Source organism: Protopterus annectens, chromosome 16.part0, assembly GCF_019279795.1.
Source record: "Protopterus annectens isolate FY-2018-M chromosome 16.part0, PAN1.0, whole genome shotgun sequence".
Taxonomy (NCBI): Eukaryota; Metazoa; Chordata; order Ceratodontiformes; family Protopteridae; genus Protopterus; species Protopterus annectens.
The window spans coordinates 171642996-171931353 of NC_056750.1; the positions used below are offsets into that span (position 1 = coordinate 171642996).

General features: G+C 41.2%; 1 protein-coding gene and 1 non-coding gene across 5 annotated transcripts; one reads left to right on the forward strand and one right to left on the reverse strand.

Moving 5' to 3' along the window:
- Positions 1-37155: 37155 nt before the first annotated feature.
- Positions 37156-224411, reverse strand: ABHD4 (abhydrolase domain containing 4, N-acyl phospholipase B). 4 transcript variants are annotated; one of them, XM_044058325.1, is made up of 7 exons: positions 224077-224410; positions 209874-209962; positions 196593-196965; positions 191397-191551; positions 162903-163014; positions 123564-123750; positions 37156-37569 (listed from the first exon to the last, which is right to left on the reverse strand). In XM_044058325.1, the coding sequence occupies exons 1-7, from the start codon at positions 224097-224099 to the stop codon at positions 37480-37482; spliced, it is 1029 nt and encodes a 342-aa protein (XP_043914260.1). In that variant the 5' UTR covers positions 224100-224410; the 3' UTR covers positions 37156-37479. The 4 variants fall into 4 exon arrangements, with proteins under 4 accessions (XP_043914260.1, XP_043914262.1, XP_043914261.1 ...); XM_044058327.1 differs by lacking the exon at positions 224077-224410 and adding an exon at positions 216567-216654; XM_044058326.1 differs by lacking the exon at positions 224077-224410 and adding an exon at positions 216554-216653.
- Positions 194865-194937, forward strand: TRNAK-CUU. The gene has a single exon. It is a non-coding gene; the product is annotated as a tRNA-Lys (tRNA).
- Positions 224412-288358: the final 63947 nt, after the last annotated feature.

Genomic DNA, 288358 nt, shown 5'->3' on the forward strand with positions numbered 1-288358 from the left:
TGTACAGTAAAGCTAGAACTCCTTAGTATGAGAATATTACAAAAATGTCCCCCAAGAAATTGAAAAGCAGCATAAAGACCAGCAAAGCAACCCATGAAAAGAGATTAAATTCTGAAGTGTAGGATGACTATAAGTCCTTCTTTAGCTATGTTAAAAAGCTAAGAAATAATACTCAACAGTACTCTGAACCTTTCCTTCCTGGGGTCATTCATTATGACACTAATGAAATTGCACATAAGGTCACCACAATCTTCACCCCCCAGAAATCCCTATCCAAATACCCATCACAGAATCCCTTACATGCCATATCATCACTAAAGAAAATGTTAAGGTGTTATCAAAGACCAAAAAAAAAAAAACTTCCTGTATGGGTCTTAATAACACAGCTAGATGCTTAATAATCAGCTTAGCTACAAGCTATGCTCTTGATTCCTGGTGAACTACTGTGGTGATGCCGTTCCATGAGAGTGGCACTACTATGGACCATGGAAATTATCCACTAACCAAATTTGAGTCTGATCTCTAAAACTTATACATTGTGTAAGGTCTCAAGAAACTCATAAGGCTTAACCCACAATTTGAGTTCCTCAAGGGGAGATACCTGTTAATCTTGTTAACTTCTTCAAGTATGTCATGTAAGCTGTGGTCACAATGTTCAGACATCCTATTTCAATCTGGCCAAAGCATTCAATACCATAACTCATGTCACAATTGTAAGGAAACTATCTGACTTAAACAGAGATCTCGGTGTGTTAAGATGAATGTCAAATTGAAAGACAACCTATATAGTTTGTATGGCAGGTACCACTTTAAATAATGCCAAATTAGCCAGTGGAGTCACCCATACATCTGTATTGGATTCTCTAGTCTTAGTCATCTACACCACTCATCTCAAAACTGAACTAGGATCTTTGGTTAACCAGACTTGCAAAGTACTGCAAACTGGATGTAAGTGACAAACTCTGCTCAAATATTTGCACCCTTCAGAAAGTACAGTTATGTAACTTGCACTTTCATAACAGGAGATGTTTGAATTCCTCACTTCTACAATAGCCTTCTGACAATATGGGTACTTGCCAGCTTTACGAAGCTCCGGCTCCACCCACACCTTCACTCTGCCTGGACATGTTGGAGGAGGGAAATCAGCAGTGAGTGAAGAATTTACAGGACTTTCTTGCCGATACAGAAGGAGCTTACTCATCCTGAACATCTAAAAGATATAAACAGTAATGAATAACTTTATATTCCAACAAATGTATACAGAAAAAGGGGTGTGTGGTTGGGTGCAGCTACTGTAACAGTGAAGAAATCTAACATATACTGTTTTATTAAGTGCAACTTACACAGCTGGACTATGTTCATCATTCTCACCACTGAGGTAAGCCTTTTGGCTATATGGGTTGATTGATAAAGCTTTCCAGGTTGGGATTAGGATCCAGGAGCCCCTGGAGAATGCAAAACCAGCCCTGGACCTGGAAAAGGAATTCAATTTATAATGCTTTGTAAAAATATGCACAGAGAACTAAGTTGCTGCATGTAGAATGCTTCTAGAATCTACTCATTTCCAATATGCCAAGGCAGTAGAAGAATGTGGCTTTATACTGCCTAGAACTGATTTACCATGGTGGGCATAACAAAAGACCACAGTGGAAGACAACTGCCTCAAAATAGTCTGTCTTGACACAGATTATTCTTTCTTAGTCCCGTCATGAGAAATAGATTATCTGCTTTTTTTTAAAAGGACTGCTGTCAAGGTAGTACCTGAGCTGCCTATGCATGTCCAGAGTATATAGAATCACTTCTCCATGATTCTGAGGATCCTATTAAGAACAAATCCCTCATTTATGCCCAGTCTCTATGGAAAACCGGACATGTTCACACACTATGCAAGCTTACAAATCAGATACTGTTTTTGCAAATATCACATCAATAAAAACGATATTCAATGTATTGAATTTTAAATAAGCCTGATGAGCTAGTTCAAAGAGAGACTTAATTAACTTTTCCAGCACAAAGCTAAGATCCTATGAAGGGCCATCCATTTTCTAGGTGGCCCAATATGTAAAACCCCTTAAGGAACTTTTTTAGCCAGAACAGAGGAAAAGTGGAAGATCCATGTGCAGATCTGCTGAAATGACTGTCAAGATGTATCTTGATAGAGGAGTAAGACAGGCCAGAGGAAAGTAACTCTCACAAATATTTCAGAACAGGAGGTACATGATCCTTTACAGAGCCCTGGTTATGGGCTAGTCACCAACTAGAAAAACCTTTCCACCTGTAAATCAATGTGTGTGCATATATCTTTAAAACACTGTCCAAGGGCTTGCACAAATGTATAAATACTGTGCATGTGCAAGTCTGACTGCCATTTTGTAGTAAGCTGTTGAGATGTAAATGTGTATGTATGTAAGGTCTGTCTGTTAACCAGTTCATTTATATTTTATGATACTGCTATCCATCCTGATGTGCTTCTATGTACTGAAGCATCTAAACAAAATACCCTACCTGCTTGTAATCTATGTTAGAGAGGGATGAGTGACATGGTGTCTAAAGTGACATGTCTAAAGAGACATGAGGTTAGTAGAAGAATGACCAAAATGATTTGTTACCAGAAAGAGCTCCAGTTTCTTCCACTTAAGTCCGACAGGCACCCGGTTGGCACTAGAGAAATATCAAGGAATGAATCATCCCTACTGCACACACAATTTACAAAACAGGTCAGAAATGAATTTCATATATTAAAACTTGCTCAGAACTATTTCTTAGCTGCAAAATATGAAACAAGGCATACAGAATGCTCTAAATGATATTTGCATAAACATATATGTTTGATATTGATACAGATATTCAAATTACTATGGAAAATGTTTGAAATAAAGTTTGAATTGCATAAAACAAAGAGGAAAAGGCTGCATTTTCACTAAGCATGTATTTTTTGTATTAATTAAAGATATCCAAGTTATCAGGGGTGTATAAATTGTTTGCATGTTTGTGCAGTATTACCGTAAAGTTATTTTGCAAGATACAGTCATTACAGAGTACATTTCACAAAGTACAGTATTTTGAAGAGTTTATTGTGCATTTGAATGTTGTTACAAGCTCACAGAACAGTTTGTTCGTACATAATTACAATAGTCATATTTTCAGTGTGCTTATGCATACTTTGTGGGCATGGCAGATGGATTTTGAAAACCCAGAGCATTTGTGTTTGACAATAATATTGCAGACAACTGGAGAGTGTTTGAGTAAGAGTATGACATTTTCATACAGGCTGCATTTTTTTCTGATAAAGATGACCATACAAAGGCATTTATACTACTTAATTTAGCTGGGTCAGAAGCTGCTGAAAGGGAGTGTTCATTTGTGTATGCAACTGCTGTCTATGCAGGAGTGGGGGGAAAACCATCATATTGTTGTACAGGCTGAGTCAAGGGAGGACCCTGAGTGCTTAAAATGTAAATTTACAGAAATATGTAACCCCCAGACAAATGTAACAATGGAAAGTCACTTATTTTACACAAAGGATCAAAAGCCCGGTGAAACGTTTGCAGCATATGTAACTGACTTGAGAAACAAAGCTAAAACATGCAGATTTGGTGACTTAATGGATGAGTTTGATAAAAGACAGATATGTGTAGTATTAAAGATGATGTTGTTAGAAAGATTTTATTTCATGACAATGATTTAACTTTGAATAAGGCCACTGAGATTTCTCAGATATGAGCTCAGAGAGAGGCACACAAATATGCTTACAAATGAGAGCTGCATGTTTCCAGTAACTTCCAAAGCTTATGTTGACAGTATGCAGCATGTGGTGAAAAGAAACAGGCCCAAGTACATGGCAGCACCCACTGGTAAACCCAGAGCTTTCCAGCAAATTCTAGAGTTCATACAATCTCAGTGAAGCTTAACAGTGAGTTAGTAAACTCAAAACATGGACCCCAACCCAGATTCATTGCCAAGTGTCAGAATTGTGGTGGAAATTATGAATCTAAAATGGAAAAATGTTTTTAGTTAACAATGCCACAAATGCAATAAGTGGAATAATTTCACAAGGTTTTGTAAATCAAAAGGCTCAGATTCTTTTAATAAAAGGGAACATTCTAAGAAATGAGTTGATCAATTAGAAAGCTGCAACCCTACCTCTTTATGTTGATGGTATCTCAGTTCTTATTGAAACAGTCAATGCAGATCTAGGGGCAAAGAACAAAGTATTTTGTACTGTTCAGATAAATGGCAAAGCCATATAGCTAAAAGTTGACACAGGTTCCAAGTGCAATGTTATGTCAGCACGAACATTTGCTAGAGTGTGTCATGGTGAGAGGCTTGATTTGGGAAGGTGTGCAAAGCTCATTGCTTATGGAGGTGAAGAAATTCTGACTGAAGGCTCAGTAGTGCTTTCACATTACTCTGCTGGGAGATGTTATGACTTGTTATTTTATGTGGTCAAGAGGCACTTCCAGTCATTATTAGGGCTCAGAGAGTGTTTGAAAATGGGATTGCTTTCATTTAACAAGGAAGTTCATCATGTTAACTTGAAAGACCACTACTCTAATTTTATCCAGTACATTTTGTCTATTTATACTGACCTTGTTGAAGACAAACTAGGGAATCTTCCAGTTGTGTGCTCCATGAAGTTAGATCCAAATGTCATGCCAGCTCATAATGTTCCAACAGCCGTGCAAGACAGAGTCAAAGCCAAGCTAGATAAAATGGTGCAACAAGGTGTGATTTGTCCAGATGGTTCTGCTACTCCAACTGAATGGGTATCTTCCATGATGGTAGGTAATAAGAAAAGCTCAGATGACATCAGAATATTTATTGATCCACAATATTTCAACAAAGTGCTAGAAAGACCTCAACATCCAATGTGCACAGTCGAAGAAGTTGCAGCACTTGTGCTTAATGCCACTGTTTTCTCTGTCTTAGATGCAGAGTTCATTTTGGCAAATTCAGGTTGACACAAAATAATCACTGCTCACTATGTTCAGTACTCCGTTTGGCAGGTACAGATTTTTGAGAATGCCCTTTGGGATAAATTCTGCAAGTGAAGTCTTTCAGCATGCAATGGAGCAACTTTTTTCTGGGTATTCTTGAGCTATTATAGTAGACAACATACTAATAGGAGATAATGGTGATGCTGGAAAGGGCACAGCAAGTGAATCTTAAGCTCAATCCACAGAAATGCAAATTCAGGCTACAAGAGGTTACTTACATTGGTCATTGATTTACTAGTTCAGGCCTACGACCAGACCCTTCAAAGCAAAGAGCTATTCTTAAGATGCCAGCTCCAGACAATGTGCAAGCCCTGTAATGTTTTCTTGGCATGATTAACTACCTAGGCAAGTTCATTCTACACTTGGTTCAAGAGAGCTGACATGCAAAGATGTATCCTGGTCTTGGTTAGAGCTACACCAAAGAGCATTTGATATCCTGAAAAAGAAAATTGCTAATATACCAACTTTCAGATACTATGATGTTCACAAAACAGTTGCTCTTTCATGTGATGCTTCAAAATTTGGTCTTGGTGCAGTCATTCTACAACAGGGTCAACCTGTTGCCTATGCATCGAGAACTCTCACCCAAACTGAAATGCAGTATGCTCAAATTGAGAAGGAGCTTTTGGAAATTGTGTTTACATGTTCGAAGTTCCACGATTATGTTTATGGTAGACCTAAATAACCAAATAAGTGCGGAAAAAGTGCCAAAAGCAGGACAAGTAAAGTGTAAAAGGAGGCACTGGAAAACAATATAATCTTAAATAAAGTAACTGACAAAAATGCTGTGATTCAGTTAAAGCATTCTTATGTTTGTGTCCTACTGTGTACTTCATTAAAAAGTGGATTCTACTCTGGTTGTCTTCCAGTGCCTCCTTTTACAGTTTATGGTAGATATATCCAGATTGAAACAGACCACCAACCTTTAGTCACTCTCTTGAGAAAGCCTATGCATTAAGCTCCAGCCATATTGCAATGTAGAATGCTGAGATTGCAAAAGTAAAATTTCACTTGCCTACAAGAAAGGCAAACTTCTTTATTTTGCTGATACACTGTCCAGATCGCCCAGAAACAACACAGAACAGTATGAGAATGAGAACCTTGATTTTGAAGTTATGGAAGTGAGAAATTTTTCTTCCACACATCTTGATGAACTGAGAGATCATACAGCCACAGATCCAGTTTTACAAATGTTCAACCACTTTATCAAACAAGGATGGCTGTCAGAGCAATCTAGTTTACCTCAAGAACTGCAACCTTATTTTCCATACAGAGATGAGATTTTCTCTGACAAAGATATCACTATGAAAGGTCTGAAAGTAATTGTTCCAAAGTCCTTGCAACAAGAGTACATTACTATCTTGCATCATGGTCACCCAAGAACTGACTCTACCAAAAGAAGGGTGAGAGGTCTAGTATTTTGTCCTTTTATGTCTCAAAATAGAGACAGCACTATTATCTTGTTCTGTGTGTAACAGTACAAAGCCACATCAACAGAAAGAACCACTTCAGCTGCACCAAATTCCTGAGCTACTTTGGTTGACAGTAGCCAGTGCCTTTTTCGAGTGGAATGGTCAACATTATTTCGTGTCAGTAGACTCTTACTCCAATTTGTTTCAGATTGCCCTACTTCCTAATCTAGCATCCAGTACTGCCATTACTAAGATGAAGTGCCATTTTGCAGTCTATGGTAGTCTGCACAAATTTATTTCTGACAATGGCATGCAGTTTACAAGCCAACAGTTCAAATTATTTGCCGAAGAATAGGGCTTTACTCATGTCACAAGTAGTCCTGAGTATCCGCAGTCAAATGGTTTGGAAGAACGTGCAGTTCAAAGTGCAAAACAGTTACTAGAGAAGTCAAAATACAACAACAGTGATGTTTTCTTGAATCTCAGAAATGTTCCTTGTGATAAACATCTTGGTTCACCTGCTCAAAGACTTCTTTTGAGACAAACCAGAACCACATTACCAATCAGTAGTCAATTGTTGGTTACATGTATCAAGAACAGCAGGTCAGTGAAAATCAATCTGTTGAAGAAGTGTTTAACCCAGAAGTCCTACTATGATAAGACTAGCAAACCACTCAATCCATTACAAGAAGAAGTGGTAAGGATGCAAATGTCCAAAGGTTATGATCAGATTGGTGCCGTGAAGAGTATTTACCCAGAGCCGAGATCATACATTGTGGAATCACAAAAAGCAGAGTTTAGGCGGAATCAGAAACATTTGAGACTGGTGTCTGAGCCTACACCACAGCACACAGCCTGTGAGAAAGACTATCTCAGAGTGAGCTGTCTGGTGTTCCAATTCCAGTGGAAGTTCCAGAGAATACTCCCATTCCTGTGATGAATAAAGAAGTTCCTGATATGAGTTATTCACCAAAGTCTGTTCCTGTTGCTAAATTCAGTACAGATTATGTGATGAAATCCGGTCGTATCTCCAGACCATGTAACAGATACATGGCAACTTGGACATGAACATTGTGTTTGTTTCTAATGTCTATAATAATGTGTGTCTAACTCTAATGTTTTTACCAAGGGAAATCTTTTTAAGAGGGAGGATATATATCAATGTGTACGTATGTATCTTTAAGAAGCTATCCAAGGGCTTGCACAAGTGTATAAATACTGAGCATGTGCAAGTCTGTCATTTTGTAGCAAGCTGTTGAGATCCAGGTATGTAAGGTCTGTCTGTAAACCAGTTTGCTTATATTTTATGATGCTGCATCCTGATGTGTTTCTATGTATTAAAGCATCTAAATAAAATACCCTGCCTACTTATCATCCATGTTAGAGAGGGATGAGCAAAACCACCGATCAATATAAGACTTCCTAGTAGTAGTTTTTTTTAGTCTCCTTTAGTACCTGCTGCACATCCTCATGAAAGAGGTACTTAAGTGGAATCAAAATTCAATCCTCCAGGTAGAAAAGTTAAAGTTGTTTGAAATTGTGTATGTCCAGTCCATGAGGAAACGTGTTGCAATTGCCTTTGGCCAGTTCCATAAGAAGGGAGAAGCAATGTTGCCCAAGCCAGTGAGTCACCACAATGAATTTTAGAGAGTCTCTCAGAATCTTCAGAATTACCCTGATCATCAGTGAAAAAGGTGGAAATGCATAAATAAACACTTCTAATAAAGGGAAAGAAAATGGATGTTTGCTAGGCTTGCCTACAAGGAGCCTTGGAAAATAACTTGTTGAGTTGTCTGTTCTAAAGCAGGAAAACAGATTTGAGGTATTCCCCACAACTGGATGAACTGCTGGAAGACCCCTTTGTTCAATATCCATTTACAGGGGTCTTTTCTTGTTCTGCTTAGCTTATCTGCCACTGTATTTTGTTCTAACAGAATGTATGTTTATGGGGTTATACAATGCTGTAAAGAGCTAACTCTCAGACCATTACAACCAGCCTGCAGAGAGGACATGACTTTGTACCCCCTTCTTATTTATGTACCACATAACTTTGGTGCTGTCAGTAATCACCTGAACAGGTCCAGGTGACCATAGATGATGATACTTTATGGCATGTATTGCATTCGACATCTCTGACACTGATGTGCTTTGGTCTTGCACTTTTACCTACATAGAAACTGCTCCCCAAGCAAAATCTGAGGTGTTTGTAGTTACAGACTGACTGGGGATCTGATGAGAAAAGAGAAGACCTAGATTTAGATTCATCTGTTTTCTTCACCATTGCAGTTAATTTTTTACAAAGGCCAAAATTGGAAGCTGAAATTACAGGGGATGAAGCTTTTGGGTCCATGTATTTTTTAAACAAACAATTGAATTTTCTCATATATAAGATGGTGAGTTGAATCAGTAGAATCACAGAGGCCAAGAACTCCAGAATCCTGAAATGTTCTCTTGCAGAACACGGAGACTGATTGGATAAGCTCAGGAAAGTTCCAGATACAAATACATCTTCTCTGGTGTAAGAAAAGCCTATTGCTGAGAAGTGTCTACAAGGCAGCCCAGAAACACAGTCATGTGCGAGAGTCACAGAGGATTTTTTTACATTTATCTAGAATCCCAGATTGGTAAAAAGAGATGAAGCTCATATTAAGAACTCTTTACATACATCTGGGAAGAGTCTCTACAAAGATAATCAAGTCATCTAAATATGGAAATATGTGGATGTCATTCAGTCTGCAATGAGCTATGACTGGAGCTAGACACTTTGTAAACACCCTTGGAGCTACAGATAACTGACAATGTAATCCAGCCAAAAATGAATCTGTGAAATTTCTTGATAAATATATTTTAGATCTAATGTCACCATGACACTCAAATGAGGTAATGTTAACAGTGTTTGAATGGTCAGCATTTTGAAATGTGGTACTTTCACACACACAGACTGAGAAAGGAAAGATCCAGAACTGGTTACTAAAAAAGTTCTTTCTTTGGTACAAGAAACATTGTGGAGTAGAAACCTTTGCCCATTTCATCTAAAGGCACTGGTTCTATGATTCCTAGGGTGAGTATGTGATGAAGAAATGAGTTGTTTTCTTCCTTCTTTCTCAACAACTGGGTATAGCAGATCAATACAAATATGAATTTGGCACTTTAGATAAGACTCTCAGCTCCAAGACACAGGTTATTCCCTTTCCCATAATGTATTGCCACCATACCAGTCTTTCAGATGGAGTTTGCCCTGCATAGAAAAATATCAAACCTCCAAGTGACATCCCTTTATTATCAGACAGACATCAAAGTAATGCTGAAAACCAAGGCCCAGTTAAGGTCATTGTGGTCCAAGTGAAGCCATGGAGAAATGACAATTTGGTAGGGGGAATGTAGAGAAGGGTGAAGAAGACAAGGATCTGGCATTATAGCAAGTACATAAATTTTGTATCCAGTGTTGTCTTTTCTGTTCACCTTAACAAGGTCCACAGCTAGATGAACACTTTGAGGTACTATGGAAGGATCTTCTGGAGAATGGTGGAACCAAGGTAGGCCCTTGATCTAAACTTCAAAGATCATGTAGCACCTGCACAAATATCAATAAGTACACTGCTGAAGAGAGTTGCAGTTGCAGCAACTCGTCCACAAGAGTGCACTTTTGGTCTGGAGTGCAAGGACAGCCTTATACAATTACAAACAAAGGCTACACATTCAGAAAGCCACATGGACAAAGTATCCTTAGAAATCCTGGAACACAACTTAGACTTAGAGAGGGAAACAGAGTTTGCCACACTTTTGAAAAGTCCTTCATACAATGTAAGTAAAAGCGCAACTGGCAATGAGCATCCACAGAATTCAATTGATATTCACCTTTGTTCTAAAACTTGTGAAATCAGACCACTAAATGAATAGTCTGGTTCAAGGAAGTTGTTAAAAACACCTTGGGCAGAAAATTGGGATTAGTCCCAACCGTCACTCTGTCCTTAAAAAAAAAAAAAAAAAAAGCTACATATGGAGACTTGCATGACAATGTTTGCATTTCTAACAGCTACTAGAAAAAGCATTTTGCAGGACAGAAACTTAAAGTCAGCACTACTTACAGATTCAAAAGGGGTTATAGTAAGGCCCTATAGTAAAACAGTAATAGTACATGGGTTGCTGGACATCTCATTGCTGAATGTAACAAATATATATAGTGTATGTCTATATATGTATGTGTATATACACACACACATATATATATAGTGTTTTCATAATATATATATATATATATATATATATAGTGTTTTCATAAAATTAATAGTCTGTTCCATCCATTTTATCTGGTACAACAGAAAATATCAGGTTCTGAATGTGTGTTCTGTCTTCTAACTAGCATTTTTTGAAACAGCTCTTCTTTAGAAAACTCATATTCAGCCAACCTTTTCTTCATTTCAGTATCTAATTTTTTTGCACTTCTCTCAATTCATCTGAATAGCTAATGATTCTGTTTTTCCAACCTTTTATTTGAGTTGATATACTCCTTCAATGTTTCATTTATTTTAATCACCTCTGAGTAAATCTGATTTATTTTTTCCTGTAAATTACTGAAATGAAAACCACCTATTGTTCAAAAGCTGAAGCTTGAACAACTTTTTGCTGAACAACTGCAGGATTCTTCCCAGTCAGTGTTTTCTATTCGCATTTTCTGGTTGATTTTCTTTCAGGTTCTCTAAATTTCTTCTTTACTGGCATCCAGGCACTGTACTTATTAGCCAGTAACTGCATTTTACACAAACTGACAATTTCATTGGCTCTTATGTCTCAGTTTCTTTTTCACACTGGGAGATCTGAAATTAAGCTGATGATCAGTGTGAAGCCATCTTGGACATCCATTTACTTCAAAACTGTTCCATACAGCACTAAATATCAACATAATAAAAGACAAGAAAACAGGTGGCATTGCTCAATGAACAGATACTGTAACAAGAAAAAATGCTACAAAATCTGGAAGAAAGTTTCAATGATCTATAATCAAAGTTAAATATCAAATATGTATTAATGAATAAGCTAACAAATATCAAACACCACCACCAAGCATTTTTTTCAATTATTTAACTTTATTAAAAGGTAATATTAAACAAACATCGGCAAACACCAATGATGGGAACAGCACATAAACTTTGACATTTTTGCACAGCTTCATTTTTTGAGTATCTTATTGTTGCTTACAGATTTCTGGGGTAACCTGCAGTGTTGAAACATTAACCAAGTAGATGCACTTAATTTGTTATGGAGTTAAAATCTATATGTTCAGTGGAATCACAGAATATTTTGCTGCAGTTGTTTAACAGACAATAGGTACAGTCTTAGTACACTTCTACATTTTACAACAATTGAGATACAGCTTCACATGGGAATTAACACAAAAGTAGGAAAGTGTTGCTATTTATAAAGGGACAAGCCCTCCAATTATCTTAGTCTATTAGTTTCCCATCAGAAGCCAATTACTGTGCCCAAAATGTTTTGCCTGATTTATAATGACATGCTCTCTATAACGGTAAACTGTAAATCTTAGCTCATGCACCTTTTTGAAATTATTAGTTTTGCTATGGGCACTGAATTAAATGTAAAAACATATCTTTAATTTGGCTAATGCTTGAAACAGTACAACTTATGAAGATGCACTGAAAACTGTTAAGCTAGAAAATAAATTATGTACTTTTTATAAAAGATCACATCCTGGCTACCCCTACCCTATATACTGTCACAATGCCACCTAACACACAAGGGCTTCAATTGTGGCACGGAAGGGGTTAGCCTGAAACCGCATATTACCATACTTTATTAAAGTAGTTAGACCAATTAATCCATCCATCCACAAAGTACAGTTGGGTACACTTACCATAAATGTATATGTTTGAGTATATTCACTGTTGCAGTCATCACACTTGGGTTATCCTGCCAGGGGTAGCCCTCAGTCGGCCCGAACACCAGAGGCTTATAATTTCTGCTTCAGGTCATCAGTGGTATAAAAACAGGCAGCCAGTGCTATTACATCAGTTTTTTTTTTACCCAAATGTCAGGAGCCTCCAATAGGGAGCTAAGTTATGGTGGAGTAACACCACCAGTAGAAAGTAAATACCAATAGCCCTGTAAGAATGAGGAAGAGACAAGGGGTCTGGAGCATGGGAAACCAGGACTGCAACAGTGAATACACTCAAACATCTACATTTATGGTAAGTGTACACAACTGTACTATATTCTTCATGCTTCACTGTTGCAGTCATCACATGTAGGTTGATTCCCAAAGCTGAGGAATGGGTGGAGGCAGTCAAGAAGAGTTGGGGCTAGCTAGTATGCCCTGCAGGACTGCGGTTACAAAACCTGTCCAGGATTTTGAAAAGATAGGCAGGTGGTAATGCTTGGTGAAGGTATGAACAGAACTCCATGTTGCAGCTTCCAGGATGTCCCTGGTAAGGACCCCTCTAAGAAAGGCTGTAGGGGTTGAAGTTGCCCTAGTAGAATGTGTTCTGACCCCCTGTGGGGGTGATTTCCCATGGTGTTTGTAACAGAAATGGGTGCAGTGTGCTATCCATTTAGAAATGGTTAGTTTTGACATGGCTTTGCCCTCTGCCCCTGGTGCAAAGCTGACTAGTAACTGGTCAGATTTCCTAAAGGGCTTCCTCCTATCCAGGTAGAATCTGAGCTGTCTTTGCATATCTAAAGTGTGCAAGATCCTTCCCCCCTTATTTTGAGGTTTAGGGGGAAAAAGGTGGGCAAATGAACATATTGGTTGATTGCCACACTGGACACCACCTTAGGCATGAAGGTTGTGTTAGTCCTGAGGGAGACACTGTCAGCATGAAAAATGATGAAGGGTTCCACAGCCACAAGTGCTTGTAGCTCACTCTTCCAGCTGAAGTGATGGCCAGAAGCAAATCTGTTTTCCACGAGTCTCAAGGTCCCAAGCAGGGGTAGGGGCTGTTCTTGGTGGCCTTAAGTTGTTAGCCCCTCTCAGGAACTGTTTGATGAGAGGGTGTGAGAAGAGAGGTGGCTCAGTGCTGTAATGTGCAGAGATGGCAGAGGCATGAATTTTAATGGAAGAGAATGATACGCCCCTGTGGAGTAGTTCTTCTAGGTAATCCAGGATGAGAGGTAAGGAGGGCTGTGCTGGGTCAGCTCCCTTACTCTGGATCCAGGAACTATACCTTTTTCACTTGTCAGCACAGGATTCTCTATTACTGGGTCATCTGGCTTCATGTATGACATCCAGGACTTGTTTGTTTAGGCTGGCGACTAGAGGAGAAGTCAAGGAATAAGCCAGGCTGCTATGTTCAGGGTTTGCAACTGTGGATGCAAAAAATCTCCATCCTGCTGAGGCAGGAGTTGGAATCTGGGGGAGGTGCCATGGAGGCAACGGGGACAGACTGTGCAGTAGTGAGTAGCAGTGTTGGCGTGGCCAGTCTGGGGCAATCAGGATTGCCCTTGGTCTCTCCTCCCTTATTTTGAGTAATACTCTGATAAGAAGGGGTAGAGAGGGAAATGCATAGATTGAAAGGTTTGCCCACTGGAAGGAAAGGGCATCCACTTTCCAGGCCTTGCTGTGAGGTTCCCTGGTGCAGAAATTGCTGAGCTGGTGGTTGTAGGGGGAGGCAAATAGATCCGCCTTCGGGGTACCCCATTTTTGGGTCACAAGGTTGAAGGTGTTGTGGTTTAATTGCCACTCATGTGGGTCCAGGAGATTTCTGCCTAAGTTGTCTGCCAGAGAGTTTTGGTTGCCTGGCAGGAATTGAGCTTGCAGATGAATATGCATGGCTGAGGCTGTGTTCCAAAAGTTCATGGCTAGCCTGCAGAGTGGGTAAGAGTGGGTTCCCCCTGCTTGTTGATGTACCATATTACTGTGGTGTTGTCAGTTTTTATTAGTAGAGACCCTGCAGGCAGCAGGGATCAGAAAGCTGTCAGAGCGTGCTGAACAGCTAGCATCTCTTTTTGGTTGGTGTGCAGATGAATTTGGTTTGTGCTCCAGTGGCCCTGAATGGACCGGACGTCCAGGTGAGCACCCCAGACATAGTCTGATGCATCTGTGATTAGGGTCTGGGTGGCATGGGGTTGTGAAAAGGGGTGTCTCTTGTGGTTGCATGCTGCTGTCCACCAAAGAAAGTCTTTCCTTCAACAGGGTATGACAGGTATAATAGTTTCCAGGTCCTGATAATGCTGACACTAAAGGCTTTTTAAGTACCACTGAAGTTTCCTTATATGCAGTCTGGCATATGAAATTAGTAGAATGCAGGAGGCCATGAACCCTAGAGCTTGCAGGATTTTCCTTGCGGATAACTGGGTTCTAGTGGCCAGTTGAGAGAAGTAGCCTGTCAGATAGGCTTGTTTTTCTGGAGTTAGAAATGCCATCTGGGGATACTGTGTCTAGGCTTGCTCCCAGGAATACATTTCTTTGACTGGGGATTAGTTTGGATTTCTTCTCATTGACAGTGTACCCCAGTGAGGTTAGTAGGTCCTTCATAAATGTCAGGTGCTGTAACAGCTTGTCCTGTCTGCCTGAATCAGGCAGTCACCCAAGTAAGGGTAAATCTGAATATTTATTTGTCTTCAAAAGGCAATGGCTGGAGCCAGGCATTTTGTGAAAACTCTGGAAGCAGTGGATAAGGCAAAGGGAAGTGCGGAGAACTGATAATGCATAGATCCTGCCCTGAAATGTAGATATTTTCTGCAAAACTTTCTGATTAGGATATGCAGATACGCCTCTTTGAGGTCCAGAGTGGTTAACCAGGCATCTTTGGACAGCATAGGGAGAAGCTGCTGCAGTGTGAGCATTTTTGAATTTTGGTACCACCAGGAAGGTATTTAGAATAGATAGATCTAAGATTGGGTGCCAGGTGCCCTCTTTTTTGGGTACCAGAAAAAGTCTGGAATAGAACCCTTGGCCTATCTGATCTGTAGGAACAGGCTGAATTGCCCTCATGGAGAGCAGGGAATGAACTTGGTTTTATGCCTCTGCCCACTGGTTTGAAGGAAGATCTGGGTATCCCTTTGGGGTTGGCAATGTGTAGAAATAAAATTTGTACCCCTGGGACACTATGTTGAGGACCCATCGATCGTTGGTGATGGAAGCCCTGTTTTCTGCATGGGAGGCAAGTTTTCCTCCTAGGGGCACAAGCAGATATGCAGAGGTGAAAGGAGGAGTTGCGGAGTCATTGAGAATTATTTCCATAAGGGGGTGTCTTAGCATTCCCTGGTTTAGAAGTGGAGGTACTCCATTGCTTAGATCTCTGCATACCCTGAGACTGCTGTATGGGGGGGTCTGTTACCCCTAGGTCTGGTCTGAGGTGGCCTTGAGGGGGCTGGAAAGAACCAATGTTTTGAGGGGCAATGCCTACTGAATCTTGGAGGCTGAACTTGCAAAAAGTCTTTAACTGTCTACATAGAGTTAGCTTTTTATTCCATCTTTTTTAAAACCTCTTCTGCTTTGGTGCCAGATTGTCTTTGTTCAGTGGTGCATCCAGTAAGTTTGATTTGACATGATCTGGTAAGGATTGTTCCTTAAGTCAAGCATGCCTTCTAAGTACAGAACCTGTGACTGCTGCATTGCAAGATGCTTCTAGGGCATCAAACCCACATTGCAGGATATTCTTACTGATTTGGCTTGCAGAATGCATAAGTTCCTGTAAATCTTTATTTTCTGCACAGTCAGGGATGGTAGATAATTTTTGTTTAATGACTTCCATGTATGTTGCTGGTATTTCAGCATGTGGAACTGACTATTTAGTGCTCTAATGGCAAGAGTTGCAGAGGTATATACTTTTTTTACCCCATCTAAGGCTCTAGAATCCCTGTCTGAGGGGGTGGGATTCTTAGCTGTAGTTGCTTTTATTCTTTTAAGCCCTTGGGAGATGACCTCTGGGTCAGCAGTAGGATTCTTGAAAATACATTTGTGTGAGTCAGGGACTCTGTAATATCGGTCAGGTTTCCTGGGAGCAGGAGGTAAATTATCAGGAGTTAGACTGGATTCCACAAAGACATCATCCACAGCATCCAAAACAGGGGGTATAGCTAAAGGTCTGTGCTGTGGTAAGTCTAAAAATTCCGAGTCTCCTTTTGGACAGGGGATAATCCTGGCATTCCCAATGGAAGTGCTCTCTCAAAGTATGTAGGGTTTCACCAAAAGAAAAATCCTATGGAGGAGAGGCAGAAGGAATGGATTCCTCTGCATCTGAATCCTCATAAGCAGATAAAGGCATGTCTTCATAATCAGAAAACTCAGAATCATCGGACTCTTGGTCAGATAAATGTGCTGGGGGCAAGTCCTTTTTCTTTTAGCAGGGGATGGTTGGCTTCCCCTAATCAGCACCACCATCTTCCACCAGTTTAAGCATACTTGATTGTGGCAAGGAAGCAGGCGAGCGAGTTTGGGTCATCGGTCTTTTAGGCGTAACTCATACTTTTGGCTTTAGAAACTTGGTAGTTTTAGAAAGAACTGAAGACGTGAAAGTAGTAGTTGGTTTGTGTCAAATATCGGTAGTCTGAAGAACTTCCTCAGAAGTCGGTTCCTGCACACCAGCTCTGGACCCATCGAAGGTAGAGACATCCGCAGGGTCCATAATCAAAAGAGTCTCGCAGCATACCCAGACTCCGAATGGGTCTCGGTAGTAGCCTGCGAATCCATTGATGCGGGCATTAGGGGCTGCAAAAGCGCCTCACTGAGTACCAGCGAACTGGTGACTAGCTTAATGGAAGCATCGACGGCAGTTTTGGGCCTGTGCTGGTCTGTCTCTGTCTTTATCCTTACGTTTTTTTCAAGAAGATCGGTAGTCGGATGGCTTACCAAAGCCATTTTGGAATACAGAGATCGAGAGCGAAAGTATTTAGTAACAATAAGGACCTGACTACGAATAGTTCAGACATTGAACAAAGCACAAAACTGGCAGCAAGGGACATCATGGTCTGAGCCTAAACAGGTGACGCAGTAAGAATGGAAATCTCAGTGTGGTATTTGCTTTCCACAGGCAAGACAATTAACTTTTTCTGACATCGGTTAGAGCAAGAAAAAAAGATCCTCAACAGGGTACTTAGCTTTAGAAGTCTTCAACTTCAATTTCGGAAATAAAACTCAGGTAGCGGCCAACCGGCACTCGTGCGAACTGCTTCTGGCTCAGGCTCCTCAGCAAGAAAGACTGGTGTAATGGCGTCGGCTACCTGTTTTTATACCACTGAAGACCTGATGTCAGTCCTGGAGCGACAGCAACCGTTGCAGAAATACTAAGCCTCTGGTATTCGGTCCGACTTTGGGCTACCCCTGGCAGGATAACCGAAGTGTGATGACTGCAACAGTGAAACACGAAGAACATCCCTTTTTCCTATTTTCACTTGTCAGCACAGGATTTTCTATTACTGGGTCATCTGGCTTCATGTATGACATCCAGGACTTGTTTGTTTAGGCTGGCCACTAGAGGAGAAGTCAAGGAATAAGCCAGGCTGCTAAGTTCAGAGTCTGCAACTGTGGATGCAAAAAATCTCCATCCTGCTGAGGCAGGAGTTGGAATCTGGGGGAGGTGCCATGGAGGCAACAGGGACAGACTGTGCAGTAGTGGGTAGCAGTGTTGGCGTGGCCAGTCTGGGGCAATCAGGATTGCCCTTGGTCTCTCCTCCCTTATTTTGAGTAATACTCTGGTAAGAAGGGGTAGAGAGGGAAATGCATAGATTGAAAGGTTTGCCCACTGGAAGGATAGGGCATCCACTTTCCAGGCCTTGCTGTGAGGTTCCCTGGTGCAGAAATTGCTGAGCTGGTGGTTGTAGGGGGAGGCAAATAGATCCGCCTTCGGGGTACCCCATTTTTGGGTCACAAGGTTGAAGGTGTTGTGGTTTAATTGCCACTCATGTGGGTCCAGGAGATTTCTGCCTAAGTTGTCTGCCAGAGAGTTTTGGTTGCCTGGCAGGAATTGAGCTTGCAGATGAATATGCATGGCTGAGGCTGTGTTCCAAAGGTTCATGGCTAGCCTGCAGAGTGGGTAAGAGTGGGTTCCCCCTGCTTGTTGATGTACCATATTACTGTGGTGTTGTCAGTTTTTATTAGCAGAGACCCTGCAGGCAGCAGGGATCAGAAAGCTGTCAGAGCGTGCTGAACAGCTAGCATCTCTTTTTGGTTGGTGTGCAGATAAATTTGGTTTGTGCTCCAGTGGCCCTGAATGGACCTGCCGTCCAGGTGAGCACCCCAGACATAGTCTGATGCATCTGTGATTAGGGTCTGGGTGGCATGGGGTTGTGAAAAGGGGTGTCTCTTGTGGTTGCATGCTGCTGTCCACCAAAGAAAGTCTTTCCTTCAACGGGGTATGATAGGTATAATAGTTTCCAGGTCCTGATAATGCTGACACCAAAGGCTTTTTAAGTACCACTGAAGTTTCCTCATTTGCAGTCTGGCATATGAAATTAGTAGAATGCAGGAGGCCATGAACCCTGGAGCTTGCAGGATTTTCCTTGCGGATAACTGGGTTCTAGTGGCCAGTTGAGAGAAGTAGCCTGTCATATAGGCTTGTTTTTCTGGAGTTAGAAATGCCATCTGGGGATGCTGTGTCTAGGCTTGCTCCCAGGAATACATTTCTTTGACTGGGGATTAGTTTGGATTTCTTCTCGTTGACAGTGTACCCCAGTGAGGTTAGTAGGTCCTTCATAAATGTCAGGTGCTGTAACAGCTTGTCCTGTCTGCCTGAATCAGGCAGTCACCCAAGTAAGGGTAAATTTGAATATTTCTTTGTCTTCAAAAGGCAATGGCTGGAGCCAGGCATTTTGTGAAAACTCTGGAAGCAGTGGATAAGCCAAAGGGAAGTACAGAGAACTGATAATGCATAGATCCTGCCCTGAAATGTAGATATTTTCTGCAAGACTTTCTGATTAGGATATGCAGATACATCTCTTTGAGGTCCAGAGTGGTTAACCAGGCATCTTTGGACAGCATAGGGAGAAGCTGCTGCAGTGTGAGCATTTTTGAATTTTGGTACCACCAGGAAGGTATTTAGAATAGATAGATCTAAGATTGGGTGCCAGGTGCCCTCTTTTCTGGGTACCAGAAAAAGTCCGGAATAGAACCCTTGGCCTATCTGATCTGTAGGAACAGGCTGAATTGCCCTCATGGAGAGCAGGGAATGAACTTGGTTTTATGCCTCTGCCCACTGGTTTGAAGGAAGATCTGGGTATCCCTTTGGGGTTGGCAATGTGTAGAAATAAAATTTGTACCCCTGGGACACTATGTTGAGGACCCATCGATCGTTGGTGATGGAAGCCCTGTTTTCTGCATGGGAGGCAAGTTTTCCTCCTAGGGGCACAAGCAGATATGCAGAGGTGAAAGGAGGAGTTGTAGAGTCATTGAGAATTCTTTGGTTTGTGTCAAATATCAGTAGTCTGAAGAACTTCCTCAGAAGTCGGTTCCTGCACACCAGCTCTGGACCCATCGAAGGTAGAGACATCCGCAGGGTCCGTAATCAAAAGAGTCTCGCAGCATACCCAGACTCCGAATGGGTCTCGATAGTAGCCTGCGAATCCATTGATGTGGGCATTAGGGACTGCAAAAGCGCCTCACTGAGTACCAGTGAACTGGTGACTAGCTTAATGGAAGCATCGACGGCAGTTTTGGACCTGTGGTGGTCTGTCTCTGTCTTTATCCTTACGTTTCTTTCAAGAAGATCAGTAGTCGGATGGCTTACCAAAGCCATTTCGGAATACAGAGATCGAGAGCGATTAGTAACAATAAGGACCTGACGACGAATAGTTCAGGCATTGAACAAAGCACAAAACTGGCAGCAAGGGACGTCATGGTCTGAGCCTAAACAGGTGACGCAGTAAGAATGGAAATCTCAGTGTGGTATTTGCTTTCCACAGGCAAGACAATTAACTTTTTCTGACATCGGTTAAAGCAAGAAAAAAGGATCCTCAACAGGGTACTTAGCTTTAGAAGTCTTCAACTTCAATTTCGGAAATAAAACTCAGGTAGCGGCCAACCGGCACTCGTGCGAACTGCTTCTGGCTCAGGCTCCTCAGCAAGAAAGACTGGTGTAATGGCATCGGCTGCCTGTTTTTATACCACTGAAGACCTGATGTCAGTCCTGGAGCGACAGCAACCGATGCAAAAATACTAAGCCTCTGGTATTTGGTCTGACTTTGGGCTACCCCTGGCAGGATAACCGAAGTGTGATGACTTCAACAGTGAAACACGAAGAACATCCCTTTTTCCTATTTTCATGTACCTATAGTACCAACTGTTCTTTAATTATCAATCCAATTTGTGGAAATAACTTCCTCTGTGGTAGTGTTCCATTATTTGCTCTGATCTTAGCAGTGGTAATGTTCCATTATTTGCTCTGATCTCAGCAGTAAGATGAAAAAATCCAAGATAGCAAAGGATGATCTCCTTTTAGTTTTAGCCCTGGTTAACTTTTACCCCTAGTAACAGAGATTTTAACATCAGGTTAGTAAAATCTTCAGCAGATTGTAAAACCTAAATGGAAAACAGTAAGTAACAAGTTGGCCGAAGAATTTCAAAAATTATATCCATATACTTTTTTTATTTCAGATTTTTTTTTTATATTTCAGATTTATGAACCTGTCCTTGGACCTTTTTCATCAGCTGTAACTTGGGCCACAGTTGTTATAGGCAAGTGGCTCACGGAATTTAACATACGCTTATTACACCATAGTTTATTTCTATTTGTTGTGTTTTTTGTGTCTGTGCTTGCCAACCATCAACCTTCCTAAACAAACTCATGCTCAGTTTTCAGAGCTATTAGGGGTCAACATTTAGACAATCAACAGGGTTGCTTATTTGTTTGCAAGCATCATGGCGATGAGGACATTTTGTTAATTTGGACTCTTCCCCTGTGTGGGGAGACTTCCAGTCTGCATCACTGCAAGAGACACAATGTCTTCTACCATGGTTTTGGTTGATGAAGGTTACTACTGATCAGTGGCTTGGTGTGCCACACCTCCCCCCAGGTTGCATGATCACCTCCTTCCACTGAAGGACTGCTACCACCTGCCTCCTGCTCCCTATAATGGGCATGCCCATCTGCCCTGCCAGCACTGCCAAGCACCAGAGCCGCTAATCAAACTCATGTCACATGGGCCATAGTCAGGGTTTTATCTCACTATGCCACCAGAGCATTCATTATTACATTATAATTTTTACAGCACATGTTATGGTGTTATATAATGTAACTGGCAGAACGCTCAGATCTAGAAATAAAGAAGATAAAGAGAGTCATACCAATCTTGACCATACAAAGTAAAACAATAACCATCTTTATTACAGATCTGAGAATTACAAATAATAAACTTGAACAGACTTCACACATTAATACAACAGTAAACGAACTTGACTGCCAAATTGCTTTGCTAACCACTAAACCAGAGTTTAAATGCCCACTATTTGTTACATCCACTGAGTGTACAAACAGTAAGTAGGTACAGAAAGTATAAAAAAAATGCTTTTTTTATAAACATACAGAAGTTCTTCACTAAGAAAGTCAAATGGCTGATTAGTAATTCAGAAGGAAGACTACAAAAACTGTCATTGCGTAGCTGCACAGTACAGTCTTCTCTTTACTATTACATATAAATTAGTACAAAATCCAGTCATTAAAATATTGCTACAAAGACAAGCCAAGATGAATTAGGGACAAATCTCAGAATGAGTACATTATTATTTATAAATAAATCAATATTTCACTAACAGGAGGTTTGTAATTTTGGCACAAAGTCTGTTGCACCACTAATGTCCTATCAGTCAAAAATGAATGGCAAGTAGTACAGCTACAAGTACAGACTACTTTGTTTAGAAAATTCATTGGCAACTTAGCACCAGTGTCCTCAGGCGCACTATAACTATGTGATCCACAGGTAACCAGCAACTATCTTGTATACAAAGCCAAAGGAGAACTATTTTCCAGCAGCTCACTCCAGTATTAGCTGGTGGTCTAAAACTATCATTTTGTGAAGGCAGTTAGCAACCACCCTAAAACTGTGATGCCTGTAAAATACAAATCACTAACATTAAATTTGCCAAGACCTAACCAACGATCTGCAATGGTGTCCAACGTAAACACAAGTATTTTGTAATGAAAGCCTTACATACACATTGAAACAAATAATATATAAATATTATTAATTCACTCTTACAAACTTGGCCCATACCATTGCTTGAAAGATTGACATATATATATTTTCTACATAAGGGACTGGCTGTATAATCAAATTATTTTTAACAAACCAGTCTTTGTAAAGTGCCACAGAAGAAAAGAACACTTAGCAAATTTGCCTATTATTAGTCAAGAAATGCACAGAATTACAGCAGTGCTGTATATGCCTTAAACATTGCTTTTGATAGGGATCTCAGGTTCTTTTCTAAATTAAAAAAAAAAAAAAAATTGCTGTCAGATGGATTGCCAATGCAAAATTGGCTCAAAATGTGTACGAGCCCTGCAATGGACTGGCCTACTATTCTAGTAACATGCACTGCTACCCTTCATGCTAAACTCAACAAAATGGTACAGAAAACGCATATCTGGAAATACGGGACATGAATAGTAGACCACTGTTCAATTCTGAAAAGAAATGCTCACAATAAGCAAAACTATTCTGCAGGTTAGACTAACTACTGTCCAGTGTCAAACGTGACTAAACTCAGGGAAAAATAAAAACAAGACCTGTATTTAAGCGCCCCCAGTGATTTTCTTACTGATTACTCACTTACTGCAATACATGGCAGTAGAAACATTTGTCACCAACCAAACAAGCCTATTAACACAGAATTAAAATTGCTCACATCTATGAGCCAGGGCTGATGCAGGTAATTCAAGAATAGCCTTTCTCTTCAAATGTATTATGTATATGTCTATATGCTAATGACAGGATACACCATGAGATACTATTTAAATGCTTGCATGAAGTGTTAGCCACATCTCTTGCAAGAAAATAATAGACTAAAAACATTATACTGTGCAGAAATATAAACAAGACAGTGCTGCTAAATTTTCATTAGAGAGACCAGAGTGCACATGTATACCTTTACTCCACATTAAACAAGTGCAAATGAAACAAATGGCAGAATGCCACCAAATACAACCACTGATAAGTACCCATTCAGTTAACATTAACATGCTAGATGAGTAAAACAAAACATTTTGCAACACACAGCTACTGTTCTCAAATATCATTCAATGTCATAGAACAAGCCCTTGGGAAATGCATTGATATAATAAGATATAACAAATATTGACATTACCTGCTACATGTAACACCTGTAAGTAGAGTTTTGTTACTTAATTTAGCTGAAGAGCTGAAGGATGACAGAAAAATACTTAATGTTATTAATGCTATAACAAGGGTGATAAACTATAGAGTTTTGGACTGTGATAAGGAGCTGGATGGCAACAATAAGGTCAAACTAAATATGTGGATATGTAAAACACAGCTTGGAAAAATCTTCAGTTTTAATAAATGATTATCTTACTGAAGCTATGCTGGGTGATACACCAACAAACACATGATGAACTCTCAAATTTGTAATACTGAACAGGTAGAAATAAGACTTTAATGACTGTCAGGTCACCAAAAGTGACAGATCACAAATGGTGGTATGGCAGCAACAGTGACATGGGTGAAAGAAACAGCTGAGGATATCCCAGGACTGGCCATCACATGCCAGACAGATACATAAGTGTAGTGGAAGGTTGGGAACCAGCAAAGAAGGACACACAAAAAAGACTGCAAAGTGCTGATAGGGCATGATGCAATATTGAGCAGGGTGAATATTAGCAGGGAGTGCACAGAAAACGTGGTAAGCATTGCAGGTAATGTCCACATGGAAAGCATGGGCCGAACCCAGAAGTATATGCAACACACAAGGATACAGAGATGCACAGTAGACAAAATTATGCAAAAGGGAAAAAAAACATGGCCTGGGCAATGCAACAGTTATGTGAATTACACTACAATGATGCATATGTGGCAGTAAATGCCTGAGAAAACAGTGGAATACACAAATGGCCCACAATGGGAAGAAGGACTATACTGCAGACATGTTGCACATACTGCGCAGTAACACAATACAGCACAGCCTCAGTGCCAGTGAAGCTGTATTTGGATTGTTGCAGGTAGTGAGCTTGTACAGGGGCAAAATACAGATTACAGATTCAAGACATGGGCTACAACACAGTAAAGTGTATTGATGTTGTAACTTGAATGCTACCAAAGGTAGGAAAGTGCTGCTATTTATAAAGGAGACAGATGGGACAAGCACACCAGTTATCTTAGTCAATAGTTTCTGAATATACTCTGTCAGTGTACTTGGCCAAGTTAGCAATGGCAATTAGTGGTTTATTTCCTGGTACAGTAGACATATCACTGCTCCAGTTATATGAAATGTAGCATTAGAGTGCGAGGAGACAGCAACTGTTTCAGAACAGTCTTGATTTTGCTGTGTGGGCAGTCAGCCTGGTTCTGAATCTGTGAAAGATTAGAATATACTTTATTACAGATGTTCTTGACAGACAGTATAATAGGCTATACCACTGTAAGACATTACCATGGTGCATGTCCACACATACTTACCACATACATACTGATCACAGAAGCAGGACCACACTGCTTTGCATATGTCAAGTTTGCTGATCAGCAGTTGCACAATGCGAGGTAGCTTGTCAACATATAGGAATAAAAGGACTGACAGCTGTTTTGAGGTGTTAAACAGTGGTACTACAGGTGTCATAAACCTTTGCAAGACTTCTGTACTGTATAAAATACTGGATGATTTTTTTGAGCTGAAAAAAGAACCTTTAGCCAAGATTGTGGGGTCTATCAGAAGCAGAGAACAGCCCTTACGAGATCCATATCCAGGACGATGTTACATGTTTTGAAATACAGAGCCAAATACCTACAGGTCACTACTGCATAAATCAGTGGACTGGTCAGCCTACAGATGGTTGAACTCATTTGCTGCAACTAGACATAAATGCAGACATGCTTCTGGTGCAGTTTTTAAAGATGATGATACAAGGCTCTGGTGTAAGCAGATTATTTTACAGTTCTATTTGAAATGTGCCAAATCTCCCTTCCTGAGGTTAGGGGGTTGGCATAATGGTTAAGGTATTCACTTTACAGACACAAGGTGTAAGGTTTGATTCTCACACGTGGTAATTGGTTAGGTTTAAAATGACCTACAAGGTAGTTAGCCTAGTACTAATCTATGAACCTATTACAGGCAATATCATCTGCTGCTAGACTTGGTAATATGATATTCTGCCACAATATCTTCCATTTGTATTCAATATGGTGCAACAACTGCTTCATGGGCAGTTATATTACCATTTCAGGTAGAAGGCCCAGTGCACTAATTATTCGGGTGTGTGTTCGTGTTCCAGACTTGGCCTGCTCTTTTACCTTCTAAAGGACAGACAGCCTCTCAGCTGCCCCAGCTTGCGATCATTATGTGCTATGCTCAGACGCTTGCCACTACTGGTCCCCTTCATAATGTTACAAATCCCTATCTCGTACCAGCTAACTACAGTGACATTCGGATGAGACAGCATCATGTATCTGACCAGGTGAAGAAATGGCAAAAATTAGGAGGTGCAACACCCAGCATGATAAAAGCAGTTTCGTCAAACTAAACAACTCAGAGGACAAAGAAAGTCTACCAAAGTCAAATATGAGATAAATTTGGCCTCCCAGGCCAAGGACAACCACAAGACATTCTTTAGCTAGGTCTACCTCAAAGGCAATACACAATTGTGTGCAAACCTAGTTGTAAATGGAGCCATCTACACTGAGCCAGAAGATATAGCAAACCTACTAGCAGTCAAATTCAGCTCCAACTTTACCCCTCTCTCCCCTTCAACCTTCCCTCAGGAAATACCATCAAATATAACTCTCTCTGCTATTACTAGGGAACAAGCCCTTAATACTGTCTCTGACCAAGAACACTGCATTAATGGGCCCAAAAAATATCCCAGGATGCCTTCTAAACTGCATGAAACATGACCTATCAGGTCCTCTGGAATTGCTGCTTAACTGTAGCCTCCCTAACAGGCTTCATGGTGCATGAATGGAGAACAGCAACAGTTATCCCTCTGCACAAAGGTAAAACTATTCTGCAGGTTAGACTAACCTTCTTACACAGATGTTTGTGAGCTGTGAACCCTGTAAAAGCTGTCTGCTTTCTTCACAGGAGAATGTTGGGAGTTGGCCTGAAAACAGGCACTATAAAATTCATCAACAGAACCTGGAAACTACAGATCCACAAGTCTCACTAGTTTCATATGCAAAGCCAGGGAAAGAATTATCATGGAAATGATCAATAATGACATAGGAAACCTCCACATACTGGACCCAACCCAATTTGGTTTCATCAAGGGAAGGTCATGCCTACTCAACCTGGTGTACTTCTTTGAGAAGATCACCAAAACAATGGATGAGGAAAAATGGTTCAAACTGCCTACCTTGATCTGGCCAAGGCATTTGATACAATACCCCACTCGGACACTGTTGACAAATTTAAGAGGTTAGGTGCAAACCCTTATGTTACCCAATGGATAGCCAGCAGACTCCCACACAGGACCCAGGAGATTAGAATTAGGGAGTCCACCTCTACAAAGAGGTCAGTCACAAGTGGAGCCCCTCAGGGACCAGTCCAGGGATAGCTCCTTTTTTTGGCATTTTCTTCTCTGAAGTCAAGATCAATGTAAATGGCCTCTGGATGACTAAATCTACATTGCAATTTAGGAGCTGTCATTGAATTGTCCACAGACACAAATATTCTCCAGGAAGGGTGGACACACAAAACTGGTATCAGGGCCATGGGCTAAAACTAAATGCCAAGAAATGCACAATAGTATCCTTTGGGAAGTCATCCACCCCTGGAAACTATCATTATTGACAACCCCTAAGAGTTGACCCAGTTGTTAGGGATGTGGGGACACAGACCGTAATCTAGCCTTTGACCATCACATGTCTACAGCAGTGAAGAAATCATTCTGTATTGTGCAACATATAAAGAAGGGTATGGCATCTTGGTCCAAGGAAGTCATTGTTTCCACTGTATTGGCATGTATCAGACCTATCATTGAGTACAATGCCCCCTTTGGGATGTACCTAACCATCCAACAATTAGAACATCCATAGAGGTTCTTCACTAAAAGAATACAGGGTATAAGTAACACGTCCTATGCTGACTGCCTCAAGGCCCTAACCCTGTATTCTGTCTCCTACAGGATGTTGAGAAGAGATCTATGCCTGCCATACACGGCACTGTCAGACCACACTCTGATGTACCTCCTGCATATCCACACACACGCACAAAAAAAAAAAAAAAACGCACCAGAATTACCCATTGTAGAGACTTAAACCTTCCTTTGATACAAATAGGACCTACTAGAGAGACAGGTATGTATCCCAGAGATTACCTCTTCTCTGGAACAGGCTTCCCATCCATGAAAAGCAAAGGTCCTCCACAACCCAATTCAAGTGAAACATGGATAATTGCATGTGGCACATGGAACTCATCCCTGGTTTACCACCTACATCTCTAATGGACACAGATAGCCTGCAAGTGGTTCATCTCACCGGCCCCTACTTGTAAATGTTTCACTTCCCAAGCCCCTGCTTATAATGATCAATGGTACTAGAACTTGTCAGAGATTTGGGATACATGGCTAGACTTAAAAAAGTTCTTGTGGTCGTTAGCCTTTTAAACACCTAAGAACCTAGTTGTTCTTCATTTTCTATCACCTGGCCGGGGGGATCTGCATGTTGTTATACTCATGGTTAAAACTGCTAATGAACTTGCAATTATAACTTTCAAACTCTTACATTAACAATCAGGAGGAACAGGCGCGGACAATCTCTACATATTCTTTTTCCTAATGTAAATGTGCTGAATCAGAGTACTTGCACATTATGAGTTTTTTTTTCTTTGGGGGGACATGCTTGTAATTACAGTGTCTGGCTTAAAATAGTTCTTGTGGTCGTTAGCCTTTTAAACACCTAAGAACCTAGTTGTTCTTCATTTTCTATCACCTGGCAGGGGGAGGGGGATCTGCATGTTATACTCATGGTTAAAACTGCTACCTTTCAGTCTCTGATTAGACTGTTAATGAACTTGCAATTATAACTTTCAAACTCTTACATTAACAATCAGGAGGAACAGGTGTGGACAATCTGTACATATTCTTTTTTACTAATGTAAATATGTGCTGAATCAGAGTACTTGTACATTATGAGTTTTTTTTCTTGGGGGGGTATGCTTGTAATTACGTCTGGCATCAATCAGGTATTCAGTACTAAAGATCAACAGAATTTGACATGCTCCGAGGTACAGACACCACAGAGTTGGTCCATTTTATTGGGGCTGTTAATACCTTTTTTCTGATTCTGCATTTTGTAGTTTAGTGCTCACCACTTGTTGACAAACCTGCACCATTTGTGATTATGGCATGCCAACTAATATTATGTAATTGCTTGGCACTACACCCCTGTTCAGCATTCATTCATTGGGATCTGCTTGTGGTCTGCTCAGCTGATCTGTCAATCTATGTCATGACTGAAAAAAGTAAACCGTCTGCCTTGTCACAAAATTACATACCACAAGACAAACTACACAGAACTCCGAGACAGAAAATTTTCCCTGAACATCAGCAACAGCTGAAATCTGCACATAAATCCTCCACTGATATGCCCATGTGCGGTTTCACAAATACTGTTATGTGTAACTGTCTTTTCTATGCTAATAGTACTGAGTGCTACATATTATGCAGACCCCACAGCCTTGACTGGGCACTGCTATACTGTGCTTCACTGGTGCTGCAGTATTTGACTGTATTAACATTTCAGTATGCAGTAGTTAATGTTTGCGGCATACCTAGTGTGTGTGATCTTACTTTGGTATGCTTCTGTTGATAGATACTTTGGGAACACGCAGTGATACCTGTTTTCTGGGTGGCTGTGTGCATCTGAAAATGCAGCCACATCACATGCCATTTTAATGTGTGTGTTTGTGTGTGTGTGTGTGTGTATGATATCCAAATCTGCTGTTAACAATTCTGTAACTTCCATGTGCATTTTTGCTACAGAAAGTTTAGTTGCATTAGGAACTTACTCTAATGTTAGATGTTCAAATATATTCACCTTTACAGTACTGACTCTTGGGATTCCAGGATACCAAAACCTGATAACCCATCAGACTGCCAGAGCTCTTTGCCCTTCACCCTCCAGACCTGGGAGGTTCCCTCCCATATGGGCATCAGAATGTCACTGTTTAAAGAGGCATCATTTGGAACCAAGTTTGCATCTTTCTTGCCTTAGCAGGTGCAGATTTGCACCCTGTTGCCAAAGCATGACCCACCCAGCAGTGGTCCATCCCAAGGTGGGAGAACTACAACCAAATGAAACCTAAACAGCCTCTCCAGGCTGCTGGTGAACCATGGGAAAAAGGGTATCTGGTCAGGGGATAGACACAGAAGGTGAAAAATGACTAGTCTAGGTACTCATACCTAACATATATGTATCCCAGAGAGAGATGGGAAGGAGATAGAGTACTGGTACTGAAACAGTGACTATACCCAAGCATATATAGTTATGCCAGGTGCTAAAATAACTGTACTTTGTTCTTTATAATTCTCTGCTTACACTACTTACTCTTGGACTGACGGAGTTTTCAGACCAGACAGTTGCCGGCATGTTGAAGATGTAGGGGTCAAAAACCCTGTAAAATGGGTGAGGCAAAAACACTAGCTGGGTTGTAGCTGTTGGCAAAGATATGCACTACAGACCATATGGCTGCTTCCTTGATCTATTTAGTAACCCTTCTTAGAAAAGCTGTGGCCCTATTACAATGGGCTCTTATTTGCCCTGAGATTTACTATGATGAATACAGAAGAAACTAAAAAAATGGATTATACATTTGGAAATAGTTTGCTCACTGACAGGCTTTCCATTTCTGTCTTTGTCAAAGGGAATAAAATGATCAGATTCCTACAGTGCTTTGTTCTATCATGGTGGTCTGTGCACATCTAGGAAATGCAACATGCATTTCATTTTATTTCTTGGAAATGGAAAGAATACAGAGGTGAATAGTTTGGTTTAAGGATAGCTCTGTAACCGCCTTAGGCATGAAAGGTAGTTTAGTTTGGAGTGTCATTCTATCCTTATGGAATGTCAATAAGAGCTCACTGTAAATAAGGACCTGCATTTCTGAAATATACCTATCCCCATGACAATTATTTATGGAGGTGGAAGCAGCTGATTCAAATGGAGGGAGTATGAGCTTTTCCAGTACAAAATTTGGATCCCATTGTGGACAAACTTCCCTTTTGGGTTGTCTCAGATGCAGGACCACCTTAAGGAAGTACTGATAAAAGAGGTTGGTCCACAGGCAGACACGCATAAACAGCTGAGGAATATTCCTTTAGAGAGAAACAGGAAATGCCCAGTTTTGTACAAGTCCAACAGGTTGGTGAGTGCTGCACAACCACTGTGCTGAATCTGGGTCATGTTCTCTACTTCAGCATTAAAAGGAAAATGTTTTTTGCTTTGCTAAATAGGATTTCCTTGTGTTGGGTGTCCTGGCCTTTTTCAAAATCTGTAGCACATACTCCAAATGCATGTGCCTAGAAAGGCTGAGTGTTAGATCATCCACATTGTTATCCATACTATCTGTAATTTAGGGTGAATCTCAAGCCCCCTACTTCGAGTCAAGAGGTCCACATGTTGATGCAAAAGAACTGGTTCTTCCCTTACACAACTCAACAGGAGAGAATCCATGATGCCCGGAATGAATTGATGCCATTAGTGTCGCACTTTTAGCCAGTTCTCGCTTACCTTCTGCACTACCTTTGGGATCAAGGATACTGCAGTGAAACTATATGGAAATAGACCTGACCAGACTAAGCAGAAGGTATCTGTTGTCCAGGCTCATTCTGTCAGTATCCCAGTGCAATACTTGCTTAATTGTTTGTATTCCTGGAGAAGCAAAAAGGACTACGACTGGCACATCCCATTTGTGGACTATGTCCAAGAACACATCCCTGTTCAGCAAGCATTGGGATCTGAATGTGTTCTGCTTAACTGGCCTGCCAATGTACTCTCCTAGAATGGGATGTAGAGTGTACTCTAGGGGTCAAACCAGACTCATGGGCTACCTCCCATCCCTGCACATTAGGTACACAGGTGTCCGATCCTCCGTACTTGCCTGCTAATATACCATATCATCATGGTACTGTGTGTTGGATTGGCTATATTCCCTGTTATCACTTCTTTTATGTTGATATGTTTTGTTCTTAAATATCTTGCTCCAGGTCCCCTGACGTCTTGAGTCCCAAACAGGAACCTTCCCCACCAAGCTAGTTCTATGTACTGAAGTTCAGCTTGAAGGGTACCTAAGGGTACCTCCATGTTTAGGAAGTCTTCTTCTATGCGCCATCAGAGTACTTTCATGATGCAGGGTTGTAGCAGGATATGCAAAGAATGGACTTGCTGGCATCATCTGCTATTCAGATACCACTACAATTTGCTCATAAGCCATGTATCCCAGAACTCTGACATTTCAAAAAGATATACAACCACACACATTCCTGGTAAAGAGTGTCTCAAAGGAAAAGGATTTTGTCCACTGGGAAGAATGTGGTTTGTTTCCATGTATGTAGCAGAACCTATAGAAACAGAACTCATTTTGCAGGTGAGAGGTGGGATTTTGAAAAATAGCTGACTGTGGTTGTACAGTCATCTAAATCTCCTACGAAGTAGTAGACTGGATGAGGAAGTTACCCAGGCATGGATAATTGTGATTTCCCTTTGTTCTTCAAAAAGCAATTATTGGAGCCAGACACTTGAACAACCCAGCTTCAGCAATCGCAGACCAGCCAAAGGACAAGAAGGTAACGTGGTAATGTGAACCCCCTACTTTAATTCTGAGGAACTACTCATCCATCATGGCCAAAGGACTTTCTAGATCGACATCCTTCAGATCCTAGGCCATCACACAGACCTGTGAAGGAGCAATTATAGGAGGCTCTGCAAGAGCAGCATTTTGAGACACTATGAAATTGCTCCATATACAAGGGTCCAAAATGGACTTCCAAGGTTTTCTTGGGACTAGAAAGAGTCTGGAATAGAACCCAGTCCTTTTTTTTTTTGTTTTTATGGAACTTTCTGTCTGACACCTTTGAGTAGTATATCTTATATCCATGGAGGCGCTAAATGTGTTGGCCTTTGTGAGAAGGTAGAATGTCTAAGATCACCTCTTTCTTTCTATGAATATATAACCTGCAACCATCCTTTACAATCTGCATGACCCAAATGTCCCATGCCATGAACTTCCATTGCTTCTCAAAGAAGGCCAGCCTGCCTTCTGTACTTGAAGGAGGATGGAGTTCGAGGAAGGCAAGGACAGGAGTGGGTTGGGTGGGGTGGGTAGATGGATGAATCACAACACCTCCCTCTGAAAGTCAAGACCCTCAGGTCCTCCATGTCTTGAAGGTGGGGAATGAAAAAGATCCTTAACTGATTGCACAGTCTTCCTTTTTCCTCTAGTCTGATGGGGTCTCAAACAGAAACTCCTTACCTAAAGGGGCATCAGGCAGCTCCACTTTGGTATGTTTTGCCAGGACCAGAGTCCTTGGACAAGCACTCCTCCTAATAGCTTTGTAGTAAGCAACCACAACAAACTAGAGTCCAATAGCAGGAACCACAAAAAAGATGGACCAGTTTCCTCAAAATACTGAATTAAAAAAAATAAACAATAATGTAAAATTCCTCTAGTGCCTCGTCCTTTCGGCCTTTATAGAGTATGACTTCTCCATCCCACAAGTGCTTTATATATAGAAACATACCCACCAATTATTCACTCAAACAATAAAACAATTACAAAATAAAATAGAATTATATTACAAATCAAATAAGATATCTCCAGTTGCATTTCATGTTTAGTGCCCTAGGGGACAAAGTATTAAATTTTAAAATAAAAACTGACTCTTTCTTCAAAGTTTCCTTTTTATATCACATATATTAAAAGGCTTGTAACATATCTACTCTAAAACTGTAGCCTGCAATCCTGTTGAAAATGCATAACTATGGGACTTTCCAATGTCCCTAATAAGTTCCTTTACCCTTGCAGTAAAACAACTTTTGCTTTTGCCAATGTAAAACCTATTGCATGGACATTTTGAAGCATTCCTCCTAACTAATAACACTGTAGTAGTTGCCCTGCAAAATGTATCTGCTGCAGCAAACCTGCATTTATGAAATGCTTGGTAACTTGGGTACTAAGTTTGCATAGTTCAAACATCTCTCTTTTCAGCTACTTATCTTTTAGTTCCTTTGCAATTTGTCTCAGCTGGTCATGCAGAGATTCCTGTAATTTTAACTTGTGAGATTAGCAGTTGAGGGCCCTAAAAACCAAGGCAGCTTAGGGGTAGGTCTTCTTTCCTCATAATGGTCACATATTTGGCTTTCCCTGTCATTAAGAATGGGATTCCTAGATCCAGCCACATTAGATCCCTTGCTTGAATCCATTGGCACCACTGCTGGATCATTAATTGTTTTCTTGTATAGATGCTTGTGAGCTGTGGACCCTGCAAAAGCAGTCTGCTTTCTCAAAGGAGGAGCGCTGGGAGTTGGCTTGAAAACAGGCACTATAAAATTCATTACTCGGGATTTCTAAAACTGGAAGGTTAGCCAGATGTTTTGGTTCTGGCAGACCCAGAAAATTCAAGACTCAGACCTGTAACATAGATTGAGAACTCTTTTGCTTCCCACTTGAAGATCGCCTTCATACTAAGAAGGGTATTTCCAAATGAGATATTCTCAGGTAATGAAGCTAAGTTGTCTTTAGTGTCAGATTGAAGGCATATGACTAACCTACCTTAGAGTTTGAAACAGAATTGTCGTATGTAAATCTCTCTGGAAAGAAAGGTCCCCCTTTTTTGCATTGGGTACCCCTGGCATTGTGTGTTCTTTAGAAGTTGTTTTTCTGGATTGAGGAAATCAGTGAAATCCTAGGACAACTTAAAGAGATCTGGTGAGGGAAGCCTATATAAAAACGCCCAATCAGCTCAGGCAGAGGCAAAAAGACCTATGGCCTTTTATACTTTAGGTGCCTTGGGCATATATGGGGCAGTATGGTCTGAGTTGGGTGCCTTGGTATGCAGGTGGATGCCAAAAACCTTGATCCAGTTTCTTTCAACTTCTTCCTGTAGAAACACTAAGAGGATGTCAGCTTCCTCTGTGCTGTCAATAATGCAGGCATCAGATCCTGAAGCCTGTGGGAAGGCTCCAAGACTGGTTTAAGGCACTTAAGCTGTTCAAGGAAATACTACTGTTTGATGACAAAGAGGTCTTTTGAGAGGCTATACCAGAGGCATCAGCAGAATCAGATGTCAGAAATGGGGGCTGTGGAGGAACCTCATCAATACCAGTGTCTTCGAGCCAAGGGAGCCATCAGATTTGTGCAGTTTTGTCAGTCTCCCAGAGTCTATTTTCTTTTGGGAACTTTTTTCTTAAGGAAGTTGAATGATGGCATGGCAGGCAGAAAATAGATATGCACCCTCTTCAGTTGTAAGTATTCCTGGAAATATTTCACCTTGCACTTTATGGCCCTTTGGTTAAACAAAGCATACTGGAGATAATTAGGTACACTGTGCTTCAGACAGAAGCAAAAAAAAGACAAATTACAAAAATGTGCATGGTATCTGCTTCCTGCACCTAAGACAATTGGTAACCTTAACATCAGTTATTTACCAACATCATTACTCAAAGCTACAGCAGTAACAATAATAATAAACAAAAAACAAGGCTAAGGATTTTTTCCCCTAATGGGGCATTACAAGGAAATTCTGGAAGAAGAATGAACTGATGGACTAGAAATGCAACAGGAGACTAAAGCTCAGTATGCAAACTGCAGCACGAAAGATCTGAAGATAGTACTGGATGTTGTCCCATTATACCACTAATGCCCTGATGTCCATGTTGGAGTTTGCTGGGGCTAGAGGGACAAGAGTGAACCCGTTTGGAAGTGACATTAGATGTTAGTGTTCTGCAAGAGTGAATTACAAAAAAAATCTGTGCCTGTTCCTTTGTGGCAGCATGTATTTCAGTGCTATCTGCTGAGGAACTGTTGACATTCGTATACTGCATCAACATAAAGCACAATGATAACTTACTCTTACTTAATGCAACAGAGAATTTGTGAAAGAGCAGTATCAGCCTACAGTATAAATGTACATGTGCATCATGAGGTTGACGTATACTGCAGAAACTGACAAACTGTTACATCACCCGTAAATTTACTATGATAAGAGGAAGGTTTGTTTTTCCCCTTCATAGAGCATACAACATGCAGATCCTGGTTATATATTTGCAGGCATGCTGTACTACAGTTAATGTGCTATTAGTGCACGTGGGATATATTTTACATTTGCATTCTGTTGAACAGATGGCACAATAAAGATGATCAGCATCAGATCCTTATAAGCACCCCCTTCTAATAAATTATTATTACTATTATTATTGTTAAATATTACATGCCTGATTGGCAGAAAAATATGAAAAGAGGCAGATACTTGGTCACTTCAAAATGAATACTCAGCTGTTCGTATAAAAGAAAGCAATGCACTCATATAGTGCACCTCCACTGACATACTACACCATTTACAAATTCAGTCAGTTTTGGAATGAATGGGACAACAGTTTGCCCACATTACATGTAGCAAAACAAAAACGTTATTTACTAAATGCATCAGAAAAAGAATGTTAGAACAGATTGCTTAGCTTTTTTGCCATTTTGGGAAAGAATGGGTAATGATTTTCAATAAAGTGCAATCTTTGCATAACAAAGAACAAACTGGAATGTACAACATACACAAATTAAGATACTTTATAATTCTGAACTATATAGAATGCAGCACTCCTCTTTCTCCTTTCCTATTACCTTGTATAACATATGTACTGATATGCTTCTCTCATATATTGAGATGCACTCCACATATAAAATACTGCACTGCTTGCATACTGAGGTGTACCTCAAGTGAAAGGAGATGCATCAAATGTACACTGTATACTACAAGGTGTGGCACGTGCTGTGAGATATACTGTGCATACAGGGAGCTCTACCACATGCATACAGAAAATACATCTCATGCATACTGCAATGTCACATGTAGAGCAAGTTACATCACATGTATGCACAGATACATTACAAATATAATAATGTGTACCTTGTGTATACTTACAATCTTTGGCATGAATACTGAGCTATGTTGTATGTAAACGGATATATGTATGAGAACCACTGAATCCACAGTGAGCCATGCCATGTCTATACTGCCCTGCAGTGCATGTACACTCAGCTGTATCATGCCTCTACTGATAAGCACTGAATGAACACTGAGTTGTGTTGTAATATGTCTATAACGACCTGCACTGAATCCATACGGAGCAATAGTATGTCTGTACTTAGTCAAGCATATACAATGAGTTATATCACATCTATGCACCTATGTTGAAATGCCTGGTGTTTTGTGACAAGCATGCAGAAAACAATTTTAAATAATTCAATCAGGAAAACAGAAGAGTTCTAAGAATACAGTGAAGTTATAGACTTCAATATCAGTCAGTACAGCTACAGACACTGTGTGCGACTTCATCTCCACCTCAATCTTTTCAGGAAGGATTAAAATACTAATGGCAATCTCTACCTGATAAAAGAAAGGAACAAATTACTTTCTGACAAATGCAAAGATATTCTGTATTTTATATGGTTCTCTTGGCACTTGACAAAAAATATGACTTGTATACAACAAAACAGAAACATCAGACTTTCCTTTGTTTTGTTTTTTTTTTTTTTCTTTTAACCTACGTCATCTCAATAAACAAATACAGTGTGGGATATGGAGGGATTTCTCAATTCTGCAAAAGAAAATGGGGTAATTACTTGTGGTTAGGCCAACTTTTTAGAGATATGTGCCACAAGTAGCCACTGCCCTGAATACATCAAATCATCCACAAATGTCAAATATGGATGCTTCATTAACATTAAGGCAATATCTGCAAGTAACTTAGTCCAAAGAGCTACACACTTCTTCCACTACGGCATTGAACTCTTGTGGCTGATCAGCATATACATGGTGAGAAGCATCATCGATGGCCTAAAGATGGAAACAAATACAGTTAAAGCAATCTGCATGAACAAATACAGCATAATCATGAGAAATACAAGGACATAATATATAACAATAACAGAAAGCACATCAGAAATGTAAAGTTTCTATATACCTTTTGGTTATTCTTCAGCTAACAATGCTGCAGTCTTCTCTTCAAATGTACAAAATGGGCAAAAGATATCAGAACTGGAGTTGAGCATTAAAGTAAGAGATATTCAGAAGACTTGAAAGCAGCTGATGATCAGCTGTGGATATACAGGAAAAAATGCAAAAAGTAAGGCATATCCAAATACGGTGACAATTCCCAGTCTTAAAGGGACTGCATAATCCAAGAGCTGCTGATGTGAAGAGGGTGCATCCCAGCAGAAGAGCAGAATGTACGTTTTAAATAATTTTTACTGTGACAACAATAAGCTCTTACTCTTACTATGGTGGTTGTCCAAATGGACAAAGTACAGACTAACAGGAAAATGAAATTAGAAAGTGCATCATATTTGACCATGAAAAATGTGTACTAATTTCTGATCTTTCTGGTTGAGCATAAACATTCAGTGCAGTAGTTGGCACTAGTGGCAGAGAGACCATAACATGCATTTTTTTAATCAAACTGCCGCCAATATACTGTCTACTCACATGAAGACATGCAAGACAGTACTTTTTAGCATATCTTGATGCTTAACTCAATCACCTCATTTCTCTTTCCTGGTGAAGCCGCAAAAATGTATTTCAGTAATCATCAAGGGCAAAAAAAGTCTTTGTTATTCATCACTGCAAGATAAATGCAGAATGGCTTCATCTGTGGAACAGAAAGACATCCTGTTTATTTGTGATTATAGGTAAGCATGGGGAAGAGAATATTTAGTAAGACTCAGAAGTTTATGCATTTGGCAAAACTGCTGTCGCGCAAACACACATCTGCATATCTGTATTTGTTAGAAACACCATAGTCTCAAGTCAAATTGCCAAAAGCCCTAACGTGGAGCTCCTGGGACCAAAATCACTCCTAGCAAATCCAACTATTACTTCATTGGCAGCTAGAGATTCCCATCAATACCCAAGACCAAGCTCACTTAGTTGCAAGTTCTTAGGTTAGTACTTGGCTAACTGCCCTTGTAGGTCATTTTAAGTGCAGCTAATAATCCCATTTAGTGCTTAAAATTAACCTATCCCATTGGAGTTTATATTCAACTAACCCTTTCTAAGATCTATATTTATGCATTACTCTAGTGATAATTACTAGAGCAAAACAAAGATATGTGGAGGGGACCCATGCATTGGGATAAAGCATTTAGGAGCTGCTTCTGTCCATTAGTAAGTACTACAGAGAGGAGTCCTGAGGTGGGGTACATTCACTGATCCAACTTAGACTTCCATGCTGTCAGCGATGAGCTTTGTTTTACATGGATGGGGAATGTGTTACAGAGCAGTGGTATCCTCTATGAGATATACCTGTCCCTCCAAACCATTATGTTTGATGTTGCAAGAGAGATTTAGGTCCCTGGATCGAGTATCTCTAATGCCATGTGACTTGCAGATGTGAAAAAGTCCATCAGTAATACATTGGAAGATGCCTTAAATGTAGACGCAAGTCACCTCTTAGCAGTCTGTAACAGAAAGGAATAGGACTTTGAGGCAGTCCATGTAGAACATACTGTTTAGGTCTTGCATCCATTCTGTAAGTTATCTCTGCAGCTGTTGCATGTGCCTAGACAGGTGCATGGCAAAAGGGCATTACACTCAATGACTGGCCTGATGAATGCTGAGTAAAGGGGGACAATAACACCCCTGGATCTAGAAACAATCCTGCTGTTTATGAGCTGTGTAACATAGAAGGACTTCCTTACCACAGTGGACACAAGCTGGTCAAAAGTAAGTTCACTGTCAAGTCCCAAAATCCCAAACTACTGGGTCAACTCTTAGGGGTGTGCTGTCATTGTGGTAGTTGCCTGGGGAGGCAACTTTCCAAAGGAGACAATAATGCATTTTTTTTGGCATTTAGCTTTATTCCACGAGTCTGGTGCCAGTTATTTGTTTGAGAGAAGTCTTCTTGTAGGATGTCTGAGTCTTTGGAGATTTGATCACTGCTCTTTGCTTGCAGTAATATGCAAACTTAGCCAGAGCCCTCTGGTACTGGCTTTTACTTTTGAGAAGTAGATGCCAAACAAAGAGATCCCAGCACTAAACCCACTGGTGACGGGTCTTTTTCTGGTGGTATCTTCCCCTTTTTAGATCTCATGCATCCTATCTGTGAGTCAGTTGACAATCCATCAAGTAACATAAGGGGCTTATTCCTAGCTAATTAAGCTTTTCTACTATGCCTGAGTGGGGGACTGTGTCAAGTCTTTGCCAGGTTGAGGAAGATACTGTGTACCTTTTTATCTTTGCCCATTGTTTTGGTAACCTTTTTCAAAAACGTCCACTGTGCTAAGTAAGCATGACCCGACTTTGATGAATCCAAACTGAGATGGGCCCAGTGTTTGGAGGTTCCCTATGTCCTTATTGATTAATTCCATGACATTTCTTTCCTTGGCTTTAAACAAGAGGCTGGTCAAACTTATCGGTCAGTAATTGCTTGGGTCCTTGAAAGGTTCTCCCTTACCTAGGGGAGTAACTGCTGCTGTTCTCCATTCACTTGTTACAAAACCTGTATAAAGGCCAAGGTTGAAAAGTGTTTTTAGGGCTGTGGTTAAATGTGATTTATGCTGTTCAAGATGCATCCTGGAATATTCTCAGGATCCAACAATGCAGTACTTTTTTCCTTTTGACAGCTCTTTTAGTACTTGGTCTTCTGTGACTGCTGGTAGTGAGTCAATTTCAGTCATTTCATCCGAGATAAAATGGAGGAGAGAGGGGCACAGTTTCAGGTGAATTTATCAGCCAGTAAAGTAGCTATATCTTCAGTTTCAGCGTAGGTAACATCATTTACAATCAACTCAGCACATTTTGTGTTGTTTTCCTGAGATTACAAAGATTACTAAAAAGGCTTTGTGATTGTCCTTTGCTTGGGTGGCTATTTTCACCTCAAACTTAGCTTTGGTAGATTTAATCAATCAGCGAGTTGCTTGTTTAATTTAATGGTGGGTGTTCTATCACTCTGTGTACTGCTTTTCTTACTTACTCTTCCTTTTACTGTAATGCTTGTCAATATTAAAGTTCCACCAGCGAGTCCTGTTTTTGTGGTATGTCCTTTGCTTGTTTCTACCATTTACAGATCTATACAGCTTTTAAAAAAAATTCCCTAAATCATGTAAGAACCTGGGACCTTGCCCTCTAACAGACACTAACATAGTCACTGAGCTAGCACAGGTGCTGTGAGAGTATTGCTTGTGTGTGACTGCAATGGATTTTAGCTTCAATGTCTCCATTTAAGGTTTAGACATTTTCATTACTTCTTTTCCTTCTTATTACATTACAGTTTGTGCTTTCATGACAATGGCAAGTTCTGTAGCTTATAATGGCAGGTAGCAAACATGTAGTAACATTTACTTTTGTACATATGTAGATAATTCTATTCTCCAATCTTGATAGTTGTAGCTGCATGGGGAATATTATTCTTCCTTAAGATTTTACTGTAAGTTTTATTTTGTATTAACACTGTAAAGTAATAATAATAATCATTTCCATAATTCAGTCTATGGCTTTGCAATTAGATTTGTCAGAGTAATGGGTCTGTAGTTTCTTGGGTTAGTTGATTGTCAACACTTGTGAAGAGGGATAACCATTGCATTCCTCCATTCATGTGGTATGTAGCCTGTTTTGAGGCTGTAGTTGAAAAGTGACTCAACTGGTCCTGATAGGTCAAGTTTCAAGCTATTTAGGAGGTAACCCTGGATATTGTCTAGGTCCACTGAGTCTGTGTCTTTGGCCTTAGTGAGTTATGCCAAACCTACTTGGGATGTTATGCTGGTACGGATTTCAAGGGGGCAGGCAGGAGGAGAGTGGGGGATGAAGTTAGAGGTGAATTTGTCAGCCAGCAGATTCACTATGTCATTCTGCTCAGTGAAAGTGGTACCATTTACCTACCAATTCAGCACTCTGCCCTGTATTGCCTTTAGGGTTTTGGACACAGCTGTAGAAGGCTTTGTGGTTGTCTTTAGCCTGATAGGCTATCTTGACCTCATAACTGGCCTTGTTGCATTTAATTAGTCCTCTAAGTTTCATGTTTAGTTTAATTAATGAACTCTTGCCAATATGAGAGTTGTTCTTTCTGAGTTTGCCCATGACGTTTTTCCTTAGTCCAGCACTAAATCTACACAACTGTGATCCTACTCCGTCATTATGATCCAGTGACCAAAAACTCCTTTCTGTCCATAAGCCTTTCAAGTCTGCTGGACATTGTTTGTACTCGTACCATGTTGCTAAGGCCTGGAAATCCTTACATCTATCCATCAGGTCAATACCTTTCCTCCCACCCTTCAAACCCATTCTGAAAGACTTCTTAGCCAAAAACTGGCTTTCTTCTTGCTCAACACCAGGATAAACTATATGCCTAGAGTGGACAAATACCTAGTCATACCAACATCTCCTTACTCTCCCTTCTTCACTCACTTCCTTACTACTAGCAATCTCTCTCCCCAGCTTTCTCTTTAAATATTACCATATGCCTGTTTTTTTCTCACTTCATATTACAGTTCCTGTTGGTATTATACTAACTTATCTTCAACTTCTCTATAAACTGACAAAAATTTCTCTTCACTATTAAATCATTGTCTTGTAACTTGTATCTATTCTTAATCAATGTTTTCATATTATATCTAATACTTTTCTTAAATGTTTTGTAATACTTTGAAGCTTTTCTCCCCAGGCTTCTCCTGAAAATGGGCTTCTACCAGTCGGACTTTCCCAGTAATCAAATATTAAAATAATAAATGCATAACATTTTGCTATATACTCTATTAAGGTTTGTATTCCTCAACTGTGGTTTGTTTTGCGCTTACTTGTACTAGGTACAGCAGACTCTATGCAGCTAATTACATGGTTTTAGAGGGTTTATATGAAGAATTTCACATATGCTGCTGTGAACGTGGGGTTCAGATTGAATTTTGCAAGCTTAGTAGGATGTAATTTGCTTTAGAATAATTCCTACCTGTTACAGGTTTTGCTGTTTTTTCCATGTTAATTTTTATTTCGAAGGACACAGCTTTGTGATCAAACTTCACCACTGAGGACATGACAAGGGAAAGTGCAGCACTCTCCCATACTGGTGAGTACTAAGTCTGGTTTGGTTTGTTTAAACCTCTGGATGGAGTATGCACTCACTATCTAGTCAAGGGTATTTGTGTTAATAAAGTCTGGGAAATGTTGTGGCTTCTAGTTGGAGGTAGTGTACATTTCCCAGACTGTAGAGAGGTTGTTGAAGTCTCCCATGAACAGGGTATTTGGCCAGAAGGTGAGTGCCTCTAGAAAGTCTAGGTATGAGTTATGGCATTCTTAGGATATAGATGGTGACCTATAGCTTGATAGGATATGGTAAAGGACTTTATCTATGGTGATATGCACATACATGAACTCCAGGGCATCATCCTGTTTAGCCAACCTAGAAGTAAATTTGTTGCTATTTGTAGAGCAAGACACTTTCACCTTTAATCCCTGTCCGTGCAGCTGATGGTCTTATGTGTGGAAGGCACTGAAGTCTTGTACTGCCGGAGTACTTTCTGTGACTTTAAATCACGTCTCAGTAACATGGCGCATAGGTCTATATTTCTTCAGACTGAGGAGAGTTTACAGGGTGTGGAGTTTCTTGTTAAGGCTCCTAGCATTAAGCAGCAACACCTTTAGGTTCCTTTTGGTTTCATTTGCTAAGCTGGTAGTGTAGCCAACTTGGCAATGCCTAAAAAGGCTCTAAGGGGGTGGATAAAATTTTATCCAATATCCGGAAGCCCATGGGGACAGGTGCAGAGCATCCTTGGCAAAGCAATGTGGTCTATTAACCATGTCATCCTTCTTTTTCTTTCGGCTTTTCCCGGTAGGGGTCGCCACAGCGGATCACTTGTCCGCTCATGATTGGCAGTGGAGTTTTTTCCAGTGTCGAGTTGCCAGCCCAGCGCCCAACCTTCCACAGAAAGCACACACACACTCACACCTAGGGCCAATGTAGAGTGTTCAATCCACCTACAGCATGTCTTTGGGATGTGGGAGGAAACCGGAGTACCTGGAGGAAACCCAAGTGACCACAGGGAGGACGTGCAGACTCCACACAGAAGGCACCCCAGCCGAGGATCGAACCGGAGAACCTCTTGCTGTGAGGCGACAATGCTAACCGCTGCACCACCGTGGCCAACCTCACTATTAACCATGTCATCCAATGCTGACAAATACTGAATCCCCCTGGAATGACACCAGAAACTAAACCTATTGTCAAAGTCAATAATGTGACATTATCCTTGGTGAAGGGTAGAATGCTGCTCAGTTCAAGGAATATACTTGTCTTAAACATACAGTGGATATAAAAAGTTTACACACCCCTGTTAAAATGCCAGGTTTTTGTGATATAAAAAAATGTGACCACAATAAATCATTTCAAAACTTTTACCACCTTTAATGTGATCTATAACCTGTACAATTCAATTGAAAAACAAACAAATCTGTTAGTAAAAAATATAAAAAATAAAAAAAGTACAATAAGCTGGTTACATAAGTGTGCACACCCTTACACTAATACTTTGTTGAAACACATTTTGATTTAATTACAACATTCCACAGCCACAGCAGATGTAACAAATTCAAATGGGTCCCTGCAAAAATTAAAAGACTTTGGGGGATCTGTAGTACCATTAAAGGACCACAAACTTCTATGTTCTTTTTCTCCCTACTTATAGTCCCTGCTATGAATAAACAACAATACAGCATTTAAAATATATTAAATTGACTGTTTCTCTCCACTAGAACAGTATCTTACTGTACTGTGGTGGTTTCACTTTCAAAAAACTTTTATCCCTCCCTGCAGTCTCCAGTTCACTGATGTCATCAAGGCCAATGAATACAGGCAGTTTTCTGATTGATTCTGTCCCCAAAATGACATCACCAAGACAGTCCAAAAAACCCATCCATGCTGTGATGTCACAGCTCCCCGGTCCTTCCCCTACCCATATAGCAAGTAAATGCTAGAACAAGGACACAGTACATGAGTCAAGTCTCCTGGTGTGAGCTGTTAATCATAGAAGATAACAGCTCAAATTATCCTTAGCACTTTGGCAGCAAGGGAAGGTAGGTGTGAAGGGGTGGGGAGATGAGTCAAAGTAGTATAATTCAGGCTTCACAAAAGACTACAATTTAGCCATTCAAAAATGAAGCAGTGGCAAAAGCACTTTGAAAGTCTGTTCTGCGGCATTTGCACTGTTTGTGTTTTAAGTAGTCAATGAACAACATGAAATGTTACTTAAAACTAACTGACTGAAAGAAAGCAGTGTATGCATGTAAAATTAATGCAGTGACAGGAGCTTTTGGAAGAAACAGGCCTGCGTAATGCATTTTTTTTTTACGGACAAACTGCATTGTGGGATACCTAGAGGCAGACGAAACAAACAGGATCTACTTAAACAACAAATTCAAACAACAAAATAATAAAAAACACTTTGGTCATGGACAATCGAACAAATGTTTAATTCAGGACTTAGCACTTCGGCTGCAAAGCCTTCAAAAGAGTAACACATCTTCCATCAACACAACCTCAAATAATGCATTCAATAAATCAATTAACCAACAATTATCTAATAATTAACCTCCAATTACACTCTTTGTTCAACCCATTAGGTTCCAGAGTATTATACTTCAAAATAAAACGTGTTTCCTTATACAATAATTTATGCTTAACATCACAACATTCTCCAAAACTAAATTCACTTGTTCTAAAATAGTGGCTTTCAAACCATTTGTATTGGATGCATGAAAACATTTAAAATGTGCCCCCAAGGGGCTATCTATTCTTACATTAATTATGTCTCTTACATGCTCTTGAATCCGTTTTTTAAAAGATCGTGCAGTTTCTCCCACATAATGTAACTCACAATCACATTTTAATAAATATACATTTTTTGTATTATAGTTACATATTCCATTAGGTGAAAAATAAAATCCATTTACGACATTAAACTTATTGACCACATATTTACAAATGCAGCATTTCTTACAAGCATATGTACCAGCTTTGCTGACCAGCTCATCATATATTACTTTTATAAAACAAAAAGAAAAAGATGGCATTAATGCCATTAATGAACTTGTATTTAATATTTCTGCTTTACAGGTTACTGAAAACATCTATTCTGTGCTCAATTTGGGTTTGAAATTTATACCTACATGTTTTCCATGGTTACATGTATTAAAAAGTGAGCCGTTTAGATTAGGCCGGAAGTTGCATTTAATTGACTTTTTTAAAACTAGTAATAATGAATCTGCTAACAGTTCGGATGATTCTTTTTATTTAGTTTTAGGAGAATGTTGTGATGCTAAGCATAAATTATTGAATTAAAAAACACTTTATTTTGAAGTATAATACTCAAACCTAATGGGGTGAACAAAGAGTGTAACTGGAGGCTAATTATTAGATAACTGTTGGTTAACTGATTTACTGAATGCATTATTTGAGGTTGTGTTGATGGAAGAGGTTACTCTTTGAAGGCTTTGCAGCCGAAGCGCTAAGTCCTGAATTAAACATTTGTTCGATTGTTTAATAAAAAACACTTTGGTCACGGACAATCAGGATCACAATCAGGTCAAGATGCTAGACCCCATGTGGTCAGACTCAGAAATTATGTATAAAAATATTTAAACAACTGTAAATAGTCCCAAAGTGGTGTTAACATGTAGGAAACACCAAATCATGACGAAATAAACATGTTTTTTGAGTCTGTGTGTGTTGTTCTCCTTTAAAGGAATCAGAAACACCTTCAATAAAATTAAGATAGTTTCAGACATAGGCATACATACATTATTAGAAAAGAAAACAATCCATATGAACATTTTTCAATTTATATGCATTACACATTACATACATGTTTTCTTTCTTTCTAACAACCGTTATTCAAGCCAACATTATGTAAATTAAAATGACTAAATCCAGACTTTCCCTTAAACCTCACTCGTCCTCCTGAACATTATTCTGCATGTATTGTTGACCACAAATTCCATTTACTTCTACGTAGTTTGCTTCTTTCTTTTCTAAATATCCTACTTCCATTTTATTATCTCTTTTACAATATTCAGGACTTAAAAACAGAGTTGGTTTAAATTTTGATTTCCATTTCTAGTATTTTTTTTTTTTTTTTGGTAGGCAATAAAATTAAACTTAAGGCAATTTAGATCCTGTGTCCCAGCTGAAAAGAATCACTTTAGTTACAGCCATTGTTCCCTCAATATTTCCTGACAGAGTGCTTTGTTGAGAAAAGCTCACTATACTCCCAAAAATCATGTTCCTAGTTAACTCTGTTCTCCATCACACCTTCAACTTTCACTATCTATAGGTTGCCACCAGTCACATTGTCAGCAGGGCACTCACAGGTTGAGCTGCCTCATCCCATTGCCTGCTGTGCAAAGTAGTCCCTTGCCCCACTTTTCAATCACACTGAATTGCCATGGAAAAGCCGCAATTACTTCTGGCTTTTCCATGGCAATTCAGTGACGTCACTAACCCAAACCTGCAAATCTGCTGCCTGTTAGGTCCGGGTGCTTTAATTCGTGCAGCAATTGGCTGCAATTTATGAAAGGGGTGGGGATTGGGGCAAGAAGAGCCCTGCAAAGATCGCGGCTGTAGGAGCGCTTTGTTTTAAGCGCTTCTACAACTGCTAAAACAATGACCGAGATTTTTTTTTCTAATGAGCCAGCAATCCATCCATTCATCCAGCCAGACAGCCATCCATCCAGCCAGCCATCCATTCATCCAGCTAGCAAGCCATCCATCCATTCATCCAGTCAGTCAGTCAGTCAGCCAGCCATTCATCCAGCCGGCCATCCATCCATTCATCCAACCAGCCATCCATTCATCCAGCTAGCAAGCCATCCATCCATTCATCCAGTCAGTCAGTCAGTCAGCCAGCCATTCATCCAGCCGGCCATCCATCCATTCATCCAACCAGCCAGCCATCCATTCATCCAGCCAGCCAGCCAGCCAGCCATCCATTCATCCATCATGACAGCATTGATAATATGAATTACTGTTCTAGTACAACTAACCAAGAACAAGTGCGCTGGAGGTGACCACAAAAAATGGAGGCCAAAAGGGAGCCTATAAAATAAAAGTTTTAATAATGAATTGTTTTTGTGGTCATCTCCAGCAAGCTTGTCCTTTTTTTTTTTTTTTTTTTTTTTTTTGGTTTGGTGGACTGCAGTGCTACCTTTTTCTTGGATTTTCCAGTTCAACTAATTAAAATCTAAAGGGACAGATATAATTCTGGTCCTTGGGATTCCTTATTCTACTGAAGTGACTGTATCCATCTGATTTACTAGACACACAGAAGTGCTGCACAAGCTTTTTGTTGCTTCAATAAACTTTTCACAAAAATATCAGAATAACGTAACTTGTTCTGGTTACTCTTCATTCCTGAACAGAGACCTCCAGGGACAGGATATGTTGCTGCCTAAAAAGAAGTTGTGGTACTTACCATAACATTCCGTCTGTGTTATTCATTTTCATTCTTCCTCAACTGATGGTTTCGGATCCGATCCTCAGATCCAACTCGGCTGTTACTAAAGCTTGTGGTAGCCAAAAGCCTCTTGAGCTTCTCCCTTACCCATAATGCACCAGTCCTAAGCTACCTCAGATCTTGTTTGCCGAATTTTACCAGAAAAGAATGTTTAACATGCATATAGGAGACATAAAATTGCATGTGTTCATTAAAGGAAAGAACTATATCTAGAACTCAATATAAAGGACAATGATGACTCTAACAGCTCATTCATCCAGACGTTTGTGAACAGAAAGGATGGGGGGGGGGTGCTGATGGTTGGGAAGTTGAGGAAGAATGAAAATGGACAACACAGATGGAACGTTATGGTAAGCACATAACTTCTTTATCTGATGTTGTCAATTTTCATTCTATCTTCAACTGATGGGACAGAGTCCCCAGCTACCTATAATACCAGGTGGACTCTAAGGAAGGCTATTCCTGAGCACAGTTGAACCAAATGATGTTTTTCTAACCCTGGAGACCACATTTAATTTGGAACGAGTAATAAAAGTATGGGGAGTAGCCCAAGTTGCTCCTGCATATATGTTGTCCATGTATGCTCTTGAAAGAAAAAAATGAAGAAGTTGCTATAGACCTAAATGAATGAGCTTGTATCGGTTTTGGTAAGGTAATACCCAATTTACTATAGACAAATGAAATACAATCAGTTAGCCAGTTTTTCTCATGTCTTTAGTCCAATGCAGATAAAAACATAACTGTCTGTGAACATCCAATAAATGTAACATGTATTTGCCCTTGTTTGCAAAATTAAGGAAGAATACTGGCAAATTAATGGATTGACTGATATTAGATTCTGACACCACCTTGGGAAGGAAGGAGGCATTTATTTGTAGCACTACTCTGTCCTTGTGAAAGATCAAGTATGGAGGTATTGAAGACAAGGCTTGAATCTCTGAAATTCCTCTAGCAGAGATAATGGCTACCAGAAAAACAGTTTTCCAAGTAAGATACTTAAAGTCACATTTAGCTGCTGGTTCAAAGGGAGACTGTATTAGTGCCTGCAGTACCAGACTGAGAGCCTATGGGGAAGCAGGATCCTTTAAAAGAGGTCTCAAAGGGGGACTGCCTCGCAAGAAAGCTCTACACAACTTATCAGAGGCTACTGAAACACCTTCAAATCCAACATGAAAGTTTGATATCGCCGCTAACTTAAATGGTTGAAGAACTAGCCCCTTCTTTAAAACGTAAGGCTAAAAACTCAAGTATGTTATGCATCGGAGCTGAAAAGGGTTCAACATGATTTTGTTGTGCACAGTAAGCAAATATCTTCCATTTACTTGAATAGAGTTTTCATTCTGAAAGTTTATGGGAAGATAAAAGTATATGTTGGACAGGGAAAGACAGCATCAGGTGTCAGGCAATTAACGGACTTGGAGAAACCAGGCCATCAGCATGAGGGTTGAAATATTGAGATGGATCATGTCTGTCAGGTGAGACAGGAGGTATGGAGTTGGATCCAGAATCCAAGGTTGGTGAAGTAAGTAAGGCCAAAAGAAGGGGAAACCAGATCTGTCAAGGCCAGTAAGGTGCAATGAGGATGACTTTGCTCTTTAACCTGACAGCTTTCTGCAGAAATTTTAGAATTAGTGGCATTGATGGGTAGGCATAAAGTAAACTGGGGGGACAATTGTGAAGTACCTCATCCCTCGGTGATTTCCCCCTGTGGAGGGATTATGGCAAAGTAGCTGCTGCATTTGTTGTTTAGGGGAGAAGCAAAAAGAGTACAGCATGGCTGGCTCCAGCGATGAAAATCATTTCCATCACATTCTTGTTGAAGAAATCACTCGTCAGGAAGAAGAATGCACCTGCTCAGTCTGTCTATCACATTGGACTTTCCCTTAATGTGCATTGCAATGAGAAAGCGGTTGAATGAGACTGTCCATTGCCTCACTCTGAGCGCTTCTCGACACAAAGGGTATGATCTGGTCCCTCCTTGTTTGCTGATGTACCAAACTAATGACATATTGTCCATTTGAACTGCAACTGTCCTCAAAGGGAGAGCATCTTCGAAGGACTGCACTGCTAAAAGCACTGCTCTCATCTCTGGGACATTGATATGCAAGTTGGCCTCTTCGGGGGACCAAGTGCCTTTGATTGTTTTCCCCAGAAAATACCCCCACCCCAAATGGAAAGTGTCCGTGGTCACTATAGACTTGGGCTGATGGGGAATGAATGGATGGCCTTGTATAACCTGATCTAATTGAATCCATCAACTAAGATCTCTCTTGCATGTCAGAGTGATTCATATCAGAGTTGACACGGCTTGGTAAAGTACTGACCACTGTGTTGCTAGCATCCAATGGAGAATCCTCATATAAAATCTGGATAAAGGTGCTAAGGTTATTGTTGCTGACATTGATCCTAGAGCATGAAGGACCAAGCGGGGTAAAATCTTGGTACTGCAGATTATTTTTCTGACCTGTTATCTGATAGTTTGCACTCCTGGGAGGCAGTGAAGCTATCACTGACTTTGTGTTGGAACTGCTCCTATGAATTCTAAAATTTGAGTTGGTTCTAATTGTAACTTGTCATAGTTTATGGTTATTTCCAGACGAGAACAAGTCTGGAGAACCTGACTTCTTGCCCTTATCAATTGATGCCTGGTCGGGGAGGTTATGAGCCAGTTATCTAGCTATGGAAACACTCAAAATGTCTGCAGTCTCAAGTAAGCTGCTACTATTGCCATGCATTTGGTGAACACCCTGGGGGTTGTGGTGAGACCAAAGGGCAGAACACTTAACTGGTAGAGTCCGACTCCCAGCCAGAATCACAAGCACCTTCTGGATCATCTGTCCATTTTTACATGATAGTACTCATCCTGAAGATCTATACAGCATATCCAGTCATCCTTGCCCAGAAAACAGAACAGACTGAACCCTAACCATCCAAAATGTGGTATGTCAAACTGATTTGTTCACGTTGCTAAGATCTAAAACTGGTCCCCCGGTCCCCTATTTTCTTTGGAACTAAAAAGAACCATCAGTAAGTTCTGGCTTCTATCTGGTCTTGTGGGACCTCCTGGATGACTTTTCTAGCAGCTTTTGCATTTGAATTGCTGCATCTTCCCTCTGACTGGGTGGAACATCAGGGATTTTTCTTGAGATTGGAGGCAGAAAAGAAAAGGGTATTATAGATTCTCTAGATATAATCCTTTGCACCAAGTATCTCTTGTTATGTCTAGCCAGGCTCTCTGGAGGCAATATGGGGTTGATTATCCCTGCATCAGAGGTGGGCAATTGGGTCTCCTTTCAGAAGTGCTGGTAGGGTCTTGTCCAAGAAAGAATCTCTAGACTCTTGGTTTTGCGGGCTTCCTCTGCTGTGGGGGCATCATTGACCATTAGAGGTCCCTCCTTCTGCCCCTGAGGGAACTTCCTCCACATGTGACCTGGGAAAGGACCCTGGGATTTTCTGAACCACATCTTTCGACCACCTTGTTGATTTCTTGAAAATGATTTCAGAGGCTGTGAAAAATATACACCCACTTCAGACAGGGTGTTTCCATCCTTCTCGCACCTGGATAAAGTTTCTTTTACTGTGGGGCTGAAGAAGGAATTGCCATCAAAGGGAGTACAGCAAAATCACACAAGTGCATCCAGGCATGTCTCCTGATGTAAATGCCTGAACCCACTGCCCTTGAGGTTTGTTTTGCTACATGCAAAATAAGCCTCATAAATGAAGTTGAAACAGATTGCAAGGTAGCCAGCTGAGAAGTCACGGATGCTTGGAACTCTGCAGAAACAGAGCCTGAGAGTACTTGAAAGTTATTTGATCAAATCCCTCTGTAACCTAGTAAAATGTGCCAAATAATAGAATGACCTTAGGGCAAAGGTGGATGAAGCATAGACATGCTTCCCAAACCTGTCCACCGCCCTAGACTCCCTGTTAGGGGGATGAATAGTGGAACTCTGTTTGGCAAGTTCCTTTTTGTGGCTATTGCCATGACCATAGCTTCAGCAGTCACCCCATTAGCCCAAAACTGTTTCTCCGAAGGTGGTACCAGAATCTTTTATGGTCTTCTGGGTATGGGTTCAGCTGTGTTAGCTTCCTTCCATGCCCACTGACAGACCAAATCAATGAGCTCATCGGCAAGAAGAGTAACCCAGGAGGTATACAGGCCAGTACAGAAAGCCTTTAGGAATAACAACTCCTCAGCTGAAGGGTTGCTGGGGGAAACAACAATATCTCTGTTTTAGGATCACAAGGATGTCTCCAAATCAGACGTCTTCAGGAGGTGATCGTGGGGACCCCTCACCTTCATCAAAGTCCGCATCCTCCGTGACCGACTTTTGTGGAGAGTCCATGTGCTTCCTCTTGCACTTCTGGCTACGGACCTCCTTCGTCAGGTGTTCCGGGGAAGTATCAGAAGATATTGTTATACCCACTAGGAAACCTGGAAATCTAAGACTGGCTGTCCCTGTGGTAAAGAACAATGAGGATCTAAGTGTACAGCCTTCAGGGTAGAAGATTGAGGATCCAAGGGGGTTAGATCAGTGCATCCTCTCAGGGCAGAGAATACCCTCTTCACTATCTCGAAGACCAATTGCTCCAGAGAAAGAATATACCCAAACACTGAGAAGTCAAGCTTCTGGACTGCTGTCCTCCCCCACTCCGAAGGCAATCTCCCTGAGGAGGAAGCAGAAGCCAGGCTATCCAATGCCCAGGCTCCAAGGGTCAGAGATGGCTCTGACAACTTCAGAGTTGACTCCAACACCTCAGATCCGACATGGAAGCTTCGGCTCTGAGAGTCATCCAGATCTGAAGAAATCTGAACTGGAGTACTCAGAGTAGGCTTCGGATCTGATGATAATGTTATCTTCAGCTCTGAGCCAGAAGGACCCAGGAGGCTCATATCCAAGGACTCTGAAATGACTTGAGGGATCAGAGGAAGAGGTTGAAGTGGGGGTGTAGTTGATGGATGCGCCTCCTGATTCAAGGGGGTAGAGGCTGGCAAGACAACCATCTGCATCATTCTTTCCATATCTTCTTCCATCAGACTTCTGGACGAACAAGTCTAGGCAAAAAAGGAGTCTTAGATTGGTGCCGTTCCAAAAAGGTTGAAGGCGGCCTAGAAAGTACAGTGTTAATGGAAGATAAGTATTTGGTCCGAGGGAGAAATACAGGGCTCAAGGTAGTGAGATCCGAGACAGCTGGATCCATCTTTTTTTTTCTTCCTTAGATCCAAGGATGAAGAGTTTTGGGACCTTTTCAGATCCAATTTAGGTCTTTTTCTAGTCAGCTCTGAAACCAAGGTGGATGAGTAGAAGGCCAAGGAGATGAAGGCTTAGATTCTTTTCTTTTTTGTTTGGAGATTGAGCCCTACATATTGCTTATTAAGATAATAATCCTTGTAATATGACTTTACTCTTCCTCTCTACAAACACCCTAGGATTAAAGTTATGGCAAATGGAACAATCCTCTTGTAAATGTTGCGGTCCCAGGCGATAAACACAAAAAGGTGTGTGGACATCTGACAGCAGTAGTTTGTGCCCACACTAGACACACTTCTTAAATCCAGATGGGCCTTTTTCCGCCATTATACTAACAACAACATGGTAAGATAAAGTGAGAGTAAGTAAAACAGTCTTTATATATATATATATATATATATATATATAAAAAGAGAGAAAGCCAAAACTATAATTTTTTTTTACCAGCAATGGTAAAAAGAACTACTCGAAAGTGTAGAAAGAAAAGATAAAGTTATAATTACTGCAGGCAAGAAGACGGAAAAAAGGAAAGAGAAAAAAGGGGAGATTATCAACAATGGTAATTCAAGCACTACATAATCGTACCAGGGAAAGGGTTAAGAAAAATAAGAAGGAAAACTAAACTATAGGAAAATATCAGATTTTAAGAGGTTTTTAAATGGAAAAAACTGTCACTTATCTGTGAAAGATCAAGAGCTAGGCTGACGATGTCTTTTCGCAAAAAGTTGCAAATGAGATTTGAGGTAGCTTGGGTTGGTGCATTACGGGTAAGGGAGAAGCTCAAAAGCATTTAGTTACCATGAGCTTTAGTAATTGCCAAGTTGGATTCAAGAATCAGATCCAAACCTATCAGTTGAGGATATAATAAAAATTGCCATCAGATAACTTGCTATGCATTTTAAATAACCCGGCCTCAAAGAGATTCCAGTGAAAACACCTTCAAAAATTTAGGAGACTATTCAAAAGATGACCACTTTTGTACTGAATTACGAAAAAGAGAATATTAACACCCTTACGGTCAAGTATGCCCCTCCACAAAAAATGGCTAATGACTTTTGCAAACAGAAAGGCTTGAATTTCATAGACAAATTTTATAGTATGCAAGGGATACTTGCATGATTTTTGGCAACATACACAGTGTTTCCAATTCACAGACTTTAGCTGTGCAGGTGCATAAACACCTGCACTACCACAACATACACTGCATATAAGTGAGTGTGCAAACAGATGTAAATGATAATGTGCAGGGAACTGAGAGCATAACAACATGTAAATTAATTAGATAAAAATACTGTGATTAACGGTTCTCAGCATAGCCATTGTGCTATACTGTGTGGCATTATATAAGGAAAAAGCAGTGGAAAATATCAGCTCTATAGCTAGCAGACATGTTCTCAGCTGCAGCAATTTGTGTTGAGCAGCACTACATTACTCTAGCCACCAGCTGTGATGAACATGTTGTGGGTCCTTGTACAACAAGGTCTGGTGTTACTGGCAGTGGCTGCCTATCACTCCTTCATGGATGCAAAGATAGTAAATCACTAGACTGGATGTTCAATGTGTTTTGGCCACATGCTGAATAAGAAAGAATGTGTGAGCTTCCTATACTTGTGGATACTATGGTATGTGTAACTCATACTGGCCTAGCTACAGCAACTTTTCAGCAACCAACTGGGTGAGCAATGGATATTTCCCAGGCTTCTACCTCATGGATACACATCAAGTTACTCTTTTATTCTGCTACATATTAATGAGCACAAACAGTTTCCCATGACTGAAGAAGAGAGTGCCAGCACTATGAGTGACTGCCACAGTATTGTCAATTTCCCCAACGTAATATGGACTGCACTCATGTGGCTATAAAGGCTCCCCATAACCCACAGACCAAGGAATACAGCAATAGGAAGCACTACCATTCTCTCAACTGCCATCTAACTGTGACACACTGGGGATTATTACCTGTGTGTGTGTGTGTGTGTGTGTGTGTGTGTGTGTGTGTGTGTGTGTGTGTGTATACAGCATCCTAGTAGTTCTCATGATTCTCTTATTCATGGTATATTGAACATGTGATTCTTTAAGTTTATACAACTTTCTCTTTTAATTAATCTGTTTTGCACCTGATGAAGCTTTGAGTGAAAGCATTCTAGCTTATGTGATATATTAAACTTGTTTTTCTTATTTAGTGACTTCAGTGTTCTGACTACATGGATTTTACTTTCTTTTTGGATACATCTGTCTTTATCTACTTAGCAGTCATGTTTGTGTTTGCATATATTGTGGAATACAAGCTGAAACATGCACTCACTATGCATATAGTCAATCTCTTCCAATCCCCTAAAACTTGCTTTGTTTTTGTTTTGTAGGGGATGCTGGATACCCCCTTTAAATCTCGCTCACGACCCCTGTGTAAACTCTTGAAACCATTGCTGAGATAAATTTCAATACTGCTCATGCCCAGATATGGAATATTGGAGAACATGCGTTTGAGCTACTGAAGATATTTTTTTTTGCCTGGATTCATTTGGAGGTTACTACAATGCTCTCATGACAAAGCCAGCAAGATGATTCCAGACACTTTGTAATTCCACAAAATGATATGAACGTAGAATTGACATTTCAACTATGCGACTTAAGTTACACCACACAGCAGCAGCAGCTGGTAAGGAATTGAATGGTTAGCAGTAAGACAGAGTCCCTTGGTAGTGAGTACAACACATGGTAGTGTCAGAAATGCTGAGAAGGCTACAATGCCTGGTCAACAAACTTAAGCCATAATGTGTAAGAAGCAAAACAGTAAACAAGATGAATGAAGCATTCCTGTCAGGTTTTGTTGGTTAGTGCATGTTCTGGTTTCACTCTGCATCAGAAATTAACTCACAACCACATGGAATGGAGAGTGGTGTGGAGAGAATGACAGAGACATTGAGACCAGTCTACATAGGAACAGAAGATTAGCAACAGGATATAGCAGCAGAAGACATTAATGGACAAGATGTTGGGGGTGGGACTGCTGGGAGGATAGATGGAATCGAGACTTATCTGAGGTACCACTTAAGTCTTACAAAGCCTTTCACTCTTGATCTTAAACGGTGAACAGATTTCCACGTGTAGTCGGTGGTGGAGCTAGCTCTAAAAAGAGCTGTTTTAGCCCTGTGGGCAGCTGGAGCTCTATATAGAGCTGTTACAGATCTCTATGAGCTCTGAGAAGAGCTGTTTTGTGTTTAGAATGCCCTTTCGGGCAGATGCGGTAGTTCTAAAAAGAACTGTTTTGTTTGGTTCACCAAAGCTGTGTCTGTGCCTCCGGCTGGTCTTACCGAAGCTGATACAGACTTCTGTGAGCTCTGAGAAGGGCCGATTTGTGTTCTGAATGCCCGTTCGGGTGTTGGTGGTAGCTCTAATAAGAACTTTTTTGTTTTATTCTTCAATGCGCCTCCGGATGCTCTTACCAGAGCTTTTACAGATCTCTGTGAGCTCTGAGAAGAGCTGTTTGGTGTACTGTGAGCTCTGAGAAGAGCTGTTTGGTGTAAGGTGCAGATCCACGTGAGCTCTGGAAAGAGCTGTTTTGTCTATGGACACAATGGGCTCTGGGAAGAGCTGTTGTTGTGTCCTTCGGTGTTCCGCAGTGGTGTCGATCTCCGTTGTCCTTCTTGAACAGATCTTCAGTTCTTTTGCTATGTGTGAGTCCTAAAAAGGACTATTTGTGCGCTCCCCAAGCGCTGGTGAGAATGACCTGAGAGCTGTTGCTGTGCTGCTTTTATGCTACTGTGGAGGGGGTGTGGTTGAGAGATGTCCAATGAGAAGTGACTAGTTGGGGGTGTGGCCCTAGTAGGCCTACAAGGTGAAGACGGACCTGGTTGGAAGCATCTCATTCCTCTTATTAAGTTCCTTTTTATTATCCAGCTACTTGTTCATATGTGCCATTCCTAACCTCTAGCAATGCGTTGGAGCCTTTTGCTTTGTCACGATTATACCTATGTTTGAAAAAACTGTACTAAAACTTAAATTTAAATGTAACCAAAAAATAAAAAATAATAAAAATTAAAATTAAATTTAAAATTAAATTTTAAATTAAAATTGAACTGTAAAACTCTGGGGTTACTGACTATAGTTCTACATTTAGACTTGCCATAACCATCTGTAAAACACTGGAAGCAAGCTTGGTTCTGAGAATGATTCTTTGATGTCTGGCGCTTTCGGGGCAGATAGGAAGGTAGCCTGTCTGCCGCTCCTTCATCAGGGAGAGCGTACATTAGGTAGTAAAAAGTTAACTGTAGTTTGACATTGAAACTTTACCTTTTAAATTAAAAATAATTAAAAGTTGAGCTAACAATTGTAACTTTTGTGAGGGCTGATACATTAACTTACTGCAATTTTAGTTCTGCTTATAAACAATTAATGTTTAAAAAATAAATACATTATGCCTTATACCAATGAGAAAACAGTGAGAGAAATAGATAGCATATCTTACTAGGAGCCGATTAGTTGTAGTTAGCATGGTTAAGTGCCCTGAGGTTCAGGACTGGGGTGATGGTCTCCATGTAGTTGAGACCCGGAGGGTGCCTTGCTTCAAGTTGTATCTGCCAGATAAGTTCTTTTTTCTCTAATCTTGAATTGAAGTCCCCATTGAAAGGGATCTTCTCCAGTTGTTCGAGTATCAGGAACTTAAATCTTTCGTGTCCTGGTTTTTTAGTTGCGTGTGTTGCTCGTTTATTTGTCGGTATCTTGTGCCTGATGTCGTATAGGTGTTTGGCAATCCTGGTTTTGAGGGCATTGATGGTCTTGCCCATGTAGAAGGCTTGACATTTGCAGCAGTTTGCTCTGTAGACAACACCTTCTGTGTTGCAGCCTCCAAATGCTCTTGTGGTTATTGTTCTTTTGTTGTTGGGGCAGTAGAAGTGGTTCATGCCTGCCATGTATTTACAGTAGAAGCAGGGGGATAAGTCGCTACACGGATAGGTGCTGTATCTGTCGAGTTGTCTTGGTGGGGGTCTCTCGAGGTGGTCTTTTAGGTTGGGTCCTCTTTTCATCGTGAACCCTGGTGCTTCAGGGAAGATGTGCCCAAAAGATCTGTTTGAAGTGATGATGGTCCAGTTTTCACAGATGATCTTTTGTATGTCCTTATAGTCCATGGAGAAATGTAAAATAAAGTTGAGCCTATATTTGTTTTCATACCTGTTTTTAGTCCATAGGCTCTGTTGAAGTATGAATGGTTTTTCCTTTCTGTTGTTCGTGATGGGGTCCAGAATCTGGTGCAGAGTCCTGTCCGTGTAGCCTCTGGCGAGGAAATCATTTTCCAGGTATTTAATGCTGTGGAGAAAGTCGTTAAGGTCTTTGGTGATTCTGGAGATTCTGAGTCCCTGTGGTTTTATCACATTTCTTTTGAGCTTGTACGGGTGCATGCTGCTGCTGTGGAGTAAAAAGTTTACTCTTGTAGGTTTCCTGTACAAGTTGTGGTTGAAGTCATTGCTGCTGGTGTTCTTGGAAAGGAGCAGGTCCAGGAATTCGACTTGTATTGGGCTGGTTTTGGTGGTGAAACTGAGGAAGCTGGTGCTGCTGCTGATGTGGTCTAGGAAGTCCTGTAGTTTCTGGGGGGTCCAATTCCAAACTAAAAAGATGTCGTCAATGAAACGGAAGTAGCACCCCATGTCCTTGTACAACGTATACGTGGTCTTCTTCCCATTTTCTTAAAGCCGTGTTAGCTAGGCTTGGGCCATGGCTGCTCCCATTGCAATTCCTGTGGTTTGTTGGTAGGTTTGACCAATGAAGCGGAAGTAGTTGTTGAGAATAAGTGAGAGGATTTTTTCCAAATTTGTCTGTTTCTCCAATAACTGTTGCATTGTCTTTGTTGTAGGCCTCTACCATCGCCCTGATGCAGTAATCATGTGGAAGCACTGTGTAAAGGGCCTCCACATCAATGGTGACTAAAATGGCTTCTTCTGTGAGGCGAATGTCCTTGATTCTTTTGAGAAGGTCCACAGAGTCCTGAATATATGAGGGATTCTTTTCTGCCAGTGGTTTGAGTGCGAAATCCATGTATATTGCTAGAAGTTCTGTAATTGCTCCTCCACTGGCAATCACTGGTCTGTATGGCGGGTCGTCGAGGTTTTTGTGGGGTTTCGGTATCCCGAGGAACTGAGGTAATTTTAGGGGTGTGATGGTTAGGAAATCAAGTAGTTCGTCGCTGAGAAGCCTCTCTGCCCAAAGTTCCTTCAGTGTGTTCTTGACCTCGAGGTAGGCTGTTGTGATGTGGTCGGTGTCTCTCTCTTCATAAAATGTGGGGCTGTTCAGCATTGTCGTGATCTTATGGTTGTAGGTACAGATGTCCATGACTAGGATGCCTCCTCCCTTGTCAGTTTTCATTACTCTCCTTCTACTGTCCTGGCTTAGTTGATTTAGTGCTTCCATTTCCTCTTTGGAGACATTATAGATCCGCTTTTTGGAGGGTTTTTTTAGGAATTTCTTTAGGTCCTTTTCGCATTTGTTCTGGAAAGCGCTGATAACTTGGTTCTGTGGTGGGCAAAAGTTGCTTGGTCTTTTCCAGTTGACCTCCCTTAGGGCATGGGTATCTAGTCTGTTGTCATTTTTTCCTTTCTGAAAAAAGAAAAGTTTGAGTTGCAGTTTCCTTGTCCATAGCCTAAAGTCTATGATGGTCTGGGCAAAGTTGGCCCGCTTGGTGGGGATGAAGGTGAGACCTTTCTGTAGTACCATCAGTTCGTTGTCGGTAAGTGGTTTTGGCAGTGGTTCCAGACCACTGGTGGTTCGATTTTACCAGTCTCTTTTGTGGAAGGTTGTCTGGAGGTTGCCAGAGGTTGGATAGGTCCCTGATCCCTCTCCATGATCTGTCCCTCTTCTCTTGGAAGGGGGTTGGGGAGGTTAACTGGGTGGTTGGTAATGGTCCTTGCTGTGCGAACCCTGTGGGATGGTACAGGGGTTCATTGGTGTTGCTGCTGTGTTGATGGGTGATGTCGTCTGAGGGTTCTGTTTTCCCTCTGCTTGTGCCCTCATCATTTGTGTTCCCTTGTTCGGGGATGGCTCTGTGTGTGGTTTGGTCATTTTCCATTCTTTTTTGTCTTTCTTCTCCTGTGGGTGTTTGTCACTGCTATGGTCCACTTTGTTGTTGGTATTGGGGGTGGGTCTTGCTTTGTTTGATCCTGTTGCTTTGATGGTCTCCGTTGTGATTCTGTGGTCATTGTTTAGAGGGTATCTTGTTGTTAGTACCTTGTCTGTGTCCCTGGGTGTTCTGTCCTCTGGAAAATCCTGGTGTTGTTTGTAGTCTGTGTCCCTGGGTGCCCTGCCCTCTGGAAAATCCTGGTGTTGTCTGTTGTTGTGGTTCCTGTGCGGTTCCTCTTGCAGGTCGTTCATGTCCCTGGCCAGTTTTTTCAATTTTCTGCTTTTGATTTTGGTTACAAAGTTGGCAAGTTTTTCTTTAATGGTGTTGAATGTCCTGTCAGTGTCCGCATTTGTTGGACAATTCTCTTCACACTCTGTTATTGCTCGGATGTTTTTTGTTTGCTGGGTGTGGTTGTGCTCTAGGAGGGCATCAATTAGTTGGAAGCTGGCGTTTGTCAATATGGATTGCCACAGGTCTTGTAGTCTTTTGTTTTTGCTTCTTATCAGTGGTTTCTTATATATTTTTTTAGACCTTTGGGGATTACATTTTTGGTTTTGCATTGACTCAGATAGAAAACGTCCCATTTAGTGCAAATATAGTTCTTAAGGTGCTCCTCTAGATTTGCATAGGAGCCACCGTTCGGATTGCGTCTGAATGAGGGAAGGTTGGAATCTTGAGTCCATTCTGGTGTTGCTGAGAAATCCTTAAACTTGGAGTTGTTCATCGTCTCTTTTTGAGGAATCACCTATTTAAACCCTGGGCCTCTGTGAGATCCAGAAAAAGTGTAAAAAAAAACAGAAAAATAGGTGTGGACCTCTTGGGTTTTCGATCCTGAGTGATGCCTGCCCGGAGGGAAGGAATAACCAATTTTACAAAGCCTTTCACTCTTGATCTTAAACGGTGAACAGATTTCCACGTGTAGTCGGTGGTGGAGCTAGCTCTAAAAAGAGCTGTTTTAGCCCTGTGGGCAGCTGGAGCTCTATATAGAGCTGTTACAGATCTCTATGAACTCTGAGAAGAGCTGTTTTGTATTTAGAATGCCCTTTCCGGCAGATGCAGTAATTCTAAAAAGAACTGTTTTGTTTGGTTCACCGAAGCTGTGTCTGTGCCTCCGGCACTTAATTCTTTTCATGTGAATCTGGCTAAGCACTTGTACATAAATGTCTTGTCAATTTGTGGAGCTCCTTGTCTCTGCTGAAAAGGGGTCTTTTTTGGCCCAGTCAGACTTTCCTGGTAAACAAATGTAAATAAAATAAAAGTAAATAAGAGAAGCAAGAGAATTACAGCAGCCATTTAACCCAGAAACCTGAGAAACTCCATGGCAGAAGCATGAGTTTGCAAGGAGAAGTTCAGGAAGGTTTCTTTGCACTGTTCTGCTTTGTCCAGTGAAATACATGCCAGAAATAAACTACAGACTGGGAAGGTATTAGAGATAACTTCTGCAAATTGAGTTGAAATCCCAGACAGAGTGCATGCAAAATTAATGAAGCCAAAACAAAGGCAATAGCTGTAAATTATCTACCCATACATAAATTGGTTCAGCAATATCCATATTTCTGGGGACATGATAAAATTAAGTACTTAGGAGTATGGATTAAAAAGAATTCTGCTGTGGCAGCTAACGATATGTGTGAAGAGACTAAAAAGACAATACAAAAACTGAGAAATTGGAAGCTCTCTTATATGGATATGGACAGCAAGACACAAGCAGTTAAAATGTTTTTAGTCCCCTTAGTTTTATACACAGGTCAGGCATATTTTTATCAGTCAGAGAAACTGTGGACAGCAATTAATAAAGAACTGAAGGATTTTGTCTATGAGGGGAAGACAGCAACAGTCAAGTGGGATAAACTTGATTCTTCCAATTGAACAAGGTGGTTTTGGATTACACAATTTGAAGGGATATTTCAGAGCTACATAGTTAAGGGCCCCTATACATAGCACAAGCAGAAAGCTATAATTCAAAGGGGAAAGTGATGATGAAACAGAAGGGAAGATCAATAAATAAGGAGACTGGGATTTTGGATGCAGATCCTTAAGGAGAATAACAGCAGCCATACAGAATGTTACACTCAAAGCAGCAGAATGTATTTTAAGAGCTAAGCCAACACGTCAATGGAGAAAGGAGATTCTGTTGAAAGGGATGACTACAATTAGGGATATAGACAACAGGCAAAAGACGGCTGGAATTTATTGGAGAAAATGGCAAAAGAACCAAGGTATTTGGAGAAAATAATTAGGGAGGGAAAGGTAATAGAATAAGAAGAGTTCAAGAATGTATTGAGACTTCAGGCTAGAAATTGCCTTCCCTATCAAGGATTGATATCAGAGTATAGTTAAATAGAAAGAAATAGGGGAATCTTAAGTGAAAGACCAGCACTGGTAGAGTTTTTAGTAGAATCTAGAATAGAAGCTGTTGTTACAAAGGAATAATTAGTACAGCATACAAAATAATGCATAAGTATAAGAATCAATCAGAGGAGGTTAGAAGGGATTGGGATGAGAGACTGGATAAGCAATTCAAAGATCCAATGGGAGGATATAGGTTATGTCTCCCAAATATGCAACAAAGTATAGAAGATTTAGGATCTTTGCTTGGAAATGTTTACATAGACATTTTTATACCCCAAGTACACTAAAAAGTAGATAATAAATGTTGGAGGTGTGATGGGGAAGAAAGACGTAACTGGGAACATATTTTCTGGGAGTATATAATGACTAGGCAGACTTTAAAGTTTCTCTGCAGACTGCTCTGTCAGCGATAGTGGATGAGCAAATTGGTGTAACTAAGAAAATTATTTTTTGTGCTATGATACAGAATTGGAATTGTCTAGACATAAGGCCTTGTTGAGTCTAATTATGGTGGCTGCCAAAAAAGCAATTACTAGAAAATGGAATCATCTGTATATTGTACTAAGGTAGCATTTTTTACTAGCCAGATCATGGTCATTAAAGGTGATGAACAGGATAGGTTCTAGTATGGATCGCTGTGGGACCCCAATCACAACAGGGAGAAAGGATGGGTTGTCAATGAGCCATTTTACTGCATGGTGTTTGTTACAGAGGTAACCAGGAAAACAGGAGAGAGAGGAATTGTCAAGGTCTACATTGGAAAGAATTTGTAAATGCATAAGGTGGGAGACTGTTAAAAGCTTTGGATAGATCAAGGAAGACAGCAGATACAAGTTTACAATTATTTATTTTTCTGCTAACAGTATTAGTGAAGTTAAGGAGGGTGGTAGAGGTACTGTGATTGGCAGAAAACCATACTGTGAAGGGCAGAGTGCATTTTGTGTGATCTAGTACAGCAATTGGGCTTCAGTGTACTTTTCAAGTATTTTGATGGGGGGGGGGGAGAGGATGGCAGTGTGTCTATAGTTGGTAAGTTCGGCAGAACGTTGTGGATGGAGAAGTAGTAACATTTTTCCACAGTAAAGGTATAAAAGATTCATCGATAGGGTAAGCTATGGCCTCTGCTGGCAGTTGTAGATATTCACCAGGCATATTTCCTGGTGCCAGGAAGGTTGGTTTTAGTTTTAGTAGTAGTTTTTTTTTATTACAGCAGTAGGAACTAGCTGCAGAGACAGAGTACAGGGAGTATTAGAGTCTGCAATGTGTTCATGGCACTATTTTGTGTAGAGCTGTTGAATAAGGAAGTGATATGTTATTAATAAAATTAGAGTTAAATTCATTAGCAATATCAATGGAGTAAAAAGATTTGAGTGTAGGTTAAGGCTGTGTTGAATGGCCAGGACTTAGAAGCTGATTTAATGAAAAACAGAATAATTTGGGGCTCTGATAATTTTTATTTTGGAGATTAGTGTAATATTTTTTCTCTAGTTTACTACGTTATTTGGCTTTGTTTCTAGTTCTCTGAACTTCTGATAGTTTGGTTGTGTTTTGTTTGTAGTCCAAGTTTGCCAGGCAGTATCTCCAAGTTTCACGACCTGTTCTGTGCTTCTAGATAGTTAGGGGGCAGGATATGACTTAACCCATTTTCTTCATTTAGGATTTTCAGGAATATATTACTAAAGTGAGATACACAGTCAGAGTGGTAGGTGCTTTAGTCCAGTTATACTGTTTTAGGCATGACAGCAATCTGTTTTTGCTTCATTTGAGAGGTTACAAGTCATACTAAAGTGGTGCTGTTTCTGGATTTTTGCTTGCTTTCTTATGGCAAATATAGGCAGATGGACACTTAAAGAGTCTGCGAGGTTCACAGAGTTAAGCAATTTGACCTATCATAGAAGTGAGCATTCAATCTAGTGGTACCACTATTATTTTAATTGGTGATCTGAGTGTAAATGGCGATGAGTTGTGTTAGTCCATACATATTTATGATATGGATGTGGTTGTTAGTAGAGAGAAAGAGGCAGTCAGTACTGAAGTCACCTAATAACAGGTTTTTGTGGGGTGGTGTTGGATGCTACCTAGTCTGCTGTTCATTCTTCCATGTGATTCTTCCATGTGATTGCTTCCATGTGGGATATAAGCACCTATTAAGTACAAGGATTTATGCTGATGTAGTCTGAGAGTAGGTATGCGGATTTTGGTTTTGTCAAATTGGGGGTGGTGGTGGTGTTAGAGGTAATAGGGTGAGCTGTAGAGGGTTTTACAGAGTGCTGCAATTCTACCAACTCTCTTAGGTTTTCTGTCTGCTTTGAGTACGTTATAATCTGGTAGGAGTATCTCATTATTTTTTATTGCATTTTTAGCCATGTCTCTGTTATTACTGCAATGTCAGGTGAATGCAGAGCAAGTCATGCATGGAATTCTGGTATATTGTTATAGATGTTTCTAATGTTATTACGGATGAAAAGTAGAGAAGAAGAGTTTTGTACCTCACTGTACAAACATAACTAGTAAAATATTTCCGCTATGTAACTATTGCACTATTATGTATATAATATGTAATTATGAACATATCCCTCTGATGAATGTATTTCTATGTATTTCACTTGCCAACGTTTAATGTATGACACTGTAATGCAATAAATGTGTGGTACTGATGAATGTAATGTGTGGCACTGTAATGCAGTAATCTGTGGTACTGATGAATGCATTTCTGTATGTATTCAATATGTACAATTTCTATTTTCTGTTGGAACTTTTCTCCTCGGGCCTCCACTGAAAATGGGCATTTGTAGCCCAGTCGGACAAACACGGTCAACAAATATAAAATAAATAAATAAATTGTGTGGAAGAGATAGGATTGATAGAGGTAGTAGGGTGGGATGAATGAAAGGTAGAGATTGGGCCAAGGTTAGGGTGTATGTCACCATCACCTTTTAAGTTTTGGGAGATGTAGTAATAGAATGTTTGCTATTTTAATTTGTTTTTTAGTTTCAGGCTGAGTTTGTTGATTGTAGGATTGTGAAGGTTTATTTAGAAAATGTATTCCTAGCTGAAGACACATCATTTGAGTTATCAAAATAGGATCAAATATGGAGCAGGACAGATTATGTTTTTGAAGATGTTGATAGTGTTGCCTAAAAATGCACCTTCACTAGGTGAGTGTGGACCCCCAAAGAAACTACAAAATGAATAGCACCCAAAGCACATCTTTTGGCTAAGGGATTTGAATAATGTTGCAAAAAAAAAAAAGATTCACCAACATATGCATCCAAATCTTTTCATCTCCTTTTCATCATAAACTGTTGAAAGCAGTGGAAAGTTCATTCAATGGACACTAAGTCTGCATTTTACAAATTATGGACCTCTCCTGAGACATTTATGCTAGTCTCCTTTATGAGACAAGATGTATGGGGCTGAGGCAATTCAAGTGTGTTTATGTTGGGGAGATCGTATTGCTCTACTGGTATAACACAAGACAAGACATCAATGTTTAATCAAGAGAGACTTATAGATTGACCCTGTTGAGTTCTACTGGAAAGAGGAGAACATTTAAGTCATTGCAATGCTTACTTGTCATGGGAATGGCTTTTATGAACACCTCACAAAGCTTTGTCATTCATTTCTTCCCCACCTAAAAGCACAACCTTCCAGGTTGTCCAGGAAGTGTATGGCCACTGTTTGTTATGCGGGACTGCACTTTGCTACTACTGATGGAAAAAATGTTGGTACACCAAGGGAATTACAAAAAATAAAAAAAATAAATAAATAAAAATAAAAAACCTTCTGTCACAGAATCACCAAGGATAGTGTAGCAGGATGCTCCCCTTTTCTAAAATGGGGGGAGGGTGGATTATTTAGGTCAAAAATTAATTTTAATTATCTGGGTTGTCATGCAAAGTACACCAGATATAATCTTGGATGCTTCCTATTTGGCATCCAGAACAGAATTTGCCACTATACAGACTACTCATGAAGCAAACAAACAGTTTTCAGAAATCCATTCCATAAAATCATCTCTATAATTCCACCTTTCAAGGAATGAACCCCTAAAACTATCCATCCTCAGGGATGCTTCACATGGGAACCTACCTGATGGTGGCACTCGGTAACATTTTATTGTTTTGTTGGGAAAAAGCACAGCTGTGTAAGAACTTATAACAATAGATGTCCTACTGATCACTGTTGTATTCCATACAAATGGATTATCACCTCTGACGTCTGGCCAATATATAGGCAGATGTACGAGTGTGGATCCTCAGACTTTTTACAAGTCAGTGGCCTGAACAGCCCTAAGACAGTGACTGGTCAACTAAAAGGGACCAAGCAAGGAGTGTTAAAAAGCCCCCTTGGTCCTAGGGTCTTACCAACAGGGTAGAAAAGGAGAGAAAGAGTGTCAAAGAAGAAAGGCGGCAGGTGAAGGGAGGAAGAGAGATGTTAATCAAAATCAGAGGGGAGGGGGGGGCTGGAAGGAATACATCAAAAATGATCAGTAGGACAGCTACTGTTATGGTAAGTACATACATGACTGTACTGTGTCCTGACTAAGATCACTGCTGCAATATTCCAAATAAATGGGCAATTTCCAGAGCTGAAGTGAATGTAAGGGGGACTAACTAATTGATAGAGGAATTGTCCAAGAAGTCAGAGAGGACTGACCTAGTGAAAGCAGTCTTGGAGCTTGAAAAATGCATCACTCATGTAGTGTTTAATGAAGGCATGTACAGATATAATCAGATGGCAGTTTCCAGTACACCTCTGGCATCAACCCCTTTATAGAAAGCCCCTGAGGATGCCGCTGCCCTGGTAGAGTGAACTCGGGGACATGAGGGCAAGGGTTTTCCATGTGGAGAATAACAAAAAGGAGATGGACTTAGAGGTCCAACTTACAGTGGTTTGTTTTGACACTAGCTGGCCCAGTTTTGGGTCCTTGAATGAAAGTCAGTTGATATGACTTACAAATAGATTTTGTCTTGACCAAGTAGAACCTTATCTGTCTGTGAACATCTAAAGTGTAGGAGTTTTTCTCCCATGCTCTGTGGGTTGCGAAAGAAAGTAGGTGGATTGATGGCCTGGTTGAGAGACAGCTTATTCACTACTTTAGGCATGAGGGAAGTGTTAGCCTTCAGGATCACCCTGTACTTGTTAAAAGTATGGAAAGGAGGAATTGCCGTGAGTGCCTTTAGCTTTCAGACAGTCCTACCAGAAATGATAGCCAGAAGCAGAATAGTCTTCTGGGTGCAGAACTGGAGATTTTCTGAGGCTGCTGGTTCAAAAGGAGGTAAAGTGAGCTAAGGTCCGATTAATGGCTTCATTGGTGGTCTAAGATGCAGAACTTTAAAGGAACTGTTTAACTTCATGTCTGGATATAACAGGTGGAACAAAGGGTAGACTGGCAGAGATGGCCAACATGGTGTGCTTATATGGAGGATTAAGACAGACCTGCATCCATGAGCTCACTCAAATACACTGGCAACCGACAGGCACTGGACATATGCCATTTTGGCTTTGTTAAGGAAAGGTCTTGCTTACTCAACACAGTAGACTTCTTTGAGAGGGTCACCAAGGCTATGGATGAGATAAAAGAGTGTATATCACCCACTCTGGCCTGGCCAGGCATTCGATACAAGACACCATATGGGTATTGTTAAACTCTCAGAACTAGGCATAAATCCCTACATAACTCGCTGGATTGCTGGCTCCTCCTAGATAGGACCCAAGAAGTCAGGATGAGTGAGACCACCTCCTCCAGGAGACTGGTCACCAACAAAGTACCCCTAGGACTCCGTGTTGGACTTGCTCCTATTTGCCACCTACTTCTCAGAGGTCAAAGTTAATGTCAGAGGCCTCTGGCTCACCAAGTTTGCAGCTAACTGTAAATTTGGAGCCACCATAGATTCCTCTATGACAGCAACATTCTATAAGAAGGTTTAATACAAACACATGATTGGTGCCAAAGCCATGGATTAAAACTTAGTGTGAAGAAATGCACTATAGTTCCCACTGGGAAATCATCCACCCAAGATAATTACTCCATCGATAAAGCACCCCTAAGAGCTGATCAAATAGTTAGGGATCTGGGAACATTTGTAGACAGTAATCTGGCCTTTGACCACCACGTAGCCAAGATAATAAGAAAATCATTCTATGTCGCCCAACTCATGAGTAATGTTATGGCATCCAGGTCCTTGGAAGTTATAGTACAACTCTACTCAGCCCTTATCTGAGAACAAAGACCTCTATTGCATATACCTAACCAGTCACTTGCAACAGCTGGAATGCTCTCAAAGGCTCCTCACTAAGATAATCCAGGGTATTAACACCCTGTCCTACACAGATTGTCTTAAGGCCATATCTCTGTACTCAGTCTCTTACAGGTTATTGAGAGCCAGTCTATACTTGGTATATGAGGAATCCTCAGATCCAGCTCTGATGGAACTTTTGCACATCCACAAGACAAACAGCACCAGAAACATTAGATCTAAAGACCTGAACTTTGCATGCAACATAAACAGAACATGTTGGAGAGACAGATGTGCATCTCAAAGGATCCCACTTCTGTAGAATAAGCTCCACATCTAAGTGAAACAGAGTTCATCCCTAGCCCTATTCAAACAAAACCATGACCATTGGATGGGGAATTGCAAATTCACTCCAGTCTGGCACCCATGTCACTGATGGGCAGAGGTTGACAGTAAGTAAATTAATCCCCAACTAACATACGCCCCCCACATAACACATAGCTACCTCTTTACTAACACACTCCACCATATAGGCCTCCATGGATCTTTAATAGAACCCTTGGTAAAAGAGGCAGTGGGGGGAAGGCATAAAGAAACTTCCCTGTTCACTGAAAAAAATAAGGCATCTGTCCTCAAGGCTAACGAGCAAGGGTTCTTGGTGCAAAAGAGGGGGAGTTGTTTGTTGCTCTCTGAGGAAAACAAATCTATCTGGGGTGTCCCCTACTGGTGAAGGATGTCCAGGAAGACCTGTTTGTTCAGGGTCCTCCAAGGCCCTGATAAATGAGTCAGGCAGCACACTGTCCTGGGATGGGACATATATGGTAAGTATGGACATGCTGTTCTGTGTGGCAAGGTTCCAAGTCCTCTGTGCTAACAGGCAATATTGGTATGATCTTCTTGCTTATTTATGTACCACAAGACTGTCATGTGGTTTGTGAATACTTGAAGAGGGACTGGTTTCCAGACATGTGAGAAAACATGAAGAGACTGGATGAGGGCCCTCATCTACTTCAAGTTGATGTGTTCCTTTTTGAGTTTGGTCCACCAACTATTCTGGACTCTGACTGCCTGTCCAGGCCCCCCAGGCCTCATCCAAGGCATCTATGTACATCTCCTGAACAGGGGCTGGTGGAATGAAGGGGAGCCCTGGGTTGAGATTCACCTGGTCTACCCACCAGGAGAGCAACTTTTTGAGACAAGATACGAGAGGAATCACTGTGTCTAGAGGGTGTGTGTGTTGGGATCATACTGAATTCAGGTAACACAATGGTCCTTATTTGTACCCTGGCTAGAGGAAGAATTGGGACAGTTGCTGCCATGAATCCTAGAGTTCTTAGGATTTCCCTAGTTGGGCATCTGTCGAGGAAGGAAAGGCTATGAAAGTAAGTTGTAAGGTTCTGCGCTTTTTTCCTGATGTAAGAAGGCCTGTATTTTTCTGGTACCCAATCTACAGCCAAAAAAACAGTAGGTCCTGAGTAGGCTGGGGGGGACTTTTTGCAGTTGACAGTGAACCCCAACTGCACTGCAGGAGGAGATTGAGGGGGGACTGGAGATGTTGCAAGGTAGGCTGGATTACCAGATCATCTAAGGAGGAGAAAATCTGAATTCCCTTTGTTCAGCAGAAGGCTATGAATGGTGATAGACACTTCATGAAAACTCTTGGGAACTGTGAAAAGCCAAAAAGGCAAAGCAGTAAACTGAAAGTGAAATGAGACATTAAAGAACCTGAGGCAGCTCCTGCAGGAGAGGCAAATTAGTATATGAACAGAAGCATCCTTCAGATCCAAAGAGACTAGGTATGCCTGTGGAAGTATGAAAGGTGGCAGTGTGTGCAGGGCGGGCATTTTGGAGGTTGGCACTTTTAAGAAGGTGTTTGGTAAAGAAAGAGTCAGTGTGGTTTTCCACTGTCACTCTTATTTCGGCAGTAAAACCCCCTTCCTACAAATTCTTTGAGCACTGGTTCTATACTGCCTTGTGCCTGTAATTCGTGAAGTACGGACAGTAGAAGAGCATAGAATCATAGATTGCTAGGTTAATGGCTCTATGGCCCTTACAAGCCTGGCCAAGAGTTTATCCCCAAAAAAGAAACCCCAATCAGCACCTGTCACCCCTGTCAATAAGGGACACAGGTGAAACCCCTGGGACAAATTTGTGGCTACCCATCACTCATCAAGTTTGTGCTTGAAGAGGGTCAAAGACGTACTTTGTTTGACGTGTATGGGAAGTCTATTCCAGAGACGGGGCAGCCTCTGGAAGACTAACCTGTCTCTCCAGCAGGTTTTGTTAATGTCACATATTAGATTGAAGCCTTTTGATCAGATACTACATAAGGAATTAGACTTACGGATATGGAGCATCTCTAGTAGAGCTGGGTCTGAGATTGCCTGTAGGCAAGACACAAATCACCTCTGAGCAACCTGTACGATACACAGTAGAGTGATACTGACTTCAGCCTGTCCACAGAGGGCAGGTGTTGAAGGCCATGGATTCTCTTTGCGAGGTATTTCTGTATCCTTTCCAGTTGGTGCAGGTGTTTGGAGAGGTACATACCAAATGGGGCGTTGTACTAAATTATTGGCCTAATGAAGGAGGGGTACAGAGAGGAAATAACCTTTTTTCTGGATGCAATCCCTTTACTTATGAAATGAAGCAAGTAAAAGGCTTTTCTGATCAATGTCGCTACATAATGGTCAAATGTGAGATTGTTGTCAACTTATGTACCCAGATCTCTCACCACAGGTTGTGTGCTTAGGGGGTTGTTGTTAATGTGGTAATCAGTATGGGTCGTGTTTTTGCCGAATGGTAAGATAATACCTTTTTTGCATTTAATTTAGGGCCATGACTTTGGCACCAGTCATTTGTTGCTGTGAGACCCTCTTGAAGTATGTTAACATCATTTGGGGAGTCAATGACAGCACCCAACTTACAGTCGTCCGCAAACATGGTCAGCCACAGGCCTTTTGTCTTTGTCTGGACCTCTGAGAAGTAGATGCTAAACAACAGGGGTCCCAGGACAGATTCCTGGGGGACACCACTAGTGACAGGTTTGCTGTCACCTATTTTGACATTGTGGGTCCTATCAGTGAGCCAGCTGGCCACCCACCTGATGAAATAGGGATTTACACCAAGTTGTGTTAGATTTCGATGATGTTCAAGTCAAGGTAAGCTGTATGTACTGATTTTCCCTCACCCACTGCCTTGGTGACAGTCTCAGAAAAGTCAACCAGGTTCAACAGTAAAGATCTGCCCTTGACAAATCCGAACTGGGTGGGGTCAAGTGATTGGAGATTGCCTATGTCCTTGTTTATGCGGTCCATAATAATATGCTCCATGGCCTTACAGATCAAACTTGTCAAGCTAATGGGGCGATAGTTTCCAGGGTCAGTAGTGGCACCACCTTTGTGCAAAGGGATGACAATGGCAGTTCTCCACTCTGCTGGAATGAAGCCTGTACTTAGGCTATGGTTGAATAGGGTGCTCAATGGCGAGGCTAGTTCTTGCTGTTGATGTTACAGAATGCAGCCTGGGACACTATGAGGTCCCATGGAAGCTGTGTTCTCTGCCTTGGATAGGGCGTTTAACACAATTTATGGAGATGTGAGGTGCGGGACAGGTATTGGGGATGCTGAATGGGCCTTTGGAGGGGACAGGGGGTGAAGTTTGCACTGAACCTATCTGCTAGCAGGCTGGCTAAGTCAACAGGATCAGTGTTAAGTGGTACCATTAAGAACTAATTCGGAACAAACCTGGGCTTTGCCATGGAGGTTTCTGATGCAACTGAAAAAGGCTTTGTGGTTAGCCTTTGTTTCGGAGGCTAGTTTTGATTCATAATTGGCTTTGGAGGTTTTCACTAGTGATCTAATTTGCTTGTTGAGGCTAAGGAGGGAGTTTTTCCAATTGGGAATTTGTGCCTTTTTGCTCTTGGACAACAGTTTATTCCTTCTGTTGTATTCAGTTGCTGTTCAGCATATTTGTCTGCATCCTCTGAGGTGGGGGCGGTGGTGTGAAGCTACTGATACCCACCCTTAGAAGGTTGTAGTAGTTTTTTTGAGAAGTTTTTTAAGCCTAGTTACGGCTGGGGGGGGGACGTGGATGGGATAGACATTTCAAATGAGACAGACTGATGGTCTGGTCTCACCAGGGAAGAACTTACTTTGGTGATGGTGCAGTGGTCACCCATGTTGGTGAGAACCAAATCTAGAATGCTATCTCCCCTTGTGGGGGATGAGACAAGCTGGTCTAGTTTATTACAACTGATGAAGTCAAGGAATTGTTGGGTGAGTGCATTAGAGCAGGAGTAGTTCACCCAGTTTATGGTGGGGTAGTTGAAGTTACCAAGGATCAGGGTGTCGGGGGGGGGGTACCTTGATGGACTCAAGTAGGTCCACATAGGAGGAGTGAGTGTCCTGAGTCATGGAGGGAGGCTCTATAGCTGCCTATAATTTGGATGGGTGTCTTACCAATTGTCAATTGCACCTGGAGAAGTTCTAGTGCATCATGCTGGCAAACCAGTCTGGAGGCGCGCTTGTCTTTAATGAAAATAGAAACTCCACCACCCTTAGTCTTCCCGACCTCATTTTGAGGTCAGAATATGTGGACTGAGGTATAGCCTGGTAAGCAGGGGTGCTCTTTGCAGCCTTGAACCAAGATTCCGTGACTGCACGGATGTCAGCATCTTTCAGTGCTAGGAGAACCTCCAGTGCATGCATTTTCAGGTTAAGGCTCCTAGCATTAAGCAGCATGACCTTCAGTTTGCTTTTTGACAGATCTTTTATGTTGGAAGATTTGTCTGTGGGACATTGCCTAAACAAGGCACAATGGGGGAAGGCAAGAGCCTTAGCCAGAATCCTGAATCCCAGGGTTGACAAGCGGAGGCCATCTCTGGCAAAGCATCGGGGCCTGTCAACCATGTCATCCCAGGCAGACAGATACTGGATCCCCTTGGAATGACACCAAAAACTAAGCCAACTGTTGAAGTCAATTATTTTTCGTTGGTATTGTGGTATCATTCTTGGTGAAGGTAGGATGCTGCTTAGGGCTAAGTTCATACCTGCCTGGGACACGCACTCTGACAGCTCAATCATGTCTCTCTTCATATAGTCCAGGGAGGTATGTCTCAAGTCATTCACACCAACATGAATAATGACAGAGTTATACTTGTACCTGTTGTGGAGAGATTTAAGTGTGTGCGTGATGTGGTGGATTCTAGCACCTGACAGACAACTGACCATGATCTTCTCCTTGTCAAGCCTAGTGAGGGGGACATCAGTGCATCTCACATTTGAGTTGCCAATGACTAGTATGTTTGGTTTAATGTTGTGCTTTATGGGCTGTATGAGTTTATTGTTATGTCTTATGGGCTGTGCTTGTGAGAGACTGGTGTGTTGTCTGCTGTCTGTGATGTGTTTGGGCTTAGTTGTGGGGAGGGGGGAATACCATTCCATGGAGTGAGTTCATAGATAGGTACTAGGCTATTGGCCCTGTGGCCTATACAAGCCCAGCCAAAAAGGTACCCTAGCTTTTGCCACCCAAGAAAATTATTTTCCTGTGCCACTGTCGAGCAGAGCCACAGAAGTGATCCCCGGGGTGAATTTCCTATTTCCCATCCAGTCATCAAGATTTTTTCTTGAAGAGTGCTAATGAGGAGCTTTGTTTGATATAGATAAGTAGTTTATTCCAGAGTATGGGAAGTCTCTGGGACAGGAATCTATCCCTCCGGCATGTTCTGTTTATTGTGGTGACACGGTTTAGGTCCCTAGAGCGTGTAGCTCGGAGGGATTGGGATTTCTTTAAGTGGAGCATGTCCAACAGCTCTGGGTTTGACATAGCTTTGTATGTTAGGCAGAGATCACCTCTGAGTAGGCGATATGTGATGGAGTAAAGCTGGAGTTTTTTGAGACAGTCTACGTAGGGCATCTGATTGAGGCCAGTAATCCTCTTTGTGAGGTATTTCTGCAGCCTTTCCAGTTGTTGTAGATGTCTTGTGAGGTACATACCAAAAGGGGCATTGTACTGTATAATGGGTCTAATGAGTGATGAGTAGATTACCTCTTCTGGATGAGAAACCTTTTGTGATGTGGTGTGTCACATAGAAGGATTTCTTGACTACTGTGGTGATGTGATTATCACAGGAGAGAATACTGTCCACCTGTTTCCCAAGGTCCTTTATCACACTTTAGGTGTTAAGTATACTACCGCCTATGTTGTAGTTCATGGGTACAGAGATTTTACCAAAGGGGATGACAATGCACTTTTTGGCATTGAGCTTGTGGCCATGGCTTTGACACCAGGCATCTGTCTCAGTGAGGCTCTTTTGTAGGATGTCCACATTGTTAGGGGTTTCGATTATGGCTCCTAGTTTGCAGTCATCTGTGAACTTCGTTAGCCAAAGACCTTCTGTGTTAGCCTGTACTTCAGAGAAGTAGATACCAAACAGGAGAGGACCCAGGACAGAACCCTGTGGTACTCCACTTGTCATTGGTCTGAAGTCGGATTTGGAGTCTGCTACTTTCACAGTGTGGGTTCTGTCAGTGAGCCAGTTGGCAACCCTTCTTGTGACATAGGGATTTATACCTAGTTTAGTGAGTTTATCTATAATTCCAGAGTGGGGGATGGTGTCAAAAGCCTTGGCAAGATCTAGATAGGCTGTGTGAACCACCTTACCCTCGTCTACGGGTTTGGTGACTGCTTCAAAGAAGTCTATCAGGTTTAGGAGACATGATCTGCCTTTTACAAACCCGAACTGGGTGGGGTCCAGAGTTTGGAGATTACCGATGTCTTTGTTTATAAGTTCCATTATGATACGTTCCATGGCTTTGCAGACCAGGCTCATCAGGCTAATGGGGCGGTAGTTACCGGGGTCCGTGGTGGCTCCCCCCTTGTGGAGTGGGATAACCGTCACTGTGCACCATTCAGCAGGCAGAAAGCCTGAGGTGAGGCTATGATTGAACATGGTACTTAGGTGGGGTGCCAGTTCGTTCTGTAGTTCATGTAGAACGCAGCCTGGGATGTTGTCTGGTCCCATGGATGCTGTGTTCTTGGCTTTGGAGAGTGTGGTTTTTACCTGTGCAGCTGTGATTACAGGAAATTTGCATTCTTCCAGTATAGAGATGGGCTCTTTAGGGGGTGAGAGGGGGGTAAAGTTAGCACTGAATCTATCTGCCAGAATGTTGGCAAGATCAGTTGGGTCTGTATATTTAGTGCCATTGTGCTGCAACTCAGAGCAGATCTGAGTGTTGCCATTGAGATTCTTGACATAGCTATAGAATGCTTTGTGTTTGTCTTTAGAATCGGTGGCGATTTTGTTTTCGTAACTAGCTTTGGAGGATTTTATCAGGGATCGCAGCTTCTTACTGAGGCTGACCAGGGAGCTCCTCCACTCATGGGATTTTACTCTCTTTTGCAACAGTTTCTTCCTTCTGTTGTACAGTTTGTTTATGGCAGGGGACCACCAGATTGGCTTCCTTTTTTTGGAGGACAGAATCTTGGTTCTGTTTGGGATAGCAAGATCCATGCACTCGTGCAAGTGCAATAGTGTAGGATACAGTAGTCGTAACTGTATTGTCCATCCGCATGGGTAGTTATTTCAAAGACAAGGCATAACCGTTTTTTTATGACGGAAAGCACTCAGTGGTCTGTGGTGATCTTTTCCCAGTTTGAGACTGAGTGATACAGTCTTTTGGGGAAGGACAGGACCAAGGGGTGTGGGGATTTGTAGACAGTCACAGCGATTTTTCCCAGAAGTGGGGCCTCCTATATGTAGGATCCCTCTGTGGTTTCTTTGAAAATCTCTTTCTGGTGCCTTCTTAGGCTTTTGAATATATCTAGAGTCCCTTGTAACAAATGAAGTGGAATTGGCTGGGATATTCCTCTGGTATCTATGTACAGAGGTTAGTAGAATCTGTCTGCAGTCTTACATTGTCTTGCCTTGCTCTTGCAGAGCCTTAAATAAGTCGGCTGCTTCTAGATCAAACAAAAGGTTCTTGTCTAAAGGAGAATCAAAAAGTTTGGCCTTGAAGTGTTGCTGCATGGGTTGATTACACAACCATGGATACCTGCAAATGACAGAGCCAGTATCAGCTGCTCTGGCAAATGCCTCCACCACATCAAAACAACATTTTATACTGTGTCTGGCTATTTGTGTAACCTGACTAAACAAGGATAACATCTGTTGTTTGGAATTTGATCCCTGTGGATCCACCTCTACCTTGTTTAAGGAACTGAGTAGGGATAACAGTTACCTGGTCATCTGGGTTTTATGATCAATATCCCTGAAAGCCACAGTATAGGAGGTATAAATCTTTTTCCCCACCCATCCTTGATGCAGCTGTCTTTGTCTGAAGGGAGGACATTGGCACTGGGAAGACGTTTAAAAGGTTGATCCAAAGATAGTTAACTGCAGAAGGGTCTACAACACGATTCTTACACAAGAACACAAGTTCATCTGGAACTTTGTAAAATATGTCTGGCCTTTTGGGGGCAGGAGGCTGCAAATCAGGTTTAGCAGAAGTAGACTGGAAAGCAACCAAGGTCTCCAGAACTGGAGGGAAAGGGAAAAGGGCAGGACTGCCCTTTTCCAAGAGGTTGTAATACCTTTTCTGGACTTCTGTAATTTGTCTACAGACTCACACTCAAAATGTTTCTTATGTTTATAATAGTCTCCCCAAATGAAGCTTCTTTTGCAGCAGAGTGAGGGCAGATGGAGTCTTCATCATCAGAAGAAAGTTGGCCATGGGAGAGTATTTGAGAGAGTAGGCCAGAGAATGGACAGAATCAGAGGCCTCTTCATTTTTAGTGGAAAATGAATCCACAGATAGGGTCTGAGGTGTAGCAGGAAGAAGGTGCACAGAAAACAAAGATGGTTTCAGGGTTGTTATGGCCTTGAGAAAAGTTAATTCATTCCTTCTCCCTTGATGGGGAGGAAAAGAGATGTGCTTAGTTTTTTGTTGTTTCTACTATGGCATGACATCCACCTGAATCAACCAGGTAAGTTCAGACCCCTGACATAACATGAATAACTTACCAGGGATCTCTTCCCTGACTACAAACTGTGGGATGCCTTATGGACCCTCTGAAATGATGATCTGTGGTTCTCCCTTCTCTGTAGGATTAGTTTCCTGAGTAGTAAGTTCCTCCAACACGATACTGGCCTTCAGCAAGGTCATGGTAGATAGTACAAGAGGTGGAGTTGGATATACCGCTGGGTTCTGGAATCAGAGTGGGTAAACTGAGTAACAGGCCTAGGCCTTTTGAGTTTTTTCTTATGGTATGCAGCTATATCTGGGGGAAGTGGGACCCCCCCATCTCGGAGTGGGTCAAACACTTAAGACATTAGATATCCAAGAAAGTTTTGAGCGAAGAGAGATGGGATCGCAAAGTCTTTGGCATAAAAGATTGGCAAATGAAACAGGCCAAGTAGTTTTGTTCTGCTCCTAAGCAGTAGAGACACAGTGTATAAAGATCTTTGCACAGGATTTGCCTACTGCACTCAAGCTTACCCCTCCTAGCTGACATCTAATACAGATATAGCAAAACAGTTACGGTAAGTAAAGAAGATTCTCCAATTGGGACATTCATCTGTTTTATAAGACGTTATAGTACCAATGACCAAATGACACATCAGTCCAATGGATATATGACCTGTGTTTGGGCTGGAGGCGAGATAGTCTGAGGACCCATGCCCATACATCTGCCTATATACCACTCTTACTTAACAGCTAAGGTCACACATCAGACATATGACCCAGAGAATGGTAAGCTTTGGCACCCTGTATGGATGTCAGTGGTGACAACTCATTTGTTCGAAATATTGCAACAGTGATCTCAGTCAGGACATCAAGGAAAATTCTCACCCTTTTGCTGGCAGCCAAAATGAATCAGACAAATGGTATGCTGTACCCTTTCAATAAAAACAAATGCCTTGTTAGCTAGCTTTGACAATGCACTCTTTTATATAAGCTCTGTTCTGAAAATATAACACTCTTCAGAGAAGTTGTGTTAAACAGAATTATTCTAAGATTGAGACAATAAATTCTAAAAACACTGATGCACAAAAAAGGATTAACCTGGAAATCAGTGGAACAAAGATTCAAACCCACAGAAAACAGTTTTTGTTGTCAAGGAAAAAAAATCTGGCAGACTGACATAACTAAGGGGGGCTCTGTTCCTGGGGCTAAAGCACTTGATGAAGGAATATGACATAAGGATTCTTGAATCTCTGTGCAAAATACTGACCTACATTTTTTTTTCTTTAAAGAGAGGGGTAGAATATTAAGTCTTCGGTTACTTTTTTGTTTGGGACTTCTACTGTAGTATCTCTTTTATGGGAGAATTTTAGTGCAGCATGTTTAACACTTGCTTTTGCGACAGATCTGCAAAGATGCTTTGTCTTTCAGGCAATGGGTATGTACTTTCTGTAACCAGTATGCATGGACTGCAGTGATATTTGTACAGCTTGGATGTTCAAAAGAATCATCTCCAGATGTCTTGAAAAATTTAAGAGTTTGATAAACCTTTTCACAGCCGCTGCATAAATATTCTGGAGGTGATGGCAGCCCTTCCACCCTTCAAGCATTTCAGGACTCCCTATCCCAATGTGCAACACACATGGACAACATGGCAATGATATATCAATTAACAAACAGGACCTCACTCTTACCCCCATTGATAAGAACTGATGAGGATCTGGAAATGGGCTATGGGATCTATCCGCTGACAGCAAAATCACACTCCTAAGGAAGCTAATTTACTAGCAGAGCAAGTGGTCTCTCAGTAAAACTGCAGCATAGAAATTTATTCTGTTACTGAGGGAAGCCGTGCTACAGTCTGCTTCATTGACCAATGCCAAATGCAACAGCTTTTTTTCTCTGATCCCTCTTCTCGGAGGACGTCTTACAGATGCTCTCATCCAAAAATGCCCCACAGAACTCCTACACCTTTTCCATCCATTCTTCAGATTCCAAGATTCAGTGACAAAACTAAACATTTCAAGTCCAAACTCATTATCATAGCCCAACTTTAACCTCAATAAGTTTGGTTCCATGGCTCAGACTTCATCTACTGCAGAAGCCTATCCACCTTTGGTTCTTCAGGACCTTACTGTCCCATCTCTCCAGCAAGCCTCAGTAGATCTCTTTTCCCTCTGTCTAACCACATGGGCACTCCAGTTCTGCTAACAGCTGGAGATCAAGCTTATTCCAGGACAGTCAAAATTCTCACTTCCACACAGACACAATACTAGAAAGCCTTAGAACAGCAATTGCCAAAGTTTTCCACTTAGGCTTCCTCCAAGAGACTAGATCTCTTTACTGTCCCTGTTTGCAGTTTTGGATTTTTTTTCTCAAGGTATTTTTTCCTCCATGCCTGCCAGCCTTTAACCCCTCTCCTACTATCTGCAGCCCACATGTGCCTTGCCACTGGGGAATCCTCAACATTGGGATGACAACAAACCAGAGAGAACAATCATTCAGGCAGCAAAAAGAGGTGCTTTGTGCCCTCACTTGAATTTTCTGATGCAGGCAATAACAGCACTTTTATTAGGTTGTAATCCTTGCCTTTGATAGTCAACATGGGAACGTCTGTCACAGTGAGGTCCTACAGTGCCTTTCTCATGCATGTGCATGCTTCTAACCACATGTTGATGGATACCTTCACTGGTAATGCCAAGCCCACATTCCTGTCCTGCCTGCTTTCTGTGCCTACAAGCCACTGGCAATCTTGCTGACATTCAGCTGACCAGAGCCACCACTTCCTCCCTCACTTCAGTATATGGAAACCAAAGTTGAATGCTTACTCCCATCCTTCAAATGGCTCCTCCAGAGCACAGGCCACTACTTAAACTCAGGTTGTTATGGTTACAGTGTTTTATCCCTTTGTGCTGTAGAGCCAGATAACAGTTCTGAATTACATGTCTCAGAATTTTGATGGAGACTTCAGCTATTCATGCATCAAAGTTCATCTTATTGTGGTTTCCAAGATTCGCGAAAGACAATAGCACATCCTTAATTAGCTTCAAGTCTATGTTAAAAGAATAGCTAGAAAGCTGCAAACTTACCCTGAGCTTAGCTTAGTTATCCCATATAGGCAGAGAGAGTAAACAGCAGGTGGGACTATAGTGGCTGGGGTTCAAAAGGCTTAACTAGTTTTCTGCCTATTAACAATCCATGAACCTAACTATATATCTCTAGCATCCTTACAAGTATGCAAAACCTCTTTGATGGACACCTTCCTCATAAAACATTCCCAATTAAAGATCCTAGTCCTCTGTGGACATTTACTTCATGTTATAACCATTGACTCTGCCTTCATTTGAACCAGTTCTACAGCAGACAAAGTGCTGTTCATGGATGATTCTTCCCTGTAGAGCAGAAATAATTTAAAAATATTAATCCCTATCTGCTCAACTATTTCTCTGTTCTTACACAAGAATAGGGTTTCTTTGTTTACAGACACATCTTACATGCCCAATAAAGATTAACCAGACTACTCATTTTCCAGCATTTTTTAAAATTATTTCAGGGGTATATATTGGTTGTACTGCATGGGTGGCCACAGACAACTAACAGCATCTAGAAAGAACAAAATCCACTGGGAAAGAATCCCTCTTATTTCTTCTTCCACTAACAAAAAAAAAAAAAAAATTCTGTTCAAGTTTAATATAAAAAAAAATAGCTTCAAGATGGAACTAAATCCTGTAACAAAAATATAATAAAGCCTTGCCCTATAATCCTAGGATAGTTTACAATCAATTATACAATTACTGGCCATTAGTACTCAAACGTGAGCACACTGATTGGCCAGCCCAACTAGCATGCCCGTTGTAAATCCGAGAATATACCAACGGAAAAAAAGTCGCCAGACTTTTTCCCCTTAGTATATCTTGTAAAATGTTTACTTTTCTTTCGTTTTTTTTTTTTACCAAAAAAGAAAATGGAAGACCTCGAACAAGGGAGTTGGCACAGACAAAAATAAGAGGATAATCAGGTACGTTCTGCAAAACTAAAGAAACTTACCTGATTATCCTTTTATTTTGTCTGTCCTGTCTCTCCTGAACGTAAAAAGTCTCCTGGTTTCTTTTTTTTTTTCAATTAAAAAAAAAAACAACGGAGAGCTTCCTTTCTCCGTTCCTAAATTTTGCACAGCATTAATGTACTAAGTAACCATAGGAACACAAGTCTCATACGCATGCACAATACATCGGAAAAAGCCCCAGGACACCAGAAAAACGCGGAAGGGCACCAGAGAGGTATTATACAAAGACATTATTTAAGAAACACAAGTATTTTTTTCTTAAATAATATCATTCTATAATACCAATAACCCATGGCTGGGTGTGGACAATGCTGGATTAACCCACACCCAGCTGTGGGTTATTGCTTAAGTACTCAAAACACAGGTGGTTGAGTACTCCAATGTTTGAAGCCATTCCAAGAAAGTTGGAATGCTGAATTCTGCTGTATCCAATACTGAACCTCAAAACTCCGTACTGCTCTGCACCCAGGAACTAGTGTTATCATGGATCCAGAAGGGGGGCAAGGTTGGACAGATGGTAACACTGGTTTTTGGCATTACAACATTCACAATGCAGGAATGCAGGACTCGCTCAGGTGGACTGGAACTCCTCTGTGCCCAGTACATGATAGTAAACCTCCTAGAGCACATTCTACTATGGCAGTAGCTACTTCTCATGCTTTATTTATGTAATGCACCTTGGGGACATCTGTATAGCAGCTTTGTAGCCTACAATGAATACCTTTGAAACTCTACAAGCTGAATGTGCTCTACAGGTCAACATCTTCCACAGTGATAAAGGGTATGATCCATGAAGGAGACCAACAGAATGTAAAGCCTAGTGCACTGATTTTTAGAGGATGGACTTCCTCATACCAGACACTAAAGTTATGTACTTACCATAAAAATAGATTTGGATGAGAGGGCCATCCTTGGTAAACACTGACCATCTTCCACCTCCTCTTGCTGACTTGGGCTAAAGTTCTATTTTTATAATGTAGTCTTTACTTATGCAAGTTATTATGAGTAAAACAGAACATTTTAAATGCCAAGCTGTGTCTCACCTGCAAAATTCCTACCATTACCAGGGATGAAACTACTGTAGTACAGCAGTAGCGTTGTTGCCTCACAGCAAGAGGTTCTCCTGTTTGATTCACGGCTGGAGTGCTTTCTGTGTGGAGTCTGCATGTCCTCCCCACGGTCGAGTGGCCTCCGAAAGACATGCATGAATGAGCGTGCCTTCACTGAAGGTTGGGCGTGGGGCTGGCAACTAGGCACCATAAAAAAATCTACTGCCAATCATTAGCAGTCCGGAGTTCCGCTGTGGTGACCCCTAACCGTGAAAAGCCGAAAAGACAAACAACAACAACCAGGGATGAAACTACTCATCCAGGACTACTGTTGTGATAAATACCTATATTTCATTTTTACACCAGACATACGTTACCTGATGTGGAGAAAGCAGGAATCTTGCACAGTATGCAACTATGAAACTCTTGTCTGCAGATCACACCTTGAATACTGTGTGAATTTTTGGAGGAAAAATAAAGAAAAGGATATAAAGCAGCTGGAAGGAATTCAGCGGAAAGCTATCACCAAGATCTGAAGGTAAATTGGAATGTACAGCTAGTAAACTCACCATAACAGTATATGCTTTAATGGATCACTGTTGCAGTAGCCTAAGCTATATGGGCTTATTTCTCCTACACTGGTCAGCTTCACATAGCTTTGGGTACCTTCCAGGTCCTACCCCTGCCATGAACATATTTGGTGCTCCACATAAAAGGCAGGGGGAATGCTAAATGTTTCTGAGAATTTTTTTTTTTGCCTAGGAAGGAAGTAAGAACCCTGAAAATATGTGTTAGGAAACAAAGAGAAATTAAACTTGTGTACTTACCATAACACTAGATCCACGTTGTCTTATTTTGTCTGGTTCAACAATTGGGATATCGGATCCTACCGGATCTGACCTCGGCACTGTTCTTCAAAAACTTGGATCAGGCCCTGACTCCTGCCCTACCAATAATTCCCTCTGGTACCCTGATTAAATTGGATCAAGTTTGCCTTCTTGCAAACATAACATCACCCAAAGAACAAAAAACAATAGAGACCTAACTAACCGATCCAGCTAAATCATGGAGATGTGTAACAGTGAAAGGCTGCCCAAAGACAAAGTCCCTGGTCAGGTTCAGTTGATCAGCCCAGAGGCCAAGCATGCCAATTTAGGATGGAGGAATGGAGGGAAATATGTTGAAAGGCATTAAACAAGACAACATGGATCTAGCATTATGTTAAGTACATAACCTTCATATCTAAGGTTACATTTTTCGTCCGATTCAACAAATGGGACAGATTCACATGCTACCCAAAATCCCAGGTGGTCTCAAGGAAAGATATTCCTGAGAATGACAGAGCCAAAGGATGTACGAGACTTGGTCTGTACATCCAACCTGTAATGCAACATAAAGGTATGATTGTAGACCAAGTAGCTGTGGCATAAATTTCATCAATGGGAACTCTAGCCAGAAAAGTAGTGGAGATAGCCATCAGTTTTATTTGAGTGAGCCTTTGGTCTACCAGGTAAAGTTAGTCCCATTTTGTTATAAACAAAAGCAATGCAGTCAGAAAGCCACCTAGACAATGTTACCTTAGAGACTCTTTTCCCAATTTAGCTTTTTAGAAGGAGAAAAAAGGCTGGCCAGACTTTCTGAAATCCCTCACATGGTGTAAATAAAATCCAAGTTGGCAATAAATGTCCAGTAAATACAGTGTATATTCCCCTTTGTTTGAAAATTTTGCAAAGAGCACTGGTAAATTGACTGATTAAGCTTTGCTTCAGAGGCCACTTTTGAAAGGAAATAAGGATTAGTTCAAAAAGCTATTCTTATCTTTATGGAAAACAACGTGTGGGGGTTTACAAGGAAGTGCTTGTAATTCAGAAATCTTTCTAGCAGACAAGATTGCTACCAAAAAAATTGTTTTCCATGCTAGGAATTTTTTAAATTCCACTGAAGATGAAAGGAGTTTAGTCAGAGTCTGTAACATGAGAGTAATGTCCCTAGGGGGAAACGGATCTCTGACAGGTCATCTTAAGAGAAAGGTTCCCTTCAAAAAGGCTTTGAAAATGTTTAAACAGGCAACAGAAGTTTGATTCTGTCCCAAATGGAAATGGGTGATAATGATTGCATTCATAGGTTCATAGGTAGGTACTAGGCTATCCTGAAGGCATTTATAAGCCTAGCCAGAATGTGTTGGCTTTCGCCGCCCCCTTAGATTAGCTCCCTGTGCCTCTTGTCCAGCAGAGCCACTGAAGTGATCCCCGGGGTAAATTTTCTGTTTCCCATTCACTTGTCAAGGTTTCTCTTGAAGAGTGTCAGTGAGGAACAATGCCTAATGTAGACTGGAATCTTGTTCCAAAGCATGGGAAGTCTCTGGAACAGGAATCTATCCCTCCAGCATGTCCTACTTATTGCAGTGGTGAGGTTTAGATCCCTAGAGCATGTGGCTTGAGGGGATATGGTTTTCTTTAGGTGGAGTATGTCCATCAATTCTGGGTTGGACATGGCCTTGTATGTCAGGCAGAGATCACCTCTGAGTAGGCGGTATGCAACCGAGTACAGCTGGAGTTTCTTCCGTCAAGCTGCATAGGGCATCTGTTGAAGGCCAGTGATCCTCTTGGTGAGGTACTTCTATGGTCTTTCCAGCTGTTGCAGGTGTCTTGTAAGGTACATCCCAAATGAGGCGTTGTACTCTATGATGGGTCTGATGAGTGATGAGTAGAGGGGCACAATGACCTCTTTTGATCTGGATGCGAACCTTTTTGTGATTAGGTGGGCCACATAGAAGGATTTTCGAACCACTTTGGCAATGTGATTATCAAAGGAGATATTACTATTTACTTGGGTCCCCAGATCCCTTATTACGTCTTCTGTATTTAGGGGACTACCACCTATGTGGTGGTGTGGGTACTTTGTTTTTTTCCAAAGGGGATGACTATGCACTTTTTGGCATTTAGCTTGAGGCCATAATTTTGACATGAGGTATACGTCTCAGTGAGACCCTTTTGGAGGAGGTCTGTGTCAGCCGGAGACTCAATTATAGCCCCTAGTCTGCAGTCGCCTGCGAACTTGGTCAGCCATAGTCCTCCTGTGCTTGCCTGTACCTCTGAGAAGTATATGCCGAACAGGAGGGGTCCTAGGACTGAGCCCAGGGGAATGCCACTTGTAACAGGTTTAGAGTCGGACCTAGCTCCTGCAACTCTCACCATGTGGGTTCTGTCCATGAGCCAGTTGGTAACCCATCTTGTGACATAGGGGTTTATGTTCAGGCTGGTGAGCTTGTCTAGAACATCAGAATGGGGAATGGTGTTGAAGGCCTTTGCAAGGTCTAGGTAGGCTGTGTGTATCACCTTTCCCTCATCTATAGCCTTGGTAACTGTCTCAAAGAAGTCCACTAGGTTTAGGATGCATGATCTGCCCTTAAAGCCGAACTGGATAGGGTCCAGTGTTTGGAGATTCCCAAAGTCTCTGTTAATGAGTTCCATGATGATGCGCTCCATAGTCTTGCAGACCAAGCTAGTCAGGCTTATTGGGCGATAGTTCCCGGGGTCTGTTGTGGCTCCACCTTTGTGGAGTGGAATAACCTTTGCTGTGTGCCACTCTATGGGTATGTGGAGTTTGAACAGTGTGTTTAGGTGAGGGGTCAGTTCCTCTTTGAGCTCGTGTAGGATGCAGCCTGGGACACCGTCCAGTCCCATTGATGCTATGTTTTTGGCTTTGGAGAGGGCTGTTTTAACCTGAAAGTCTGTGATTTCAGGGGCTCTACATTTTTCTGGTATAGTTAAGGCCCTTTTGGGGGCGAGAGGGGGGGGGTGAAGTTAGCACTGAACCTGTCTGCCAGGATGTTGGCAATATCGGTCGGGTCAGTGTATTTTGTGCCATTCTGTACTAACTCCGAGCAGATCTGAGCATTGCCACTTATAATTTTAACATAGCTAAAGAATGCCTTGTGGTTATCTTTGGAGTCCTTGGCAATTTTTCTTTCGAGGCTAGCCTTGGATGATTTTATGAGAGATCGTAGTTTCTTGCTGATACTGATCAGGGATGTCTTCCCTTCTTGGGATTTTACTCTTTTCTGTACGAGTGTCCTCCTCCTATTATATAGCTTGTTTATGGTAGGGGTCCACCAGACTTCTAAAACAATTCTGCCAAGAAATCTAAAACAGAGAGAAACATTTCTGAAGAGTCCAGCCCTCTGGAACAGACACATATGGTATTTGCTAAGGTAAACATTCCTGGTATTTGATTTTTGTGAGGATGGTAAAACCTGAAAGACTGCAGCAGAAACCTGGCATCTCTGGCCACCATTAAAATCGGAGAAACCATGCTGTCAATTTCATGGTCTTTACGTCTCGGTGAGACTGGCAGGATGGGTGATACAGGAGATTTGCAGTGGGGTCCAATACCCATGAAGGATGTTTCAGATGACACCAGAGAAAGGGGAATCAAACCTACTGGGGCCAAAAGGGGACAATGAGAACTTTGGTCTTGCACCTCCTGGTTTTTCTGAAAAAAAATATTGTTATCAGGGAGAAATCCATAAAGGACACCTGGGGGCCAATTGTGGATGACAGCATCCCTTGTTGACTGTCCCTGGGGAGGAATGAGTGCAAAGTAACTGCTGCAAATTTTTTAGGTAAGAAGCAAAAAGATCGCAGCAAGGCTGGCCCCACTGACTGATAATCAACATCGCTACTAACTGATACCTGCTCAGATTGTCTGTCAGAGCAATGGAAATCCCCGGGATGGGGAAGACATTGCCTACTACCACAATCTCATGGATTCCTGGCACAATGGATAGGAGCAGGTTCTTCCCACTTCTTTGACATACCAAACTACTGCCATGTTGTCTGTCTGGATGGAAATCACACCCACGGAGAGGGAGTCCTGAAATGCCTGCAATGTCAGGAAGTCTGCTGTCATCTCCAAACAATGATGTGAAAACTGTCCTCAGTTGAACAAGAACCTTGAATCACCGTCCCTTTGAAATGCCCCCCCCCAGAAGGTTGTGGTGGCTACCAGGGTTGGAGGGGTGAATGGTCAACTCCATGACACTAAGGGTGAAGTCAACTACCAATTGACACATTTTCTGCATATTGGTGTGAGATGTACTTATGCATGAAGGGGTGAGAACTCCAAGACCACTGAACTGAAAGTATTCATTGCAGGACTGTCACGTAAAATCTTGCTTGAGGTACTAGCATGATTAAAGCAGCCACTTAGTTCAGAGGGATTAGGGTGATGACAGACCTCTAAAGTCATCTGATGTAAAGATAGGTTTCTGGATTGTAGTAGTCTGGCTATTTGAGAAGTTGAGTCCAGGTGGCATTCGATGAACTATCATCTGTGTGGGTGTCTGATCCTAAAGTTAGACCAGGACAAGACAGATCAGTGACAGTGCAGTAGGGATCATGCTTGGAACCACCAAAGAGGTAGGTGCTGGGAAGATCCCAGTTGGGTCTGTATCTAAAGAAACTTCCCTATCACCTTGTTGATGTTGGTTTCCGACAGATTCCTAAAAGATCGGAAGGACCTGAAAGACGAAGCTACCGATGCTAGTTGAGAAGACCGCTTACGTTTCTCCTGTAAAAAAGTTGAATGGAGCCTCAGGCTAGCTGGCTCTGGGAGAAATGAAGGGATGGAGATGGCAAATGAATCAGACGAGCTTCCAAAGCAGGAGATTGGTCAGGCTGGACTGGTCAGATTAGAATGGAGAACGTTTTCAACCCTCTTTTCCTGTTCTTTGTCTTTACTTTTTTTCATTCCTTTCCATCTCCTTTTCCTTGGAAATCTTTGGTTTATTAGACTTTTTTAAAGATGGGAAACATGTTTCAGAAGTTGAAGGAGCTGATTCTCCTCCTTAGGCAGCAAGAATGACCTTAAAAACTGTTTTATCAAGACAACCCTGTAAAGCCCTGGCCCAGAGAGAGGCGCAAACTTTACAATAGGCCTCTAAATGTGACATCCCCAGACAATAAACACAAAGGGAGTGGGGATCTTGTGCACACAAGCTGAGCACTTTTTAAATCTAGTGGCCTTGTCAGACATGATTTTTCCAAAGGCACAAACAACACATACCTACAACAATAACAGCAAAAACAAAAACCAGAACAACAAAACATTATTGAACCTAGGACACTGTTAGAAAACCATCAGTAGTCCTATACAATAATCTAGATATTTACTTATTTTTTGGTAGGGAAGGCTAGAAAGTAAAGAAGTTCCTTAAAAAAGGATGAGGAAGAGATTTGGAACACAGTAAAAAATGAATCCAAAGCAGGAATCAGTAGATAGAAGTGCTAAGTAAAGAAGCCTTAGAGAAATATAATAAAAATAACTTCTCTAAGCACCAGAGCAGAGCCTTCGAATCACCCATCTTGACCAATCAAGCAGCAGATGATATCTGTGGTAATAGGGGCTACCAGTGGGAATTACGGCTAGAGGAGAAGTCAGAGCCCCGGATCCAACCTTAAAAAAGCACCAAGGTTAGATCTGGTAGGATCCAATAAACCAATTGTTGAATCAGGTGAATAAGACAAATTCACATCCATAACTACATATAGAAGGTGGAAAACAACCAAACACTGGAAAAAAAAAGGAAAAACAGCAGGTGAAAGGAGACTGGAGGAGAGATGGCTACTGCAACCGTGTTCCACTTAAATATCTACTGTTATGGTAAGTTTACTTACATAACTGTATTATGTTCATACATTCATCACAATTGTAGCAGCCTAAGCAATACGGGTAGCTTAACACACTTTAAAAACAAAATGAGGGAGCAGACCAGTACCCAAGACTCCAGAAGCCCCTGGACCATGGTCCTAGCAAAGCTAGTTTGAGAACTGGAAAAAGAATCTAGTTTGTAATGCTTTTCAAAGGCATATATAGAGGATCAAGTTTCTACCTCTAGAAAATTTCCAGTGTCCACCCTTTTCCAGAAAGCCATGTTAGAAGCCAATGTTCTTGTTGAATGAATAAGATGTAACCCTTCCTTGGAAGCAGCTTATTAAGGTAAGTACAACAAAAATTAATACCATGAGACAATCATCTAGAAATAGTCAGTTTTTATACAGACTGTTCTTTCTTGTTGCTTTTATTGCATATGAGACAAACAGCTGGTCAGCTTTCCTGAAAGGTTGAGTTTAGTTTATGTAGTATCTGAGCTGCATGCATACATCTACACAGCGAAAACTTCTTTCATCCCTGTTTTTTTTTTTTTGTTTGTTTGTTTGTTTTTGAAAGAAAATGGGAGACTAATAGTCTGTCTTAAAGTAAACTCTGAGATGACTTGACAACCTCAAGTATTCCTGTAGGATTTGTTCTCAAATAAACCCTTTCTATGTGAAAAATGAAGTAGGATTGACTCACTATAAGTGTCTGTAACTCAGATACTCGCTTAGCAGATGTCAGGGCAATAAGTAATACTGTCTCCCACATTAAGAACCTCAAATCAATCTCGTGAGTTGGTTCACCTGGATATAGAGTAAGCTTCTCAAGTACCAAAGTGAGATCCTAAGAATGAGCAACAAGTTTCCTAGGTGGACAATATGTAAGACTCCTATCAAAAACTATTTTACTTGAATATTGTTAGAGAGAGGATCTAAGGGCAAACAAGCTGAAAAATCTACACTGAAGGAAGAATATGGCAAACTATTGTACAGTATTTCAGAGGTAAATGCACCTAACTAGGATTCTGGCTCAGACTGGCACAAACTAGAAATTCTTTTTCACTTACCCATCCATGATTCCCTAGTGTCAAGTTTTCTTGCCTCCTTTCGAACCTTACTGCATGTCCTCAGGAAAACAAATGGATCTAAAGGGTATCAAAATTCTACCATCCAAGCTGTTTGTGGAAGGGTTTGCAGACAAGGTTGTATCAAACTCTCCCTGTCTTGTGGGAGCAAATTCTGGTCTGTGGGAAAATTTGTGGTTACTGCCCTTGGCCAGACTGAAAAGAAGGGAGAATCACTTTGTCTTGGTCAGAAGGGAGCCACCATCAAAATTTTTGGAGTGTCCTGGATCCTTAGAATAATCCTGGAAATCAATGGAAAAGATATAAAGGCATACAAGAACATTCCCATCCATGGGAATGAAAAATCATCTGTCTTCCAGGTCTGCCATCAAGGAGTCCTGGAGCAGAATTTCTCTAGTTGTCTACTCTAAAAGAAGGCAAACAGATCTATTTGTGGTTTTCCCAGAAGCAGATCAGATCATGGAAGACTCCAGAATGAGGTTTTCAGGTGTGGGGGTCTATCCTAGTCCTGTTGAGCTTGTCTGCAATGAGGTTTTACTCTGTCTGAATGTATGAATCCTGAAGACTCAGTCTAAGTTGAAGCATCTCCCAGGCCATCACAGCCGGTCTGTAAAGAGGATGGGATCAAGTACTCTGTTTATGTACCTCATCACTGTGGTACTGTGTGCACTAGCAAATGTCCTGCTGACCAGAGATGATTCAAGGCCTTTAATAACAGCCACATTTCCCTGACATTTACGTGCTTTTATCTGTTTAGAGGATACCACTGATTTTACACTTTTATCCCTTTTGAAATTGTACTCTATTCCAGGTCTGAAGCATCTGCGATGACTGATTGGAAGGGGGCAGAAAGGAAAATGTAAGGCTTGTGTTGCCCACTATCTGGTCTACCCACCATCCCATCTTCTTCTTTACAAAACCCAGAATCTGAAGAGTAGAGTGTAAACGCTGTGTCCAAGACCGATGTCAGGTACCATGGTAATTTCTTCATGCGTAGTATGGCAAAGGGCAGCCTGATAATGATCAAAGACATAACAGAGAATCCTGAGAAACTCCTTTACAGATGTTCTGCTTAGGTTTGGAAAACTCAAGAAGAACTGCTGGAATGTTTCCACTTTGATTGGGAGGAGGAAAAGTTCGTCCCAAGATTGAGTCCAGCAAATATCCCAAGAAATCTATTCTCTGAGATGGGATGAGAGCACATTTCTGCAAATTAATTTGAAATCCCAGATTGAGCAAAAGTTCCTGGATAGTTGTTGGAGATTCTTGACAGGAGAAAAAAAGAGTCTGCAAAGACATAGAACAATGTGTATACCCTGGAGTATGCCGTAGCTAATGACTGAAGCTAGACATTTTGTGAATACTCCTGGTGTATGCCTGAAGAGTAAAACAGAACTGGTAATCTAAGTCAGACACAATAAATCCTAAGAAACTGCTGAAGTGCTTGGCAATAGTAATGTGGTAATAAGCATCCTTTACATTTAGCTTTACCATGAAACCTACACTTGGGATTAAAAGTACGAAATTTTGAAGGGACAACATCTTGAACTTGGGAATTCTCACATGGAAGTTTAGACAGGGAAGTTCCAGTACCAGCCTCCGGAATCCCTTTGGTTTAGGAACTAGAAAAATCTTTGAATAATAACCTTTGTCTTGGAGAATGACAGGTATTGGTTTGATTACTCCCCAGTACAGTACATTTTGCAGAATGGGAGGAAAGAGAACCATCTGGTTCATTGGGCAAGAAGGAATCCCCTGGAAAGGAGGGACAGATTCCCATTGCCAAGAGAATCCCCTTTGGAGTACACTTAGTACCTGAATGTCTGAGACTATCTAATGTGAAAAGGGAAGTCTGAGGGACACAGAGTGGTTGCCAGGGTGGGATGGTGAGGTGACCTGAAATGGTGAATAGTCATGCTGAGTGGGAAGACTGTCCTTGGTTTTTTGAGGCTTTTCCCTTCTTTTTAGAGCCTCTTTTCTATTGATTTTTCATCCTTGATTGCTGCTTAAAATGTGTGATGTGAAAGGGCGCTGAGTAAGATGAAGAAAGCTGTTATTTTGTTTAAAAAGTTTTATCACTCCTCGGGTCAGGTTTTTCCCTGTTATCAGACTTAAGCACCTCAACTGCAGAAGAACCAGAGAGTCTTTACCTAATGGATAATTTATGATCACTGATTTTACTTCACCAGGGAGGTTTTGAGAATGAAACCAAACTAGTTTACTCAAAAGTGATCCAGAAACAGCCTTTCTGGGAGCAGAATCAATGTTGTCACGAGCACACTTTGGAATATACTTAGTCACTAAGAAACAGAAGTCACAGAAACGTCTAATGATTTTAACCTCTGAAGATGGAAGGTTAGCCAATGACTTCTGTACATTCTCAAAGGACACAAACAAAAACTTTAACATATGGGCTTAGCTATTTAAAATCCTGAAAGTTAAAGTACTTGTAGAATACATTTTCTCCCACAACTTAACTATTGCTTTCCCCTCTTTATACTAGGGAATGGAATTAGAGGTAGAACCTTGTTTGGCAGCAGCAGATTTAGAGAAAAGTATGACTGCTGGGTCTACCTCATGATTAGAAAACAGGTACTTGTATGTCATTGATAACGTATATAACCGCACACACCTACAGGAAGCCGAAGGCTGAGCATCAAGTAACCTGGCTGCAGTATGAAAAAGATTTTCCAAGGCAGGCAAAACAGGACAACAGGTAATGTTTTAGGAATCTGTAACTGTATTAAATCATAATGCATTTTTTGTATCAAAAATCGTCAAAACATTCAGGCTAAGCAGGAGAACCTTCACTGCCCCTTCTCCCAAGATCGACAAGAGTGGCTCTACCTTACCCACTGAGGGCACCCTGGCAGCCACAGAGGATGCGGCTAACCCCTGGGCCATAGTGGCTGTATGGACAACACTACAGGCATCGAGGAAAAGATGAGTGTTCTGAAGAAACAGATATGACCACAGTAGAATCACCTATCCATGGCTGAGGCAAACTGCTAGCCTGCTGCGCTGATAAAGGCAGTCTATTGACTTTTTCTTTTTTTTTGTGGATCTGTGAGACTGGTAGTTTGTTCCATGCTCAAGTCGAAAATGGCGCTTCTTTCCTGGGAAAATTAAGCAGTACACACCATAAAAATATAAAAAATATTTAAAAATAACTTTTCCCAGTTACAATACAGTAAAAAAGCACTCATACACTTTACTAGCCCCCAAAAGTAATTTAAACAGTTTCTAAACAGAAAAAAAGCAATTTTAAATTGTTTAGAAAAGAAGTTATGTACTCACCATAACGTTCCATCTGAGTAGTTCTACTTCATTTGTCTTCAACCTGTGGGTACCGGATCCGAGCCGGCAAGTTCACTAGCATCTGCTCTAAGCTCCTCCCCTTACCCATAATACACCTCCACTACCTTCCAACCCCCAGATTGAGAGTTTGCTGCCACTTATACTGAGAACCCAATCTGTAAAAACACCTTACGCAGCTAAACCTTCAGCCAAACAGGCTGTCCATATGGTAAGGCCAGGGGGAAGGAGGGAGGGATGGTTGAAGACAAATGAAGTAGAATAAATACTCAGATGGAACGTTATGGTGAGTACATAACTTCTTTATCTGAAGTAGTTTACTTCATTTGATCTTCAACCTGTGGGACAGAGTCCTCAGCTACTAAACTCCTGGGTAGCCCTCATGGAAGGATATTCCGGAGCACCGTGGAACCAAAGGATGCTCTCCTTCTAGAAATCAAATCCAATTTGTAGTGAGAAATAAAGGTATGAGATGAGGACCAAGTAGCTACAGAACAAATATCATCCAATGAGATTCTCGACCAAAAGGCCGCAAAAGTAGCCACTGACAGAGTCGAATGAGCTTTCACCTGACCCAGAGGAGACAAACCTTTAGCCTTATAAACCTGAAGGATGCACTAGGAAATCCACCTAGCGATAGTGACCTTAGAGATAGGTTTACCCAAAAAGGGTTTGGAGAAGGACACCAACAATTGATCAAATTTACAAAAGGTTCTAGTCCTGTGTAAATACAATCGTAGCTGTTTATGAACATCCAACAAGTGGAGTCTGTATTCCATTTTGTTAGCAAAATTTGGAAAGAAAACAGGTAAATTAATAGTCTGACTGATGTTAACTTGTGATGCCACCTTGGGAAGAAAGGACGGACTAATACGAAGGGAAACCCTGTCCTTATGGAAAACCATATATGAAACTTAGACAACGCTTGCCGTTCCGAAACCCTTTTAGCAGAGGTGATAGCCACTAGAAATGCTGTTTTCCAAGACAAAAACTTAAGATCCGTGGTTGCTTCAGGTTCAAACAGTGGAGCGACCAAAGCTTGAAGTACCATAGTAAGGTCCCATGGGGAAACAGATCCTTGACCGGGGGGGGGTGGCATAATAGGAAAGGCTTTACACAGTCTGGAAGAGGCTAGAGAAGCAGAATTCTCACCCACGTGAAAATGAGAGATGTCAGCTAACTGAACTTTGATAGTAGAAGAGTTTGCTCCTTGTCGAAAAATATTTGCTAAAAAAATCGGGAATAGCAGTAACAGGAGCCGTAAAAGTGTCTAAACTCCTTTGAGAAGCCCAAAAGGAAAAACTTTTCAATTTGCTACGGTAAATCTTCCTGGTGGAAGACTTATAAGCTGCCACCAGAATAGACCTGACTGAAGAGGACAATCCAAGAGTCCTAGCAATTAGGGGAACTGGAGCAGCCAACCAGTGAGCTTCAAACTGTCCAGGCAAGGATGAGGAACCCCTGAGGGGTGTGAAATAAGATCCTGAATGGGATCCAAGGTGGAGCCAGAAGATGAGACCAAAGGAAGGGAAACCATACCTGGCAAAGCCAAAACGGGGCAATGAGGATCACTTTGCTCCCCAGTTGACAAGCATTCTGTAGGAACCTCGGAAAAAGAGGTACTGGAGGATAGGCAGACAGAAGACCGGGAGACCAAGCATGGACTAGAGCATCTCTGGGGGACTCCCCCGGCTGGGGGTTCAGAGCGAAGAACCCACTACACTTGTCGTTGGAAGGAGATGCGAAGAGATTGCAGCAAGGCTGACCCCACTCCTGAAAGATCTGCTCCGCTACTGAAGGATTCAGAGACCACTCGTAAAGCATCAGTACAGTCGGACTTAACCTGTCTGCCAGGATGTTGGACCATCCCAGAATGTGCGATGCTATCAGAAAGTGACCGGTGGAGATCGCCCCTTCCCAAACTCTCATGGCCTCACGACAAAGGGGGTAAGATCTGGTCCCTCCCTGTTTGCTGACATACCAGACCACCGACTTGTTGTCTGACTGAATTGCAATGGTTCCCAGAGGAAGAAAGACATGAAGGGCCTGTAATGCCAAACGGACCGCCCTCATCTCCAGAATGTTTATACGCAAACAGGTCTCAACAGGGGACCACAGGCCTTGGACTGTCTTGCCCAAACAATGCCCCCCCCACCCAAGTTGGGAGGCATTCGTGGTCACTGTGGCTTGGACAGGGGCTATAACAAAAGGTCGTCCCTCCAGGATTTCCAGAGAATACATCCACCAAAGAAGGGATGATCTGCAGACTCGACTGAGGTGTATTGGATACGATAATGGAAGATCCAACAGGGACCGGTGCACCACTAGAGTCCACTGTAGTGCTCGCATGTGTAACTGGGTGCACGGAAGAAGAGTTATGGTTGCTGCCATGGAACCTAGGGCCCTCAAAACAGATTCTGGCGAGGGAAGGTGAGAACGGTAGATCAGGGTAACACGCATCCTCAAGTTTCAAACTCTCTCCATGGTCAGGAAGATTTTGCATTGTAGCATGTCTATCCGTGCTCCAATGTAGTCTATCACCTGAACAGGATCCAGAAGAGATTTGGATGTGTTGATTGTAATCCGCAAGTGAAGTGCAAGTTTTAGGAAATAATCCCTGGTTTGACAAAGTAAATGCCTGGTGGGAGCAGTGAGAAGCCAGTCGTTAGGTATGGGTAGACCTGAATCCCCTGAAGCCTCAGGTGAGCCGCTACTACCACCATCACTTTGGTGAACACCCTGGGGGCTGTGGTGAGACCAAAGGTTAGGGCTCGAAATTGGCAATGATTGACTCCTAGCTGGAAGGGGAGGAACCTCCTAGAGCTTCTGTTCATCTTTATGTGATAGTAGGCATCCTGGAGATCTAACGAGCACATCCAGTCGCTCTCTTGCAGGTACGGCATGATGGACTGTAAGGTGACCATCTGGAATCTTTCTTTGGCAACGGACAGGTTCAGGGTAGAACCCTGTTTTCTTTGGCACCAAAAAGAACCTGGAGTAGATGCCTGATCCGGACTGATCTAGGGAGACGGGTTTGAATGGCTCATTTCTCTAGCAGCTTGGAAATTTCCAGTGCTGCTGCCTCCCTTTGCGTGGGTGGGACGTCCGAGAGGTGTTTAAGAGGTTTGGGAGGAACCACAAAAGGGATTGAGTATCCTCTGGATATAATCTGAAGCACCCAGCGGTTTGATGTTATTGTCTCCCATACTGCTAGGTGCAACGACACTTCCAGAGTAGAGCAGTAACCCCTCAGGGGTGCTGCCCGGGCCTGTCCGAAAATGGTTCTGGAGACCCAAAATTCCTCAGACCCCGTCTGTCTCTGGGCCGGCGTCTATCCTGTACCCCTCTGCCTCTGGGGGAAGAAGAGCCCTGAGTGTCCTGGGAATACTGAAACTTCCAGAACCACATCTTCTTTTGCCCTTGCTGATTCTGGGAAAAGGATCTTTGAGGGTTCGAGAAGCGGATCCCGATGGCAGACAGTGTGTTCCTGTCTTTCTCACTCTGGATCAAGATCTCAGACAGTCTTACCAAAAAGGGTAGAGCAGTCATAAGGGGCTTTGGCAAAAGACGCCTTGAAAGGTTCTGAGAACTGATGTAATCTGAGCCAGGCGTTGCGCCTCATGGACACGCCAGACGCAGCTGCCCTAGCTGCTCCTTCATTAGCATGTGAAAGGAGTCACATGGACATGTTGGAAACTGCTTTTATAGTGGCCATCCTCATGGAGAATGTGCGTTTGTCCTCTTGCAACATGGACTTAGGGGGAGACTCAGCCAGTTCCTTGATCAGGTTGCTCTGTAGTCTAGTAACGTGGGCCAGGTAGTTCAGCGCCCTGATGGAAAAAGTCACTGACACATAAACCCGCTTCCCTAAGCGGTCCATCATCCTAAACTCTCGGTCAGGGGGATGAACAGAGGAACTCTCCTGGCCTAGTTCCTTTTTAGTGGCTGCTACTACCACCATAGTGTCTACAGGGGAGTCTTTGTTCCACGCTGGTCTGAAGGTGGACTCGAGATTTTGTCTGGACGTTTCAGGATTGATTCCATGGTGTCCGGCTCCTTCCAGGCCCGTGAGGTGACCAGGTCCACCAGGGGATCTGCGGGAGGGGACACACAGGAAGTAGATGGGGTCCATGCTGAAAGCCTCCAGGAACACAGATTCATCAGAGGAAGGTTTGGGGGCGGACCAACCTCCCCGCTGGCGTAGGATTTCCATGATGTCTCCAAAGGAGACATCCTCGGGAGGTGATCTGGGGGAACCTTCCCCATCATCCAACTCCGTGTCCTCGGTGAGGGACTCTGTGTCCAAGTGCCTCCTCTTACATGTATGCTTGTGAGGCACATCTCCGGTGGGAATTTGCAAGCCACTTGTTCCTCAGGGGGAACTGCCTAGGGCTCCTCAAGCACGGGCTGTCCCACTGGTAAAATGATGGGATCCATAGACAAAGCAGAGGGAGTCGGGGCAGAGTCAGAGGAAATAGTTAAGGATCCCGATCCAGTGGAGAGAACCCTTTCTACCATGTCGAACGCCAAGGGAGAATGAGCCTCCTAAGCCACCACGTCGAACGCCGAGGAAGAATGAGCCTCCTAAGCCACCATTAAGGAAACCGCTCACCCCGTATCCGACAAGAGAATCGGGGCCGGTGCCGAAGTGGACGGACCTCCGAGGTGTGGAACTTGGCCCGACAACATCGGAGCTGATGGAAAAAGTTCCGCTCCCTCGGATCCAACACCCAGCCTCTGGCTCTGAGAGCCACTTGGATCCAAACTGGTCGGATCCGACACGCTCCAGGTGGCTGCCGGCATCCATGCGACAGGTACCGTCTACGCCGACCCCCTGACTAAGGCCATCCTCGGATCCAAGTACTCCGAACCCAGTGGATGGATCTGAGAAGGAGAAATTGGCGTGAAGAAAGGAAGCGAGTTCTCCCCTCCAGAGGGAGAGGGGGCTGGCAAGACTCCCATCTGGATCAGAGTACGAATGAACCTCATCATTTTATCCATGTCAACTTCAGATAAGCTTCAGGTGGATCTTGACGAGGCCATGGACTCCAACCTGGCGGGTCAAGGAACTGAGGCTCTAGATGGTGGTCGTGGCTCCTCCGGCACGGGGAAAATCTCGGAGATTGGAGCCAAGGGGAGTCACGGATCCTAGACTGACTCAGTGGGAGTAGAAGCAGAAAGGTCTGGAGACCTCTTACATTTTTCTGGCCTGTGCTCTCTCTCCTTCTCTCTGCCTCTTCTGCGCTCCACTTCCACAGGCTTAGAAATGGGAGGCTGAATCCCAGCCTGGGAGGGAGGAGAAGCAAGGACAAGAGAGGAAGGTGAGGCGGCCACAGCAGCCGCTGTAACCGAAGCAGTGGAAGAGGCAGCCGCCTCAGTAGTGGGTATAAGGCCTTTCAGGGCCAACTTAGCCCGTCTACCCTTAATAGCGTGCGGGTTAAAACCCACGCAAATGGTACAGTATGTGCTTAAATGTGCTACACCCAAGCACATAATGCAAAGCATGTGGCCATCGGCTGGTGACAATTTGTGGCCACACTCAGTGCACCTCTTGAAAACCGGAGTCAGCCATGTCTCTTCAGAAGAAAACAGCCCACACAACAAGAGAAGGAAAAAGAGAAAAAACAAACTTATTTCTTACTCAGACCCACTCACCACACACTCAAAGGCACACATAATGCTGAGGGGGGAGGGGAAGCAACACACTCTAACTAACACTGAAAAACTACAGAAAAAAACCCTAACACACAACGCACCAGCGAGGGGAGGAAGAGAGGGAACCTATACTAACAGCTGACACTCAATCAACTATGAAAAAATTGTTTACTTCTGAAATAACCCAACTCACAAACTCGGAGCTCAGGATCACGATGTTTCAGGCAAGCCACGGCAAACGAGATCTGGGGGTTGGAAGGTAGTGGAGGTGTATTATGGGTAAGGGGAGGAGCTTGGAGCTCGGAGCAGATGCTAGTGAACTTGTCGGCTCAGATCCGATACGGATCCGGTACCCACATGTTGAAGATCAAATGAAGTAAACTACTTCAGATACAATTTTAAACTGGTCAGAAACAAGTGTGCTCCCATTTAAAAGTACAGTAAAGTCATGTAACAACCAATACAAACAGACATTCTTAGCTTAAAATAAGAAGTTATGAACTCACCATAATGTTCCATCTGAGTAGGTATCTTCATTTGTCTGCAACCTTTGAGATACGGATCCGATCTCGGATCCGAGCCGGCAACTTCTACCACAGCATAGATCCGAGCTCCTAGCTCCTCCCTTTACCCATAATCCCCTGCCAACCCTGACTGACCTCAGATCAAGTTTGCCCGATATAACCATTGTTACTGTGCCCCGGAAGGGGCTCATCTAAGATAGATCCTAAACAGAATCCTATAGGTCAGGGGGAAGGAGGGGGGGGATGGTTGCAGATAAATGAAGATACCTACTCAGATGGAACGTTATGGTGAATACATAACTTCTTAATCTGAAGTAGGAACTTCATTTGTCAGCAACCTTTGGGACAGAGTCCCCAGCTACCTGAATCCTGGGTGGCCTTTATGGAAGAATATTCCGGAGCACTGCAGAGCCAAAGGACGCCCTACCTCTGGAGACAACATCCAGTTTGTAATGGCTGATAAAGGTATGAGATGAGGCCCAAGTGGCTGCAGAACAAATATCATCTAAGGGAACCCTAGATTTAAAAGCCGCCGAAGTAGCGACGGCCCTAGTAGAATGAGCTCGGACTCCCTGAGGTGCAGGCCTTCCCGAACTCTGATATGCCAAGAGGATACAACTAGCTATCCACCGTGACAGTGTAACTTTAGAAATTGTCTTGCCTAAATTTGTTTTGGCAAAGGAGACAAACAACTGGTCAGATTGCCTATGACCAGCAGTTTGATGAATATAAAAGCGTAATTGTCTGTGCACATCCAAGGAATGCAGTTTGTACTCTCCTTTGTTCTGGTAATTGGGAAAGAACACGGGAAGATTAATAGATTGATTAATATTAGCTTCCGAAGATACCTTAGGCAGAAAGGACGGATTGATCCTGAGGTAAACTCTATCCTGATGGAAGGCTAAGTACGGCAGTTTAACACATAGAGCCTGAAGCTCAGAGACCCTTTTAGCTGAAGTAATGGCCACCAAGAAGGCCGTCTTCCAAGAGAGGTATTTAAGATCAACCGTAGCCGCCGGCTTGAAAGGGGGGCTTGTCAAGGCCTGTAGAACCAAAGATAAGAGGTCTGAGAAGGAAGGTACCCTTGAGGAAAGCTTTACAAACTTGGAAGTAATTAGAGGGCCCGATTCATGCCCTACATGATAATGCAAAATCGCTGCTAGTTGTACCTTGACTGTAGAGCAGCTAGCCCCTTGATGAAAAAGGGTAGTTAGAAAATCCAAAACCGACGTAAGAGGCGCCGTGAAAGGATCTAAGTGATGGTGCTCTGCCCAAATGGAGAAACGTTTCCACTTACTTCGATAGACCCTTCTGGTGGAAGGTTTATGTGCTGCTACTAGGATGGCTTTGACTGGTGAGGAGATTCCGGGAGTCCTTATCAGGAGTGGAACTGGAGCAACCAAGCAGTCAGCTTGAGGTTGACCAGGTTGGGGGTCGGAAGACCCAGAGGGTGAGTAATGAGATCCGGGAGGGGATCCAGAATCCAGGTATTTGAAGGAGAGGCAAAAAGATCGCAACAGGGTTGCCCCCATTGGGCAAATATTTGTTTCGCTACTAGAGGATTGAGAGACCATACGTATGGGGTCAGAATTGAACGACTGAGCCTGTCTGCTAGGATGTTGGACCATCCCGGAATGTGCGTTGCAATGAGAAAGCGGTTGGTGGATATCGCCCATTCCCACACTCTCATGGCCTCGTGACAAAGAGGATAAGACCTGGTTCCCCCCTGTTTGTTGATGTACCAGACAACTGACATGTTGTCCGTTTGTACTGCAATCGTCCCAATCGGAAGAAGGCTGTGAAGTGCCTGCAACGTCAAAAGCACCACCCTCATCTCTAGGACATTGATATGCAAGGAGGTCCCTGTGTCGTTCCACGTGCCTTGGACCGTTCTGCCCATAGTGCCGCCCCCCCCAACCCCAGGTGAGTGGCGTCCGTGGTCACTGTGGCGACGGGGGAAGGCATCGAGAATGGTCGTGTGAAGACTCTGGGACTGGAGCCACCACATGAGCGACCCTCTGTAAGCCCTGCTTAGGGGAAAAGGATGGGACAGGGGGTTGCGAGACAGGGACCATTGTACCTGGAGGGTCCACTGCAGGACCCTCATATTTAGACGGGCTAGGGGCAGCAGAGGAATTGCTGCCGCCATGGACCCTAGAGCCCTCAGGATCAATTCCGCCGGTGGAGCAGGAATTTGGAGAATGGCCTGAACATGCAACCTCAGGTTCTGAAGCCGATCGGGAGTCAGGAAGGCAAGCATTAGTCTAGAATCCAATCTCGCCCCTATGAAATCTATTACCTGTGTAGGAGCCAGAGAGGATTTGGCCATGTTGACAGTCAACCCTAGGCGTGGAGCAAGATCGAGGAAATAATCCCTGCCTGAACAGAGCAGATGCCTTGTTGGGGCGATGAGGAGCCAGTCGTCCAGGTACGGAAAGACCTGAATTCCCTGAAGCCTCAGGTGGGCCGGTATAACCACCAAGACTTTGGTGAACACCCTGGGGGCTGAGGTGAGACCGAAGGGGAGGGCCCTGAACTGAAAGTGACTGGCTCCCAGCCAGAAGCGGAGGAACCTCCTGGAACGTCTGTCCACAAGAATGTGGTAGTACGCATCCTTGAGGTCTATCGAGCACATCCAGTCATTCTCCCGTAACAGGGGGAGAATAGATTGTAGCGTGACCATTTGGAACTTTTCTTTGGGTACTGCCAGGTTCAAGAGAGAGAGGTCGAGGATGGACCTCAAGTCCCCCGTCTTTTTTGGCACCAGAAAGAACCTGGAGTAAAACCCTGATCCGAACTGATCTGGGGGGACGGGTTGGATGGCTCTTTTTTGTAAAAGCTGCTGAATTTCTGTAGCAGCCGCCTCCCTCCGATTGGGTGGTATGTTGGGGAGGCTTCTGGTTTTGGGGGTTACAATAAAGGGAATTTGGTAGCCTCTGGATATGATGCGAAGCACCCAGCGATCTGTTGTTATGGACTCCCACATTGCTAGGTGCTTCGAAAGACGCCCCCAGACTGCCTCCAGAGTGGAGCAGCCGGGCAACCCCTCAGGGGTTCTGCGTGGGCCTCTCAGAGAAGGGTTCTCTGGACCCAAAATTTCTGGGACCCCCTCTGCCTCTTGGGTGGCGTCCTCCCTGTCCTCCTCTGCCACGAGAGGACTGGTTGTCCAGAGCAGACTGGGACTGATGCGATTTCCGGAACCACATCTTCTTCTGACCCTTTTGGTTCTTAGAAAAGGACCTCTGGGGAGCAGAGAAGCGGACTCTGACGGCAGACAACGTCTTCCCGTCTTTCTCGCTCTGGACTAAAGTGTCACGAACGGTTTTGCCAAACAGTGCAGAACCATCAAAGGGGGCATTCGCGAATGACGCCTTAAAGGGTTCCGAGAAGTCACAATGTTGGAGCCAGGCTTGGCGCCTCATTACCAGGCTGGCTCCGCCAGCTCTAGCAGCTCCTACCGTGGCGTGAGACAAGAGCCGCACAGAGGTGTTGGAAACTGAACATAGAGTGGACATTCAGGAGGAGTACAGCTGCTTGTCCCCTTCCGACATGGACTCTTGGGGGGAGGCAGCGTATTCTTTTATTAGATCTCGCTGCATCCGGATGACGTGTGCCATATAGTTCAACGCTCTCATGGAGAAGGTTGCTGAACTAAAGACCCGCTTCCCAAGGCGGTCCATAGCTCGAGACTCCTTGCTCGGCGGGTGGACCGCGGAGCTCTCCTGAGCCAACTCCCTCTTAGTGGCCGCCGCCACCAACATGGCATCCACGGGGGGCCTCTGCTCCAGTGGGTTCTTTCTGCAGGGGGACTCAGGATCCTATCCGGGCGCTTGGGGACTGGCTCTACAGTGTCCGGCTCCTTCCAAGCCCTGGTGGAAATAAGGTCCACCAGGGGGTCGGGGGGAGGGGACACCCAAGAGGTAGATGGCCCTGCTTCGAACGCCTCTAGGAATACGGACTCATCGGAGGAAGCCTTGGGGGCAGACCATCCCTAATCCTGAGCATTTCCATGATGTCTCCAAAGAAGACATCCTTGGGGGGTGACCTTGGGGAGCCTTCCCCTTCATCTAAGTCCGTATCTTCCGTAAGGGACTCGGGGGAGTCCACGTGTCTCCTCTTACACTTAGCTTTGTGAGGGACCTCCTCAGGGGGGCTGTCCGAGGAAGACTCACCAGCAATGTCACGTTCCAAAGGAACACCCAGAGGCGCTGAAGCAGGCTGCCCCGAAGGCCGGGTGATGGGAGCCTGAACCAGCTGAGAGGGAGTGCAGGGGGGAGCCGAAGCCAGGACCGGAGGCCTGGATGCACTCAACAGTGCCCTCTCCACCACCGCGAAAGCCGAGGGGGAGCCACTCTCGATAGGATCAGAGAGTAGACTCCCACTCGGATCCGAAGCGGGGACCGGATCCGGGGCCGAGACCCTCGGATCCAAAGGACCCATGTGCTCTGACCGTGACGGAGCCGAAGTCACACCGAATCCCTCGGATCCGAAGCTCAGCCCACGGCTCCGAGAGGTCGGATCCGACAGGCTCGAGGGACCAGTCGGAGCCGAAGTAACCAGTACTATCGGCTCCGACCCACCCCCGGATCCAACGCGGCTCGGCTCCGAATGCTCAGAACCCGGAAAGTGGGTCGGAGAAGGAGCGATTGGAGCAAAAAATGGGGTCGAGCTCCCCCCTGGAGGGGGGGGGGGAGGCAAGAGCACTCCCATCTGCAGCTGGGCCTGAATGAATCTCCTCATCATCCGGTCCATGTCTGCATCTGACATGCTAAAGGTGGACCTCGAAGAGGCCACCGAGGCAGACCTAGAGTGTCGCCTCGATGACCTCAACGGGGACTGGGTCCCCTCCTCCCCGGGTCCTGATGAGAAACAAGGGGACCGGAGCCGAGGAGGAGGCGATCCAGAAGCTCTGGACGGAGAAACCCGTTTGGTGGGCGGGGCCGAGGAGGAGTCCTCGGCCCGCCGCTTATGGTGCTTTTCCTTCCTTTTGGCTTTCCCGGCCTCCCTCTCCACCGGAGCCGAAGCGGGAGGTTGAGTCCCGACCGGAGGGAGGGAGACAGGGGTGGCTACCACCAAGGGCTGGGTAGCGGCCACAGAAGCACAGGAGGTCGGAGCCAAATCCGGGGGCAAAAGGCCTGCCAGAATCAGCTTCGACCTCCGGTCCTTAAGTGCCCTGGGGTTGAACGCTGCGCAAATCGGAGGAGAGGTGTTCAACCCCAAGGCACCTAATACACCGGGTGTGGCCATCCGCCGGTGAAAGCTTATGGCCACACTCGGTGCACTTTGAAAAGATGGCTTTAGGGGCCTCCGACATAGTAATACAGAAAACACACTCACTAGGCCCCTACACACACCACAAACACACACTACGACCAGCGAGGGCAGGGAGGAAAAATAAACACAAAATAAGTTAAATATAGGATACCTAAACACTCGTTCACACTCACACAAGAAAAGGGAAGAAAAAATATACAGTTTTTCTCACAAAACTTATCCAAATAGCAGGAGCTCGAAATCCAGCTTGTAGCTTGAAGCGCGGCAAACTAGATCTGAGGTCAGTCAGGGTTGGCAGGGGGTTATGGGTAAAGCGAGAAGCTAGGAGCTCGGATCTATGCTGTGGTAGAAGTTGCCGGCTCGGATCCGAGATCGGATCCGTATCCCAAAGGTTGCTGTCAAATGAAGTTCCTACTTCAGATCATAACTTACTAAACAGGAATTTAAGTTTAAACAATAAATATAATATGTGGAAGGTTTTTCCCCCAAAGGGAACTTATCTTCCCAGCAATGTTACAGCACAAAACAACCATAGCTTTGGAAGCTGGCCAGCTGTTATATTGGCTTTCTATTGAAATGTTAGCTCTTGAAATGCTGAGTGCTGACAAGCCAAGAAAAAGACCGATAACACAGGAGAAGAGCAAATCTCAAAAAATTGCTTCTCCTTTAAACTTCTTTTTGCAGGGGATGGGGGCAATCCCCCCATGCACCCCCCATCCTCCAAACTTGTGTATAGCAACTCCAAGAGCACCATACCTCGAAGAAAAGGGAATATTCAAGGAAATGGCATCTCAGACTTAGTATATGCAAGTCCATTCATTCAGCCATTCAGTTTCCGTACTTCAGGACTCACTCAAGCAATTCCAAACATTTCAAATAGTTACCATTGTATCCTTAGCAGGATATAACCCATATAGCTTAGGCTACTGCATCAGTTATCATTATGATGAACATCTAGTGATTTTAACTTAAGTACTGAAAGTTGCTCACAAGTACAATGCCTATTCACAAACACACTAAATAACAAGTTATGTTAGTTTTTTAGTCATATAACAAACTTTTCCCTCAAAAAATGTTCACAGAAGCATTAGCAACACATGCTCATTAAAAACAACTGACGGTTCCTTTTCTCTTTGTTTCAATAGCACAGAATACAGAATTATTTCTAAATTTTCCATATAAAATAAAATTTTAGAGAGAAGGCTTTTCCCAACAAGGACCTTTCTGTCTAGCTTTGTTATCACAGTCTTCTAACTGGATAACACAGGGACTGCCACAGAATAGCTTGCTTCAGTGGGAAGGAAGATATGTGAAGGTTTTAGCGCCATGACAGTGCATCAGTGTAATCCTGGCAGGAGGAGCACCTAGATGTTGCCTAAAGCGTTGAGAAGCTCATATAGCACAGGCTGCTAACAGTGATACATATATGAACATGGAGTACGATGACAGGCTAGAGGAGCTACTACATTAATGAGATGGGAAAAGGTCATTCTGAACAAGAAAGGCAGTGAAGAAGAAGACAGCAGATACAGCAGATTTTAGAGATTAACTACTCTGTGGATCTTTGGAAGTACTTTTTCAAAGAGGGTTGTCATCTAGTGGAATGAACTATCGGAATGGTTATGGAGAGAGGGAATGAACAGTCTCATTCAAGTGGGAATGGGAGAGATGGAGAAAAAGAAACGAGGAAGGTGGGGATGGAAGACAGAATGTTAAAGCACTTCAAAGGGCAGACTTCATGCCTCTTTCTGCCATTAAGCATATATAATGCAATGCAATCCTCTTAAAACAGATAAACATGCAGTGTCCTTTACATGAAGTATAGCAATCTTATTTTCAGACAGTGAAGAGGCAACAGCTTTAAACAAAGTTGAGACACCAACTTTCCCTGCTACACCACCATTTAAGGTTTATAAGAGCAAAGCAGCAATAAACTGGGAAAAATATGATGAAGATAGAACAGTAATACAAAGTGAGACTGACAACTACACTGCTGGACAGAAAAAATATGATGTGTAGACAGAATTAATGAAGCAAGAAAGCAGTAGAGGATCAAGGAGGTGGAGACGAGCAATGGACAGGTAGAACAGGTGCACTGCTTACATGGAAGGATCATGGTTCAGAGAAATGTGTAAAAGAAAACAGTTTGGGTTTGTAATGAGCAAAACTTCAAGAGGAATCAGGTGGCACTGAAGAAAAGCAGGCATGAAGATCGTCTTCCAGAAAAAGAGGGCGGGTGGGTCTGCTGGCAGTAACACAACATGCAAACAGTACATGAATGTGCAAGAGAGATGATCACGAGGCTGCTGGAAGCATGCACTGTAAAGGAACAGTGAAGGCAAGGTAAGGTTGATCAGAGGAGAAATCAATATAAAAAAAAAAAAAACTAAGGGTGCAGGGGGCAGACAAGCATTAAGAACTAAGAAGAGGAAATTAAATATATACTCAATGGGTGCCAAAATAAATGAAGTACTGAGAACAGCAGCAATGATGGAAGGAAGGCCATAACAGTGCTTGATAAGGACGGGTGTTTAAACTTCTGCAGTTAGCATAACTGAAAAAAAGCACACTTTGTATTCCAGCATAAATATGAGCCACTACAGTACAGAGATTCAACCACTCCATATACTTCCACTGACATGCCACACCAAAGTACACAAGCAGAAGTTGCTATACTGCCCTGGTGATTCATAGTGTGAAAAGCACTAGACAAAAATATGTGACAGTATTAACTTAGCAACAAATATATTACTTGATAAAGATGTTAAAGCTTCAGACTACATCAGTATGTTTCTTACTCCGGTCATACGGGGTACAAAAGAAAGGCTTAGTTAGTCCGAAATATCACATATAATTTTTGGATACAGTAGCCTCCAGTAACAGATATCCACAACAGTGAAGCAAGTCTTCTACTTCAGTGTGAATCCCAAAACCCAGTGCATCCCTGAGGAAACTAAGAACAGGGCATATCATGGGGGCTTATTCAGTGGCATTTGAGAGATGTGTGTCTACAGAAAACTGGCCTCAGAGTGGGACAACATTCAGTCCTCTCATCTAACAAAGGACTCACTGAAAGCTTACACAGACCTTGAAAATGCTAATGCACACAACTATGGGAAATTACACAAATAAACTGTTTAAGGTTGGAGATTCACCCAAGGCTCAGACCCTTAATTTTACAACTATACATTCAGTATGGACGTACCTGTAAGATCACAACTAGCTAACTTTTTCAGCTGTTACTAGAATCCTGTGTAAATTGCACAAGTAAAATTCTAAAAATACTTCTTAGTTGTAGAAAGTTTAAAAGAGCACTCCTTAGCAACTTAAGAAATGTACATTTGAGAGTGACCATAATTCTTCTAAACAGCTAGCTATTTCAGTAGAATGCCTGTTGTTAAATGAAACAGAAAAATCAAGTATGAATTGCATGCTCCTAGGTCTAACAAACCTTCACTCAAGTATGTTTCTTTGTCTACAAACAAGAAAATGACTGTTACCATCTGAGTTGGTTTTGTTTTAAATGCTGAATCAAAAGGCGGGTCTATACCACGTTGTTGAACTTTTAAAAGTTCGAACGTCATATGGTCGACACCATATGATCGAACTTTTAAAAGTTGGAACGTTTCAACGGAGATCTCTGTACAGTGTGGAATGGGAAGATTGCCTTTTGCACTGTAGTGCAATCTTGGAGTTGGTATATTTAAAGAGTGGGTGGTGTGGAGGGCACAGGGGAGCTTGCCCCCTGCTTAAACCGTTCAGGTAGGTTTTTTTTTTGGTTTACTTTTTTTTTACTTACATTTTCAAACTTTTAAAAGTTCCATCATATGGTGTCGACCATATGAAGTTCAAACTTTTAAAAGTTCGATTATGTAATATAGATGCATCAAAAGGTGCATAGCAAAATGCTGTGCAACGACTAAGAGCAAAACAATGCCTATATAAAGTGTTAATTTTATTTTAATGTTGTAGAAAAGGGTAACAGTTTGAAATGTCGGGACCCGCTATACTAAGTCCCAAAACAAGGAAAATGAATGACTGAAAAACAGGCTTACATATACTAAGTCCGAGATGGACACTTCATGGAATATTCCCTTTTCTTTGAGGTATGGCAATCTTGGAGTTGGCACATATAAGTTCAGGTGGTGTGGAGGGCTCGTCCCCCACATTGGGGGCTGCAGGGGGACTTGTCCTGGAAAAAAAAATTAAGTTTAAAGGACGTGATTAATTTTTGAGATCCTGGGTTTTTGTTTTTTTTTTTTGGCTTATCAGCACTTGGCATTTTGAGTGTCAACATTTCAATAAAGAGCTGCAGAAAAGAGCACATGGCAAAATACTGCACAAGTAATGACAATACTATGCCTGTTGAAATTGTTAACACTTGCGAACAAGATGTACTTGAAAGCACGCCAATGGAATGTGGTAATGCTGAACTTTAAGCTACTAAACATAAAGTCTTGTTTTTGCCATGTTGTTGTTGCTACACTTGTTAAAATTTATACTGTAGTTGAACAGAAAGAAATGAAAGGCTTGTTATACTAGGGGAGCATGTCTCATTAGCTAGAGCACAATATGTTTGTAAGCATAAAATGGGTCTATGTCAGAACAATAAAAAATCAAAATATCGAACGCTCACATGAGTGAATAATCAGGAACTCAAAATCTCTATTGTGAGGGGCTGTGCCCCCCACACCCCCCACTAAATATATATTCCTACTCCGAGATCTCACTACAGTGAGGAAAGGGCAAATATTCTGATCTTTACTGTACTGCGAGCTCAAAAAAAGAACATCGACTTCCCGATTATTCGCTCATGTGAGCGATTGACATTTTGAGTTTTCGGCGTTCTAAAGTAGACCCCATAAAACAACCAGCAAATGGAAAACAGACTTAATATGTGCACAGTGAGAAAAAATGGAGTATTCTGCAATACAAGCAACAATAAAAATTTTTGGCAAAGTGTTACATCAGGCAGCCTTAGTGCCTAACTTAACATATTATGAGATAACTAGCCAATACTTTGTCAAATGTTGCTAGTCTTGTACATCTTAATAAGACAAAGAGGCTCGGGTGTTTGTTTAAGTAGTTTACTGCATACAAAAACATCAGGATGGATGGCAGGAACATTAAACATAAACAAACTGACTGACTACTACACACACACACACACACACACACACACACACACACACACACACACACACACACATGCATGCTATCACCCTTGCTGCTCACTCAAAATGGCACTCTTGCTTGCACATGCTCAGTACTTATATGCACGTGCCCGCTAACTGGAATGCTTCTTAAAGGTACATCACACACTCTGATCTACATCCGCCCTCTTTACTGAGCTGTCTCATATAGGCAATGACATAATCAGCATGGTTATACAGAGAATAATAAACAAAACAACAGTCATGTCCAAGTTGCCGTGTATCTGGAACGACGTCTGAAAATACAACCTGATCTCATAATGTAATAGTTAGGACTGGGTTTAGCAACAGGGACAGTCACTGGGGAATGTTCTGCTTCTGGACTCTTGGGGATATCCTCTGGAACAGATTGCTGATGGAATGTCCTATGGAACAGAACACTGGACAAGTCACTGAGAATTACAGTCTATTACAGGCAAGATGCTGTAAAACTGGCTTGGACACCGGTAATAAATGTTTCCGATTCCGCCTAAATTCCATTCCTTGTGATTCCAGTGTACACGTTTCACAAATCCAATACCAACAAAACCTTTTGACGTCTGCATCCTCACTATCTCCCCTTCTTTTAATGAACTGAGATGTTTGCTGGCCTTATCATAGTAGGACTTCTGGGACAAACGCTTTTTCAACAGTTGGGATTTCACTGCTTTGATGTTTTTAGCACATGGAACCAATAAATTGCGACTGTTTGGCAATGTGGTTCTGGTTTGTCACGACATAAGTCTCTGGGCAGGTGAACCAAAATGATCATCGTGTGGAATGTTTCTGAGATTCAGCAAGTTTAGCAAAACATTGGTATTGTCACTTTTGGATTTCCTCTAACAGTTGTTTTGAGCTTTGAACTACATGTTCAGCCAAGCCGTTTGACTGCGAGTACTCAGGACTACTCGTAATATGAACAAAGTCCCACGTTTCTGTAAACAGTTTGAGCTGCTGACTTGTAAACTGTGCACCACTGTCAGAAATTACTCTGTACGGACTACCATGGACAGAAAAATGTCTCTTCAACTTAGTAATGACGAACATTATGTTAGGACGTACATGAATCTCAACCCAATCTGAACAGGAGTCTTCTAACACCAAGTAATGCTGACCATTCCACTCAGATATCTATGGCTACTGTCGACCAAGGTAATTCAGGAATCTGACTTAACTGAAGTGGCTATTTTTGTTGACACAGCTTTGTACTACTACATACAGAACAAGATGAAAATACTTTCTCAATATCTTTTGACATAGAAGGCCAAAATACTAGTCCTCTCACCTTCTTTTGGTAGAATCAGTTCCTGGGTGACCACGATGCAAGATCTTAAGGTACTCCTGTTGCAAGGTGGAACAGTCTCTTTAGGACCTTTCATGAAGATACCGTTGTCTGACAAAATCTTGTCTCTGTATGGAAAATACTCCTGCACATCTACTGGTAAACAAAATTGTTTTGAAGGCCATCATTGACTGATAAAGAGGTTTAGCTTCTGGAAAACTGGATCTGAAGCTGTGTGCATTTTTAAGCTCATCAAGACGTGTGGAAGAAAAAATTTCTCACTTACATGACTTCAAAATCAGACTGCTCATTCTCATGCTGTTCTGTGTTTTTTCTGGGTGACTGAGATAAGGTATCAGCAAGATAAAGAAGTTTGCCTTTTGTGTAAACAAGACTGAAATTGTACTTTTGAAATTTGAGCATCATAAGTTGCAATCTTGCAGGAGCTGTGTGCATTGGCTTTCTCAAAATAGTGACTGGAGGTTGGTGGTAAGTCTCAATTTGGATAGGATGGCCATAAATCTAATCATGAAACTTTGAAGATGTAAACACAATTGCCAAAAGCTCTTTCTCAATCTGGGAATACAGAATCTTGGTTTGGGTAAGAGTTCTCGATGCATAGGCTACTGGTCTACCCTCTTGAAGAATGAATGCACTTAGACCAGACTTAGAAGCATCACAGGAAAGAGTAACTGGTTTGTGAACATCATAGTAGAGTAGAGTGGGTGGACTGGTAATTTTCTGTTTCAAGGCATCAAATACTCTTTGGTGTTGATCTGATCAGAACCAGGTAACATCTTTTTGTGTCAGCTCTCTTACGGTGTTGAAAGTTGGCTTAAATCTGGAATGAACTTCCCTAAATAATTGACCATACCAACAAAACGTTGTAAGGCTTGGACATTGTGTCTGGAGCTGGCATCTCAAGAACTGCTGCTTGCTCAGAAGGATGTGGTCGTAAGCCCCAAATGGTAAACAAATGACCAACATAAGTAACTTCTCGTAGCCTGAATTTACACTTCTGAGGATTCAGCTTAAGATTCACTTCACAAGCTCTTTCCAGAACTTTCTTGAGGTTTCTATTATGTTTGACTTCACCACTGCCTCCTACTAACATATCATCTACTATAATAGTACATGGATAGCCAGAAAACCTTTGCTCCATCAAACGTTGAAAGACTTCACTGGCAGGATTTATTCCAAATGGCATTCTCAGAAATCTGTATTTTATGAATGGCGTACCGAATATGGTTACTAATGAAGATTTTTGATCAAGCAAAATTTGCCAACATGAACTCCTTGCATTTAAGACAGAAAAAAACAGTGGAATTTGGCATGAGGGCAGCAACCTCCTTGACAGGAAGCATATGATGATGAGGCCTTCTTAATGCTCTGTTCAAGTCTCTTGGATCAACACATATTCTGATATCATCTAAGCTTTTCTTATGAGCTACTAACATGGAAGATACCCATTCAGTTGGTTCTTCTACTGGACAAATTACACCTAGCTGCACCATTTTGTCTAACTCGGCTTTGCCTCTGTTCTGCATGGCTACTGGAACTTTCTTTGCTGGTCTGACAACTGGGCTAACCTCTGGGTCTAACTTCACGGAGTACACAACTGGTAGTTTGCCTAGTTTGTCTTCGAAAATATTAGCATACTCACAAAAAATTATTTGGGCAAAATTTGAGCTGTTCTCATTCAAGCTTACATGGTGGACTTGTTTGATGAATGAAAGCAGTCCCATTTTCAAACTGTCTCTAAGGCCTAATAATGACTGCACGTGTCTCTTTACTATGTAAAACTGCAAGTCATAGCTGATCCCAGCACAGTAACATGAAGGTACTACTGAGCCTTCCGTTTGAATCTCTCCACCATCATAAGCAACAAGCTTCACACACTTTGTCAAATCAAGTTGTTCTGCAGCTTTTACTCTAGCAAACGTTTCTACTGACATAACATTGCACTTTGAACCAGTATCTAATTTCCACGCAACAGGATTGCCATTAATCCGACCAGTACAAAAGATTTCATTCTTTGCCCACAAATCTACTGCATTGACTGTTTCTCCAAGTATAGACACACCATCAACATAAAAAGTAGGGTTTCAGCTTTTTTAATTGATCAACTTGCCTCTTTAAATGCTCTCTTTTAATAAAAGAATGTGCCAGGTTTGATTTACAAAACCTTTTAAAATTATTCTACTTATTGCAAGAATGGCATTGCTGACCAAAAGCCAAGCACTTTTCTCATTTTGGCTCATGGTTACCACCACAATTACTACAGCTGATTATGAGGCTTGCTACAGGTTTTGCCGAGTTGCCCATGTGCTTTGCAGCATGTACTCTAGACCTTACTGAAGTTGCTCTGGGTTTTGTTGAAGCTGCCCTGGGCATGGCTGCACCCTTAGGCCTGTATCTTTTAACTTTGTGCTGCATACTATCTACATTAGCTTTGGAAGGTACTGGAATCAAGCTTTTCTCATTTGTAAGCATACCTATGTGTGTTTCTGCAAGCTCATACAACTGACAAATCTCAATGACCTTGTTCAACATTAAATCACTGTCTTGAAGCAAAATCTTTCTCACTATTAATACCACACACAAGCCTGTCTTTTATCAACTCATCTCTTGATTCACCAAATCTGCACATTTTAGCCTTATTTCTCAAGTTGGTTATATATGCTGCAAACATTTCACCAAGCTTTTGAGCTCTAGTATAAACTAAGTGCTTGTCCATTGTAATATTCGTTTGGGGTTAGACATTTCTCTAAATTTACGTTTTAAGCACTCAGGGTCTTCCCACGTTTCAGCCTGTACTACAATATGGCGGCTCTCCCCCTCCCCAGCAAACACAGCAGGTGCATACACAAATGTACGCTCTCCTTCAACGGCTTCTGAACCAGCTAAATTAAGGAGAATAAATGCCTTTGTATGTGCATCTTTGTCAGAAAAAGCAGCCTGTATGAAAATACTGTATTCCTACTCACTCTCAAATTTTCTGCAATACTGTTTGTTATCAAACACAAGTGGTGGGGGATTTCGAAATCCTTCTGCCATGCCCACAAATTATAGTAAAACACAATGCAATCTTGGCACTTGTAATTATGTATGAACATGCACACACATCAGGTACTTGTAATAATATTCAAATGCACAATAATCTCTTCGAAAAACTGTACTTTGCACAATATTCTTTGAAATTACTGTACTTTGCGAAATAGCTGCACTGGAATACTAAATACACTTGCTAATACTTTGCCCACTTTGGATATTTCAAATAGCTTCAGTTAATGCGAAAAAGGAGTACAGACCAAAAAATACAATAATTTTCCCTTTTTTATACATTTTATGTGATTCTGATATTGTTTCAAACATTTTCATAATTATTTTGAATATTTTTATCAATATGTTGCAGTTTCACACATTTCACTTAATTAGAAATTTGTTTTGAGTGTTCTGAATGCTTCGTTTTATACTTGTAGCAAAATAAATCATTTAAGCGAGTTTTAGTACCTGGAATTCATTTCTGACCCGTTTGTGAGTCATTTGAGCACTTCTGTATATTCCTCCATTTCTAACTGGTTGAGACTCTGGATCCCATTCTGACACCATGTCACGCGTCTTGTACATCTTAATAAGACGAAGAGGCTTGAGTGTTCACTTAAGTAGTTTATTGCATATAAAAACATCAGAATGGATGGCAGGAGCATTAAACTTAAAAGAACTAACTGACCGACACCTATACAAATGCATGCTATCACTCTGGCTGCTCACTTAAAATGGCACTCTTGCTTGCATGTGCTCAGTACTTATATGCATGTGCCCACTGACTGGAATGCTTCTTAAAGGTATATCACACACTCTGATCTTCAAATATCTCACCAAGTATGTTGCCAAAAATATGTAGCCCGGTAAAGAAAAAAGGGACACTGGATGAAAGGATCAGATAAATTTGAAAACAAGTCTTACCAAAATATTCAAATGGTTGCAGTAATAAAAATAAGTCAATGTGAAGACTCAAAGGGAAAGCTCCAGTAGTTAAGTAATAAAACAGGTCACTGTGGAAACTGATGGGAAAGGACCTAGAATTAAGAGTGCACTAAGGAAGTAGGTGTAGAAACTAAAGAAGAGCTAAAAGAGAAGAAAATGGTCAACATAAAAGTCTTAGGATTCCCTCTGCTGTACCCAGGCAGACAGTCAAACAGAAACATGACTCTAAAGATAAAGTGAGACAAATATTGAAGTACAGAATGATAAAAGTACAGTTGTGTACACTTACCATAAATGTAGATGTTCAAGTGTATTCACTGTTGCAGTCATCACACTTGGGTTATCTGTCTGCAGGTTAGCCTTCAATCGGCCCAAATATCAGAGTCTTGGGATTTCTGCGTCAGATGCTGTTGCCTCTTCCATGACGTCAGGTCATCAGGGGTATAAAACATGCAGCCGACGCCATTACATCAGTTTTTCTTGCCCCACATGTCAGGAGCCCCCAAAATAAGAAGCAATTACATGGTGTGGAACACCTCCAGTAAAAAGTAAATACGATTCCCATAAGATATGGCCAAAAAAGAGGATGGGTAGAAGTATAGAAAAGTCAGGGGGCTGGAGGGAGGGTAACCAGGACTGCAACAGTGAATACACTCGAACATCTACATTTATGTTAAGTGTACACAACTTTACTATGTTCTTCGTGTTTCACTGTTGCAGTCATCACACTTGAATTGATTCCAAAAGCTGAGGAAGGGTGGAGGCAGTCAAGAAGTATTAGGGCTGGCTAGCAGGCCTTGTAAGACTGCTGTAGCAAATCCAGCTCTGGATTTAGAAAAGATAGGCAAGTGGTAATGCTTGGTGAAGGTGTGTACAGAACTCCAGGTTGCAGCTTCCAGGATGTCCCCTGGTAGGGACTCCCCTGAGAAATGCTGTAGAGGTTGAAGTAAGCCCTAGTGGAATAGGTTCTGATCCCCTCTGGGGTAGGTTTTCCAAGATGCTTATAGCAGAAATGGATGCAGTGTGCTATCCATTCGGAGATGGTTTGCTTTGAAATGGCCTTGCCCTCTGCCACTGTAGCAAAACTGACTAGCTGCTGGTCAGATTTTCTGAGCGGTTTAGTCCTGTCAAGGTAGAACCTAAGCTGTCTGTGCACGTCCAAGGAGTGCAGAATCCTTTCCCCTTTATTCTGAGGATTAGGAAAAAAGGTTGGTAAATGGATGGATTGGTTTAAGGCCACACTGGATACCAGCTTGGGCATAAATGATGGGTTAGTCCTGAGGGAAACCCCGTTTGCATGGAAGATAATGAAAGGTTCCACAGCCATAAGGGCCTGTAACTCAGACACTCTTCTTGCTGAAGTGATGGCTAGAAGTAAGGCTGTTTTCCAAGAGAGGAATTTTAACTCTGCTTTAGCAGCAGGCTCGAAAGGGGGAAGCTTGAGCTTCTCTAGTACAAAGTTAAGGTCCCCGGCAGAAGTGGGAGCTCTCCTCAGGGGTCTTAAATTGTTAGCTCCTCTCAGGAACTGTTTGACCAGAGAGTGAGAGAAGAGGGGAGGCTCAGTATGGTAATGAGCTGAGATGGCAGAGGCATGACTCTTAATGGATGAGAAGGATAGGCCTTTGAGGAGCAGTTCTGCTAGATAATCTAGGATTTGAGGTAAGGTGGGCACAGCTGTGTCCTTTCCCTGACACTGGCTCCAAGAACAGTATATTTTCCACTTTTCTGAATAGGATTTCCTAGTACTAGGCCTCCTGGCCTCCAGGATGACATCCAGCACCTATTTGCTGAGGGTTGCTGGTGATGTATTCAGGGAATAAGCCAGGCTGCTAGGTTCATGGTTTGCAGCTGAGGATGCAAAACCTGGCCCTCCTGCTGGGACAGCAGACAGGGGGTCTGATGCAGGTGCCAGGGTGGCACTGTTGTCAGACTGCGTAAAAGTGGGTACCAGTGCTGGCATGGCCAGTCTGGTGCAATAACGGATTGTCCTTGTCCTGTCCTGTTTGATCTTGAGAAGTACTTTCAAGAGGAGGGGCAGAGGGGGAAAGGCATAGATTAAGAGGTCTTCCCATGTAAAGGATAGGGCATCCACTTTCCATGCTTGGCTGTGGGGAGTTCTGGTGCACAATTTGCTCAATTGATGGTTCTGGGGGGAAGCAAAGAGGTCCACCTCTGGTGTCCCCCACCTGTGGATTAGAAGCTTGAATGAATTGGGTTCCAGTTTCCACTCGTGCAGGTCCATTAGATTTCTGCTCAAGTCGTCTGCCAGTGAATTTTGTTTGCCTGGCAGGAATTGAGCTTGTAGGTGCACTTGGTTGCTCAAGGCTGTGTTCCACAGAGCCATTGTTAACCTGCAGAGTGGGTAGGAATGAGTTCCCCCCTGTTTGTTTATGTACCACATGACTGTGGTGTTGTCTGTCTTTATCAAGAGTTGTCCTGGAAGGATAAGGCATTTGAAGGCTGTCAAGGCACTGTGTACAGCTAACATTTCTTTTTGGTTGATATGCAGGTGAATTTGTCTTTGGCTCCATTTGCCTTGAATGCATTTGCCTGCCATGTGATCCCCCCATGCATAGTCTGATGCGTCTGTTGTCAGGATTTGGGTGGTGGGGGGTTGAGTGAAAGGAAGTCCCTTGTTGTGGTTGCAGGCCTCTGCCCACCAAAGGAACACTGTCCTTAGACAAGGAATGATCGGAATCACTGTTTCCAGGTCCTGAGAATGTTGACACCAGAGACTTTTTAAGTACCATTGAAGTTTCCTCATATGCAGTCTTGCATATGGAATTAGCAGAATGCATGAGGCCATAAACCCTAGGGCTTGCAGTATTCTTCTTGCATATAGCTGGGTTTGAGTGGCCAATAGTCTGAAGTAATTTGCCAAATAAACCTGCTTTTCTGGAGTGAGGAATGTCATCTGGGAAGTTGTGTTCAAGCTTGCTGCCAGGAACACAATATCTTGGCTGGGTACCAGATGCAAATTATTTTCAATGATGGTGTACCCCAGAGAAGTTAGGAGTCTCTTTACAAATTTCAGGTGCTGAAGCAGCAATTCCTGACTGTCCGCCTGAATCAGGCAATCGTCCAAGTATGGGTAAATTTGAATGTTTCTCTGCCTGCAGTATGCAATGGCTGGAGCCAGGCACTTTGTGAATACCGTGGGCACAGTACATAAGTCAAAGGGAAGTGCAGAGAACTGATAGTGCATAGAGCCTGCCCTGAAACATAGATATTTCCTGCAAGATTCCCTTATGGGGATGTGCAGATAAGCTTCTTTTAAGTCTAGGGTGACCAGCCAGGAGTCCTTGGCTAGCATAGGCAGCAGCTGTTGGGAGTGTAAGCATTTTGAACTTTGGTACCATCAAGAAGGTGTTGAGAATTGACAGATCCAGGATAGGGCGCCAAGACTTTTCTTTTCTGGGCACCAGAAACAGTCTGGAGTAGAAACCCTGTCCCTTTGCTCTGTTGGAACAGGCTGAATAGCCCTAATACAGAGAAGAGAAAGTACTTGCTTTTGGGCCTCTGCCCACTGGTTTGGGGGAAGGTCTGGCAATCTGTCTGGGGATAGCAGTGAGTGGAAGTATAATCTGTATCCCTGGGATACAATGTTTAAGACCCAACGGTCCTGGGTAATGTATTCCCATTTTTTTGCATGCAGGGTGAGTTATCCTCCTAGGGGTGCAAGTACTTGGGCATGGCTGGGAAGGATGCAGGAGAAGTCATTGTGAACTTTTTCCATAAGAGGATGGCTTACCACTCCCTGTTTTTGAGGTGGGAGCACTCCATTGTTTAGATCTGTGCACACCTTGAAACTGAAGTCTTTGTGGTCAGTTGCCCCTGGGTTTGGGCTGAGAAGGCCTGGGAGGGACTAGAAAGGACCAGTTTTTTGAAGGCCAATGCCTACAGAATCTAGGTGGCTGTGCCTGTAAGAAATCTTTAACAGTTGACATAGATTTAGCTTTTTCCTCCATCCTTTTAAGAACTTCTTCTGCCTTAGTGTCAAACAAACAATCTTGATTTAATGGAGCATCTATTAATTTTGTTTGACATGGTCTGGCAGGATTTGTTCCTTCAGCCAAGCATGCCTCCTCAGAACAGACCGAGTGACAGCAGCCCTGCGAGATGCTTCTAAGGCATCAAAACCACACTGTAAAGTATGTTTACTACCTTGGTTTACAGAATGCATTAACTCTTGTAAATCTTTATTTTCTGCACAATCAGGGATCAACAACATTTTTTTGTTTAATTAGTTCCATAATATGCTGCTGGTACTTCAACATGTGAAACTGGAAATTTAAAGCCCTGATGGCAAGAGTTGCAGAGGTATATACCTTCTTACCCCATCGGCCTAAAGCCCTAGAATCCCTGTCCGAAGGGGTAGAGTTTTTGGCTGTAGTAGCCTTAATACCTTTAGATCCCTGGGAAATGGTCTCTGGATCTGCAGTAGGATTTTTAAAGAGAAATTTGTGTGAGTCAGGTACTCTGTAGTACCCATCAGGCTTTCTAGGAGCTGGAGGTAAAGTATCAGTGGTAAGACTTGATTCCATGAAGACATCATCTACAATATCTAGGACAGGAGGTATAGCTAGAGGCTGTGCTGAGGCAAGTCTAAAAATTCCCTGAGTCTCTTTTTTGACTTTGGGTAGTCCTGGCATTCCCAGAGGAAATGCTCTCTTAGGGTATGCAAGGTTTCACTGAAGAAAAGTCCTCAGGAGGGGAGGCAGAGAGAATGGAATCCTCTGCATCAGAATCCTCACAGGTGGATAAGGGTATGTTCTGGTAATCAGAGGGTTCAGAATCACTGGACTCATGGTACGCAGAATCAGAAGGCACATCAATTCTTTGTCTTTTAGAGGGGGAAGGCTGGCTTCCCCTAATTAAAGTAATAAGGTCTTCAGCCATTCTAAGCATTTGTTTCTGAGGCATGGGAGCTTGAGAATGCATTTTGGATGTCGGTTTCCTAGGCGTAGTGCGAGCTCTGGGCCTGAGAAAGTCGGTTGTTTTAGTAAAAAAACAAAGTAGTCGGTTTAATACAAACATCAGAAGGCCTGAATACACCCTCAGAAGCCGGTGCCTGCACAGCGGCTCTGGACCCATGCAAGGTAGAGACATCCTCAGGTTCCATAGTCGAAGAAGCATCTCGCTGCATACCGGACTCCGAATGGGTCTCAGTAGAGGCCTGTGAATCTGTAGAAGTGGGTATCGGTGCGAAAGTGCCTCACTGAGTACCGGCGGACTGGCAACTAGCTTCACAGAAGCGCTGTCGGCAGTTTTGGACCTATGCAGTCTGCCTCTGTCTTTATCCTTATGCTTTTTTGGAAGATCGTAGTCAGATGGCTTAACAAAGCCATTTTGGAATACAGAGAATGACAGCAAAAGAATTTAGCGACAAAGATAGCCCAACGATGAATAGTTTGGGCATTGAACAAGGCACAAAACCGACAGCGAGGAACGTCATGGTCTGGGCCTAAACAGGTGAAGCAGTAAGAATGAAAATCTCTGTGAGGTATTTGCTTTCCACAGGCAAGACAATTGTTAACTTTTTCTGACATCGGTTAGAGCAAGAAAAAAGGATCCCCAATGGGGTACTTAGCTTCAGAAGACTTCAGGTTTGAAACGCGAAAAACAAAAATTTCAGGTAGCGGCCGACCGGCACTTGTGAACTGCTTCTGCTTCGGCTCCCGTGTGGCAAGAAAAGCTGATGTAATGGCGTCAGCTGCATGTTTTCTACCCCCGACAACCTGACATTATGGAAGAGGTGACAGCATCCGACGCAGAAATCCCAAGACTCTGGTATTCGGGCCGACTGAGGGCTACCTGCAGGCAGATAACATCAAGTGTGATGACTGCAACAGTGAAACACAAAGAACATCTACCAGCACCCCTATTAGAAGAAAATTATTTTCATGAGTTGCCTTTTATATCTTTCCCCTTCATCTGAACCAGATGAAGGGGAAAAGCCTGTACCTGTATTTATAGGAGAAGTAGCCACAACCCCCACTTCCCATAAGGATACTGATTAAAGTAATCATGTTATGGCTAACCTCAAGATAAGCCATGTCAAGTTCAAAATATGCCAGTAGACTACAATACACTACAGAAAATAGAGCAAGAGTATGTGGAAACAAGGGAACAGAAGAGCCCCACTTTATGCCCATGCACTGAACCAAGAAATGAATAGTAATTAAACACAAAGAATTGATAGTGAGCGAATACATAAACAGACAAACACGCACTTAATTGACATTGCCATCATACATATTGGAAGCGACAACATTTCCCAAACTTCTATTGGAAAAAAGGCTGTTTTTTGGTGATTAATCATTCAAGTTCCCAGATCATAGTTTACTAAACGTCAGTTGTGCATGGCATGAGTTTAAAAGAAGTTTTAAGAAAGACCACAGTCTCTTATTTTGCTACCTATAAAAAACATAACGAAATATTAACTGCACCACAAGTCTCAAATCTCAACTACCAATTAGAAAAGGTGGTTACACGTTACTCATTTCATATTACCTTCCTCTTTCTCCCGCCATATTTTCACGCAACAGTACATAAAGCAACATTTATTTATTCAGTTCTTTTGCTAAATTTGGTACAACGAATAAAAAGTTCCAGATAAGAAAATAACTTTTTCTGAAACTGTTTTATATTTTCATGAAGTATTTATAAATTTGTCGGTAATATACTATCTATGTTTTAGTGAGGAGGCTAAATTTGACAAGGATTTGCAATTTATTTTCCCCAATAAGTATTTCTTCAAGATCTTGAAGCCCTTAAACATCTTAATTTGCTTATAATATATCATAAGGAGGTACAGCTAACCCTTCTAGTGTCCTCTCAACTTTAAGTTGAGGTCCAAAACTCCTTTCTCAAATTTAAAGTGTAGCAAACTGCTTGCTACAAAAGTCTAACAAATGGCTTGCTATGGCTAACAGGAAGCACTGAGCACTTCAGCCCTGGCCAGTAATGAAATAAACCACACATGGAGTGCTAATGTACTTCCACAACTGCATTAGAAACTGAATGCCAGTAATGACAATCGTGCCCAGTGACATCAGTAACTTTTGTAATGGTAAGTTGAGATTTGACACTTCCAGTACAGTTAATACTGCAGTATTTACAGGTACAAAATATGAGTCTGTGGTCTTTCAGCTTGCTTCAACTTTCACCTCACCCTAGCTATACCTCTGCATACAACATCTGTTTAACACAGTCAAGGGAATATACTTCTCAGGTAAATACTAAGTTACTACTGTGATAAAAATATTTAACTACATTCATACTATCTAAGAAGAAAGCACATTCATATATCATCCAGAAATAAAACTTACTATTGTTCGGACATAGGAATATGGCCTCTGTTTCTTCACCTCTTCCCCAGAGTTGGTGTCAATCCAGCTGTATGCACCATAGATCAGTGTGATTGGCAACTCTTTCCGAATTAGATGTATCCGAGACAGCATTGGCCGCTTTGCCCAACCAAAAGACTCTGTCAGTGACTTGAATGCACTTTCACCACTAGAAAAAGTAAATATCATTCTTTTATTAAATGGGCATACAAAGGCTTGTCGATTAATATACTTTTGACTAAAAACAAAGACCCTGAAATGTTTACGGACAGCATTTAGATCCTGGAAATACCACTTAAGAAAAAGTGTGTATCTTAACTAAAGAATAAGAACTGACAAGGTAGTGGCTAAGTGTAGCCATTTTTTCAAGGATATGTTAACCTCTCACTTTTCATTTACCCAGGCCAAGGATGAACTACTACTACAGAATAATGAGTAGTTTCTCATAGTACAGGTAAACTATTTACCAACAGAAAAAGTTTAAGTTTGGAGCTGCACAGAATTACACTACCTTGACCCTCCTTTACCATCTCTATGCAGCATGGTCTTTGTCTATTATAATTTCCTGTTGGTCATCATTCACTTCCACTAGCATTACCTTCTTGCCTTTGCTCTTCTGCTACCTACCCTTTCATTAAAATCTTTTTTTTAAAAATACCCTCCAATCCTTCAAGATGTTTTGTGTCTCCTTTTAAGACAAACTTCAGTTTTCCCAGCCTAATATCTGTTAAACTATCTTTCCTACACTATACCTTACTCAGCACTTCAGTGAGACAGATTTACCACACCACACTTACTTCCCCCCACAGCCTTTGGTTGCACTTCTCTCTAAAACCTCATGTTGCAAACCAGTCACTGACATTCAGATGCATGTTATAGATAAGAAATCAGGACAAAAATATTACATACCCTACTTCAGTTTATGACTTTGCTGAACAGGTATTGGGGATGTGGACACAGTAACCAGTCAATTTCCATTTGGTCAAAAGTCATTCAGTGACTTGTACTTCAGTGAATTATTTCACAACCTACCACTCAGTTTTGACCACTCCCTAAGAATTATATTACTGTTTATTATTATTACTGTTGTCACAATATAGAATGGTTATGAAAAGCAGTCAGCTGGGTGGCACAGTGGTGCAGCGGTTAGTGTTATCGCCTGACAGGAAGAGGTGCTCTGGTTTGATCTGGGGTACCTTTTGTGCGGAGTCTGTGTGTCCTCCCTGTGTTCATGTAAGTTTCCTCTGGATGCTTTGGTTTCCTTGCACATTCCCAAGACATGCTGCAGGTGGACTGGACACTCTAAATTGGCCCTAGGTGTGGCTGTGCAAGTGTGTGTGCCTTCTGAGGAAGGCTGGATACCATAAAACTCTGCTGCCCCTTGTTCTATGGACCAATGATCTCCTGTGGTGAACCCTAATGGGAGCAGCCAAAAGTTGAAGATGATGAAAAATAGTCAGTTAAGACTAGGAGTACAATTCATAAACCTTCACATCTTCATGCTAAGTGAATTTGGCCATCGAGCAGCCATGCATAAGTTGTGCAGGATTCAGAAAACACAGCCACACAAAGTAGACAGCCAAAACAGTGGATGCCCCAATTATATGCTAATGACTGTGGGTAGCTATGTTACATGCTACAGAATGTATAATGAAACAACAGGTCTGACAATGCGGCAAAAATCATAGCTAAGTGGTTTAGTAACATTTAGATTTCTACACAGCTTGATGCTCATGTTCAGGCAGTGTAACCTACTGAATACTGTTAGGGAATGCTGCAGCTACTGTAAACTTGTACCCGCAACAGGCTCTTTTAGCACACTAATATGGCTGCATTCTTCTCCAGCCAGTCCACCTGCAATGTACCCCAACAGACAGCTTTGGTCAATTCATGTAAATAAACTGAAAAAAAAAATGAGCTCAGTTCTAGGCCTTACAGTAAATAGCATACAAAAACTTACTTACACATATATACAACCATCTCTAATTGAACAGCATACCTTATTGAAGGGGACCCTGGCATTATGAAGCAATAGGTATTTGTAGTAGGATACCACTGTATTCAAACAAAAGTTTCCATCTTCAGCAGCGTGATGATAAGTTTTCACTCTAGTCACACTTTTATCATGTAGGTTACCCCCTCTGGGCAAACTGAGTACATTAATTAGGGCTCATCTAATTTTTCTTTCTGAATTGCTTAATTTGTATGAGGAGTAAATCTGATAAACATCGGGTTGAGTTCTACACAAAGCTAGTCAGCTCTGCGAGCAGGAAAGTACAGTTGTGTACACTTACCATAAATATAGATGTTCGAGTGTATTCACTGATGCAGTCATTACATTTAGGGTTATCTGCTTGCAGTAGCCCTCAGTCGGCCTGATTAACAAAGTCTTGGGTCCTGCGTCGGTAGCTGTCCCTTCTTCCATGACGTCAGGTCGTCAAGGGTATAAAAAATGCAGCCAATGCCATTACATCAGTTTTTCTTGCCCCAGATGTCAGGTGCTCCCCTAATGGGAAGCAATTAAATCTATAATACAAGGATATACCTCCAACAAAAAAAAGCAAATACACCAAAAAGCTTTTTGAGCATAGTAAGTGAGAGCAGAGGTATAGCCAAAAGAGGAAAGGGGGCTGGAGGGAGGGTAACCAGGACTGCAACAATGGATACACTCGAAAATCTACATTTATGGTAAGTGTACACAACTGTACTATGTTCTTCGTGTTTCACTGTTGCAATCATTACATTTGGGTAGATTCCCAAAGCTAAAGTTGGGAGGAGGAATTTAAATAGAATTAGGACCAGTTATAAAGGCCATGCAAGACTGCAGTGGCGAAACGAGCTCTGGATTTAGAGAAAATCGGCAAATAATAATGCTTGGTGAAAGTATGTACAGAACTCCAGGTAGCAGCTTCTAGGATGTCCCTTGTAGGGACGCCCCTGAGAAAGGCTGTAGAACTAGATGCAGCCCTGGTTGAATGGGGTCTGATGCCCTGTGGGATAGGTTTTCCATTGTGCTTATAGCAGAAATTAATGCAGTGGCCTATCCATTTTTAAATGGTTTGCTTTGAAATAGCTTTCCCCTCTGTCCGTGCAGCAAATGCCACCAGCAGTTGTTCAGATTTCCTTTGAGGTTTAGTCCTGTCCAAGTGGAATCTAAGTTGTCTGTGCACATCTAAGGAGTGCAGTATCCGTTACACTTTGTTCTGTGGGTTAGGAAAGAAGGTAGGCAAATGAATGGACTGATTAAGAGCCACACTGGATATCACCTTGGTCATGAAGGAGGGGTTGGTTCTGAGGGACACGCAGTCCGCATGACAGGTGATGAAAGGCTCCACTGCCATAAGGGCCTGTAATTCAGATACCCTTCTTGCAGAAGTGATTGCTAAAAGGAAAGTTGTTTTCCAGGAAAGGAATTTTAAATCTGCAGTAGCAGCTGGCTCAAAAGGAGGAAGAGTGAGTTTCTTCAAGACAAAGTTATTTCCCTGGCTGGAGTAGGAGCTCTCCTGGGTGGCCTTAAATTTCTGGCCCCTCTGAGGAACTGCTTGAGCAGTGGGTGAGGGAAGAGAGGAGGCTCTGTGCTATAATGGAGCTGAAATGACTGAGGCATGAATTTTTATGGAGGAAAAGGACAAGCCCTTATGAAGCATCTCAGTCAAACATTGTAGAATCTGAGGTAAACTGGGCACTGCTGCGCTCATCCCTTGAGATTGGTTCCAGACACAACATTTTTTCCATTTTGCAGCGTAAGATCTTCTAGTACTAGGCCTCCTTGCCTCTAAAATTATATCCATCACTGATTTACTGAGGGGTGGTAAAGGAGAAATTAGGTAATTAGCCAGGCTGCTATATTCAGGGTTTGCAGCTGAGGGTACAGAATCTGGTTCTCCTGCTGAGACAACAGGGAAGGAGTCTGAGGCAGGTGCCACGGGGCCAAGCATGACACACTGCACAAGAGGGGGTACCAGTGATGGCATGGCCACTCTGGTGCAATTAAAATCGTCCTTGGCTTGTCCTGTTTGATCTTTAGTAGTACCTTGGAGACAGAGGCAGAGGAGGAAAGGCATAAACTTAAAGGTTTTTCCAGATGAAGGATAGAGCATCCACTTTCCAAGCTAGCTTGTGGGGAATCCTTGTGCAAAATGTATCCAGTTGATGGTTCTGGGGGGAGGCAAACAGGTCTATATCTGGGCTCCCCCATTTGTCAACATGTTGAAAATCCTTGGTTCCAGTTTCCACTCGTGTGGGTCCATGAGGTTTCTGCTTAGTCCGTCGGCCAGTGTATTTAGTTTTCCTGACATGAATTGAGCTTGTAGATTCACTTGGTAGCTCAAGGCTGTGTTCCACAATGCCATGGCTAGTCTGCAGAGGGTGTAAGAATGTGTACCCCCCTGCTTGTTTATGTACCACATGACTGTGGTGTTGTCCATCTTTACAATTAGTTGTCCTGGAAGAATGTGGTCCTTGAAGGCCGTCAGAGCATTCTGTACAGCTAACATTTCCTTTTGATTTATGTGTAGGTCCATTTGCCCTGAATGCACTTCCCTGCCAGGTGAGCCCCCCATGCATAGTCTGATGCGTCTGTTGTTAAGGTTTGGGCGACGGGGTAGTGTGAATGGTAGTCCCTTGTTTTGGTGGCAGGCCTCTACCCACCAAAGGAACTCTAAGCATAGACAAGGTATGATAGGAATCATAGCTACTAGATCCTGTGAATGTTGACACCATAGGCTTTTGAGATACCACAGCAGTTTCCTCATATGCAGCCTTGCATATGGAATTAGAAGAATGCAGGAGGCCATGAACCCCAAGGCTTGCAGTATTTGCCTTGCAGACAACTGGGTTTTTGTGACCACTTGTTTGAAGTAGGTTGTCAAATAAGTCCATTTCCCTGGTGTGAGGAAAGCCATCTGGGAAGTTGTATTCAAGCTTGCTTCCAGGAATATAATTTGCTGACAGGGTACCAGGTGTGATTTCTTTTAATTTATGGTGTACCCCAGACAAGTCAGTATGCTTTGAACAAAGGCCAGATGATTCAAAAGTATATCTTGGCTTTCTGCCTGAATTAGACAATCATTCAGGTATGGATATACTTGAATATTTCTTTGCCTGCAGAATGCAATGACTGGAGCTAGACACTTTGTGAATACCCTGGGCGCAGTAGATAAGTCAAAGGGCAGTGCAGAGAACTGATAGTGCATGTAGCCTGTTTTGAAGTATAGGTATCTTCTGCAAGACTCCCTGATAGGGATGTGCAGGTATGCTTCTTTTAAGTCTAGTGTTGTCATCCATGCATCTTTGCCTAGCATAAGAAGCAGCTGATGAAGAGTCAGCATCTTGAATTTTGGAATCACCAGAAAGGCATTTAGAGTAGAAAGGTCCAGGGTAGGACACTATGTGTTGCCTTTTCTGGGTACCAGAAAAAGTATTGAATAGAAACCTTGTCCCTTTTCCTCTTCTGGTAGCAAATGAATAGCCCCCATGCTTAAGAGAGAGAGAGTACTTGATTTTGGGCCTCTGTCCACTGATTTGGGGGTAGATCTGGTCACCCGCTAGGTGTTGGTAAGGTGTGGAAGTGAAATCTGTATCCTTGGGACACTATATTTAAAACCCATTTGTCCTGGGTAATAAGTTCCCAGTTTTTGGCCTGCAGACCAATCTTTCCACCTAAAGGAGCATTCAGTTGGGAAGTGCTTGGAAGTTTCAAAAGCAAGTCATTGAGACAGTTTTCCATAGGGGGGAGTCTTACTACTCCCCGATTTGGGTGTGGAAACCCCCCACTGCTGAGTCTTGTGTGCCCCCTGAGACTGAAACCTGGGGTTTCTGCTGTGTCTGGGTTTGGCTTGAGAAGACCTGGAAGGGGCTAGAAAGGACCAATTCTTACAGGGTCAGTGCCTACTAAATCTAGGAGGTTGAACTTGTAAAAATCTTTTAACATTTTGCATAGATTTAGCTTTATCTTCATCTTTTTTAAGAACTTCCTCAACCTTGTTGCCAAACAGGCGGCCCTGATTTAAGGGTGCATCCAACAATTTAGCTTTAACATGATCAGGCAAAGATTGCTCCTTAAGCCAAACATGCCTTCTGAGCAGAGACCCAGTAACAGCAGCCCCGCAAGAGGCCTCTAATGAATCAAATCCACATTGCAAAGTATGTTTTCCAACCTGTTCAGCAGAAAGCATTAAATCCTGTAATTCATTATTTTCCACACAGTCAGGAATCAACATCATTTTCTGTTTAATCAATCCAATAACATGTTGCTGGTACTCTAACATATGAAACTGGCAGTTTAAAGCCCTAATAGCCAAGGTTGCTGAAGTGTAAACCTTCTTACCCCATCTATCCAGCGCCCTGGCGTCTCTATCAGAATGGGTAGGATTTTTAGCAGTAGAAGCCTTAATGCCCTTGAGTCCTTGTGAAATAGTCTCTGGATCCGCAATAGGATTTTTAAAAAGGAACGTGTGTGAATTAGGAACCCTGTAATATGTCAGGTTTTCTGGGAGCAGGAGGCAAAGAATCAGGGGCCAAACTAGATTCCGAAAAAGCATCATCATCAATGTCTAGTACAGGAGAAATAGCTAAAGGCCTGTGCTGAGGCAGGAGTAAGAAATCCCTAAGCCTCTTTTTTGAATCAGAAAAATCCTGACTTTCCCAGTGGAAATGCTCCCTTAGAGTATGTAAGGTTTCACCAAAAGAAAAATCCTCTGGAGGGGAAGCAGAGGGAATACAGTCCTCAGCATCAGAATCCTCATAAGTAGATAAGGGTAAATCCAGATCATCAGAAGAATCAGAATCCTGGTCAGAAGATTCATAAACAACTTCAGTCCTAGGTCTCTTAGAAGGGGGAGGTTGGCTTCCCCTGATTAGAGTTATAAGATCTTCAGCCATTCTTATCATTTGTTTTTTAGGCAAAGAGGCCTGAGCATATGGCCAGGGCGTCATTTTTTTATGCATGGTTCGAGATTTAGGCCTAAATGAAGAATGAGGCGTCTGTTTAATATGCAAGTTCGTAGGCATGAATCCACCCTCAGAAGCCGGTGCCTGCACAGCGGCTCCGGACCCATCCAAGGTAGAGACATCCGCAGGTTCCATAGTTGAAGCATCTCGTGGCATACTGGACTCCAAAGGGGTCTCTGTAGAGGCCTGCGAATTAGAAGTAGCAGGTATCAGGGACTGCAAAAGCGCCTCACTGAGTACCGGCGAACTGGTGACTGGCTTAGGAGAAGTGTCGTAGGCAGTTTTGGACCTCGACGGCCTGTCTCTGTCTTTATCTTTGCATTTTTTGAAATCCCGGTAGTCGGATGGCTAACAGACGACATTTCTGGATAATTAAACTGAGAACTGAAATATTTAGAGGCAAAAATATACCGACGACAAAACCGACAGCAAGGTACGTCGTGGTCAGGGCCTAGGCAAGGAATACAGTACGAATGAAAATCTTTATGAGGTGTTTGCTTTCCACAAATAATGCAATTATTAACTTTTACTGACATCGGTAAGAAGCAAGGAAAAGTTTCCCCAACAGGGTACTTAGCTTTAGTTGAAGACTTCGATTCTGAAAATCGAAAACGAAAATTTCAGGAGTCGGCCAACTGGCACTTGTGAACTGCCTCTGCTTCAGGCACCGCACGGCAAGAAAGACCAATGTAATGGCGTCGGCTGCATGTTTTATACTACTGACGACCTGACATCATGGAAGAAGGGACAGCAACCGATGCAGGACCCAAGACTTTACTAATCAGGCCGACTGAGGGCTACTGCAAGCAGATAACCCCAAATGTAATGACTGCAACAGTAAAACACGAAGAACATGGAGGCCCAGACTACAGGCACTGGGAAATTGTCATGTACAAACCTCTCAAGTACCTCATTATGAGGTATGTTCCTCAAATTAAGTTTTTAAGAGCTGGGTACTCACATTTTCACACTAAAAGGGTCTGCCACACAAATGTCCTAGCATTTTTTTTTAATTATATCCACTGTAGATTACACCGAATAAAGAACATTTTGACATATTAACTTTGCTGTCATCTTAAAAATTAAAGTTGTTGTTAAGTTGTTAGTACATGTTCCATATGCTGCACATTTATTCAAAAGTTCCACATGTTGCCCAGTCATTCAAAATTATGGGAGGGTGCTGTACCACAGTCCACAAATGGAAAGTTGGGACAGGTGGTCATGCTATTTTTCAACATTTGATGATGGAGCATTGCTGAACATTTACTCTCAGCACCAAACAAAGGGATGAAAGACAGCCATGTATCATTTCTCAGCGCACCCGTACAAATATAATACAGTCCCTACATTTTATTATTTGTCACCATTATGCAAATGAGGTGCCCATCAGTGACTAATGTCGGGTGAAGACTGAAACGCATGAAAAGTCATCTGGGTGCCAATTCCCTGCCATTCTCCTGAGAGTTTTGAGGGTAAGATAAACATGGCTGGAGAGGGTGAGAGGAGCACTCCTTTTAGAGCACAGAAGTGCTGTGAGAGTCTGTGTTTTTCTAGACATCCTCCAGAAGCAATACAAGAGGAGGTTCCTGCAAGAGGGCTATACCGGGTCACTGTAGAAGGCTGATGCCTGTAATAGTTTGGCCAAAGCCATCACTCATGCTACTGATATCCAATGCATGGGGGAAAGTATAGTTGTGTACACTTACCATAAATGTAGATCACTGTTGCAGTCATCACACTTGCATTATCTGCCTGCAGGTAGCCCTCAGTCGGCCTGAATACCGGAGTCTTGGGATTTCTGCATCGGATGCTGTCACTTCTTCCATGATTTCAGGTTGTCAGGGGTATAAAACATGCAGCCGATGCCATTATATCACCTTCTCTTACCTCAGATATCAGGAGCCCCAAAATAGGAAGCAATTACATGGTGTGGAACACCCCCAGTAAAAAGTAAATACCAATGTTATAAGATATGACCAAACAAAAATGATAGATAGGAGTACAGAGAAGACAGGGGGCTGGAGAGAGGGTAACCAGGACTGCAGCAGTCAAACTCAAACATCTGCATTTATGGTAAGTGTACACAAAGTACAGTTGTGTACACTTACCATAAATGTAGATGTTCGAGTGTATTCACTGTTGCAGTCATTACATTTGGGTTATCTGCTGGCAGGTTGCCCTCAGTCGGCCTGATTAATCAAGTCTTGGGTCCTGCGTCAGTTGCTGTCCCTTCTTCCATGACATCAGGTCGTCAGGGGGTATAAAACATGGAGCCGACACCATTACATCACTTTTTCTTGCCCCAGATGTCAGGTGCCCCCCAAATGAGAAGCAAATAAAATTAAAAACACAAAAAATATACCTACAATCCCAAAAGTAAATACACCAAAAGGGCTTTTAAGCATAGTGAAAGAAAGTAGAGGTATAGCCAGAGAAAAATAGGGGGCTGGAGGGAGGGTAACCAGGACTGCAAAAGTGAATACACTCTAACATCTACATTTATGGTAAGTGTACACAACTGTACTATGTTCTTTGTGTTTCACTGTTGCAGTCATTACATTTGGGTAGATTCCCAAAACCATGGTTGGGTGGAGGGAATTATACAGCATTAGGACAAGCTACAAGGCCCTGCAGGACAGCAGTGGCAAAGCCAGCTCTGGATTTAGAGAAAAGTGGTAAATAGCAATGTTCGAGGAACGTATGAACTGAGCTCCAGGTAGCAGCTTCTAGAATGTCCCTGCTAGGAGCACCTCTGAGAAAGGCTGTAGAAGTAGATGCAGCCCTCGTGGAATGGGATCTGATCCCCTGGGGGGATAGTTTTTCCATGGTGCATACAGCAGAAACGAATACAATGGCTTATCCATTTGGAAATGGTTTGTTTTGAAATAGCCTTTCCCCTCTGCCCCTGTAGCAAATGCCACCAGCAGTTGTTCAGATTTTCTTTGAGATTTTGTTCTGTTTAAGTAAAATCAAAGTTGCCTGTGTACATCCAATGAATACAGAATCCGCTCCCCCTTGTTCTGTGGATTGGAAACGAAAGTTGGCAAATGAATGTTCTGATTAAGAGCCACACTGGATACCACCTTAGGCATGAAGGATGGATTGGTTCTGAGAGATACCCTGTCCGCATGAAAAATGATGAAAGGCTCCACTGCCATAAGAGCCTGTAATTCGGAAATCCTTCTACCTGAAGTGACTGCTAAAAGGAAAGCCATTTTCCAGGAGAGAAATTTTAAGTCTGCAGTAGCAGCTGGCTCGAAAGGAGGGAGAGTGAGCTTTTCCAATACAAAATTGAGGTCCCAGGCAGGGGTTGGAGCTCTCCTAGGTGGCCTTAAGTTTTTGGCCCCTCTGAGATAATGCTTTAGCAGAGGATGAGAGAAGAGGGAAGGTTCTGTACTGTAATGAGCTGAAATGGCTGAGGCATGGATTTTTATGGAAGAAAAGGACAGGCCCTTGTGAAGCATCTCAGTTAAGTATTGTAAAATCTGAGGAATGGTGGGCACTGCTGTGCTTATCCCTTGAGATCGATTCCAGGCACAGAATATTTTCCAATTGTCGGCATAAGATTTTCTAGTACTAGGCCTTCTCGCCTCCAAAATGACATCCATCACAAGTTTGCGGAGGGATGCTAAGGGTGAATTTAGGTGATAAGCCACACTGCAAGATTCAAAGTTTGGAGCTGCGTGTGCAGAATTTGGTTGTTCTGCTGAGACAGTAAGTAAGGTATCTGAAGCAGGTGCCACGGTGGAAGGTGTGACATTTCGCAGGAGTGGGTACCAGTGTTGGCGAGGCCAGTCTGGAGCAATCAAAATCATGTCTGGTTTGTCCTGTTTGACTTTTAGTAGAACTTTGGAGAGCAGAGGCAGAGGGGGAAAGGCATAGACTGACAGTTTTTTTTCCAGCTGAAGGATACAGCATCCACTTTGCAGGCTTTTTTGTGATGAGTTCTTGTGCAAAATTTGTCCAACTGATAGTTGTGGGGTGAGGCAAAAAGATCTATGTCTGGGCTCCTCCATTTGCATGTCAACATGTTGAAAATCCATGGTTCCAGTTTCCATTCGTGTGGATCCATGAGATTTCTGCTTAGTTCATCTGCCAGAGTATTCAGCTTTCCTGGCAGGAATTGAGCTTGTAGTTGTACTTGATAGGCCAAGGCCATGTTCCACAATGCCATGGCTAGTCTGCAAAGGGGGTAGGAGTGTGTACCCCCCTGCTTGTTTATGTACCACACAACTGTGGTGTTGTCTGTCTTTATAATTAATTGTCTTGGATGAAGGTAGTCCTTGAAGGCCGTCAGTGCATTCTGTACAGCTAGCATTTCTTTTTGATTGATATGAAGGTGCATTTGATTTGGGCTCCATTTGCCCTGAATGGACTTCCCTGCCAGATATGCCCCCCAAGCATAGTCTGATGCATGTGTAGTTAGGGTTTGGGCGGCAGGGGGTGGTGTGAATGACAGTCCCTTGTTTTGGTGGCAGGCCTCTGCCCACCATAGGAACTCTAGTTGCAGACAAGGAATGATAGGAATCATTGTTTCCAGGCTGTGACAATGCTGACTCCATAGACTTTTTAAGTACCACTGAAGTTTCCTCATATGCAGTCTTGCATATGGAATTAGAAGAATGCAGGAGAACATGAACCCCAAGGCTTGCAGTATTTGCCTTGCAGAAAGCAGGGTTTTTTGTGGCCACCTGTTCGAAGTAAGTCACCAAATTAATTTGCTTCTCTGGCATAAGGAAAGCCATCTGGGCAGTTGTATTCAAGCTTGCACCCAGGAATGTAATTTTTTGAGAGGGTACCAGTTGTGATTTATTTTCGTTTATAGTGTACCCTAGACAAGTTAGAACCCTTTTTACAAACGCCAGATGGTTTAAAACAGTGTCCTTGTTTTCTGCCTGAATTAGACAATCATCCAGGTATGGATATATTTGAATATTTCTATGCCTGCAAAATGCAATTACTGGAGCCAGGCACTTTGTAAATACCCTAGGCGCAGTAGATAAGCCAAAGGGCAGTGCAGAGAACTGGTACTGCAAGTAGCCTGCTTTGAAGCAGAGGTATCTTCTGCAACATTCCCTGATTGAGATATGCAGGTAAGCCTCTTTTAAATCAAGAGTTGCCAACCAGGCATCTTTGCCTAGCATAGGAAGTAACTGGTGAAGAGTCAGCATTTTGAATTTTGGAATGTCCAGAAAGGTGTTTAGAGTAGATAAGTCCAGAATTGGACGCCATGATTTGTCTTTTCTGGGTACCAGCAAACATCTTGAATGGAAACCTTGTCCCTTTTCCTCTTCCGGTACTGGCTGAATAGCCCCCATGCTCATTAGGGAAAGTACTTGTTTCTGGGCCTCTACCCACTGAACTGGGGATAGGTCTGGTCATCCGTTTGGAATTGGCAATGTGTGGAAATTAAATCTGTATCCCTGGGATACTATATTTAAAACCCATTTGTCCTGGGTTATAAGTTGCCAGTTTCTTGCATGAAGAGCCAGTTTTCCCCCCAAAGGGGCGTCTAAAATGTAAGTGCTTAGGTTCATAGGTTCATAGGTTCGTACTAGGCTATCTGCCCTAGGGCATTTATAATCCTAGCCAGAGTGTGTGTGGCTTTCACCACCCCTGAGAATACTACGCCCTTTTAGGGTTTAGTTTACTGTGCCTCTGTCTAGTAGTGACACAGAGATGACCCCCGGGGTAAACCTACGATCTCCTATCCACTCGTCAAGATTTCTCTTGAATAGAGTTAGTGAGGGGCTCTGCCTAACATGGACAGGGATTCTGTTCCAGAGTGTAGGGAGCCTCTGGGTTATGAATCTGTCCCTCCAGCACATCCTATTTATTTCTGTGTTGAGGTTTAAGTCTCTTGCTCTCGTGGCTCTGATGGATTTGGATTTTCTGAGGTGGAGCATGTCCATTAATTCCGGATTGGACATGGCCTTGTACGTCAGTCACAGATCACCTCTGAGTAGGCGGTATGCGACTGAATAGAGCTGGAGTTTTTTCAGTCGGGCAGCATATGACATATGTTTAAGACCCTTTATCCTCTTGGTGAGGAACTTTTGGGGTCTTTCCAACTGCTGCAGGTGTCGGGTAAGATACATCCCAAATGGGGCATTGTACTCAATCATTGGCCTGATAAGAGAAGAGTACAGGGGCACAATGACCTCTCTTGATCTAGATGTGAAACCCTTCATGATAAGGTGGGCAATATAGAAGGTCTTCCTAACCACATTGGCAATGTGAGTGTCAAATGAGAGGTTACTGTCAACCTGGGTCCCTAGGTCCCTGATTACCTCTTCCGTACTTAATGGATTACCACCTATGTGGTAATTTGTGGGTACCTTGTTTTTCCCAAAGGGTATGACTATACATTTTTTGGCGTTCAGCTTAAGGCCATGGCTCTGGCACCAATTATCCATTTCTATGAGGCCTTTCTGAAGGATGTTTGTGTCCGCTGGAGTATCAATTATGGCGCCCAGTTTGCAGTCATCTGCGAACTTTGTCAGCCACAATCCTCCTATGTTTGTCTGTACCTCAGAAAAATAAATGCCGAACAAGAGGGGTCCCAGGACTGAGCCCTGTGGGACACCGCTTGTAACTGGCTTAGAGTCTGACATAGCTCCAGCAACTCTGACCCTGTGGGTTCTGTCCTTGAGCCAGTTTGCAACCCATCTTGTGACATATGGGTTTACATTTAAGCTGGTGAGTTTGTCTATGATGCCCGAGTGGGGTATTGTGTCAAAGGCTTTTGCAAGGTCAAGGTAGGCTGTGTGAACCGCCTTACCCTCATCAATGGCCTTAGTGACTGTTTCAAAAAAGTCGACCAAGTTCAAAAGGCAGGATCTGCCCTTGACAAAGCCAAATTGGGTAGGATCCAATGTCTGTAGGTCCCCAATGTCTTTGTTTATGAGTTCCATAATGATCCTCTCCATAGCTTTGCAGACCAGGCTCGTCAAGCTTTTGGGGTGGTAATTTCCAGGGTCCGTAGAAGAACTGCCTTTGTGAAGTGGGACCACTGTTGCCGTACGCCACTCTTTGGAGTGCGTATCCTGTAGTAAGGCTAAGATTAAACAGCAGCTTTATGTGTGGGTTTAGTTCCTCTTGGAGTTCATGTAGCACACAGCCCGGGACACCGTCCAGTCCCATTGATGCTGTGTTTTTAGCTTTAGAGAGGGCGGCTCTCACCTGGGCATCTGAGATGTTAGGGAGGCTACACTCTGCTGGGATAGTTATTTCTCCTTTTGGGGGTGAGGGGGAGGAGAAATTTGCACTGAACCTGTCTGCCATAATGTTGGCAATGTCAGTGGGTTCAGTGTATTTTGTGTCATTTTGGACTAACTCTGAGCATATCTGGGAGTTTCCACCCAGGTTTCTAACATGCTTGGTAAGTGTAAAGGGAGGTCATTGAGACTGCTTACCATAGGGAGGTGTCTTGTTGTTTCCAGATTTGGAAGAGGAGGCACCCCATTGTTTTGTTATGAAAGTCCCTTGTGACTGAAACCTGGAGCCTTTGGAATGTTTGGGTTTGACTTGAGTGGCTCTTGAAGGAACTGGAAAGGACCAGTTCTTAGTAGGCCAGTGCCTACTAAATCTTGGAGGTTGTACTTGTAAGAAATCTTTCACAGTTTGCATAGATTTAGCTTTATCTGACATATTTTTTTAAACTTCTTTAGCCTTATTACAAAAGAGATGGTTCTGTTGTAAAGGAGCATCCAACAATTTTGCTTTAACATGATCAGGCAGATTTTGCTCTTTGAGCCAAGCATGCCTTCTAAGCACAGACCCAGTTACAGCAGCCCTGCAAGAGGCCGCCAAAGAATCAAAACCACATTGCAAAGTATGTTTTCCAACTTGTTCAGCTGAATGCAATAAATCCTGTAAATCTTTGTTTTCTACACCTTCAGAAATTAATAATTTTCTGTTTAAGCAGTCCCATGATATGCTGTTAATATTTTAGCATATGAAATTGACAGTTTAAAGCCCTGATTGCCAAGGTTGCAGAAGTGTAAACCTTCTTACCCCATCTATCCAGCGCCCAGGAATCTCGATCAGAAGGGGTAGGATTTTTAGCAGTAGAAGCCTTAATGCCCTTGGGACCCTGAGTAATGGTTTCAGGATCTGCAACAGGATTTTTGAAAAGAAATTTGTGGGAGTCAGGAACCCTGTAGTATCTGTCTGGCTTACAAGAAGCCAGAGGCAGATAATCAGGAACCATCCTAGATTCTGAAAAAACATAATCAACAATGTCTAGAATAGGAGGTATTGCCAAAGGCCTATGCTGAGGAAGAAGAAGAAAATCCCTAAGTCTCTTTTTAGATTCAGAGAAATCCTGACTTTCCCAGTGGAAATGTTCCCTTAAGGTATGTAAAGTTTCCCCAAAAGAAAAATTCTCAGGGGGAGAAGCAGAAGGAATGGAATCTTCTACATCAAAGTCCTCATAAGTAGGTACAGACAATTCCTGTTCATTAGAAGAGTCAGAAGAAATAGAATCCTGTTCAGAAGATTCACAATCAATGTCTTGCCTAGGCCTCTTAGAAGGGGGGGTCGGCTACCCCTGATCAGAGTAATTAAATCGTCAGCCATTTTGATAATTTGTTTTTTAGGCATAGGGGCCTGCACAAGAGGCCCAGGCGTAATTTTTTTTAGGCATAGGTCGGGATTTTGGCCTTAATTTTGAAGATGGCATTGGTCTAATATACAAATCTGTAGGCCTGAAAACACCCTCAGAAGCCGGTGCTTGCACAGCGGCTCTGGACCCATCCAAGGCAGAGACATCCATGGGTTCCATAATTGAAGCATCTCATGGCATGCCGGACTCCGAATGGGTCTCAGTAGAGGCCTGCGAATCAGACGTAGCAGGCATCAGGAGCTGCAAAAGCACCTCACTGAGTGACTGGCTTAGGAGAAGCGTCGTCAGCAGTTTTGGACCTCAATGGCCTGTCTCTTTTTTTTTGCGTTTTTTAGGTATTCCGGTAGTTGGATTGCTAACAGATGACATTTCTGGATAATTAAAGCGTGAGACAAAATATTTAGAAGCAAAAATGTACCGATGTTAGATAGTGCGTTGATTAAATAAAGCACAAAACCGACAGCAAGGTACGTTGTGGTCAGGGCCTAGGCAAGGAATACAGTACAAATGAAAATCCTTATGAGGTATTCGCTTCCCACAAATAATGCAATTATTAACTTTTACTGACATCGGTAAGGAGCAAGAAAAAGTTTCTCCAACGGGGTACTTAGCTTTTTAGTTGAAGACTTTGGATCAGAAACTCAAAAACGAAAATTTCAGGAGTCGGCTGACTGGCACTTGCGAACTGCTTCTGCTTCGGGCACCGCACAGCAAGAAAGACTGATGTAATGGCATCGGCTGCATGTTTTATACCCCTGACGACTTGATGTCATGGAAGAAGGGACAGCAACCGACGCAGGACCTAAGACTTTGTTAATCAGGCCGACTGAGGGCAACCTGCCAGAAGATTACCCAAATGTAATGACTGCAACAGTGAAACACGAAGAACATCTGTACTATGTTCTTCGTGTTTCACTGTTGCAGTCATCACACTTGGGTTGATTCCCAAAGCTGAGGAAGGGTGGAAGCAGTCAAGAAGCATTAAGGCTTGGCAAACAGGCCCTGTAAGACTGCTGTGGCAAATCCAGCTCTGGATTTGGAAAAGATAGGTAAGTGGTAATGCTTGGTGAAGGTGTGTACAGAGCTCCAGGTTGCAGCTTCCAAGATGTCCCTGGTAGGGACTCCCCTGGGAAATGCTGTAGAGGTTGATGTAGCCCTAGTGGAATGTGTTCTGACCTCCTGTGAGGTAGGTTTCCCATGGTGTTTGCATCAGAAATGGATGCAGTGTGCTATCCATTTAGAAATGGTTTGCTTTGAAATGGCCCTGCCCTCTGCTCCTGTAGCAAAGCTCACTAGCAGCTGGTCAGATTTTCTGAAAGGGTTAGTCCTGTCCAGATAGAACCATAGCTGACAGTGCACATCCAGGGAGCATAGGATCCTTTCCCCTTTATTCTGAGGATTAGGGAAAAAGGGTGGCAAATTAATGGATTGGTTTAAAGCCACACTAGATACCACCTTGGGCATAAATGATGGGTTAGTCCCGTGGGAAACCCTGTCTGCATAGGAGATAATGAAGGGTTCCACGGCAATAACGGCCTGCAATTCAGACACTCTTCTTGCTGAAGTGATAGCTAGAAGTAAAGCTGTTTTCCATTAAAGGAATTTTAACTCTGCTGTAGCAGCAGGTTCAAAGGGTGGGAGCATGAGCTTCTCCAATACAAAGTTAAGGTCCTAGGCGAGAGTGGGAGCTCTCCTGGGGGGGGGGGTCTTAAATTTTTCGCTCCTCTCAGGAACTGTTTGACCAGAGGATGAGAGAAGAGGGGTGGCTCAGTATTACAATGAGCTAAAATGGCAGAGGCATGAATCTTAATTGAAGAGAAGGATAGGCCTTTGTGGAGCATTTCTGTTAAGTAATTTAGTATATGAGGTAAGCTGGGCACAGTTGTGTCCATTCCCTGAGACTGGCTCCAAGACCAGTATCTTTTCCACTTTTCTGAATAGGATTTTCTAGTACTAGGCCTCCTTGCCTCAAGGATGACATCCAGCACCTGTTTACCGAGGGTTGCTGGTGATGAATTCAAGGGATGAGCCAGGCTGCTAGGTTCAGGATTTGTAGCGGAGGATGCAACATCTGGCCCTCCTGCTGGGACAGCAGGGAAGGGGTCTGAGGCAGGTGCCATAGTGGCACTACTGTCAAACTGCACAAAGGTGGGTACCAGTGCTGGCATGGGCAGTCTTGTGCAATCAGGATTGTCCTTGGCTTGTCCTGTTTGATCTTTAGTAGAACCTTCGGGAGGAGGGGCAGAGGGGGGAAGGCAAAGATTGAGAGTTTTTTCCATGTAAAGGACAGGGCATCCACTTTCCATGCTTGGCTATGGGGAGTTCCGGTGCAATATTTGCTCAATTGATAGTTCTGCGGGGAAGCAAAGAGGTCCACCTCTGGTGCCCCCCATCTGTAGATCAAAAGCTTGAATGATATGGGTTCCAGTTTCCAATCGTGTGGGTCCATTAGGTTTCTGCTCAAGTCATCTGCCAGTGAATTTAGTTTGCCTGGCAGGAGTTGAGCTTGCAGGTACACTTGATTGCTCAAGGCTGTGTTTCACGGAGCCATGGCTAACCTGCAGATTGGGTAGGGTTCCCCCCTGCTTTTTTATCTACCACATAACTGTGGTGTTGTCTGTCTTTATCAATAGTTGCCCTGGAAGAATAAGGCATTGAAGGCTGTCAGAGCATTCTGTACAGCTAACATTTCTTTTTGATTGATATGCAGGTGCATTTTCTTTGGGCTCCATTTGTCCTGAATGCATTGTCCTGCCATGTGAGCCCCCCATGCATAGTCTGATGCATCTGTTGTTAGGGTTTGGGCGGCAGGAGGTTGAGTGAAAGGGAGTCCCTTATTGTAGTAGCAGACCTCTGCCCACCAAAGGAACTCTGTCCTTAGGCAAGGAATGATAGGAATCATTGTTTCCAGGTCCTGAGAATGCTGACACCAGTGACTTTTTAAGTACCATTGAAGTTTCCTCATATGCAGTCTTGCATATGGAATTAGTAGAATGCAAGAGGCCATGAACCCTAGGGCTTGCAGTATTTTTCTTGCAGATAGCTGGGTTTGGGTAGCCAGTAGATTGAAGTAGTTTGTCAAATAAATTTGTTTTTCTGGAGTGAGGAATGCCATCTGGGAAGTTGTGTTCAAGCTTGCTCCCAGGAATGCAATCTTTTGGCCGAGTACCAGATGTGATTTATTTTTGTTGATGGTGTACCCCAGTGAAATCAGAAGTCTCTTTACAAATGTCAGGTGCTGTAGTAGCGATTCCTGACGGTCTGCCTGAATCAGGCAATCATCCAGGTATGGGTAAATTTGAATTTTTCTCTGCCTGCAATATGCAATGGTTGGAGCTACGCATTTTGTGAATACCCTGGGCGCAGTAGATAAGCCAAAGGGAAGTGCAGCGAACTGATAGTGCATAGAGCCTGCTCTGAAAAATAGATATTTCCTGCAAGATTCCCTTATGGGGATGTGCAAATAATCTTCTTTTAAGTCTAGGGTGGTCACCAGGAGTCACTGGCTAGCATAGGAAGCAGCTGTTGCAGAGTAAGCATTTTGAATCTTGGAACCACCAGGAAGGTGTTGAGAATAGACCGATTCAGGACAGGGCACCAAGAGTTTTCTTTTCTGGGTACCAGAAACAGTCTGGAATAAAAACTTTGTCTCCTTTGCTCTGCTGGGACAGGCTGAATAGCCTTGATACTGAGAAGAGAAAGTACTTGCTTTTGGGCCTCTGATCACTGGTTTGGGGGGAGGTCTGGCCATCTGCTTGGGGTTGGCAGTGAGTGGAAGTAGAATCTATATCCCTGGGATACAATGTTCAAGACCCATCTGTCCTGGGTAATGTACTCCCAGCTTTTTGCATCCAGGGCAAGTTTTCCTTCTAAGGGTGCAAGTACTTGGCCAAGGCTTGGAAGAATTAAGGCCAAGTCATTGTGCAATTTTACCATAGGATGGCAGCTTACTACTCCCTGTTTTTGAGGTGGGAGCACTCCATTGTTTAGATCTGTGCATACCCTGAGACTATAGTCTTGGTGGTCTGCTGCCCCTGGGTTTGGACTGAGAACGTCTGGGAGAGACTGGAAAAGTCACTCCCACATAATAACTAGCAGGTACGGCTGATGCAAACGGCCAAACAAACTTCAAGTAATCCAAAAGAACGGCCAGCACCACAAGGACGTGAAAGAACTACAAAATTTATTATGGTATCATATTCCAGACTGGTTTCGGCCTATAGCCTTCATCAGTGATATCCATACTAGAAATCCATTGCTTTAAATACAATCAGTACCCAGTCATTTCCTGTGACATCACTTCCCCACAAAGAAGAATAAGATAGAAAGTCTATTTTATTAAAACACATTTTATCATTGAGGCCAGGTGCAACCCCCCCCCTAGCTTGACAATGCAATGATCTTGAGGTCTGCCCCACATAAAAGGCAGAGCAGGTGCAACTGGCCATATATATCACCCAATCTGACCCACAATTGGCATAAAAATGTATATCAAAGAACTGACTCATATTTCTGCCAGTAAACTGTTTTGTCTTGTGCATGTATTTACAGAAAATGCAGTGTCAACAAGGATAAGATCCAACAAGCCTGTCTCCTGTTATTTTAAGTTGATGGCCCACCTGATCACCCTTATTAATGTTTTTTATAATGAGCAAAGTAGGAGCCCAAAGTTTTCCCTTTGCAAAAGGAAAATTAGCATCTCTCAGGTAACATAGAACCCAATTCATCATTAGATGCAAGAATATTCCAGCGTTTCTGAACCACATTCCTTAATAAACTAACATTTTTGCTATATGCAGTGACCAGTCTAATAGTGTCTGACCCATCCCAATGCTGTTTGGGTTTATATTGTAATAAATCAGATTTTGCTCCAATCACATCCCTCTGTCTATATCCCCTACCCAAAACTTTGCAAGTAAGATCTTGTTTAGATATGTTAAAATCTTCATCAGTTGAACAGATTCTTCTAATTCTCAAGAATTGAGATTTTGGGAAGTTTCTGATGGTATGGCTTGGATGGAGGCTGGACGCATACAGCAAGTTACTGTATTGTGGATACTTCCTGTATACTAAAGAACATAATGTGTGATCTGGTAATCGCAAGGTCCTTACATCTAGATAATTTATTTCCTCCCTACTATATGTGACAGTAAATTCTATACCCCACTTATTCTTATTGATATATTCAATAAATTCCATAAGATAGTCAATGTCCCCTCGCCATACCAGCCAACAATTGTCTCCATATGTCGATTTCTGGCAGAAAAAGGTTATGGGAATCATTCTAAATGATTTGTTCCTCTATGAAGCCCATAAATAAATCTGCATATATGGGGGCAAAAGATGCCCCCATAGCTGTACCTTGGGGTTTGCCAATAACATTCTCCTTTGAAATAGAAGACAATTTTGGTTAGGACGTGTTCCGCCAAGCCTACAAGTAATGTGTCAAATCCCAGAGTATACAGTTCTACCCTATTCAACCAATATTCTAAGACTTACAAACCCACCCAATGGGGGTACTGGTACATAAAGGCAACATCTAGGGTACACATCAACCAAATGGGCTCCAATTGTGATTCAGACACTATCTGCAAAAATTCAGTAGTATCTTTAATTCTGGTCCTAATATATGGCAGTAAAGGTTGTAAGTATTGGGTCAGAAACCTTGAGAGAGGATCCGTAAGAGACTCAATGCCTGACACAATAGGTCTTCCAGGAGGCTGTTTCAGATCTTTATGAATTTTTGGCAACAGGTACAAATACTGCTTGCCAGGCTCTTGTACCGTAACGTGTTGTCTGACCATTTCACTAATTATACCTTCATCTACCGCTTTTTCAAAAAATAAATCAATTTCTTGTTTGAAATTAGGGGTGGGGTCATTCAGCATGTTCATATAATGCTGAGGGTTAGTGAGTTGCCTATTTCCCTCGGCCCAGTAATAACTGGAATCCATGATCACAACTGTCCCACCCTTATCTGCCAATAGGATGGTAATATTAGTGTTGTCTTGAAGCTCCTTGAGTGCTTGTTGTTCATCTTCAGAAAGATATGTCCCAACACCTGAAAAGAACATAATTTAAAATGTATATCTTTGAGAACTGCTTGCTGGAAAATGGCCACGTGTTTGCTCATAGGAGGGATAAAATTAGACTTGTGAAAACAGAATCCAGTGGATCTTTGAGAAATCTCCTGTGAACCAAAAAAATAGTTTTAAATTCAATTTTCTGCAAAATGCTATAATATCAGTAACAAAATTGTTTTCATCCACAAAGAAACTGGGTATGTAATTTAACCCTTTATTAAGTAATTGTGTCTGATCAGTAGACAAAATATACTTTGAGATGTTATGCACATTATAACATTCATTGTTTACTTCACCATTGATTGTAATATGTTTTGTATTGTGTCTACCCTTGTGCTTGTGCCCCCCCCATGTGTCCTACCCCTAAAGGGTGATCTTGAACTCGCCCCTTTTTTGATTACAGGGAGTCACTAACATATATGCTTTCCATATCAGTAGCCGAGGACTCATCTCCTGAAGTACTAAAACCCTGTCCTGATTTTTTAAGAATGGAGCAAGGCCTCTTCCTGCGAGTATTCATCCCATATTTATTACCCTCAGAAAATCTAACACTCTTCTGGGACTCAAAGGGCCTGCCCTATCATAATCTTCCACATCCTTGTTAAATTTCCGCAACTTTTTGTCTTTTATCTGGTTCTCAAAGGCTAAAAGCTCCCTGGAAAGTCTACTCAGGTTATCAGTATAGTATGACTGTCTCTCAGAATCCTTCACCTCCTCACATAGTCGTTTAACATCACTCATATTGTCTTCTATATTCCTCTCATAATAAGATGTCAATATATTAACAAAGGCCATTGATGCCTTTTGCTGTGCCATATTCCACACTCTGACAAGAATGTCATCAAGTTTACCCACCAATGGCTGGACTTAAACTCTCAGCCCCCTCGGCGTAATATTTCTGTTCTGATATGCCTTAAACAGGTTTAAGTGCCAAATATTAGTGTGCAAAATTTTCATATTTTTGCCCAATTTGCTGAATAGCAAGTTGCAGCCGTCAGCTGGATCAAAGTGGCCTTCATGAATTGTGCCATCACTTTTTGATTTCAAACCAAATACTTCAATATCATCACGATCAGCACAAAGGCCCTGCGATATGTTATTCAGATCCATGACAATAAGCTCCTAACTTGTACAGCAATATCACAAATATCTCCTCTTAACAAATGAATGTGGGAACGACACAACACAAAAAGGAAAATGAGGCACCAGCCACACACACCAACACTTCAAGTAAAACCCAGGGATTGAGATTCAAAATTATAACCAAAAAGTCACACAAAAAACAGCAGACAGTGGTCACAAAATAGATGAGGCCCAACTGGCCCCAAAAAATTACCGTATGTTAGAGCTATGGTGGAAAAAATAAAAATAAAAACGATCTATAAAGCAGACAATCTATTCACAATACCTAAAATACCATATGATGTCATGTCTAAAATGACATGGATTTAAATGTTTAGGTTCACTAGGGTGGGATATTCTAATCCCTTAATGAACTCCTCAACCTTCTTTAAATAGTACCCAAGTTTGGTAGCTGTATCTAGACTGTACTATATCCTTAATGAGGTTTACTCCCATATGGAAGTAAAATGCCCCAAACAGTATTATATATTGGAAGGAACTATTCACTCAAAGACACTTTCACTGAAATGTGCATCATCATACCCCAAACACCCCAACTTAACATTCCAAATGAGACACTAACTGAAGAGTTAATCAATTACAAAAAATTCGGTAATATTGAACAATATTACAAAAATCAACTGCAGAGTCAAGCAAAAAATTATTTATTTAAGCATTATAGGTCCCAAACTAATGCATAATCTTCGTTTCAATAATCCTCGCAATCTCACTGCTCAAATGTCTGTGAATCCCAGCCTATTTGTTCATATGCATCCACAATAACACCGGACTTTTCATCTAGCCTGAGCAATAAATAAAAACAGACAGTCCCAATACAAGTCCCAAAATGCCAAATTGCGTGCTCGGGTTGTTTGAAGTTTATATTTCACCTATTCAATTCATAAGGTGGGACCGCCGACCTAATTTCACTCAAAACTAACATTAGCTCTTTATTCCATAGTCCCCTCCCCAGTCCACTTCAGCAAGGAATGATCAAACTGGCCACAACATCTGAACAAATAAATCGTAACTAATCCAAACGAAGGTGAAGCACCACAGCCTGTCATACACACTGGGAAGAGTAAATCGTCCTCGAATCGTCCTGGAAAAGACCAGTTTTTAGAAGTTCAATGTCTACTGAATCTAGGTGGCTGTACCTGTAGGAAATCTTTAACAGTTTGCATAGATTTAGCTTTTTTTCTCCATCTTTTTGAGGACTTCTGCTTTAGTGCCAAACAGACGTTCTTAGTTTAATGGAGCATCTAGTAATTTTGCTTTGACATGGTCTGGTAAGATAAGATTTGTTCCTTAAGCCAAGCATGCCTTCTAAAAACAGACCCAGTGACAGCAGCCCTGCAAGATGCTTCTAAGGCATCAAAACCACATTGCAAAGTATGTTTTCCAACTTGGTTAGCAGAATGCATTAACTCTTGTAAATCTTTATGTTCTGCACAATCAGGAATCAACATAAGTTTCTGTTTAATTAGCTCCATAATAAGTTGCTGATACTTTAACATATGACACTGGCAATTTAAAGCCCTGATGGCAAGAGTAGCAGAGGTGTATACCTTCTTACCCCATCTATCTAAAGCCCTAGAATCCCTGTCCGAAGGGGTAGGGTTTTTGGCTGTTGTAGCCTTACTGCCTTTAGGTCCCTGGGAAATAGTCTCTGGATCCACAGCAGGATTCTTAAAGAGGAATTTGTGGGAGTAAGGGTACTCTGTAGTACCTGTCAGGTTTCCTGGAAGCTGGAGGCAAAGTATCAGGGGTAAGGCTGGATTCCATGAAGACATCAGCTACAATTTCCAGAACAGGAGGGATAGCTACAGGCCTGTGCTGAGGCAAGTTTAAAAATTCCCTCTTTTTGGACTGTGGGTAGTCCTGGCACTCCCAGCGGAAATGCTCTCTAAGGGTATGCAGGGTTTCACCACAAGAAAAATCTTCTGGTGGGGAAGCAGAGGGAATGGAGTCCTCTGCATCAGAATCCTCATAGGTACATAAAGCTAAGCCCTGGTAATCAGAAGGGTCAGAGTCATCGGACTCATGATCTGAAGAATCAGAAGGAAAATCCGTTCTTGGTCTTTTTGAGGGGGAAGGCTGGCTTCCCCTAATTAAAGTAATAAGATCGTCAGCCACTCTAAGCATTTGCTTCTGTGGCATGTGGGCCTGAGAATGCGCTTTGGTCGTCTGTTTCCTAGGTGTAGTGCAAACTCTGGGCCTGAGAAATTCAGTATTTTTGGTTTGAAACAAAGTCATTGGTTTAATAAGAATATTGGAAGACCTGAATACACCCTCAGAAGCCAGTGCACAGCGGCTCCAGACCCATCCAAGGTAGAGAGATCCACAGGTTCCATAGTCGAAGAAGCATCTCACGGCATACCGGACTCCGAATGGGTCTCAGTAGAGGCCTGCGAATCTGTAGAAGCGGGTATCAGGTGCTATAAAAGCGCCTCACTGAGTACCGGTGGACTAGCGACTAGCTTAATGGAAGCGTCATTGGCAGTTTTGGAGCTATGTGGTCTGTCTCTGTCTTTATCCTTACATTTGTTCGGAAGATCTGTAGTCGGATGGCTTATCGAAGCCATTTTGGAATATGGAGAACGACGGAGAAAGAATTTAGCGACAAAAATAGCCTGACGATGAATAGTTCGGGCATTGAACAAGGCACAAAACTGCAGCGAGTAACGTCGTGGTCTGGGCCTAAACAGGTGACTCAGTAAGAATGAAAATCTCTGTGAGGTATTTGCTTTCCACAGGCAAAACAATTATTAATTTTTTCTGACATCGGTTAGAGCAAGAAAAATGGATCCCCAACAGGGTACTTATCTTTTAGAAGACTTCATGTCTGAATCTCGAAAATTTCAGGAGGCAGCCGACCAGCACTTGCGAACTGCTTCTGCTTTGGACTCTGCTCGGCAAGAAAAGCTGATGTAATGGCGTCGGCTGCATGTTTTATACCCCTGATGACCTGAGTCATGGAAGAAGCGACAGCATCTGCTGCAGAAATCCCAAGACTTTTTTATTCAGGCCGACTGAGAGCTACCTGCAGGCAGATAACCCAAGTGTGATGACTGCAACAGTGAAAGACAAAGAACATCAACTCCATCACCATTACACTAACTTAAGTCACTGAAAGCCTGACATCCTTCACTGATGCGAGGTTGAAGTTGTATTATGAAGGTGGCTCTAAGTACAACATAATTTATTCCTCCATATACACCGTCAATGCATGGTACAATACACATTTTTATTCTGATCTCCCTTTACCTACAGCTGCTGTGGAGATAGAAAGGAACAAGGAGGTTCACAGGGACAGATAGAGAATGCCAGGGTAATTATAGCTGCTATTGTGAAAGATGGTATGTTTGTATATACGTTCATAGGAAGTTAGTAGGCTAATGGCCCTAGAGCCCTTATAAGCCTAGCCATATTTATCCCAATTTGCCCTAACTGTCGGTGGTTCAGCGAGTGAAAGGGTCTATAGTAGTTAATACCAATTTCCTCTGTCCAGTAGGGACTTGGGCACCATCCCACGAGTGAATATGCAGTCACCCATCCATTGATCTAGGCTGTGCTTGAAGAGGGTCAGGGAGGGGCTCTATTTCATGTGAATTGGAAGCGTGTGTCAGTCTGTGTGAAGATATATCTCTCTCTCCAGCATGACCTATTCATGTCAGAGGCTAGAATAACATCCCTAGAGCAAGTGAGCCTCCTGCAGTTTGATTTACGAATATGCAGCATTTCCATCAGGGTCGGGTCAGAGACTGCCCTGTAAGCAAGGCACAGGTCACCCCTTTGCAACATGTAGAAGACAGAATACAGTGACAGGGTTTTCAGTCTTTCCGCATAAGACTTGTTTTGTGTACCCCATAATTTCTTGGTGAGAAACCACTGCGGTCTCTCCAACTGTTGCAGGTGTCTAGTGAGATACATGCAAAAGGCAGCATTGTACTCAATTATTAGGCTGATGAAGGCTGAATATAATGGAATTATAACATCCTCAGGTCTAGATGTGATGCCTTTACTTAATGTGCCACATAGAAGGATTTCCTTACTACTGTGAATATGTGGTGGCCAAAGTTCAGATTGCCATCAACCTGAGTAACCAGATCACATACCAAAGGGTCTACACTTGGGGAGTGCAGTCTATAATGTAATTAGCAGGGATGTCAGCTTTCCCAAAGGGAATAATAATGCATTTTAGCTTAAATCTGTGGCTTTGGCACCAATCATTTGTCTGCCTTAACTCAGTCTGCAGTATATTAATATTGTTGGGGGACTCACGGATTGCTCCCAATTTGCAATCGTCAACAAACTTGGTCAGCAACAGGCCATCCAAGTTTGCCTGGACTTCTGAAAAATAAATTCCAAACAGTAAAGGGGCCAGAAAAAAACCCTGTGGTACGCCACTGGTGACTGGTCTTTTGCCAGAGGGGGAAGTCACCCACTTTGACAGTATGTGCCCTGTTGGTGAACCAGTTGGCTACCCATCTGGTAATGTAAAGTACAGTTGTGTACACTTACCATAAATGTAGACGTTCGAGTGTATTCACTGTTGCAGTCATTACATTTGGGAAATCTGCTGGCAGGTTGCCCCCAGTCGGCCTGAATAACAAAGTCTTGGGTCCTGCATCAGTTGCTGTCTCCTCTTCCATGACATCAGGTCATTAGGGTTATAAAACATGCAGCCGACACCATTTTAATCAGTTTTTCTTGCCCCATATGTCAGGTGCCCCCTAAATGGGGAGCAAACATATATCAATAAACTGTAAATATATAAATGCACCTTAGAAACATAAAATGTACCTTCAACTAAAAGCAAATACACCACAAAGGCTTTTGAGTACAGTGAAGGAAAGAAAAGGTATAGAATGGGGGATGGCGGGTGGGAAACCTGGACTGCAACAGTGAATACACTCTAACATCTACATTTACGGTAAGTGTACACAACTGTACTATGTTCTTCGTGTTTCACTGTTGCAGTCATTGCATTTGGGTGGAATCCCAAAGCTATGGATGTGAGGATGGAACTAAACAGCATTAGGAGCAGCTATAAGGCCCTGCAGGACTGCAGTGGCAAAGCCTGCCCTGGATTTAGAGAAGAGAGGTAAATGGTAATGCTTTGTGAACGTATGAACAGAGCTCAAAGTAGCAGCTTCTAGAATGTCTTTGGTTGGGACCCCTCTGAGAAAAGCTGCTGAAGTAGAGGCAGCCCTGGTGGAATGGGATCTGATCCCCTTGGGCACAGGTTTACCAGGGTGCAAACAGCAGAAACGAATGCATTGGCTTATCCATTTAGAAATAGTCTGCTTTGTTATAGCCTTCCCCTCTGATCCTGCAGCAAATGCTACCAGTAGTTGCTCAGAATTTCTTAGAGATTTTGTCCTGTTTAAGAAGAATCTTAGTTGTATGTGCACATCCAATGAATGCAGAATCCTCTCCCCCTTGTTCTGCGGATTTGGGAAAAAAGTTGGTAGGTGAATGGTCTGGTTCAGAGCCACACTGGATACCACCTTAGGCATAAAAGAAGGATTGGTCCTGAGAGCCACCCTGTCCGGGTAAAATATAATGAAAGGCTCCACTGTCATGAGAGCCTGTAGCTCTGAAACCCTTCTAGCTGAAGTGACAGCCAAAAGAAAAGCTGTCTTCCAAGATAGAAATTTTATATCCACAGTAGCTGCTGGTTCAAAAGGAGGCAGGGTGAGTTTTTCCAGCACAAAACTGAGATCCTATGCAGGAGTTTGTGCTCTCCTGGGAGGCCTTAAATTTTTGGCCCCTCTGAGATGCTGCTTTAGCAGTGGATGAGAAAAGAGAAGAGGCTCTGTGTTGTAATGAGCTGAGATGGCAGAGGCATGGATTTCTATTGAAGAAAAAGATAGGCCCTTGTCAAGCATCTCAGTTAAGTATTGTAAAATCTGAGGACTATTGGGCTTTGCTGTGTCTATTCCTTGTGCTTGGTTCCAAGCAGAGAATCTCTTCCATTTATCAGCATAAGATTTTCTAGTACTAGGCCTTCTGGCTTCCAAAATGACATCCATTACAGGTTTACGGAGAGATGTGGTTTGAATAATTAGTTGATTAGCCATGCTGCAAGATTCAGAGTTTGGAGTCGAGTATGCAGAATTTGATAGTTCTGCTGAGACAGTAGATGAGGTGTTTGAGGCAAGTACCATGGAGGAAGGTGTGACATATTCCTTAGAAGCGGGTACCAGTGTTGGAGAGGCCAGTCCGGAGCAATTAGAATCAGTTTTGTTTTTTCCTGTCTGACTTTTAGTAAGACCTTGGAGAGTACAGGCAGAGGGGAAAAGGCATAGACTGATAGGTTTTTCCAGCTGAAGGATAGAACATCCACTTTCCATCCTTTTTTGTGATAAGTTCTTGTGCAGAATTTGTCCAACTGATAGATCTATTTGCCTCTTCTCAAAACTATGCAGAATTTGTCCAACTGATAGATCTATTTGCCTCTTCTCAAAACTATATCTGGGCTTCCCCATTTCTGTGTTAACAAGCTGAAGATTTGTGGATCCAGTTTCCATTCGTGTGGGTCCATAAGATTTCTGCTTAGGTCGTCTGCCAGAGTATTTTGCTTTCCTGGCAAGAATTGAGCTTTAAGATGTATTTGGTAAGTCAAGGCTGTGTTCCACAAGTTCCATGGCTAGTCTGCAAAGGGGGGAGGAATGGGTACCCCCTCTGCTTGTTTATGTACCACATAACTGTGGTGTTGTCTGTCTTTATCAGTAGTTGTCCTGGATGAAGTAAGTCCTTGAAGGCTGTCGGGGTATTCTGAACAGCTAGCATTTCTTTTTGGTTGATATGCAGATGCATTTGGTTTGGGCTCCATTTGCCCTGAATGCATCTCCCTGGCAGGTGGGCCACCCAAGCATAGTCTGATGCGTCTGTAGTTAGGGTTTGGGTGGCAGGAGGTAGAGTGAATGACAAGTCCCTTGTTTTGGTGATATGCCTCTGCCCACCAAAGAAACTCCTGTTGTAGGCAGGGGATGAGAGGAATCATAGTTTCCAAGCTGTGACAATATTGACTCCATAAACTTTTTAGGTACCATTGAAGTTTCCTCATATACAGTCTCGCATAAGGAATTAGTAGAATGCAGGATGCCATGAACCCCAAAACCTGCAGAATTTGTCTTGCAGATAACTGGGTTTTTGTTGCCATTTGTTTGAAGTATACTGTCAATTGCATTTGTTTGTCTGGCGTGAGGTATGCCATCTGGGCAGTTGTATTCAAGCTTGCACACAGGAATGTAATTATTTGAGAAGGTACCAGTTGTGATTTCTTTTCATTTATGGTGTACACTAGGCATGCTAGAAGCCTTTTTACAAACGACAGATGTTGAAGAAGAGTGTCCCTGTCCTCTGCCTGAATGAGACAATCATCCAGATAAGGATAAATTTGAATATTTCTTTGTCTGCAGAATGCAATTACTGGTACCAGGCACTTTGTAAAGACCCTGGGCGCAGTAGATAAGCCAAAGGGCAGTGCAGAAAACTGGTAATGCAAAAAAGCTGCTTTGAAGCAGAGGTATCTTCTGCAATATTCCCTTATTGGGATATGTAGGTATGCCTCTTTTAAGTCTAGAGTTACTAACCAAGCATTCTTGCCTTGCATAGGCAGTAGCTGTTGTAAAGTCAGCGGTTTGAATTTTGGAATGTCCAGGAACGTGTTCAGAATCAATAAGTCCAGTATTGGATGCCATGAATTGTCTTTTCTGGGTACCAGGAAAAGTCTGGAATAAAATCCTTGTCCTTTTTCCTTTCCTGGTACCGGTTGAATAGCCCCCATATCCATGAGGGACATGATTTTCTGGGCCTCTGCCCACTGGTTTTGTGGCAGATCCGGACATCCGTTTCGAATTGGCAAAGTATGGAAATGAAATCTGTACCCCTGGGATACTATGTTTAATACCCACTTGTCCTGGGTAATTAACTGCCAATTTTGAGCATGAAGTGCTAGTTTTCCCCCCAAAGGGGCTGCCAAAAGATAAGTTCTTGGAGATGGTAGAGGGAAGTCATTGAGACTGCTTACTGTAGGGTTGTGCTTTGTTACCTCCAGATTTGGAGGTGGAGGCACCCCATTGCTTCGACCTGTAAGATCCCTGTGATTGATATCTGCAGCCTTTTGAGTGCCTGGGTTTGCCCTGAGTGATTCTGTTGGACACAGGAAAGGACCAATTTTTAGTAGGAAGGTCAATTTGCAAGTTACATTACCTTCAAGGACATCGGAGTTTGATTTTCAACATTCTGCCTTTACAAGGAGTAGTATATACAACCCCGCTTACCACCCACAGATTAAGAATCTGGACATAGTTTTAGAAAAGAAAATTAGAAAGGAATTTAAATATAATACCAAGGAATACAACCTTTCTGAGAAAGAATTTGAAACTTTGAATGACCTAAGGTATAACAACCAAATAAGAATTATGAAGCCAGATAAGGGAGGGGGGGGGTTGTTATAATGGATAATATAATTTATGAAGGCAAAATGAATAGTATACTTGGAGATGAAAGTAAATATAGAATAGTATCATCAAATGAGGTGAACCTGGCATACTATAAAATTGATTCTACACTTGACAATATGGTGATGGAGGGCACTATTGATTATAAATTACATAAATTTCTTTCTGTACCCAAACCAAAGATACCTATAATCTTTGGTATACCGAAGGTACACAAAAATGTAAGTGACCCTCCATTAAGACCAATAGTAGCAGCTGATGGTTCAAAGACACTCCCTCTGGCTAAATACGTAGATTCAATGACAAAACACATCTGTAATACAAACAAATATATATTGAAAGATTCATGGGATTTGCTGAGGAATATTACCCCTGATTTGCTGACTAAGGATCTTATGTTTGTCACAATAGATGTTATTGATCTATTTACATGTATACCCCATCAAGAGGGGATGAGATTGTTTGAAGATATGGTTTTCTTGGATAAAACACTCACACACCTAGAAAAAGTAGCAATAGTGGAATTAGTAGATATTGTTCTCAAGCACAACTATATTCTATTTAATGGAGAATATTACCAGCAAATAAGAGGCGTAGCTATGGGTGCGGCGTGCACACCCACATACGCCAATATTGTGTTAGCAGCGTGGGAATTAAACTTTGTGCTGAATTCAGTATACAAACAATACTGGTCGCTTTATAGGCGATATTTGGACGACATTGTGATTTTTTGGACAGGAGGTAGTGGGAAACTAACTGAATTTCTTAACTATATTCAACATACTACGAGCTTTTTAAAGTTCACGCACACTATTTCCACTGATAGGCTACAATATTTGGATGTTGAAGTGTACAAAAACATGGACAACACAGATCTAGAAACTAAGGTTTTCAGGAAAAACACTTTTTGCAATTCCTTTTTGCATTTCACAAGCGCACACCCCCCACATTGTAAAAAGAATATTGTCAAGGGACAATTTGTGAGGGGGTGTCGCATGACGAGTAAGAATGAAGATTATGTCAAGGAATGCAATACTTTGGAGGGGATGTTTTCTGCAAGAGGCTACCCATTAGAATTTATTACAAACATAAGAAAGGAGGTACAGCAGAATAGATCAACTAAATACAAACCAATAAAGGGTACAGTGACAAATAACATCAACCCTACTAATGAGGCTGAAATTTTGGTTGATATTAATAAAAATAACAATACAGGAGAGCTTCATTATAAATCGGCACTGGTTATTGAATTTAATTTATTTAACCTTAAAGTGAAAGAGATTTTTCGAAGGGAATGGGATAAATTTATTTCTTTTTCTGATATTTTGAATATCAAAAAAGATACTCCCAAAATAGTATACAAGAACGCTAGAAGCATCAAGAAGTTACTTGAAAACAATAAGATGAATGACAGCAACAATATCCCAAATAAGGCTGCTATATTTAATAAAATCAATGGAACTTTTCAATGTGGACACTGCAATCAGTGCCAATATGTTAGTAATAAAAGTGATATGTTATTATTAGCTAGGGATATTAATATTAATAGTACAGGACACCACAATTGTGAAGGGAGTGGTGTATATGGCAACGTGTTTACAATGTAACTCTTATTATGTCGGTAAGACAGAAAGAGTGTTGAAAAAAAGAATTTATGAGCACACTTATGAGATTCTAAAGAAAAAAGAAACAAATGCTCTATACAAGCACACAAGAATATGTGAGGACTCAAAGTTTTCTTTTTTTGTACTTGAGCAGGTTAAGAAGGAAATGAGAGGTGGTCTCTGGGAAGAATGGCTAGAATTTAAAGAGTTATGGTGGCAAATACTGTTAGATGCCACAAGTTCCCCTGGCTTAAATGAGCACATTTCACTTACCTCAGTGTTAAAACTGAGAGCAGCTAGAATATAGCTTTTATTTGGTAATGATTATTTAAGAACAGCAGATGGTGCTATTCAAACCCTAACAGATTTGGTTTTTAATGAATAACTTATTTTCTAATATATTTGGATTTTTATCTAGGATTATTTATTGAAATGTATTTATGTAACACAATATGGCTATATGCATACATAGTAGATTTTATAATGATTTTAGTAAGTATGTATGATTGGTTTTTAATGTTTTAACATGAGTCATATTTTGCATTGAATGAGCCTTTCCTTTCTGGTGTAGACAGGATGTAATGTATTTCTATTGGCTGTTTTAAACTTGATTAGGTTATTTAATGAGCAGTTTTTGATGAATTAATTGTCTGATGAAGTCTTATGTGGTGATGTGGACGAAAACGCACTGTGTTTTGTAAAGCGTTAACAATTTGTGGTCGTACTCAATAAAGCGTGCTCTTTTATCAGTTGGTGCACAGTTTCCGTGTTTCTGGACTTATTGGTTCCAAGTCTTTTACAGTTTGCATAGATTTAGCTTGGTCTTCCATTTTCTTTAAAACTTTTTCTGCCTTATTACCAAACAAAGTATCATGCTGCAAAGGGGCATCCAGCAATTTAGCTTTAACATGATCAGGCAGATTTTGCTCCTTGAGCCAGGCATTCCTTCTTATCACAGATCCAGTAACAGCGGCCCTACAAGAGGCCTCCAAAGAATCAAAACCAAATTGCAAAGTATGCTTTCCAACCTGTTCTGCTGCATGCAATAAATCCCGTAACTCTTTATTTTCCACACAATCAGAAATCAACATCATTTTCTGTTTCAGTAAGCCCATAACATGCTGTTGATATTTAAGCATATGAAACTGGCAGTTTAAAGCCCTGATTGCCAAGGCTGCAGACGTATAAACCTTCTTATCCCATCTATCCAGCGCCCTGGAATCTCTATCAGAAGGGGTAGTACTGTTGGCTGTAGAAGCCTTAACACCCCTGGGACCCTGAGAAATAGTCTCAGAATCAGCAGCAGGATTTTTGAAAAGAAATTTGTGGGAGTCATGAACCCTGTAATATCTGTCTGGCTTACTAGGAGCCAGAGACAGGGAATCAGGAGCCATGCTTGACTCCGAGAACACATCAAGAATGTCTAATACAGGAGGTATTGCCAAAGGCCTATTCTGAGGAAGAAGAAGGAGGAAATCCCTAAGCCTCTTTTTGGATTCAGAGAAGTCCTGACTCTCCCAGTGAAAATGTTCCCTTAAAGTATGCAAAGTCTCTCCAAAAGAATAATCCTCAGGAGGTGATGCAGATGGGATGGACTCCTCTGCATCAGAGTCCTCATAAGGTAGAATAGAAAATTCCTGATCAGAAGAGGAATCAGAAGAAATGGAAACCTGATCTGAAGAATCATAATCAGTGCCTTGCCTAGGCCTCTTAGTAGGGGGGGGGGTTGGGAACCCCTGATCAAAGTAATTAAATCCTCAGCCATTTTGATCATTTGTTTTTTAGGCATAGGGGACTGAGCACGTGGCTCATGCATCATTTTTTTACACATAGAAGTTGATTTTGACCTTGTTTTTGCTGATGGCGTCTGTTTAATATAAAAATGTTGAGGCCTGAAAACACCCTCAGAAGCCGGTGCTTGCTCAGCGACTCCGGACCCATCCAAGAGAGAGACATCCACGGGTTCAATACTTTGCGAATCGTGCGGCATATGAATGGGTCTTGGTAGAGGCCTATGACTCAAAAGTAGCGGGTATCAGGGGCTGCGAAAGCACCTCACTGAGTACTGGTGAACCGGCGACTGGCTTAGGAGAAGCTTCGTCGTCGGTTTTGGACCTCGACGGTCTGTCTCTGTCTTTTTCCTTGCGTTTTTTTGTGAACTCCGGTAGGCGGATTGCTAACTGACGACATTTCAGGGTAGTTAAATCTTGAACCAAAATATTTAGAAGCAAAAATATACCGACGCTTAATAGTGCGTTGGTTAAATTTAGCACAAAACCGATAGCAAGGCACGTTGTGATCAGGGCCTAGGCAAGGAATACAGTACAAATGAAAATCCTTATGAGGTATTTGCTTCCCACAAGTAACACAATTATTAACTTTTACTGACATTGGTAAGGAGCAAGAAAAAGTTTCCCCAATGGGGTACTTACTTTAGTTTCAAGACTTCGGTTCTGAAACTCGAAAACGGAAATTTCAGGAGTCAGCCGACCGGCACTTGTGAACTCCTTCTGCTTCGAGCACCGCGCGGCAAGAAAGACTGATTAAAACAGCATCGGCTGCATGTTTTATACCCCTGACGACCTGACGTCATGGAAGAGGAGACAGCAACCGACGCAGGACCCAAGACTTTGTTATTCAGACTGACTGAGGGCAACCTGCCAGCAGATTACCCAAATGTAATGACTGCAACAGTGAAACACAAAGAACATCAGCTAATTCCCAATTGGAACAGTTTCTCTATAATACCTGAGTGGGGGATTCTGTCAAATACCTTGGCTAGGTCAAGATAAGAGGTATGCACCGTCTTTCCCTCTTCCGGGGCTTTGATGACTTTCTTGAAGAAGTCAATCATGTTTAACAGGCATAATCAACCTTTAACGAATCCAAACTGGGTTGGGTCCAGAGTATGAAGATTACCTATGTCCTTGTTCATAAGGTCCATAATGATTCTTGCCATGGCCTTGCAGATGACGCTAGTCAAGCTTAGGAGCCTATAATTCCCAAGGTCGGTTGATAATCCCTCTTTGTGCAGAAAGATTAATGTTGCCGTCTTCCATTCTGCCAGAACATAGCCAGTTCACAGGTTGTGGTTAAACAGGGATCCAAGTAGGTCTACTACATCATATTTTAAGCTGTTTAAAAGGGGCAACCTGGGATATCGTCTGGTCCCACTGATGCAAAGTTGTTAGCCTTGGAGAGCACAGAGATGACCTACTCTCTTGAAATAATAGGCTGAGGAATGGTGGCAGGCATACTTTGGGGGATGACTGGAGGGGACAGGGGGTGAAGTCTGCTCAAAATCTGTCAACTGGCAGGTTGGCTATTACTTCTGTTTGAGTATGGGTGGTGCCATCCACAACACGTTCCCTTTCAGATTTTGGGTGTAGTTAAAGAATGCCCTGTGATTATCCTTAGCTAGGAAAGTTATTTTTGCTTTAGAATTAGCTTTGGAAGACTTTACAAGATCTCAAATGTGTTTGTTTATGCTAGAGAGGGATTTCTTCCTCTGCTGAGCCAGTTTCCTCATGTTGTTGGGCATTAGGTTCTTTCTCTTTTTGTATAGTCTGCTTACACTAGGGGTCCACCAGGTTGGCTTGTTTTTTCGTCAAGACCTGAATTTAATCCGTTCACTTACAGCTGTTTCTATACAACTGCTTTGGTGGTTATGCAGGGCATTGGTGTACAACTCTGCATAGGAGTCCACGTTATCTGCATTCAATGGGGCTTTGAAACTTCTTATACCATCACTTAGGAGGAGACAGTTTGTCACTGAAGAATTCTTAAGTATTTTTGAGCTTGGTAGGGCATCTGGTTTTATAATTGCACTGAATGGGACTGATTTATGGTCCAATCTTACCAGGGAGGACATCACATGGGGGGTGGGGGGGGGGCAATGTTGTTCCATGTTAGTGAGTACTAAGTCCAGGACATCTGAGCCTCTTGTGGGTGTGCTGACTAGTTGTTCCAGAGTATTTGCATTAACAAAAGTCCAAGAACCTCAGAGCCAGCTTGTTTGTGGTCATGTATGTTTCCCAGTCGATGGTAGTATACTTAAAAATCAGCCATGAGTAAGGTGTTGGGCTGTATGGCAAGTATCTCCAGTAAGTCCAAGTATGTGGTATGCTTTTCCTGTTTCATGGTGGGGGACCTAGCTAGCTATGATGTGGAAGGGGGCTTTGCCTGTAGTTAATTGGACATGAAGTACCCCAAGACAGTCATATTGTTTGACCAGTCTCAAGGTGGACTTATTCTTAATGATGACAGACACACTTCCTCCTTTGGTACTTTAATGCTCAGTTTGTTTTCTGAAGGTATGGAAGGCATGGTAACGCTGCATAGCTGAGGTACTTTCCGCACTTTTGAACCATGTTTCAGTGACTGCACAGGTGTCAGGATCTTCCAAAGTGAGGATTGCTTCTAGGAAGTGCAGTTTCTTGTTTACACTCCTAACATTTAGCAGCGGTACCTTGAGTTTATCTAGACAAGATTTTGTTGGTTACTTTGATACTGCCTCAAAAAAGGCACAATAGGGGTGGCTAATGCCTTTGCCAATACCAGAAAGCCTAGAGGAGACAGGTGCAGACTATCTCTGCCAAAGCAGCATGGCCTGCTGGCCATGTCTTCCCAGGCTAACAGATACTGGATCCACCTGGACTGACACCCATAGCTAAGCCAATTGTTAAAGTCAATCATTTTTTTGTTTGTATTGTGGCATCTTCCTTGAAGAAGGTAGAATGCTGCTTCAGGCTAGGCTTATACCTGCCTGTGACACAATCTTACAGCTCAGTCATGTCTCTCTTCATAGAAGTCATTGAGGTACGTCTCAAGTCATTCATTCCGACATGGACTATGACAGAATCATATGCGTACCTGTGGTTGAGTGTCTTAAGTACTTGAGTGACTTGACAGATCCTGGCACCTGACAGGCAACTAACTGTAACCCACTCCTTATCCATCCTGGCGAGGGGAATATCCGTGTATCTCAGAATGGAGTCACCTATGACCAATACATTAGGATGTAGGCTTATTTGTTGAGATGCTGGTGTGTGTGGTATGTGTTGTGGTTGTTTTTTATACAGCTATGTGTGTAAGTGGTTTCTGCTTCTGATCTTTTGATAGTGAGTACGTCTGCATATGTGGGTTCGTGTGTCATGTCCTTATTTAGTATTTGAAGAGAGTGTGTGTGTGCTGACAACCTGTTTTGGCATTTGATTTGTCTTTATGTAAGTCTTGCCTCCAATTGCACAGTGTAACTACATCTCTCACAAGTATTTGTTTGTTTCAGGAGTAAGTGGTTGTCGGTATACATGAGAATTGCTACATTGCCTCAGGATGCCCAGGTCTACCAGGCTGGCCAGTGAGATGATGGGAAACTGCCTGTTCATGATAGCAGGCTCTTACCGCATGTTTTATTAGGGAAGGGAATGGGTTAATTTGACAGGACACTGCTGATAGCACCGAGACTACAAGAGGGACCTATATTTTGGGTAGGCCAAGGTTGATCACTAAGGCAATGCAGCTCAGTGTGCAACTGAGTTTTTCCTAGAGCAGCTGAAACTATTGGAATGGATTCACTGACAGCTGTTTAGGGAAAAACTAAGCTTCTAGACTTATGTGTCTATGTAGGGTACTGCTACCGCTGCTGCATGAAGAGCAGCACCACGTAAACATGGCGCTTAAATACAAGCTAAGAGAAACAAGCGACAGGTACCAATTAAAAATAATGGTTAAGGATATTTATTCAGCAGGGTAATGTGTCACTGCTGGCATTCCTTACTGGAATTAGTATGACTGTGCAAAGTTAGAATGTTGATTCTACCTGCCATGTCCTGCACAGCTGGAGAACTGGCTGATCATGTTAAGTCTCTGTGCACTGAGATTGTTGGAATGGCTATGGATTCAATACCTCTACCAAAAAATGCTGCTGTCAAGGCCACTTTTACCTGTCAAATTAGTTAAATTGCAAATAAAATACTTAATGTGATGCTTATCTTGTCTTGTTAATCATGTATTCCTTTCCCCTGAAATTAAACATGCCTATCAGTGTGTATGGCACTGTCAAACTAAAGGCAAAACTCTAATTTGGGGCTCCTCGGGATCTAAATCATCCTTAAATCCAACTATAATTTCATTGCTAGCTACAGATCCCACTAAATGTCAATCCAATTTCAGCAAAATGACCTTAATACCACTGAAGGAATAAATATCAAAGCAAATACCTTCTTGGTATGGGGCTTCAGTTACCCAAGCATTAACTGACTCACTTGCAAATCTAAAAATTTTCTATCAAAAAAATCAAATACGGAAAGCAACAGTAGTTTCATTTTTAAAATTTTATGCAAATCGACGGACAACACAACCCCTATATAAATTTTACCCCCCACATGTTGGGATTTCAGTGAAACAGTACAGTACTGCTTATTATCATGAAGGATATACAAGGCTACACGTGGACGTACCTAGGTGTTTGTGCATTGCAGTGATAAATGTATTCAGCAATTGTATCATCCTCAAACAGATGAGCAAACTTCCTTTTGAAATCAGGACGAAATTTCTGCACTAACCCTGGACCTACAGGGAAAGACAAAAAAAAAAGAAAAACAGATTTTGGTAACATAGCAAGCAAAGTATTAGCTGTGGATCATAAAATAAAGTGTCAAAATTGAGTCTCAGATCAAAACCAAGTTGTTATAAGTTTGAAAAATGATGGCATTACTCAATTCTTTAAGTTTAAACAAAAAATGTTTGAATCTGATGTTGTCAATTTTCATTCCATCCTCAAATTATGAGTTCGGATTAGATCCCTCGGTTCCCACTCGGTCGTTTGCAAAAACTGATGGAAACCAGAAACTCTAGAGCCACTTCCTTACCCACAATGCACCAATCCCAATACCACAGATCTAGTTTGCTGCTTGACAGTGAAAGACATGGTTCCAGCTTATATCAAGCAGATAAGTGATTGTTTTTTTCATAAAAGTAATATTTCTCATTTATATCTGTATTCTGGAATACATACATTTCTAATTCTTCTTAAAACTTAAAACTTAATTTCTACTTTCACTAAGCTCACTTTCCTCTTTTTAGTGTGGTTGTACTCTTGTATACTACCACTAGTATACCTTTTTTTCTACAGTTTGTAGTTCCTTAATACCATTGTTGGCATTCTTTCCTCTTTCTGCTATCCAAAAAAAAAAAAATCATCTGTTATTGAATAAACAGTTTTTTCCCCCTCTCTTAAATTGACTGTTAGCTAAAACAGTTTTCTTCTTTTACCCTTTCTTCAATATGGCTGATAAAAATCTGGCTGGGTTTAAAAAATATGAGAAATGTGGGCATAAAATTCCATTCTCTGATGCCCACACACTTTTTGTATACTGTTTGGGTCCACTCCACCTTCAGGAAAACTGTGTGGATTTGCCAAGCTTTCAACCCTAGAGCACTGGTTGAACATAAAAATAAATTGATCCTTAAGGGGTTTCTTCCCTCTTCTTTTAAGGAGGCATTATCTGGAGCTTCCCTCTCTTCTAGTACATCTTCAGGAAAATCTAAGAAAAAACCTTCTTCAGATCTGTCTTCTCCCTCGGATCCTAAACAAAAGAAAATAAGTTGTTATATACTCACCATAATGTTCCATGTTCGTAGTCCATCTCACCCTTCATTTTTACATATGGGTTCGGAGCTGATCCTCTGCTCCGACTTGGCTGATTTACAAGCTGGAAGACTTCTGGCTGGCTCATGGCTAAGCAGGTATCCAATGGTGCACCAGTACAATCCCCAGATCTTGTTTGCTGCTCACTAGAATAACAACCATAAAAACAACCAATACTAAAGGGTCTCCAACCAAGGGCAACCAAATTATTACTTCCAGATCTTCCAGGATGGGGGAAGGAAGGCGGGTTGGTAAAAATAAAGGGTGAGATGGACTACCAACATGGAACGTTATGGTGAGTACATAACTTCTTAATGTTAGGTAGTCCGATCTCTCCTTCATTTTTACATATGGGACAGCATCCCTAGCGCCTTATTCTTGGGTGGCTCATTGGAAAATACTCGAGCACCATGGAGCCAAAGGATGCTCTACCCCTAGATGCCAAATCCAATTTGTAATGTGTAATAAAAGTGTGAGGGGTAGCCCACGTAGCTGCTGCACAAATATTATCAAGTGGGACCCTGGCTTGAAAGGCTGCAGAGGTAAACAGCAACCTGGTAGAATGAAGCCTTGATCCTGTAGGGTAAAGGTTTGCCCTCCGAGCTATAGATAAAGGCTATACAACTGGAAATCCAATTAGATAGTGTCACTTTAGAAACTGGTAAGCCCAATCTAGAGTCAGAAAAGGAAATGAATAATTGATCTAATTTCCTGAAAGCCTTAGTCCGCTGTAGATAAAAACGTAGTTGTCTATGAATGTCTAGCTGATGAAAACGGTGCTCAGCTGCATTACAGTGGTTAGGGAAGAAAACCGGAAGTTCTACCGATTGGTTTAAGGTAGCATTACAACAAACTTTGGGGACAAAGGAGGGATTAGTACGTAATGACACCCTGTCTTTGTGAAAAATCAAATACGATGGCTTAATAGACAAGGCCTGTAGCTCCGATACCCGTCTAGCTGATGTGATAGCTACCAAAAACAAGGTCTTCCAAGACAAAAATTTTAGAGAAGATGAGTGGAAACGTTCAAAGGGGGGGGGGGGGAGTCAATTTGGACAACACAAAATTTAAATCCCAAGAAGCCACTGGTTCTTGCAGAGGTGGTCTCAATAGAGTGGCCCCTTTCAAAAAGGTCTTGCATAGCTTATGAGACATTAAATTGGTATCTGGAAAACCTAAGTGAAAATGAGAAATTGCCATCAATTGGACTGATAGTGGCAGCGGTAGATCCTTGCTGAAAAAGCTCAGAAAGAAAATCCAGAATAACAGGGATAGAAGCAGTGTATGGATCTACATTCATTCTCTGTGCCCAAATAGAAAATATTTTCCATTTACTGCCATACAGCCTCCTAGCTGAAGGTTTATGGGAGGACATAAAAATATGTGACACTGAAGATAATGCATCATGAAGCCTGACTATGGATGGAAATGGAGCAGCCACGCTGTCAATTTGAGGTTGTGGATTGAGGGGTGTAGCAAACCAGACATGTGAGTCAATAGATCTGGAGCTGGGTCCAGAATCCAAGGATCGTCCAGGAGGAGACGCTTGAGGAAGGGAAACCAGACCTGATGAGGCCAGTAAGGAGCAATGAGGATCAACTTGCTTCCCAGCTGAATGGCTTTCTGAATCACTTTGGAAATGAGAGGGATTGGAGGAAAGGCATACAGAAGTCCCATGGGCTAAATGTGAGCCAGGGTGTCTCTGGGAGACTCTCCTGGAGGGGGAATGAGGGAAAAATAGCTGCTGTATTTGGTATTGACTGGGTTGGCAAAAAAGTCGCAGCAAGGCTGTCCCCATTTCAGGAAAATCTGATCCACTGTTTCCTGTTTCAGAGACCACTCATGAGGCATTAAGATTGCCTGGCTGAGCTTGTCGGCTATCATGCTGGTCGTCCCTGGAATGTGCGTTGCAACCAGAAAGCGCTAGGAAGAAAATAGAAGTTATGTTCTTACCATAACGTTCCATGTTAGTTGTCTTCTTCTCGCCTTCTTCTTGCTGGATGGGTTCGGAGCCGACCTCGGCTCCGACTCGGCCACTCTAAAAGCTCGAGAGTTGGTTCCACCGGCTCGAGGCTCCCCTTATATCCCACAATGCTAGGCGAGAGTTACCTCAGATCTCGTTTGTAAGCTAACCCCAGCTTATAACAGTAACAGTATAACTGTAAAACAGAATCCACCTCTAACAACAGGAAGAAAGAAGGGTGACCTACATCCTGAACCAAGAAATATGCATAATAGCATATGACTAAGAAAGAGGTGGTAGAAAGAGAGGTCACGATCACAACTCCTCTAGGTCTGTCCAGGCCAGGGGGAAGGAGGGTGGGACGAAGAAGAAGGCGAGAAGAAGACAACTAACATGGAACGTTATGGTAAGAACATAACTTCTATATGTTAAGTTGTCTATCTCGCCTTCATTCTTGCTGGATGGGACCGCGTCCCTAGCACCTTGTCCCGGTGGCCTAACGGAACAGACTCCTGAGAACAGTGGAACCAAAGTTAGCTCTATGCCTAGAAGCTAAATCCAACTTATAATGAGAAATAAAAGTGTGAGGAGTAGCCCAAGTAGCCGCTGCACAAATGGTGTCAATAGGCAGTCTGTCTTGGAAGGCTAAAGAAGTAGCCAAAGCTCTGGTGGAATGGGCTTTAGGTTTATTAGGCAATTTTGTTGTCTAATTTCATATACCAGGGAAATCAAAGATGTTAGCCATCTGGATAATGATACCTTTGAAACTGAAAGTCCCTTTCTGCTTTCCGCATAGGAGACAAACAGCTGATCAGATTTTCTGAATTGTTTTGTTCTATCCAAGTAGTACCTTAATTGACGATGAACATCCAGGCAGTGTAATTTTTGTTCAGACCTATTGGAATACTCTGGAAAAAGACAGGGAGGTCAATGCTTTGGTTTAGATTTGATGTTGAAACCACCTTAGGCAAAAAGGACGGGTTAGTTCGTAAGGATACTCTGTCCTTATGAAACAAAAGATAAGGAGGACGACAACTGAGTGCTTGAAGTTCTGAAACTCTTCTAGCTGATGTAATAGCTACCAGAAAGAGAGTTTTCCATGATAATAATTTCAAGGAACATGAAGCTGCAGGTTCGAAAGGGGAAAGAATCAAAGAAGCAAGAACTAAATTTAGGTCCCAAGGAGAAGGAGGATTTCTTATAGGAGGTCTGAGAAGAAAAACTCCTTTCAAAAAGGCTTTGCAAAGTTTGTGGGACATTAGGGCAGATTCAGAAATACCCACATGGAAGTTAGAAATAGCTGCCAATTGAACCTTAAGTGTAGATGGAGATGAACCTGCATGGAAGAGTTCAGCTAGAAAATCAAGGACTAGTTGGATGGAAGCGGTGAAAGGATCTATGTCCTTTCCTTGTGCCCAATATGAGAAGCGTTTCCACTTACTCAAATAAATCTTCGAGTGGAAGATTTATGGGAAGCTATCAATATATCTCTAACAGAGTGAGATAATTGAGGAAGCCTGGCTACGGTTGGAACTGGAGGAACCAAGCAGTGAGGTTCAGAGAGGGGAGGGAGCGATGAAACTGACCCGACTGATGGATCAAAAGATCTGGAACTAGGTCCAGATTCCACGGTCGCTCAAAAGAAATCGATGTAGAAAGGGGAACCACACTTGTCGAGGCCAGTAAGGAGCAATGAGGATCAATGAGGCCTTCTGAGCGATAGCTTTCTGTATTACTTGAGAGATCAGTGGGAAAGGAGGAAATGCATACAGAAGTCCCGGGGCCAAACTTGGACTAGAGCGTCTCTGCTGGGTTGGCCTGGTAAAGGGAATAGAGTGAAATATTCTCTGCACTTGCTGTTTTGGGGAGTAGCAAAAGATCGCAGCAAGGCTGACCCCACTTGAGAAAAATTTCTCTCACTACAGAGTCTTTCAGAGACCACTCGTGAGGCATGAGTATAGCTCTGCTCAACTTGTCCGCAATGTGATTGGACTTCCGGGATGTGCGTTGCTATCAGAAAACGCTGAGAAGAAATCGCCCATTGCCACAGTCTGAGTGCTTCTCGACACAGGGGTATGATCTGGTTCCGCCTTGTTTGTTGATGTACCACACTACAGACATATTGTCTGTCTGGATTGCAATTGTTCCCAAGGGAAGAGAGTCTTGAAGGGCTTGCAACGCTAAAAGCACTGCTCTCATCTCCAGAACATTTATGTGCAAGTGGCATTCGTTTGGTTGCCATGTGCCCTGGACTGTCCTGCCCTGATAATGCCCCCACCCGATCAGGGAGGCATCCGTTGTCAGAGTAGCAACCGGAGGAGGTGGAACAAATGGTCTTCCCGACAGGAGCTGGGGAAGACATCCACCACATGAGATGCTTTTGCACGCTTGCGTGATCATAATGGTGTGAGACATTGGAAGTTCCTGGTATGACCATTGAGTAAAAGCATCCACTGAAGGATCCGCATGTGGTATCTGGCCAATGGAAGGAGAGGTATGGCGCTGCCATGATTCCCAACACCTTTAGAACTAACCTGGCTTTGACTCTGTTGTTGTTGAGAAGAAGTGACACCAATTTGTGAATGTCTGATATCCTTTGGTGAGTTAGCCTTGGAGACATGTTTATAGTATCTAGATTTGCCTATGTAGGTAATAGTACGACAAGGCGACAAAACAGACTTTTCGCAATTTATTGAAATACCCAGTTTTGACAAACGCGAAAAGTATAATCTCTGGCCATCAGAAGGAGATGCTTGGTGGGAGCTGTGAGAAGCCAGTCGTCCAAATATGGAAACACCTGGAATCCTTGTCGTCTCAGGTGAGAAGCTACCACTGCCATGCATTTAGTAAACACCGGGGCAGTGGTGAGACCAAAGGGCAGGGCCCTGAACTGAAAATGACTGTTTCCCAGCCTGAAGCGGAGGAATCTTCTGGAGCGTCTGTTCATTTTATGTGATAGTACGCATCCCGAAGGTCTATAGAGCACATCCAGTTTCCTTTGCCCAAAAGGGGAAGAATGGATTGCAGCGTGACCATCCGAAATCTTGTTTTCTTGACTGATTTGTTCAAGACACTGAGATCCAAAATCGGTCTCCAGTCCCCTGTTTTCTTTGGAACTAAAAAGAACCTTGAGTAGATTCGGATCCTTGTTGGTCTGCTGGCACTGGCTGAATTGCTCTTTTGCAAGCAGTTTTGAAATTTCCAAAGCTGCTATATCCCTTTGAGCGGTGGAACATCTGGAAGGGATTTTTTGACTGATTTGGAAAGCGAAGAAAGGGGATAGAATAGCCTTCGAAATGATGGACTGTACCCATTTGTCTTGAGTCAGGGATAGCCAGGCTTCTGGGTACAGTGACAATCTTCCCCGACTGCCTCCGAAGATGGGCAGTCGGGCAACACCTCAGGGATGCTGAAAGGGCTTGTCAGGAAGGCTTCCGATTGCCCTGGTTCTGCGGACCCCCTGCCCCTAGGGCGCGTCTACCATTGTTATTCCCACCTCTGCCTTTGGTAGGAAACGACTCTGTGCCAGGCGAAGTCCCTTGAGATTGTTTACGGAACCACATCTTTCCACCCTTCTGGCCTTTGGGGTAAGGCCTGGAAGGAGTCGAAAACGGACTCCGGCGGCAGAAAGGGTCTTGCCATCAGTCTCGCACCTAGTCAGGGTTTCTTTCACTTGAGGACCAAAGAGAGATGATCCATCAAAGGGAGTTCGTGAAAGACGTCTTGAAAGGGTCCGCAAAATTGCATAGCCGCATCCAGGCGTGCACGTAAGGCTACACCTGTCCCTGCGGCTCTGCTCGCTCCATCGGCCGCGTAAGAGAGGAGGCGATGGAGGAGTTGGATATGGAATTAGGGTAGCCAGCTGCGTGTTCATCTTTTCTTGAAACCCGCAGCTGTAGGATCCTTAACATTTCACTCGCTTCCTTGATCAAGTCCCTTTGAAGACGAGTGAAATGGCACAGGTAGTTCAGCGAACGCATGGTAAATGTCGCTGAGGAGAACATCCGCTTCCGTACCTATCCATGGACCTAGATTCCTTGTTAGGTGGATGGACAGGTACTGAAGGATCAGCCAGTTCCTTCTTTGTGGCAGCAGCTACCACCATAGCATCCACAGAAACTCCTTTTGATAAAAATTGCTTGTCTGATGGAGCTGTGATGAACTTAGAGGGTCTCCTGGGAGTGGGGTCCACTGAATCAGGAGCCGTCCATGCCTTCTTAGCAACCACCTGCATGAGGGGGTCAAAGGGGGACACCCAGGAGGTGGAAGGACGAGAGCCAACGCCTCAAGATACACAGATTCGTCCTCCGAAGGGTTGAGGCCTGGCCAGTTTCGGTCCTGTTTCAGGATCTCCAGAATGTCTGCAAATGAGACATCTTCAGAAGGGGAACGGGGAACCCTCAGAATCATCCAAATCTGTGTCTGACGTGATAGACTCAGGTGAGTCAATGTGTTTCCTCTTGCACTTCCTCTTCCGAGGGGCTCTTCTGCCAAATCAGGAGAGGCCTCGGAAGAGGATGAAATCCCACAGGGGCTCCTGAGGAGCTGGCTCTCTGCGGTCCGGGATGAGGGAGTGAGTCGACTTACCCTGAGGCAGCATAGAGGGAGGGGCGGACGGAGCCGACTGTGGAGTAGAGCCAGGCTCTAACACACTCCGCATGACCTCGAATGCACCCCTGTCAGGCAGAGCCAGAGGTCCCCACTCCGAGGAGCTAAGAACCCCCCTCGGCACCGACAGTGATGGCTCCGAGGCCGATGTCGGAGCCGAACTCACCAGCCGAAGCCCGAGAGGAGAGGGGGTCGGACAAGGGTCCGATGCCACTCACCCCTCGAGCCGACGAGGGAAGTCCGCCGAGATTCTTCCAAAGAAGAAAACGGAGCCGACGACGGAGCCGAAAACAATTGTCTCGGCTCCGAAGTAATCACAGTCTCGGTTCTGACGCGACCCGGCTCCGAACTCAAGAGAGTCGAAGGAGGAAAATGTTGATGGACCGGGGCAGGCATCGACTGATGAGTCGGGCTCTGAAGCATCTGGGCTAGTGCCTCGGACTTAAGTAGTCGACTCACTACCCTCTGAAGGTCATGATCGGACAGCCTCGATGACCTAGAGGAATGAGACCTTTGGCTCCGTTCAGACAGCAGGGGAGATCCTGGAGCTGAATGAACGGAGCCAAGAGATGGTGACCTAGACCTCTTCCTAGTTGTCGGCTCCGAAGGTCTGGTCGGAGCCGACACGGGACCTCAATAACCTCGGCTCTGGCCGGAGCCGAGGGAGCCACAGAAACTGTGGACTGAGACTTATCGGCTCCAGCCCGAGCCGATAAAGGCAAAGGTTGAGCAACCTGAGGTCTCGGCTCAGAAGCCGGAGCCGAAGACCTCGATGCCTTAGAGGGCTTCCCTGTTGAAACTGACAGGGAATCCTCTGGCTTCAGTAAGCCTCTAAGAATTAATTTGTTTTTTCTTTCCTGCAGGACCCTGGGGCTGAAGCCATGGCACACAGCACAGGAGTCCTGCAGGTGCAAAGGCCCCAGACAATAGACACAAGAAGTGTGAGCGTCAGTCAGAGACATTTTCTGACAGCACGCATCACACTTCTTGAATCCGGAGACCTTTGCTTCTTTAGACATTTTTTTTTTTTTTTTTTGACTGACAGGTGTACACAAACACTCACCCAAACACACAAGTTATACCCTGTCAGGAAAACACAATAAATTTAGTAGTAATACTAGTATTTAAAGTACACTAAACTAGAATAAACTACAAGAAACACAAACACTCCACTAGGGAAGGGAAGGCCTAAGGGCCCAATGGAAGAACCAAAGGTTCTTTGGGAAAGAAAACGGAAAAATTTAGGATCGGGAATAAAGTTTTCTAATCTACACTAAGAAAGAATATTAACTTAAAAGGGGTTTTAAAGAGTAATTTTTACAAGAAAAATTAACACTCACCAGGAACCGGTAGAAACAACCAACCTCGAAGCTGTAGCGGCAAACGAGATCGGGATATAAGGGGAGCCTCGAGCCGGTGGAACCAACTCTCGAGCTTTTAGAGTGGCCGAGTCGGAGCCGAGGTCGGCTCCGAACCCATCCAGCAAGAATGAAGGCGAGATAGACAACTTAACATTCGCCCATTACCAAATGACCTCTCGACAGAGTGGGTAAGATCTGGTACCACCCTGTTTGTTGATATACCAAACCACCGACATGTTGTCTGATTGTATCGCAATTGTCCCTAGAGGAAGAAGGTCTTGAAGTGCTTGCAACGTCAGAAGCACTGCCCTCATCTCCAGAACACTGATATGCAGGTGAGCCTCGTGTTCTTGCCATGTGCCTTGGACAGTCCTGTCGAGATAATGCCCCCACTCCCAATCTGGGAGGCATCCGTGGTCACAGTGGCAACGGGTTGAGCCAGAACAAAGGGGGCACCCGTGATCAGTTGATTTGGAGCTATCCACCAACGAAGGTCCTTCTTGAATGATTCCGTCAGCAGGATAGGATGACTCAGTGGAAGAGACTGGAAGGACCATTAGGAAGACAGAAGCTACTGGAGAATTCTCATGTGCAACCTGGCTAATGGTACCAATGGAATTGTGGAAGCCATAGTCCCAAGGAGCTGAAGAACCCACTTCGCTTTGACTTTTCGCAACGTGAGAAAACACGGAACTTGGGAGATGAAGTTCTGTGCCCTTTCGGCGGGGAGACGAGCTGTCATGTTCACTGTGTCTACCTCTGCGCCTATAAAAATCACAGACTGAAAGGGCAATAATGCAGATTTTTCCAATTAATGGAGATCCCTAACTGAGCACAAAGTTGAATCGTGGTGTCCCTGTTTTGGAAGAGTAGATGCCTGGTGGGGGCAGTCAGGAGCCAGTCGTCCAGATACAGAAACACCTGGAATCCCTGATGTCTCAGGTGAGCTGTCACTACTGCCATGCATTTGGTGAACACCCTGGGGGCTGTGGTGAGACCAAAGGGCAGAGTGCGAAACTGATAGTGACTGGCTCCCAGCCGGAAGCGTAAATGGCTTCTGGCTGCCTTCTCCATTTTTATGTGGTAGTAGGCATCCTGAAGATCCAAAGAGCACATCCAAGAGTCTTTCCCTAACAACAGGAGTATAGACTGCATTGTTACCATCTGAAACTTGTCCTTCTTCAATGATTCGTTCAATCTGCTGACATCCAATATTGGCCTCCAATCTCCAGTTCGTTTTGGAACTAAAAGGAACCTGGAGTAAGTTCCGGATCCTATCTGGTCTGCTGGGACGGGCTGGATGACTCTTTTTAAGAGCAACTTGTTGATCTCCACAGTTGTCTGATCCCTTTGATTGGGTGGTACATCTGGGATTCTTCTGGGAACAAACGGTGATAGGGAAAAGGGTATGATATAGCCTCTGGTAACAACTCTTTGTACCCACTTGTCTTGGCTGATATTTAGTCAGGCTTCTTGGTAGAAAGAAATGCGACCCCCGACTGGCCCCAGAGAAGCGCAGTTGAGCTCCACATCAGGAGCGCTGATATGGCCGTCCTCGAAAGGAATCACAGCCTTGTTTGTATTGCGTACCACCCCTGCCTCTAGCGTGACGTCTGCTGTTTCCTCCTCCTCAGTCTGAGGGGGAAGAGTGCTGGTGCCACTGGTAGGTGCTGGAAAATGAGACCGCACACTCCACATCATCTCAAAAGCCGACCTCCCCGGCTTCGAAGACCTTCCCCACTCCGAAGAGACACGGGTCGGCGCCAGAGCTGTCAGCTCCAAGATAGATGCAGGGTCCGAGCTCACCTTGGCCGAAGTACCGAGAGGAAGGCTCGGAACCGAAGATCAATTCCAACCCTCCCTGTTGGTGCCAACAGAAGAGCTTCAGCCCCTGTACACGACGGACGGCACCGAGCATGCCGAACCCGGCTCCAAGGCAGCAACAAGGTGAGTTGGAGCTGGCATTTCCTCCGTTGGCACCAAGCACTCCATCTCTGAAAGACCAGTATGGCTCAGAGGAGGAATGGGTTCTAGCCAGAGCCAAGAGAAGCACAACTGAACTAGTCGACGCGGCAAATGAGATCTGGGGATTGTACTGGTGCACCATGGGATACCTGCTTAGCCACGAGCCAACCCGAAGTCTTCCAGCTTGTAAATCGGCCGAGTCGGAGTCAAGGATCGGCTCTGAACCCGAATGTAAAAATGAAGGCGAGATCGGACTACCTAACATCTAAGTCCTTTGATCCAACTTTAACCTCAGATCTAAAATGGAAGAAGACAGATACTTTGGATCAGACTATTCTATTGGATATGAAACCTAAATTGACCAAGCTTACACTGGATAAGACTGCTTCAGATCTGAGTCTGCAAACATCGGATCCAACACTTGATTTGCTTTGTCTCCAGAGAACTAGATATTCTCCTTCAGTGGACTCGGTCCCTTTAAGGGTCCCTTCACCCTTTTTAGAGAGACAAAAGTCCCAGTCACTAGTTTCTACTTGCTCTTCCAGGAGCCTTACTGAGAAAGACGTGGAGAGCTTAGTGAGAAAGAGTCTCTCAGCTCACAGCATGGCAAGTGCCATCTCGGCTCCTACCCGTCTGGGTCAGGAGACCCGACCTTCCATTACATCCCCCTATGCAAGTTCCTCCTCCAACTCCCCTATTGGTTTTGGAGTTTTCAGAACTGGCCCTCCCAGTCCAGTCAGCACTGGATCCAAGAACTGCTCTGCACTCAGATACAAAGCCTGCTCTGAGTTCTTCTGTTCTTTTGGATCCAGAGGGCTTTGAGAGCCGGATCTACCCTGTCGGCTCCTTGGTGTCTCAGTCAACTCCAAAGTTCTCGGAGCAGTCTTTGCACCTCAGGGCATCGGCACGGGTTAGTTTGACTCCAACTTCAGCCTTGGGGGAGTTCTCCTTGGAGCAGGAGGGAACTATGGTTCGAAGGCCTGTCCTTATGGATCCGGGGTCATCGTCTTCTCTGGGGGGGGGGGTCTGCCTTTGAGATCATGGAAAGAACCATGCCAGCTTTCCCACCTAAGATGGTTCCCTTCCCCTCAGAGCCTCAGTCTGCAGGCTTGTCATCTGTCTGCTTACAGTCTCACTTATCCTCTCCACAGGGACAGCTGGTACTGAAACCCAAAGCTTCCCAGCATGGTGTCCCCACCTCTTCTGATATCTCCCCAGAGCATCCCCCTGAGGTGGTCCCTAAGAAGAGGACATGCAGGAAGAAGCATCTGAACTCCCCCAAGGAGTCAGTCACAGAAGATACAGACTTTGAGAAAGGTGAAGGGTCCCCAGAACCACCTCCTGATGATGTCTAGTTTGGAGACATCCTTGATATCCTGAAACAGAGAGGTGGCTGGAAGCCCAGCAACTCTTCATTGAGGAGTCTGTATTCCTGGAGGCATTCAGTACTGGCCCAGCTACCTTCTGGGTGACTCCACCTGCCGATGACCTTATAGATTTGGTGTCTTGGCAGGCATGGAAGGCCCAGGATACCACTGAACCAATCCCTTGGAATTTAAACAACATTTTGACAGCCCCAGAAGGCAGACAATTTTGGATGAAAGTTGTACCTGTAGATGCCATGTTCATGGCAGAGGCCACTAAGAAGGAACTATCCGAGGAGAGTAACACTGTCCATCCACTGAACAAGGAGTCTCGGACGGTGGACAGATTTGGGAAGAGTGTCTATGCTTCTTCGACCTTTGCTTTGAGGTCTCTGAATTACTTGGCACATTTTACCAGGTTGCAAAGAGACCTGATTAAGGAACTCTCTGCTACTCTTTCAGGAGCAGTTTTTGATGAGATACAAGTGTCCATTACTTCTCAGTTGGCTACCCTGCAGGCAATTTCCAATGCTTCCATGAGGTTAGTCTCACATGCAGCTGAAGGAACCACAAGGGCAGTGGGTTCTGGAGTTTCCATAAACAGGCATGCCTGGATGTGGTTATGTGATTTTGTGGAGCTCTTCGAGTCTTCATTTGTCAATGCTCCCTTTGACAGAGCTTCTTTGTTTGGCCCCAAAGTTAAGGGCACTTTATCCAGGTTTGAAAAGGATGGAAAGACCCTGTCAGCTATGGGTGCACATTTATCCGCACCTCAAAAATCCTTATCTAAGAATCAACAAGGCGCTGGGAAAATGTGGTTCAAAAAGTCCCAGGGTCCTTTCCAGGACACACGAGGAGGAAGTTCTCCCAAGGCAGAGGGGGGAATTCAAATGGCAGATGCTGCCTCACTGCAGAGGTGGCCTGCAGAACCAAGGGTCTTAAGAGCCTTTTTTCAATAGACCTTTCCAGCATTCCTGAAAGGAGGCCCAATTGTCCTCCTCTGGAGGCAATCAGGGGTCATTTGTCCTAGCACCAGCAATCTTGTCTAGAAATAACAACAGATACTTGGGTGCAGAAGATCATTTTAAAAGGCTATATAATTCCCTTTTCCCTTGTACCTCCTATCTCAAAGAAAGCCCCTGATGTTCCACCCAGTCAGAGGGAACAAATAGCATTTCAAATAAAAAAGCTGCTAGAAAAAGAAAGAGCCATCCAAAATATCCAGACCAGAAAGAATCCGGAACTTACTCAAGATTCTTTTTAGTGCCAAAGAAAACAGGGGACTGGAGACCAATTTTGGGCGTCAGCGTGCTGAACAAGTTAGTTTGACACACCAAGTTTTGGAAGTTCACGGTTCAGTCCATACTCCCATTTCTGGGATGGAAAATTTGGATGTGATCATTAGACCTTCAGGATGTAGTACTTGGTACTATCACATAAAGAAGAGCAGGTGGACCAAAAGGTACTTATGCTTCCAGCTGGGAGCTAGTCAGTTCACAGTTCTGCCCTTTGGTCTCACCACAGCCCCCAGGGCACATTCATGGCAGTAGTGGCAGCTGAACTGAGACTGCAAGGATTCCGGGTGTTTCCATACATAAAAGACGACTGGCTCATTACCGCCCTGACCAGGCATCAAGTAATACAGGCAAGAGCTCATGTTCTCCAGACTTTTTCTCATATGGGAATAACCATCAATTAAAAAGTCTCATTTGCAACCTACTCAAAATTTAGAGTTTATAGGGGTATTGTTCAACACAAAATCAATGATACTGTCACTACCTCCTCTAAGAGTTCAGACCTTAAGAACACAGGTCAGGAAGACAATCTGCAGTACCAAATTTCTGCCCTTTTGGTTCTACTGTTTCTAGGATCAATGGCAGCAGCAATATGCTTAGTACTGTTAGCCAGAGTCTACACAAGGATTTTACAATGGATACTAGCCACGCAGTGGTCAATACTTTAATCAGCCCATGTCAACCCTAATACACCTCACTCAGATTTGCAAGAGAGATCTCGGATGACGGATTCAATCAGATCAAGTTCCACTAGGCCGACTATGCATTCCCCTCAGCCCAAGGCCACTGTGACCACGGATGCTTCCCAGTTAGGGTGGGGGTCATTAGTTGGGGAAGACAGTCCAAGGCACTTGGTCTTCCATATAGGCCAATTTGCATATCAATATTCTAGAGATGAGAGCAGTGCTTTTAGCTCTGCAAGCATTACAAGCTCACCCCTCAGGGATGATTGCAGTTCAAACAGACATGTCTGTACTTTGGTACATCAACAAACAAGGAGGAACAAAATCTTACCCTCTATGTTGAGAAGCTCTAAGAGTGTGGCAATGGGTGATCTCATATGACCAATTCCTTAAGGCAATGCACATTGCGGAGAAGTCCAATGTGATAGCTTACACACTGAGCAGGTGTATTCTCCTACCTCACAAATGGTCTCTCAACAGGAGCATGGCGGAAATGATTTTCTGCTAGTGGGGCTAGCCTTGCTGCGATCTTTTTGTTTCTCCCCTAAACAACAAATGCAGCAGCTACTTTGCCTCAATTCCCCCCACAGAAGAGTTAACGAGGGATACTCTACTTCATGATTGCCCCCCAGTCTGATTCATGCCTACTCCCCAATCCCACTAATTTCCAAATTTCTGCAGAAAGCAAAAATGTTGAGGAGCAACGTTATCCTCATTGTACCTTTTTGGTCTCAAAGATTTGGTTCCCCTTTCTTTGGCATCACTTACTCCACCCATCATGAACTCTGGATCTGATTTCAGACCTACTATCTCATCAGAAAGGCATGATTCATCCAGACATATCGAACCTCAGACTGACTGCCTGGCTTCTCCAGTTCCATTAATAGTTCTCCTCTCCAGTACGAATACTCTTATCCTCACATAAAGTGTCTACATGTAAACTTTACTCCAGTAAGTAGAAAAGATTTGCTTACTGGGCCTGTCAAAATAATGCTGACCCCTTTTCAGCCCCTTTACACAGTATTCTTTAATTTTTATCCTTTATTTTTAAAAAAGAGCTAGCTCCTCCACGATTAAGGTTCAACTAGCAGCAATATTGAATTTTTACAAGGATTTGATGGCATTTCCGTTACTTCCCACAGACTATACAAAACATTTTTGGTCACAGTATCTACCTTACACTCTGGGCAGAGGGGACATAGCTATTAAATCTGTGGCAGCCTTTCCCAGGTGTGTGTGTGTGTGTGTGTGTGTGTGTGTGTGTGTGTGTGTGTGTGTGTGTGTAAAATCAAATCTCAAAGTGTGTGTGTGTGTGTGTGTGTGTGTGTGTGTGTGTGTGTGTGTGTGTGTGTGTGTGTGTGTGTGTGTGTAAAATCAAATCTCAAAGTTGTGTGTGTGTCAGCTACTTGGAGCACGGACACAAAGCACTAGTTTCACAGAGAGGGTGGAAGAGTACTTGGCTTGGAACACTTGGCTGAGGACTCAACTCTACAGCTGTTGAGAGTGGCGAGTCTCATTTGGGGACTGGAGAGAGAAAGGGAAACCGAGACCCAGGACTGAGTGTGTTCCTTGTGTGCTCTTAAGGGAAATTGTGGTTGGTACAGAGAGAAGCATCTGAAAATACTGTGTGCATTTATCTTTGTTCCAAGTTAACGTCCCTCACCGGTGTCCATGGTGAGGATTGAGGCTTCTTGATTACTGGCCCGGAGGAGGGACGTCACAGGTATTATTAAGTACTTGTAAAGGGTAGCAAGCCTTTTTACTTTTGTCTAATTGAATGTGTACATAACTAACTGAAAATAAATAAAAACATAGCAAACAGGTAGGCTAATGTCCAGAAAATATTTAATGGCACAAAGAACACTGATAAAACCGATATAATAACAAATGGTAAGCGCTTTCATTTACTTAATGATAGACTTCTTCGGACAATAAACCATGGTGCTATGATGAGCAAGAAATTGTCTGCAAATCACGTGATACAACGAATATAACTGACAGCACCTATGATTAGTGCGTATACTTAAAACTACACCACGATATATAGAAAAAAAAACACTTAAAAACCATAGTAGATTAAATTAAATAAATTAAATAAATTATTAAGAATATGGACAAATGAAAAATCATGTGCATATGATGACAGAAAAATATTACATATATAGACAGAATACTAAGTCTTCAATATTAGCAGCCTATTAATACTGATGACATTATTCAAGCCGGGTGGAACAGAGGCATTTAAACAAATCTGCCACCATAACTCCCTTTTCTACAGGATAATTGACTGTTTGCTTTGGGAAACCACTGGGTTTTCCATCATAGAACAAAGTGATCATCATCCCAGAGGTAGCCCACAATCAACTATCCTGGAGAAAAGGGTTATGGTGGCAGATTTTTTTAAATGCCTTTGTTCCACCCGGTTTGAATGAAGTCATCAGTATTAACAGCCTGCTAAAACTGTATTATATTGTATCTGACAGTAAACCATTTAGATTATCTCAGCTTTAAGTGCATTTAACATTCCTTTCATCCTTCACTTTTTCTCCAGCTATACCATCCTGAATGCCTCCATGGATTCCCTCTCCACCAGTCACTCCAGTAGTGCATTCCATGACTGTACAACCCTCTCACTGAAAATTTACTTTTACAGGTACAGGGAATAGCTGGTTCCTACTAACTGCTGGCTATGCCCCATCTACCCCTCCCCTTTCTTTCCAATTTTGAGTGAACCCTTCACATCTCCCAAACATGATATTGTGCATCCATATTATGTCTTCCCTGTCTCTAGTGAGACCAGCTTTTTTAACTCTAGATTCTGATAACACATTTCCCCTTTAGCTCCTACATTTGTGATGGCTGTTCTCTGAACTTGTTCTAGCAGTCAGATATCCTGCCTTTGTATGACCTCTAGAGTGTAGAAGTACACAAGGTGCAACCTGAGCAAGATTTTTTATTTATTTATTTTATTTTACACTTGTTGACCAGGAGTGTCCAGCTGGATACAAGTCCATTTTCAGTGGAGGCCTGGGCAGAAAAGCTCCAAAAGTACAATTTATTACAGACAAAAATGTAAAGACATGACATGGCCATACAATATTTCTTCGTAGCTGGGATACATTCATTTACTATATATTATTTGCTTTTGAAGCTATCACAAAGCATGACAATCTTGGAATAGTATATTTTCAAGGGGAAAAAAAAGAGAAGATGAAAAGATCTACGAGAGTAGGTGTTTCTGGATATAGATGAGAAGGACATAATTTTGATATGAGATTTGATTTATGAGTTAGGATACATATACTTGGCACTATGGGTATTAAGTTTAGGAGATAGTGGAAAGAACAACATTCCTGTGGTAGTTTACACTAACTACTAGAGAGTTAGGATGAACAATTGATTAACAGTGTTAAGTGGGTACAGAGGTCTGAGTTGGTAGTTTGACGGTCTTAAGTAAGGTGAAATTTCAGAAATGACATATTAGCCAGGGGGATGCAAGAGCATAGTCTGTTGCTCATGAAGTTTGCTTTGACTAGGTTTTTGAACTGGGTGGTGGATTTGCCTTCAGCTATGTGGACAGGAAGGGAGTTCCAGGTTTCTGATATATAGTGGCTGTAGACAGACTTACCTGCTTCATTGTTATATTTAGTTACTTTGAGGAGGTTACGTGTGCTAGACCTTAAGGTTCGGTTAGTGGTATAGGGCTGAGGGAGATTTTGTAGGGCTGGGGTGTTATCAGGGTAGTTTATTATTTTGTGGGCTAATACTAGTTGATTGAATTGGAGTAGTAGTGGTAATTCTAGCCAGTTGAGTTTTTTTAGGCAGTCACAGTGGTGTGTTCTAATGGGTGAGGTTGTAGTGAATCTAGCTATCTTATTGTAACAACTATCAAGTTTGTTTATGTCAGATTTGTAAGTATGGGGGAGGCATACAATAAGGTGGATAATAGGTGAGTTCTGGCAATTGCAATTTTGGTGTGGTCGGTGAGAAATTTTCTATTGCGACAGAGTAGACCTAGCTTTTTATGTACTTTTTTATGGTTGTGGAAATATGCACGTCAAATCTGAGATGAATATCTATTTCTACCCGTAGCAGCTTGGTATGACTGGTGGTGGTGATTGTAGTATTGTTATTAGATGAGATGATGAAACTATTGGAGGGAGGTGCAGTTCTGTGAGAGCTAAAGAATAGTAGTTTTGTCTTACCTGGGTTCAGAATGAAGTTTTGTTTGGTAATCCAATTTTCTGCTAGGAAAAAGCATTCTTGTGTTTGGGAGTGAAGGAGGTCAATAGTTTTGGCTGCGCATATTATGGTAGTATCATCAGCATACTGTACTATTGAGGCTTTGGGAATATTGGATGGGAGCTGGTTGGTGAAGAGGGCAAAAGTGGTCCCAGGATGGAGCCTTGGGGTACCCCTAGGGAGACGGGTAGGGAGGGGGAGAGTTTGTTTTGCCACATTACAGCTTGTTGCCTTCCCTCTAGGTAGTTTTTAAACCAGGAGATGGCAGGGAGTGTAAGGTTAAGAGTGGATAGTGAGTGAAGGAGCTTTGTATGGTTAGCCAAGAGTCCATTGTTTCTGTGGTTGTTGATGTTGGTAAATGCAGTAAGTGCGGTGGTGGTGGTGCTGTAGAAGGGTCTAAAGCCATGTTGTTGTGCTGCTAGTAGTTTATTATCTAGGAGGTACTGCATTAGTTGCTTGGTATTACCCTCTCTAAAAGTTTAGATAATGGGGACAGTATGGCTATAGGGCAGTAGTTATTGAGTTCAAGGGTAGTACCCCCTTTATGTAGTGGGATGATATGTGATATTTTCCATAACCATGGTACTGTACACTCAGAGATGGATTTGTTTATTAAGATGGAGATGGGATATGCTATGGCTTCTAAAGCTGTTTGGAGGTGTTCAGCGGGTAATTTATCGGCAGCTAGAGAAGTTAGTTTGAATTTTTGGAGTAGTTTTGCAATTGACTTTGTTCTGGATGGAAGCTAAAGTTGGGGCAGTTGTTTATTGTGACTGGTGGGGGGGGGAGTGCATCTATAGATGTGGGGATATTGTTGTAAGGTTGGTTATTTGCAAGGGCTTGGCTAGTTTCTATGAAGAATTTGTTGAATTGTGCTGGGATATTATCTTGGTTATTTTCAGTTTTTGGGGTAGGGGTTGTTGTTTTTCCTGGTTGCAGAATAGAGTTATTTGCTCTCCATAATTTTTGTGGGTTTTCCCTCCGTTTATCCTGTAATTTTTGGTAATAGGATGATTTATCTGTTTTGGTAAGCTGTTTGGCTTTCTTACGTAGTTCAAGGTATAGTAGTTTGTCGGACAGGGATTTACATTTATGATAGGTAGTCCAGGCCTTGTTTATTTATTTATTTATTTCACATTTGTTAACCGGGTTAGTCCAACTAGGTAAGAAATTACTCATTTTCAGTGGAGACCAGAGGGGAAAAGCCCCGAACAAAACATACAAATACATACAAATAGAGACAAGTTAACAATATAAAAAGCAAAACAAACTTATGGATACAATGAATAAGAAACATAAATGTAATCCAAGGAATAGTACATAGCTATATACAAGGTCAGAAGAAGGAAAGTGCAAAAGAAGATAAGAGTAGAGAAGGAATGAAGTGATCTAGAAGGAGGAGGGAAAAAAAAGAAGAGCAATAGGATAAAGTAAATTACATAAAGAGGGAGGGTATAGAAAGAAGAGCAGATTGGATAATGTAAGATAAGAAAGAGGAAAAAGGTCTTAATGATAAGTCTAGTAGAGAAATGGGAATATGGAAAAGGAGGAGTTAAGTAGGATGGTTACAGGTACATATAGGATTGTTATGCAGGTACAAAATAAGGTCATGTTTGAAGTTAGGAAGAGAGGTATGACTTCTAATATGGAGTAGAAGATCATTCCAAATAAGGGAGATGGAGTGTTTATAAAGTATTTACCTATGTTAATATTGGGTTTATAGACTTGTAGAAAGAGTTTATCAGAGCTGCGCAGGGATCAGGGAGGGGTGTACCAGGAGATCAGGTTGGACAGAGATGGACAGTCAAAGTTAGAATTAAGAATTCGGAAAGCTTGGATCAAATGACATTGGTCAGAAGGTGTGGGAATTCGAGCCAATGTAGTTTTTTGAGAGCAGAACAATGATGGAATTTATAGGGGCTGCTGGTGACAAATCTAGCAATTTTATTACAAGTTTGGTCAAGTTTTGCCAGCAGGTTATATTGTAAATTGGAAAATAGCGGGGAGCCATAGAGGAGGGCGGGGAGGAGATAGGATTGGGCTAGCAGTATTTTAGAGTTGGAGGTCTGGAATTTGCTGTTTCTATATAACATGCTCAGTTTTTGTTGATTGTTGGAGAACCACTTCTGAACAGAGTGAAATGAGGACTGGGTGATATGGTGGAGGTTACTGACAGAGTCAGAAATGGAAATCAGAGTTGAATCATCTGCATACTGTAGGATAGGGGAGAGATTGCTGGCAGTGCGTAGGCCATTGGTGAAGAGGTTGAAAAGGAGGCGGCCAAGAATTGAACCTTTCTTTGTTTGAGGAAGGTTGTAGTATCTGGGGTTAGCCAGGGGGCATATTTAGTTTTAATTCTTGTTGTTCGGGGGGGATGATGGTTAAGGGTATTTAAGAAGGCTGTGTTGAAGTATAACTGCTTTAGGCTTTTCTGGGGGAGTCCAGTTACACCTTTTTAGGTCATTTGTAAAGTTGGAGGGGTTAAAATGTTTTTGTTCCTAATTAGACATGTAGATATTTGGGTTAGTTGTGGTATTTTTGATCTGACTAGAAATGTGGCTTGGTGGTCACTCAGGGTGTCTGGTAGACACCCTGCTAGGGGTATCAGTGAGGAGTGGGATACTAGTATCCAGTCTAGTATGGAATGATGTTTGGTTCGTTTGTCTGTTCTAATGGGGGAGGTGATGACTTGGGTTAGGCCATGTAGGTTAATATGGGATAGTGGGTTTTGAATGGAGCAGTTCTGCCAGTCAATATTAAGATCCCCTAATACTATGCTTTCTTGAGGGAGGGAGTTAGATATCCATTCTAGTACGCTTTCTGTAATGGAAATATTATTACCTGGAGGGATGTTGCAACCTATGATGTTGATGTGTTTACTTGCATTCAGTTTTAGTTTAGTTAGGGTGAGTTCTACTTTATCAAGGTTTGGGATTGTTATGTCTAGTTTCTCAAGGGTGAGGTGAGTTTTGTACAGTATTGCAACACCTCCACCTTTTTTCCCTATTCTGTCACTCCGGATTACATTGTAGCCTGGTGCAGTAATCTCATTGTCATGGTTTCCTGGTTTAAGCAAAGTCTCAGTTAATATTACTATTTCAGGTTGATAAAAGGAGAGTAGTGCATGAAGGTTGTGGACTTTGTTTAGGATACTTCTGACATTTACATTTATAATGAGGAGGGAGTCTTTGCTTCGGTGGAGTAGGGTATTATTTAGATTGTGGTTTGGGGTTCCTACGTTTAGTGGGCCTGGGTGTGGGTGTATGTCACCACAGCGTTGGGTATAAATACAGTTTGAGTAGTTTATGCAGGGTATTATAGTACTTTACGGTAGTTTGGGACTGGTAGTGTGATGGTTGTATTCTATGTGCAATGTAGTTGATAAAGGAGGTTTGATAGTAATATGGGGCTAAATGAGTGAGAGAGTGAGTGGTAGTAATGTTAGTGGAGGTCGTTTTAATTGGTATATAGATGTAATTAAAATGTGTTTGATATGTGGTGAGGGATACCAACAGTGGAAGGATTATAATGCAAAACAGCAATATTAAGAGGAATATGTATGTGGGTTTGGGTAGTGCAGACATGGTATGTTTTGGTTTGACTAGTTAGATGACTGAGAGGTAAGCTTGGGGAGGGATAGGTGTGATAGATGATGTTTGGGTGTGGTTGTGTTTGTAGTGCGATTATGTGGAGATATGTGATAGGCTGGAGGAGTGTGATGCAAGTGGGTGTGGCTTTGTATGGGTGTGGTGTGTAGGTACAAAGGTAATTGATGTGGGGGTGGGTGGGAATGGGGTGGGGGAGTGGAGTGCGCCCAAGCGTAGCACATTTGCCCCCACTGGAGGAGGCTAGAGTGGTGCAAAAAACAATCAGGTAGGGAGGCTACAACACCTAGTAATGTACAACAGGTAGGCTGGTGTTGTTTACTGCAAAATACAGTGTTACTATATAGAATGGAAGGACTGCTGGAGAGAGTGTTGTCCCCTAAGGTTGGTGGTAAAAATGTATGTGAAGGTATGGCTTCCTCTACTTAGGATGGGGAGGCAGTAGGCCAATGTCTTACTAATTAAGGGGTAGGATGAGGCTGTGCTAGGTAGGGATGGTAACCACTTTATGTAAGAGGGACTGGATGTGGGTTTATAGCATTAAGGGTGGGACACGCTATAGCAAGAGGGATAAAATGCAGTTATGCTTAATAATAGAGGAAAGGTAATAAACAGAGAACTAGGGTGGGGTTATGCTGCCATCTAATGAAATTTGAAGGAACAGCAGCAGAGGGTATAGTTATGTGTATAGAGTGCCCGAAGCTACGGGGTGGACGTCGACCTCAGGGCAGTAAGTCCGCAAGTGTGCTAGCCCTTACAATGAATTACACAGCAGGATTATTGTTTCCTATGTTCTGTTGTTTAATTTTTAAATTGTTAAATGCTGCAAGTAATCACCTACACTGCACACAACAGCGAGTCTTGTAGTTTCCCTCAGCTGGTGGGTCCTCAGGGTGACTTATAGTCCACAATTGGAGGAGTAAAGTTCAGAGCAGTGGGAGGGTAGTCCATTAGAAGCAGGGTAATTCAAGACTGCACACAACAGAGAGTCTTGTAGTTTCCCTCAGCTGGTGGGATCTCAGGGTAATTTAAGATGCAGCAGAGTGTAAGCATTCCTTCTTTGCTTAAATCTATTCTATGTAGGATACACCTCAACAATATGTCGACTACTGCCATGACCTTCTCACTCAGCTTTTAGTAGTCTGCTTCAGATGAGATGACATAATGTTGCTTCCACTGCCATCAGTTCCATTCCCACTTAGCTTATACTTTAAACCAAAGTTCTTGAGGTCCAAAGAACAGGACTTTATATTTCACTACACTGAACCTTAACGACCTTCTTTGTACCTAGATGGTCAGCTTTCCACCTCGGTCCTATTACTCACAGCTGTTACTACCTCAGTGAAATGGCTGATGCTGTGCTCAACTCCATACCAAACACACGCAAGAGTACTGGATATGGGACTAGGCATTTCTGTATTCCATTATTCACTTCCTCTACTTCTGGCATCATCCTTCTTACCACAGTCTTTTACATTCTGCTGTTCAACCACACACCCACCTAGTGCCTCAGTCTCTATCCCAATCCTGCAGTTTTCCCAGCAGCTACCTCTGCACAACTAAACCAGAGGTCTTTTTGAAATCCAGATAGATCACATTTACCAGCAATTCACTATCAGGTTCAGTCATAAATCTAAATCAGTTTCAACAGACATCTCATTAGGGCCACAAGCCCATGTTACTTGCTGTTCTACAGGCTGCTGCTATCTAGGAAAGCAGGCAATCTTTCCCTCAGAAATTCACTCTATGACCTTTTCCTGCCAGTGCTGTTAGGTTAGCGGTAACTTAATCTTTTCCTGTTCTCTCCCACATACAAGGGTATCACGCTTGCTTTCCTTCTTTCTTTAGACACCTTTGGTAGTATTTCCCCTAGTCTACTATGCTCTACTTTCCATCTTTGCTCAGGTTGGCAAGTTCTCTCTCTCCCTTACTACTGTCTACCATGCACCCAAAATATCACTGCTCCCCTTCTTGATCCCTTCTGTTAACCCCTTCCAACTTGTGCCTTTAATGCCCTTTTGCTAGTGTCTTTGTACTCTACATCTCCCACCTTCCCGCTCCCTCCCTTCCACCTCTTGTGGCTGTATCTTCTATCCTAAGTGCTACCCTTATTTCTATGTGGCCATACTGTCCTTCTTTACTTATTTTCTCTTCCTCACAATCCATCCCTGGCCAATTTCCATAGCTTGTTTACACCTCAGCTTTCTCCTGGTATCCTCATGCCTACCCTCCTCCAATTTAGCATAATCCCCTCTCTTAAAATCCCATACCAACATCCTTGTAAATCTGGTCTATATCAAAACTACGAAGAAGTAAAACGAACGTTAAAACATTGACCCACAACATTGAATTATGAAAATAGCGAAGCTCTGGAACATTGAAATCTTACCTAGGGCATGATTTTGGTGGGCCGTTCCATGGCTTCGCTATTTCCTCCACTGTGGTGCGAGAGTTACGGACCTTAGGGTTAGGGTGCGGGTTAAGGTAAGTGGATAGTTAGTAATGTATGTATGGTGTAGTGTAGGGTTGGGTTTTATTAACTTTATGTGTGTGTATTAATTGCTTTGTTTGCGTTTAGTTTTGTAGTGTATGTGTGCGACAGTTACGGACCTTAGGGTTAGGGTAAGTGGATAGTTAGTAATGTATGTATGGTTTAGTGTGGGGTTGGGTTTTGTTAACTGTATGTGTGTGGTTTATTTATTTTGGTGTGCTTGTGTTGTGTGTATGTTTCTCGGAACAGCAAATTTTTTCCCAGGGAAAAAATTCGCTATTCTGAGCGATCGATGTTTTCAATATTCAAAACTCCAAGTTCGAACACATGGTGTTCGATATTTTGGAATTTCGAATATATGATCCTACCTTTCTTCAATCTGAACTTCAAAGTGGCATAATGATTGTTGGTTAAAGGTGCCTTGACACGGACATTTTAGACTCCCACCATTTTAGAACCATATTCAGTATTTTCTCTTTCTTTTCTAGTGCATTCCAGCCTCAGCCTTCTGAGTCCCTCATGTGTCAGTACCTCACTCACCTCTTTTCTGTAATGGAGTCCCCTCCTTGCACATTCAAATTCCCCAAGAGAATAATCCTTGTCCTTCCACTTAATTATTTTATTCTCTGCCCAACCTCTCCACTTTCTGTAATATGTCAGGGGACTAATATACTGAAAAAGTCCAAAGTCGCACACCTCCTTCTCCTACTTTAACAAACAGGGTCATTAACCTGATTTATTACCTTCACCACTCCATCATATCCTCCATGGGGTGGAGTTTCTCCTTCTCTTTTACCCTGAATTTTGACAACTTCCCTTATGTAGGCTACTGCTCCCCTCTCTCTTTCTTTCCCTTCTTTTATCATTCTGAAACCATTTGTAGTCTGGCATCTCCATGTATCACTCCATCTTGGGAGTGATCCATGTTTCTTTAATATAAGCAATATCCATCCTTCCCTCCTCTTTATTTCAGAACTGTAAATGTACAAAGTGTGCACTATCAGAGGGTTCTGCATATCAAGGAATCACACAGTACCTGCTGACATATGCAAGGCTGACAGAAGCATTAAAAACATCCTGCTACATGATGGCCATTGTGCCTGGCTTTCACATTTACTTCTCAACATCTTCCACTGTCAGGATAGGGGAGGAACAAATGTGCTGAGAAGGGAAATACCTTAATAATCATGTGGTGGCAATGAGATAATATGTGCAAACATAATTCTCTACAGGTTGGACTTCTGGAGTTCTTTCTAGCCAGTGTGCATGCTTCTTCTTAGTTCTGTTTGGTAGCTAAGAAATGGAATGATACAATGAAGTCTGGCAATTGGTACACAGGACTAATGCCATGAGCAATTAATAAGCTGCTTCCTGTGGTAGAGGATTTAATTCCCTTAGTTTTAATTTGCCTACAGTGTGACCTTGAGCAAGTTACTTAACCAGACAGAAAAAAAAAGTCATCCAGAAGATAAACGTCAGATTCACTACACAAGCTTGTTCTTGAGAAGATAATATTAATTTCATAAGAAAAGATTCATCATCCACAACATTAATGCTAGGACTACTGAACAAGTAAGTATTCCAGGCTGCCTACAACATTCTCCCTCCGGATCTCACATCTTCTTTGATGCACTTTGGTTTTGCTTAAGAAAATGCCTAGATTTACTAACATTGTGAGACAATTTCTAAATTCTACTAGTAAAACTATTTATCCTTTCGCTTTGATTTCCGGTTCCTCATCTGAAGTTTGATGCCTTTTTCTGTAAGTTTCTCCACTTTAGGCCTTGTCCCATTTTTAACTTTAAGTATGTCAAGAAATTTTTCCACAGGCATGCCTGTGACAGTAATCCCATCAGCAGACAAGCACCCTCAGTGCCACAGTATGATCTCAAGATCAAAATTCATATGTCACAATACAGGAACAGCAGAAATCTAGGGAACACTGGTATGGAAGCAGAAACATGTAGAAAGATGTACTTTCAAGGAAGAATACAATGGGTCTGCCTATGCAAAACCATCTCAGATAATCTTAAAAATTCGGGAACAAAACAGATTTTTGGGTGAGCAGGTTGACTTTCTATTCAAAAGGAAAACATTTTATACTTTGCATTAAAACTTTCTTGTTGAAGGCCTTTTACCCTGAAATGAAAAACTGTTTCCCTACCTCTTCTAGCCTTGAGCAATGTTTTATGAATTAAAGGGAACTGGAAGTGAAAGAAGTTGTGTGTGTGCATGCACATATGTTCACAAGGTGAGAGGTAAAAAGCAGATTATGAGTCAACGAAAATGAAAAAAGTGCCTGTTTTCTGCATTTGGAGTTTGAGGAAGAGTGACAAAGAATGTTCAGAATATAAGCACTCTTTTTTTCGTGGGATTTCCCACTGGAATGTTGCATACTCAGCCAAATTGATGTTTTCAGCTGCAATTCATTGGTCAGAAAAAATAATGTTGCTTAATGAGTTTGCTTCAGATTTATCTGTACTTGTCAGATGCAAGTGTCTGGCTCCGAAGCAATATTTATTTATTAAATTATATAATTTTCTAACAAGTGCTGTTTTTTCTGTAAGAGAAGTACGTTTAATCCTTTGTCTCCTCGTTTAACTTGCTTTGTTACATTAGAGTTCACATTTACAACATCATGGCATGCAAAACTCCAAGACAGATGTGCTTATGGCAGATACATTTCTTATTAATTGACTTCATTGTGATTCTAATTACACAACAAAACATTCTCAGATTAAGATATTAAATTATCACAGTAAAAAAATAAATAAATAAACTGCTTATTCTCAAAATAATGTACAAAACTGCCTGCAATAGAAAAGTCAGTCAGGTGATCAATGGTTCTGAAGCAATAAAAAGGAACACATGACACCTTATAATGCTATTTTTCATACAGGGGCATTGAATAATTGGCAATGATGAAATAAACAAGAAGGGCACACAGATGATATCAGCTGCATGGAAAAACTGCTAACACGATTAACATAAGAAAGAACGCAAACATTATGCGTACTCCTACAACAGTCCTTCCCCATTGAGAGATCTGAAAAGTGAAACCCTAACTGATGCAGTGCTTTGGGCTGTAAATGTTTCTCACAGCTCTCTCTGAAATGTTTCTCACAGCTCTCTCTGAAATAATGAATTCTTTTTAATCAGTTTGTGTAAAACAGTATCAAATAAATAATAATGCCAATGACTGCCTTTGTGTTACACTAATAAAAAAGAGTTTAGAAACAATAACAAAACATTGTTCATACCAGCAGGGTTTACTTCATCCTAACAAAGCTAGCTGACTGAACAAGATTTTCCAAACTCCTCCACTACAGAAATGCTGAAAAGTGGCAATATCAGCAGTAAGAGTTAAAAGAAGCAGTAGGCTAGCCTTCCCTGCACCCCTGCACAGCCCAAACTGCTATTATCATAGTCTAACTGCAGTGCTGCATCAATGAAGGGAAGGTGAATTACATGTGTACTCCTTCCCTGTAGACATACAGTATAAAACGTTACTGCTGTTGGCAGCAGGAGCAGCCATATTATAGGCAATATGGTAGTAAAAGCAGAGTATTTCATTATGACATTTCAGTTTGATACTAATCCGTCAGGTATTGTTTGAGATTATTACTTTCACTATGCTGAGCTTTGGTAGGATGAGGTAAATGCTACCAGTAATGTTCAAATCTGTATGAAAGTGTGGTTATGGAGGATATTACTGATGGTAACTTACCCCATGGTCCAGCCACTCTCAAAACTGCAAGAGGGTTAAACTGTCCTAGCACTGTCATAAGAGCCTTTGCCCATCGAGGAGGACTTCTCACCTGAGTGGGGTCTGTAGGTCGTTCAGGAAATCCCCATGGGTCCACAAGAATCAAGTGCTTTACCCTGTTTAGAGGGGAATAAAACATATAATAAAATGTGTTGTGCTAATAAAAACAATCCATTCACCTGCCTTTCACTGGACTCCCAAGAAAATAAAGAGTCTACAATGGTGTCTAAATAAGCAGTGTAATGAGAGAAGGCCCTCAATGCAAACAACCCACTGCTTAAATAATTAAATTTATAAACAGAAGGCAAGAACATGAGGAAAATAAAAGCACAAGCAGCAAATGTAATTTTGCAATAACACACTTATTCCTACCTCATCACTTTCTAGTCACCTATCTAGGCATCTGTAATAAAGACAATCATTTTAATGTTTTTTTTTAGGAGTCTGACGACTTTAGTATCTCTGTGCAATTATAATAAATTGTAACTAAGCAACTATACAAACACAACCTTCCATAATAAGAATGCGTTTCTCTCAGTTAACAATATGTCTGTTTAATAAATAACTCTAGCAGCCAAAACCTGTCACTTTTAAATTCTCTTTCTGTTGTGTTATACTTCATCCATGAACTTCTGATATATTGTGTACCTGGAACCCATAACACTCTTGAGCACAGGATGTTCTATGCACTTCCCAAGTTTAAACTGTGGACTCCTCACACTGCTTTGACCATCTCACATACAAAACATCCATACTCACACCCACACCTGTGCAACTTACACAAATGTACTATGTTCATCATTCTCACTGTTGCAGAAGCCTATGTGAGGAACACAACAGCTCATCCAACCTGGGAGGAGGAAAGATAAGGATCCAGAAGCCCCTGGAGTATGGTCCTTGCAAAGCCTGCTCTGGACCTGGAAAAGGAATCCAACTTGCAATGCTTTGTAAATGCATGGATGGAGGATCAAGTTACTGATTGCAGAATGCTTCTAGAGTCTACCCCTCTCCAGAAGCTAAGGCCATAGTGAAATGTGCCTTAACGCTGCCTGGAATGTATTTACCATGGTAAAAGTAAAAAAAAAAAAAAAAAAAAAATTGTGGCAGAGGGCAATCACCTGGAAATAGACTGACCTGTCTTAGTCCCAGAACAGAAAAGGGAGAGATGGTTAGCTTTCCTAAATTACCTAGTTTTGTCAAGATAGCACCGGAGTTGTCTATACAAAACCAGTGTGTGTAGAATCTTTTCTCCTTGTTTTTAAGTTCTCGATAGAAAACAGATAGAGTAATGGCTTGATTCAGTGTAAACTCTGAATATGCTGGGCATGAAAAAGGGGGTTGTGTGCACAGTGACTGTCTTGATGGAAAATCAGATAGAGTTCTCCCTCCATGAAAGCTTGAACTCTTCTTGCAGATGTCAGAGCAATAAGAAGAGCAGTTTTCCACGAAATCATCTTTAAATTAGCTTTACAGACAGGTTCAAAAGGTGACATAAGCTTTTCAAGCAAAAAGTTGAAATCCCAAGAGAAACCTATCTTTGAGGAGATCTCATGTGTGAAACTCATTTTAAAAACTGGTCGACAATAAAAAGAGGAAAAAAAAAAGAGGGGGATAAATAGATAGACAAGCAGAAGTGGCAGCAAGATCCATCTTTATAGAGGCATAAGAGAAGACAGAAGACAGTAATTCACACATATATTTGAGCACCAGTGGCACACTACTCCAATAGGGCTATGGTCTTTGGCTTGGCACCAACTACAAAATCTCTTCCACTTGCCAACATATGATTTTCCAGTAGCAGGCATTCTTGCCTCCTTCAGTACCTGCTGCATGTCCTCATGAAACCAGGCAGTCATCTGAAGTTGTTCGATATTGAGGAGTAGAACACTCCCCCTTGTCCTGAGTGACTAGATCCAGTCTGAGAAGAAGCTTGTGGTAATTGCAACTGGCCTGTTCCATAAGAAGGGAGAACCAATTTTGCCTGGGCCAGAAAAGAATCACGACAATAACTTTTGGAGAGTGTTTCTGAATCTTTAGAATTACTTTAGAAATCACTGGAAAGGGTGGAAATGCATATAGGAACATCATCGACCAAAGGAAAGATAACAGCATCTGTTTTATAGGCCTGCTTGCAGGGAGTCCTGGTACAGAATGTGTTTAGTTGTCTGCTTTCAAAGAAGATGAACAGATCTATCTGAGGCTTTCCCCCCACATCTGGATCAACTCCTGAAGACCTCTTCATTGCTTTCCACTCGTGAGGGTTTGTCCATGATCTGCTTAGCTTATCTGCCAGTACATTTTGCTTTGACAATATGTAGAAACTTAAAGAGCTAAGGAATGCTGAAGAGTTAACTCCCATGTTAGCAGTGGCAGTATCTGCCTTTTTTTAGTTCTGATGGCCAAGAGTCAAGACTGCTGCAGACAGCATTAAAGGTATCCTCTAGAGCTGGCAGAATAGGAACAATTAGTGCAGTACATTTTAACAAATCATAATATCTACCTAACTTAGGGGGGATATCCACCTATTCTCAAACAAATACATCCTTCATTCTAGAGACAGTCTCAGAATAGGAGAAAGTCTCCATATGTTCAAATTCAAGCTCACTGTCTAAAGAGTCTGAGTCTTGGTCTATGGAAACCTCAGGTGAGGTAATCCCATTTCTGTTCACATAAGAATCATCTGAACATACATTATCTTCCTTAGGAGTAGTGGAAAAAGAAGTAGGACAGGGCATTTGACACCCAGGGTTAAATGTCTGCAACAAACTAGGAAATAACATCACTTTTGTCAGATAATGATTATGACCATAAAGAGATTAGCGTTCAGTTTTTTTCTTTCTAGGGTCATCTTTTAAAGAAGAGAAGGGATATCATCATGAGCAAGAGGTCTCTTTCCCCAGCCAACCTGTGAAGACCCACATGGGGTGCCTCTAGTATGTAAAATGGATGGTTCTCTAGTACGCATATCGGATACTGGAATAGCTGAAGAGGACATGTCTGACCCCTCCCCCCAACAGCAGCTGCCAAAGATACACCAGAGGAATTTGAGAAAACCAGCAACAGCCACTACAGTGTCACCTACTATCATCTGAAGCACTGAATGAGTCAGCGCTAAGGGACAGGGCTCTTGCTTCACCTTACTTTTTTTTAGCACATCGTAAGAAGGAAAAGCAGGACTGGGGTTATGTATGCATGCTGTAGCTGAGGGGTTGGGAAGGTGACCCAGTGGTTAAGGTGTTTGCCTTACAAAGACAAGGTGCAGGGTTTGAGTCTCACAAGGGATAATTGGCTAGGCTTACAATGGCTTGCAAGGGCAGTTAGCCTAGTACTAACCTATTGCAGTTCTGCAATAGTGTAGTGGTCAAAGCATTTGTCTTACAAGCAGTCATTCCTGGTTCGAGTCTCACTCCAGTACATTCCATTTTAGTTGCCTGGCTAGCTCAATCGGTAGAGCATGAGACTCTTAATCTCAGGGTTGTGGGTTCGAGCCCCACGTTGGGCGTGCCTCCTTTGCCTAGTACCTACCTATGAACCTATCTTTATTAGCACTCTTGAAGAAAAATCTTGAGTGGATGGGAAATAGGAAATACACCCCGAGATCACTTCTGTGTCTCTGCTTGACAATGGCACAGGAAAATAACTTTCTTGGGTGGCGTAAACCAGGGAACCTTGTTGGCTAGCTTACGTAGGCCCTTGGGCCGATAGCCTAGTACCTACCTATGAACCTATGAAAAAAAGCCTTATTACTGGTAAGCTGCAGTAGAAGGGGTTGGTCAGAACACAAGTTGTCACTTAGTACACTTAAGCAGAGTACAACACTTCTAAAAATTCCAATTCCCCTCAAAATGTTATACAAGCAGCACACAAAATAATTCTTTAAAGAATAAAACCACTTTACCCTGAAATTAACTTTTCCAATAAATAAATCCATGACTATCTCAGAGTACATAAGTATTTCATACACAAAGCTTGATACAATACAAAAAATACATTTTCTGATAAAACAATCCTGTAGTTCTAAAATTATAGGAAATAAGCCCTCTAGCATAAACAGCCACCTGATTAACTAAAAAGTAGTTCCTAGACAGAAAATGTGGTATTCAAGGAACGCCAGACCAACATTCCTTAAAAGCTGGTATTCTTGGAGAGATATGTCACAATTGTGACAGAAATTCATTAAAAATTATAAAATAAACTTAAATTAATACAGAATAGTGTAGAAGGGTTCCCAAAAGGGGTCTTGTCTGTTTGACAGGAAGCTTTAGGCCAACTGCTAATCATGAAGAGCCTCAGAGACGCATATGCACAAGGTAGCAAAAAAGTACTAAAGATTTTTAGCCATTCCAGCTGTTTATATAGTTACCTCCAAAAAGGGCTCAGCCAATAAGCAGCCAGAGTGACAGTACTAGTGACAATTGAAGATTTTGGAAGATGGCTGGCTGACGAATCCTTGGCAGGATACAACCCCATGGGCTATAACAGTAGTGAGAATGATGAACATAAACATGTCTGGTGACTAACTGACATATATTAAAATAAGCCCAAAGTGCTGAATTTCAGACTATACCTATCAATGACAGAATGCATGTTTTATAACCCATATATTTGTAAAACTATTATTAAAATCCTTTTGCAGTTAAAGTTCTTATTTAAGTTACTGCAACTTTTTTTAAGGAATTTCAGTCTAAACAAGAACTATTGTGATGTAAAATTCTCGTGTAACATTCTTCTAATCCAAAGAAGCGCTACCGTTTAATTATTTTAGATTTCTACATTATTTTATTAATTTCAAATATCACTGAAGGATAGGCTAAAACAAATGTATCAAATCTACAATTAAAGCCTGGTAGCAACTCTGCTACACACAAATGGTTCTCAGAATATATCAGAAGACTCAGACTGCTCAATATCTAATTAGTTTAACCAATAACATGACAGTAATTAATTACAAATTTTATTAAAAATGCTACCAGAAACCAGAATGTCATAACCTACACTAGCAGCTATTAAAAACAGGTATTGCCCTCCACTCCTATGTTATTTTTCTGTATAAAAAATTACCGGCATCTGAAATTCAAATTTGAAGCTGGTACTCTAGGCAAAATGTATGTACTTCTTGGAAGCACCCCTCTGCAGCATAAAATAATACTCCATTACCTGTCAGGGTATTTAGTGCTGTACGAGGCTGCCAGGAACCCTCCCAGACTGTGTCCAAGAAGGATCATCTTGTTAATGCCCATCACATCTCTCCATTCTTCAATCGACTGAACAAACTCCTCCTCTGCTTGCTCTGCATCACGACTAAACAGAGGCCGAGAGCTTCTTCCAAAACCAAGCAAGTCAAAGGCATAGACTGTTCTGTGCATACTCAGTGCATCAAGGTTCTGGACCCAGAGTCCAACTCCTCCACCAAACCCATGAACCATGACCAGCGGTGTCTTGGCATGGCAGTCTGGATTAACTGTGACAGTCCAGATTTTATTTCTGCTTGGAAGTGAGACATAATAAGATAACAGTGTATTCTGTATGCCTAAAAAGGGACAAATTTAGATTATAATGGTTTAGAAATACAGCATTTGCTTTACATTTTCAATCACTCTTATAATGAAGAAATTGAAAGAAGTATAGAAATAAATACTGTGTAGCTGTTAAACTTCCATTTCTCTAGCCAGACAATGGAAATAAGACCAAAGCATAACGGAATAATGAATATGGAAATGCTACACAAGGATCCAAAAACAACAAACCATCTTGTTTATCAGTTTATCTATCATTTGACCAGATGAGTGGGCTGATCCAAAGACCGTTTTCAGTCATGACCCAGGCTGCAAGGCAAGTAACAAGTTTACTAGTTTAACATCATGCTACAGGTACATGGCAGAGCAATCAGTGCAAAAGTGGAACATTTAGGAACAAATGGATTGGATGACATTTTATGTGATATTCTGTAAATTCTACGGTCAAGAAATAAAAACATTCAATTCACTATCTCCAAAGGAATGTTGGTGACTATACCTGTTTTAAAGCAACAATGAAAGGACTGTTAGGTTCAGATGCAATTCAGCTTTCAGGACTTGTTACTTGTTGATAGCTCCTGTCCTTTTCATGTGGCCTTCACAGCTTGTAGCATCTTTTAACTACTGTTGGTTCTTTACAAATGTTAAAATTATATTTCTCCTTCCTTAATGCATCATGACATATTCACCATCAAAAACAAAGATCATAACCAAAATGCAGACCATGGTTACGCAACTGCAGACTGACTGCTCTTTTTGACACATATATCTCATCTTCATCTTCTCATTTTTAAAAAAGTACACTGACCACAGGCTAGCAAGGGTTTCTCTGTATGTTCTTCCTAGCATATGCAGACTTACATGCAGCTAATTTCTCATTGCTGCCTGCTTCAACTTATATATATATATATATATATATATATATATATATAATTTTAATTTTAAAAACTTGTTTTAGTAAACATAAATAAAGTAAAGTAACACCGTTTCTTACAGATTATAACCTCAAATAATGTGACTAGAAAGCGCAGTTCAACAAATTTAACAACTAATATTGTAAATGCCTTTGAGAGTCTTTCATCCACTGGTGCAGGGGGGTTTACAACTTGAAAGTCATGTGACCTAATGTTAAAACAAGCTGTGTCAAGAATATGAATGGCAATGTAGAAATAGTTAAACACACTCGACCCATCAGATACTACTGTAGCTGTGCACAACACACAATGGATTTCAGTGAATTTTAAAAAACATCAGACATGTAGAATTTAAGACATTAAAGTTACAGTGACCTGAAATTGCACTTTCTGCTTTAGAAAATGCTGCCACTGTATACGACACCGGAGTTTCTTCTAAAGACACAATATTCTGTACTAAAATCAGTCTCACAGCACAGAGGATTAAAACTATTTCAGGGTTTTGATTTCTATACCCTCAATTTGCTTACTGTGCAATTTATGCAAGTTCTTTAACCAGATGATATATTGTGGGATGATTGGAAAGTTGGGCTAGCTACTCAATGGTCTGAAAATTGAAATGGTTACAATAAAACAAAAGGAAGATAACTCTAAAAACAGTCAAGCACATTAATATTAATACTACAATAGGTTGGCTTGCCTGAAGAAGTAGAAAAAGGGAATATTTTTGACTGGTTTTAAACCGTGTTTAGTGCTGATTTTGACTGTCAGGAAGAAAAGGAAAGGGTGCACAGATGTTTGACACACAAACCATTACAGCCAGGTAACACACCAAGAATAGTTATATTCAAGAAAAAAGGATCAGAGAATGCATGGATGAAGTATGGAGTTGAATTTAAAGGTCAGTGGTAAACTTTGACCAGGACTACTCTTCCACAGTGATCCAGCATAGGAAAGGTTATCTGCTTTTAATTAAAGTCATGAACAGATTAATAGATATTCCAAGGTCACACAGTCTTAGAAGTAATCACACTTTGCCAGTATCTGCCCTCATGCTCCACCTCTGTTCTTCAGGAAGGCCACACCAGGCAATCCTGGAGCAAGTTTGTGGCTACACAACCAGTTATCTAGGTTATGTTTAAAAGGAGACAGCGAGTCATACTGAGTAACATACAGAGGAAATTTATTTCAGAAGTTTGAGAGGCATTGTGTTATAAACCATTCCCTCCACAGTGTTTTATTTAGCTGTTTGTGAAGATTTAGGTCCCTAGTTCTAGTAGTGGCAAAGACACTGGAGTTGTGGATAAACATGAGGTCCATACCAACTGGGTCTTTAGTGGTATGGCAATTGAGGCAGACATCCATTCTTCCATCAAGTCTGTAAGACAATTCTGACTTTTTTTTGGTAGCTCGGACTTTATGCCTGTAATCTTTTTGGTCAGGTACCTTGAGGTATTTTAATTGTTTGATATGGTTAGTAACATACATCCTGAAAGGGGTGCTGTACTTGACAACTGGTCTAATCAATGCTGAATATAATAGAATGATTGTGTATTTAGACTTTGACTGACATTCCTTTGGTAATTAGCTGTGCTAAATAAATGAATTTCCTGAAAACCATTGTCCCATAATGGTCAAAAGAGAGGGAGGTAGTTTTCAAATGACGTTCCTAGATCCAGACTATATTTTCATTTTGTAGTAATTTACTGTCTATACAGTATGATGGGGGAAGATTTGTCTATCAAAAGTGGTGATGCCACAAATTGTAGCATTTAGTTCAGCCCATTTTTAATATAACAAGAGAGTTTACTAGGAAAATTTCATTCTAGGGTGCTTGGGTGGCACAGAGGGAGTTAGCAAAAACCCAAATAGTTTGTATTCTTTGTTAGCCAGAGACTGGCTCTTTACTTGGAGATTTGAAAATGACAAATCTCAATACTAAACTGAGGGGGCATCGCTGGTCACTTTCATACTTTCTAATTATAACGGCACTTGCAATTCACATTTTGTGGGTTCTTTCGTTCAGTTTACTATCTATCTTGCCACATGTCAACTTTTACAGCATTTAGCTCTTGTACGACACCAGCACGGGGAATGGTGTCGAAGGCCTTGGTCAGGGCTATGTATACTGCACGGACACTGTCCACAGCCTCTGTAATCCTTTTAAAGACGTTCACACAATTCAACAGACAGGACCAACACTTCACAAAGCCCAAATGTGTTTAATAAGATCCTTGATACTGGAGTTTATGAAGTCAGTTATATTATGTGTGACAGCTTTGCAGATGAGGCTTGTACTTACATGATTTAAATACAAGAACACCAAGTTCTGAATGACACATTTAGCTACTCCAAGAATAACTATGCAAGACGAGGTTATCTTACTCACTTTTTTTAAGTCTGACTTTAGTTACACTCCTCAGTCTGCTAATTCTGCAATAATTCAGTCTTAGATGTTCCTGAGGTTCCAGAAAAGATTATTCTTTCTAAAGGGACACGGTGAAAAAATGTTCTTGTCACTTGAATCCAGAAAAAAAGTAATTCTGACAATACACCATTTTCAATCCTTTTTATTTGGTTTTCCACTGAACATACCAAAATCTGATCACACCATCATTCTAACAGACAAAAACCTTTAAGTTCACGTATGACAAAGTTTTTCACTTAAATGTCCATTAATATGCATGCGGTTGGTTGTCCGTGTCTTCTGAGTCAAGTCTCTTCTTTTTAATTAGATTTACTTAAGACTGACATTTACTCCATTTCTACTTACTGCTCAGGAACAATATAGATTCACGGCACAGCCAATAATGAAGAACTAAAATTCAGAAGTCAACACTTTAGCTGTTTTCTTTATGCAAAATATTTTCTAAACCCTCCATGGTCTCTCCATGAAGAGAAAGTTTGCATTCATAATGAACTGTGTGGTTTACTGTCTGGTTACAGTTTCAAATTTTTTTTCTTATAATGTATGAAATATTTCAACCTGATCATCATATGTTTTTAGGTAAGCCTTGTCTGTACTTTAGGTAGACTAGCAGAGTCTCATTATATTCATTTACTGAAATGGCTTGATCCAGCTGAACTTGCCTTAGTTTACAAGCCCAAATTGATTTTTTTTCTCGTTTAACCCTTTTTTGAAGGACAAGCTTAGAGTCAGCTGTTTCAATGATTTTTCAGCAAGCCTCAATATAATTTCAGAGTAATTGTTAATTTAAATGAGTTGTAACAGAAGCTGAAAATAACTTTACAAATGTTCAGACTTGCACTCAGAGCTAATATACTTCATTAACTGGTACCTGGCAGTTTGATTACACCCTTACTCAGCAAACAGATTATTTTCAGCATGTTGTCTCACAGATGTCTTCCTTTTCTTTCCACCAACATGCATAAGTTACAACTATACAATGTGCTGACACTTTCTTTTTAGTGCTATTTATATCTGGGTGTAGTAGTACAGGCTCTCTACACACCTTAAGGTGTGATGTTATAGTAATGTCAGTTATTTTTTCTGTTAATGCACTAGATTCTGTTACTTACTGGGGTGGGGTGTGGTGGGGGTATCAAGGCCTCTTTTTTGTCTACATTTTTTTGTGCTTTGTTCCCTCACTGTTTCCTATTCCTTTTACCTCCTCTCCTTTTAACTTACATGGCTTGGTGGCCACTAGGCTTTTGGTAACAGAAAGTCACTTTTTTAGATAATGTAAATAGATTAGTTTTATTACATCCCTGCAAAAATATTTTATATGGGTCTACTTTCCTTTACTGAATTTACGTTTCTCTGAATGTCAAATAACCGACACCACTTTTGAAAAACCCACTCTTCCCAAAGTTGCCTATGCCAAAGGTTGCTTTAGTGAAATACTGAATTTAATGCTGATGGTGTGAAAATACAGTGTTAATTTACCTTCACGTACATCATACCGGTTCTGTGGCATGGCAGATACTCCAGTAGGTTTACAAATATTCAACCTATGGAAAAGTATTTTGACAGTGCTCTTAGGTTTTAAGTGGAGAGTGCACTACAGTAAGGTTTGGGAAATCTACACTCGTTGTCACAGTAGTGCGATCTCAGAGTTGGTATATATAATTTGCAGGGGGGGTGTGTGGGGTGCAGGGGGGCTTCCCCCTGCAAAAATATTAGAGAATATGTGTTGTTGTGTTTGTATTTTGTCAGTAGCTGCTATTTCAGTGTTTTGCAGTTTGGTATAGTCAGCTTTTGGAATAGTGTTTTTTGACAAAAGTGGTGTCGGTTATTTGACTTTTGGAAAAACGTAAATTCGATAGAGGAAAGTAGACCCATATATATAATATACATATACACACACACACACACACACACACACACACACACAACCACCCCTATGTGTGTGTGTGTGTGTGTGTGTGTGTGTGTGTGTGTGTGTGTGTGTGTGTATGTATGTATGTGTATGTATATATATATATATATATATATATATATATATATATATATATATTTATATTATCTATATATATATATATATATTATATATATATTACTTCTGTAGACTGAATTTACACTTTGCCGAAACTACATCTACATGAAAAGTACACACTGCTAAACCATGGAACACTGAATGAGACAGTATGCTACCATTTCTGGATCATAATTTTTCCACAATGTACTGCAATCTTGGAGATGATATATAAAATCTGCAGGGGGTGTGGGGGTAACAGCCCCCCACATGGGTGGGGCAGGGAGGGTTGCCTCCCTGCAAAAACATCAAGACAGGTAAGTTTTTAAATGTACATGTTAAAATGTGTAGTGTTATCTTGGGATATGTGACAACTGACAATTGGTGTTCCGTGGTTCGGCAGTGTGTACTTTCTTGTATATGTAGTTTCTGCAGACCGGACTTATTTTCAGTTTCATCAAAGTGTAAATTCAGTCTACAGAACTGGACCCACATATTATATATTTTATAACTGACTGGACTTGCTATTTTACACTATTACAAATATTTTAGGCTGAAATATTGGTAGTTTATTGATCATATTAAAAAGTAGACTTTTTAAACAATTCACATTAGATAAAAGCTGCTACTGTTTTGTCAATAGAAACATTTCTTTCAAGAAGGAGATCTTAAGAGGGGTGCAGTTACTCTAGTTAGTGATACCTCAAAATGCTCCTGTTAAACACATTTTTGCAAGTATATGGGATTACTTATGTGGAGTTACTTTAAATCTGCAAGACACGTTATATACTTTTGCTTCTGTTTATTCATACCTGAATCTTTCCACTTCTACTTTTAACAAATGATTTGCTTAGACACTTGATAATAGGTTCATTGGTTCATAAGTAGTTACTAGGTATGCAGTCCAGGAGACCACTGAGGAGCCTATTCCAAATTCCAATTGGCCCAAAGCACTGTGTGGTTAACCAATTTGCTTAAGGTGTCACAGTATGCAAATGAAGGCTGAAGGAATCAAACCCTGGACCACAAGAAGTAGGTTGTTAACAACTCACATACTTCATCCTGTGTGCTTAACTGCCAGATACTACCAATGTAAATAGAAAATTAAAATCCTCAGCCATTATCCATCACACAAATTAGATCACAGTAATTTTCAAAATTTTATGCCCCCCCCCCCCCCAGCCACAAATGTAACTAGTTTAACTGAAAGTGTTGGATTTGTTGACTTTAAGCCATCTGAATTTGCTGATGTAGTCCAGTACACCCATTCCCCAGAAATGAATAATGTATGTATGTACTGAAGTGCTTGCATAGCTCATTGAAAACTGTCTTAATTTAAAATTGGTTTTACTGCGTTCTTCTAATCACTGCCAACTGACCTGGTCCTAGGTGCTAAAAATCTAAATTTATCAAGACTCCCTTGGAAATTCTCACTTCTACTTTAACCTAGTAGAACTTCAGGACAAGGTCAAACAAATTCAAGATGATTTATTGGCAAGGCATTATAATGCATATCTAAATAATGCCACTCTTTGGGGTAATTTTAAAGGCACTTGAAAAGCCAGGATTTTTGTTTGGACATCAAACTTGCAGAAGTTGTAATTCAGAATACCAAGTTATAGCTCTCCTTTTATGGATAGTTAATTCAAACACCATCATTAATGATAAAGAACTTATATTGTTTTATGGGAAATTTCAAACTTTTGATGGAAATTATTAGCTTTAAGGGTAAAATTTATGAATATAAATTGAAGCTTAAAAGATAATAATCTTTCTCAAAAAACATAAACTTTCTTGCTAAAATTAATATGGGTAGGCCAGTACCTTATTTGGAACAACCAGTGGTAATAAGACTAAGACTGTATCTACAAAGGAAATGGTAAACATGTTTGAAAGGCAGTTTAATATTATTAATGAGGATTTATTAATGCTGCAGAAGAAGAATTATTTAAAACTGTAAATCAAACTCCTCAGGTAAGTAGATTTTAATCAACAGCACAGTCTACTGAACTTCTTCTCCAGAAGGCATTACCCAAGAGATTAAGGATCTTAGGTTGGGGAAAACTTACTGTACAGATGAATTATAGACCAAACTTTAACTTTTCTTCCTCCGTTGATAAATATTTGTACAGAAGTATTTTAAAAGGTCACCAACTCACAATTTCCCCCTTTCTTCTTCATGTAATAAGGCATTAATTTCCACGGTACCAAAACCTAGAAACGATCTTCATTATCCTAATGATCATCAGTCTATCTCCTTGCTAAATTCTGATTATAAAATATAGGACTACTTGGGCTTCAAGATTGAGTAACTGTATACATATACTGATCTACTAAACAAGGTAAAGATCCTTCAGACCCAGCCTCATATACATCAATTTCAATTTTAAACTATGACTATAAAGTGGTTATGTCTATAATAGCTAACAGAATAGCAAACATATTGCCTAAATTGATAGATATGGACCAGTATGATTTTGTGAAGGGGAGGCAAACATTTGCTAACAAACAAAACAATGACAATATAGCTACTACTGGTTAATCTTGATGCACAGAAAACATGTAATAAGAGTTAGCTGGGATTTTATGAGTAGAGCAATTATAACAGCTGCATTCCATAACAGAATAGCAGGGTTAATAAGAAGGAATTATGATGGGTCAGAGGCAAGAATTAAAGTGGAAGGATTCATCTCGGACAAATTGTGTTTGAACAGAGGAACAAGACAGGGGTGTCCTCTTTCTCCATTGTTATTTGCTTTATATTTAGAGCCATCAGTAAAAAGTAAGGGACTATCAAATTCAAGGATATAGCTGGTAATATAATTTATAAACAATACTCTTATTTGCAGAAGGACATTTCAGTATTGTGGATCATTCAGAGTTCAAGTCTTTTCAGGATACAAAATAAGATAAATAAAAGCTACACCAGTAAACCATGTAGCCACACATGAACTGGTTCATACTGATGAAGTATTCAGGTATTTGGATAAAAAAAAAGGATTTTGTTATGGCAACTAAGGATACGTGGGAAGAGACTAAACAAAACATAATACAAAATTGAGAAGATCAAAGCTCTTGGATCTAGATCATAAGACACAAGCAGTGAAATGTTTTTATTCCCTTTACACAGAGGTTAGACTTGTTTACTAACCAGAGAGCATTAACTAGCAAACAGTTGAAGAAATTTATTTGGGAGGGGAAAACTGCAAGAATTAAGTGGGATAAATTGATTCTTCCCACAGAACAAAGTGGTTTAGGATTACCTGCTTTGGAGGTATACTTTAGAGCTATGTAATTAGGGCGCATATACATAACTCAAGCAAAAAGTTATAAATCAAAGTGGAAAGGGATGATAATGAAATGCTGGAGATACAGGGAAAAAAAAAGGAGAGAGTAGGACTTTGGATTCAGGTCCTTAAGGAGAACAACGGCCATGCAGAATATTATACTCATAAAGTAGTAGAAAGTATTCCAAGAACTAAACCAACATGGGAATGGAGAAAGGAGATTTTACTAATAGACATGACTGCAAGTAAGAATACAAAAAAATGGACAATGGAGTGCTGAAATTTACTGGAGGAAAACAACAAAGGTATAGGGATCAAATAATGAGGGAGGGAATGGGATGAGGCTATGAGGTTTGGACTGCAGGTTAGGAACTGCCTTACCTATCAGAGATTCAGATGTTGTTGTTAAAAAAAAGGATAATTATTAAGGCATGTAAAATATTACATGATAAATATAAGAATCAATCAGAGGAAGTTAGAAAAGATTAGGAAAAGAGAATGGAAAGGCAATTTACAAAAGAACAATGGAAAATTCCCTGGTATGCCCAAAGTCCATACTGTTTAAGATGTCTGCATGAAAGTATTGGCACATATACTTTCATACCTCAAGCAGACTTCTAATAAGTTTTTATGCGGCAAATAAATGACAGAAGTAAAGTGGAAATGAGAGAGAACATTTTTGGGAGTGCAATGAGTTGACATATTTTGAAAATTCCATACAGAGTACTTTGTCAGAAATATTGGGAGAAGGAAATTATTGTAACTAGGGAAATGGTTACTTTGAGAAGAGATATAGTTTTGAATTACCCAGACATAATAAAGCCATACTAAGTGTAATGCTATTGTATGCCAAAAAAAAAAATCAATTACTAGTAAACAGAAATTAAAATCTAAACCAATTGTAACTGAAGAACTGAAAACTGTAAAGGAGATAAAGGACCTGGAGGTGGGATCTTTAGAAAAGGGAAGGAACAAATTACATAGAAATAAATGGAAATTTCTGAGATTGATACAAGCATAATCAATGTTCAGAAGGAAAAGATAGGTTTAACAGAATACTGGAATTGAGCAACTTATGTAATACTGGAGTGAATGAAAATTGTTAAAAACAACATGCACACTGCATGACAATAACAGGAAATGTTACTATGGTTTGTTTTCCTTTCAATTACTGCATATCTACCCATGTCACTGACTAAACTGCAATGTTTTAATAAATATATAGGTTCATAGGTTCATACTAGGCTATCTACCCAAGGGCATTTATAAGCCTAGCCCATAGTTATGTGGCTTTCGCCACCCCTTTAGTTTGAATAAAAAACTATGCCTATTATTTTGCTGTGCCTCTGTCAAGCAGTGACACTGAAGTAATCCCTGGGGCATATCTGCGATCTCCCATCCATTTGTCAAGATTCCTCTTGAACAAGGCCAGCGAGGTGCTCTGCCTCACATGTACCGTGATTTTGTTCCACAGCATAGGGAGTCTCTGGGTGATGAATCTGTCCCTCCAGCACGTTCTATTTATAACCGTGTCAAGGTTTAAGTCTCCCGCCCTTGTGGTTCTGAGGGATCTAGATTTTTTGAGGTGAAGCATATTCATCAAATCTGGGTTTGACATGGCCTTATATGTCAGGCACAGGTCACCTCTGAGCAAGCGGTATGAGACTGAATAGAGCTGGAGTTCTTTCAGTCGGGCAGCATAAGACATTTTTGAGACCCTTTATCCTTTTGGTGAGGAACTTTTGGGGCCTTTCAAGCTGCAGCAGGTGTCGGGTCAGATACATTTAACTTTAGGCCATGGCTCTGGCACCAGTTATCCGTTTCTGTGAGGCCCTTCTGAAGGATATCTGTGTAAGATGTGTTTTCAACTATGGCGCCCAGTTTGCAGTCATCTGCAAACTTTGTCAGCCATAACCCTCCTGTGTTTGCTTGTACTTCAGAAAAGTAGATGCCGAACAAGAGTGGACCCAGGACTGAGCCCTGTGGGACACCACTTGTGACAGGCTTTGAGTCTGACATGGCTCCAGCAACTCTGACCCTGTGGGTTCTGTCACTTAGCCAGTTTGCGACCCATCTTGTGATGTATGGGTTTACATTCGAGCTGATGAGTTTTTCGATGATACCCGAGTGGGGTATTGTGTCGAAGGCCTTTGCCAGGTTGAGGTAGGCTGTATGGACTGCTTTTCCTTCATCAATGGCCTTGGTGACTGTCTCGAAAAAGTCAACCAAGTTTAAGAGGCAGGATCTGCCTTTGACAAAGCCAAACTGGGTTGGATCCAAAGTCTGCAAGTTACCTATGTCTTTATTTATGAGTTCCATTATGATCCTCTCCATGGCTTTGCAGATAAGGCTTGTCAAGCTAATGGGGTGGTAATTTCCAGGGTCGGTGGAGGCACCGCCCTTATGAAGTGGGACCACAGTCGCCGTACGCCACTCCTTGGGTACGTATCCTGAGGTGAGGCTAAGATTAAACAGCTGTCCTAACTGTGGGTTTAATTCCTCGTTGAGTTCGTGAAGCACACAGCCGGGGACACCATCCGGTCCCATGGATGCTGTGTTTTTTGCCTTAGTGAGAGCAGTTTTCACCTGGGCGTTGGAGATGTTTGGGGGGCTACAATCCTCTGGTATAGATATCTCTCCTTTTGGGGGGGGGGAGTTTGCACTGAACCTGTCAGCCAGTATGTTGGCAATGTGTGTAGGTTCAGTAATTTTCACATCATTTTGAACTAATTCTGAGCATATCTGGGAGTTTCCTCCTAGGTTTCTAACATAGCTAAAGAAGGCCTTATGATTGTCTTTTGAGTCCTTGGCGATTTTTCTCTCAAAATTTGCCTTGGATGATTTTATGAGAGCTCTTAGTTTTTTACTTATAATGATCAAAGGTGTCTTACCTTTCAATGATTTTGCTCTATCTTGTAGTAGCTTCCTCCTTTTGTTGTAGAGCTTGTTTATGGCTGGGGTCCACCAGACTGGACGCTTGCCTTTGGTACAGAGAGTCTTAGTTTTGTTTGGGATTGCCTGAACCATGCAGTCCTGTAGGTGCTGGTAGAAGGCATTTGTAAGTGATTCAGCGGTTTGAGTGATGTTTACCACTGGCTCAGGGGCCTTAAAGGAGACCACACTAGTTTTTAGAAGTGTGAAGTCGGCTTTTGAGAAGTTTTTCACTGTGGTCTTTTTTGTTTTAGGTGGGGGCGGGATGAGGACCTCCAGCGAGATTAGTTTTTGATCTGATCTCACCAGTGAGGGGTATACTTCGGTGTTGAACATTTTGATCCCATGTTCGTGATGATGAGATCAAGTATGTTTTCTCCTCTTGTGGGGATGGTGACTAGTTGTTCCATGGCATTTGAGTTTATGAACTCCAGGAATCTTTGGGTTAGAGTGTTAGGGCTTGAGTAGTGTTCCCAGTCTATATTAGGGTAGTTGAAGTCACCTAGTATGATGGTGTTTGGAGATACATTTATCCCTCCAATGTTTTCAGGAAGGCCATGTGAGGTTCCTGAGTTTGAGAGGGTGGCCTGTAACATGCTACAAATTGCAGAGCAGTCTTGCCTATGGTTAATTGCACCTGGATGGTCTCCGATGCATCGTGCGTTGCCACAAACCTTGAGGTGTGGGTGTCCTTTATGAATATGGACACCCCCCCCCTCCTTTCTTGGTGTTGTCCGGATTTTGGGGCCGGAACGCATGATATGAGGTGAAACCTGTTAGTGCTGGGGTGCTCTCAGGAGCCTTGAACCAGGTTTCTGTCACAGCATGTACAACAAGGTGCACATAATGCCATAAATTGTTCTACGTTTCACTGCAGACTGGTGAATATCATAACCCACCTCTATGATGCAGAACAAGGTTGCGTAAAGGGAAGAACAATTGCTGTTGAAAACATTGTGACCGTCTGTAGCTTAAGCTACTGGATTACCTGCGATAAATGTGTTAACAGTTTCCCCCTATTACTTATTCGCATTTTCCACACATAACAATGTAATATTTCACTCCAAACTAGTACAATAATCCACCTGTGTGATGTAGAGCATGACAAAAACATTTTCTTAAAAGGAACAAAAAAAAAAAAACATAATTATTGATAACATTTTAACCTTCTGTAGTTTTCAGTGTACTACCTGGCTGATGCTACTGGACTACACGTGATAAATGTGTGACAATGTTTGCCCTTTTACTGACTGGCCAAGGTAATTGTGAAGATTTGTGCATCTATGCCCACTTGCAAGAATGTTTTCCTGAATAAGTCCAAGGAAAAGCGCAACTACAATAAAACAAGACTTACAGCGTAGGATTTTAGCTTCTGTTGCTTTTAGTTGAGACATTGAGGTGGGGCACCATGAAGGTAGCCAGTCAGTTAGCCAACCCTGGGACCTAAAACATAAAGAGATAAAACAAGCAAGTTATCCAAATACAAAATTATGTAATTTACAGAATTTTAAATATTTATAAGTTTACTGTCTGGGAAAGGGAACTGATACTCAGGGGACCCATTTCAGTCAAATCCTGGGAGTTACAGCAAAGAAATAAAACATATGGTAATATAACGAAGAGCATGAACGTTGTTCAAAAAGACACCATACTGGAGTCATAATAATTTGCTATGAATTTATACAGCAAATAATTAATTTTAACCAGTTTCTATAAAGAACTTCTACATAAAAAGCCCCCCCAACCCCAATACTGGAAGCAACATATCAACCCACCAAGGCACAGATTTACAAGTAAGATATTGACTTTGGCTGAGATTCCTAGAGATACACTGCACTTCTGTGCAAGGCTTGTGCAACTAACCAGCACTGTGTGGCAACATAGGGAGTCATTAAACATCCAAAGTCAGACAGACAACACTTATGTGCAGATAGCAGAGCTTAAAAGCACATAAATGAGCAGCACAGCAACTATGCAAGTATGGACATCTATGCAGTAAAACTCACACATTAAAATGCAAGACAGAAATCCACAGATCAGTCATGTGCCACATTATAAGACTGAGCAAGACCAGAAAAATGTGAATGTATACACAAATACAACTCACATACAAAGCAATAAGACCACTGTTGAGATCTAGGGGGATAAAGACCTAACTATGATGCCCCAGACAACCCAGGTTTGATTACTGGCTTGAGCACCTGAGGCTCAAGCAGGAAGGGATGGGCACTGCCATTCCAGGTGGAGGCAATTCGAAGATCCTTCTGGATGGGAAGCACAGTCCACAGAAGGGAGTAGCCCGTAGAGGTATGTAGACAAATGCAGAGAAAGGGCAAGGCAGAGAAGCAAGGGCTGCTTATAACATAGCCAGCACCCCCAGCAGCAGTAGAAGTAGCGGTCAGCATGAAACCGTGGGATGCCCTTAAGATCCATACCATCCCCAGTTCACTTGAAGAAAGTCCAGGAGAGAAAGGAGGAGAAGGCAGACCTACTGTCAGGCAGAAGCACTGTGATGGCCAGAAGGGATGAAGCAGTAAGGGGAGGAAGGGAATTTATATAAAGCAGTTCAAGTATTGCTAGGTTGCAAGAGGTAGTACATCCTTTGGCAGGATAACAAAGAATGCGTCAAACTGTACAGCCATACTGTAACTGCAGCTATAGTGTCCACATAAGTGGGCCCTTGTCAGACACATAAAAGGGAACAAAATGGGTGTACAGGAAGGCAGCAAAAATGGGATGGCAGCAAACAGGGGATCACAAAGAAGGCCAACATATAGGAGTGTACAGAACAGAAGGTGGTAAGGCAACTTTCTTGAAGATAGAAACCCATTTCTACATGGTATAGAGAGAAGGGAAGAAATAAAAGGGAAAGTAGGGTGAAGATTTGGGGTAGGACACTATGCAGGAGCAGCCAAGTATACTACAGCACTGAAACACTGGTGGATATCCACACACTAGGAGGGGGAAACACAGAGGATGTACAGGGTATGAGATGTGACACAGGATGGATTATGGCAGCAGTACACTATCTACTACCTGAGCTAGAAACACATGGATCACAGTGATCAAAGGCTTTCCAAATGGACCATATACCTGCCCACTGCAGCCTCCCCCACCTGCTCCTGCTGCAAATGAGCCATGTCAGGCAATGGTTCTGGGCAATCTGACTGTGAACGACCAAGACACCTCTTCAGGATACCTCTCCAGCAAGGCACTCAGTCTCATTATCCTCATGCTCTTCAGCAACATCCTCAATAAGGAAAGAACATGCTGGAGGTGCCAGCTTGTCAATTTATCATCCAGTGAGGAGAACACAATGGAAGTTTTTCATAAGTGACCCTATCCTGCATTTGGCTTAAATGTATTTAAAATACACACATTACCATTTGTGATCTGACCTAGCCAAGGGATAATCAAGACTCTCCTGGCTCATGTGGTAGGCAACATGATTACTGCAACATTCTACTGATGCTGAAAGAGAAAGGGCACACCAGACAACCGTGACAGGTATAAGATAAAATGTCAGAATAAAGTCAAAGTTAGCAAGTGCATATCTTCTACGCATATGTTAACATAGAAAATACTACAATTACACATGGGGATGCGCCAGGTAGTATGCAGGCACAATGAGATGCTGCAGTTAACCTCACGTCATAACAGGTCCCTGCAGAAATCCACATTAAATGTAGTTGGCATGGTTTACCATGCGAAAGTCGAAGCAAACTCAGTGGAATCCACTTCAGACATAGTCCGGAGGCTGAACGGTGACAATGTCGAACCCAACATTGTCAAAGTACAAATCTCACCCCTATCTCGACCCATGTTGCCTGTTCTGACGTCAAAGTCGAATCATATTTCGACAATGTCGGAATTTGACACAGTCACTTTCGCGGACGTGGGTCGATGATTCACATCATTCAACCGGGTCCGCTTTGACTTTCCCATAGTAAACCAGCTGGCATACTACATTAAAGGCTACCACCAGCTATACCTGACATGGAAGATCCACAAAGTGGCATAATCTTACTTCCTATCCTGACAAATACCTGCAGCAAAGTGTCCCAATACAAAACAAAATTAAAAAAGCTACAGTGCTATCCAATGTTCAGTACAATTTGGGGCAAAGTTGCCTAATTTCAGCTTCTCACATGAGGAGGTCATCAGGGTTATTGCATCACATCATGAGAACAATTCCCACACTTTTCTCCCATCCTAGCAACACCTGTGGTGGAGGACAACTCTGCCAGCTCATACCAGGCATCAACTATTCTGATGGCACCATTGTAAGGACTCAGTAGGCACTTCCTGAAAAGACCACGAAGGAAACAGAACTCTCTAGAATGCAGCATGTGGTGCTTTCTGTCAGGCACTAGGAGAAGCCTTAATTCTCCTTAATCTCCACTGAAAATGGTGTCACTTTCACGAAGAGCAAAATGATAGCCTTTGAATTTTACTTTCAACATGACTGCCGAATCACAGTTAGTACAACAGGTAACTGCAAAGTACCAAGATGTGCCAATCAGTGCAAGTCTCCTGCATGAGCTCATGGCTACCAGCTGTCAGAGGCAAACACAGGCAGAAAGCTGCACTTTAAAGTCAAACATGCACAGCAATAAAATAAAGCTATTAACAGGTATTTATACAACCTGATCTAATTTACTTACATGCAGCATAAGCAGGTAGAAAACTACATCATTAAAGAGGTGCACCACTACTTTGTATGTTAGGTCATGAACATATGGGAAGCTGTATAGCAGATACAGGCAAAAGTATTAGGAGGAACTGCAGCACTATCTGGAAATACAAGCAACTTTGAGGAGGGACAAAGTACTCTAAGTGTGCGATAAGCGGTCTACCCTCTTAAGGATGTGCACCTTTGCACTAGAATTCACATTCAAAAAGGCTACCAATATGAATGGATGTGCCTGCAAGTGGATACTGTATGCAGCTAGTATGGCAACAAGATAGCCACTGATGTCAGGACAGTTCTTCAAGTATAACAGTATGACCCGGCTAATCTACAGATTATCATACATACATTCCCCCACTGTACTTGGGTAAGGTAGGGCTGTGCCATTGGTGTTTAACAAGGTGTTTCCTAATGGTGACAGCATGGGCAACTGCCTTTCCCTATTCCATACCTGTTGGCCCTAACAAACTAGATAAGCCTTCTGGGAAGTAGATATATACCAATGTGTGGCAAGTACAACTGCTTAAGTGTTCCAATATCTATCCCTATATCTATTATATGACCTACCTCACAGCTGTCCTTCTGAATACAGTACGGTGTAACTAGTTCACCCCTTTGCAGCTGCTGTCCTACTAGCCCTGTGTCATGTTCAGAAATGTCTGCATGTCCAAAGGAGGAAGTGAACATCAAAAGCTGGCAATTTTCAATCCTGCTGAAAATTATGTCCTACTACAGGCACTTATGACACATGAAAGCACCTGATAGGGAGAGAAGGTGATGACCAACCTTTACACAATTAGTTGTGGGGGACAGTGCTCCACAACATGAATGTCATGGGGGGGGGGTATAATCACTGGAGCAACATGTTACCAACATGTTCATAACAGCTAAATGACATGTGTCATACAGGGGACAAGAATCACTCATAACAGCAACATGTTACCAACATCCTTTGCTGCATAAATGATACCAAAAGAATGTCCCTAATTTTAATTCTGCTGGGTCGGTAGGTATGTTTTACATCTAGCTCTTCACACTAAGTCAACCAGATCACTAAGAACCCCAACACGAGCTTACAGTCTTGAATATTAAATTACGTTTAAAATTTTAACTCCTGCTTAATATCTAGAACCTCTCTCCTCCATAATGATCAGGTCAATGATCCCCCTAGGCTCTAAGTTTAAGTCACTATCATTTTTCCATATTTAGTTTAATCCTTAATTCTAGTTCATTAATATTGGGCAGATCTATCGTTATACGAGCCGGCACATCTTTAGTATATCTCCATAAACAAGGGACTCAGCAACCCAAAAACACTCCGCTCGTAGCCTCTTCCGCCCTAGAAACTATCACAGAAGAAGCAACCTGTACCCCCACATCCATTCCAGATTATCTATTTCCAGCACAGATAATCTACAGATGCCTTTACATGCATTTTGTCGAGTTCTGACTCCCTGAAATGTTTTAAACACCATGTAGATCCAAGAAAGCCATGGTGAAAGTGTTAGCAGTTTCTGACATACTCTGATACAAAATAGCCTTGTTTTAATAATGTGGATTTTTGAAAAAGAAAAACCTAAGTCTGTATTTAAATATTGTTTTATTTTACATTCAGTTTCACATTATTGGTGCCAAAATATTTCAGCTCCAAACAGTATGCGTCAATCATATCCTCCAGTTGTAACACACACCCCCATGGGTAGATACAGAGACCAGGATAGCCCTCAAATTCTATTATATAAACCTCAAATGTATATACATTAAACTACTCAGCTCAACAGTCATCTGCCTGCACCCTAATAAAGAATGAAGATGAAGAAATTTCACTGATCCGGAGTCTTCTTTCCACAGTGGTCTCAAAGCAATTGACATGGATTCTCTCTCTCATCTGCACACAGCATCCTCCAGAAAACCATACAGGGTACGTAAGTATGGTCGGTTAGGTTGCTTCCATTGTAAGCTGGATGTCGTTATTCTTTTACCCATCATCTTATGCTGCATCAAAGCAAAGGTACACTCTATAACAGCTAATGACATGAACATCACAGAGGGGGACCACAATCACTCATAACAGCAATATGTTACCAGCATGTTAAGCTGCTTCAAAGCAAAGGTATATTATATAATAGTTAAGTGGTCAGTCACACAAAAGGGGCAGCTGGAAGCACCAGTGTAACAGAGCTAGAGATGTTTTTGTATCCCCGCAAGGAGACAATGGTTCTGGAATCATCCCTGTAAGAGTAGACAATGGTTTGTTGATGGTTCTACCTCATGTATCTCTCAGTGGCTGAAGTATCAAGCTAGTACCATGATTAGAAGATTTCTGTAAAGCAGTCATGCAGAGACTATATCATATGTTGCCAATTTACTGATATAGGAATCTGTAATGTCACATCTAACAACATCAAAAAGGCAACAGTGGTAAGATGGGATTATATGTTATAACCTGCATGAACACCCTTAGTGTGAAATCCACAGGGACACAGGTTTAGCACAGGTACTCATGCTCATTCAGGTGTGTCTTCTGCTGTGTATTCACAGGCCAGAGCACTGCTATCGTGACACCTGTAGGGCCGGCAGGACAACAGGCTGATGTTGGCACTAGTACAGCAGCTGATGATGTTAAGACACAACACATACCAGAGCCACAGTTTGATGTTACAGTGACATTGTTTTCTTTGTTTCATTTGGCAAACAACCCCTACTCTCAACACACAGTATATACAATACCTCACTACAAAATGATAAATGTATTTGGGAACCTTGTAAACAAGGTTGACAGTTCCCTCTCATTCGATCATCATGCAACAACTATGCTGTGGCCACTGCATTTCATCTGTATGTCATTAAGCAGTCATTTACATACATATTGTATTGTCAGGGTTGCCACACATTTACATTGCATCATTCCCAGTCACAAGCCATGCCATCTCACTCTTTTTTTTTTTTTGTTTACAACTGCCTTACTTCTTTTTACAAATTACACCCACAGACATGCATGCAGTTCAGGCCATCACTGCACTGTCACAAAACTCAATAATGGCCATATGACAATTTACGATATAAGCGCCCAATAAAGCTCATGCTACAATACACAACACACATACAGGTCCTTTAAATGCTCCACTAAGCATAAACAAACCCATTACATATAACAGATATAATTCACAAACCAAGACACAGGCATAAAGCACTAAGAAATGGAAAGGTGACATGACACCTCCTAGTACTAAAGACCGACCTTCAAGAGAGTACAAAGAGAAGCAGAGTGTTTGAAAAGAGTCAAATAAAGGAAACCCAAACTGACAGATCAAGCCAAAAGAAAAATTAAAATACTTAAGTACCATCAGGTAATACCTCTCCAGCCACAGTCACTGTTGAAGCCAGAAAACTTCAGAGTACCAAATTTAATGATACAATGCTCTTTAAAAATAACTCCAGCTAACAGATATTCCACTTCTTCATAATGACAGACCTGTTCCAAAAGACAAAGTAAAGCATCTCTGAGTTACTATTACGAAGAAATAGACAAAATAATTTGGGATATCTAACTTCTTTTAAATTTCCCTTCTCAAGAAGAGATATCATGTATACATGGTTTGAAGTTTTAAGAAAGAGAAAAAATGTAATTTTAAATTTGACTCACAGACTCAGTGTTTCAAAAAGTTCATAAATCATGCTTAGGAATTATTAATTACAAACAAATAGGTCATGATATCCTAGTTTTAGTAGTTAACCAAATGTGGCAGAAGGAAATTGAAGACCTGGTTTAGAAATGGCATATCTGCAATATTTTTTTTTAAATTAAAATGCTCCTGAAAATTATCATCAAATGAAAAACAATATATTGAACAATAAATTCAGCTCTAATTTCAACTCTCACTTCCCTCAATTCCCCTCCAAAGCATCTCTCGCATAATCACTCTAGACCAAGTTCTATCTGCAGTCTCCAGAACCAAAACCAAAAATACTAACTTTGTGATCATATTTATGGGTGTTTGTTAAACAGTTTTAAGCAGTGTCTAGCTAAACCCTTTCTAAACTTGTTCAATGCGAATCTGCCCACAGATTTTGTCCCACAGCAGTGGAGAACAGCCATTGTGCCAGGGTACAATAAAGCCCAAAGATGGATCTTGCTAAACTATAGACCTATTAATATGGCTGTCTAGCCAAACCCTTTCTAAACTTGTTCAATGCGAGTCTGCCCACAGATTTTGTCCCACAGCATTTGTCCCACAGCAGTGGAGAATGGCCATTGTGCCAGGGTACAAGGAAGCCCAAAGATAGATCTTGGTAAACTATAGACCTATTAATATGGACAGCGCAGTGGTACAGCAGTACAGTGGTTAGCATTGTCACCTCACAATTAGAGGTTCCCGGGTGCCTTCTGTGCGAAGTCTGTATGTCCTCCCTGCGTTCATGTGTGTTTCCTCCAGATGCTCCGGTTTTCTCCTACATTACAAAGATGTGTCTGGAGCGTTTCTCCTCAGGCCTCAGCTGAAAATTGGCTCATTCCAAGTCAGACTTTCCCAGTAAACAAATAAATAAAAATAGCCTAACAGATATCTACAGTGTTATGTAACTATGAAACTGATGAGCAACAACACAGGTGACCTTCTGTCCCTTGACCCCAGCCAGTCTGTATTTGTAAAAGGCAGATCATATATGCTCAACTAAAATTCTTCAAAGATGTTACAGTGGCTCTGGATGACAAACTGTTCATACAAACACAACATTCAAAAGCATGCATCTTCATTTACAGAGACAAGACAAACAATGAAATGTCAAAATAATCATTAGGTGAAAGACACAACTACAAAGCAAAATTCACAAACATAACTATCAATGAAAAAGAGTTGTCATCAGCATCTGCACATCCATCTGTTTTCACCTCTGGGTTTTACTCAGTTAATTAACCAAAGGAACCATTATACATGATCCATTTCACAATCTCCATGTTGAAACTTAACCTAAACGGAGATAACAATAATACCTACTTGTTAACCAGGTATGCCCACCGGACATACTCTTTTTAGGGGCAACCTGGAAGCAATATCAGTTAAGCGACTTGTTCAATATCACACAGTTGGCAAATGAGGACTGACAGAGAGAGACCGAAAATCAAACCCTGTACCACAAGAGGACAGCTCATCTGCCAGGTCATACCAGTCTTAACCCTCTGCACCAACTGACAGATGCCTGGAATCACATTCACTCTCACTTGTAGCGCTGTCCTCAACAGTGATGCTATATTTTACCAAATACATTTAGGATCAACATCATGTTTGAACTGTAATGGATGCTTCATGACTAGCAGACAAATCCAATGGCAACTCACCACTTGGGTATAGATCAAGCAAACAGTTGCTTCCAAAAACACCCATACAGAGATCTCCATAATTTCCAATGCAAATAGTGATGTCTTACAGTAGGTTTAAGGAGTAAGTAGATGGTACCCTATCAAGCACTGTTCCTATAGTAACCACAAAAGCTATACAGTCCAAAATGGGTGTTATGTGCACAAAGAGCACTTCTTACTACAGCTCTGACCCCTAGATATAAATGGTGATTTTTAAAGAGGAGAAATCCAAATATTGAACATCACCGTATAGTTCCCAGAATGGTAAACGTTTATGAAAAACTCTCTTTTCATACTACAGTGGGTCCTGCAGTCAATCAGGCCCTACCCAACTCCGTGCAAAGATAACAGGTAGGGGATAACCGTCATAGCAAAATCCAGGATAAAATAGTGACTTGCAAAACAGTTCCAATAACTGGAAAAAAAAAAGAAAACTCTAAATCCAGAAAAAAAGTCCAGGTAGTCAATTAGTGAAACGAGCACTTTCATTCCTTCTTTATTAAAACGGAACTTCATTAGATTAAAATCACGGCAGTGATGTAGCAACAAAATAACTCAATAAACATCTAGTGTTTTTTCCAGTATCAAAACACTCCAAATTCCATAATTTTCTAGTACTTTTCATGAAAAAGGGAAAATCAGCATCGCTGATCAGGTCTCTGTACTGGTTTGTATTACAGAGGAGAACTCACTTTGGTGTTTGTGGAGACTGCAGCCTATCATACAGGAAGTTACCCGCAACTGTACATCTGGAATAATTCAAGGTGATCTGCGATTCTGTCCCTGAGCTGAAAATCAAACTTCTTGACTTTTTAAGATACAAAACAAAATGCACTTTGGTTTCCTGACTATGCTCTTGATGCTTCTTAAATATACAGAAGTCACATGCACTGGATTTCAAACTTTTAATGTCATACCTGTTTCCAGTAAACCATTCAAATGAAATCATCTGACAAGTCTGCTGTTAACTCCTGAAGAATGGACAAGGCAATGTTTTGGGCATCCTTCATTTTGTTTTGGTTAACAGATGAGCTCAAGGTACTTAAAACACTAAAATTCACTATTTCTGTGTGATGTAACAATTTGCTGAATTCATGGGATAGGGGATCAAACTATGATGACTGCACTTAGGGAAGACATGAGAAAACTGTAATACTGTCAGTCTACAATGATGTTAATGTTTTGAAAGATCAGGTAAAGTGGGAAATGGGGATATGAAAATGGAAGTATTACCATCTTGAGAAGGAAAATGAGGATATGAAACGTGAAGTATTTACTTCTTGAGAAACCCCTTAATATTCTACAAATAAAATATAACATTTATAGATTTATATTAACAGTTCATAACAGAGCAGCTTATTATCAAAATTGCTTTAGTAGTAGTCTGTTTTTTTATTTCCTTACTGGATACAGAGATTGTCCCCCACGTTGTTTTAGTCAATGTCTACTTTAGCTTAATTTCTGGACTTGAGTCAAAAGCATCTATCTAAATATATGGGTAAGCTATGACACAATGGCACACATCTGTAACTGGAATAATTTCTGATTCAGTCGGATAACACTAAATATTTGTGTTGGTCTCTATACTGAAATACATTTTTTCCACAACGAGGCATGGCAAAGTGTGGGGCAATAGATCATTTGCCTACTTTACTTGTGAGGAAGACTGTCCATTATGAGTTGTTGTTGTTTGTCTTTTCCCAGTTAGGGGTCGCCACAGTGGAACTCCGGTCCACTAATGATTGGCAGTAGATTTTTTTATGGTGCCGAGTTGCCAGCCCGACGGCCAACCTTCAGCAAAGGCACGCCCATTCACGCATGTCTTTCTGAGGCCACTCGACCACAGGGAGGACATACAGACTCCACACAGAAGGCACTCCAGCCGAGAATCGAACAGGAGAACCTCTTGCTGCAAGACAGCAACTCTACCGCTGTACCACCGCGGCTTCCAAGACTGTCCATTATGAGCAAAGTAATAAATTAGAGTGGGCAAACAATTTTTTAAGCCCACATTATTATTTGTCCTAGGTCATGGATACAGCAGAAACTCTTTATGAAGAAATGGTCCTCTAAAACTCCCCAGGGTCAACTAGACAATTAAGATAAAAACTCAGCCATATTTTACAATTCCCAGCCTACATACCTCCCAGTGTAGTGAAATATGCCACCTGTATAAATTAAGCTAATGAATGCATACATTTTCTCCTAGTGTCAATAACTTTCATTCAGGAATAGGCTTCTGCAACATTCAGTATGGTTCTCAAAAATCAAACCAAGTGATATAGACTGTCTTCAGTACTTTAGTTCTTCACACCTGTTCTAACAGGACAGTATTATCCTTATACAATAAAATTGGTTAACATTTCATTCCTAACCCTTTAAAACAAATATTCTGCTGGATTACAGGCATTTTACTTGGCAATTTCCAGAAATGCTTTTTGCAGGAATGTTCCAAACATAAACTAAATAATGTCAAACAAATGTAAGTTTCATATTATTTTGCCATCTGAGTGACTGCTTCAAGTATACATTATGTTACCCTTTCAGAATTATTTGTGCACATACTTGGAAAAAAAGTGCTAAATTGTAACCTGTAATTTTACTTTCACTTCTAGCAGCACTATTCTACATTTCAGTATCCCGAATCAGCAAATCTCATCCCTTCACTCCTAAGGATTTTGCTAAAGTTGTGGCCAGGCAGAAAAACAGATCAATGTGTGTCTGCTCTTTTTACCCTCTCATTCAGGTAAACCCTGCATTTTTTGCCTTACTTAGCTGGGATTGAGACACTAAAACTTTAAGCCATTACCTTCAATGTGGCAATGCATTGACCCAGACCCCAATGCATCCTTAAATCCTTAGTAGTCATAAAATCAGAAGCCTACTTCAACTCTAAAATAAAACTTTAATTTTTATGGATTTGTTTTGGAAGGAAGAGACAGGAATTTCAACTTAGTAGTTCCATCACACTCAGATGGTAGAAGGGTCATCCTAACGGGCAAGGCAGTCATGGCATGATCCATCCAGAAGGCAGGAATTAGAAGCTGAGGTGACAAGATGTGCTCCCTCAACCAGTTCTTCTTGACTGCTGTCACAAATTTTTCAGCAATTTTTATTTTTTTTTTACACAACAACCTGCTTGAGAAACTGCAATTTACACTACTCATGCACACTAATCTAATCAAAGTGCCAAACAACCACATTCTTTGCATACCAAGCTCCTCAGTCATCTTTCCTCATGGAAGAGGTGTCATTTGCTTGTGCCTGGTTGCGCTACTGCAGCTGCAACAAGGGATGGGTGTGGGCATGACGTGTGTAAAAACAGCGTATTAAATATAAAAACAGGACAATTGGTCAGTATACTTAATTTCCAGAAAATAGGTAGGTGGCAACCTTATCTGATGTGCAGGAGATCACCGTACTATATCACAACACAGGACTATGAATCACTAACACACTGCATCAATCTTTCGTCGTCACATGAGTTACGTTTTTTAAGGACATTTCTGTATACCTTTAGAAATAAGAACAATGGAGATTAAGTTAACTCAACTGTTCAATATGACAGTCAGTTGCATCAACCTTGATATTGATTTTATGACTCAATGTAGTACTTAACTTTTCTTTTTGAGTAACTACCTCTGGACATAAATAAGATGTACTGAATGCCAACATTTTCATGGTAATACATGACCTATGATGAATTTTACGATCTTCTCTGTTCAATGAACACCAACTCTAATGTAACATGTCAAACTTTGATTTTTATAGCATGGCATGACCCAGTCTTTTAAAGTTTCTGCTTCTCACAAACACAGTATATGTCTATAAGGTGTGGTCCAAGCAGCACATTTATTCCCTCAATCGCATTTTTTAAGCTTACTTTTTTAGCTAATTAAAAATAAATTATATGCTTCCCTTTCTAGGCACAAGTGGATATTTAAGTACCATATCTAACATCAATAACAATAATGCCTGATGAAGGGCTCATGTCAGCTCAAAAGTTTGAGTAACTGCAAAACCTATATTGGTCTAATAAAAGGTATTAGATCATGTTGTTTCAGTGTCTTTGTGTTTTCTCTTAATGGAGCAATATGTTATTTCTACATTTTTTTCTTCCAAAGTTTAGGTACAAATTCTCTGCTGAAAATAACATTAATTTTTTTGATTCACAGTTAACACTGTAAATGTAAATATATTAAAATCACTGCATATTACTACAATATAATGAACTGTTTAAATGCATGGCAATTGATGCACACAAGTATAATTGCAAACAAAAAAGCACAAATACTTCAATGTCCTATTTTTCAAAATAAATTCTGGATAACTTATTACCTCATGAGATGATGTACTGAATGTTGTCATATATGTATGTAAATGTGCCTTGTTAAAAAGGGTATAGTCCAATGCAACTCATCGAAGTACTTAAAAGAAGTAAATAAATATTTTGATAAAGAACAATGCTACTATATATGGGGTGGGATTGGGTGGCACAGTTGACCTGGTTTTCTCCTGGTTGGAATGCCTTAGCACCTATGGCTTTCTGACAGTCTGGAGTTTCCTCACACATAATTTGAAATAAACATACTATCAAGCTGACAGGAGATGATGAAGTATCCTACAGTTTAAGGATTGTAGCTGTACAAGTGGGTGTGTCTTGCAATGGTTTAGTGTGGTACCCAGAACTTGTTCTTGCGTTGTCCACTGGCTTGCCAGAAAAGCTCTACCCACACTCCATTCGTCTGGCTATAATATAAACATCTTCAGTATGTGCTTCATCTAGACTAATAAAAAAATATGTTCTGGACTAATAGATAACAGTTTTCACTAAACATTTTAGTAGAAACATTTAAGGTTATAACACTCTCTCCTCTTTGGTGAAATGGCCCAAATCTATGAAACATTTTCAAAGAGTTTTCAACCTTCCAGCCTTAAGGTACCTATAAACACATTTCCTGATATGACTCAGCTATACATGACAGCTGTACTATAATGCCAATACAAATGGCATACAGTGCTTAAAACGTCAGGAACCACTGATTTCTTTCGCATCAACATACATTTCCGTCGGCTGCAGTGAAAAAAAGTTAATCTAATACACGCCTGTGTTCCAGAATTACATACAATTAAAAACACGGTATCACGGTAAGGCCATAAAAAAACTACAAATAGTAACTTATTACATACAGAAATGTGTTAAGCCCACCTTTCACGTCATTTTTACCGTATTCGTATTTTTTGTCCTCTCACAGAATTATGATAAACTATTCAGTCAAGTTACTTTTGTTATGGAATTCAACCAAAACTAATTTCTACATATTTAATAAAAGGTCTATCAGTACATTCCGTCTGACTATCGTATTAATATCGCAAAAAACGAACACCGACATAACCACTTCACTTACTCTTAAGTGTGTATAAGAAACAATATAATCCGTTTTCCCTTGCCTCAAAGAGGTTGTCAGGGAACAAAAATGGACAAGAGTATACAATAAGATTACTTACTGTTGTTCTTGTTCATCGGCCATAGGACTGTTATGTAACAAAACTAGTTACTTTTGCCTAATTGTAAACAAATGCAGCGTCACGGTGACAGCAGTACTTAGTTGCCGGGTAAAGTTAACATTTTTTCATTGACGTGTGCCGGGCCACCTCTCTTACGGTAAGAACTCTGACGGAAATTTTATCAAAACGTGCTAATACAGTATAGACTCCCCCTAATGTGTTTACTTAAACAGAAAAATTGCAGTTCATTTCATCCAGGGGGAAACTTCCTTAACAGATGACATTCTTTAAGGAACATAACCAAAATAGAGGCGGGGCACGGGGACGTAAAACATGACGGACAGAATACTATGCGAGACAGAGGAGTGTATAGGAAGGGATAGCGAGACGGACGAAAAGGGGGTGTGACACGGAGAATCCTAATGTGTTAGTGTTTGGTATTTCTCTGATTAAATCGTTTGTTTCTTTTCTCTTCTTAAACGTAGGCCTGTGTTTTTCTTTCCAGTTATGTAATGACAGTTGATCACCCATAGTGGAGAACGCAGGACCGTACCAGTGTTTTTGCATAGCATTAAGAACGTTACGGCAGTTGCGTAACATCTGGCAGCTGCTGCTGCTTACTATTTTGTCCAAAAGCTCAACTTTTTCGCTCAATAAACAGGAGCAAAGCTAAAAGCATACTTCTCAACTTTCCCTGATTTAGACTCAAATTTTAGGTCTGTCCCTCTTAAAACTGGTGACTGCTGAAGAAAAGGTGGTGAATTGCACTTAAATAATGATAGTAATTTAGAGTTATAGACTTCTTTTAGTTCTGAAAATCTATATTAATTCACATTCTCTTATTCTGCAAATGTTTCAAGTTAATAGCACAAATATTTAAAAAATGTCCCTGATTATTTGAGGATTTGTCCCTGATTAGTTGGGAGCTATGGCTAAAAGAATGGGTAGAAAAACCCATTATTGTTACTCATATCTCTCTAGAGACCTCATTATAGGAAATGTTCCTCATTTTGAGTCCTAAAAAGTCCAAGTTCCTCACTGTTCCACATTTGAAGGGCATATTACGTATTTTTGCTAATCAGTGTCATGGACTGCAGAGAGATATGCTCAGCAATAATGAAAATCTTTTCACTTTTATTTAGTGGCAGTAATAGTTTCAGGCAATGATGGAGAGCATTGGATTTTGTGTAATCACTTCACTCGGTATTCTGGATTTGTATTTATGCTCTGTCTAGTACAAAAGAACGAACTAGCACCTGTTTTAAAAATCAAAAATACCTGCTGAAACCAACGTTAGCAGTTACAAAAACTGCTAACGTTGGTTTCAGCATGTTTTTTTAATAAAGGTGCTAGTTCATTCTTTTGTCAGTTACTATTTGGCAGAGCCAGATCATGGTGAAATTGGGCCATGGGCAGGGTAATAGATTGAGGACCCCCAAAGCAACCCCTCCTGCAACAACCACTTACCCCCTCCCCATAGCAGCGTCCTCCCTAGCCATTGCAGTGTTCCATTACTTGGCTAGTCTCCTCGGTTACCATAAACATGTTCAGATCTGTTAGTGTGCAGACTGTTTTCTTATTTACTCCTGCTATTGATTACCTATATTGAAATAGAATAGCACAAACTCTGACAGCCATTTGCTAAACAAACAATACAGTCTTGCAATGAAAACACTTAGTATGAAACACCTAAACACGCTGTTCAACCTCAGCCTCTCCACAGGTTACATGCCCATAAAATGGTGCACAGCAATGGTTATTCCTCTCCACAAAGGAGGGGCCACAACTGACCCTGGTAACTATCGACCCATAAGCCTGACTATCCTGGTCTGCAAGGCTATGGAACGCATCATTAAGGAACTCCTCAACAAAGACATTGGGAACCTCCAAACACTTGACCTGACCCAGTTCGGCTTTGTTAAGGGCAGATTATGCCTACTAAACCTGGTTGACTTCTTCAAGACAGTCGCCAATGCCATAGATGAGGGAAAGGTGGTTCACACAGCCTACCTTGACCTCACCAAGGCTTTCAACACCATTCCCCAGTCAGGTATTGCAGAAAAACTCAGCAGCCTGAACATAAACCCCTACGTCACAAGCTGGGTTGCCAATGGGCTGACAGACAGAACTCACACGGTAAGAATAGCGGACTCCAGGTCCAACTCTAAACCAGTCACAAGTGGTGTCCCGCAAGGCTCGGTCCTGGGACCCCTACTGTTCTGCATATACTTCTCAGAAGTACAGGCAAACACAGGAGGACTATGGCTAACCAAGTTCGCCGATGACTGCAAACTGGGAGCCATAATTGACTCTCTGGCTGACACGGACGTCCTCCAAAAGGGACTTATTGAGACGGACATCTGGTGTCAAAGTCATGGCCTCAAGCTAAATGCCAAAAAATACATAGTCATCCCGTTTGGGAAAAACAAAACACCCACGAATTACCACATAGGTGGCAGCCCCCTTAATTCAAATGAGGTAATAAGAGATCTGGGGACCCAGGTAGATAGTAATCTCTCCTTTGACAATCATATTGCCAAAGTAGTTAGGAAATCCTTCTATGTGGCCCATCTAATTACTAAAGGGTTCTCATCTAGAAATAAAGAGGTTATAGTGCCCTTCTACTCATCACTTATTAGACCTATCATAGAGTACAATGCCCCATTTGGGATGTACCTCACAAGACACTTCCAACAGCTGGAAAGACCAGAAAAGTACCTCACCAAGAGGATTACTGGTCTCAAACATATGTCCTATGCGGCCCGATTGAAAAAACTTCGGCTGTACTCACTGGCATATCGCTTACTCAGAGGTGATCTCTGCCTGACTTACAAAGTCATGTCCAACTCAGAATTGATGGACATGCTCCATCTAAAGAAATCCAAGTCACTGCGAGCCACATGCTCTAGCAAGCTAACCCTCGCCAGAACAATAAATAAAACATGCTGGAGGGATAGATTCCTGTCAAAGAGACTCCCCATGCTTTGGAACAATATTCCAAATTACATCAGGCAGAGCCACTCACTAACACTCTTCAAGAGAAACCTTGATGAGTGGATGGGTAACAGAAAATACACCCCTGGGATCACTTCATTGGCTCTGCTTGACAGAGGATCAGTTAATTAATCAATGGGGCAGCGAAAGCCGACACACTCTGGCTAGGCTTATAAATGCTCTCAGCCAGATAGCCTAGTACCTACCTATGAACCTATGAGCAGTACACTTCTCTGCCCTTGAAACTTACATTCATTGAAACAGCAGTAAAACCCACATTCAAATAAAATGCATTTGCAGGGTAAAGTTTACCTTTAGGCTATTTTCAAACCACAGGCTCCTTGCACACATTTTTAGGGCCATGCATACGTATATGTGTTCTTTGATTTACCTTCCTGATTGTATTACATTATATTCCTTGTATAACAGGGCACCGCTTAGAGTATTTTTTAAATTTGTAGTTTTCATTATTCCAGTAAACAATGAAACAAAATGTATAAACCAATAATGACAAAACTACCCATTTCAGAAAATTTCAACCATAAAAAGCCACTCAAACTTCTGTCATTACAATCCACCAATAGCAGTCAATAAGCACAATCTCTGCAGAAGTGAAAGTCATTTGAATAATTTTACATTAAAGAGATCTGAAACTAATAAAGAGGTTGCTACTGGCAAACAACTTTACATTTCAGTGTTTCATCTACAAATCCATTGCCCTTGAAGAATTAATTCCCCATGTTACATTAAAAAAAATGTTAAGCTGCAATATTGTAATAGGGAATAGGGTTGCCACCTTTTCAAATGCCCAAAGTGGGACATTTTTTGTAGAAACGTCAGATTTTGCAGGGCAAAACATACCAATGGCCAGTACAAAGGACAGAACTTCACTTTTTTGCCAAAATAAAAGCTTATTCTTGTAGCATTTGAGTCACTTATTCTGTTCCTTATAACATTTAGGTGTTTCAGATACAAAATAACTGTTTTATGCAAGTATTAAAAGAAAATATAGGAAATATTTTTGTCCTAAAATCTCAGGGCATTTGCCATTTTTTCAATTTTATTGCAGGACACAACTGCCCAAAGAGGGACTGTCCCTCACAAAGTGGGACAGGTGGTAACCCTAATAGGGAATAACTGACAAACTGACAATGGGTTCATAGTTACTTGGCATCTCATTCAAAGGAGGACGCACTTAAGAATCTAGAACTCCTACCCTCTCTTAAAATGCACCAAATAATTAGCAATCAAAAGGGCACTGCAATATCAGCACTACATCTACATGGTGTGAGTGTAGAATCCACAGCCTTCTGCACCAAATACAATTATGCTACTAAAACTGCTTTCATATTCTACAGCACAAGCAGTGACTGCCATTTGCTAAACACAACAGTTAGTTGCACCATTGAAAACAGATTTAGCATAAGCAACAGTAAACTTCCCTTTCTTTGAAACACAACTTCATGAAAATGAACTGAAACTCATAATCCCTTGAAAATGCACTGAAACATACAATTCCCTGGAAATGCACTTAAACAAACTCACAATTCCTTCATCAGTCTGGTAGCCAGTGTAGAGGATATCAGGCTCTTGACTCCACTGAAGCTCATAATTCCTTCATCAGTCTGGTAGTCAGTGTAGAGGATATCAGGCTCTTGACTCCACTGAAGCTCATAATTCCTTCATCAGTCTGGTAGTCAGTGTAGAGGATATCAGGCTCTTGACTCCACTGAAGCTCATAATTCCTTCATCAGTCTGGTAGTCAGTGTAGAGGATATCAGGCTCTTGACTCCACTGAAGCTCATAATTCCTTCAGCAGTCTGGTAGTTGGTGTAGAGGATATAGGCTCTTGTCTCCTGTAACCAATTTAACAGGGTCAAGCTTGATTAAGTTAATTGACTAACCTGCCCTCCCTCTAACTAGGGCATTACATACCATACCTCCATAGCTCTCAACCTCTTAGTATAAGAAATCTGGACAAAGCCTAAAATAATGGTGGGACAAAGGCCCAAACATAGGGACAGATTTAAAATATTGCTCTTGTAGAAAATTGCTAGAATAACATTATTTGTCTTAGCATGCATTTTCTGAAATAAATGAAGTCTGAAGCTGAAATGTATGGCATTATTTAGTTATTTCAGTCCTCACTGATTTGCCAGAAAACCACAAATTTTATTTCATAGGCCAAAAATATGAGGCAATCTGGGCATTCTGCAAAAATTTGGACAGTTGAGAGGTATGCATACCTTTCAACCTCTTAGTGCAAGAAATCTAGACAAAGTCTGAAATAATTTTTCTAAGCTTGTTTCCTGCCTTTCCTGTAAGTCGTCTAGTCCAGATACAGATTTGCTGCATCCAGGATTGTTTGTAAGCTTCTGAGCTCCCAAGCCTTTCTGTGTTGGAGGGAAGCCTTATAGCTTAATTTTGTTTCTTAGAACTAGACAGTTTTCTAGTTTCAGCACTCCAATCTGTTTCTTTGAGCTCAGCACTTGTTCAGAACTCAGTGTAGGCACTAAATAAGCTACAAATTACTACAGCACTCAACTTTCCTCACTTGTCTAAAGGAAAACAGTTTTTAGTACTTAATAAATAAGCACTTATCCAGGCATGTCTATGGGTCAGCTCCCAGTGTTTTCTCCTGTCTACCTGATGAATCTGGGCATCTTGGGGCAACACAGCAATTGCCTCATGTACACAGACAACCCTCTCCTCCTACCACCCAACACTACAACCTGTGAGAGATGCACATATTTAGCCAAACTGGAAGCAAAGCTCTCTTCACCCAAGAATGGACTAGACAGTCAAGAGGAGAAGGTAAACACTTGCACCACACCACACTCATCACATATTCCCTCAAAACCTACACCACCAAAACACACACATAGAAACACAAAACACACACCTACATTCACGGAGGCTCTAAAAAAAAATCTACCCAAGCAACAGGGACCTCCAAAGCAGAAACGCAAGCAACCTCCACCCCCCAACACAACCCAAATGACACATAGCCCACAAACAGTGTGCCACTCAGCCACAGCCCATAAGGCATAACAATGTACCCAACACTCTAGTCATAGGTGACTCTATAGTCAGGCACACTAATGTTCCACTCACCAGGCTAAACAAGGAGAAAGTTACTGTCAGCTGCCTGTCAGGTGCCAGGATCCGCCATATAATGCATACACTCAGGTCTCTCCACAACAAGTACAAATATGACTCTGTCATTGTCCATGTTGGTGTGAATGACCTGAGACGCACCTCCCTGGACTACATGAAAAGAGACATGGAGGAGCTGTCCGATCTTGTAGCCCAGGCAGGTATGACCCTAGCCCTGAGTAGCATCCTGCCATCACCCAAAATTATACCACAGTACAAGGACAAAATCATTGACTTCAACAATTGGCTAAGCTTCTGGTGTCATTCTAAGGGGATCCAGTATCTGTCTGCCTGGGATGACATGATCGACAAACCACGGTGCTTTGTCAGAGATGGCCTGCACCTGTCACCCTTAGGATTCTGGATACTGGCTAAGGCTCTTGCCACCCTTACAGTGCCTTTTTTAGGCAAGATTCAAATGACAAATTCACCACCGTAACAAGTACAAGCAAGAAAAATCTGAGGGTAATGCTACTTAATGCTAGAAGTCAAAACCTCAAAATGCACTCACTCGAGGCACTCCTTAAAATGGAGAACATCGACATCTGTGCAGTGACAGAGACCTGGTTCAATGCTACAGAGAGCACCTCTGAATTACCAGGCTATAATTCATACCACACCTTTCGGCCACCTAACCTGGACTGAAGCACTAAAGGTGGAGACGTGTCTATATTCATTAAGGATATCCATACCTCCAGGCTAGTTACTCAGCATAATGCATCGAGATTATCCAAGTGCAACTAACTCTGTGCAAGACCGCAATCCAAATTGTAGCTTGCTACAAATCCCTCAACATGCCCCAGGATTCCCACTCCTCATTTCTTGATACACTGGAAAATATTAGGGTACAACCTAACACCCTAATAATGGGCGATTTCAACTACCCCACCATTAACTGGGAAAACTACTCATGTACCAGCTCTTGTGCTCAACGTTTTCTGGAATTCATAAATTCCAACACCCTGGATCAACTTATCCACACTCCCACCAGGGGCAGTAATATCCTAGACCTGGTCATTACCAACATGGGCAACTGGTGTTCCACACCAGAGGTCAATTCCTCGTTGGTCAGATCCGACCACAAGCAAATCACCCTAGGCATCCACATCCCACCCCCATTAGGGAAACCACCGTAAAAATTTTCTCCAAAGCCAACTTCACGCTTCTTAAGACAGAAGTGGCAAACTTCATGACACCCATGCTGACGGACAATAGAGGTACGACTGCTGAATCCTATACAATTGCACTTTATAAGTACTTAACAAGTGCATGGATCGTGCAATCCCTAACAGAACCAAGATGCTATCCTCCACAAAAAGGAAGCCAATCTGGTAGTCCCCTGCCATAAACAAACTCTACAACAGAAGAAAGAAACTGTTGCAAAAACAGAGTAAAATCCCATGATTGGAGGAACTCCATGGGCAGCCTCAGTAAGAAGCTGAGATCCTTCATAATCCTCCAAAGCTAGTTACAAAAAGAAAATCGCCACTGATTCTGAAGACAACCACAAAGCATTCTATAGCTATGTCAACAATCTCAATGGCAACACTCAGATCTGCTCTGAGTTACAGCACAATGGCACTAAATATATAGAACCAACTGATATTGCCAACATCCTGGCAGATAGGTTCAGTGCTAACTTTACCCTTCTCTCATCCTCTAAAGGGCCCATCTCCATACTGGAAGAATGCAAAGTTCCTGTAATCACGGCTGCATAGGTAAAAAACACACTCTCCAAAGCCAAGAATACAGCATCCATGGGACCTGACAACATCCCAGACTGCATTCTACATGAACTACAGAACAAACTGGCACCCCACCTAAGTACCATGTTCAATCATAGCCTCACCTCAGGCTTTGTGCCCACTGAATGGCGCACAGCAATGGTTATCCCACGTCAGAAAGGGGGAGCCACCACGGACCTTGTGAACTACCGCCCCATTAGACTGATGAGCCTGGTCTCTAAGGCTATGGAATGTATCATCATGGAACTTATAAACAATGACATTGATAATCTCCAAACTCTGGACCCTACCCAGTTCAGATTTGTAAAGGGCAGATCATGTCTCCTAAACCTGACAGACTTCTTTGAAGCAGTCACCAAAGCCGTAGATGAGGGTAAGATGGTTCACACAGCCTATCTAGATCTTGCCAAGGCTTTCTACACCATCCCCCACTCTGAAATTATAGATAAACTCACTAGACTAGGTATAAATCCCTATGTCACAAGATGGGTTGCCAACTGGCTCACTGACAGAACCCACACTGTGAAAGTAGCAATCTCTAAATCCAACTTCAGACCAGTGACAAGTGGAGTAGCACAGGGTTCAGTCCTAGGTCCTCTCCTGTTTGTTATCTACTTCTGTGAAGTACAGGCTAATGCAGAAGGTCTTTGGCTAACAAAGTTTGCAGATGACTGCAAACTAGAAGCCATAATCAAAACTCCTAACGATGTGGACATCCTACAAAAGAGCCTCACTGAGACAGATGCCTGGTGTCAAAGCCAAGGCCTCAAGCTCAATGCCAAAAAGTGCATTGTCATCCCTTTTGGTAAAAACTCTGTACCCATGAACTACCACATAGTCAGTAGTCTACTTATCACTGAAAGTGTGATAAGAGACATTGGGACACAGGTGGACAGTAGTCTCCCCTTTGATAATCACATCGCCACAGTAGCCAAGAAATCCTTTTACATGGCGCACCTCATCACAAAAGGTTTCTCATCCAGGAAAAAAGAGGTCATTGTTCCCCTCTACTCATCACTCATTAGACCCATTATAGAGTACAACACCCCTTTTGGTATGTACCTCATAATATATCTACAACAACTGGAAAGGCAACAGAAATACCTCACAAAGAGGATTACTGGCCTCAAACAGATGCTCTACGCAGATCGTCTCAAAAGGCTCCAGCTTTACTCTATCGCATATCGTCTACTCAGAGGCGATCTCTGCCTAACATACAAAGCTATGTCAAGCCCAGAGCTGTTGGACGTGCTCCACTTAAAGAAATCCCAATCCCTTCGAGCTACACGCTCTAGGGACATAAACATTGTCACCACAATAAAGAGAACATGCTGGAGGGATTGATTCCTGTCCCAGAGACTTCCCATACTCTGGAACAAACTACTTATCTATACCAAACAAAGCCCCTCATTAGCACTCTTCAAGAAAAATCTTGATGATTGGATGGGAGATAGGAAATTCACCCCGGGGATCACTTCTGTGGCTCTGCTTGACAGGGCATAGGAAAATAAGTTTCTTGGGTGGCAAAAGCCAGGGTACCGTTTGGCTAGGCTTATATAGACCCTAGGGCCAATAGCCTAGTACCTCACTGTGAACCTATGAACCTACTACGGCCCAAAAATAGGGATACATTTTAAATATTGCTCTTTTAACTTAGAAAGTTACTAGAATAACAGGATTTGTGTTTGCATGCATTTTTTTGAAGGACATGAAGTCTGAAACTTATATATATATATATATATATATATATATATATATATATATATATATATATATATATAATTATTTAGTGACTTCAGTCTCTGTGATTTGCCAGAAAACCACACATTCTATGAGAAACAGACCAAAACTATGAGGCTAAATCTGGACAGTTGAGAGGTATGTTAAAACACACACACACCTGCACACCTACCAGGTATGTTAAAACACGCACACACACACACACTTACCTTCTATCTACTGTCTCTCACACACACACACACACACACACACACACACACACACACACACACACACACACACACAAAACGTCTCTTTCATACAGCAACAGATGGCTAGTTTAAATTCCATACACACCTACTGTGCACTCTGATACAGCAACACACACATGCACTTTATCTCTCATACGAACAGAATGGCTAGTTTAAATCTGTCTCTCTCTTACACACACATTCTTACCCTCTCTCAGCACACACACACACACACACACACACACACACACACACACACACACACACACACCCTCCCTCTCTCTTTCAGCAGAATGGCTAGTTTAAATTCCATGCTCGAGTGCTGAATGTGTTTACATCCACGTTGGCATGCATGCAATGCATGCATGGTCCTCCTTAAAGGAGAAGACGCTGCCACAGCAGATGTAAACACATTCCTCAGTCTTGAATGGAATTTTTATTTATTTATTTTTTTTAATTCTTAATCATTGGAGCCTCCTGGCCAGTGTGGAATCCCCCAGCCACGGGGCCCTGGGGGACTGCCTATGTCACCTAGTGCTGGATCCGGCTCTGCTGATGGGAGTCCTTTGAACACCTCTGCCAAGAGGATTTATTAGATTTGTTTTTTTCTGAGCACTTTGCAGTTCTGTGGTTTTCATTTTAATATTATTAAAAGAATATTAAGAATATGATGAATATTAAACAAGAACTGGGAAATTTTATGTGAGGACAATGAGTTATACGAAAGGGTGGGTGAAAAATCAGTAAAAGTATATAGGAGGGGTAGCAACTTGAATGACCTATTGGAAAGGAAAAATAAACCAATTATATATAATCCTAAGATGTACAAATGTGGTAGGTGCAATATGTGTAAGTACATACTGGATTGTAACTGCGTCAATATTAATGGGGCGGAAGTATTAATACACAGCAAATATAATTGTGATACAATGGGAGTGGTTTATGGAGCACTTTGTCAGTTATGCGAAGTGTTTTATGTGGGGAAGATGGAGTGTAAGGGATTGTAACTGTGTCAATATTATTTGGGTGGAAGTATTAATACAGAGCAAATATAATTGTGATACAATGGGAGTGGTTTATGGAACACTTTGTCAGTTATCCAAAGGGTTTTATATGGGGCAGATGGAGCGTAAGCTTCGTAGTAGACTATATGAACATATATATATATATATGAGATAAAAAAAGAGAAGACAACAAATGTGCTCTTTTGGCATATAAGGGAACAAAAGGATCATTGGTTTAAATTCATTATACTGTAGAAAGTTGAGATGAACCCATGGGGTGGCTCTTGGTCCACAATCCTGGAGAAACGAGAGTTAGTCTGGTAATTAAGACTTAACTCAAATAAATGGCTTGCTCTAAATGATAATATATCTATTCCCCCTCTTTTAAGGTTGAAGTCCTTTGCTAGATAGATTTGAAGCTGTTTTTTATTCCTATTTTTATTGCTGTTTTTTATTGTATTTGTATTGATTTTTTGTTAAATTTATTTTTTATTTTTATTTTTCATGAGGGAATAGAATGGTAATTGTATTATAGGATGGGACAGTGATGTCTGGAAAAGTTTAAGTGTTGATTTTTTATGAATGGGATCACATGATTATGTGGAGGGTGGTCACATGATCATTTTACTATGATTATTTATAAAGGAGAACACATTGATAATTTTGTATCTGAAGAAGTTTTGCAAGTTGGCAAAACAAAAGTGCTTATGTTAATAAATTTATTTTTTTATGTATTTTCTGAATTGGTGAGTTGTGTGTTACAGCAGCGATTCTGAGGAGCCAAGCTTACTTGTGTATTCTCTGATTTTCGTTTTATGCCTTTATTTTCTGTGCACTTTTGCCACCCTGAGGTATAAGTTCCCTCTGTTGGACTTGTACTTTTCTAGTGGAATAAAATTGCCAATTGTCATTAGTATACTGCTTGTAGTTTGCTAATGTTTGAAATTTAATGAAAAGTATATTTGTGTTGTCTAGCCTTATTAAATACTTTTTTGCTGTCAAACTATGCCAATGCTGTAACATTCTAAGCAGTACACAGAGTACCGTGGTCTAGTGTTCTCCATTATCACCGACATCTTAATGAAGAGGTGTGCGGTATGCATCCATTTTAGGTTAGCATTCTGACTGTTGTTTGTACACTTTTTCACCTGCAGCAGAGTGAAGATTAAGTAGTAAGTCCTAAAATATCCTCTCCTCTCATCCTTTAAACATTAAAAATCATAGCAGAGGGTCAGAGAGAGAAACACTTTAGTTTTCACATTAGAAAATGTTCATGTATGAGAACCTGTATAGTTGGTGGTAAGGTGCCTTAGTCTTTGTATGGGGTTAATTTATCTCAGTAATAAAATATATATCTATAAACAGTTCTGACTTTATAGGTTCATATGTGTATACTAGGCTAACAGCCACTAGGACCTTTATAAGCCTAGCTGTCAAACCCTAATGTGCCCCACAAGTTATATGTTTTAGGCATTTATGTAGGGAGTGTTTGCGAGTTATGACATGGTTTACTGACTGCCTCTGTCCATTAAAGACATAAGCACCTAACCAGGGGTGAATTTTTGATTTCCCATCCAATGGTCCAAGGTAAGTTTAAATAGGGTTAGGGAGGAACTTTGTTTCACATGAATGGGAGACCTATTCTAGAGAATGGGAATTCTTTGAGATATAAATGTGTTTCTCCAACATGTCCTATTTATGTTGCAAGAAAACTTTAGGTCTTTAAATCTAGTAGTTCTGCTGATGTTCATTTTGCAGATATGCAAAAGGTTCAGTAGAGCGGGGTCCAGGAATTCTTTGTATGCCAGACATAGATTGCCTATCGGTAGTCTGTAGGAGACTGAGTTTAGAGAGAGAGCTTTTTCCGATGTGGATCACCTCATTGTGTTTATATGTTTATACCATGTATTGTTTTTGTAAGGAACTTTTGCTGAAGTTCCGGTGACCGCATGTTTCTGGTCAAGTATATACCAAAAAGATCATTATAATCAATGATGGGTCTGATGAGGGCCAAGTATAATAGTATGATGACTTCCCTGGACCCAGATTCCATGCCCTTATTTATACGTTGAGCAGCATAGAATGATTTCCTTACTGCCTTGGGCACATGTTTGTCAAAGGCCAGATTACTCTCTACATGTGTTCCCAGATCCCTGACTAACGGGTCAATTCTTTGGGTGTTTTATCCAGGAGCATCAGTAAATCCAGGAGGAGTAAGACTACATTTGAGGGCCAGAATCATATCAGTCAATAGGTATGGAAGCATCTTGATTTAAATGTGGTTTTGATTTTATTTTACATCATAGTCCTAGGTTTGCTTATAAAACAAATGTATAGCAGTTTAACATTATCAATCAAACATTTTTTAACTGGTAGAGACTATTATCATTTTGTTTTTCTAGATGTTACTATTCTCTGAATGTAGAGGTTTTGTGTGCATCTTAAACATTGCAGACAGTTAAGTGCATTGGCTTAATTGCTTTACAGTGGCAATAATCACACAATACATTTGTATTTGATAGAAATGTCTGCACCCATGCATTTATTGTACCAATTAAGATTAAATGGCAGTTGATCAGTTTGCAATAACCAGATGTATGCAAACAACGTGACTTGGAAGGAACACCAAGTTCACCAGTAAATCAATAACTATCTGTTGACAAAAGACTATGCCCCTGAAAACCAGCACAGCCAATGGTAATAACCAGAGGAAAATGCAATACCAGCCTGCAGGTCTCAGTCATAGCTTGGCTGCTACCCAGTGAAGCATAAAATGATTAGTCCCCAAAAGAAGGGATTTATGCTGCCAAAGGTGGCCAAGGCCTGTTGGACTGAAGAGTGACAAATTGTCCTAGCCCATGATCCAGCTCACTAGGCTTCCCCTACAAATGTATTCTTAATTTATTCTTCCAAGACTGCCCTCCCCACAAGTAGGATAACAGCAGCAATCAAGCGCCCCCCCTTGCAGCAGAAGGGCAGAAACCTAAAAACCACTTGAGAAAAACAGGAAATTCTTTCCCATCACATAGTGTGATTATTCTTGGGGGGGGGGTGGCAATACCATAGCTTCCCTAAACTGCTCTTTTCATTTATTTTACAAGAAAAGTGGGTATGAGTTTTTTTCTTCTGCTTGTACTTCTGGTGGAATGCATTTAACCTGTAACTACACAGTTTTTAAAACCTTTCCTGATTACCTTATTGCCTCATCTCCTTATTGGCTTGAGTAAACCCTGCACTACTATTCCCTCCTCCCTATCCTGATAAGCATGTGCCACCCCCCATTTTTACTGGTGGAAGTTTGGTACCTTGATCTGCTTTCATTGCCTTCTTGACTTCTTAAGGAAATAAACATGCTTATACTTACCAAGTAACCACACAACACACTTGTATTGGATGAAAATGAACAAAGTCATACAGTTTCTTGCTGACTCCTTTACATGTGTTATAATTAACATACTTACTTCTCTCCCTCTCGTACCTTTCTTCATGTATAACACCTATGTTCTTTCTTCTTTTGTCCCATGTTGTATGTATACAAATGTATGTATGTATGTATGGTATCACTTCAGTTTAACAGCTGGGCTTTACAATATGTTATTAGTGTCACAAATGTCAAAATCACATTTAATCTCTTTGTATTATAATGTGTTCGTATTTAGTTGATTATGTCATTACAGTGGCAATTTTCCTTTGGTCACTCCTTTTTTAATTTCTCCATATCTTTTGGGTTTCTAATACCATGATGGGAATGGACCCCATTCCTAAGTCAAAGTATAATTAAAGTTCATGAAATTGGTATTGTTTCAATCTTTGATGTCAGCCAAAAGTGCTCTTCGCAGCACCCGCAATGTGCCCAGTTATGACTCCTGCAATTCATATGGAGTTACATGTATTGGTAACATATCTAAATAAGATTGTAGATTCTTTTTTGTAAGACCCATTGCTCCTACTACTATTGGGACTGTCTGTGTATCTTTCTTCCACATTGCTCTTGTTTCTGCCTGCAAATCCTGATATTTTATGACTTTGTGTCTCTTTGTACGCAAGACACTGTAGTCACTGGGTGTGGTGATTTCAATGATCAATGCTACTTTTGTCTTCATTTCATGGACCACTATATCTGGTTTTCTAGCATCTATCTTTTGAACTGTTGGTAATGGATGATCCCATGCGATGTAAACCCCGGGATTCAATAAAGCCTACACTAAGTGTACACTTAGTGTACACTAAGTGTGTATGATATGTATTAAATAAAATTCTTATCTCATTTTTGTGTTTTCTAGTCACTCAGAAAGATTACGCTAAGTGTACATGTAGTCTACACTTTCTGGTAACCTTTATGAATCCATGTCAATATTTAAAGCAACAAAAATATCAGTAGGAAAACTAAAATTAGGTGGAAGAAGGTGTGTGTTATGTCTGTGTTGTCTGTTCCTCAGAACAGTGTACACTTAGTATACAATTAGTGTAGGCTTTATTGAATCAAGCCCTTTATTATTTTCTATGATGCTTTGTGGCTCATGTTTCCAGTGTTTTTCAGCCACTTCAATACCATAATGTTTGCACAATCCCCAGCACAACAATCTTGCCACATTTTTATGCCTTTCAGTATACAGTCCTTCTGCCATTAGTATGTCACAACCAGCAATGAGGTGTGTGACTGTTTCCAGTTTGGTTTTACAAAACTTACATTTGTCTGTTTCTCCTACATGTTCAATGGACTTTGTAAACCAACATGTACGCAGCCCATTATCTTGGGCTGCCAATATTAACCTTTCATCTCTTGGTTTGAATTCGCCTCTCCTTAACCATTCCTGCTTCCGTTCTTGACCAAGATGACGTTCTTCCAGAAGTTTTCTATACTTGCAACTATATTTATGCATTTTCCACATTTCTTGCCTTCTCTTCTGGTCATTCACCTTATATTCTTTTTTTTGTTTGTTTTTTTTTTTTTTTGGCACATTCAGTTGCTGCCTGATTTTTATCTTCTTCTGGTTTGATTTCCATTCCTGCTTGATACCAATATGCATCTGATAGATTACGTAGAGAAGACATCTTCGATTTATTCTCCTCATGTTTCAAAACTTTCACTATGTTTGGGTCTTGTGAGGTCAGCAGGTATGTGTGGAGTCCAACGATTGCAGATCTATACATGTAATCAATTTCAAGGAGGCTCATCCCTCTTTCAGAATGGGAATATATAATCTTGGTATGCAGTGATTCAAATGAGTCACAGTTGTGAGACTGTAGCTGTGAAGTTAGATATAAGTTATGGCAGTGCCACCCCCATGCTGGTGGATGTTTCATGCCCCATTGTAAAGCAGATCATATTCAGATAGCCAAATGTAAGATGTAACATTTAGCTGCTGAGACACAGACAATATTATACTGTGTTGCTTTCATTACAATGGCATATTTCTTGAGTGCTTGTGTTTTAGCTGACGGTAAACAGTTTCTGCAGTTTTTGTGAACTGAAGTACCACTTTATTAAATAGTTAGTGTAGTTCTGACTCTTTGCAGAAATCTAGTTGGGAATTAGTGGTGATACATGGTTTTAAAAATTATGTTATCATGGCAGGTTTTGGAGCTGGGCAGTAAGTGTTCATTAACAGTGTATATGAGTGTGTGTGTGTGTGTGTGTGTGTGTGTGTGTGTGTGTGTGTGTGTGTGTGTGTGTGTGTGTGTGTGTGTGTTATGGCTGTATGTGTTTGTGTGTGGGCTTTACTAAATGTGTCTATTAGTGCAGTGTGATTGTGACTACGGAATAATGTATTTATAGGACTTGCTGTACACTACTAATGCACTTCTATGCCACTTTGCTGCATAACATGTAACATCTGTAAACATTCCTATATTAGGCATTTGGACTCTTTTTATCTTATTGTTAAACAAAGGAATGATTTGGTTGGGTACAGTTATCAGAGGTGTTAAAGGAAAAACAAAGACTTGCACCACATGGAATGACTGAATTCAGTGAGACCTCTCTGATTCTTGGACTTGAACCCATTACTTTGACTCTGTGGCACTGCACTTACTTGTATTGCTTCAGAATGGTTTGTTCTTGTATAATGTACTGTATCATATTTATTGTAGTATATTAATTTTTTTTAGATGTATTCGGTTACTGTATTTTATCATTGAGGGCATTTCTTCTTAGTGTCCTTTCTAAAACTGGTCACTTCCTAGTATGGCTAACCTGGTTAACAGTACATAAATACATTTGATGCTGTTGTTCCAGTACTTTTATGTATTCTTCAACTTGCCACTCTTGTAGCATTAAATTTATTTCTTATTGCATGTGTGGTGCGAGTAATCACTTAGAAGATTTCCATCTATGTGACTCCTACTATGCAATTCTTCAGTATACATTATGCAATATATATATATATATATATATATATATATATATATATATATATATATATACTTAAGTGGATCAAGCTGATACATTCCTATTTGCACTGCTTAATTTTGCAGTTTTGCAACCCGTTCCACCCCTGAATCCCTCTAGTAGACAGGCATTACTAGTCGTAATAGAGTTGTGCAAGCTCCTACATTACTCTGTTGACTGATTATCTGCAGAATACCCTTATTCATCTTCTGCCCAATTTTACCAGCTGCTTAACTGTCTATGATTCATTTACTAAGTAAAGCTCATCCCCATAAATTCATCTTAAAACTCTACTGGTTTTCTGATAAGAATCTCCTTGCTGCAGATTGATCAACAGCTTAATTTCATCACTCCGAGTGTGGAAAAAAGAAACTGAGAGATAAGGGTTACTAATCCTGCAAGCTTTAGTATTCAGTTACTGGCTGGTAAGTACAGTGTCTGGATGCCAGCAAAGAAAAAACTTGGCCTGAATGAAAATCAGCTAGAAAAGGTGAAGATAAAATAATGGGAAGAATCCTGTTGCTTTTCAGCAAAAACAATTCAAGTTCCAGCTTTGGTGCAAGACATGGCTTCCAGTAAATAAATCAAATGTGCTCAAAGTTGATTAAAATAAACAAAACATTGAAGGAGTATATTAATTAAAATAATGAAATACTGGCGAAAGGAAGAAGCTTTAAACATCTATTTAGATGAACTGATAAAACTGCAAAAATCAAAAGTCAAAATGAACAAAAGGCTGGCTGAGTATGAACTGCTCAGGAAGAGTTTTTAAAAAAAAATGAGAGAGGACAAAGCATGTGGGGAAAACCTGAGATTTTCTGCTGTACCAGAGAAACTAGAAGGAACAGACTGCATTACTTTTATGAAAGCACAAATAAGCAGCTGGACTAGTATTCCACAGCAGGATTTGTTAATTGAAAGGCTGCATCTTGTCTGCTCCAAACCTGGCTATAAGAAAGTAGCCATGACCTGTATTTGTAAAGATTCAGTCATACCATCAAGAAGAGCTGATCCTGATAAAACTGTGGCAGAAGAGCAAAGTATTAAAAACTGGAGACAGTAGACTGTTTGTGGAAAATGATTATTCACTGTACACAAGGTAGAAGAGAAGCAAATTTATCCCAGTAGTCAGGGAATATCGAGAGGTAGGTGTGAGATTTAAGCTGCTGTACCCAGCTGTCTTTGGAATGTTTTTTTTTCCCCTGGAGGATCAAAGTCATTTTCTTTATGTAGAATAGCTATGGGAGGAACACAAAAGTTTGTCCAACAAAAAGTGTGCCATCAAACAGAAGGAAACTCTGCTTCTCATTCCTCTGATAATAAAGCTCAAAGAGTGACTTTGCCAGTGAAACCTTTTCCAATACTTCAAAGGAAAATCTTCAGAGACCTAAAGAATCATAGGAGCTGACTAGCAGAACTGCAAGTGCCTTGGACTTAAACCAGAGTCTGGGGTTGGGAGATGGAGATAAACTAGAAGAAGACCAGCAACACTGAAATTAGCAAATAAATGTGAGACCATAAAGCTTTGATCACATTTGCAAAATATGGCTTTACAAGTGAAAGTGGAATAAATGGACTTTTGTTGACTTTGTTAAACTTGTAGGGGACTGAAACACATATACCCCACTTCATATCATTAATGTTTGGAAGGACATTGAGGGGAAAGGGGGATAAGTTTTGTTTCTAACAGTATCTGTATAAAACATTTCATGATATAAATTGCATGTTTTATAGTAAAGCGTTTTCAGTTATAGTTGTATATGATAAAGATATAAATATGTCTGCCACAAGCTCACCACACAACTAACACCACTGCCTAGCACTTAACTCCGTGAAATGGCTAGAATTCCCCCAACAACTCCAAATGTGTCAGTTTAAAATCATACAGTCTGTTCTATATAAACCTACTTTCTGCCTCTCTCTCTCTCCTCCCTGGTATCCTATTACACCCTGTGACACCTGTGACCTGGCCCAGCAATCAAGGAGCCTCAATCCTCACCACTAACACCAGTGAGGGGCATCTCATATAGGAGGAATGGATAACAAATACACACAGTAAAGTGCAATTTCCCTTAAGAGCACACAGAGATTACAGTCAGTCCGGGGCTGGTCACTCCCTTGCTCTCCATGTCCCCAATAAGACTCCCCACTGGCACAGCTATAGGGTCCAGATCTCAGCCTAGTGGGCAAGCTAAAACCTTCAGCACCCTCTCTGTCCAACCAGTGCTTCATGTCTCTGCCCAAGTAGCTGACACACACCCACACACACACTTTGAGAAGAGTTTATACAACCACACAGACACTCCTGGGGAAGGCTGGCACAGGCTCTCCAGCTGTGCCCCTTTTTCCCAGACTATAAGGTAGTACCAGCTGCCACCACCCAGTAATATTTATCAGCTACTCAAAGGCTCTTAAAAAGTGCAGCAAATTATTAATGTGCAATATTATTACCCAATCGGTAGTGTAGCCCAGGGCTAAAGCTATTAGAGTGGCTTTGTACAATTTTACCAAAGGCATGCAAGTAGTCCAAAGAGCTTAAAATTATCTCTACAAAAACATTCACAGTTGAAAGGGTTTAAACATATTTAATAACAAATAGTCTAAACACAAGACATTCCTTTTTACTACACAGTGCGAGTCAAGAGTTCAGAGATCACAGAGAAATACTTAAAATAATTCAGTAGTACAGTTCTAACATCACAGAAAAACACATAGTCTAATCTTTCTAGTTTCTAGCTATTTCAAAGAGAAAACACAAGTCTAAGATAAACTTAGATATAGAGCAAGACAGTGCTGGTGAGTTGGATGGTCAAGACAAAATGCTTAATGCGCTATGATTCTCTCTGTTTTTAAAATCACATTCCTGGTTCACATTACAACATTCTTCACAATTCCCTGGGTTCCCAGGCTAACAGAAACTACATTTACATTCTTCACCTCTGGGCAGAAACCAGAGCAATAAAGGACATTTATGTATGCAAATTCAGGCCATTAACTCTGGCCTTAAAACAATAGGCAGGATGCCTCACTCTAACCTGACTGGCTCCGAGTGCTAAAATCAAAGGGTCACAACATGCTTTATTTGGTCAGTAGAGTGCACTGTTGTTACATTATTTTCCAGTTCCACAGGTAACACTATTTTTACCATTTAAGACAATAAGCCTGTGGTTTACAGTAATATTTACAGATGACAGAATTATCTCCAAAATTCTATTTGGCTAGGCTGGCAGCCTTCACCTAACTTCACCCAATCTTCACATATCTCCCCCCCCTGGAGAACTCAAGCTAGTTTTTCAAGTGACCCTTGAGAAACGCTGCTTGAGGGAGTTAGGTCTATCTCGGTATACCTTACCCCGTTCCCTGTCTTGAGAGCCCATCTGCATTCGTATTGCTAATCCCACTGCGGTGTTGCATGGACATATACGCTTGCAACCCCAGGCTCCATTTTAGTAACTTGGCATTTTGCTGGCTGGCTCTGTTTAACCATGTTAGGGGGTTGCGATCTGTCATAACAGTGAATTTCCTTCCATACATATAAGGCTGAAGTTTCTGCAGTACCCACACTATGGCTAGACATTCCTTTTCTACAGCTGCATAGAATTTCTCCGTGGGTTGGAGCCTACGACTGAGATAAACCACTGGGTGCTTTTCTCTCTCTGAAGAAATCTGGCTAAGTACAGCCCCCACCCCATGGTTCGAAGCATCCACCTGCACAACAAATTCTTTGCTGTAATCTGGACTGGCTAACACATGGGGTCCTCCCAAAGCTTCTTTAAGCTTCTGGAATGCCTGCTCACATGCTGGGGTTCACACTACCTTATCTGGCCTGTTCTTCCTTGTCAGGTCTGTGAGGGGAGCAGTTATAGTACTATAACTGGGGACGAACTTTCTGTAGTACCCTGCTGTCCCTAAAAATGCCCTCACCTGCTTTTTAGTAACAGGTGCAGGCCATGCCTGACTGGCTTCCACTTTGGCAGGTTCTGGCCTTATCTTACCACTCCCCACTCTATGTCCTAGGTAGGAGATCTCTGCCATACCCACCTGACATTTGCTCGGCTTAATGGTCAACCTGCCCTCTGTAGTCTGCCCAGCACCTCCCTGACATGCTGAAGGTGCTCTGGCCAGGAATGACTGCAGATGGTAATATCATCTAGGTAAGCAAGGGCAAACTCTCCTGATCCTGCTAGGATATGATCTATCAGCCTCTGGAAAGTTGCTGGGGCATTCTTCATCCCAAGAGGGCATCTTTGTGAACTCATACAAGCAAAAAAGGAGTCACAAAGGCTGTTTTTTCTCTAGCACTGGGAGTCAAGGGCACCTGCCAGTAACCCTTGGTAAGATCAATGGTTGTAAGATACTTAGCCCCACCCAGCTGTTCTAGGGCCTCATCTGTTCTAGGCATGGGGTTAGCATCTGACTCTGTGTGACCATTTAATTTCCTGTAGTCCACACATAACCTGGTGCTGCCACCCTTCTTTGGCACCAGCACCACTGGGGAGGCCCAGGGACTGTTGGACTCTTGAATCACCCCTAGTTCCAACATCTCCTGTACCTCCTTCCTCAGAGTCTGTTTGACTCTCTCAGGCACTCTATAAGGGGCCTGCCTAATAGGCCTTTGGGGTCCTGTATCCACCTGGTGCTGTCCCAGGTGGGTGTAACCCTGGTTTCCCAGTGAACATGTCCCCAATTTCCTGCAACACTGCTTGGATTTCTCGAACCTGGGTAGGAGATAGCTGCTGGGACATTGCTACCCCTTCCACTGAGGTGTCAGCCTGAGCCTCACTGAGGAGATCAGTCCCCAGATCTCCCTCAGACTCCTCCTGCAATCCACTGCAAATGCTCAGCACAAGGGCCTCCCTATCATGGTAAGGTTTCATCATGTTAACATGGTACAATTTGTGCACCTGCCTTCTGCCTAACAGTTCCACCATGTAGTTAACATCACTTACCTTTCTTACCACCTTGTAGGGTCCCTCCCAAGCTGCTAGCAGCTTGTTGTGTCTGACAGGAATGAGAACCATTACCTGCTGCCCCACAGCATACTCTTTAGGTCAAGCATTCCTGTCATACCACACCTTTTTCTGTTGTTCGACTTCTGCCAGGTTCTCCTGGGCCAAGCCCATGAGTTCCCTCAGCCTTGTCCTGAGGTTTAGGATGTATGCCACAACAGACTCCTTGTGAGACTCGCACTCACCTTCCCACTCATCTCAAATTAAATCTAGAGGTCCCCTCACCCTATGTCCATACAGCAACTGAAAGGGTGAAAAAACTGTGGATTCCTGGGGAACCTCTCTGTAAGCAAACAACAGATGGGGCAAATATTTGTCCCACTCCCTCTTAAACTGATCTGCAAACACCCATAGCATGGACTTGATTGTAGAGTTTAACCTCTCAACAAGACCATTAGTCTGGGGATGGTAGGGGGTGGTCTTCATGTGCTTCACCCCACAGGACTCCCACAGACAAGCCAGCAGGTCTGACATGAAACTGGCACCTTTGTCAGTCAGTATTTATTTTGGGAAACCTACCCTGCTGAAAATCTCTAACAAAGCATTTGCCACCTTCTCTGCCTCAATGGAGGACAAAGCCACTGCCTCAGGGTATCATGTAGCATAATCCACTACCACTAGGATATACTTTTTCCCTGTGGAACTTGGGGTACTCAGAAGACCCACAATATCCATAGCTACCCTCTGAAATGGCTCCTCAATCACAGGCAAAGGCATCAAAGGAGCTCTCACCTTGTCTCCTGCCTTGCCTACCTTTTGGTACTGCTCACAGGTCCTGCAGTACCCTGTTACATCTCTGGAAATTCCAGGCCAATAGAAGTTCTGCATAATATGCCTCTTTGTACGTTTTATGCCCATATGACCTGCAAAGGGAATATCATGGGCTATGGCTAGAAGCACCAGCTATTAGGCTCTAGGCACTACCAACTGCTGTACTCTCTTACCTTCTAGCCCTCCTTCAGGGGTCCACTCTCTGTATAGTAACCCTTTGTCCCAGTATACAGATTCCCCCTTTCCTTGAGAATCAGGTGCCTCCCTAGCTACCTGCCTCATTCCTTGCAATGTAGGGTCTGAGAGCTGAGCCTGTCTCAACTCTCTCCTTGTAACCCTTCCCAACCCCCCTTCCACAGGAAGTCTGGTATCCTCTGACAGTGGTACATCACTGTCAGCCTGGATGCTACTACTCACCTCTACCTTTGCAGTCACTCTGTCCAAGGGACCACCAGTACCCCCAAGCAGCTATGGCTCACCTTCAGTCTTACTGCTACAGGGTAGCTCCCTCCCTGAAGTAACCACCTCACCAGTCCTGGCTGCAAGTATGCAGTCTGTCTGGGTCTCCCCCAGGCTACCAGACTTACCTGCTTGTCTCCAAGCCTGACTGCTTGTAACTGCACAAGCACAGGGTACTGCACTATCAAAATCATTCCCTATCAGGACATCTGCAGTTATATCCTCAATCACACCTACTTGCTGGCTTCCTTTTCCACCCTCCCAGTCAAGGTGAACACTAGCCAAAGGTATATGGAATGGGATCCCTCCTAAATCCCTGACTGGAGTAGACTGCCCAGGCAAGTAGTGCACCTCTGTAACCTTTGCAGGCTTTACAATGGTTATATCAGAGGCTGTGTCTCTCTTGGCAATGGCCTCTTTGCCATTGACTACAATAGAATATAACCTCTGGTGGTATTTTGGTACCCTTGTTGTACCAAGACAACCTACTATTGGCATTTTGTCTATCCCACTTGCTGGCTCCCTCAAACATTTGTTCCCCACCTTGCCTCCATGGACACCTGTATGCCACATGGCCCCACTGGTTGCATTCAAAACATTTAACCCTAGCTCCTGGATTTGTACCTGGACTAGTGGTTTCCCCTGCTACTGGCAGATTCTGTTGGGGCAGTCTGTGCTGCCCACCATGGGTTCCTTTAGACCCATGAGCAGTACAGGGGGTCCCTTTCCTGTGCAGGGCTGCCCTGCTTGCCAGGTATAGGTCTCCCTTCTTCCCCGACTCATCTGAAGTAGCACATTGTCTATCAGATAACCAGATCCTCTTGTCCTCAGGCAAAGTGCTAAGGACTTGTTCCATCACCAAAAGGTCTGCCAGCCCTTCAAAAGTGGTGACCTGACATCCACTCACCCACCTATGGAAATAAGTGCTCAGTTCAGCAACATATTGACACACACTTTCATTTGCCTTGCATCTACGCTCACAAAACTTTTTCCTATACGTTTCAGGTGTTAGCTTAAAGAATTCTAACAAGTGATTTTTAACATCAGTATAATCAAAACATGCAACATCAGATATTTTTGACAAAACAGTTACAGCTTTACCATGGAGTAAGGGGGTCAGGAACCATACCCAGAGCCTTTGGTCAACATGATACTGTTTGCATACCCTCTCAAACATATGAATAAAACTATCAAATTATCCCCCTCTTTAAATTGCAGAAAAAAATTACTGACCTTTTGTGCTTCTGGGGTCCATTTACTCCCTTCCTCCATTACCTCCATGACTCTGGCAAAGAGTCAGCATTTCCCTCTCATGCCTTCTCTGCCACTCCTTTTCCTTGGCTTCTGTCTCCAAACGCCTGGCCTCCAACTCAAGTCTCTTTAGTTCCAGATGGATTTTTAAGTTCTCTGCAGCAAGGTTGAGCTGTCCATTCTCCGAGGGTATTATATCTCCAATGGCAGTCTGATTGTCCTCCTGGTTGCTGTTTTCTGATGCAGCTATAACCAAGGCTGCAATAAGGTCTGCCTTAGTCAGGTTTCCATGCACCAGTCCACTAGCCTGGCACATCTCTGCCAGCTGGCTCCTTGTCAACTTTGCATACTCCACTGCCGACATGCTGCCTGCTCAACCTGACTGACTAAGCTAACAAAAGAAATAAAACAATTGTGTTCTGAACTCTGAGTATTTACTGCGTGGCTGATTTAGAGTACAAAACACCTTCAAAGCTCACTGTACACAACTACAGGAATTGACTCTACCCACACCACTACAAGCCAATTAATATTTGCCAGCCAATTAATATGTGGTGTGGATATCCCACCACTGCCAAACAATTAATATGTGACACCTGTGCCCCGGCCCAGCAATCAAGGATCCTCAATCCTCACCACTAACACCAGTAAGGGGCATCTCATACAGGAGAAAAGGATAATAAATACACACAGTAAAGTGCAATTTCCCTTAAGAGTACACAGAGATCACAGTCAGTCCAGGGCTGGTCGCTCCCTTGCTCTCCAGGTCCCCAATAAGACTCCCCACTGACAGAGCTATAGGGTCCAGATCTCAGCCTAGTGAGCAAGTTAAAACCTCCAGCACCCTGTCTGTCCAACCAGTGCTTCGTGTCCCTGCCCAAGTAGCTGACACACACCCACACACACACTTTGAGAAGAGTTTATACAACCACACAGACACTTCTGGGGAATGCTGGCACAGGATCTCCAGCTGTGCCCTTTTTTCCCAGACTATACGGTAGTACCAGCTGCAACCACCCAGTAATATTTATCAGCTACTCAAAGGCCATTAAAAAGGGTGTCCAATTATTACTGTGCAATATTATTATCAAATCTGTAATATACCTCAGGGCTAAAGCTATTAGAGTGACTTTGTACAATTTTACCAAAGGCATGCAAGTACTCTAAAGAGCTTAAATTATCTCTACAAAAATAGCCACAGTTGAAAGGGTTTAAAAATATTTAATAACAAATAGTAAAAACACAAGACAATACTTTTTACTACACAGTGCAAGTCAAGAATTCAGAGATCACAGAGAAATACTTAAAATAATTTAGTAGTACAGTTCTGACATCACAGAAAAACACTTAGTCTAATCTTTCTAGTTTCTAGCTATTTCTAAGAGAAAACACAAGTCTAAGATAAACTTACATATAGAGCAAGACAGTGCTGGTGAGTTGGATGGTCAAGACAAAATGCTTAATGCTATCTGATTCTCTCTGTTTTTAAAATCACATTCCTGGTTCACATTACATCATTCTTCACACTTCCTTGGGTTCCCAGGCTAACAGAAACTACATTTACATTCTTCACCTCTGAGCAGAAACCAGAGCAATAAAGGAAATTTATGCATGCAAATTCTGGCCATTAATTCTGGCCTTAAAACTACAGGCAGGATGCCTCACTCTAGACTTACTGGCTCCGAGTCTTAACATAAAAGGGTCACAACATGCTTTACTTGGTCAATAGAGTGCACTTTTACATTATTTTCCAGTTCCACAGGTAACACTATTTTTACCATTTAAGACAACAAGCCTGTGGTTTACAGTAATATTTACAGATGATAGAATTATCTCCAAAATTCTATCTGGCTAGGCTGGCAGCCTTCACCTATCTTCACCCAATCTTCACACACCCCAAACCGCACTCTCCAAACATCAAATCAACAACTTTTTGACATATATAAACCCAACAAATACTGTGGAAAACTACTTTACAAATGCAGTGTAGCCCAAGCCTAGAATAAACTCCCCTCACATATAAGAACCATCCCTCACCCTAAGCACTTCAAAAAAGAGCTTAGACTACATTTACTTAACATAAAGTCTTGCCTCTGCCAGGACCCTACCTAACCCGCTACACCTTGTTCACCCCCCCGCAAGCCAGTGAACTTCTTTTAGCTAGGAGATTACATGACATAGAGGTATAGGGTATGTTTCATTATTATTCACCTGCTTGCTAAAAAAAAAATAATAATAAAAAAAAATGCTGACATTACAACAATTGCCTTATTATGCTTTTTATTTTATCTTATTTCTCATATTTCTGTGCATGTAAATACCTCTTAATTGTACTAGTACTTCCTTTGTACTGTGTTTGATTAACTGTTAACTATGTCAAACATTTCTTTGTATCTGTAAAATCTCTGGAGCCTTTCTCCTGGGTCTCCACTGAAAATGGGCCTCTGGCTCAGTTGGACTAACCCGGTTAACAAATGTCAAATAAAATAAAATAAATATAAAAACAAACAAGTGCCTTTTTTCTTCTTTTTTAGTCGTAAGAAATGTAGGCATTACAATGTAAAAAAACAAGAAAATCTGGACAAAGGTATGCTTAAGTTATTATGCTGTAATCCTGAGTTGTTGAAGAGGAGATAGAGTGTAAAAGTGCACAGATTATAATATATGTGAAGTTGATATGTTTAGCCTTAATTTTGCATAGGTAAAATGTCTGGATTAAAGCCCTTGTCTTAATCTAATAATTTTTTCTGTGTGTAAGCAAGTAAATAAGAGGACATTGAAAAGTTTTCCTTTGGCAAATAAATGTTCAGTGTAAGTTGAGAGGTGTGCAGATGAGGACAGTTGTAGAATTTGTACTTGTGTTTCCATGGAGACAAGCCGACTATAGGGTCAAGTAATAAAAGCCAGATCATTTTTAAGGCTAAAAGTTAATGTTTTCTGAAAGCATATAAGTTGTTTTTGGGTCTATATTAGATATTTGAACGTTTAAAAGTTTGAATCACTAAAGAACAAACTTTAGTGATAGAACGCTTAAATGTTTGAATATACATAAAAATTTAAAAAATAAATAAATAAAAGAAAACCTAAAGGGTGTAAGCAGGGGGGTGAGCCCCATGCACCCCCCCACACCCACGCTACTTAAATATACCTACTCCAAGATCACGTTACAGTGTAGGAAATGGGAAATTTTTTGTTTCCGCACTGTAGCATACTGAAGTGCAATCTCAGAGTTGGCATATTTAAGTATCGGGGTGTAGGGGGTGCAGGGGGGTTTGCCCCTCTGCTTAAACCCTTTACTTCTTCTTTTTTTTTAAATATTCTTTTTATAGATATTCGAACTTTTCAGCGTTCGATCAATAAAGTTCATTCTTTAGTGATTCAAACTTTTAAGCATTCGAATATCTAATATAGACCCGCTGTTTTTCACGTCTAAGAGGGGAATGAAAATAAGACAAGAATAATCAGCAATTAGTGTTAGGAGCACCTGCTATAAGATCTGTCTTAGCATGGATAAACTTAATGTAAGATTATGTAATGCCTGTGTGTGCAACTGGAATTTGGGATGATTGTTCTTAACTTGATTATTTGAAGATGTGCTTAGTTTTGTGGATTTGTTTTAAGCTTAACAGGTTATGGGTGTGTTTGTTTGTTTTTCTGTTTAAGGGTTTTCAGTAAAACAAGAAGTCTTGTAAAATGTGACATAGATTCAAATATAGATGATAAGAAAAAAACTGTATAAAAGATCAACCTGCCAAACATTAGTGGGTGCACATAACACAGAAGCTGGAAATAAACATTTTAAAAAAGCTGCCATATGTAATAGGTGGGGATAATACATTCTAATCATAATGGCTAGTTTCTCCATATTATTTTGAAATGTGAATGGCCTCACATGTATAGAGAAAAATGACACAGTACTGAATTAAGAAATGCAGAGTGCCACTAGCAATGCTACAGAAGACACATTTGTAAAGAAGTGAGCATCTGGATTTGATGAAGAAGTGATTTCAGTAGGGATATTCAGCAGAGCATCAGGAACAAAGAAAAAGAGAGTACTTATACTAATTGCTAGAAGAGCTCCAATAGTGATGGAAAAGGAAAAAAAACGATATTAATGGTAGATTTGTGGTAGTAAGGGACTACTGGCAAGGAAGGAGGATTACTCTGGCATATATTTATATTCCACCTAAAACTGCCATTTATGGAGCTTAAGAAAATTTTGGGAGAAATAATCAGCTCTCAGCAGTGAATATTAGTTATAGGTGGGGACTGGAATTTGATTTGCAACAGTGAGTATGTATCTGGGGGACCTATAAGGGAAAATATAACAAGTAAAAATGAGACACTGGCACTTCCCCACCTACCTGTTAAAAAGAGAGAGCTTTAAGGAATGGGTCATGGAAATTACTTGTGAGTTATTAGGGAAGATATAAAAAAAATCTTCAGAAGTTATAGGTTATATCTAGTGAGGGCATTAAATTAATGTGGTATTTAAAAACAGGGTAGAAATAAAAGAAAAAGTGGTATGGTTAAGAAGTAACAGGAATTAGTTAGGTGGCTGACAAAGGTTAAAGTATAGCAGAATAAGGGGACTCTCTCAGAACAAGAAGAGGCACAACTTCAGAATACTAAAGAGAAAATAAGAGAGTATATGGATTATGTGCATGAGTTTAGAAAGATTGCTGTTACACAACTGTTTTTGATAACTCCAGAGCACAAAAAACAAAAAAAAAACATTTAGCACAATGACTTAGGCAACAGAAAGCTGCGGTGGTGGTGCTGCGGTAGCATTGTCGCCTCATAGTAAGACATTGTCCTGTTCAATTCTCAGCTAGAGCATCTTCTGTTTGGAGACATGCATGAATGGGCGTACTTTTGTTGAAGGTTGTGCATCAGGGCCGGCAACTCGGCACGTAAAAATGTACTGCCGATCATTAGTGGACCGGAGTTCTGCTGTGGCAACCCCTAACCAGGAAAAGCCGAAAGACACAACAACAACAACAACAACTTAGGCAACAGAATGTAGAAAGGGTTGTTGCCAAACTTGGGAAGCCTATAACAAGAAAAATAACCAGAGATTCTATAGAGTTTAGAAAGATTGCTGTTACACAACTGTTTTTGATAACTCCAGAGCACAAAAAACAAAAAAAAACCATTTAGCACAATGACTTAGGCAACAGAAAGCTGCGGTGGTGCTGCTGCGGTAGCATTGTCGCCTCACAGTAAGACGTTGTCCTGTTCAATTCTCAGCTAGAGCATCTTCTGTGTGGAGACATGCATGAATGGGCATACTTTCGTTGAAGGTTGTGCATCAGGGCCGGCAACTCGACACGTAAAAATCTACTGCCGATCATTAGTGGACCGGAGTTCTGCTGTGGCGACCCCTAACCGGGAAAAGCCAAAAGACACAACAACAACAACTTAGGCAACAGAAAGTAGAAAGGGTTGTTGCCAAACTTGGGAAGCTTATAACAAGAAAAATAACCAGAGATTCTATAGAGGTATTAGAAACAGTTCAGAAATTTTGTGAACATTTGAATAAAGCAGAGACATATGGAAATCAAGAAAGAGTACAAATATAAATATTTATGGAAAACATGAATATGCCAAAGTTAGAAGTAGATGAGGCTCAACAATTAACAGTTAAGATAAAAGGAAATGATATAAAACAGTAATGCAGAATCACTCTGCAGGAAAGTCTCCAGGAATAGATGGTATTCCTGTGGAAGTTTGGAAGACAGGAGGGAAGAAAGTGATAAAGATCATGGAGGTTTTTTGTCAGTATTTTAAAAGGAGGGCAGCACCAACATCCTAGAAGAAAGCTGTGGTGGCTGTAATATATAAAGACAGTAAAGACCAATCAGATCCAGCTTCATATAGGCCCATTTCAATCTGAAACGATTATAAAGTAATTATGTCTATAATAGCTAAAACTATGGCAAATATATCACCAAGATTGATAGATATGGATCAATTTAGTTTTGTGGAGGGGAGGCACACGTTTGACAACTTTTATAGAGCAATGAAGTCCAGAGGGAATGAGAGTTTAGGGGGCAAAAACTGCTATTGTTGGTGGGTCTTGGTGCAGAGAAAGCATTCAACAGAGTAAGCTGGGATTTTATGAGTAGAGCAGTGTGAATATTTGCATTCCCTGGTAAAATAATAAGGTTTATTAAGAGATTAAATGAGGGATCTGAGACAAAAATTAAAGTGAAAAGGTTCCTTTCTGACAATTTGTGTCTGAACAGAGAAACCAGGTAGGGGTGTCCTCTTTTCCATTGTTATTTTCTTTATATTTAGAACCACTCAAAAAGAAAATAAGGGATTCAGAATTCAAGGATATAACTGGTATGGTAGTCAAGATAAGTTGGCTTTATTTTCCAATATATTATTTTGTAGCTGATAACACCAGAAAAGGACATCTCAGTGTTGAGGAACATTCTGAGACAGTTTCAGTTTTTTTAATATAAAATTAATGAAGGTAAAAAAAAGCTATAACTGTAAACTATGTACCACACATGAATTGGTTCAGCAATGCCCATATTTGTGGGTGCATGATAAAATGAAGTACTTAGTAGTATGGGTTAAAAACAATTCTGTTTTGGCAGTTAAGGATATGTGGGAAGAGACTAAATAAAAGATAATACAAAAAGCTGAGAAACTGGAAGCTTTTGTTTATGGATATGGATAGGAAGATACAAGCAGTGAAAATGTTTTTAGTCCTTTTATTTGACTATACAAGTCAGGCATATTTATATTACTCAGAGGAGAAGTTGTGGACAATAATTAATAAAAAGTTGAAGGATTTTTCTGGGAAGGAACAAGAGAGAGAGAGTCAAGTGAGATAAATTGATCCTTCCAATAGGACAAGATGATTTATGATTACCTGATTTGAAGGGGCATTTTAGAGCTGTACATTTAAGGCTTGTATATGTAACATAAGCAGAAAACTGTAATTCAATGTGGAAAGAGATAATGATAAAACAGGGGAGGGAAGAATTCAAGAAATAAGGAGAGACTGGGATTTTGGATGCAGGTCCTTAACTCAGCTCGAGCTGCTTGACAGTTTGGGCATCTGGAAAATGCCCTGAAGCTTTGCAAGCTGAACCAATGTTATGCCCTTGGCAGGATATAACCCATACAGCCAAGCTTACTGCAGTAGTGATCATTCAAATATCTACTGTTATGGTAAGTTCAACTTACACAACTGTACTATGTCCTACTTCTCACAGAGAGCTCAAAAGCATTCGTTAAATTATGCTGCTATGCAGAATATGCTAGCCTTGTTTTTGTAAACTTTAGAAATGACAAATTCAAAAAGGTAGGGTGCAAAATGTCTGTTATCTTTTTTCTACAATTGACATTAATAGCTACACATTGACTAGAATGTAAGTAACGTTTACTTTTTATTTAAACAAGACATGTGAGTTACTTTTAATCCTAACCCTATGTGCAAAAACAGAAAAAAAGCATTTGTGAATTAATGTGTGTTACTCTTAAAAGCTGTTTATAATATTTAACACTTGGAGGGGGGAAAACAGCATATACATTTCTGCCATCAGTAATGTAAGAGCTAACATGTGTTGTACATATGTATTTCAAACTGTATATTTTAACAAACAAATGTGCAAAAATCTACAGCAGGCTGTGTATTTACTGCGACTTAACAGTCCAGCTGCACTATGAGGAACACAGCAAAGCCAAGTGACTTTGCAGTACCTGACATGTTGATTAATCCCTAACAAAGATGTAGCATGGAGTAGGTTGCATTTTTAAAACCTGACATGCTTAAACTTGTATGCCTAATAGACAGACTAATATCTTAACATCAAGTATCATGCAGTCTGTTTCAGAAAAAAAGAGTTTTTATATCTAAATAAAATCTGAATAATCAAATGCTTTCTATATATAGCAATGGGTTGTTTAGATGAGGACTCAAGGGATTACATAGATGAGGGCAGGTATTTCAGCTACCAGTTTGGTCCTGAATCGGAAAGCCTTAAGCTAGATGAATGTGGATAGAAACAACTGGAAATCTGGATGATGAATTCAGACAAGAGAGAGAAAATTAAATAGCAGAAGATGCTATCTGATATATTTTTTAGAAAATTATGGCTACATTAATTTAAGTGAGTTGAATTACCAAGAGAAGACCCTCTCTAGTGTAAAGGTATTTCTGCCTGGTGAAATATGGAAACTAAAAGAGCTTCTATGTCCCTGCCAGAGAACTCAAACGATGGAAGAAATTCTTGCTAACCAAAGAAGGGAAGTGTAGATTCACGACTGAGTTTGTTTCTTTGTGTTAACTGCTTCAACTAATACTTTCAAAAACTGTTTATGTTCCCAACTTAGTTTATCTCAGGAATACAAATTCTGATATTGCTTTATATTTGGGCTTTTTATAAATTATAGCACAGTGAACATATTTTAAGTAAAAAGACAAGATAGACTGATGTAGAGCTGTTGCCAAACTACAAAGAGGCCATAGTGGTTTGCATCTTCACCCTGACTAGTAATTTTTCACTAAGTAAAACATTTTTACTTCTAAAATCTAGGTCTGTTGGCATTTAAAAAAAAAAATAAACTGTACTGTGTCACATATGGTGGAGATGTCAGGGAAATGTGTGCTGTTACTGAGCTATCCCACACCAGAAAAAAATATTTAAAAAGGGAATGCAATGATATAGACACTTGTTAACGTTTTGAGGAGAACCAGTGAACTTTGAAGTACTTGTAAAAATTGTGGCAGTTTTTACATTGTGAAGAGAAAGAATGATGTAAAAGTTGCAATTCCTAAAGATGGATAATTATAGAAGTTAGCGGAGCAATTCTGAAGAGACTACCAAGAATAGGCAAAGTTAGGCCAAAAGGAACTGAAGAATGCTTTTTTCAAACACAGTGTTTGTACTTGAAAAGCTAAAAAGTCTGGTTGAAATTTCACGCTTCCAGAATGATAAGGTTGAATTGTTGCAGAACCTGCAGACTATCAGCAGTACTGTTCTTGATCAGACAGACAAGTTCCAGAACCTGCAAGCTAAACATGAGCCACAAAATACAACTCCTTAGAAGATGCTAAGTGATTAAAAATGACTAGGAGATTCTGAGAACAAACTTAAGGACTTTGAAAAAGACTATTGGCTCATCACAGTGAGATGGTTAAAGAAGTTTCTGTTCTAAAGCAAAAGCAAGATACTGTTGCCCAGTTTGTACCACAAAAGGGTAGACTGAAATTGAGAATATAAAATGCAAGATGTGTTTCATGGGGAAATACATGAGTGGGCCAGATTGCTCAGGAAAAAGTCTTCTCTGTTTCAGTGAAAATGTAAAGAAGTATAAATGCTTTAAGAAACTGAGTTAAATGCAATCAGTTGGCAGATATAAGATTTGGAAGAAAAGCATACGAAATGAAAACACTGGTACTGCAGGAGAGAAGAAAAATAGTTGCCCTGCAAGGTATGTGAGCTAACAAAAATCTAAGCATAGGAGTCAGAATAAGGTAAACAAAATGTTCAGTCATCCAGAGGGCGAGCATATTCTTCAAGGCTCGTGAGGAAACACTATACTAGCTGGTACATAAGAGAGAATATAAAATTGAAAAATGCAGAGGTTCTCAACCAGCTGTCTGATTTCGAATGAAATGTTAGCATGCATTTTGTCTGGGTCTGGAATGTGTGTGTGTGTATACACACTGGAGAAAAAGGGTAAATAAAATACAGATGAAATGACTGAATGAGCTAGTAAGAAAGGAACAGAGGCTATTAAGACACTAAGTGAAGACAGAAAGCAAAATACACCTGATGGTTTTAGCTGAAGTCATTTAAAATTGAACCCTCATGTGGCTGTGGTGTAGGCTAAAGGAGATGGTATTCATTTGAAATTGCATAAGTCTAATGCACCTGTAAGACACTGTGGCTGAGCTATTATCATGAGCCCAGATTCTGACTCTGCATGCAAATGGAGGGGAAAGGTGCATAGACTCTTGGGTCTCTGAAAAGAAACTGATTGAGATCCAATCATGGCATATAGACTGACTATAACAAAGCAAGTAGTTTGCTGGAAGAAATGCAACTCGTTGAAGCCTTAATTTAAACAATCACTTGGTACAATGAGCAATTTCATGCACCAAAGTTAGGAAATGTTAAACTGAACTCAAACTAGAGGATGAAAAACAAAAGAGAAACTGAGGCTGTACTAGATTCAGGTTGTACATAATTAGCCTCTAATCTCCAAGAACGACAGTGATATTAGGTAGCATAGTCTGACAATGAACATTTGTTGCATAAAAAGCAAGAAGAAAAAATGACCTACAACAGGAAATTCAAGGAGTGGAGACTGCAATACTAAACACAAATTCAAAATACTAGAGCTTGAAGTTTGACAGTGATTAACTAAGGCACAGAGATGCACTGGTGATTTACTAAAGACAAACCTGCAGGAAATGGAGGACAACATTAAGGCTATTAACAACAAAACCTGACACTTTTCTCCTGCTTAAGAATATATAGTTTTCTGAATCAAGTCAGAGTAAGATGAATTAACCAAACATGTAAAACATAAAAACTGAAAAGGGGGAGAAGGTTAAGGAAATGTCTCGCCTACATAAAGCTAAAGAGAAAGCCAGATAAGAGAAATATGGCGGCGTGAAGAAAAGAAGAGTTCAAGACATGAGAAAGAAATTGAGTTAAATGCATTAAGTGAAAAAAATCAAGATGGTTACAAATGAACCTAGTGCATATTGTTGTTAAAGCTATGTAGAAGAAGGGATTTTTTACCATGGCAGAGCAATGCTTGGACTTGAACTTGAGCAAGTTCATGCAAAGATTATGGAAATGAGAACATATTTCATGTACAAAGATAATCTAGATCCTGCCTTTGTTCTGGATTTTTTTTCTGTCAGTAAATTATTGCTTTTAAAACCCATGTCTGTTGGCATTTTGTGAAAAATAAAAATGTCACAATACCCAAAGCAAAAGCACTATTCTTTGGATTTCATAGGTTCACAGATTCATAGGTGTTTACTAGGCTAATAACCACAACGGCGTTCAGAGCTTCAAAACTTAGAAAATCTTTTAAGTGGTTGTAGTAAGATCAATTTCAGAAGAATGAGTAATTGTCTTTTTTTTAGTCTAAAGAACAAATCTAAATAAACACGCTACCATTTTTAACTCTAATTATATTTGGATCTCAGTATTACTGTTAAACTGTTTAGTAACATTGCAGCTGTCATTTTGCCTAGTAATGTCCAATATTTATATTTCATTTTTGTAAGATCAAATATTTAAATGTACAAAAATATAGTACTCTCTTTGCATAAGGCTAGAAATGCAGCCACATTAAAGCAAGCCTTCACAGTGTACATACAGTTCAGTGAATGCACTTTCAATCAGTGAAAATAAGCTTCAAGTCAAGAATACTGATAAGAACATAATGTGCAGTACATTTCAGTACAAATACATTTTGTTGGTATGTTACAAGGCTTGGGAACCAAGGCTTAAAAGGTGTGTAGAAACCTGCAGGGTTTTGGTATTATTAGGAAATACTTCAGGCACAGTTAGTTGAATTAGTTTGAACTCATGTGCAGAAACTTATTGCAGTACAATTGAGTTTGAGTGCAGAAGTCAGGTGAAATATCCAGCATTATAGAATATTAATTATACTATTCAGGAGGAAAGGAATATGAAGGATATGATTGCAGAAGCTGCAGCTGCAGACTTTTTCAGTTTATCAGTGGTGTTATTGGAGACAGTATTTGGATACTGTTGACATCTACTTCCACTGTACATAATAAAGCTTTCTTAACTGAACCACAGTGTTTGCAGACTTTAATCTGAAATGTACAAGAAGATTTGGTACATAAAGGAGAGACTGGCACCTGTTCAGCACAATTCTGGGTAATTAGATTAAGACAGTCATCCCAGCCTCATTCTAGTTACTTCTATCTTATTCCAGTATTTAGCAACTATATCAATTCTTACAATGGCAACCATCAATGGGGGGAGCAATATTTGCAGTTAAAATAAGTCCCTTCCATAGCAACCTTATTAGCAATCAGACTACACAGAAGCGGCCTTAGGTCAATTGGTGCCCTAGGCAGAAGGGCTCCATGGCGCCCCCCACCACACTACCTGGTGCCCCCATCCTTATCTTACTACACCAAATAAATACTGGAAAAGCACCCCTGCTAGAGCAGCGCCCTAGGTGGCCACTTAGTTGGCCTATGCCTAAGGCCGGCTATGAGACTACATGTAACATACAGAACAACAGTCTTCATTCAGAACACTACTTTAGAAAATATACAGTAAAGTCTCAAAGAACTTCAGCAGTATTCCTTTAGAATTACTTCCGAAAATCTACAGTAAAGTCTCAAAGAACTTTAGACTCTCCAAGATACCTATGTAAAGGACATATATTTAACAGCAACGCATCAGAAAACGTCACCATCTCCAAAGCAGATGACAGCCTTACAAGTTTCCAATGTGACATCACAGAGCAAAGGAGCAAGACGGAGTTTGAAAAAGCTGCAAAATGCCAGGCCATGTTCTTAAAGCAACTTCAACTTTCCTTATATAAGCATTCATTTTTATTACAATGTATTTTCTTGCTAAGTCAGACAGTACATCTCAGAAAAGTTTAAAACCATCAGTAAATGAAAATTGTATAAATATGTCAAACAGAACTTATACAGTAAAGGCATCAGTAAATGTATGATTTAAAGTTAAAAACTGGGTAAAGCAGTCAAAAAAACTGTGTTCCAGAAATGTTCATTTAAATTTCAAAGAATGTTAAATCTTTCCAGACACAAAAGGGTTAAATCACAAATGTAGACTGCAATGGACACTGTCTCATGATTCACATAATGAGTCAACTTCTTTCAGTATGGTTTCAGACTTAAATAACACAAATTCTTGTTTATGGTCTTCAGAGATCAGTGTAAATGCTCCAGCACACGTAATTCAAAATGCACAGTTAATTTGCAGTATTGCAAATATAGATGTCAATACAGTCAGTGTATGTAACATGCAGATTTCCAGACAAAACAAGAAGCAAATATTTGCACTGTCTCAAGTTCACATTATTTTAAGTTCAGATGTTCATAATGTAATAAATTCTAGTTTATTGTTTTCAGAAGCCAGTGCAAATATTGCATGGGGGATGGGAAGGAGGGATCAGAGCGCAACTTTTGATCAGTTTAATAAACAGCAGCATAAATGATATAGAGATTTCAGGGCAAAACAAAGAAGAAATGCATACTGTAGCTCCAGTCAGTGTTTACTAGTTCTATAAAAAAGGATTTTCATGTTATCTATAAAGGGTGTTGGCAGTCCAGCACCAACCAGATTATTTATCTGTCATTATTTAAGGTTGAGAAAAATGATAATATTTCAGCATTTACAGAAAAGAAATTATGGAATAATGTACTGATTAATACAAACACATCAATTTCAGTTGCAAACAGACCTCTTCTAGAGTACACAAATGCAGCTATGTTAGGATTTGAAGGGACAAAGGTTACAGCAGTGACCAGTATTTTAGACCAGTAAGATTGTATGGAAAAATAAAAATACTACACAATGTATAGTTATGCACACAGATGGTACTCATAAGAATTTGTGTGCAGTAGATTGTGCAAATGTATAGGATTTGGAAAATTGCAGCCATATTAAAGCAGGCCTTCAGAGGAGCACACAGATTTATATGTCAAAGATAAAATAAATTCCAGTTCAGCTGCCACAGCCAAAGTGTAGGCAGTCAAGTTACCACATTTTCAGAAACAGTATCTTATTCTCAGAAAATCAAAGACAGACTGGAAATGGCCAGTAAAGGGGGGGGGGTAACAGTTTTAGGCTAGTACTACCATTATGGAAGCACATGTTGTGTATGGTATAACAGAAATAACAGTCAAGTTAATTCTCAGAATAAAGGGTTTACAGTTACAGATCTGGGAAATTAATTTTTGTGTTATTGTTTTTGGTTTAGCAGACGTTGTTAAGACCTGTGAATTATGGTAGTAAAGTGTTGCAGTGCATAAATAATATATTGATACATACAGAGACAGAAAAGCCTTCACAAATATTAAATGATGTTTTGCTAGTTCACAAAATATAGAATTTAAAGTCAATGCTACATTTTAAAAGTGACAGTGCAGTCAAAAGTTCTGATCTCATGCAAAAGAAGAGTGCAGCATAAATATTATGTGTCATTAAAGTACACAAATACAGTATTCTTTTTGCATAAGTCTAGAAATGCAGCCATATTAAAGCAGGCCTTCACAGTGTGCATGCAGTTTCAGTGAATGCACTTTCAATCAATGAAAATAACCTTCAGACAAGAATACTGATAAGAATAGAATGTGCAGTTCATTTGAGTACAAACGCATTTTGTTTGTATGGTACAAGGCTTGGGAACCAAGGCTAAAGAGGCATTTAGATTATTAGGAAATACTTCAGACACAGTTAGTTATTTCGTTTGGACTATGTAGAAACTCATTGCAGTACAGACAGTCAAGTATGAGTGCAGATGTCAGGTTGAATATCCAACATCCAGAGTATTAATTATAATATTCAGGAGGAAAGGACTATGAAGAATATGAATGCAGAAGCTACAGACTATTTCATTTTATCAGCACTGTTAATGGAGACAGTGTTCAGATGTTGACATCTACTTCTACTGTACATAATAAAGCTTTCTTAAACAAACCACAGTGTTTGCATACCTTATTCTGAAATATACAAGACAATTTGGCACATAAAGGAGAGACTGGCACCTGTTCAGCACAGTTTTTGGTAATTAACAGAAAAAGACAGTCATTCCAGTTTCTTCCAGATATTTCCAGCTCATTCCATTATTTTAAAGTCATTCAAAGAAACTTTATCGTCATTTTGGAAACACAAGTGCTACCTAAATGAAATTTCGAGTATCAGCTCTTTTACGGGAGAAAACAAACACAAAAAGCCAGACGTGATAGGTATTAAAGAATTAAGCAATAACTATAGAACAAAGCTAAATATCTAAGTAGCTGTCACACATGCTTGTACACTATTTATTACATTGGGCAACACTAACTGCTAGATAATTAACACATGAAAAGAAAAGTACACTGTACACAGAGGTGAGATTGGGTGGTATTGCACATAAGGAAGTGACTGGAATTGCACTTAAATGAGAATATATTAATTTTCATATGCAATAAATAAATATAATTACTGTATGGAAAAAAATAATGAGTGCAACAATCTATTATAGTTTTGATACCTCCAGATTTATGTCTGCATTAATGAGTCATATAAATTCTTACAGTTTTAATAAAAAGTAGATGTTAGGTTCTGTCAAAAAGTATAATGTACACCATTTACGCTTTATAGTATATTTTATTAAACCATAAAACAAGAAAGCTGACTTAAAATCTACTGGTTAAGTGTGTACATTTATTTCTCTGTAATTTTTGCCTCATTGCCTGTCAACTATCCAGCTACCCCCTATTGGACTTTTGCCCATTCATTTTCTTGTACAAGGATTAGAGATGTCAGGGATGTGTCATACAGGCAGACACGTGTGTTTTTGTGTCCTCAGTAGCTTGCCAGCTATGAGGATATTTTTTCTTGTAATGGCTCTAGCCCCACTCCTCCCCTGGTTGGCGGCAATCAGTTACTTGCATCATCGAGGAGGCCCCTGTGAGCATATGGTCCCATACACACAGTCTGAAAGTTGCAACCAACCTACCCCCCCAGGATATGCATTTTCTCAGTTCCCCCCTGCAAGGGATTATTGCAGTGTGTAACATATGCGCCACTTACGAATGCCACATCCGCCCCCCCCCCCCCCAGCTTCATCAAGTGCCAGAGCCATTACTTCAATGCTGTTAACCTGGGTGTAGTCATCTCTTTATCCCTGTATGCCACTGGAGCTGAATGTATGTAAATATTGAACCACTACTTACAAACTAAGAAATTTGGAGATATCAAGCAATATAAAAGTCCCAATGCTTTGTGCTGAGAAAGGGTAGTTTATGCCCTTGCATCCACACATTCTAAATGTCCTAACTCTAAAGTCACTGTAACTCAGAGATAATAGAAAATAATTTTCCCTTTTATTCTGAGACACTGTATTCTTAGAATTGTATAAAATTAGCGTGATACATTTGTTTTTCTCATTGTTACAGTTCACATTTTCTTAGTATAGCGTTACACTGTTTATTTTAAGCAGGTGGACTATTACTTCATACTGTTAGCCTAATATATTATTAATATCTTTTACAAAAATGTTATTTCTAGCCCGTATGTAGAACTGTAAATATTTGAAAGTGCATTGCATTATGTTTTTTCTTACACAGTCTTTTATCTTAAATCACTTGCTCAGTCATGTTAAGAGCAATTATTCAAGATTGCTGTTTGCTGATTTAGGGAGTTTCTCACTTCCTCAGTGTTGTGCACCCTTGGAGATGGTATATATAGGTTCAGATGGGGTGGAGAGTTGGGGGGGTTCCAATTTTCTGTTAGGGGTGATTTGACTGAGATTGTTCACTGAAATAGATTCTCGGTGATCATGCTTGATTTTCATAGTAGAAGTCAATAATATGATGCTTCATGACATAGTAATAACTCCACAGAGTTAAGCATTCAGTCTGTTTTGTTACAGTTATGCTTCATCTAACTACATGGTAGCTCACTGGTAAAATCTTGGCCTCAGAGTTCTAGAGTTCATTTCTGACTTCTAATCACTGTCGTTGAAGTTTGCATGTTCTTCCTGTGTCCAAATGGGTTCCCTCTGGGTACTCTGGCTTCCTCCCACCTTCAAAAACATGATAGTTGATTGGCAACATATATCTAGTTATATTTATATATTTATTTATTTTTTACTTAGAAAGTACAAACCTTCAAAGTATCATAGTAGTCATCAGATTCATAACATCAGAGCTATCTGTAGTACCTGATGAAAGAAGCATTGATGTTCAGGCTTGCTGCAAATACCAGCACTTCAACTAGGGTCCCTGGCTGGAGGTGTAGAGGGAAGTCAAATGCCTATTTTATATGTATGGGAAGTATCTAAATATAGTAAATTTCAAGTTGCTCAATCTTAGAGTAAAGAAAAAAAAAATGAATTAGGTTCTTAGGTTCTTACAAAGTTTCTTGCCAAGAAGACTATCCACATGCTCAGCCACATCACTCAGTACAGGTGGGAGACTAGCAATGTCCCTCATCACATCTATTTTCTCCACATATCCAAGGTGAAAATATTTCCTCACCCATTCAAGTCTGGTCTTAAAGGTTGGTAGGGAAGTACTGTGCTTGATATGTAAGGGTAATCTATCCAGAAATAGCAGATACTTTGGAATGGGTACTTATCATATCATCTTGTGTTGTTGATGTGGTGGAATAGAGTGGGTGTTTGCTTTACCAATTGCACTATTACCTGCAGTGCAGAGTACTGGGTCATACATAGCATGTATAGATGTAAGGCTAAACAGAAGTCAGCCCTCAGGAACCTATATGAAAGTGAGTAGAGAGAAGGGGGGGGGGCTTTGAATATATCAAAGTAGTCAGTGGTACTGAGACCCAAATTTTTTTTTTTAATGAGAAAACATCACAGTCTTTTGGGTTGGTTTAGGTGCTTAGTAAGGTACATGCTGAAGTGGGTATTATATTACATTATGAGCCTAATAAGGAAGGAATAAAATTAGACTTTACTTCTTTGGATCTTGAGTAAACACCACAAAGGATAAGCAATATAAAGTAGAAGGATTTTTACCCACAACGGAGATGTGGCAGTCAAATATGGTTGTTATCAACACAGGTACCCACGTCCATGATGACTGTGTCAGATTTAAGTGGAATGTTATCTATTTGATGTGTGGTAGTGATGCAAGATTTATCAAAGGAAATTACACTGTACTCCTTAGCATTAAAGGTAAGCCTGTCTGGCAGTTAACACATAGGACTAAGGAGCTGTTAACACATAGTTTCCTGCAGTCCAGTTGTCTGGGGTTTGATTCCCTCAGTACCTGTTGCCTAACTGTGTGACTCTGAGCAAGTCACTTAACCAGACAGTGCTTCTGGGATGAGCCTGAAGAAGGTTCATGGAGATCAATGCACTACCCCTTTTAACAAATACAGATGATAAACAAATAAATAAATAATAATAAATAAAGCCCATGATACATCATGCACAGACACAATATTTGTTTGTTCTAGCCCTTGCTGGAGAATAGGAGCATCAGAATGGTATTTCATAATCATCTTCAGTTTGTAGTCATTAGCAAACTTACTTAGTCATATTCCCTTGATATTAGCTTTCATGTCAGAGAAATATTTACCAATGATGAGGAGGTCCAGGGCAGAGCTTTGAAGGACACTGCTGATCTTGCTTTTCTGTCTACAAGAGCAAATACTGTAACATTAATGGTATGGGTGCTGTCAGATACACAGTTATCTATCTGGTGAACTATGCGTCGGTTAATGTTGAGTTAGGAGGGTTTGTCAATAATCCCAGCTTGAGGGATAGTAAAAAAAGGTCTTGGCAAGGTCCAAGTAGACAGTATGGACTGTATGCCACTTATCCTTGACCTCAGTAACAGTTTTGAAAAAGTCAGCCAGGTTGAACAGACAAAGCTGAACTGGTATGTATCCAAGGATACTGGGTTGATTGTGCCAGTCTTCATTAGTTTAGTTGTAGAATGTTCCATAGCCTTGGAAATAATATTGGTGAGATGAGACTAATAGGCTTGTAAGTCCCATTGTCAGACTTTGTAGAGGGACCACGTTGGTGTGAGGGCACCATGGCAGCTACTTTCCAGACCTTAGGGATGTAATTAGTATTAGAGTTAGGCTGACAAGTTGATAGAGAAGTTTTGTTAGGTGAGACAAAGTGCTTCTTAGCAAACATCTAAGGATACTATCAGGACCCATGTAACTACTATTTTTAATTTTGGAAAGTGCTGAAAAGACTTGGTCCAGAATGATTTTGACAGGGGATGTGTGAGGGGGTACAAAATGGAGGATGAGTGGGGTGAAACTGGAAAATAATTTGACAGCTGGAATATTAGCAATGCCCTTGAGGTCACAGAAGGTAGTACCATTTAAAGATGAGATTAGTACAGAATTGATGGTTACCTCTAGGTTTCCAAACAGCATGCAGAATATATAATTAAGAAAAAACTACCATGGTTCTACAATACACAGAAATACAGTCTTGACTCTGACTAGACAACCTGAGTTTGAGTAGCAGCTCAGGCATTGGAGGAACCATGTTAGCAGAGGGTGGGAATGAACAGCTGACATCAGCTCTCATATACTGGAGAAAGGGAGTGATGTCCCCATTAGCAAACTGCTGTCTGCATGCATAGACATTTCTAGTATTGATGATGCAGCAAGAATTGAGGACAAGGAGTTAATATACTCAAGATGGTTATGGTAGCTCTCTTTGCATGCATGTGAAAGCATGCATATACAGGGTAAAGTATAGGAGGAACTCCTGGTAATGTCAGTGCTCATGTCAGCAACCAAGGGAAGGAGTTTATGACTAAAATAGAAATGCTCTCGTAACAAGCATCATGAATGAGTTGGGCTACTTTGTCGGAAGGGATGCCATATAGTTCCCCATTATGGCACAATTAGGGACCATCTTGAATCCACAGAACCCTAATCTGGATATGTTAAACCAAACAAACACACACACAAAACAGAGCAGCCAGCAAACTGCAAAAGATTTAATAGCCACCACCATGATTATACAAAAACATAAGCATAAATTATTACATTAAAATTTATTTCCAAATTCAAACCCGTAGGTGCTAAAGTTTTATAATTCAAAATAAACATGCTCTCTAACTTTAATAATTTATGTACAAAATTACCTGATTAGGCATATACACCTGTAATGAAGAAGATGTTACGTAGGGGAACTAAATTTGTTCCTACTAAGTTACCTTCCTGTGCTTATGTAATTTTTGATATTAAGCATTTTTGTCATAAACTACATTTATCGGCATTCTTTGACCTGCAAAAAGAACAGATTAGTTTGTCCGGTGAAGAAAATGTTTGTGACTCTGATGATTCTTTATTGAATTTATCTGTATATAACAATTTTGCTGATGTTTTTGGATTTGATATGTTTTCCTCTGTTAACGAGTGTGATACTGATGTTGATGAGGGGGTAAATAGTGTTTTTTTGTACTGGGTATGGTAAATTACTTGTGCCTTACTTGTCCAATCATAGTACTTTTATGCCCCCAAAGAAATCTCTTGTGTTGACTAATTTTGAGGCTGTCCTGTGTAAAAAAATGTGGAAATTATTTTGTTAAATTTTTGAAAAAGAAAAAAAAATTAACATGGATAAACAGGAATGGTTAGCCTTGAAAATTTTAAATGAAGAAACTCCTGATTATGTGTTTTTGCAAGCTGACAAAGTGGGAAATTGGGTGATTATGTCAAAAGCTTAGTATTCAAAGATGGTTTATGACTTATTGACTGAGAAAGAGGACTATGAGAAGTTAACCCAGAACCCTGTTTTGCAGTTTAATGAGTTATTGTTAGAAATACTAGAGAGGGGTAAAAGATTGGGGTTTTTAACTGCACATGTGAATAAATTGTTTATTCCATTTCCTGTGGATCTGTATTTTTATGCCTTGCCTAAGTTAAATAAGTATTTAATTGAACCCCCAGGTAGGCCCAGAATATCCTGTTTTTGGAACATGCAGAGATATTTTTGGACAGCTATTTGAAAAGGAATTTATCCAGAATTCCCCTCACACATTAAAGATACTAATGAGTTTTGTAAAATGATAAAAGATATGCAATGGGAGGATAATTTTTACTGGGCCACTGTTGACATAAATCACTGTATAGTAATATTAGGCTCAGGTGGGACTTGGAAGCAGTTAGTAAGTTGTTGGGGGAAGGACCATGGAAGTCTTTTTTGTTAAATTTGCTTGAGTTTGCTTGAAACATAATTATTTTGTTTTTGGGAATCGTTTTTTTTTTGTTTGTTTTACAGAAACAAGGGACAGCTATGCGAGCAAATTTTGCCCCTGCTTATGCCATTATTTTTATGTCTTATTTTAAAAATGTTTATTTGTATAAGTTGGGTTTTTTTTTTGTTAACTTGGTTGTTACATAGTAATGTTACATTGCTGATTTAATTTTTGTTTGTCAAGGTGATGAGAAGGAATTTGGGAATTTTGTCAGGTTGCTCAATGAGAACCCTTTTGGTTTGAAGTTTGCTGGTATCACTGACAAGTTTGCTATTCAATTTTTGGATATTCAGTTATATATGAATAAGGATAGGAGAGTGCAGTTTAAACCCTTCAGGAAAGCTATGGCAGTCAATTTCTTACATGCTAGTAGCACCCACGCTCCACATTTGTTAGACTCGCTTCCCTTTGGGGAATTTAAGAGGGCTTTTGAACATACTTCAGATCATTCTCTGCTTAAACAGGAATTTTTGTCTGTTAAGGAAAGGCTGTCAAGCAGAGGGTATTCTTTAACCACCATTGAGAAAGGAAAAAAGTTATGGGTGAATTTGTTGGTGATGGAACTGTTAGTAGAAATGTACTTTATGGGCCAGCTAAGGGTGAGGAAGTATTAAAAGGGGAACATATATTTTTCTTACTATATATTCCCCTTTTTCATCTACTTTGAGAGGTTTAGTTGATAGTGTATGGCCCCCTTGTGTGCTATGATACTGAACTGGAACATTTGTTCCAAAAAAAAGGTTACTTTTTCATATGGTAGGTATGGGAATCTTAAGGAAATTTCGAGGTATAAAAATAAGAGGTTGTTGAATGTTGAAACAGGTATGTTCAAGAGTGGTAGATGTAAAGTATGCTCTAGGGTAAGGAATATTTCTGGTTCTATTATTAATGGAAAAAGTTTGTGATTACTGATAGGTTTGCCTGCCAGTCCTATGGGGTAGTTTATAATTTTGGGGTGTGATTGTTCCCCTCCAAAATGGTATATTGGTCAGACTAAGTGTATGATTAAGGTTCGTATCTTGGAACATTTAGGGGACATTAGGAATAAACATTTAGAGAGCCCCATAGCAGATCACTTTCATAAGGTGCATGGGGGTCAAGATGATGGCTTGTTTTTCAGTGTACTAGCTAAACCTTATATGCCTAATGGGGGTAATTGTGTACATAAATTATTAAAGTTAGAGAGTAGGTTTATTTTGAATTATAAAGCTTTAGTACCTATGGGTTTGAATTTGGAAATAAATTTTAATGTATGAATTTATGCTTATGTTTTTCTATAATCATGGTGGTGGCCCTTTTAAGGGCTAATTAGTATTGTAATTGGTAGTGTTGAAACTTTATTCCTCTGAAGGCATTTTAGCCGAGGTACCAGAACGCTATTAAATCTTTTGCAGTTTGCTGGCTACTCCGTTGTGTGTGTTTTTTTGATATGTTAAACCAACCCCTTGGATTATTGGAACAAATTCACTCTCCCTCTATGTTACCAGGATTCTTCTTCTTCTTTCGGCTTTTTCCCGGTTAGGGGTCGCCACAGCGGATCACCTTGTCCACACATTGAATGGCAGTGGAGTTTTACGGTGTCGAGTTGCCAGCCCGGCGCCCAACCTTCCACAGAAGGCACACTCACACGCACACCTAGGGCCAATTTAGAGTGTCCAATCCACCTGCAGCATGTCTTTGGGATGTGGGAGGAAACCGGAGCACCCGGAGGAAACCCACGCGACCACAGGGAGGACATGCAGACTCCGCACAGAAGGCACCCCAGCCGAGGATCGAACCGGAGAACCTCTTGTTGTGAGGCAGCAATGCTAACCACTGTACCACCGTGGCCACCCTCTCTATGTTACCAGGATAAAATACTAAAAAGATAAAAGTCAAAAGGGATTTTATCTTGTAGAACTATTTCAGAAATTATTTCTCAATAAGCTAGGCCAAAAAGGATATTTGTGTTCTGTGAAAAAGTAAGCCAGGCCAAAGGGAATACTTGTGCTTATTTGAAGGTTGAGATAAGAAGGGTAGTTGAGCTTTGTGAATGTTTCAGAGTGAAAAAAAGACACTGTTAAAAAGTGCAGTTAGAAACATGCAGATAGAGACAGACTGCTGCTGTGTTTTGACTTCTCTTTTATTACAAATTCTGTAATGAAGGGAATATTATTATGTGAAGGAAAATTATCAAGAGTTACAGCATGAGATTATGGGAAATGTGTTAAGAAATGTAACCATCTGAGCTGACATTCACATGTTGAAAATAATAGATTATTGCATTATTCTTCTGTCAATTTAGTGTGTGTGTGTGTGTGTGTGTGTGTGTGTGTGTGTGTGTGTGTGTGTGTGTGTGTGTGTGTGTGTATGAGAGAGAGTGTGAATTATGATTGGCGAATATTCCAAAATAATAGATGATATGAGAATGTATTGATTTTATTTGTATTTAAGTCAGTCTTTGTAGTCTGCCATTTTAGATTCGGTTTTGTGTAATCTCAGTAAGATGCCTTATTCTGAACAATAAATCTATTTCCACAACGTGATTTGCACTGTGAAATCCAGCCTTATGAAAAGAATCTAGCCTGTTTTCTCAACTGCTTGCACAATTTGTGATGCACCATTTCAGATACAGGGGGAGTTGTGACAATAAGAAAGTAAAAAAGATCCATTATGCTCTAATTACCAGTTGATGGAACAGGTCTTTTTAGGTATTCAGCAAAAAAATCCTCAAAGATGAGGTGACAGGGGTAGTTGACTTTAGCTTATGAAACTGTACATCTGGTGAAATGAGACTGGAGACTTGATGCCACCTTCAGATAATGAAACTGGCAAATGTACCTTATTTTTCTAATTGCAAGAAAATTAACTGAGGAAGTTTTTAAAGCGAGTTTCTCTTGAGCTAGAAGCTAATAAATTAATGCCCTTCAGGCTTAGAAGGCATTAATATGAACTGTATGGTTAGAGCAGTTTCAGTGAAGTAATAGCTCTCATGCGTATAGCACGAATCTCTCAAGAGAAAAAATGCATGGATAGACTAATGAATGTGAATTCTCAGGATTCTTAAAATATTTTTCAAACTGTCATTTTCTACACAAAAAGAACATTTCCAGGCAAAACTAGGGTAAAAGCAACTGTACACTGTCAAACTGTAAACACACAGATACTACATTCCACTCTACTCTCAGTCTGTAAAAGCTATGCACCTCTGACCTTCAAGTGACTTCAATCAGAAAGAGGATCATCCTTATCATCTATTACAAAGGATGAGAGACTCATTTGTAAATTTCCTTTCTTAATATTTGCTTTTGTAAAAAGTAAATATAACAAATTAATACGTTTCTTTTTAAAGGTAATTACACACACTACAGTAACATTTTAATAACATTTTTAAACATAATGAATTCCAGAAGTATGGCTATGTTGGCTATTTGCAAAATGTGTTGCAAATGCTAATCTGACAATTTAATGGTTTCCTCCTCAGGGTCCTAACTCCCTCCTGCTAAAGAAAAAAAGAAGAAAAGGAGCTCACTTTCAGTGTAGCTGCATTTTGTTATTGTTGTATTTACTGGGTGCCTAGGTATGTAACATTATGTTTTAGTATTTTACTGTAATCTCTTCCCATACCTCTCAACTGTGCCAGCAGATTCCTCAGTATTTCTCATTTTTGGGGCAGAATAATAGGGTACCATCAAATTTCTGAGAGACCCCTTCAAATCCCAATTTGAAATAATTTAACAACTTTAATTAGAAATCAAAAGTTCATCAGAAACAGCGGCAGTAGTTAAACCAGAGTTCACAGGTCAGTAGCCGGTAGACTTCTTTTCAGATTCATCAAACTGGAATAGAGAATAGAACAAAGATCTAGTTTAATTGTGCAATAAAATCTGTTGCAGTTTCATAGTATGCTGAAGTTATGCTGCATATTTTGATGGAGTTTAATTTATCTGTCTGACCTATATAACACCTTATCATCCATATACAGAGTGAAGTTTACAGAAGGTCATTGTGGTATAAGAAATTAGTTGGTTATATAGCATTTTTTCAAGGATTTATGACTAAACATCATAGAATGGTGATAGGTCTGAAGTCTGATAATCATTTGAGGTTTGTGAGTTTAGGGGTACAAACAACCGGTTCATATTTCAAACCTTAAGGTATATTTCCTTCTGTTATGGTTCAACTGGATATGAGACATAGGTGCTTAGCTATATGCTTTGTGACAAGTTTAATAAATTTAGGGTATTGATATCTTTTGAAGATTTAATTTCAGTATTCTCATTTCTCACTGTTTCAATGTCATGTTTCTAAAATAAAAAGGGGTGGTCCAAAGAAATGAAATGTGAAGTGCGTATGTGTTAGTTTTATATTGTTAAGTCAAAACAAATATTTAAGGGTTTGGGAACTGAAGAGCTATTTTTATGTTGTTCACAGATGTCTCTCTTTAAATTGGCTTGCTTATTTCCTGAAGTGCTTAGATTACTACTTAATGTAGTGATAGTTTCCCAGATTTGTTTTGAGGATCCTGTGCAAGCTTACTGTTGGTCTACAATGACTATGCTATTTCAATGTTTGTAGAGATATGCCTTCTACCTCAATCTAGGAAAATGGCTTCTTTTATATTGTTCTTAGGATCAACTTTGCATTGGTGCTAGATGTTATCTGTTAATTTTACAAAATACTTCATTTGTTAATTTACTGGGTTATAATTACCATGATCATCTGGAAGAATAACTGTCACTACACACTTTTTAGGAATTTGCTATGACTACATCAATAATTGTGGAAGAAATGGTTTTAGAGGAAGTTCTTGTGGGCTATTTAATAATTTCTGCAAAGCTATATTTCATTACAGTATCATTTAGATTCTCCTAGCCAAGTCATGTTTAAATTAAACAGAATTGTTAATTTATTTTTAAGTTTCTTTTTTAAATAGTTTGATATGGTGCATGCTAAGTGTGACAGGATAGCAGCTATAGAGCTTTATAGCATTTCTGATGTATTGCTGTATATGAGTTTGCTTGTAATGCGGATTTCTTTTTCACAAATAATAGAACATCCTCACTGTTAGAGAAAAATGCATCTCTCATGATTATTCTACACAAAATGCATATTAACTTACAATTTCTTCACAAATATGTTTGATGAATTATTTAATATTTGCTCATGTTAAAAATGATATGTAGTATAGATGCATAGTTATGCAAACCACAAATACTTATTGTAGTTCTAAGTGTTTCACAACTGCATTCTAATATCAAGCTGCAAGTGTAGTAACAGATGACTGAAGGTAAAGAAAGTGCTGAAGGTGTTAAGGGATGTTATAAAGACTGGTTTCTGAAAGCAAGAAAGAACAAACTGTGTGTAAGCTCTGACCTTCCCAGGCTGGGATGGGTAGTTACAAGGAATGTTGGGGAGTTAGAATGTTACTGGTACTGGAATATACAAGGTCAAGAAAACAAGACTGATTAACAAGCCAGGTGGCCTGTGTTTTTCTAAAACATTAATGGTACTAAAAACATGATTGCTGAGGGGTCTATATTAGAACACCGAACTTTCAAAATTTTAAGTGTTCTAATATCAACCTGTTTTCAGCAAATGCTGAAAATATCGAAGAAACAAAAAAACAAATTTTTTCCTAGGGAAAAAATTTGGTTATCCGTTTCTGTTGCTTTGGTATTTTCAGTGCTGTGGTGGAAAGTTATGGGTCGGGTTCAGGTAAGTGTGCGATTGTGTGGACGTGAGGGTTAGGGTGGGTTAGATGAGTTAGTGTTAGGGCGCAGGTCAAGTAAGTGTTCGATTGTGTGGACATGAGGGTTAGGGCGGGATAGGTGAGTTAGGGTTAGGGCGCGGGTGAGGTGACTGTGCGATAGTGATGGACCTTAGGGTTAGGGTTTTGGTTAAGGTAAGTGGATAGTTAGTGGTGTATGTATAGTTTAGTGTAGGGTTAGGTGTAAGAGTTTAGGTGTATGTGTGTGGATTGCTGTTTGTTTGGTGCGCTTGTGTTGTGTGTATGTGTTTTGGAACAGCAAATTTTTTCCCTAGGAAAAAAATTGCTGTTCTGTATGGTCAATGTTTTAAATTTTCGATTAATAGGGTTCGATATTAGAACACTCGAAATTTTGAAAGTTCGGTGTTCTAATATAGACCCTTGTTGAGTGCTCAAGTGTAGCACTAAGTGAGAAGTACGAAGGTTTGCAGAGATCCTGTTTGTCAACATCAGTAATCTGCATGCATGATACTGATAAGAAAATAAAATAAAACCTGTGTATTTTTACTGCTTGGTGAGACTGATTTACCAACTGCTATGAAGGTAATCCCCCAGTGCTGATGTATGTGGATTTAAATAAAAAGAAAATGATTTGCACATCCTGAAGAGTTATTCTTGACTCAAGACTAAAAGGTAATTAATGTTATTATTGTATATTTTAAACTGCACTTTAACATTTTGGTGCTGTGCTTGAAATCTGACCTTTGATCTTGCTGCATGACACTGTGGAATGAAAAATAAAGGGCCCAGCACAGAAAGTTTTTCTGTGAATTCCACACTGTTTGTATGGAATGGTCAAAGATCAGACACTTAACTATTCAGGGTGTGCAAACATAATAAGCTAGAGATGGGAAAATGGCTTTGGGAAAATGTTTTTCTTTCTTTCCTCTCTTTTAGAAAACTGCAGTTCAATGTAATGGTGGCACTGTGCTTATTGTTTTGTTAAACGACTGACTGCTTTTAAGTATATAATGTGTACTGTTTTGTTGAATGACTGTCTTTGCTTTTATGTATATGAGGTTACTGCTTGTTGAATGACTGAGTTGCTTATTAGGTATGGTGTCTGCTGCCTTGTGAAATAACAGAAATTTGCTTATTTGTTGTATGTAAAAGTAATAGTGGGTGGTTCCCACAAGAAATAACAAAAAGTTTATTAATATATAACAAAAAAAAAAACACATGGAAGTGCCTTGTGTCGAGGGAGGTACCCTCAAGGTTCTAGTTCTAAGGAAAGATTCTTACTGTATATGTGTGTGTGTGTGTATATATATATATATATATATATATATATATATATATATATATATATATATATATATATATATATATATATATATTAAACAAAAAAAAAACAATCAGACCAAAAAAAAAAGAGAGAATGTAACACAAGGAGGTGCCTTGTGTTGAGGGCGGTACCCTCAAAACAAAAAAGGTAAGAGGCATGACTGCTTTGTGCTGCTTTAATGTACGACAGATGTCTGTGTTGTTGTGTGATGTTATGACTGCAGAGAAAGAGAGAGAGAAAAAGAGAAAAGTTAAAAGTAGAGTTAATTTAAATTTATGTGCCTACAGCATGTTGAAACATGTGTCTGCTGCTAAATTAAGTCCAGTTGTGACTGTATGAAAGTACCCTCAGAGGGTCCAAAAGAGTGGTCAGTTCTGGACACAGTTATCCCGATTGCAATGCTGGTGCTGTAACTTTTGGGCTCATGATGCAATGAAAGCAAGGGGGTGCTGTGTAAAAAGGCTGATCAAAACCTCTCCTCTGTTATTGCATGATGACAGAATTCCTACCCTTCCCACCCTAAATGGTGTGTGGCTTGATATACATATTTTTCTTTCCTCCAACCTGCCAGGATTCAGGATCTGTAAGGTAAGTCTTGAAAAAAAAACATATAAAAAACTAAAAAAAAAAGAGAATGGGAACAAATATAAGCAAGCAAGATTTAATCCCTGAAAAGGGAACAGCTGCATATTTTATGTATCATAGTTAAAATAAAGAAAGTTGTAAGTATTTGCATGACTGGATTCAGCTTACTAAGAACTGTTCTGGTAGAGTATTGTCATTAAATGGAACTTATGATAGGAATAAATTAATGAACTTAAAGGTATTAAGTAAGTGGGTAGCAAATGTCAGTATTTTAGTCTTGGTATACTAAAGCTCTTAAAAGTAAAAAGAGTCATAATTAAGGAGGTTACAGGATGCTAATAAACAACTGTTGCAACAGGTAAAATATGTTAAAAAAGCAGTACAGACCAGTAAAAAGGGATACCTTTATCCTGTTTTGGCAGGTTTGGGGGAAAAAAACTAAGGATGGCCAAAAGCAGAGAAGTCTAAAGAGGATGATAATCCTTCAGTAGTTACTGCACCCCACCCCTATATGTACAGGTACAGGTGTCTGTTGTAAAGATTCTGCTGTTTCTCAGAGTTCCGCATTTTTGAACACAAGGTCATTGTGGTACTGTTACATCTAAACTTACTTCCTCTGTTTCAACTCTCATCTTTAGAACAGGCATCTGCAGTAAAAAAGGTTTTTCTTTCTTCTTCTTCCTATCATTCTCAACAAGCTTCTACCTTTCCAACAGGAGCACTGGTGTGGCACATCACAACCGCTCACATGATAGGGTAGGACAAGAGGCTATTTCCCCTGCAGAAGATCTTTCATCACCTTTAAAAAAATGGGGGGGGGGGTAATGCTGATTTGCATACTATGTCTAACTGAAAAAAAAATCCATGAAGGTTTAAGGAAGATTTAAAAAAAAAAAAAAAACTATTACAACCCTACTTTGACAGATTTAAACCAGCTGCTTCAGGAAGTTAATACAATAAAATAAGAATACAGTTACTTGAAAAGGCTAAAATAACAGATTTTACTCCCACAGGAAATGCACTAATAGATAAAAGGATAGCACTGGTAAATTACAAAAGTGTGTCAGGCATGTGGGCAAAATAAAGAGAAAGACCCTGCAGATTATTTGAGTCATCTTAAAGCAGTGTTTGCTAAACATTCAGAAGTACCAGACCCAAATGAACAAGCTCTCCTCTTACCTCCCAACACTCATACCTGTGAGAGATGCACTTATATCACCAAACTGGAAGCAGTGCACATTCCAACCAAGAATGGACTAGCTGGTCAAGAGAAGGTCAACACCTGCAACTCACTACATAGAACACACACCCCTCCAAAACACCAACCAACACAACCCACACATAGAAACACAAACCATACACTCACCTTCATAGAGGCTCTCAATAAAAACTTTCCCAAACAAAGGAGACTCCCGAGACAGAAACGTACTCGACCACCACAACACAACACCAACCCAAGAACACATAGCTCACCACCACAGTGTGCCCCTCAAACCAAGCCCTTAAGGCAAAACACTTTTCCCAATGTACTAATCATAAGAGATTCAGTTGTGAAGCACACTGATGTCCCACTCACTAGGCTGAATAAGGAGAAGGTGACAGTCAGTTGTCTGTCAGGTGCCAGGATCTGCCACATAACACATGCACTCAGGTCACTCCACAACAAGTACAAATATGACTCAGTCATTGTCCATGTGGGTGTGAATGACCTGAGATGTACCTCCATGGACTACATGGAAAGAGATGTGATGGAACTCTCGGATTATGTGGTCCAGGCAGGTAGGACCCTAGCCCTCAGCAGTACTCTACCATCACACAGAATGATACCACAGTATGGGCACAAAATGATTGACCTCAACAATTGGCTATGTCTCTGGTGTCATTCTAAGGGGATCCAGTATCTGTCTGCCTGGGATGACATGATCGACAGATTTTGATGCTTTGCCAGAGACGGCCTGCATCTGTCATCTCTGGGATGCCAGGTACTGGCTAAGGCTCTTGCCACCCCTATACTGCCTTTTTTAGGCAGTGTTCTAAAGACCAAAATTCCACCGTAACAGCTACAGACAAATGTAATCTGAGGGTCATGCTGCTCAATGCTAGAAGTCTAAATCTCAAGATGCACTCACTTGAAACATTCCTCAAAATGGAGAATGTCGACATCTGTGCTGTAATGGAGACCTGGTTATAAAAGACAGAAAGCACCCCTGCACTCCCAGACTACAACTCATTCCATACTTCTCGGTCTCAGAATATGGCCAGAAGCTCCAAAGGAGATGGTGTCTCCATATTTGTAAAGGATATGCATATCTCTAGACTGGTAGCCCAGCATAATGCATTTGAGATACTTCAGGTACAACTAACACTGGGTAAGATGGCGATACAAGTCACAGCCTGCTACAGAACCCCAAACATGTCCCTAGACTCTCATACCAACTTCCTAAGCACCCTGGAATCTATCAAGGTCCAACCCAATACTCTCATACTGGGTGACTTTAACTACCCTTCCATCAACTGGGAAAACTATTCAAATACCAATGCTTTCTGGGTTTATCAGTCCCAATGCCCTGGACCAGCTCATTCTGACATCCATTAAAGGAATCAACATCCTCTACCTGGTTATCACCAACATGGGAGAAACCTCAAAGGCAATACCCCCCCCCCAGGGCCCTATCACAATACCAGAAGAAAACATGGTACCCATTATCTCTGTGGCACAGGTAAAAGTTGCATTGTCCAAAGCCAAGAATACAGCATCCATGGGACCTGATATTATCCCTGGCTGCATCCTACATAAGCTACAAAATGAACTGGCACCACATTTGTATGCCCTGTTCAATCACAGCCTTACCTCAGGCTATGTCCCTAATGAATGGCGCACTGCTACAGTCATTCCACTCTATAAAGGGGGAGCAACTACAGACCCTGGAAACTATCACCCCATTAGCCTGACAAGTCTGATATGCAAAGCTATGGAGCACATCATCATGGACCTGCTTAATAAAGATATAAGCAATCTCCAAACTCTTGACCCCACACAGTCTGGCTTTGTCAAGGGGAGAGCCTGCCCACTGTATCTGGTTGACTTTTTCGAAGCAGTCACCAAGGCTGTGGATGAGGGTAAGGCAGTGCATACAGTCTATCTTGACCTAGCCAAGGCTTCTGATACCATTCCTCACTAAGGCATCATTGATAAACTCACCAAACTAGGCATCAATCCTTACATCACTAGGTGGGTTGCAAATTGGCTCAAAGACAGGACCAACAGAGTGAAAGTTGTAGATTCCAAGTCAGACTGTCAATCAGTCACAAGTTGAGTCTCACAGGGCTCGGTTCTGGGCCATCTCCTGTTTGGCATCTACTTCTAAGAAGTCCAGGCCAACACAGAAGGACTCTGGCTGACCAAGTTCAACTTCAAATACCCTTCCGTCAACTGGGAAAACTATTCAAATACCAATGTACAGGCCCAACGCTTTCTGGAATTTATCAATCCCAATGCCCTGGACCAGCTCATTCTGACATCCACTAAAGGAAGCAACATCTTCGACCTGGTTATCACCAACATGGGAGAACATTGCTCCACATCTATAGTCAATTTCTCCCTGGTTAAATCTGACCACAAACTGATCACCATGGAAATCTCCATCTCACCTACTCCCCCCGCTAAGGTGACCACCCTGAAAAATGTCTCTAAAGCCGACTTTGGGCTCCTAAAAACAGAGGTGGCTAATGTCTAGGCAACCATGCCAATGGAAAATAGTTGCATGACTGACGAATCCTACACCAATGCACTGTACAAGCATATACACAAATGCATGGACCTTGCCATACCAAATAGAACTAAGACGCTCTCCTCCAAAAAAAGGAAGCCAATTTAGTGGTCCCCAGCCATCAATAAACTATACAACAGAAGGAAGAAATTGTTGCAAGAAAAATGAAGTCACAAGACTGGAAAACCTCATTTATTAGTCTCAACAAAAAGCTGAGATCCCTTATCAAATCCTCTAAAGCCAGCTATGAAGGCAGAATTGCAGCTGACACCAAAAACAACCACAAAGCCTTCTATAGCTATATCAGAAACCTCAAAGGCAATACCCAGATTTGCTCTGAGTTACTGCACAATGGCACCTCATATACTGAGCCAACAGATATAGCCAACATACTGGCTGACAGATTCAGTGCCAACTTTACCCCTCCCCCCCCTCAGGGCCCTATCACAATACCAGAAGAAAACATGGTACCCATCATCTCCGTGGCACAGGTAAAAGTTGCATTGTCCAAAGCCAAGAATACAGCATCCATGGGACCTGATAATATCCCTGGCTGCATCCTACATGAGCTACAAAATGAACTGGCACCACATCTGTGTGCCCTGTTCAATCACAGCCTTACCTCAGGCTATGTCCCTAATGAATGGCACACTGCTACAGTCATTCCACTCCATAAAGGGGGAGCAACTACAGACCCTGGAAACTATCGCCCCATTAGCCTAACAAGTCTGATATGCAAAGCTATGGAGCACATCATCATGGACCTGCTTAATAAAGATATAGGCAATCTCCAAACTCTTGACCTCACACAGTCTGGCTTTGTCAAGGGGAGAGGCTGCCCGCTGAACCTGGTTGACTTTTTCGAGGCAGTCACCAAGGCTGTGGATGAGGGTAAGGCAGTGCATACAGTCTATCTTGACCTAGCCAAGGCTTTTGATACAATTCCTCACAAAGGCATCATTAATAAACTCACCAAACTAGGCATCAATCCTTACATCACTAGGTGGGTTGCAAATTGGCTCAAAGACAGGACCAACAGAGTGAAAATTGCAGATTCCAAGTCAGACTGTCAATCAGTCATGAGTTGAGTCTCATAGGGCTCGGTTCTGGGCCCTCCCCTGTTTGGCATCTACTTCTAAGAAGTCCAGGCCAACACAGAAGGACTATGGCTGACCAAGTTCGCCAATGATTGCAAACTAGGAGTCATTATCAACTGCCCAAGTGATGCAGAAATCCTATAAAAGGGCCTCTCTGAGACCAATGACTGTTGTCGGAACCATGGCCTGAAGCTTAATGCCAAAAAATGCGTTATCATCCCCTTTAGAAAAAACTTAGTTCCCAAAAATTACCACATTGATTGGAGCCCACAGAACACTGAAGGGGCATAAGAGATCTGGGCACCCAGGTCAACAGCCACCTCACCTTCAACCACCACACTGCCACTGTGGTCAGAAAGTCCTTCTATGTGGCACATATTATAACCAAAGTTTTTGCATCCAGGAATAAAGGGGCCATCATCCCTCTCTACTCATCCCTCATTAGACCAATCATCGTATATAACGCACCATTTGGCATGTACCTGACCAGACACCTACAACAGCTAGACAGGCCATAAAAGTACCTCACAAAAAGGATCCTAGGCCTTAAACACATGTCCTACATGGACAGACTCAAGGAACTTCAGCTGTTCAGTCTCTTATCGTCTACTTAGAGGTGATCTTTGCTTGACTTACAAAGCCATGTCCAACCCAGTCCTACTTAAAATGCTGCGCTTGAAGAAATTCCAATTCCCCCATGCCACACACTCCAGAGATCACAACCTTATTACCGCAATTAACAGAACATGCTGGTGGGACAGGTTTATCTCCCAAAGATTGCCCATACTCTGGAATAAGCTTCCCATTCATGTCAAGCAGAGCACCTTGCTGGCCCTCTTCAACAGAAATCTTGATGAGTGGCTGGGTAACAGAAAATTCGCTCCAGGGATCATTCCAGTTACCCTACTGGATATGGGCACTGTGAACTAACATTGGGTGGCACAGTGCCTGGGCAATTTTTGGGGGCTAGTCTTGTAAAGGCTCCAGGGCCATTAGCCTAGTACACACCTATGAACCTAAACCAGCTATTGCAGCTGCCTTTGTGCAGGGTTTGCAAGCCCTGTGCAGAATGAAATAAGGCAAGTTCTTATAGACTGGCAGGAAAAAGACTTAAAGTCCTTATTAAGTGCTGCAAATCACCGTACTGACTAATGGTTGCATAAACAGCAAACACTCTTTTTTATAAGCTTGGCACTTTAACTTGAATTTTTTAAAAAATAGGTAGCTAATTGTTTTCAGGCTACACCCTGCTATAATTAATTGAAAGAGTGAAGAACCATTACTATAGGTTAATTAATTTCTAATTTCAATAATGCTTGTAGATATAATGAATGTGTTTTACTATTGTTCATTGAATCTGAAGAAGCGTGCCTTTGTGGATGCACGCGAAAGCGCTCAATAAAGAAGATTTTGTTACGTGGTGGTGCCTTCCAGTTTGTACTACACCGTACTGACTATTGCAGGGTAATAAACAAAAATAAATCTTAATCCCTTTGCTGTCACTGGATCAAAAAGTTATGTTAAACTACAAATAAATGCAAAGCCAATTCTATTCTTGGTGGAACTGGCAACACTGGGTCTGTATTAAAAGTTACTTCAAACAGTTAAATACCAGTATAGAAACAAAGTAAAGGCAGTTGGTGTAACAAATGCTACTGTTACATATCCTGTTTTAAAACCTATACCCATTTATTTAGGTCCAATTGAAGAAAGGCATTTTTTTCTTTGAGTACAACTGCGCCAGTAAATCTTCTATGCAAGCTGGGTGGTACCATTTACTGTACACCAGAAGGGGTGTATCTAGATGTTCCAACAGAATCAGAGGGAGAAGTATTACAATTCTTAGCAAAAGTTAAGAAAAGCTTGTTGAAGGCATACAGACAACTGAAAACTGCTGCAGCAGGTGCCTGCTAACTTATGGGTTAAACATGCTAATGAAGTAGGTATACTACAATCTGCAAAACCTGTAAAAATAAAACTAAATCTATCAAAAACCCTCCATAAAATTCCAATCAGAAATTGAAATCAGAAGCACAACAGGAAATCAAACATGTAATTCAGTCTTTGATACAACAAGAAATAAATAGTGCCAGCTAAAAGTATTTGTAATACTCCTAGTCTCTCTGTAAAAATAAAAAATACTTATAGGTTTGTTTAAGATATGAGGGCTGTAAACAATGCAGTATTACCAACTTTTTCTGTGGTTCCAAAACCAGCAACAATACTTAGTTCCATACCATCTACAGTTAAATATTTTTCTGTAACAGATCTCTGTTCAACATTCTTTTCTCTACCTATCCATTCTAAAATCAGTTTCTGTTTGCTTTGACTTATAAGGGACAGTAATGGACATGGTTGCCACAAGGATGCACTGAATCACTTTCATTTTCCCCCTCAAATTCTAAAAAACACACATATATATATATATATATATATATATATATATATATATATATATTTAAAGGATGTGACATTTCCAGGTGGGTTTGTGTTAATACAATATGTAAATAATTTACTAATAGCATCTGATTCTTTTCAGCAGTATTAACAGGATACCCTGGATCTTTGAACAATCGTTGCAGGAAAAGGACACAAAGTGTCAACAGTAAAATTACAGCTATGGTTACCTCATGTACGTTATCTTGGTCATTTAATATCTCAGAGTAGGATCTTACAGTAGCTATCCCCACTCTGAATCATCTTTATTACTTAAAATGAAACTCAACCCCTCTTGACTGCACGTCTAACTAAATATGAATGTTCACTTTTTACTTTTCCTGATCCATCTGTTTCTCTGATATGCTGTTCTGTTTTAAATCCTGCATCTTTGTTATCTATTGCTGAGGATGGTAAAGAGCATGAGTGTGTGTGTGTGACTAATTATCTGCTTTCTTCTAGAAAGGACTTAAAGGACACTCCTATACGCAACACCAGATTAAAGTTGTGGATGGTGCCCGATCAAGACGAACATTTGATCGCAAAAATAATATTTTGTTTTAACAAAAAAATAGTGGGAGGTTTTTTTGCTGTTAAAATTTTTCATTGAGTGCCCATCAAAATGGCATAGATAATTTTGTAGATTATGCCACCAAACAGATTACAGAAGTAATAATTCTTATGTAATGCTATTGCAAAACTCTAATAATGATGACGTATTTGATTCTGATAAAGTGTCAGTTTTCAAGCTGAAGCATGACCGGGAGAAGTTCAGAGGTGGCTCAAAGATGGATGTATTAAGTTCTCTGATGGAATACGGCGACATCCAGATGGCCGACTGGTGATGCCTGCCTCCTTGCCACCTTACCTGGTAAGGGCATATCTTTTACTAGCCCACACAGGTAAGGCAGTTTTATTTAATCAAATTACCCAAAGTTGGTATGCCACTCATGTCTCTTCTTTGATACTTTAGTATGTTAATAGCTGTGCAATTGTTTAGTATACAATGTCAGCTACCACCACCTTGGGGACCTTTTGTCAATGTACAGATGGAGTCTCTCTAGATGACTAAAGTACATAATTTACAATAATGCTCACCCATGTCACAAAGCAGATTCTGTAATTTTGGTGTACCTTATACTATCAACAGTGACCAGAAAACTCATTTTAATTCCCTGACCACGGAGCTATGTAAATTTTTTTAAGCTGGGTCTTCACTGTCTCAACCATCTGCAATCATCTGGACTAGTATAGAGGGTTAATAGGACCCTTTAAAAATTTTTTTTCTTAATTCAATGATTTGTAGTAAGCAAAACTTAAATGGTCAGAGACACTTTGAATTCTACAAGGAAACTGAGACCCTATAAGATATTATGGGAAGACCCATAGCCCTTCCATTTGCTCCCCTGTGTCAAATGAAAAGATCAGCTCTAATGGATAATAAAAAAAAAATATTAATTTCTTACAGCAGTATTTCTTCCTCCACCACCTGATCAGCCCTGTCACCAACTGCAGCTGGGTGACTGGGTTTATGTACAAACCTTCCAAAGAAAAAACAGTTTGAGCCAGAGATATAAAGGCCCTTTACCTTGTAATCCTCCCGACCCTGACTGCAGTCCACTGTGCAAGACAACCAACCAGAATTCACTCATCCCACTGTAAGAAGACCTATTGTGTAGGGACTCCAGATGAATCATCATTGCTGTCGAAAGAAGATCAAAGTGTGAAGGACAAATCATCTGCCCAGTGAAACGTATAAAGAGAAAATTCAACTAAAACAGCACCTCATGATGAATCCTATGACAACAGGTACTTTTGCTCTATTTTTGTTGCTGTTTCCTTTAATAACCTTGTCGAGAGAAAATAAGTTTCCTGTTGGTTCTTTAACAGTACACTGTGACAAACTGTTGTGTATGTTTGCATATACCTCAACATTCTAAGGCAGTGATTCCCATGATTCCAATTCCTGCATCACAGGTAACAACTGAGAAAGAACTTAGTAACACTAATCTAACCTGGTGTAATCTGACTAATTTTTAAAGGTTGTTTCTCTTCAGCTTGCCACCACAAATCGTGGACACACATTTTATGCCAGAAATGGGACTGTCTCAGTGGGAATCAACAAATACAATGACACTAGATATGAAAATGTGTTGAACTCTTTAGAGTTAAGATGCTATGACTGGGGGTGCGGCATGGGCATAACAGAGGATCGTTGCTACATTTGTGGTGATCATGCCTACCCCTGGTTACCCACAAACTGGTCAGGGTGTTGCTTTGCGGGCTATATTACTCCTGCTATTCAACATTTAGAGAACTTTACAGCAGGAAGACTGAGAAATAAGTGAGCAATCCACTAGCTGCAGCAAGTATTTTCAATTAACTCCTGGGTATGCAGTGCAAAGGACAATGCTTAAAATCACCATGCTTGCTCAAATTCTTCAGGAGGTAGCTAACCATTCTTCATATCACATCATAATGGCAAATGGAAAAATGACTGCAATATGAACTGTAGTGTTACAGAACCAATAGGCACTTGATATAATGCCTGCTAGAAAGGGGCGGGGGGGGGGGGTCATGTGCTCTCATAAAAAAATCATTGTTGTTCTTGTATTACTGACTACCATAATGAACAAAAAAGTTGGCCAATGTCATGGAGCAGAGGGCCAAATATTTGGACAGTGCTTCTAAATAATTGACACTTTTTGGATGGTAGGCTGTGTATTTGGTAACCTGGAAACTGGTATATTACAAGGTATAAAAATTGGTATTATTCTTTTAATTGTTTTAATATTTTCTGTTCTAAAGGCTGCAATCACAAAGTCCTTGATTGCACCTGCACGTGAAATGCCACTTGTACCTGATAAGTGAAAACTCAATCACCACAGATAAAGTGCATTTATCAAATTAAGAAAAATCAAAATATAATTGTGTATTTTATGACATAAGTAGTGCCAAAGGAAGGAGTCTGTTAGAGAAAAATGCATCTCTCATGATTATTCTACACAAAATGCATATTAACTTACAATTTCTTCACAAATATGTTTGATGAATTATTTAATATTGGCTCATGTTAAAAATGATATGCAGGGTAGATGTATAGTTATGCAAACCACAGACACTTATTGTAGTTCTGAGTGTTTCACAACTGCATTCTAATATCAAGCTGCAAGTGTATTAACAGATGACTGAAGGTAAAGAAAGTGCTGAAGGGGTTAAGGGATGTTATAAAGACTGGTTTCTGAAAGCAAGAAAGAACACACTGTATGTAAGCTCTGACCTTCCCAGGTTGGGATGGGTAGTTACAAGGAATGTTGGGGAGTTAGAATGTTACTGGTACTGAAATATACAAGGTCAGGAAAACAAGACTGATTAACAAGCCAGGTGGCCTGTGTTTTTCTAAAACATTATTGGTACTAAAAGCATGATTAAGTGTACAAGTGCAGCACTAAGTGAGAAGCACAAAGGTCTGCAGAGATCCTATTTGTCAACGTCAGTATTCTGCATGCATGATACAGATAATAAAATAAAATAAAACCTATGTATTTTTACTGTTTGGTGAGACTGATTTACCAACGTCTATGAAGGTAGTCTCTCAGCACTGACATATGTGGATTTAAATAAGGAGAAAATGTTTTGCACATC

What these genes read in the sequence shown, in the direction of transcription:
- ABHD4 (XM_044058325.1), bottom strand. Translation starts at nt 224,099, where the DNA reads ATGGCCGATGAACAAGAACAACA. An exon ending in AGCACTAAATACCCTGACAG is followed by an intron (nt 191,552 to 196,592) that starts GTAATGGAGTAT and finishes CCCTCTAAACAG; the next exon opens with GGTAAAGCACTTGATTCTTG. An exon ending in TGCAATGCACAAACACCTAG is followed by an intron (nt 123,751 to 162,902) that starts GTACGTCCACGT and finishes TACTTTTTCTAG; the next exon opens with TGGTGAAAGTGCATTCAAGT.